Below are 277009 nucleotides of genomic sequence, written 5' to 3'. Positions count from 1 at the left end.
AACAGGCTGTCTCTTTTAAAATTCAAATTGTGCATTATGATAAGAATTTCTTGGGCTTGTTGGGGGAGGGGGGTAATAAAGTCAAGAAGCACCAAATTTTCTCTCTGTTTAGTACCCGGGTAATACCTTGCATTACAGTGCAGCTGAAAAACCTTTCACTTGGCAAGGACTAAAGGTTCAGTGATTTTTATTTTATTTCAGAAATTTGCATTTGGGATTCTGGGTCCAGAATGTAACCTTCAGCAACTAGTTTCATTTCCTAGGTCCCTAGAGGTTGAGAAGCTCTGGATTATAGTGCATCTGATAGAAGTTGTCACACACACACACACACACACACATACACACACACACACACACACACACACACACACACACAGTGAGTTTGCTCCTTTGTCACTCCACTTAGGTAATAGAGAATAAAAGAACTTTTTGACCTTTCTCAGGCTACCTCCCCTGACCTTTCATCAAAGCTGATTTCCTTGATTAGGAGAAATATAGACTGTAGGTCTCAGGATAGTTGTACCTCTTATGTCTGATATTGACAGGCCTCAACTTTCATTCACAATGCTGCCATAAAAGTGGGTTTTTCATCACTAAGAGGCCAAAGAAAGATAAGTAGAAACACATTTTCTCACCTGCCTTGAATGGTGGCCTGTATGTGACATGCTGGTTAAAGGTTTAGCTGCGATAAGAAAGGATATCAGGTCACATAGAGAATTTTGCAGATTTGGGTGGGAGTTGGGTGTTTGTCTCCCTATCCTTAATCATTCCCAGCATGAATGATCTGAGAGTAACCTGGGAAATAAATATTGGTGTCTATATATTTATGAGAAAGACAAAATACAAATGAGATGAAATGAAATCGAATTTTCCCCAAGAGCTATAAACCTGTATGATAGTGAAGACTTAACACTGTACAGTGACACTTCAGGGTCTCTTTAGCTTCTGAAGTGCATTGCTGGGAGAAAAAAAAAAAAAGAAAAACTTTATTTCTCCTCTCCCCACTGAATCTGAGAGTTATTTCACTCATGCCCAGATACTCTCAACTATCACACTTCTGTTACCATGGAAACCCAGCTCCTTTCTTTGTTTCTGTGAAAGATGTTAGAAAAGGTAGAATGAAATACATGGTGTTCTGGGATGTTCTAATGACAGCAAGAAGCAAGTATGCAAATAATTTAATATATACAAGTTAGTAGAGGGTGTTTGTAATATGACCAGTGCTTCTTGGTTATAAGATTTCGATTCCTATTAAAGCTTACATATTTCTGATTAACCATAAAGGGAAAGGACAAGTCAAGTACATTTAGCACTTATGAAATGCTGCTGGCAATTATAAAAAGAACAAAAGACATGTTCTTGGCCTCAGAAGTTCCTAATGCAGTTCAGAAACAGACGTATATATGAAGAGTGGAAAGGAAGCGACAAATAAATGTCTTTCCCTTTTGAAAATGTGGTATTGTCTCAGTATTTTTGCAAAGAAAAAGAATTAGAATGCAGAAAGTGAGTTTGTAAAAAGTCAGTGAAATAAACCTTTTGGTTAACAAAGTAAATGTTTTAATAGGCAATTTGAAGTAAATATATATATATAATATATATATATTTCTATAGGAAAAGGCTTAAAGATTAAAATATCAAGAGAAAAAAGGAAAGTACTGAAGAATCTTAACAGCTTGAAGGTTCTGAAGAAAATAGGGTTTAGTGTGGTTCATGTGACATAGTGGAAGAGTGGGCAAAATGTTGCTTGCATACCCAGCAGTTTCCTGTTCTTTTTGTCCCTCTACCCCCAAATGGGATGAATCAGGATTGATCATTAATAGCAGTGCTTTCTTCTCGGCCCACAGTAAGCCCCAAGTAGGCATTTGACTCAGTTCTTGCTTTTGGAGCCAGAGGAGGCTGCTGGGCCTGGGGGATATCTGGGATTCTGACAAGAGTGAGTAGATATCCCCATTTTTGACATCATTTCCCTTATTTCCTTCTTTTTACTTTGAAGTATGAGAATGTGGTCACCATCTTTGGGCTGTAATGCTTTATGGCTGAGAATAAAAACCAACAAGCTTTGGATGACTCAGCAGAAGGGTGTGAAGAACATAGGTCCTGAGTGACAACATTGAGCTGTCAAACCAATACTAGAAATGCCCAGTTTTAAACTATGGCTAAGTGAATAGCTAGTCTATTTTAGACTTTTGGTTTAAATCTGTTAGTTTAAGTCAAGCATGTTAAACTCGAGGCTGGTGGGCTGTGAGTTTGACATGCTTGGTAAGTCCATTAGGTTTTCTGCATCTTGCAGTTAAATACCTCCCAACTGTTACAGAAAGTGTGAGAAATTCCAAACAAAATGGTGTTTTAAAAAAATCAACAATTATGAGCACTTTCATTCTACTAATATCCTGAATGGTATTTCAAAGACATTGTAATATTTATTCCATACTTACTATGTGTATCATTCTAGGTTCTGAGTATACAACCAAATGCAATTAGCCTAAAGTGCTTGCATTCTAAGAGGAGACAGACATTTACAAACAGAGGAGACAGACATTAAGCAACTGATTACACATTTGCATTTCAAGGATGTATAATAAACTGTAATATAAATATTAGAAATTATGTAACTAGCTGAATAAAAATTACAAAAACAAACACCATGTACATGATAATATTATGTACTGTTTATACACAAATTACTATAGGTCAGTTGATACAGAGAGTAAACAGGAGTTTAGTTAAGTAAGGCTGTTTTTTTGTTTTTTTTAAAATATATTTTATTGATTTTTTACAGAGAGGAAAGGAGAGGGACAGAGAGCTAGAAACATCGATGAGAGAGAAACATCGACCTGCTGCCTCCTGCACACCCCCTACCGGGGATGTGCTCGCAACCAATGTACATGCCCTTCACCGGAATCGAACCTGCGACCTTTCAGTCCACAGACCAACGCTCTATCCACTGAGCCAAACCGGTTTTGGCGAGGCTGTTTTTAAAAATATATTTTTATTGATTTCAGAGAGGAAGGGAGAGAGAGAGAGAGAAACATCGATGAGAGAAAATCATTGATCGGCAGCCTCCTGCATGCTCCAACCATGACCTCCTCATAGGTTGACCCTCAATTACTGAGCCACACCAGCTGGACTGGAGCTCTGTTTTGAAAAAGTGGCCAAAGAATAGACTAGATGGGGCAGAAGGGAGCAATCAGAGGAAGGGAACCAAAAGAAGAAAGCAGAACTTAACAGTGAAATAAGGGAAATACAGAACCACTTAATTCTTTCATTCTCTGTAGCAATGCTATTCTAGGGACAGCTATTGGGGAAAAAAATCTTAAAGCAAGATTATGAAAGGTATAATAATATAGGAAAAAGTAGAAAGTGTACAAGGGTATATTTTAAATTAAGGCATTATTCAAAATAATGAATAATTTATAATGTGGGTATCATGAAACAATTATAATTATGGACTTGGGGCAAGGAGGAGGAATTCAAATTTTCACAAATAGAAATAGAAAGATAGTAGCAAAAATGAAGACAGTAAAACAGGTTTTGCTTATTACTTTTGTAGGGTAGCTGTTATTGACATACATCATGTAAAAATGAATGGAATTTGATTGAAAAAATTCCAATAGATCAGTAATATATAAAGATAGTCTTTTGGGTAAATAATGTAACTTAAAATGTTTTCCCTAGAATACTTTTTTAAACCTTCCTATAGAAAAATCTTTTTGATAGAGCTCGCACCTGCTCACCATGTGAAGACCCTGCTGGAGTTAGCGGAGGGAGCTCCAGCTCTGAGCCCTTGGACATCTCCCGCCTCTGAGGAGTGTGTCCTGTGAAGGCCCCAGGCCCACGGAGGCGCAGTCCGCTAGGCCACCGGTCTCTCCTGGAGGCACCTTGATCTTCTTGGGGCTGCGGGACTCAGTCCCTTTAAGGTGCCTTCCTTCAGCTCCTGGTGTTGGGCTTATCTCCTGCCCTGCAGGAGAGCTGGGCCACCCAGTTTGTGGCTTAGAAAGGAGAGAGGAGAGTTGACCCAGGCAGAGTAGGTGAGGGCCACCAGGACAAAGACTGCAACATCTGGGGTGGGTGCTGTGAAGCCAAGAGGCCATTGTCTATAAAGGCCAAGACAGGAACCCAGAAATGTGCCAGGTCTTGCTCATACACAAAAGCCCTGTGCGGTTGTTGTGACAAGAAAAGCTGTGGCAACCGGAATGAGACTCCCTGAAATCCAGTGGTAATTGACAGCCTCAGTACAAAACAAGAGGAGGACTTTAGACAAGATAAACCATTGACACTCCCTCATACCAAGGACAGAAAAAGCTATCAAGAAACAGAAAACAGCCCTAGTCAGTTTAGTTCAGTGGATAGAGCGTCAGCCTGGGGTCCCAGGTTAGGACACATGCCTGGGTTCCAGCTCAGCTCCATACCCAGTAGGAAGCATGCAGGAGGCAGTTTCTCTCATGGATGTTTCTATCTATCCTCCATTTCTCTCTCTCTCTCTCTCTCTCTCTCTCTCTCTCTCTCTCTCTCTCTCTCTCTCTCTCTCATCAATAGAAATAGAAAACATTGAGAAGCCACAGAGTCCTACCAGCCCACCATATAGGAACTTCAGATTCCCCCCCACTCCCCAAGAAAAAGTCCCTAACTGCTGCAGACACACTGGGGCCAGCCCCCCCCCCCCCCACCCCCCCTCCACACACTCTTGTCACCTGGTCACCATGGAAACTTGCCTAGGGAGTAGCCAACATTCCACTTCCGAATTCCAGGCCTTGAGAGAGAGAACAGGCGCCCACCTGCTTTCACGGGCTGGAGAGGGGAGGACAAAGGGATGCCTTAGCACCTCCCTGTGCCCACCTTGCCTGGGAGCCAACCCAGGACCATGGCGGGGAGCTGGCGGTACTGGGACCCGGGCTGCAGAAGCCCGGAGGAGGGCACACTGACCGTGGTAGGGACAACTGTGAAGGCGCAGGGACCCCGCCCCGCTGGGCGTCCCAGGTACAGAAGATTCCTGGGGCATGGCCTCCGCCTGAGGAAGAAGGACGTGCAGATCCCTCCCAGCGCCCAGGGAGTGGGGACCAGGGCTGCTGGCGACCAGGGTGCCAGGGCCGCACCGCAGCCCAGGGCCAGAGCGCCGCCCAGAACCAAGGGGCCGCGGAGGGCTGGAGCCAAGTCCACGAGGGTGGTGCAACTCAAGGGCCCTGTTGGCAGTGGGGCGCCGCTCAAGTCCACCCTGGGCTGGACCGGGTGGTCGGTGGCTGAGCCTGGACTCCAGAAACCGCGAACATTTTCTGCCCTGAGCCGCACACTTCACGAGTGGCAGGCCTCTGCCACCACCTCCTTGGCGTCTGTCACTCTCAGCGACCCGTGGGATGAAGACTTGGGCTCCAGGAGTAAATTTGCCGATGACTTCAATATTCCCCCGACCTCGTATCTTGGCTTAATAATTGACTTTTTGAAGCCAGAGAAGCCAACAAGGGCAGCGATGCGGCTGATGGAAAAGGCAATGGAAGTGATAAAGCTTGACAAGGAAATAAAAGAAGCGCGAATCCAGCAAAAGGTGGTATTGGAGGAAACCAGGATGCTCCTCGATGAAAAGTGCCAGGTTCAGGCTGACACTAAATTCATGCTGGACCACCTGACCAACAAAACGGAGGAGTACAGAAGGGAAATTAACAAGCTGTGGGACGACTATGCGCAAGAGAGTGGGGAAATCCAACGAAGGAGACAGGAATTAGCCTCCAAATATGCAACACAAACTTCAGAGCTTCAGAAACAGCTCTTGGAGAAGGAAAAGAAGGAATTTGACTTGAAGCAGCAGTTAAGGGCAATGAGGGACATTTCGCTAGTCAAGGAGAAACAGGACAGAGAACTGGAGACATTACAGGAGGAGCTGAAGAAAGCGCGAGCTGAAACAACGGCAAAGGCCTATGCCCAGTACCTGCAGGAAAAAGCGTCACTGGAGAAGCAACTGAGGGAGCCAGACACAAGCCAATTGGGAAGGAGAGAAAGAAGGAAGCTGAGAAAGGAGGCCCAGGCCTTGGAGGTGGCAGCAGAGAAGGTTGCTTTTGAGTGTTGCCGGGACCTTCTCATAGAGAACCAGTGGGCACACGGGAAGTTAATGGAGCAGTCCCAACAGTACCAGGAGGTGCAGGCCACCCTGAGCTGCTTACAAAAGCTGAAGCAGCAGCTGCAGCAGGAGCAGTGGTATACAGAGTGTTTAATCCGAGGGAGGCAACGACTGCAACAGGGTGCTCCAAAGACCAAAAAAAAATCCCTTCCCTAGGTTCCAAGTCAAGGATTAATCCACAGTAATCCTAAACTACCACTGACTCAACAAGGACTGGAGCAAGTATTCTTAGATGCTGCATAAGCCCGGTGAGGAAGGCTTTTGGATCTCATTGCTACTGTAAAAATGTCCATCATGATGTGTTAGTATGAAGGACTAGATGCTTTTTTCCCCGGCTGTACTGCTAGGTATTTGTGTGACCAGCTTCTCTTAATTCGGTTTTTCTTTAATTAGCTTTTGATAATAAACAGGATGTTCCTCAAACCTCCAGATAACCTAACACCATTTGCCAAACACTCAGACGTGAAACTAGGTCGAGAAAACCACCTTGAGGAAGCGAAAGGAAAACAGTTGTGTGACTTATTTCAACTAGCTGACTCAGATTTCTTTATAGATAAAACACCTTGAAGGATAGCATAGATTGACTTTATAAAGTGCTTTCTTCTCTGTAAACAAACAACAGTTTATCCTTATTCCTTTTGACCAACTCAGAACACAAAGGCAAAGTGTTTTTAAGCTTTTTTAAAAGTTTGTGCCAGTGACCAGGTAGCTCCTTTTATAGTTTACTCATGAGTGAGAAGGTACTCTAATAACAGCAAGATCAATAAATGCTAGGCAGATGACCTTTTTGTCTGATTCAGCCCTTACAATTTTAACTTTCAGTAAATTGAGAAAGGAAGATGGGACGTATATTACGTCAACTCTTTTGAAAGTGTTTTCTGTGAAGAAATATCTCTACAATTACTGAGGAGGCTGGATGCCTCTGCTTGTTTTAAGAATATGTATCAAAAAGTTTTAAAATATCTGGATGACCTTTTAAAGAGTCTTATGTGGTCTAGTTCCCTAGCAACACCCTAAATTCTAAGATGACAAGATTACTTAATGTTAAATATAGTAAGTACTTTAGTTTTAGGTCCCCTATTACATTCTTTTTACTATGTGTGCATTTAAGAGTACATGAAATGCCTTTTGTAGTTAATATGTGCCATATATCTATGTCTAGTAGATAGAACTGGAAGTACTATAGACTTTTAGAGTAGTTATTCTTTTTGCCTTTATGACATATTGATAGTTAGACCAGTGATTCATTTGAATGCTGAATCCTAGTACAGGAGTATAACCCACACTTTAACATTGCTCCTCACTAGGAAAATATAATCAACTTTGTTTTCCAGAAATTGCAGTAATTAAAATAATTTTCATGAATCTTGTTTTATTGATATATAAATGAATTCCTTTCAATTGCATTTTTAAAAAGGGCTCTCCCTCAATGTGCTTTTAACTTCTAGCTTTAACATTTTTCTGTTAAGTAGTAGTTTCTTTATTAAAGATGATTTTTATTATTAAAAATAAAAGCCTATTTGGATTAACAGAAAATCTTTTTAGTAAAACAGCTGTAAGGAATAAAAATTATATATTAATGATAAAAATCAGAAATAAAATAGATGTGCCAAATGTAATAGTATAGCAACAATAATAAACATTTGTAATAAAAATCAGAAGTTTGTCAGACATTATGTGGTTCCTGGTCAAATACTGTTGTAGTAACTTTTCTAATGCTATTTTCTGTATAAATATAAGAATGCTAAAAAAAATAAATAAATAAGCCACAGAAGGCATATGAACATATCTTAATTATTATTCATAATATTGTAGCTAATATTTATAGTGCTTTACCTCAAAGCCCTTTTCCATATATACAAGATGCTTTTGTATTTTAATAAAAAAAATTTAAAAATAAGTATGCAAATATGTGATAGTAAGATGATGAACTAGCATTTTTATTGTTCCTTCTTCCAAGATCACTGGAGTGTTATAGAGGGTAAGATACCCTCAAATGGAGAAAACCTTAGTAATGAAGTTTGTTGTTTTTTTTAAACTGGTAAAGGGACTAGGAGAATAGGGTAGTTAGTGCAGATTTAGGCTTGGGGCAATAAGCGGCCAGCCATGCTATGGGAGAATAATACAGGAAAAGAACTTTTGAAAATCTGCTTGTGCTTCTCACCACTGCCACACGTGTGGTGACTAAGCTCTGGTCCACGTGGGCTCAAGAGGAAATCAGGGCTGAACAGAAGCCCTGTGCTTTCGGGGAGTCAAGAAACTCCTTAGGTTCTAACCAACGCAGGGCAGTTCCTCCCAACACCTCTTACTCTAACTTACAACCTAAGGATTGCTCCTTTTGATGTTCCTGTTTACCTGGGACTTTCTGGTTTTAGTCCAGCATCCCAGAAAATTCTTCAGTCCTAGTAGGTCACCCTAGGCCTATCCTCATACTCATTTCCAGAGAAAAATGTGCACATGTCAAATAAGATACTTTGAGAAGTACAATGATTTCAAAAGACAAAAAATAAATAAATAATAGATTATGGATTCCATCAAAAGCATAAACATTAGAATGGGCTAAAATATTTAAATTGGCCTAATATATTTTAAAAGATAGGAAATAATGTTAGCCATATTAAAACAAACAAAAAGGAACCAAGTGGAAATATTACAAATGAAATATATAATAATTGATATAAAGAACAAGAGAGATAGATAAGACAGCAGAAGGGACACACACAGGTAAGAAACACATGAGCACCAGATTGAGGTAGTCTCCCAGAAGGAAGAGGGAAGTTCAGAGAAATAGAAAAGTGAAACACCAAGTGATATGAGGAACAGAAGCATACAGATAATTGGAATCCCCAAAAGAAAGAGAAGGAAAAATATAATAGCAGCATAACTTAGAGAAATGATAATGTTAAATTTCCCATAAAATGAATGAATAGCTGAATGAACAAATAAAAGACCTCAGAAAGAAGGGTCCATGGAGCATCAAAGAAGAATTATATGGAAAACCCATATCTACACAAACTGTAGGAAAACTTGGGATATCCCAGACAAAGAGATAATTTTTTTTTTTTTTTTGGTTAACCCCTTAGGATACTTTTTGCCATTGATTTTTAGAGAGTATAAGAGAGGGGGGAGGAAGAGAACAGACAGAACCCTAGTGCACTGCTGGTGGGAATGCAGACTGGTGCAGCCACTTGAAAAGCAATATGAAGTTTCTGCAAAAAAATTAAACATGGAACAGCCATTTTACCCAGTGATTCCCACTTCTGGGAATATATCCTAAGAATCCTAAAACACCAACCAGAAAGAATATATACACCCCTATGTTCACAGCAGTGTTACTTACAATAGCTAAGATCTGGAAACAGCTCAAGTGCCCATCAGTAGATGAGTGGATAAAAAAAAACCTGTGGTACATTTACACAATGGAATACTATGCGGCTATAAAAAAAGAAGGATCTCTTACCATTTGTGACAGCCTGGATGGACCTGGAGGATGTTATGTTAAGCAAAATAAGCCAGACAGAAAAAGACAAATATCACATTATCTCACTCATATGTGAAATCTAATGAACAAAATAAACCGAGGAGCAAAATAGGTCCAGAGGCATGGATTCCTGGAAGAGACTGACAGATCTCAAAGGGACATGGGAAGACATTAACCAAAGAACATATACCCATGTGCATATGCATAGCCCATGGACACAGACATTAGTGTGGTAAAAGACTGGGTAGGGGGTGGGCTGGGTGGAGGGGGGCAAACAGAGGAAAATGGGGGACATCCATAATACAACAATAAATAAATAGCTTACGGTATGAAAAATTAACATCATATCAGATTTTATAATAACAGCATAAAGAGAAATAATAGAGTAAGCTTTTCAAAATATTGAAAGGAAAAGAACTTAGAGACTGAAGTTTTACATTCAGCTTAAATGTCATTCAGGAGTGATAATAAGATACAAATATTCTCAGGTATAGAAGCACCTCAGAAATGTCACACACAGACTCATTTTGAAGACAATGTGTGAGTATTTAAAGAAAAGTTGGAAAAATTTTAAGCGATGTTACATAAGATGTATGAAGAAAAGGTAAAATATTTTATTAAAATCAGTTATTGTCTTTAAAAATATTTAAGAACAAAGATATACAGAAAATATATCTCTTTTTTTTTTTCAAAATTAAAGGTCCAGATAATATCAGCCTGTTGGGAAAACAAAAAGAAGTTTCAGAATGTGCTAAGAATGTTCTTATTAAGGGGGAGATTTTATATATATGTATTACCAAAAAGAAAAAAGGAAGAATGGTATTAAAAATAATAGAATTTTAAAATATTGAAAAAACAAGATAGTCAAAATAGATCCTAAGGTATTAATAATTATTTAGAAAACTCATCAGTTAAAATAAAAATTTTATTTATATGCAAATTTACAAAAGGTACAACTAAAGGATAAGGACCTACAAAATTGGATGAAAAAGTTTGTTAGAAATATTATCAGGCAATTTATTAACCAAAAGAAATCTGGTATAGTGATATATCAGATTAACCCTTTGCACTCGCTTGCTTTTTTCTCCATTCCTTTATTCTACTCGGGATTTAATTTTTTAAATACCCCAGATTTTACAAAGCGCGGCAGTAGAATAAAAAACTGGAGTTTCTTTTCATACAAACTTATTTATTTGGATTTTTTTATATTTCAAATTATTGATACATTCCAAGAGTATAAAAAGAGCTGCTACCAATGCTAACCGTGTCGAGTCACACTCGACATCCGAGTGCAAAAGGTTAAACTCATTTTAACTCAAAAGTACTCTTAAGCATGGAAAGAATTACTATACAATGATAGTATGATTCAGTATACCAAGAATTTTAATCATGTATGTATGCACTAATAAAATAGCCTCAAGTTATATGAAACAAAAACTAAAAGAGCTATAGGGAAAAATGAATAAATCTACCCTCATAATACATATTCCTCTCTCAATTATTGATAATTTAAGCAGACAAAAGCTACAAGGATATTGAAGATTTGAATAGCCAATTAACAAAATTGGAATAATGGACATATGTAGAATTCTGCAGTGAATGATAAGAACACACATTTATTTTTCCCAGCACATACAGAATATTGGTAAATATTCATCACATACCAGATCATAAAGAAAATCTCAGTACATTTCAATGAATAGGAATCATTCAAATACTGAATTCATAATTTCATTAAATTTTAAAATAATACAAATGAAGAGCCCATATATTTGGAAATTTGAAAATTCATAAGGCTAAATCACGCATGGATTAAATAAGAAATTCACAAACACTTGGAATTAAGCAATAATGAAATTACTATATATCAAAACCTGTACATGTATATATATATATGCACACTAGAGGCCCAGCATGTGCAATCTCACGCAGTAGCCTGCCACTGCTCACAGCCCTGTCCAGGCGCCTGCCTCCCCGCCGCGCTTGCAGCACCGCCCACCCATTCGCCACTGCTCACTCTGCTCACTGCCCCACCTGCCTTGCTGTGATCAGAGCCTGTGGGCCATGGGGGAGGGATCGAGAGGGGTTGTTTGGTCATCCTGGTTGTCATGGACACTGGCTTTTTATATATATAGATATTTTAAATCCTTACCTGAGGATATTTTTTCATTGATTTTTAGAGAGAGTGGAAGAGAGAGGGAAAGACAGAGAGAAATATCAATGTGAGAGAAACACATCAATTGGTTGCCTCCTGCATGAGCCCCAACCAGGAAAGAGCCTGCAACCAAGGTACTTGCCCTTGCCTGGAATCAAACCCAGGACCCTTCAGTCCACAGGCCGACACTCTATCCACTAAGCCAAACTGGCTAGGACTAAAACCTGTTTTGTTTTTTTTTAATGGAAATTTATACCTTTAGTGCTTAATTGGAAGAGAAAAGTCAAAATTAATTACCTAATGCACTCTTTTAGAAATTAGTCAATAACAAGAAGAATAGAAAGAAAGAAATATAAAATTAAGAGAGAAAATTAATGAAAGGTAAAGATACAATAAAAAAAGTCAACAAAGACAAAAAAATGTACATTTTAAAAATAACAAATGAGACAGTGGTAATAGTAATAAAGAGAAGAACACCAAAGCAAAAACAATGTTGTGGGGAGACAAGGATATAACTATAGTTAAATTAGAGCTTAAAAAGTAATAAGAATATAATTAAAACTAGCCTATCTAATAATAGACAAATATGCAAATTGACCATACCTCCGACACACCCACAAGCCACGCCCACAAGCCACGCCCACCATCCAATCAGAGCGAGTACGCAAATTAACCCAAACCAAGATGGCTACAGCCACAGAGAGCAAGGTTTCCTAGGTAACAGAGGAAGCCAAGCTTTCCCCCTGCCCTTGCCAGGCCTAAGCCTCCACTCAAGCTACAAAATTTCAATTATAGAAGGTAAACAAATTCAAACAAATGGCGGCAGAATGGAGCTTGAGAGAGCAGGCCTGGGTTGCCGCCGGCAACAGGGGAAGCAAAGCTTTCCGCACACCCTGGCCGGGCCCACCCGCTTAAGGCAACAAAGTTTCAATTATAACCCCAACACAAATGGCTGCCGGCCTCGGAGGGAGCCCCAGGCTTGGCTCCACTCCAGGCTACAAAGTTTCAATTGTAGAAGGAAAATAAATTCCAGATACCAGGGTCTCTGCTTGGGTTGCCAGGGGGTGTGGCCTGCCTGCAAACCACCACAGGCCCCTCGCTCAGGCCACCCCACACCCCAAGGGAACCCCCACCTGATCCGGGATGCCCTTCAGGGCAAACCAGCTGGCCCCCACCCCTGTACCAGGCCTCTATCCTATCTAATAAAAGAGTAATATGCAGATTGATCATCACTGCAACACACAATATAGCTGCCCCATGTGGTCAAAGATCCTGCCCCCCTGTGGACACAAGATGGCCACCACAAAATGGCCAGCAGGAGAGGGTAGTTGGGAGGCACCCGGCCTGCAAGGGAGGGCAGTTGAGAGGGACCAAGCCTGCAAGGGAGGGCAGTTGGAGGTGATCAACCTTGCAGGAGAGGGCAGTTAGGGGTGACCAGGCCGGCAGAGGAGGGAAGTTGGGGACAAACAGGCTGGCAGCAGAGTGGTTAGGGGTGATCAGGCTGGCAGGCAGAAGCAGATATGGGCAATCAGGAAGGCAGGCAGGCAAGCAGTTGGGAGCCAGCAGTCCTGGATTGTGAGAGGGATGTCCGACTGCCCGTTTAGGTCCGATCCCAGGATCGGGCCTAAACGGGCAGTCGGACATCCCTCAAGGGGTCCCATATTGGAGAGGGTACAGGCTGGGCTGAGGGACAACCCTCCTCCATGCACGAATTTCATGCACCGGGCCTCTAGTACCAAATATTTTGAAAACTTATACAAAATGGACAAATATATAACATGCTAACTGACTAAAAAAATCATCAAAGCTTGAATATCCTATCTAATAAAGAGGGAATATGCAAATTGACCATAACTCCATAACAAATATGGCGGTGCCCACAGCCAGTAAGGAGGAATATGCAAATTGAGGGTCACTTTGTGACAAAGATGGCAGCGTGCAGATGCGGAGTCATTCCGGGCCAATGGGCAGCGCGCTCCGGGTTGGTGGGCAGCGCGTGCAGGCATGGAGTGGCCGGTGGGCAGCACTCTCTGGGCCAGTGGGCAGTGTGCCTGGAGAGCCTTTGGGTGGGGGAGGCGGGCCAGCGGAGAGTGGCCTATACTCCCCACATGGCGGTGGTGGCAGCTGTGAGCACACCAAGCAGAGCCTGCGGACCGATGATGCTGCAGGCCATCATCATCGAGGAGTGGCTGCGCAACTCCTGCCTCCTGGCCCAGAAGGTGTGCGATCACAGGGACAGCCACTGTGGCTGGCCAGATTGATGTCCTCCTGGCCGTGCCATGAGGGTTTGTGGATCTGCACAGCCGCAGGTCTCCGGCGTGCGCATCCTCTCCTACCCTCCTGGCATGTGGATGTCCCCCAGCACACTGTCACCCATGCGCGCCTGCAACAGTCCCAGACCATGGCTCATGGAAGTTCCTCCCACCCCTCCGCCACACTTCCATCAACCCCAGCATGCCTACATCCCCCACAGGATGTGTACACATCCCCTCCAGCATGCTCACGTCCTTTGGAGAGTATCTGGGTGTTCTGGGTGCTGAGGGTGGGTGCCTGTGAGATGACAGTGAGAGGGCAGAGTGGTGATGCCCTGTTCCCGTGGAGGCCAGTGCGGTGATGAGATTGCCTCTGTGGGGCTAATGTAGGTGCTGAGGCAGGAGCAGGTGCAGACAGACACACCTGGTGGGCGTGGGTGATCCTCACTGAGGTGCCTTCGGTCAGCATTCAAGATCAGGAACCCAGAGGAGGCGAGGAGTTCCGTCCTCTCAGTGAAATGGTGGGATAGTCGGGGCGACTGCAGAGGAGGAATGTGCACTTTGGGTGCTGGCACCCATGAGCGAAGGCTGCCCTGACTGAGCCTCGCTCGCTTGGGGCCTAGCACACTCCTGCCGGGCAGCGGGTGACAGAACATGCTTTTCCAAGTTAATGAGAGAAAACATTGATTCTCCTGCTGCCCACGAAGGTGGAAAGTGGAGTGAGGAGACATGTGGGGAGTGAGTGAGGTTCCCTGTCTGGGGGTTCCAAATCCACCGTTGGTTCCTTTCACCACTGACTAGAGATATACAGGGTGTCCTCCCAAAATGTATACACACTTTGAATACCTACTAATTCCAATGGGTTTAAGCATGAAAAGAAAGAAACAACAATGGAGCTGTCATCTGTTAAAAGTGCAGGCACAAACCGGCTTGGACATTCCCTGAGAGATCCCTGATTGGAGAGGGTGCAGACCAGACTGAGGGGCTCCCCTTCCCCCTCACCACCCCCCATGCATGAATTTCATGCACCGGGCCTCTAGTCTATATATATAAAAGGCTAATATGCTAAGTGTCCCTCCAACCATCCGACCAGTCGCTATGATGTGCACTGACCATCAGGGGGCAGACACTCAATGCAGGAGCTGCCGTGACATGCACTGGCCATTTACAAAGAAACGGCACCGCAGACCTGGTGCCGACAAAGCAACACTTGGCTTCCCCCAAATGGGACACAGGCCCTGCCACCACCCGGAGTGACACCCCACCAAATTGCAGCCAACGCTGCTGAGACCCCATGGTGCAAAATGTGAACCACAGCCCATCCCATCCTGGAAATGGTGGCTGTAGGTGCTGGGTAATGATGTCACATAGCAATGCCCGGCTTCCTCTCCCTAGCAATGACTAGCCTCCTTGCAGTTTCTTCAGCCCAGGAACACAACTTGCTTTATAGCCAGGTGCAAACATTTTACATTTTAACCAAATGTCTGTGAAGTGTTTTCCTGTGATTATCTCATTTGATCCTCAAAGAAGTTCTGGAGTAGGTAGATAGGAGATCTACAATAATAATCTGCTTCGTGTTGATATTTACTTCTGTGTTGCTGACAATTACCTGAAAGAGAAGTTGGGGTGCTTCACTGGGCTGGAAAAAGTTTAGCTAAATCTGAAAGCAGGTCTAATTAAGCAAGTTTATCTATATATATAAAGCTCTTGCTGGCACCAATTGCACACGTGTGTTTCCATCTGTCATTGTCGATCATGAATTTGGTTGACACTTCAATTATAGAGAAAGGGTGAATAGCAATATTAAAATATTTCTTCTAATTAATTTCCTTTCAATGTGCATGAATTTGTGCACTGGTCCTCTTGTTTCTATATAAGTATTAGAATTGAAATATTGCTTAAAAACCTTTTGACAGAAATTCTATTGAATGCATAATCTTATTTCTTCAATAAATAAGTTTTAAGAAAAATAAAAAAAGATGAAGGCAGAACCTACAGATTAGAAGAGACTTAATATACAGATCAACCAATTGCAATATAGGGCTTGAATCCTGATTTAATCAAACTATTAAAAAAATGACAATTCAGTGTTGACTAGCTACTTGATAACATTGTTATTGTGTTTATGGCTTTTAAAATTAACTTTTATCTTTTAGAGATATATACTGAAATGTTACAAACCCATTAATGTATGGACTGTCAATATTTAATAGAGGATACATATCATATTGGTAGGGGAAAACAGAAGTGTCCAATAAATGGAGCTAAAAAATGATTATGGAAAAATAAAGTTTAATTTTTACCTTAAACCATCTACAAAAGACAATTGAAGATAAATGTCAAAAATAAAACTTAAAAGCTGTTAGTTGAAAATATAGGTAAATATTTTTTTGGACTTTGTGGTAGAAGGAATTTCTTTAAAAAGACACAAAACTCTTGATTTATAAAATATTGATACATGTCATTATATCCACATTTAGATCCATTGTTCATGAAAAGATAAAGGAAGTAAACATACAGGTACAAGATATTCACAGCACACACACACAAAACAATAAAGGGCTCAGCCTGCGTGGCTCGGTGATTGAGCATTGACCTGGTCACGATTCAGTTTCTGATCAGGGCACATGCCAGGGTTGGGGGCTCAATCCCCAGTGTGGGGTGTGTAGGAGGCAGCCAATCAATGATTCTCTCTCATCATTGATATTTCCATCTCTCTTTTCCTCTGCCTTCATCTCAGAAATCAATAAAAATAAAAATAAAATGCCAAAAACAAAAATAAATAAATAAATAAATAAATAAATAAATGGGAACGTTGGCATGACTCTCATGAATTGAACAATCTTACTTTCTGTACAAAAGTTTTCAGAGGTACAGCTGAGTGTACTAAAATGGATTACTACCTACTCAGAACATGATATTTTCCTGTTCTGTATGCCCAATTTATTTCCAAATGTATTTGGAAAAATAGGGTTCCTTCATACTAGAGAGATATCTTAAAAATGCACATGACCATTTTATATCTATTTCTAGTTTTCTTTGGGAATGCTTGCTCAAGTCGGACTCTTAAGGACCCATATTTATAGCACATGAGTTCCCTGGTCATAACTCACTGGCACATCATGTCTATCTCATGGGCCAGTCAGATGTACTTCTAGGAATTTAGAATTGGAATCCAGAAAGCTGGGCACTTTAATTAGGCAGTGATAGAAAACTACACTGGGGAGACCTTTTCTGGGCTCTGGGTACAAATGAATCAGCAGAGAACATCTACAGAGAAAAGCCGAAGAATGAAGCGGACTTACAAAGAGAGGTCTAGCTTGAGTTCATGAGAGCTTTCTTGCTCATGAGGAGATCTAATAGTATTTTCTACCATTGTCTCTTCCATTGCAACCTTATACTAAATTTTTCTTGACTTTAAGTTAATATCTGCGGGTTTCTATTACATACAACCAGAAGATTCCTGACAAAGACATGGTTATTCCATTAGGCTGTATTCCCTTAAACCTCCGTTTACGTTGGAAATAAACAGTATTTTCCTATTAGTTTGTCAGCATTAATGAAATGTTATGGCCCAAGCATTGTTGAGGACCTAATTGCATACAACTTGTGAAAATGAGTTATGGAGCTGCTTCATGATGGTTAGTTAGAGGGCCCTGCTATATTCCCTGGAGGATACAGTGTGTCCTTTCCATAATGATGGTAATATTGTCTCCCATGCATGTTACTGTTTTGTGTTAACAACAAAATGCAATATTAAAGTTCCAGGCAATAGCCAGGTGATGCAACATGAGGCCTGGGATGCAGCTTATTTTACAGACCCAGGCATAGAGCCAGATGCCAGCCCTCCAGGAGTGGATAGTCCAGGAGCGTTTGAATATTTCCAGCAGCTATTGATAAAGAATGGGGTGTTTTGCTTCTATTTACAATTTGTTATGTAAGTAAGGTTCTTGTCTTTTGGAGAAACTAAAAGGTAATATGTAATTAGCTAGTTACCCTGCAAGATGGCACCTGGTTTACCCAGAAAAACAGTATAGTTTCTGCCAAGAACACGGGGAAATCCTTATTGTCCTACCTGCAGTGAAGGGCCATACAGGACTTCTGGATTGCAGCCTAGATCACATTTTTAAACTTGCCATCATCTCTAAAATAGCTTTATATTTAACTTTTAAGTCAATTTGGAAATGAAACTCAGACCACACGATTCATCATCTAAATTTGGACACTTTTGAGAGTAAAAAAGGGTGCTATTAGTAATAAAGACAGGACACAGGCATAAATTGAGGACTGTCACCCACAGGCAAACTAGGGGACTGTCACCCTACTCTTGGACTTTATATTTAGTTTCTGAGTGACTTATGTACTGAGAAGCCCAATGGTTCTTGGCATGTTTGTTTGTTTTTTTAATTTATAAAACATTCTCATTATATGCTCAGTTGAAACCAGAAATGAACTTATGCAGCTGGTGAATAAATGGTGATTGTGACTAGACAAATCACTTGGTGAAGAATGTCATTGTTGTACAATGCACATGGGTATAAGAGTGGGGCCAGTATAGGGGGACCATTAGCTTCAATCTCCTAATTTTAATACAGTCATGTTGGAACAATGCTAATAATAATATTAATCATCATCATCCTCAGCTAGCTAACACTTACATGATAGACATAGTGTTATTTGTTTTGTCTTTACAATTGTCATGGTTTTGGAACAAATCAAATTGTAGCTGCCATTTTGGAGACTTACTCACAATCCCACCACTAATCCCTAGCTATATAAATTAGCTGCTCAAGAGCAGCAATATTCTCACTTTAAGATTAAGTGGATTGTAGCATGGCCAATTGGCTCAGTGACTAGAGAGCCCGTGGACTGAAGGGTCCTGGGTTTGATTCCACTCAAGGGTACATACGTTGGTTGCAGGCTCTCACAGGCTCTATCCCAGGCCTTGGTCTGGATGCATGCAGGAGGCAACCAATTTATGTATCTCTCTCACATAGCTGTTTCTCTCTCTGAATCTTCCCCTTCCTTCCACTCTCTCTAAAAATGCCGGAAACCAATTCCAGCATGTCATAATTGCAAGAGTTTCATCGAAAGGTTGATGAAACTTGGGTACTCAACAAGGGCTGAGTCGCATAGTTATCACCTGTTGGGAATGGCTAAAAGGCACTTCCCCAAACCTGAAAAAGATGATTTTTTACTGCCAGACAGCTCAGGACATCTTAATCTACATATTATTGCCTCCCATTGGCCAAACACCTGAACAGCCAAAGACAATCCCCCAATCTAACAATGCTTCTGTATGAAACCCTACCCTTTGAAGTGTATATCTCCACCTTGCCTTAGGACAATTTGTGTTAATAAAAAGCAAGGGGTCCTGAGACAAGGAGAACTTGGTTTCTTCAGCCAAGCTCCTCTGCCTCCCCCAATATGCCTTTCAAAATTATGTTTTGTCTCTGGACTTTTATTTAATTTATGCACAGCCCTTCTCCAGATTCCAGAACTCTTAATGATGCCAGATCAAGACCACTGGCATTAAATGACACCCAACATCTGGCATAAAAATAATGGAAAAAATATCCTCGAGTGATGATTAACAAACAAATGCACAAAAAAAGATTAAATGGATTGTATTTCATGAACTTGAAGTACCTTTCAGCTTTTAACAGTCTATAATCAGTGATACACACACACACACACACACACACACACACACACACACACACATATACATATATACCTAAGAATTTTACTTATTTGGGAGATATTTTGATTCATGCCAATTCTTTTTTTTTATTTTTTATTTTATTGATTTTTACAGGGAGGAAGGGAGAGGGATAGAGAGCTAGAAACGTCGATGAGAGAGAAACATCGACCAGCTGCCTCCTGCACACCCCCTACTGGGGATGTGCCCACAACCAAGATACATGCCCTTGACCGGAATCGAACCTGGGACCTTCCAGTCCGCAGGCTGATGCTCTATCCACTGAGCCAAACCGGTTTTGGCGATTCATGCCAATTCTTAATATCAAATAGAGACTATGTATGTCCATGAAAAAATATAACTATGTTTTGTATACATACACTTAGTATGAAAGTAATCTTCATGATGTATTTATAAAGAGGCAGCATGGTCTACCATCAAGTATCTGGACTAGAATCCAGCCACTTACTTGTACTATGAATTTACAAAATTTACATAATTATCCTCAGCCTGTGTGGGAGCCCCTTTCCACGTCCCGCGTGGTTCAGGCTTCGGGTTCTGGAGAAGGCCGCACACAAATGAAAAGAGACTAGAAAAGTATTAATTTGGCGATATTGGGGGCCAGGTGGGAGCCCACCTCTAGTGGGAGGACTACACACTGCTCTGGCCTTGCTATCCCTTTTATTGAGACTATGGGATACACCCATAGCCCTTAGGCAGGAAATAACAGAAATTTACATAAGACAAACAGAGGTGGAGACTGCTTCAGCTAACAATGTTTCAACTAAGCAGTGAGCGAACTAGCTTTGACCTTTCAGAGCAACCAACTAATAATGTTTCAACTAAACAGTGAGTGGTTAGAGCAGTGATGGGCAACCTTTTGAGCTGGGTGGGTCAAACTTCGCCAAAAAACTGAGCATAACTCGGGTAGTGTGTCACTTTGAGGAAAAAACATTATTTCGCGATATTTATAGTTTAAATAACATAAATGTATAATTATTATATAGAATTGTATTTAATAAACCAAAAACTAAATATTTAATTTACCTGCTTAGTGACTTCTTTGTTCATCCGTCAGTCGGTTTCTTTTGTTGGTCTTGATATTATTTACCTTGTGTGGGGTGCCGTGAACTAAGATAAGTGATGGGGAGGGGGAATTCTTTAACTAATCTGCCTATTAGTGACTTTTTTGTTGCTGAATTTCATTGGCTAAATCTTCAGTTGAAGGTTGGTATTTTGTACACTTCAGGCCCAAGCAAGCACTACTAACTTCATCTGTCAATCTGTTTCTTTTGTTGGTTTTGATATTATTTAATGCTGAGAATAAGGCCTCACAAAAGTATATAGAGGGAAAAATTGTGAGTAAAGCCATTGCTATATTTTTCAGGGTGCTAAAAGTGTCTGGTAGTTGGTTCCAGGCACTCCAAATTTCCTGTTCGTAGTGGCACTCCTCTTGATTCTCCAAGAGGCACCTTTCCAGATTCTCGAGCTTTGACCTCAAGTCGACAAACACCTGAGCCCAGATACTGTCTTGAAATTCTGCAAGTTGCATCTCCAAATCATCAATTTGCATCCATTGGAAACCATTTAATTCCAAACTACTGTAGACTACTACATCAGGATACTTAATTATTTTCATGGTCTGTTCTAGACTTCTAAATTGACTAAATCTATCACTAAACTGGTCAAGTAACGAGTCTAAAACATGCTGGTACTTCATATGCAAGAGTTCCATTTCATTTTGTACAGCTGCACTGGCCTTCTCAAAATACTTTGTTACTCGAGGAAAATACGTATAAGTTTTAGTTTCTACATCTCGCTTGAAAATTTTAACTTTACTTTCAAAAGCTTTTATGTATCCAAACATAATGTCAATACTTTTGCCAAAACCTTGTAACTTTAAGTTCATTCATTAATATGAACAGAGAGATCTGTAAAAAACATCAGGGTGTTGACCCACTTATCATCATTAAGCTGAGGAAAGTTTCCCAGATCCTTATCGTCAAGAAATACCTTAATTTCTTCAAAGCACTCCACAAAGCGCTCAAGAACTTTGCTTCGGCTCAGCCATCTTACATTATTGTACATCAGCAGTCCACTGTAGGTGGAATCAACCTCCAGTAAAAGTGCCGAAATTTCTCGCTTGTGAAGGGGGCGAGCAGCTATTAAATTAACTATTTTTGTAACAACTGACATTAAGTCGTTTAAGTCGGTGAATCCTGCCTTGGCACATAAAGCCTCCTGATGGATAATACAATGAAAAGGCACAATCAGATGTCCAATAACTTCTGTAAACAATTTGACAAATCTGACTTTTTTCCCCACCATATTTGGTGCCCCATCTGTCGTCACTGACACAACTTTAGAGATATCAATGCTTAGGTCACAAAATGTTTGTATAACAACCTTACATATTTCACTTCCTGATTTACTTGTTGACACTGATACTAACTTTATCAACTCTTCTGTCATTGTGAGACCATCAGAATATCGACCCATAATGGCCAACTGAGCATGTGATGTGACATCAGTAGTTTCATCAAGAGAGATCAAAAAATATTTACACTTCCTTATGTCTCTCTTTAATTGATGTTGTACGTTTGTGTTCAGTCTCATTATTCGGTCTTTTATGATATTTCTACTGAGTGGTAACTCAGATATTCTCTTAATAATTGCATCTTTATTCTGCATATCGTGAAATAGAACTGGTACACATCTTAGGAGAGTTTCTTTAATAAATTCTCCCTCACTGAGTGCTTTTCCATGCTGAGCTATAGAGTGAGCAATGCTCAAACTTGCAGAAATTAAATTTGTAGAGCCTTTCATAAATTTAAGGATGGAATTAGATTGGCTCTTATAAAGGTGTAGCTGCCTGGAAATGTATTCCTTCCTTTCATCCTCACTTTTTTCCAAGAGCTGGGAATGATTAGTTTCAAAAATGTCTATTTATATTCCACATTCTGCTTACTACCGTTTCAGTACATAGAATGCAAAATGATCTGCCATTTCTTTCTATAAAGCCATACATCTCGGTCCATGTCTCTTGAAAGGGTCGGCCACTGCTACTACCACTTCCTTTACTTAACCTTAGTTTTTTATTTTTTGGGTTCTCCATAAGGGGGGCAGTGACAGAAGATAGAATTATAGATAGCTTGTTAGGCCTGCAGGCAATTAGGGGTTAACCTTTTGCACTCAGATGTCGAGTGTGACTCGACACAGTTAGCATCGGTAGCAGCTCAAGAAAAAAGCAAGCGAGTGCAAAGGGTTAACTAGCCTAACTAACCACAAAATGGTGCATATAACTGTCTTTCAGGAAAGGGCAGGGTTAATAAGCAGAAATAGGGGTTAATAAGGATACACAACAGTAATAGTGGTGAAATGGAGTCTGCACTATGGAGCAAGATGGTGTTCCTTATGTGAATTAAAATGGCTGCCACTATTTCTAATGGTGGGAAACGGCACCCATAGCATGCCACAAACCCTCGCCTCTCCCAGTCTCCCCCTCACTTATCTCAGTAATGATGGATTAGAAATCCATGACACCCCAGAACAGTAGATAATGGTTGCTGTGGTTAACTGTTATTTGGTTACTGGTAATGGCAGGGCCCCCAGAGATGCATCTCCCGCTGTGTTCCGCTGCTCCCTGCTCTGCCTGCAGAAGTGAGGGCAAAGATCCCGGCTTAACCGGAAGTCCCAGAACTAGACACTCTGTGCTGGACTTCTGTTGTTTTGGCCTACAGACCTCCGGCACAGAGTGTCTAATAGGGGAGGATGAAACATTTGCGACTAGAGTCTTGGAGTCTAGTCGCAAATGTTTCATCCTCAGGAGCAGCAAATGTTTCGTCCTTGGCATTCGGCCACCTCAGCAGCTGTGTATCATCAGAAATGGCTACGTGTGTCAGTGCTGACACGCGTGTCATAGGTTCGTCATCACTGGGTTAGAGCAATTAAGGTTGTTGACCAGCCTTCCCAGCTTCCGGTCCACATCTCTCTATTAGTGAAACAGTGATTGGTTTCTGGCAAGCCTGAATGACTTCAACTGTAAGATGGGAATAAGAACTATAAAATGGGAATAATAAGCTAGTTTTTAGTCATATTATGAGTATAAATGATATGTAGTATGTTGAAGTTTCTATTATATACCAGATTAATAGATGTATACAATCAGCAAGTGCAGTCCTTTTTCTATTAGAATGTTAGTGTCATTATTGAATATTTAGATAATAAATGTGGGCTGCCAATGGACTCCTCTATTCCCAATATCGACTTTTACTGTCAGAGGCAGTAATTACATAAGATAAAAGCACATCCATAATTATATGCATTATCTGAGTCAAACATACATGGGCTGAAATACCTTCTCAAACCTCCTCAATATCTGACCTTAGAAGGGTTACTTAGGCTCACAGAATCTCTGTTTTCTAATCTGTAAATAATGAATAAATAATGTATGTGAATTACATGGCAGAAGTCCTAGTTTATAGTCAGTAATATGCACTGTCATTATTATTGTTATAGTTAAGACTAGAGGCCCAGTGCACGAAATTCATGCATGGGGTGGGTGTTCCTCAGCCTGGCCTGCACCCTCTCCAATTTGGGGTTCCTTGGGGGATGTCCAACTGCCAGTTCCTCTCATAATCTGGGACTGCTGGCTACTAACTGCTCGCCTACCTGCCTGCCTGATTGCCCCTAATCGCTTCTGCCTGACAGCCTGATTTGCCCCCTAACCGCTCCCCTGCCAGCCTTATTGACGCCTAACTGCTCCCATGCTGGCCTGATCGCCCCCAATTGCCCTCCCCTGCCAGCCCAACCACCCCCAACTGCCCTCCCCTGCTGGCCCAATCACCCCCAACTGCCCTCCCCTGCTGGGCCAATTGCCCCCAACTGCCCTCTCTTGCAGGCCTGGCCCCCCCCATCTGCCCTCCCATGCAGGCCTGGTCCCCCCTAACTGCCCTCCCATGCTGGCCTGGTTGCCCCCACTGCCCTCCCCTGCCAGCCTGATGGTCCCCACCTGTCCTCCCCTGCCAGCCCGATCTCCCACAATTGCCCTACCCCTGCCAGCCATCTTGTGGTGGCCATCTTATGATGGCCATCTTGTGGTGGCCATCTTGTGGCGGCAACCTTGTGGCGGCCATCTTATGATGACATGAGGGTGTCATGCGAGGGTGCGAGGACCACCTAGGCTTTTATTTGTATAGATAATATTGAAGAATGGAAGTCAAGGCCTTCATTTAAAGTGGGGAACAGAGATGTTTCCATAAAAACTTTATTTTAAAAAATATTTTTATTGATTTCAGAGAGGAAGGAAGAGGGAGAGAGATATAGAAACATCAGTGAAGAGAGAGAATCATTGATCAGCTGCCTCCTGCATGCCCTACACTGGGGATTGAGCCCACAACCCAAGCATGTGTCCTGACTGGGAATTGAACCGTGACTTCCTGGTTCATAGGTCGATATTTAACCACTGAGCCATGTGGATCAGGCATAATAACTTTATATAGGTCATGTAGACTACAGAAGTGTCTATTCATAAAGAATGGTGATAGAGATAAGACATCCATGGATACTTCATCAGCACTGTGTTGTTCCCACTGAGAAGAATCTCATCCATGATCATTATTGAGCCATCTATCATGGACTGGCCACAATGTTAGGATTCCTAGGAATCCTAAAAGCTTCAGAGTTACAGTAGAGTTGCAGGTCTATTTTCCTGTATGGGACTTCTGACAGTGAAATCAAAAACTTGGATTGATGAACTTTGCAAACAGTGTAAGTCTGCTCTTAATCTTTTTATTGATGAAGCAGAACAGTTCTAATTTTGCCTGAGCTCTACTTGCTCCTCTTGTAAACATTATTTTGGGGGAACCTACTCCTACAATTTGTTGATAAGAAATCTAGCATGGAGTACCTATGATTACATTTAGAGAATCATAATTGTGATATTGATGAGGACAGACAACATGGATGATGATTCACCTGATGTGTATCAGAAACGGAATTGAAACCTTGATTTTACCTGCATCGTCTCAATTTATCCTAACCTTTAAAAATGTATGACTCAGACAAGGGTAAAAAATATCATTACTTAGTAAAGATTCTGAATTTTCTGGTGCCTAGAGACATTTTTCTTGGGCCTTTTTCAACTGAGTCCAAATTCTTCTTGAGGAGAAGGATATAGATTTAGTAGATTTTTGGCCAACTTCTAGTCCTCAATTCATGGATTTGGCAGTTGCCTTAAGGCCTTTGGCTTTATCCTAACTCTCCGCCTGCCTGAGGTGGGAACTATGGGAACCAGATGGATATTAAAACACCAACCTGCCTCCCTTCCCCAGGATTTGGACTTATATCAGGGTCCGATGGCCTTGTGGATTAATTCCTATTTTCTACTCTAGCTTTGAATTTCTTCTGTGTGTGTGTGTGTGTGTTTTCTTTTTTTTTTTTTTTTTTTGTATCCAGTGATTCCTCATTTCATCATCCAATTTTGGTTTTGATATAGTCATATTTATATGTTTTATCTAGCATTTTGGATAAAAATGTTTGGAATGGGAACGAGGGTCCATCAGCTTAGTCTTCAGATGTCAGTATAAGTGAGGAGTTGACTTCTTCTGATCCTCTAATCTCCAAGAATGCTCATGGGCTGAATTGGCATCAGGAGACGAGAGCCAGGCTCTAAGATTTCACAGCCCATCACAACATGGAAGTTTGTTTGGGAAAACAAAGCAGTCTCCTAACCTCAACTATTTAATATCTGAAATAAAAGCCACAAACTCTGAAGAGAGTGAGACTGAAAATTTTAAAACTTTTGGGGAGTGACTGGGATTATTTGTTTTACTAAAAATAGGCATACAAGGTCAGATAATATTTGTGGAATGTTCAAGGTAGTGATTATGGAGTGTTTGCTTTAGAGTAGGAATGTGGTGATGACCCCAAGAAGTTACACTGACATCAACGCAACCTTCTCAGCACATGGAATTCAGTTATGATAGAGATGTATGCGTACTCTTGTAGTGTCAGGGTTCCTACCAGTAAGTCACACTGTTCTAGATTTCTCAGGTTCCTAAGGCCTCTAAGCAAGGTTTTTATTTGGTTACATTAATTATAGTATTGTTACCTTAATTGTGTCTTCCAACAAAATGGAAAATGATGTAAAAACATTCTGTTTCTTTAAATACAAACTCACATTCCTGCAGGATTTTCCCATTTCTGTTTTCCCTGCCAGTTTGGTTGGCTGGTTCTCTGGGGCTCAGTGACAGCACTGGGCAGTCTGAGTAGGACTGTGCTTTGACAGCGACTGATGAGGCTTAGAGCAGCAGGGATATGCATAGACTAACAATACCCTTTTCTTTTTTCTTTTCTTTTCTCTCTTCTCTCTTCTCTTCTCTTCTCTTCTCTTCTCTTCTCTTCTCTTCTCTTCTCTTCTCTTCTCTTCTCTTCTCTTCTCTTCTCTTCTCTTCTCTTCTCTTCTCTTCCCTTCTCTTCCCTTCCCTTCCCTTCCCTTCCCTTCCCTTCCCTTCCCTTCCCTGCCCTTCTCTCCTCTCCTCTCCTCTCCTCTCCTCTCCTCTCCTCTCCTCTCCTCTCCTCTCCTCTCCTCTCCTCTTCTCTTCTCTTTTCTTCTCTTTTCTTCTCTCTCTTCTCTTTTCTCTTCTTTCAGGCATTTAAAAAGTCAGATTACATTGTGAATAAATACATATTGGAAGGTTATTAAAGCAAGTGAGCACTGCTCTGCAACCACACAAGTTCACAGGCTTCCTAGAAGAAAGCTGGCTGAGGATTAGTTGGAATGCTGGGGATGGCATCTTTAAGAGTCAGGCCTCTCTGTACTCTGCTGCCTCTAATAGAACTGAGAGAAGGTATTATGGTAAACCAAGGTGAGATGCGCACACACTTGCATTGTCCCCCTTCCCCATAGCCCTCAGCACTACCTTGTCAAAGGATAGTTAGAGAAACAACCCAATATGCTAAGAGGGTTAACAACATGCTATATCCATGCAATGAAATATTACTTAGCCATGAAAATTAATGAAATTCTGACACATGTTACACAATGAATGAACCTGAAAAACATTATGCTAACTGAAATAATCCAAACACGAAAGGACAAATATTGCAGATTCCACTTAAATTAACTATCTAGAATGGTCAAATTCATAGACATAGAAAATAGACTAATCTTTTTCAGGGTATAGGGAAAGAAGGGATTGGGGAGTTTCTGTTTAATGGGCACAGAGATTCTATTTAGAGTATGTAAAAATTTGGAGATGGTTTCACAATATTGTGAAACTAATTAAAGTCCCTGAACTGTACACATAAAAATGGTTAATGTGACAAATGCTAGCCTATCTAATAAAATAGTAATATGCAAATTGACTGTCACTCCAACACACGAGATGGCTGCCCCCATGTGGTCAAAGATGGCTTCCTCCATGTGGACACAAGATGGCCACCACAGATGGCCGCCACAAGATGGCTAGCAGGGGAGGGAAATTGGGGCCATCAGGCCTGCAGGGGAGGGCAGTTAGGGGCGACCAGGCCTGCAAAGGAGGGCAGTTAGGGGTGACCAGGCCTGCAAGGGAGGGCAGTTAGGGGTGACCAGGCCTGCAAGGGAGGGCAGTTGGAGGTGATCAGGCCTGCAGGAGAGGGCAGTTATGGGTGACCAGGCATGCAAGGAAGGGCAGTTGGGGGAAATCAGGCCTGCAGGGGAAGACAGTTTAGGAGGACCCAGGCCTACAAGGGAGGGCTGTTGGGGGGACCAGGCCTGCAGGAGAGGGCAGTTGGGGGCAACCAGGCCTGCAGGGGAGGGCAGTTGAGGGGGACCAGAGGAGGGCAGTTGGGAGCGACCAGGCCAGCAGGGGAGGGCAGTTAGGGGTGACCAGGATGGCAGGGGAGGGCAGTTGCGGGGACCAGGCCTGCAGGGGAGGGCAGTTAGGGACAATAAGGCTGGCAGGGGAGCAGTTAGGCATCAATCAGACTGGCAGGGGTGTGGTTAGTGGGTGATCAGGTTGGCAGGTAGAAGCAGTTAGGGGCAATCAGGCAGGCAGGCAGGCAGGCAAGCAGTTGGGAGTGAGCAGTCCTGGATTTAGGCTAAATGGGCAGTCAGACATCCCTCGAGGGGTCCCAGATTGGAGAGGGTGCAGGCTGGGCTGAGGGACACACATCCCCCCCCCCCCCCGATGCACGAATTTCATGCACTGGGCCTCTAGTCTATATATATAAAAGGCTAAGTGACTGACTGTCCATCCGACCAACCGACCAGCCCATACATATGATGTGTACTGGCAATTTAAAAATAAATTTTGACTCGCGCATGCGCTATACATATAGAGCTCTCACTGGTGCCAATTGCACATGTGTGTTTCGATCTGTCATTGTTGGTCATGAATTTTACTGTTTTTGTTGACATTCTGAAGCTGAATGTGAAATGATTTGTAATGGATCTATTATTGAGGCTACCTTTGGAAATAGTATATCTATAGATAATATTAAAAATATATTTAAATGTGTGATTCTTTGTCCTAAAAATGATCATGTTCATAAATTAAATGAAGAAATTTTGGATATGCTCGATGGAGATTTTCACACCTATTTGAGTGATGATTCCATCAATTCAACAGATGATGCCAAAAAGGAAAATTTTCCTATCAAATTTCTTTTATAGTATTACTCCTTCAGGAATGCGTGTCATAAATTAAAATTGAAAGTAGATGCAATCATCATGCTACTGAGAAATCTTAATAGCAAATGGGGTCTTTGTAATGGTACTAGATTTATTATCAAAAGATTGTGACCTAACATAATTGAAGCTGAAGTATTAACAGGATATGTGGAAGGAGAGGTTGTTCTGATTCCAAGAATTGATATGTCCCCGTCTAACACTGGCCTCCCATTTAAATTAATTCAAAGACAGTTTCCCGTGATGCCAGCATTTGCGATGACTATTAATAAATCACAAGGACAAACTCTAGACAGAGTAGGAATATTCCTATCTGAACCTGTTTTCAGACATGATCAGTTATATGTTGCTTTCTCTCGAATTCAGAGAGTGTGTGATGTTAAAGTTAAAGTTGTAAATACTTCATCACAAAGGAATTTAGTCAAGTACTCTGAAAGTGTTTTTACTGTTAATGTGGTATACAGGGAGATATTAGAATAAATTGAATCAATTTATCAGTCATTGTTTTATCAATCTTCTTTTTATATCATGTCTTTGTTGTTGTTATACCATGTCTTTGTTGTTATTATATCATGTTGTTGTTGTTTACTTATTAATCAATTTATATATTATTTTCATATACATTTTACTAATTTTCTTTCATCTCTAACACTTATATTATAAAGAAAGGGTGAATAGCGATATTAAAATATTTCTTTTAATTAATTTCCTTTCAATGTGCATGAATCAGTGCACTGGGCCACTAGTGTTAATATATTTTAATACAACACGCGCGCGCACACACACACACACACACACACACACACACACACAAAAGCAAGTTAAGGGTACTATTACTTCTGGAAGGATGGGGAAGGTATACTTTCTCTATTTCTCTAAGTATAGTTAAAAACTCTGGACAAGATTTATAAAACACAAGAAGACTCTGAAAGGTCAAGAAAAGGGCAGCCCACTGGGGGCCTTGAGACCCAATGAATGACATAGTTGTGAGTTCCCTGGGTTTTCTTCATATATCTCAGACTAGATGCTAGAGAAGTCGACAGACTGAAAACACCAAGAATTGCAGACAATAACAAAAATCAACCTAGGTAATTGTGTCCAAAATAAAAATGCTTCCTGGGGAGAATTTATACCTAGAACTACCAGTGTCCCAGCACTTTTAAACAAGAACCTGGGCCCAGGAAATCCTATAATTCAAACTGTCATCCCTGGTAAAGATTAGTTAACTTTCAATCCTGTGAGAAGAACAAAGCTTAACACAAAAGAGGACCCCAGGTGCATAAACAATAGGGTAGAGAATGAGGTAATGGCTGGAGTTTGAATCTCATTTGTGTCCCTATCTTTGTTGCACTGGATGAATAACTGAATTCTTCTCTATTTTCTCATCTGTAAAATGGGAATGATAATAATAATAAAGATTCTTTTAACTTTATTAGCTGCTTACAGCTCCCATCACAAACAACCTTTGTAAACTTTTGGTAAACAGGAACTCTCTTCATCTTTCGAACACTCCAGAAAAACATAGTCTATTGCCTTGTAGACACTGGGTGGACCTCACCGGCAAAAGCAGTGTTGAATGCTGAGCACTTAGCACCAACATTCAAGTACTTTCTGAGCTGCTGAGGACCTGGGAGGACTCATCTTTCCATCCTGGGGTCTGGAGATCCACACTGCCCAGTAGCTGATCCTGTTCTTGATGGTTTAGCAATCTAACCTCTCTCTAATCCCAGGCATGAATGTCCCAATGGCAGGGCCAATGGGCACAGTTCTTCATTAAAAGCTCTGAAAACAACCACATCATCTCTTATCTATATACTAGAGGCCTGGTACATGAATTCATGCACGGGTGGGGTCCCTCAGTCTGGCTGGTGATCGAGGCTGATAGAAGCCATCTTGCCCAGTCTTGATTGGGGCCAACCGGCCCTGGGGAAGGACCACAGGAGGTTGGCTGGCTGTGGGAAGTTGGCTGTGGGAGTGCACTGACCACCAGGGGTCAGCTCCTGTGTGGTCAGTGCTCATCATAGCGGCTGGTCGACCAGTAGTTCGGTCATAATGGTCGCTTAGGCTTTAATATATAGAGGGCAGAGGCCTGATGCATGAAATTCATGCAAGAGTAGGCCTTCTTTTACCCAGCTGCTGGCACCAGCTTCCCTCTGGCACTCAGGACCTGGGCTTCCCTCCAGCCACTGCACCTGGTACCTGGGCTTCCCTTGCAGAGGGAAGCCCCTCCCACCCATCACAGCCCACTGGTTGGTGGCCTGGGCCTCCCTCTTTGGGGCAACTGTGGAGCCCCCTGATTGATTGTCCTGTCGGCTGGTGGCCTGGGCCTCCCTCTGCGGGATGATTATGGGGTGATGGCCGGGCCCCTGACCAATTACATTGCACCCGCCTTGGCTGGCCTGGTGCCAGTGGGTGTAATAGCGTGGTCTCAGATGGTCATCCAGATGGTCATTCTGCTGATTGGCCTTTAGGTTGATTTGCATATTATGCTTTTATTATATAGGATTTCCCTGGGAGGATATCAGAATTATCGTGACTTTCTGAAATCGAATTAAACCATGAAACCAACCTATAAAATGGATTTTTTATCCCTGTCTTACAAGTTATGAAACTTAAGGGCTTGAATGATTATGTTAAGCTTGCCAATTTAAGCTTGGGAAGAATAAACAAAATTCAACACTAACTTCATATTTTATCTATTGGGTTCTACTCTCCTGGCACCAAAGAAGAAGAATTAAATACTCATATCCTTTATGTCCCCCGCCCCATAATGCCTAGTTACCCGAAGAACTTTAATTTCCTAAATCACAAGGTGATATGTAGATTTTAGAAAAGTGAAGAAAACTGTAGGTATAGAGTTCACTTTTTTGAGAGATCTAGATATTTAATTAAGAGAGCCTCTAGATAAGAACAGATCAAGAATCCTCGATGTGTACACCAGTTACAATTAGGTCGTGGTTAGTTAAAATGCGTTTATAGGACATCCTAAATTAAGAGTTAATGAAATTTGTCATTAATTTCACTGCTATAAAAGGGTAACCACATAACTCCATTCTTGGGTGTGTTCTCTTGGTTACTTACATGAATTATTTATCTTATGTCTGGAAATTTAATACATACCATAGAGCTGCAAATTACACAATCCATCTTGGGTTCTGTACTTCGCTGTCGCAATGGGTAATCAATCTCAGCTATTAGTTTTATTTATTAAACCCAGCTTAAGAAGTAGAGGTTTGACCCTATTTTACATTATGTTAAAAACAGAGATATAGTTAGTCCAAGATGTTGGATGCAGTGAAAGCAAAAAAGAAAACCAATTTAAGTGAAAGGTGAATTAATAAATGCTGTGCCAATCCTACATGTCAGGACTGTGGGAGGAGATTAATGTATTGCCTCTGCCAAGGCAGAAATCAGAGCATACTGGCCAGTAGGTAAAAACATTGAATGAAATAATGGCTTCAAATGTCATTCTGAATTAGTGAAACAAACTGAAAATTTCAAGAAGTGAACTCTCAGATGTGCATAACCCACCAACTTTTTCTTACCTGATAGTTTAAAAAAATAATGTTAGTTTCTATCCCAGGATCCCCAGACAAAATGTATCGGAATCTTATATTTGCTTAGCCAGTAAGTCCAATGACAGACTGCCCTGAAAAACTGATAATGAAATCCTGAGTTGGTTTTTGTATGACTGCCTTTTATTTGAAAGAAAAAGTGCAGAATAAAGTAAGGGAAGATTTAGACTCTGAGCTCAGGGAGGAGGAGGATGACCCTACAAAACAAACAAACAAACAAACAAACAAACAAAGAAAAACTGAATTCAAAATTTCAGAACACACTCAGGTATTCCCATCTTGTTTTCCCCTACTTCATATTTTGACGTATGTTTATCACCCAACTTCCTAAAACTGGTCAGCAATTTTAAGCTTTCCAATCTTCTAAGTAATTAACTTTTATTAAACAGGACATTATGTAGAATTCCAAGAATTTGGCCACTAAAAAGTACTGCAGATAGAGGTTGGTGTGTTGTAGTCACAATGATTGGCTTTTAAGGCAGTTTTTTCCTCAGTGTTCATAAACCTCTTTTCTCAGACAGCAAGGCCTTCGTGTGCTCTGTTTCGCTCTACCTAGAATATTCTTTTTGCTCATCCCTCCTGTTGTTAGGTCTGATCAAATAATTGAATCAATACCCCCTCCCCTGGGAACTGACCTTTAGACCAATTCACAACCGGCATTCCACTTGCTAAGACCACATTCCACTTGCTAAGACCATTATCTTTGCCCTCCAGACTTTCCAGGATCCCACCTGCCCAGAGAGTTCCCCCGCTGGAAAAGCCCACCTAGAGTCCTTTAAAACCTCTGACTCCCCATCCTGGGTGCTGGCGACATTTGGGGGCTCAGCCCATCAGATGACCTAATAAATTTATAACTCTTTATCACTTTTGGCCTCGTGCATTCCTCCTTCGGCAACCCTAACACCTGCACCCTTCCTATTTAGCTCATACTCAACCTTCAAATCTCAGTGTACAATCCTTTTTCTAGGGAAACTTTGATAATTTGCCAGACTAACTCGGGTTCTTTCATTATACACTCTCATATACTTTTCACAAGACCTTCTTTTCATAATAGTAAAATTTATATTTGTCATGAAATTATTTTATTGGTCTCTGTCTCCACTGAGGGAAAGTAAGCTCTATCAGGTCAGGGGCCATGATTTGTCATCATTTTGCCTCTAGTTCTTAACATCGTTCTTAGCTTGGAGCATAGCCAGAACTCCATGAATATTTGTCGAACAAGTGACTGAAAAGCAAGAGCAATTTTACTTTTGAATTGGTGAGAAAAGGAACATAAAACATAACTCCTGTGCCTTTAAAACCATTATGAGATCAGTACTCTTGTGAACAAAATGGAGGACAAGTTCTTCATCATATTTTAGCTCAGGGATGACTGTGTCAATGAATGAACAGCAACTTCACAATACGACTGGGTAATTTGGAAATAACAATGAAAGATATTTGGATGGTTGATACATTATTGTGCAACAAATACATAACTGGCTTTATCTAGTAATTATTCTTTTTAAAAATATATTTTTATTTATTTCAGAGAGGAAGGAAGAGGGAGAGAGAAATAGAAACATCAATGATGAGAGAGACATTGATCCGCTGCCTCCTGCACACCCCACACTGGGGATTGAGCCCACAACTCAGGCATGTGCCCTTACTGGAATTGAACCGTGACCTCCTGGTTCATGGATCGACGCTCAACCATTGACCCGTGCCAGCCGGGCTATAACAGTCTTTAAAATCAACTATAATTTTCTGTCATTTGGTTAGAAGAAAAGGGGAGAAAATAGAAATGGACCCACTGGCCACTTATAAACACACCACTCATGCTCTTTCTATCATTGTAGCATCTGCTGATATTCTAAGACATTTAATTGCTCTAATGCAACAGTAGAGATTAGCAATTTGACCATCTTGTGGAGATTAGAAAATGGGATTTCCTTTTGTTGCATGACCCCAACCATGCCCCCCCCCCTTTTCTGGCCTTTGTTTCCTCTTTCCTTTGTCAGGGAAGGTGGCACGTATGGATATCCACTTCAAAACTGCAAAGGAAATTCAAGATTTAGTTTCTTTTCAGCTTGTTGCTTGGCTTAATAAAAATGAGATCTGAGTGAGAAGCTCTTTCAGCGGTTCCCTTTCATCTCATCTTCAATTAATTCAATACATGTTTGTTGCACATCTTTGATACAGAAGGCATTATATGTGTTAGTTAGTATAAACAAGTTTCACAGTCTAATGGAAGAAGCAAAGTTGTAGCTAGCAATTTAAGGCAGTCAGAGATAAGCATTAACATGGAAGTACAAAGACAATGCTATGGGAACACAGGGAAGGAGGGATTAATTCCAATCTAGGGATTTTGAAAGACTTTGTGAAGGATATGGGCCTTGAAGATGGATCTTTAGTAATGGCAAAGACTGCAGTGAGTTTAAAGGTAAAGAAAAAGAAGAGGGTCTTTTAGGCAGAAGGAACAAGGGAAACCTAGACAAGAAGGGAGAAGAGCACAGTGAATGTTTTATAAAGATATAATAATACTGTGAAGCTGGGGTTCCCAGTGTTTGTCAATATAACAAGAAATAAGATTATAACTGTAGGTTGAATCTACAGATCTGCCTTGAATGCAATACCAGACAGTTGGAATTTATTTTGTAGATAGGATCTGTTCAGGAACAATTTTAGTAAGTTTTGTTGAATATTACTATTATTTTAGTAAGTTTTGTTGAATATTACTATATTACTAAATAGATGGAATTCTATTCTCATGAGGTAGTGAGAGCTATGCAGGAGAGCTAGCCCAGTTTCTAATGTCAGTTAAAAAAATTATTATTGATTGCAGAGACGAAGGGAGAGGGAGAGATAGAAACATCAGTGATGAGAGAATCATTGATCTGCTGCCTCCTGAATGCCCCACACGGGGAAGTGAGCAGGCAACCTGGGCATGTGCCCTAACTGGGAATCAAACTATGACCTCCTGGATATTTCGGGAGAGAAAGAGCATGCAGATTTGAAAAAAGAAGCATACAGATATTTTAAGCAATGAAAGACATTGTCATTAAAATAAAGACCAGGAACTAGATTAAACACAAGAGTGGATGCAGATGAAGAGAAAATTAGCGAATTATCAAATACTAGAGGCCCGTTGCAGGAAGATTCCTGCAATAGGGCTTCCTGCTACGGTCTTCGTGCCCCGCCTGCTTCCCTCCCTTCTCCGCCTGCTTCCCTCCCTTCTCCCCTGTCCCCGCTTGCTTGCTTCTCCACAGCTTCACTCCCTTCTGCAGCGCTTGGCTTCTTTCTATGCTGTCTTCAGTTTTCACTGTGTGCCCAGATATGCAAATTAACCGCCATCTTGGTTGGGTTAATTTGCATACTTGTTCTGATTGGCTGATGGGCGTTGCTTGTGGGCGTAGCAAAGGTACAGTCAATTTGCATGTTTCTCTTTCATTAGATAGGATACCTGATGAAACCACATAGGATGCAGAACAGAGAAATAAAGAGATGGGAAATATGAAAAAAGAAATAAAGAGATATGAAGGATAAAATGAGAAGCTTCAATATACAGCTAATAAAAGTTCCAGAAGGAAGACGTAAAGAGCATGGTGAAGAAGCAATATTAAAAAAGAATTATTTAAAAATGTTTTAGAGTTAAACAAAAAAGAATCCTAAATCAAGCAAGATAAATACAACAAATCTGCATCTAGAAACATTATATGAAAATTATAGACCATCAAAGATAAAGAGGAAAAAATATAAAGCACAAGAGGTAAGACAGATAATGTATAAAGGAACAAAATTTATAGTTGACTTCTCATGTATGATCTCTGTGATCACAGAAGGTAATTAAATATCTTCAAAATGCTTGGGGGCAACTACATTGTTTATCCACTTAAGTGTTAATAAAAGGCAAATATTTTTATACATTTCTAAGGAAAATTACTACCCACCAACTCTTTTTTGTTGTTGTTAATCCTCACCTGAGGATATTTTTCCATTGATTTTCAGAGAGAGTGTAAGGGAGGGGGAGAGACAGAGAGAAACATTGATGTGAGAGAGACATATAGATTGGCTGCCTCCACATGCCCTGGCTGGGGCCAGGGATTAAGCCTGCAATTGAATCCAGGACCCTTCAGTCCATGGGCGGACACTTTATCCACTGAGCCAAACTCTTCTAGCAGGAACTGCTAAGGGGTTCACTTCAACTAAAATACACACACACACACACACACACATACACATACACACACACACACACATACACACATACACACACACACATACACACACACATACACACACACACACACACATACACACACATACACACACATACACACACACAACTCAGCAGGAAGAAGTAGGAAGTTCACACTTACATAGAAAATTGATTTATGTATGAGTGAGTATGCAAACCAATGGGAAAAAGATATACGACTCAATAAATGATGCTGCGTCATTCCATTCTTCTCAAGAGAAAAACAAAATGAAATTGGGCCTCTACTACACTGCATGTAGAAAAATCAATTCTCAGTGGAATAATTTGAAAGGCAAAATTATTATAGAAGGAAATGTAAGAAGGTATCTTTATGACCTTAGGGTAAGGAGGAATTTATTAAACCATACAGAAAAGGCTTGATAAATTTGACTGTATTACAAATGAAAGAAACTTCCCACCCCCAAAACAAAGCGATAGCAGACTGGCAAAACTATAAAGTGACAATATCAAAAGTTGTAGAGGATTTGGCATAAAAAAATGGAAACAACTAACAGTAGTGAATGAATATTTATATTCACTAAATCAGGACATAAATTATTATTATTTAATATTTTTATTGATTTGTAGACAGAGAGGAAGGGAGAGAGAGAGAAGCATTGATGTGAGCAGGAAATATTGATCAGCTGCCTCCTACATGTCCCCTTACCAGGGATTGAGCCCACAACCTGGGCATGTGCCTTGACTGGGAATCAAACTGGCAACTCTTTGGTGCACAGGACAATACCCAACAAGCTGAGCCATACCAGCCAGGGCAGGACATAAATTATAGTATATTTATATAGTGGAATGCTGTATAGCAGTGAAAATGAGTTAACATAAACTGTGTGTATGTGCATACATACTTGTCACATCCTATATAATAAAATCCTAATATGCAAATTGACTGAACAGCCAAATGACCGGTCACTATGATGCGCACTGACCACTAGGGGTCAATGCTGAAGCTGCCTCCTGGTGGTCAGTGCACTCCCACAGGGGGAGTGCCACTCAGCCAGAAGCCAGGCTCTCAGCTGGCGAGTGCAGTGGCAGTGGCGGGAGCCTCTCCTGCTTCTGCAGCAGCGCAAGGAGCAGTGAGCTGAGAGGTAAGGAACAGTGAGCTGGTGAGTGGTAAGGAGTGAGAGGGATCCTGGACTGCGAGAGGGATGTCTGACTGCCAGCTTAGGCCTGATTCCCTTGGGGGGTCCCAGACTGCGAGAGGGTACAGGCTGAGCTGAGGGACCTGCCCCTACCCCCCCACCCCCAGTGCATGAATTTCATGCATCGGGTCTCTAGTATAATGATGAATGAGTAAAGCAAGTTGCAGAAAAACACATACTTTATGACATCATTTGCATAAAGTTAAAAACAATGTTACATTTCGTTTAAGGATACATACATGATAAAATTGTGGAGATGCGTGAGAATGGTATATAGTTTGAATTCAGGGGGTAGAGTTATGTGATCTAGGAGGGTTCATGGGGATTTAACCTGTGTTGTAAACATGTTATTCATTAGGCTGAGAGATAGGTACATGGTCATTGTTATATTCTATATACTTTTTTAATACCTTGAATATTCCATAATGCTTTTTTAAAATGAAAAGAGTAAGTCAGAGATAAGAATATGAAGATGGCAGGTGAGGACCACTCTTTCCACCCTTTTTTATTAGGTAGGGAAGAAGTAATCTGTTGACACCAAATGATATGGAGGAATTTAAGTTTGTGCAATTTTGTAGGTAAACTGACATGTGAAACTGAAGAATTGTGAGCTCAAAACTCAATATATTCAACTTTGTGAAGTCATTTTTATTATCTGAATGGTATCAGGTACAGTGTCTGAATTATGATGTGCAAAAATTGGAATTATGTTGAATTAAATTATTAGGAAGCAAAACGCTCTAAATGATTTTTCTTTATATTCTTTCTTATTTTCTAATATAGCTTTTTGAAAAGAACCAATTGTAAACATGTACAAAATGATCAAAATGGAAAATATTGAATTATTGAAAATATTTAGGAAGAACATTCCTCCAAAGAAGCTGAAATTTGATAATATGAAAATCTCTCAAACCTTGTGGTCTAGCCCGGCCGACATGGCTCAGTGGTTGAGCATCGACCTGTAAACCGGGAGGTATCAGTTCAATTCCTGGTCAGGGCACAATCCCGAGTTGCAGGCTAGATCCCCAGTGCGGGGCGTGCAGGAGGTAGCAGATCAATTATTCTCTCTCATCATTGATATTTCTATCTCTCTTTTCCTTCTGCTCTGAAATCAATAAAAATATATTTAAATCAATAAAAATATATTTAAAACAAAAACAAAACCTGTGGTCCAAATGTAGATTGTTTATGATTAAATTTTTTCGTTTATTGTTTTCAAATCCAGACACTAAACTAGGTAACTTTACATATTTACTTATGGTAGAGCTTTTAAAACTCAAGGAACTCACCAAAAACATCTATAGCTCTTTAGTGGTAGATATGGGTAGACATTTTTAAATGTGTGTTAAAAATTAGATGCTTTACAAACTAGAGACAGCCTCATAGATAAAGAGCAGGCAGACAGCTCTGGCGCAGGGGTTGGGGGAGTGGTGGCGGGATTGAGTAAAAAAAGAAAAAGAAAAGAGAGAACTCATGGACATGGACAACAGTGTGATGATTTCAGGTGTGGAGGGGGATGGATGGAGATGGAAGAAAGCATAGAGGGGAAAAGTGGTGATGGGAAAAAGAAAATTAAATCAAATTTTAAAAACTAGATGCTTTAATTGTCTCCCCCTTAAGCCTAAATCAGTCATTTTCTGAGTAGGGTGCAGTGTGTTCTGTTCTAAAGGAAAACCCCTGCTTGGAACAGAGGATTTGCCAGAGATCGTTATTTTAAAGGTAGAATTTTATTTCACAGAAAATGTGAATCTGAAAGTATTTGACTAGTAACTAGCTTTTAACATAGCAGCAACTTCATTGTCTTCATTTATGGTTAGAAGCTGAATGGGAAATTTGAGGGTGTTTTTCTGACTTAAATGAAATTGTTAGGAAAATGCCATGCTCTAGCTAAGAAACAAAGATATACCAAACATCACTTAAGACAGTACCGACAGAATAGTCTTGAGAAAAACAGTAAACCCAGAAGATAAGTAAACTCTTTAAGTATTCTCAGCTGGTGCTGTCCCAATCAGGGCCATCCCCAGCCCCTTACACTTTCATTCTCATCTCCAATGAAATTTCAAAAGAATTGGTAATCATAATAGCACTCACTAAATGTTCAATTTTACTGTCCCCACTTAGAGATGATAAAACTGAGGCACAGAGAGGGTTAAGGGTCTTGCAAAGGCCCACAATTAATAAGAAGTCAGAGTGAGCTTTAAACCCAGGCAATCTGATCTCAAAGCTACTAGCTTAATAGCCATGCCACATCACTTGCTATATTTGAAGACATTAAATCAGGGCATTGGTGTGAGTTACTGACATAGACCAATTTCATCAGTTTCTGTTATTACTCCTGGCTGCTGTTATCACAGGTAAATTAGGGCTTAGATCCTTAATCCCAGCCCTTCACCCATGCACATATTCTATTAGGTAAAGCCAAATAGTTTTCTAGAATAACACCAATTTAACTCCCAATAATATTGTTTGAGATACCACTTATTTTATGTTAAAAATTTTTGCTGTTGTGATAAGTGTGAAATTATAGCTCATGTTTTTAAATTATATTTCCCCAATTATTAATGTAGTGAATAATTTTTCACATGTTTTGGGGCCATTTATATTTCCTCTTCTATGAAATGTCTTTTGCCCATTTTTATATTGGGTTGTCTTTTTTTATTTTTTATAGATTTGTAGGAGTTCTTTACCTATTGCAGATATTATTAATATCTTACCTCTTATATGTGTATCCAATATCTTCTCTTGGTTTCCACCTTCTTATTGACCCTCTCGATATATTGAATTCTTAATTTTAAAGGAGTTAAATTTATTGATCTTTTCTCTTTAAGATTTTGAGCTTTTGTAGAACATTTAATGTATCTTGATCTATCCCTAAGATGGTAAAGATATTCTTATGTATTATCTTCTCAGAAATTTATAGTTTTGTTATTTTGCATTTAAGCATTTAATTTAATCAAAATGGATAATTTTCATGTGTGGGAGGTAGGAATCCTATTTATTTATTGATTGATTGATTGGATAGCCAAATGTCCAGTATCATTTATTGCCTGGTTTCCTTGCTTCTGGTGATTTTCCATGTCCCTCTGTCACTCTATCACACATCGCTTTCTTGTAAGTCGGACTGTTTCTGGCCTTTCCATTTTAGTCCACTGGTCTACCAGTGTTTAAGCCTACATCGGTTCCACACGGTCTTGCTATAGTTTTATTAGTTCCCACGTTGAATGGGAAATCCTTTCCCATAGTCTCCTTCCGCTGTGTTGTGGCATTTTTAGTCCTTTGCATTCCCAGATACATTTTGCAATCAGTTTATCAGCTACCATAAACAACTTTGTTATTGATTGCATTTCGTGTAAGCTATAGATTAATGTGGGAAGAAGTGACAACTTATATTTTAGTTGCTGGTCATTGGTATCTTGTTTATTTTATTATTATTTTTAATAGTTTCTTCTTTCTTTAACCCTTTGCACTTGCTTGCTTTTTTCTCGATTCCTTTATTCTAATGCTAACCGTGTCGAGTCACACTCGACATCTGAGTTCAAAAGGTTAAAAATATACTTTTATTGATTTCAGAGAAGGAGAGAGAGATAGAAATGTCAATGTGAGAGAGAATCATTGATTGGCTGCCTCCTGCACATCCCACACTGGGTATTGAGTCCGAAATCTTGCATGTGCCCTGACTGGGAATCAAACCGTGACCTCCTGGTTCATAGGACGGTGCTCAACCACTGAGCACACTGGCTGGGCAGTATCTTGTTTAAAAACTACCTTTTAAACTGCTATTGGGAAGTTATACAATTTTTATTTGTCATGTGACAGAGGCAACCCTGTTTTTCATTAAAGATGTTCCCCTTTCTTCCTGTACCTACATTTTCTTTTTGGTTTTCTTTCCAATTAGGTGTGGTCATGGGACTGACTTCTGACAAATGGAATGTGGGCCACTGTGATGTACCCCATAAAAACCTCCTCTACAGCCCCTCAAGCCCATTCTCTGTAAGTTTACTGGATGGTGATGCCAGGAAGTCTTTGGAAGCCACATATTGAATAGGGTGCTGTCTCAATAAGCTGTGTTCCCAAGTGGCTGGGTGGAATGGAGCCCCATCTCTCACCTGCTCCCGTTAAATTATCTTTACATGATGAGAAACAAGTTTTAATTTTGTTAACCCACTGAGATCTATCTATTACAACAAATAAGATTATCTTAATTAAAGCATATTAATTCTAATTTTAGCAACTAGATGAGCACATTTATTAATCTAAGTATTTACCTATTGATGTAGCGTTTTCTGCATAAAAATCACCTGTTGGTGCACCAGGCCGAAGCAACCCCCAGCTCCCTGAGATCGATTGCAGGGGGTCCGCTGGAGGCTTTTGGCCTGGGGCCGGAGCTGACACCCAGCTCCCTGTGATCGATTGCAGGGAGTCCGCTTGTGCACCAGGCCGAAAGCCTCCAGCGACATCCAGCGGACCCCGTTGCAGGAGGTCCGCTCAGGGCGCCTATGTATGTAAATTAACCGCCATCTTGTTTGGGTTAATTTGCATACTCGCCCTGATTGGCTGGTGGGCGTGGCTTTTGCGTAGCGAAGGCGCAGTCAATTTGCATATTACTCTTTTATTAGGTAGGATTACTTATTATGTTCCCTAAGCTGGCCTTTACATCCCCATAAGGAGTTTGTATTTTTGGAGTAGTTCGGTAACTTGTACTTTCTTGAGATTGTGTTGACATGTATTGTGCATAATTTCCGATTCCTATTTTTTTTATTCTGCACTGCATCTTTAGTTATGTCATTTTACATCCATTTCATTCTTTATTTATGCCTTTTTTCCTTGTTTGCTTGATCAATCTTGTGAAAGGTTTGTCTGTTTGCATTACTTTTCTTCAGTAACACATTTCACTTTCTTGATTCTCTACATTATACATTTTTTCTAATTTATGGAAAAGTTCTCTTACATTTATTTTTCTCTTCTTCATACTTTTATTGGGATTTACACTGCTTTTTTTTTTATAACTTCTTGATTTGGATGTTGATTTATTAATTGTGAGCCTTTCTTTGCTATATAAACATTTAAGGCTATACATTTTCCTTTATCATTTTATTTGCATCTTTGAAATGATATACACTGAGTGGTCAGATTATTATGATCTCTGAATGCATAATAAATAATCTGGCTACTCAGTGTGTGTGTGTGTGTGTGTGTGTGTGTGTGTGTGTGTATCAGAGGTCTGTGTGTGAATTTATGCATGGGTGGGGTTTGGCCAGCCTGGCCAGGGGGAGGGGACATGGGTGATTGGCCAGCCTGCCTGCTGGTCGAACTCCTGGTCTAGGGGACAATTTGCATATTAGCCTTTTATTATATAGGATCAACACTGAGTGGCCAGATTAGTATGCATTCAGAAATCATAATAATCTGGCCACTCAGTGTATATTTCATTATAGTTCAGTTCAATATTTTCTCGTTTCCATTATGCTTTCATTCAGAAGACTTAAAATTACTAAGCAGGTGGAGTTTCTAGTTACCTTATCATTAATTTCTAACAATTGCATTTTTTAACAGAAAAATGTGACTGGGCAGGCAGTGTTTGCAATTTGTTATGGAGGCCTGCATTAATGGCCTGGCACAGGGCGAATTTTTGTTAATGTTTCCTATGTGCAAGAAAATAATGCATATTTGAATTCTGTGTTCATTAGGTCAAGTTTGTTGTTGATTGTATTACATTTCCTGCAACGATAAGAATCTCTCATAGTTCTATCAATTTTTTCTCTTGTCTATTGCATTTATTATTATGTGCATACCAATATAGAGTTGACTTCCCTGGTACATGGCTATTTGATCATAGACAGTGGCCTTTTAAAATGTCTTAGTATTGAATGCTCTTGGATTTAACATTTTTATTTTATTTGATGCTAATATGGTTAGAGCAGCTTTCTTTTGGTTAGTTTTTCCTAGTTTCTCCTCTATGACTTTTCAACTTTCTGTGTATTTATGTTTTAGATATGCTTGTTGTAAGATATCCATTTATGATATTAAAATCCTGTCTGGAAATAATATATTAGAGAGTTCAGTCTGTCCATATTTATTGTCATTAGTGATGTTTGCACTTCTTTCTACTACCTTATTTTTATGATTTCTGTGTATTTTTTTATTTATTTTCAGTTTCTCTCTTTTTATTTCCCCTTCCTCACCTTCTTTTTCCTTTTTTTCCAAATGGAAGTTATATCCGCCATGTTTACTCTTAGTAGTGAACCTGGACCAGTGTCTTTCAGTCTGAGGCTTGTGAAATCAATCCTATGGCTATTGACCAGGATTTAAAAATTTTATATAGAAGGAAATGGTAAATAGAATAGTAAATGACTAATTAGGAAAAATATTTTTTAAATGTTAAACATACAGTATATGTATGGCTTAGCACAGGACTTATTATTACTGCCTCTTAGCTCACTGGTTTTCATTTCCATCATTCAAACAGCCAGATTGCAGCCTCCCCTCCAGAGAGCTATGTTGGAACCTGAAGCAAAAGGAAAAAATGTGTGCAATTTTCAAAATATCCTCTCATATACAAAAATATATACACTTTTCTAAATATCCTCTTATATTATAATCAAGTAAAAATGTTAATAAAAGTTTAACAATTAAAAACATAACTATGTATTGCCCAGTCTGTTGCCAGACCAATGTCTACCCTCATCAGCCCACCCTGCAAAGGATGTGTGTGCCAATGGGAAGTTCCTGCGGCTCATGACACAGAGTGGCAAGTCAAACACATGGCAACAGCTGGTCTTTGCTCAGTTTTGTTTTTTCTTAAATATTTTTTTTTTATTGATTTTAGAGAGGAAAGAAGAGAGAGAGAGAGAGAGAGAGAGAGAGAGAGAGAGAGAGAGAACATCAATGATGAGAGAGAATCATTGATTGGTTGCCTCCTGCATGCCCTACACCAGAGATCGAGCCTGCAACCCAGGTATGTGCTTTGATTGGAATTGAACCATCATCTCCTGGTTCAAAGGTCAATGCTCAACCACTGAGCCACGCTGGCCAGGCTTCGTTCACAGTTTTGATACTTTGCTCATCATGGACTTTTTCCTATTAGTTTTGATTTAAAAATATTGCATTAACAGTATTCTTTATCTTGATTACTGGATTTTTTGGTGCCTGAGGCAGGTGAGTGAACACTAATCTGACCCTGCTGACAGTGTAGGCCTCTGTGGCTCCAGGCTCAGCCCACCTCTGCCTGGGACAGGCCAGTCTTGCTTTTGGTCTCTTGTGCCATGAGAGGCTCCAATTTACTGGAGTCAAGCACAGGTCACCAGGCAAAGTGCCCCTATATATATTTAAAATATATTTTATTGATTTTTTACAGAAAGGAAGGGAGAGGGAAAGAGAGTTAGAAACATCGATGAGAGAGAAACATCAATCAGCTGCCTCTTGCACACCTCCTACTGGGGATGTGCCCGCAACCAAGGTACATGCCCTTGACTGGAATCGAACCTGGGACCTTTCAGTCTGCAGGCCGATGCTCTATCCACTGAGCCAAACCGGTTAGGGCCGTTTTTAATATTTTATCCAGCTGTCTTTGTTATTTTCCTCCAGAGACTCACTCATTGCATCTACTCTATTGTGCCCCCAGAAATGGCAGTCTGGAAGGTTCCTTACTGTAAGATCTAAAAAGATGAGTTATCTGCTGAGCTCAGCCAGTGTCTGGTGACTGGCCCCATGTTTGCCTAATTCCACTGTGAGGCAACCAGACTATCCCAGTTAACCTTGGAGAAATGATACACATAATGAAACTCCTTTCAAATGGCAAACATTTTAGAGTTCAATTTGTTTTTCAAAGATAGCCAATGTTTTTATGTTCCAGGCACAGTCCTAATAGTTTTGTGAATGTTAACTCACTTAATTCTCACCACCTTATGTGGTAGGTACTGTTATCAGCTCATTTTTACAGAAAAGGAAAATAGGACTAGAAGTTCCCTCACTTGCCTGTGGCCACATGGAAAGTGGAGAGCCAGGATTTGAACACAGCTAGCTTGGCTACCCATGCTGTGCTCTTAACCACTGTGCTATACTGTCTTTTAGTGTTGCAGAATGAAGTGTGTTAGTATTAGCCGAGACCAATGATCAGCAAAGGGCTGCCATATTGACACAGTTTCCCATATCCTGTGGGTAGAATATATGAAAGTTATAGTCTCTGTGTCCTCAGTTTGTCATTAGTTCATGCACTAAATATGTTAGTTGATCTCTGTAAAGATTTTTACCAGAGCAAAACCACCCAATATGTGGTTTTTATTCAAAACATATTGATGACTCTTGGAGGAGTTGGAATAATCTCAACATTGATTACTTGAATGCTTTCTTAATTACTCCTTGCTATTCTAATGGAGGCTTTTTACCAATAATGCATATAAACTGCATTAATTCCCAAATGTGACTCACTTCAACTTGCAGATACTACGAATGATATAGGAGAACCACTGCAGTTAGCTTCAAAAGGGCTTTGATGCATTGATAAGGCTACATTCTGGAGTTTTAAACTCTTTGTGCTCTGCAGCCAGACTTGGCCCCAGTATTGTATTTACCAGATGCAAACTTAATACACTTTGTTTTAACCTTATATGAAGACTAAAGTCCCAGTGCATGAAAATTCATGCACTTGAGGGGTAGGGGGGTCCCTCAGCCTGGCCTGTACCCTCTGGAAGGCAGACATCCCTCTTGCAGTCCAGGAGCCCTTGCTCCTTATGCCTGATTGCTGCTCCTACCACTCGGCTCACTGCTCCTTAGCGCTGCCTTGGAGGCGGGAGAGGCTCCCACCACTGCTGTTGTGCTCGCCAGCCATGAGCTCAGCTTCTGGCTGAGCAGCACTCCCCTTTTGGGAGCACACTGATCACCAGGGGGCATCTCCTACATTGAGCCCCCCGGTGGTCAGTGCACATCATAATGATCAGTAGTTCCGCTGTTTGGTCAATTTGCATATTAGGCTTTTATTATTTAGGATAAAATAAGTATGTGAAAATTTGCCATTTTTGGAATCCATAGTAAAAAAGTACTTTATTTTAAAATCTTAATTAAAAATATTATTATTTTTTCCAGAGACAGAGAAGCATCAATCAGACCTTCAAACCTCAGAGGGAAAGTAGGGGAGGGTGGGGGTAAGGGAGAGAGATCAACCAAAGGACTTGTATGCATGCATATGAGCCTAACCAATGGACACAGACACCAGTGGGTGAGGGCATGAGTGGGAGGTGGAGGGACAATGGGGGGATAAGGACACATATGTAATACCTTAATCAATAAATAAAATAAAAAAAATTATTATTAATAAGTGTTAAATATTTAATAATACTTATTATTAAATATTAAAATACTAGAGACCCGGTGCATGAAAATTCATGCACTGCAGGTGGGGCGTCCCCTCAGCCTGGCCTGCCCCCTCTCACAGTCTGGGAGCCCTCAGGGGCGGGAGGCAACCCAGCAATCAGGGGAAGGCAATGCCCTATCACACCTCTTCTGCTGCCACTGCCAGCAGTGCAAGCCTTGGCCAGCCCTGGTTACCTGAGCCTTGGGTGGCCCTGGGCAGCTTGGCAGCCTCTATCCAAGGCTTGCATGCACCACGGGCCAGCCCTGGGTGGCTGGGCAGCCAACATCTGAGGCTTGCCTGCGCCTTGGGCTGGTCCTGCATGGCTGGGGGGCTGGGAGGACAGGGGGACTCTGGAGGCAGGCACGTGGTGCAGCTGGGCTGGCCTGGGGGCGGGCCTGGCCACACCGCGTGCCTGCTGCCCCAGTGGGGCTGAGGGGACTGGGCACCGCCATCTTGTGGCTGTGGGCACCGCCATCTTTGAGGGCGTGGCAATCAATTAGCATATTCCCTCCTTATTGGCTGTGGGCACTGCCATCTTTGTGATGGCGTGAGGGTCAATTAGCATATTCCCTCTTTATTAGATAAGATTATTATTTTAAACTAGAGGCCAGGTGCACAAAATTTGTGCACGGGGTGTGTGTGTCCCTCAGCCCAGCCTGCTCCCTCTCCAATCTGGGACACCTCAAGGGATGTCTGACTGCCCATTTAGGCCCGATCCCAAATGGGCAGTCGGACATCCCTCTCACAATCCAGGACTGCTGGCTCCCAACTGCTGGCCTGCCTGCCTGCCTGATTGCCCCTAACTGCTTCTGCCTGCCAGTCTGATCACCCCATAACCACTCCCTGCCAGCCTGATCGATGCCTAACTGCTCCCCTCCCAGCCTGATTACCCCTAACTGCCCTCCCCTGCTGGCCAGATCGCCCCTAACTGCCCTCCACTGCTGGCCTGGTCACCTTTAACTGCTCTCCTCTACTGGCCTGGTCGCCCCTAACTGTCCTCCTCTGCAGGTCTGGTCTCCCCCACTGCCCTCCCCTGCAGGTCTGGTCACTCCCAACTGCCCTCCCTTGCAGGCCTGGTCACCTCTCAACTGCCCTCCCTTGCAGGCCTGGTCCCCCCCAACTGCCCTCCCCTGCAGGTCTGGTCACCCCCAACTGCCCTCCCCTGCTGGCCTAATCACCTACAACTGCCCTCCCCTGCAGGCCATCCTGTGGCGGCCATCTTGTGTCCACATGGGGGCGGCCATCTTGTGTGTTGGAGTGATGGTCAATTTGCATATCACCTCTTTATTATATAGGATGTTTTTTAGAATTGATTGCAGAGAGGAAGGGAGAGGGGAGAGAGATAGAAACATCAATGATGAGAGAGAATCATTGATTGGCTGCCTCCTGCACACCCCACACTGGAAATTGAGCCCACAACCCGGGCATGTGCCCTGACCAGGATCAAACTGTGACCTCCAGGTTCATAGGTCGATGCTCAGCCACTGAGCAACACAGGCCGGGCTGTTTTGCTTTTTATTTATTTATTTTTTTTAAAATGGTACAAATGGCCTTTATTGATTGCAATGGGAAATGGAAAAGGAGGGGATATGACAGCTCTGGATCCTGTGGCAGCTTCAGACTCTGTGACCATCCTCAGAAAAGCTGTTTTTATTTTTAAAACAGGAGACAGAGGTAGAAGCTAACACACTTTATACTTTAGGACCTATCACTTATGTGAGTCCTTCGAGGACCTGGGTGGAACCCTAGCAATGTGTTCACATGTCATGGTTTTATAAAATTTGCAATTGTTTGAGAACACTATTTCCACAGTAAACTTCCCTTCTATCACACTCTCTTTTGTGGGGTGGCTTCAGAGTGGCCATGGTTATTTTGGGGATCTGGCTCTGCAAAAGTCGAGTGGGAATACTTTCATCTTGGTTTTTGTGAAAGATAATTATATGGCCCATACCCATTTCTGTGTATGGTGATGTCATTGCTAGCCATCTGGGTATAGGTACCAGCTCAGATGGTATAACGACATGAAAGTGCAGAGCAAGAGGTTTGCTTTACAGGGTGAGAATGTCCTGCAACACCTAGCCCTGGAAGTAAGCAGGCAGTAGAAGAGAAAAAAAGATTTGAAGTATGTGTGGTAGAAGCTAGTTTGGGGAAAATTCTAAGGAAAGTATCTGGCCTTTATTGGTACTTATCTGTCAGGATAATTATAAATGCCCAATAATATTTCTTCTTTTTAGATTGGAATTATGAAAATAGAACTTATTAAAATTCTTATGTTTGTTGGGTACAAATATGTAAGAGTACAATAAGCAGTGTGTGTATGTATGTATGTTTATGAAGTTTCATATTAAATTATCAATAAAACATATTGACACTAAAAATTTTCTTTAGCCAACTATGCTAGAAGATTGAATTACCTTTCTGTTCCCTATATAGAAAATGATATTACCAAAATGTTATCATATGAGGATGTAATCAAAGGAGATATAGTAAAACATTTAAACAAAACATTTTATAGAAGTGTGTCAAATGGTTAATTCATAAAAATGGCATGATGTTTTCTGTATATTTATTTTCATATTTAATTCTATATTTATTTTTGGATTCTTTTTCTTTATGATCCCTCCCCCAAATTTCATAATCTTTAGACTCCACAAAACTTGAAGTGGATCCAACTGTAATTGGGATGGTGCCGTGATGTGATTTCTATTGTATGAAAGTACTGGCGACCATATGGAGAACGGATCTAGAAAAGACAATAGTAAAATCACTGAGACCACTGAGTCTGTGTCTAGTCAATCACAATTTCTTTGAGTGTAGTTATTGAAGAGGGCTATCAAAACGGTCAAGTGTTGGCACTAGTCTTACTTCATTGCTTTCTAGAGTCAACAGAGCTGGTAAAGGGGCTTGGCCATGGTTGGCATAGTGCCACTTCTGAGACTTCAGTGTGCATGTGAATCACCTGAGAATCTGGTTAGCATGCAGACAGATACTGCGTAAGTGGGTCTGTGGTGGGACCTAGGGTTCTGCATTTCTAACAAGTCCCCAGGTGTTCCTATGGCAGGACACACCTGGGGTAGTGAGGTAGTAAAGCACTGCGGATCAAGGGTCAGACTGCCTGGGTGTGAATGCCCATTTATTACAAACTTTGTGCCTTTGGTTAAGTTATCTAACATTTCCAGTCCTCAGTTTTCTCATCTACAAATGGGGATGCTAATAATCAAATCAATCATAGAGAGTAAAGATAAAATGAGATGATTCATGCCAAGAGCTTATCACAATATAAGGGCACAAAATGTTGGAAATCATTGTTCTTATTGCACTTAGAACCCTTGGTTTTCCTAGCCAAGCTCAGCTAAGACTTCTTGTGAATGATCATCGAAGTTTCTCATGCATCTAGAAAGAAAAGAAAAAAAAAAGCCTGTCCCTGTAGTATGATCTAAGTAAAACTAATCCATTCAATGAAAACTTATAAACGATGAAATATGTTTACAAATCCAAATTACCAAGTAAAATAAATATTGAGACCAGTCAAGAATGTGCTAGGTTGCTAATGAAATCACAGGATATTGCATCTGGAAGTTAGAGATCTTGCAGTCCAACTTCTTCATAACACAGACAAAAGCAAAACAAAACAAAACAAAACAAAACAAAACAAAACAAACAAATGAGGCCTGCGGGGGTCCTGACTCTGGTCACTTTACAGTATGTGGGTAGGATCTCCTCCAGCTACATAATGACCAGAGGCATGAAAAGGCACTAGAAATTGTTTCATTGATACTTTGAAACCTACCTGGCCCATTTTGCTTAGTGGTTCCAAGGGTCGTGGATTCGATTCCCAGTCAAGGGCATGTACCTGGGTTGCAGGTTTGATTCCTGGCTCCGGCCAGAGGCAACCAATCGATGTGTCTCTCTCACATGGATGTTTTCTCTCTCTCTCTCTCCCTCCCCCTCCTTGCTCCTTTCCACTCTCTCTAAAATATCAATGGGGAAAATATCCTTAGGTGGGGATTAAAAAAAAAAAAAGGTTAGAATACTTTGATACCTATAGAAACCAATCTTGACTGAGGCTGCTATTACTGGTCGTGGGTCAAATTGTGTCCCTCTGTGAATGTGCCCTTATTTGGAAAAAGGGTCTTTGCAAATATAATCAAGTAAAGACAAGGATGGGCCTTGATCCCATATATCTGGTGACCTTGCAAGAAGATAGTGTGAAGGCAGACACAGAGGGAGAAGGCCTTGTGATGATGGAGGCAGAAAGCAGAGTGAAACCGCTGTGGGCCGATGAGCACCAAGGACAGATGGCCACCTAGGAAACCAGGAAGAGGCAGGGCAGGGTTCTGCCCAGTTTCAGAGGGAGCATGGCCCTGCTCGCCCCTTGCTTTCATACTTCTAGCCTCCAGGCTTGTGAGAGAATACATTTTTGATGTTGTAAGCCACCGTATTTGTGGTGCTTTGTTATGGCAACTCTAGGAAGCATATACAGTACTCTTCATCCTTTCTCCGTTTTCCACAGGTTTGTTTTTCTTCTTCTGCCACATAGAAAGCTTTTTGAGGGTAGGGATTGGACTTGACTCATGTTCACATCCCTTGGACAGCTTAGCAGTGCTTAGCCAGGACTCAGAGCATTTGTTGAATTGAAGTAATTGCAGGCTTCCACAGAAGTAATATAGCTTATTATTTGTTATTATAAATTCCCTATAATTTACCTGTCAGCTATTGACATTAATTGTCATTGAGAAAATAGAAGAGGTGCCTCTTAGTTGCCAAGAAATGTTTGGACAGAATGTGGGAATAAATACTGATAGGGAAACTCAAGAGCTTATTTATTAAAAAAATAAAAAATAAATCTTGCCCTGGCTGGTTGGCTCAGTGGATAGAGCATCAGCCTGCAGACTGAAGGGTCCCAGGTTTGATTCTGATCAAGGGCACATGCCTGGGTTGCGGGCTTGATCCCCAATGAGGGACGTGAAGGAGGCAGCCAATCAATGATTCTCTCTCATCATTGATGTTTCTATCTCTCTTTCCCTCTCCCTTCCTCTCTGAAATCAATAAAGATATATTTTAAAAAAATAAATCTTTATAGTTGAAAGTATTACATATGTCTCTCTTTTTTAATATTATTTTAAGAACAGTAACTAATATTCATCGACAGCTCACTCAGTGTTGTACATGGTCAGTATATATTCTTTCACTTACTCCTTATAATGTCGTGATGAGGTAGACCTTATTTTTAGACCCAATTTACTGATGAACAAACATTGAAGTTTTGCCCTAGCCGCCTTGGCTCAGTGGCTAGAGCTTTGGCCCATGGGTTCGATTCCCATTAAAGGGTACATTCTGGCCCCCATTGGGGCTGGGGGGGGGGCGGGAGGTAACCAATCAATGTGTCTCTCTCACATGGATGTTTTTTCTCTCTCTCTCCCCCTCCCTTCCACTATCTCTAAAAATCAATGGAAACATATCCTTGGTTGAGGAGTAACAACAACAACAACAGCAGCAGCAGCAACAACAACAAAAAACATTGAAGTTTCGAAGCTGTGAAAAGCAGAGCTGAGAGTCAAACTTGGGCAGTATGACCGCTAGACTATTGTGAAAGGAAACGTTGATCTTTCCTTTCCACAGAACTGAAAACTCCTTAACTTTCTGTTTATGGATGAGAATGTGTTTAGGTTGCTCTCCCTATACATATGTATGTGAGTGCTGAATATATATTCATTCTTTAGTATATTTGTTACTTCTGTGTATATCAAATCGATTTATTGAGACATATTTAGAGCTTAGGAGCCAGGTTTTCCTAAGCTGCTGTGCTACTTTGAAATACTTTTCTTCCTCTGTGAAGCCACAGGTTTTACATGTGAGTGAGGAGGTTTCCATCTCTGGGCTGCAGAGCTTCCAAGAGGCGCCTCTCAAGCATGGAGAGTCCCCTGCAAGCAGAGCACTTGGCTACTGCTTTGCTTGTGTGCCTTTGTGGGATGACCTTTTGTTTGAAGGAAGGGTTCTCTAGTAAAAGAAAAGTTAGGGTCCCTGAATTTAGATCATTGTAGTTTACACATGAGGACAGATTAAAACAAAAACAAAAAACTTCTTCCTTTGTTTATATAAGGCAAAGTCCCAGGAAGATCTATAGCAAAGTTATTAGAAAAAAGAACAATGAACCTAACTTCTCAGACTCTCTGGACATAATTGGATTTTAGGGAGACATGATCCATGTGTGACCTTTATCCAGAAATTATTCTCCCTGCCATATGTGATATGTTACATGTTTTCAGGGACGCTTCATCGTGGCTTAATGACATATCCTTAATGGGAAAAATGCAATGGCTTTTGTTATTTTTTATTTCAATAGAACCCTATAGAAGCTCTATTGAAAGAAACAACAACACACAAGACCTCTGTAACACCGGAGAGATGGTGCAATGTAACATTCCTGCCAGTTGCCTCTGGTCCTAATAAAGAATTAGGCTCTGTCCTAAATCTAGAAAAGCACTTTGTAGTCCTTAGTTTCAAAATATTTCATCAATCATATATATTTTAGTCATAGGGAAGAAAACCTATTCATGTAACCTAGTAAAGGATTCTTATCCTGGCTTCATCTTAGTGCTTTACTAGATAGATGCTTTACTCTGAATTCTTAAATGAAATTTCGAACCTGAAGGATGCCACAAACAAAGGTCATATTGACATGACTGTAGAGTTAAGGTGAGCTAGGGCTTGAGAGTTATGCTGTTCTATGTGATCTTGAAAAGTTGCTTGATGTTATGAGTCTTGATTTCTCATTTACATCATGGGTATAGTAGCTCTTTCACAATGTTAACGATTATGTAAAATGTATGTGAGCAAAACAGACTTACTTTCCGGTTATACACTATTTCATGAAAATAGCTATATGGTGTTCATCTAATTTGGCGGGGTTGTTTGAAATAGTATGGTTAAAATATAGGCTCAGTAGCACAGAGGACATTTACATGGGGGCGGGGTAAAGGGACACCTCAAATGGGTAGGCTGTCATTTTTCAAAGTAGCGGAACCAGAGGGAGGAAGTGAGGCCACATGGACGTTGGTCATGCACTTGAAGTCTCCCGAGGTGTTCAGCATCCCAAGGGCAGACGCTGAAAGGCAGTGCTGATCTGGAATCAAGCTACTTCTCACAGCAGAATCCCTTATGTACCTTGAGTAAGAATCTCGGTAGCTGTTAGAATTTGCTTATCTGTTATAAGTAGTTCTCTTCAATGACAGAATAGACTATTAGAAACCTATTTAGACAATTCAGCATAGAGCTTGGCACGTAAGTAGATCCCTAGTGAACATTCTCAATCCCACTCCATCTTTATTCTTGCCATCCACCACCCCCACTGAGAGCATGGAGAGAAATCATTATTATGTTTCAATTGATACGAATCATACTTATTCATAGTGACTAGTTGTTTCTGTGGAGTTACACTAATCCAACAGTAATGACGGCCTAGTATTTCAGAGACAATAGGATATCTGGGGGGAAGAGGAAATCATTCTTGAGCAAGCCAGTATTTTTCTCTCACCAATATCAGAATATTAAACTGCATTTTGGTTTGCTGGCTGTTTCTAAAATCTTTTAAGTGTTGCAAAAGAACTTTGGTTAATAGCAAATAGAGCATATTTCTGGATTTGCAACATTAGTTTTAGTTTGGGCCTCCCAAAATTGAAATAGCACTTTTCTATTGGGAAATAATTATAGAATAGTTGATATTTTATATTTAACTATTTTCTATGCTGAAGAGATAAACTAGTTTTGTCCTCGCAGGTTACGGTTTTGCTTTTGATTGTGACGTAGCACCATAAAAAGTCAGTCTAGAGATAAAAATTGCACTTCATAAAACCAGGTATGAAAATTTTTAAGTACTATTTGTCTTAGGTTTTTCACCTAACTTAGTCTCTGAAGTCGGCAGCTTCAACTTAACTATTAACAGAGAATGTTTTCTTGTGAGGAGCAACTGTTAGGATAGCAACTTCTCTTCTGCATTACAGTAAAAAAGTGCTCATCTAAACATAGAGCCAGTTTTTCAAATAGCCACAAATGTGGGAAAGTACTTTTATCCTTGGAAATAAATCCTGAAGACATAGTTTAAAAATATAAGTTCCGCCGAAACCGGTTTGGCTCAGTGGATAGTGCGTCGGTCTGCGGACTGAAAGGTCCCAGGTTCGATTCCGGTCAAGGGCATGTACATTGGCTGTGGGCACATCCCTGGTAGGGGGTGTGCAGGAGGCAGCTGGTTGATGATTCTCTCTCATCGATGTTTCTAGCTCTCTATCCCTCTCCCTTCCTCTCTGTAAAAAATCAATAAAATATATTTAAAAATATATATATAAGCTCCTTTTATTTCTTTATTTATATACTAGAGGCCCGGTGCACGAAATTCATGCACGGAGGGGGGTTGTCCCTCAGCCCAGCCTGTACCCTCTCCAATCTCGGACCCCTCAAAGGATGTCCGACTGCCCGTTTAGGCCCGATCCCTGGGATCGGGCCTAAACGGGCAGTCGGACATCCCTCTCATAATCCAGGATTGCTGGCTCCCAACTGCTTGCCTGCCTGCCTTCCTGATTGCCCCTAACTGCTTCTGCCTGCCAGCCTGATCACCCCCTAATCACTCCCATGCCAGCCTGTTTGCCCCCAACTTCCCGCCTCTGCTGGCCTGGTCACCCCTAATTGCCCTCTCCTGCAGTGTTGATCACCTCCAACTGCTTTTCCTTGCAGGCCTGATCCCTCTCAACTGCCCTCCCTTGCAAGCCTGGTCCCTCTCAACTGCCCTCCCTTGCAGGCCGGGTGCCTCCCAACTGCCCTCTCCTGCTGGCCATCTTGTGGTGGCCATCTTGTGTCCACATGGGGGCAGGATCTTTGACCACATGGGGGCAGCTATATTGTGTGTTGCAGTGATGATCAATCTGCATAGTTCTCTTTTATTAGATAGGATAGAGGCCTGGTACAGGGGTGGGGGCCAGCTGGTTTGCCCTGAAGGGTGTCCCTGATCAGGGTGGGGTTCCCTTGGGGCGTGGGGCAGCCTGAGTGAGGGGCCTGTGGTGGTTTACAGGCCGGCCATGCCCCCTGGGATGCAAGCGGAGACCCTGGTATCTGGAATTTATTTTCCTTCTACAATTGAAACTTTGTAGCCTGGAGCAGAGCCAAGCCTGGGGCTCCCTCCGAGGCCCGAATCCATTAGTGTTGGGGTTATAATTGAAACTTTGTTGCCTTAAGCGGGTGGGCCCGGCCAGGGTGTGCGGAAAGCTTTGCTACTCCTGTTGCTGGCGGCAACCCTGTCCTGCTCTCTCAAGCTCCATTCTGCTGCCATTTGTTTGAATTTGTTTACCTTCTATAATTGAAACTTTGTAGCTTGAGTGGAGGCTTAGGCCTGCAACGGCTGGCAGAAAGCTTGGCTTCCTGTTACCTAGGGAACCTTGCTCTCTGTGACTGTAGCCATCTTGGTTTGGGTTAATTTGCATACTCGCTCTGATTGGATGGTGGGTGTGGCTTGTGGGCGTGGTTTCTGAGTGTGTCGGAGGTGTGGTCAATTTGCATATTTGTCTATTATTAGATTAGATGCCTGATCTGTTGAATGTTTGTGTTTTCTACTCTCCTTAGGGATATCAAAACCACTCAAGGCCTGAAACTTTAAACCTGCCATGGAGAAAATCTTCTTCTCCACCCCCCGAACCGCCCCTCCCCCCCCCCCCCCCACACACACAGGCAGGAGGCAATTCCTGCCAACCCTTGCATGACAAGGCATGTTCCCACCCCAAAACTAATACCACCTTCCTTGGGAAATACCAGGGCCCCAAGGGGCTGAGGAAGGAGAAGTCTGAGAAGGTGCATTCTCTTTGTTGAACACCTTCCCTCAGGTACGATGCTCAGCTCTTGTTCTCTCCTTGGTCCACCTGGCTAGGATGTCTACACAGAACAGGACTCCCCATTCTGGCTCCTTCTGCAGCCTCAGGTCTAAGCCGTGTTGTCTGATCAGGCTCTTGTGGGAAGCCTGTCTTCTGGATTATTGGGCACTTTCTTGTCTGTTAACGAAACTGATATATATTTTTCCTTTTTGTTGAATTTATTGGACTGACGCTGATTACATTATACAGATTTTAGCTGCAACTTCTACAACACATCGTCTGCACACTGTATTGTGTGTTCACCACCTCAAGTCAAGTCTCCGTCCATCACCATTTATCCCCCTATACCCTCCTCCACCTCTCTCCACTCCCTCCCTCCCGGCCCCCGCTCCCCCCGCCCGCAGGCAATCACATCGTTGTCTGTGTCCATGAGTTTTTTTCTCTTTTTTGCTCAATCCCTCCACACACCCCAACCCCCACCCCCAACCTGACAGCTGTCAGCTTGTTCTCTATCTGAGAGTCTGGAACTGATATTTTGTTCCCCAATTGGTTATTGAGTTCACACTTCTTCATATTCAGGCAGAATCCTGTAGAAGAGGGCTGAGTGGATTTATTTTTACTTCTAATTTCAAAGAATACTAAAAATACTTCTAAAATGATCCTTTTAAATTGTTTTTCTTGTTTATAAAAAGCCAAAAGCAAAAGCAAAAACGATCAGTCTTCCATTTGAAGACTAGAGCTTGCTCTCCTTTGAAGTTACCAATTGTTATCTTTGTGAATGTCTGAACCACTTTGGCTAATTATCAATCTGTTTCAACACAAAAAGGAGGAAGATTAGAAATCCTTTTAAATGCTTCTTTTATTTCATTGGTTGTACATTGGGTGAGTGAACTGAATATTACAACCAAAACATAGAATTGATACAAATTAGACTCCTGTTTACACTGTAAGGTAATGAATGAGGAAATTCTTTAAGTGTTACAGAAAGGTTTAGTAGAAATGTTACCAGTGGTATGGCTAAAAGAATATTTCGGTGAAGTGCTATTATATCCTGAAAACCAAGAGTGAAATGTAGTTCCCATACAAGTGGCGAGTTCATCTCTTAACTACAGTATTTGTTGAATTGCTATCTTCATGTCTTGGATATAGGTGATTTTGTTTTTGTAATTAAACAAAGCATTTAAGATTTATTCATCATAGTCAGACTTCTGAATATAAACAAACTTTTGGCAAATAATATTTATACAGAAAAATAGTTTTAGATCCTCTCAAATCCCAGAATTATTCTATAAAATTACATTATAAATAAATAAAAAGCAAAATCTGTTGTACATATATTTGTACATCTATGCATTTGCCTTGCCTCCTCCTTTCGTAAATGGCATATTTATGACTCTTTGCATATTATAATCACAATTCTGGAAAATGGATATCATAGTAAAAATACAGTCCTCTATATTTGCTTGGGGATACAGGTGATGTTGTTGATGCTCATTAAAGGGCTGAAAATAGTTGTGTGCTAATGATTTTTAACATCAAAATCATGAAATAAAAGAAAAAAAATAAAGACAATGTTACAACAATTAGTCTACAAAAATATTTCAGTGATCACATAATTTACCTTTAGTAATGTATACTATGTATTCAATGAGTTTAAGTGAATTAACAAAGACAAAAAGAAAAAAGAAGATAAGTTTGAATGTTTTAGGCAAGTTGTAGCATAACTACATTGTTATAGTTGAGAAAATTACAAATATCAATAATACATAAAGATGAAACTACCAAAGAAATACAAGTTAGATACAATACTTTCCCACAAATTAAAACAAATGTTAACAATACAAGCACTATGTAAGATTACACTTAGAATGATTTCTTCTGATAGGGTTATCAAATCTATGATATAAGATAAAGAGTCATTAGACTTTGACCAACATTAATTAAAATGGTGAATTTCTTTTTGACTAAAAAAAAAAAATGATATGGTTGGTGCATATAGTTTTCAGAACAGGCTGTGAGGCCAAAATTTAAAATATTTTACATTCAATCTCAAAAGTCAAAATACTTCAATCACTAATATGTTCACAAAAAAATGGATGTTTTAAACAATTACATTTATAACAGCTGTTTCATTTTTTAAACAATAATTTAAAAACTACATAGGTACTGTATATGCTATGTGCAACATATAAAATGTGAAATATGAAATATTTGGTACGATAGTGCTTAAAATAAACTTCAAAACAAACTTTCTGAACAAAATTTAATTGTATCGCTATTACCTTGAAGAACAACCAAGTATTAAAAAAGTAAACAACATTAAAATATGTTTCATCCATATATAGTATATATATGTATGTGTATATATAATATGTAGGTACTTGTATTAAAGTTTTTATACTTTTGAGACATAAAATATGCTTTAAGGTGAAAGAATTAAAAGAACTATTTTTTTCCATGCTGTAGTCAGTTACAACCCTTTAATCCAACTTTTTTGAAATGCAGAACAGTAATGGATTTTTTATAAAGTGAAACTACCTACTTTTTGTTTACATAGTAATTTAGATTAAAGTCACAGTCAAATTTTCAGTGACTAAACTCAAACTTACTTAAATTAGAATATTATACAGATCTCCTCACCTACAGCTTCCTTATTGGACTAGGTTTTTAGTTTAGAAGAGTTATTCTGTAACAGGCAAACGGATGGTGAGTTTGAAAGACTAATCCATTAGATTAGACTCTTGACATGGGCCTCTCATTCTTGTCAAGCTGGATGAAGTCTGGCAAAATCTAGGCACTTCTACAAAGTCTCTCTTATAAAACAACTTTAAAAATATACTTGTAAAATAATACCTTCAAGACTTTGTTTGGTGGGGTATGAAGCTCATACCGTGCAAAGTTTCTTTTGCAATCTAGTTAATGTTATTCTAGAATCACATGATTCAATACGGCATCTCCAGGCAAACAAAATACCACACTTTGATGTGTCCCCAGTACTTGTGCTTGAATTTCCATTCAAATTTTAGACCTGCAGGACAGGTATCAGTTTTTTACTTCACTTCTCATTTTTGCTGCAGCATTTGTGTCAAGAAGTGAAACATACCCTTTGATCCAGTGGGAAAATGAAATGACAGTAATTGGAGTTGGAATTGAACCTGCCCTTGGAATAGGTTTTAAACTACTGCTAATTGTTTATTGCTAACTTTGAAATATTCTGAGTCGAAATGAGTAAATTGGTTGGACTTTCTGCATCAGCTATAGTTATGGAGATAAGACAATATTCCTAGGACAGAAACTATGTTTAGAAATCCTTTCAAAGTAAACTTGATCCTTTATGTCTTTAAACATCACAGCTGGTCTCAGGTAGTTAACTATCTTAGGTTGGAATATACTAAGCATACCATATTTAATACTCATATATGATATAGCAGCACTAGCTCCTTAGAGTTGTGGTCTGTCCAGAAGAACTAAATCTTTATTTAGCATGCAGTTTGTGGCAATTCTATTGAGGAGGAAACAGGATAGTATGTACAGTAACAATGTTTAGTTATTCTCAATGCAGATTCTTGGCATTCCATTCCATTTCTGCTGATTACTTCAGAATTATCTGTTAAAGAAAAAGATACGTGCGATTTAGACATTCTTCCATGAGGGAAAAGAATGAGTGTAAGTTCTACTCTTTGGAAATAGACATTTAAAAATAGGATTTTTCTTCAACTTTTCATTATTTTTGTGCAATTATAATTTTGCCCAGGCCCCACCCTTCATGGTGAAAATTTTAAACTTAAGCACTCTGCTGTGTGGCCACTGTAAATGATGATTCAAAAGCACAGTATTTTCTGTAAAACTGTGACAACATATATGTGGACATACAGTGTGTTTAGATCCTAATCTCCTTTTTTCCATATCTTTTTATTGTATGTTCACATTATCCTTCAATTAATATTTGCAAAGGTGATCAAAGAATTAGTCTGTACATAAAAAGTTGTTTAGTAAATTTTAAATATATTTAAAAATGTATAATCAATTATGTATTTTTTATTAACTTACATTTATAATTCAAAGACGTGTTCCCATAAAAAATAACTTTGTTCCCAATATATAACAACAAGTTTCAAATTCAGGGAATGTTTAAATGTCCCATATTAAAGAGAAAAAGAGATAATATTCCAATAAAGCTGTTATAACATTCTTAATAATCTAAAAGCACAGATACAACTAAACTATCAAATGCAAACCATGGTCTGTGGAGTTTGATCCCTAAGTTCTTTTCCAACTCCACACCCTTGCGAAGGACAGGGAGTTCGCCCTGTGTGACCCAGTCCATAAATGCCAAGCTTAGAAGTGAAACTTATAACACATTCTAACAAAAATATTTATTCTTTGTGCAATGTCTTGACCAAACTTTGTGCAATGAATAAAGAAAATGTTTGTTTACTAAACAGTCAAGAGTCTTTGTTTAGGAAATAACCAGTACAACTTTGTTATGGTCAAGGTCAGCTAATATTCCTGCACACTGGGATCCACTTCTCAATACAAGCCTCATTTCTACAAGTATAATTTTGTGTACCATCATGTTAGAATTCATACATGTGGATATTTTCCCTTTTAGTGGGTGCTCCTACAGTTTATATCAAACAGTTGTAGTATAAACACTCAATTAGTTTCTCCCATGAAGTAAAAGCATCTTTTATTTTATTGGAATGTACAGATGTGCCCAGAATTGATAAAAATAGAACTGATTTATATTGAATATTTATACTAAATGGAAACTCAGAACTTCAGAAATGATTATTCTATTTTTTTAAAAAAAATTCTAGAATTTAAAATTAACTGGGAAAAATAGCATTCCTTGTTTCATATACTGATAGACAAATAAAAATAATGAGATATTATTTTATATGTAAATAACAGTATTTTTGAACAGTCATTACAAATAGCTAATATTCAAATTCTTCAGGTGGTTATATTATAACCTCCTCATTAGATTTAGATTTGATTATTAAATAGGAATTATTCTATTTCATCCCTTAGCTTCAATGATGCCTGTAAGGTTTTCAAATAAAAATGTGTCCCAGGATATCAAATCATGTCCTGTTTTTTTTTCTTCTTCTTTGCTTTTACTTTAGCAAGAGTCTCTCTAAAATAGTGGGGGGAGAATCTTGTGATGTCTTAAATGGATATGCAATAATATATATTTTAGAATATAGTCACATTAAGGCTTATTAACTGAAACTAAAATTCCATATAGAATGACATTTCTAACCATTTAAAACAAAAAGTATTCAACAGAGAGCCCAGCAATGAGCAAATGTGTATTACAGATATTAGTGAGAACAATGCTTTGGACCTGTACCTGACAAAGAGACATGTGCGCCACCAAGGTTAATTGAACTGTAAATCAGCCTTGAAGTTAACGGAAAGCATCAACTGGACTCACCCAGACTGCTTTTCCCCTCTGCCCCAGCCTACACACGATCCATTATATGGATAAAGACATAAATAAAAATGACTGCCGCTACTATTGAACTCTCGGCAGTTACTACCGCATTGCATCTTGGCCAGAAAACTCTGCCATACCCTGGTCTGTGTCTTTGGCTATCTGGTGGGCTCTATATGTGGCATTAAAAAAATGAGTGAGTGGGGGGGGGTTGGGGGGATAATGGGAGGGCGGGTAAAGACACATATGTAATACCTTGGTCAATAAAGAAATTAAAAAAAAAAGAGTAACCAAAAAAAAAAAAAAAAAAGAGTCATGCTCCTCGCAGCTGTGAGCTTCAAGAAGTTCAAGAGATTTGCTCTTAGAAGATAGGAAAGGTTTGAGTGTTTATTTTGGTGGTAGGATTTTTCTTGAAAATATAACTTGATTATTAATTTTTTTTTCCTGAGAAATGTAGCTTGCTCGCACAGTCTGAGTTAAGTGTACCCTGGGGTGAACTACATTCTGGAAATATAGACAGAACAGGAATCCAGGTGAGGAGCAGTTACCAACCAAGTGCCTCTGATATAACTATTGCCTGTTTGATTTCCACTTCTGATGTCGGAAGACCTGACAGGACAGGCACTGAGGCCCACTGGGAGGGCAGGACAGTTCCCAGCTGGGAGGATACCTCTGGAAGGAAGACAAGAGCCAAGTGTGTGTGTGCGGAGTGGAAGGGTGTGGAGAAGCCATTTTGAGGGAAAGAGAGATCTTCTGTGTAGTTTTTAATATGGCTTTTCTTTAGTCAGATTGTAGTTTTGATTCGCACCAAAGAGATATAATTTAAAATAGAATGAGCAGATCTATTTTGTGTGTTTCCTGTGGTTTCTCCTCAGACATTCCTGCATACTAGTTTTCTATGGACATATAAAACATGTTCTTTACATAAAAACTTCTTCAATTTCCATTGCAATGTTAATGGTCACGAGGATCAAAAGCTTCAGAAGGTGCCTGGGTATTTGAATGTAGATACAAGAGATAATTCCTAAAAGAACAGGTTTATAAATGGCCCAGGAACATGGGCTATGAGTCTGACATTGACAAACTCAAATTTTGTGCCTGTCCATTAAAAAAAAAAAAAAAAAGTGTCCTTGATAGTGTGGCTGTCACTGTTGTTCTTCCTGCCCTGTGCTTGTCAAAGCGGAGGCTGATTTTCAAAGCTCCTTCCTCCACCTCCAGGCACCGTGGCCCATGTTTTCCTGGAAGGGGCACTTGGAAGTTCTCCTGGGGTAGGTACAAGTCAGAGAAATAGGCACCAGGCTGGGTCCACTAAGAGCCCCCTCTCTGAAGCATCATTGATGTCTGTTTTAATTTTAATAGACTGCTTTTCCAGGAGGCGCTGAGAAATTTTTACCAGAGCCCTAGGAGCTGGGGAAGTGCTGGCAATCCCATTTCGCAGACATGGACAAGACAGCACCAACAGTTGTAACCGGCTGCCGTGACGTACCAAGGGCTTGTACAGGCCAGCACGAGCATAGAGATGTTAGCTCACTCTGCTTGCTGGCGTGGGAGTCCCCTGCAGGGCGTAGTGACAGTCTGCGATGGGACTAGGGGAAACAGCGATTCCCAAGAGCATGTCTGTACCTCTTACAGTGCCAATGGAGGTGGGTGTTTAGACCTTCCCCGAGAGCTTGGGAACCAAGGAAAGGGTAGACAATAGCGTGGGGTCTAGAGCAAAGGGAGGCTGGAGCACAACTGTCTGGGGGAACAAGAGGGAGAGAAATCGCTGAGGGACTTGTTGGGGCTGCTGGGCCGCTCCACAGGGCATCCTTGCCTGGGTGGCCGACCACATCCTCTCCCAGCCCTCCTCCCGATGGGTGCTGCAAACGTGTCTGCTCACAGCAGCAGAAGCTCCTACCTAAACATAGGGCCGCTGCTTATGTTAATTTCCATTCATCTCCCTGATGGACTAGTCCCTCAAATAAGTATTATTTTGTATAACAGAACCATGACAAAGAAGGAAGGTGAAGTATTGAATAGGACTAGCCAATCTACTGTGGTAAATCAAAATCTTGAACTGGGAGCATTATTTTCCATTCCTTTTCTACTAAAAGGAGGACACACAAAAATGGGAATAGCTGATGCCCACAAAATCGGCAATTCTATTTTTAAAACAAAGGCACGTTTGATTTAAATCATGAGTGCTTTCATAAATCTTTAGTGGACTATCTATTATAACAAGAGTATCTGTGATGCAAATATGAGTTGGCTGCAATAGTGTCTGCTTATCAATGAGCATCTCCTCCAGGTGGTTGGATTTAAGAATCTGATGATTCTGCTTAATTCACATCCATAAATTACTTCCATATGACCCAATGCACACTTAGTCTTATTTTTGTTTACTGAAAATAAAGCATGGATGGCCCCAAAGAACATCAAATGGGTTGTTCTCCCATCAAATGGGTTATGAGCAACCATTTAATACTCCCTGCAACCTCAGAAGTTCCTACCATTGACTCATAGTGCAATGGCAGTCAAGCTTGTTAAAAGAGGGCTGGGTTAGGTAATGCCTAAATACTAAGCCTTTGGGACCAGGCAGGAAAGGTCCATGAGTGAGTGGGTCAGGTAGGGAGTCCAATTCATCTTTATATCCCTAGTGTCTAGGATAGGGCTGGGTACATAGGAGGTACTTAGTAACTGTTGGTTGCGCAGAGGGCTGAATCAATAAGATTTACCGAGGACACAATGCCACAATGTTGGCATCAACAGAAAACTAGTGGACCATTCACAACTGAGATGTAGCCATGGAGGCAGGAAAAGAACCTTTTAGATAGTCTACACATAAACATTCCTTCCCATTCCTCCACTCCTGTTATATATAGATAAAAGGAAAAATATTCTAGGCTGGGGGCAGAGTCACTCACAGGGGGTGGAAACATGGCAGATAAACAAAAATGCCACCTGGAGAAACTTCTGGTTGATTTCTTAGAAATCTTTTCTCATGGTTACAAGACCCTGTTCCCTCAGGAAATAATTAAAGAAAGGATGTTTCACTATCTTAATATATATATATATATATATATATATATATATATATATATATATATATATATATATATATATATATATATATATATATTTCAGAGAGGAAGGGAGAGGGAGGGAGAGAGAGAAACATCAATGATGAGAGAGAATCATTGATCTGTTGCTTCCTGCACACCCCACACTGGCGATCGAGCCTGCAGTCGAGGCATGTGCTCTTGATGGGAATAGAATCCAGGACCCTTCAGTCCACAGGCTGACACTCTATCCACTGAGTCAAACCAGCTAGGGCTCATTGTCCTTTTAAACAAACCTTACTACTGGTTTAAAAATAGAAAACTGAAAGGAATTCCTAAAATTATGGCCCAGCAAAGGAGGCTTGCCTGTTCCCGACATCTTTTTATTTATTCAGTTTTCTTATTCTGTCACACATGTTCCTCTTCACTATGCTCCATTGGTATTCCTCCCTCCTGCAGTTTCTCCACTGTTTAACTTTCTCTCTGTCTTTTCCCCAGTACTCCACACATCTTCTCCATGGCAGCCATCACTGTCTAGAATGTCCTGATTTTGTCTGAGAGGCAAAACTTGTGAAGTATTTTGTTTGAAGCAAATTGTACAAAGGCAGAGAGACATTTGCACCATTTTTGGCTGCAAAATAAATCTGTGCTTAATCATAATATCAGTTACTAAAGCCAAATGCAAGTGTCTTTGGTCAGTTGATGGACATAGTTACCAGAGCAATTCTAATGATATGTATTAATAAATGAACAATTTCAAGAACTTTGGCCAATTTCAAGACTATTCATAAACTTTAATTGTGTAAAATGTTCAAAGATAATTAGTGGTATAAAAAAAAAGACACTTTGAAAAAATACTCATATTTATTACTTAGGGGGAATATTGTCCTGAGGCAGTATTTGACCTGTTTTCAAAAGGGATTTTTATTTATGTAGAAAAGGCAAAAACTGGAGCTGTGGGAGAAAATTCCAAAATATGACAATCAATGTCATTCTTGAGATCACTTTAAGGTTGGTTGGAATGTCCACAATGTTTAGCAGACCTTAAAGATTATGTAGTCAGGATTACTGTTTTGCCCTCTGTCATGAAGAGAAGGTTTACATTCAAAGCTCTAATTCCTCTGTTTTAAATGACATCATTTTTTGGATGACTCATTTCTGTCTAATATTTTCCATTCTGTAATATTTGGACAGAAAGAATTTTCAGATATACTTTCTAATATATGAAAATTATCATTTAAAATATTAATAATTGAGTTTTTGCACAAAAGGCAATAACCTGACGTTAATGAAGATTACTGATCAGGGTCCACATTGATATTATCTGGATAAAATACACATACTTTACAAATTCTTGATTTGAGTAAAATCTTGCTCCTTGCATGAGTCCATGTCATATGTGGAAACATCTAGACTCTTGTGAGTATTTTAGTGAGGCCTTGATATGATCCTCTTCTCCAACCCAAACCCAGCCCCTTACAATCCCAACTCCCCTGAGAGAATTCTGAGGACCATTTCTGTTGCTTTCATGGTGAGATGGTGAGATGGGAATCTAGTCCTCACATCATCTAAACATCTGTATATTAGCCAAGGGGGACTTTTCACCTATAGGATATAAATGAGGAAGAGGGTAAAGCATACAAGAGGAGACTCATTTCTTGTACTTTCCCCTGATGCTATAGAAGTGTTTAAAACAAAAACACATTCAGAAGTCTAATGTAATTGTTCAGGAAGAGAGGAACTACTGAGACCATGTTTGGACTGCATGGGCCAGAGGCTCAAACAAAACACAACCCCAGACTGGAAGGGCCGCACAACAGCCAGGGACAGAGAAGTAGGCAGACGAAGCCACAGCATCCAAGGACAAAGAGAAAGAGGGTGGGGTGAGTGCATCTGATGGTCACCCAGGAACAGGTCCCAGCTTTTTTCTTCTTATTCATCACCTGACGTTTTTGTCTTCACACTATACGTTACAAACACATTCCTACTCTATAAACCTTCCCCAATGAACATTCCAATCACAGAATTCACCATATTATCATGGTTCCTATACTGCCAGCAGATGGAGAAGGCGCAAGTCTTTCCTATCACACACTTTTCTGGGAGCTTGAGTTATGAATGTGCTTTTGGTATCTTTCTTGAATCCTTAAGGTATAGAAACATCTGTGAACATGGTTTTTGGGCAGTTCCATGCTGTTAGCACAGTATTATCCATGAGCAATGTCATGAGTTAAACTATTGTAGACCAGTCTAGATGCTTAATCATCAAGTCTGTCACTGTCTCTATAGGAAAATTATTTAAGGTCCAAACTAGGTGATAAAGGAAATTTTGAACAAGCAAACTTTTTAAAAATTAGGGATTGTCTGCATATAAAAGAAGGCTATATTCCTCTACTAAATCAAGAAACAATATATAATATTGGGGCCACACTACTTAATACAATATTCTAAGCATTATAGAAAATATTATAAAATCTTTTTATAAAATACCAGAGGCCCGATGCACAAAGATTCGTGCATGAATGGGTCTCCCTTCCCTGGCTGCTGGCACCACCTTCGCTCTGGCTGGAGCCGCCTTTCCGCCTTTGCTCCAGCCCAGAGCCGCCTTTTCGCCTTCCCACGCTGCCCAGAGGCCCAGAGCAGCTGGGGCGGTGTGGAACGCCTGCGTCGTCACCTGTATATGCAAATTAACCCACCATCTTTGTTGGGTTAATTTGCATACTCACTCCTGATTGGCTGGTGGGCATTGTGAGGTATGGTCAATTTGCATCTTTCTCTTGTATTAGTGTAGATTATATTTAGACTATTTAGAGTGAGATGATTTATAGCAAGATTCCTTGTGAGTGAAGCTAACTGGGATTAAAAAGGCTGCCCAGACCTGAGACTATTTCATTGAAGGGGGCCTCTGGACATGAAGGCAGAATCTAAGAAAACTTCTTTATACTTTTGAAAAACTGCTTGTGTAGCAACTGAAAAGAAATTTCCTAAGTATTCATTTATACCTGCTTTTTTCAATATTGGTTTTGCTCCCAGTAATACACTGAAGATTCAGGCCAAGAAAAATCACAAAAAGAAGGTCCTGTTGGATTCAACATAAAGTCCTCAGTTCGGTTCAATGCCCTGCCTTTGTATCCACTACCATTATGTTAGACTTAGGATCCTGGGCACATTTTGGCTGTATTATTCATTTTAACAGTGGAGCAGAATGTATAATTCAGCCTGCTAAGAACTGGCTTTTAAGACACTACAGGCAGAAAAGTAACCAAATGCTATGATGCAGTAAAAGGAATGGTAAAATTAATGTTATGTACAAGACATGAAGTATGTCTTTTAATCATATTGCATGTTTCTTGGACTGGTGGGATGACAGAGCCATCTAACAAAATTTCCAATGAAATTTGTTTTGTTTTTAGTTTTTTGCCTCTGTGTTTGCATATGAGAGAGAGAGAGAGAGGGACAGAGAGAGAGACAGAGAGAGAGATTAACAAAACCACTCAATTGTGTGTAAAATCATGATGCAAAGGAAAAATCAAAAAGAATCCTGGGGTGGAATTTCAGGAGGTTTCTCTGTGCCACCAACAAGCTTTGTGACCCTTCTGAGCCTTAGTTTTTGACTCTGCTTGTACCACATTGGCACCTCTGTCGCATGGTGGGGTAATTAAACCAGGTTACCATCTGTCCTCCCTAATAACTCCCCACGAAGTGCCAAAATATCCTGGTATAAGAGATAGCAAAATGGAAACCAAAGGAAGAAAATATATAAAGAATGAAAGCTTCTACATTCTTTTATTTCTTTACTAGAGGCCTGGTGCACGAAATTTGTGCATGGGGGGGGTGTCCCTTAGCCCAGCCTGCACCCTCTCCAATCTGGGACCCCTCGAGGATGTTCGACTGCCTGTTTACAGGGATTGGGCCATGGGGGTGTGGCCAGCCTGGGTGAGGGGTTGAGGGCTGTTTGCAGGCTGGCCAAGCCCCCCAGTGGGGACCCTCACCCCATGGAGGTGTGGCCAGCCTGGGTAAGGGGCTTTTTTTCTTTATTTTTTTTCAGCGCCTCCTTGAGCGGAGGCCAGGGCCGGCTGGAAGCAGGTATCTGGGATTTATTTACATTCTATAATTGAAACTTTGTAGCCTTGAGCAGAGGCCAGGGCCAGCCAGGATGGGTGGGAAGCTTGGCTTCCTCCATTGCCGGAGGCAACCCAAGCCTCCTGCTCGCTCCAGCTCCGTGGCAGCTGCCATCTTAGTTGGGTTAATTTGCATACTTGCTCCTGATTGGCTATGGGTGTAGCAGAGTGATGCTTAATTTGCATGTTTCTCTTTTATTAGTGTAGATTACTAATTGTCCACCATCAAAGCTCAGTGGGCTCTTAATAAACATCTACTCAGAAAAAATATGAAAATGTGTTGTCATTGAGTCAACAGTGGGCATCTGTATGGCATGACATCTTAAAAATATTTTTTAAATGTTATCTTTATTGTTGAAAGTATTATAGATGTCCCTCCTTTTTTCCCCCATTAACCCCTTCCACCCTGAACCACTCCTCCCAGCCACACTATTGTCTGTATGGCATGATATCTCAATATAGCCCCAGCTTCTAACAGACATCACTGAGGAAAAATTTTCATTTGCACTCAGTTACCTGCTTTTTTGAAAACAGAACTCTTAAAGGAAAACATGACAGCAATAAAGAATTTTTAACGTGAAAAGAGTAATTTTATATCATGGATTTAATAAAACAAAAACTCAAGTATAGTTAGACATCTTTCTTCCCAATCCTAACCTCTTCTTCTTTGGAGAAATGTCTATTCAGATCTGTTGCCCAATGTAGGCATATCATAAAATTTGCAATTTTAACCATTTTTAAGTGTATAGTTCATGAAAGTCGCATTAGTTGCACTCACATTGTTGTGCAACCATCACCACTCTCCATCTCCAGAACTTTTCATCATTCCAAACTGTAACCCTGTAATTATTGAACAATAACTTTCTATTCCCCTTTCTTACCATACTTAGTTCCTTCTCTACCCACCTCTCCCGCACTTCTTTACCTCCTTCTCATTTGTGGCTTCAAAATGGTTTACCTGGCTCTTCCTGTATGCTCATCTGAATCCCTGGGCTTGCTCTCTAATCTAGCTTTATGGTTTTACTTAAATTAAATTAACCTTCTAGTGGCTCCTTTCACAGTTGCCTCCACCAGGCTGCCCAAAACATTCATTCTTAACTAGTGATGTTTAGTTAACCTGAGATTGATAAGTAAGGCTTGGTGGAAATAGTGGTAAAAAATTGTACCTCTATTTTTAAATTATTGTTGTTTAAGAAATGAAAGTCCTGGATGAGGGACTTCTCTTGGTAGACTCTTTCTAGCCAGAAATTATTTTCCAGTTTGCCACCCAGGGAAGGGTGAGATAGCACCTTGTCCATCTGCTTCTCTAGCTCTTGTTTACTGGACTGAAATGAGAATTTCCTTGTTGGTCTCATCAACCAACAATATTTTCCAACCACTTCAGACACCACACTTGGATATTAAAAAGTTCTACTAGAACTTTCTTCTTAAATTGTTAAAACTTTAAAAATTAATAGTTAAAACTCAGTAGATACAAGTTTTTAAGGGAATCATACAAAGAGATTAATCCCAATCTACATTGGCCATCATAATCTCTAACCAAATTCAAATATGGTGGGCACATAAGAGAACAGGATTTGGAGGCAGGCAAATCTTACTTCTAAGACTTTCCAGACACTTCCTACTTCTTTAATCTTAAGTAAATTATTTCGTTAAGACTTGCTCTCCTCTGGAAAATGAATATGACACTTCACAGAGTCCTGTTGAGTATTAAATGAAATAGTGCATATAAAATCTCTGAAGTGTAATAGTGGCTTTTGATGAATGCTGGTTTCCTTTTAGTCAATTTAAGATTCATAAACCTAAATAAAATTTGGTTTCAACTCTATTTAAATAAGCATTCAAATAATAATATTGCCTGATTTTACATTTAAATATTACATGATTTATATGGGCACTTCCATAAACTTGATTTTTAATGAGACAAAGATTTTTAAAAATGTCAAGTACACTTACTTCCTGTTCTGTATATGTATATCCTGACCTGTCATTGACAACTTAATATAGGCTGAATTTCTCTATTTATTTATGAAAATATTAATAATTTCAAACTAAAATCTTTTATTATAAAGACATTAAAAGTCAGCAGTGTTTGCTGATCAGGGTCAAGGAGTCGAAAATTAACATCTCATAAGAGGCAGGATCCCCATTCTTTAAAGTTAGACCCAGTTCAAACCAGCTCCTAGGCCTAATAGATATGTTACCATGGGTAAATAATTCAACCTCTTTTATTCTTATTATTCCTCATATCTTTAATAGGAATTAAACAAGTGTTCCTAACTCATGAGTTGTTGTGAAGATTAGATAACATATTTAATGGGTGCCTGGTGGGAGTAAGCACGTAATGCTACTGTTATCATATGATAATATTTCACCTATTTTAATTTCCTAGGCTAAGCCACAGAACATGAATATTTTGACAAGGTATAGCAATTACTAATAAATCTTAGGTCACTGTGCTTAGAGCAAACCACTATTTATGAACACTCTGCACACCCAGGCTTGTCTAATAAACATCTATACTTCAATTTTCAAGCCTTTACTTCTTCTCATACAGGTACCCCTCCCTACACAGCAGAAGGAACAAGGGAACTTATGAGTTGATGTTTTTGTTTTTGTTTTTGTTTTAAAAAGCAACTCTAAAACACCTTTTTTCTAAGGCAAAGAAATACAAGAGGATTTTCTTCTCATTCTCCATACACTCCTTAGATTTCCCTATTTTAACTCCTTTTCTTGTTCAAGGCCACCCTTGATGTTGCAGTTGTCAGAGAAGAGCAAAGAAAAGAAGATGAACAATAAGAATTGATTTAAGCAATTCCTTTTCTCCTAAATCCTCATAACTAAAGTGGTTCTCTGGCCCTTTCAAATATTTCAGTGTAACAATGACAAATATTGAAAGAATGACTAATGGAAGTGCTATGACATTATTACTGGAAAAAGTATTTGGAGAACAAGAAAGAATTGAGTTTAACATCCCTGGGTATATTTTTGATTTCTCAAAAACCTTTCTAAATTCTAAGGAGGAAGCAAACCTATTGATTGTCCAAAAAAAAAAGTGGAGCTGCATATTCGTGATGGATGGTGGTTTGACGGTGGGAAGAGGACTAAGCATGTTGTTAGGAGATGAATTTTTAACTCTCATATAATTTTGAGTGAATCATTTAACCATTCTAGTTCCTTCTTCTCATTGTAAAATGGAAGGTGAGGAGCTTGGGGAAAGTTCTAAATCTGGTTTTGCTACTTTAATAGATGACCTTGGGCAAGTGTTTCAGCTTCTTGAAATTGTAATTTCCTCATCTATATATTGGGGATAAGAGTAGACCCTTACAGAGCCATTGTGGGCTTTAATAAGATAATTCATATAAAAGGCTTAGGACAATGTCTGGTATTTGGTAAGTGCTTAGTAAAGGAGAGCTGTTGAAGGGATTAGCTAAAGAACTTATATGCATACTCCATGGACACAGACAATAGTTTGGTGAAGGCCAAGGTAGTGGGAGGCGCTGGTGGGAGAAGATGGGCAAAGGGTGGAGAAAAGGGGGACACCTGCAATTGTGTCAACATTAAAAAATTTTTAATAAAGCCCAGCTGGCATGGTTTAGTGGTTGAGTATCGACCTATGAACCAGAAGATCATGGTTCGATTCCAGGTCAGGGCACATGCCTGAGGTGCGGGCTCGATCCCCAGTGTGGGGTGTGCAGGAGGCAGCTGATCGATGATTCTCTCTCATCATTGATGTTTCTGTCTCTCTCTCCCTCTCCCTTCCTCTCTGAAATCAATAAAAAATATATAATTTTTTTTTAGTAAATAAAAGAATAAAAAAGAGAGCTCTTGAGTTATTTTTGTGCTGTCTGTCTGTTTATGCATACACACAGAGTGAGGCAAAGTAGGTTTACAGTTGTTTGTATGAAAAATAATATAATAATTAATAAATAACAATACTAAAATAAACTGTGTTTTGAGTACTCACCACTATAAACCTACTTTTGCCCCACCCTGTATGGTACTTTGGGGCTCTGTAAATGATCATTTAAAGCAGTTTCTCAGGAAGGCACAGAAAGGGAAAGAGCAAGCACTACTCTAGGCAGGATACAGATAATTGGGTTCTGGTTCTCTTACTGTTTATGTAACTTGGGCAGGCCACCTTGCTGATGTGGGCTCCTGTTCCAATTTATAATGTAACCTGCATCATCATTCTCCTTTTATGTGCTATTGTAGAAATAACGCACGATTGTGGTAAGTTTGCTGTTATGACTTACTGCCTTTCATTACTTTGTTGTAGTTGATACAGATCTGGCGTCACTCCTGCAAGGCCCGATGTCACTGCGACTGTGGGGAAATGGGTGACATTTTACAATGACCAGTTTAGTGATGCCACTTCTGGAAATGCATTGTGGTGAGTAGTGAAGAGCATCTGAATTTGCTTACAGGAAGCTCATCGACATCAACTCTGAGATCTTTGAAAACTCCAGAGCAAGGGGAGTGATGATAAGAATAATGTAATTTGATGACCTAAAGTAAAACAGACCAAAAGCTCTAGTCTGTTACACCTCATGCTGAAGGGTGATGGGTTCTAAATGCTAGAACAGCTATAGTTTTTCATAAACCAATGTCAGAAAATACCAGTCAACACATGTGTCCGTTACAGTGCAAATGAGAGTGGAGATGTGTCAACAAGAACCATTCTTCTTATCTAAGTGACTGGGACAGCTGTCTGTAGAGGGTGGGAGGAGAAGTCGGTGAAGTCCACAGATGCGATAGACCTGGAGAAAAGCCACTGGGAGAGCAAAGGGTCAGAATGCCTCCTGAATTGTCCTGACTCTTGATTACTTATCACCCCCATGTTTTCTCTGTTCTCTCCCAATTTCAGCAACATTCATCAATGAAGAGCTTCCTCACCAGTTAACCTGCACTCACCCTCTCCCAGCTTGTATCTGCCCACTCACTTCCAGTAGACTAATGTTTCCAAGTCTCTCATTTAACATTTGTCCTGCTCTCATCCTGCCATTCAAGGCCCTCAGTAACCTAACTTCTCTTCACCTACTCCACTGAATTTTCTAGCACTGCCCAAACGCACTGTCCCCTTTACTCTCCCACTCACTGCAGCATGACCTGGAACACATCCTTTAGCCCAGATCTGACATAGTAATAGCTGTTCCATCTGCTTCTGTTGTGGGACAAAGTCCTAGACTGATTCTGAAACTCCTGTCTGAACCTCACAGGCTATGGGGGACAATGTGGTTTAAGGGTAAGAGAGCATTGACTTCAGGGTCATATAGACTTGAGGTCAAATGCTGGCTCTACTATGGATTAGAGCTGTGGCCATTCTGAGCCTTGATTTTGTCACATGCACCAGATGGAGAATAGGACCCCTCTGATCTGGTTAAATGTGAACGCATATCAAGCATAATGCTGGTACCTTTATAATGCCAGTTCCCTTTTGCCCTCACCCCACCCCTGCCTTCACCCCTTAACTTTCACACTACTCAGGAGCAACCTCACCTGTTCATTATCTGTCTAATTCCCTCACTTCCCTCAAGACCTATCTCCCCACTCTAGGGATAAAGCCCTACCATGGAGCTTGGTCCTTCCCATGCAGTAGTATTTGAGTATATGACTATGTGACTTTGTCTGATTGCTTCACAACTCTTCACCGAGGCCGTAAACTCCCAGGCACCTCCCTGCACTGGTAGCTTCTAGAATGACCAGCAGACTCAGACCTTGGAAACCACTGCTTAGAGGGAATGCAAGAAGAGGCTGGGACATAATGCCAATTTGTCTTTGACACACAATGGTGTCATATCTGGTTAAGTGGAGCGACAGCCAGGTTAGCTTGCTGTTCTTATGGGGAAGCACTAAAGATCTCTCCTCTCCATTCACTCAAAAGACTGGCAACTTCCCCAAACACACAGGCGCAAGTGCGAGAAGGCGGGCAGTAGTGGCAGAACTTGGGGAGGAAAATGCATATGAACCAAAATTTTACTCCGTTTGAGCAACTTTGAAATGAGACCCCTTTCATCTTTCACCTCTTGGCAGTGGGTCTGAATTCCTGCATTGCAGTGAGTCTTTCCTCTAGAGCTGGAAATAAACACACACATATACAATGAGCTATATATTACTTCTGCTCAAAAGAGAAAACCTCAAATTAGAAAACCTGAGCCTGATTTCATTACCATCAACAAAAGTCAAAATACTATAGGGAATACGATTTTTCAATCTCAAAAGATTCCCCCAAATTCCATCAAAATGCAAAAGAGGATGGGATTTGAAGCACACTAAGTAGGACAATCCACCCGGCAGTACAGCTCCACATAAGAACCCTTGACATTTTCTCTTCAGCTGCACGAAATTGGAACTGATATTATGTCTTTAGGTGCTGTATACCAAAGAATTCTACCCAAGTGTCTCACCAGGAGGTGTAAATTATTCATGGGAAATGAAAATGTACTAGATTACAACACTTATATAACTTAGCCTTTCCTTAGAGAATCTGCAAATACATTTATTAATTTAACCTCATGGCAGACCTGCAAAGCAGCTGCTTCTGAGGCAGGAAAATAAAAGGTCTATTGTCTTCTTATTTTCTGCTTTCTTGAAGAGAAAAAAGTAACCTGCCTCTATATCCCTCTCATAGAGCCCAGTCCACCTAAGACAGAGTACCCCTCCCACCTCTCCTCTGAAAAATTTTGAACACACTAGCAAGTCTGGATTCCAGTGCCCGAGCCACACTGCACCATGGAATTTAGACTCAAATTGCCAAGAAGCTTGAACTAATAACTGAATGCAAATACTGTAATTTTTATAGTTTTTTTTTTTACTTGAAGAGACACAGCAGGCTCCTCCCTCCCCCCCTCCCCTTCTTTCTCTCTCTCCCTCTACACACACACACACACACACTCACTTCTACCTCTCTCCACAAAATATTTGATGTGGCAATTCTGCCTCATTTAAAGCAACCAGGTCCATTACTGAAACAGAACCCCTTCTATAGTTGGAATATCAGCAAAATGCTACATTACAGGTGGCTAAAGAGCTGTAGCAGTGGAATGCTAGATAGCGGTCTCAGCCCGAGACCAATTCATAAGGTTTGGATCTGATACTTGCTGTCTCGGCCTTTCTGGAGTGTCCTGGGGCCCAGCTGCATTCTATAATGTTTCCAGGAACCAGCAAACAAGAAAGGAGTCTTCAGTTTGATCATCCACACACAGAGGCCGGCCGCATTACTGAGTATTTCAGGAGAGGTACCTGACAGGAGTCTAGTCCTCCCACATGGGGGCTTTGCAGAACCATGATTTTTCTTGGGAAGAAACAGGCTCCAACTTGGTCAAATGGTGAATATGGGGTGTTTAATGCCTCCTACATTTGTCTGAATATAGTTCCGACAGATGGCTGTGAATAATAGATGTTTTATACAACTCTTTGAGATGAGAGTTTGGGTGAAACATGACCTTACCTTCTAGATTTCTTGGTTAGTATAGGCTAACTTACATACCCAAGAATCTGTATACACAAATAGCTTTGAAGTTGTATTCACATTTATATGTGAGAAATAAGTAAAATCTCATTATTTGCTTTCCTCTTTCCTGTCTAGTTATCTGTAACAGGCGAGACAAAGCATAATATATGAATCTGGTTGCATGTAATTATTTCATATTTCTGATAAGATACTGTTGAAATGTATTGTAGTGAATTTGTATCAGGCATGTCTGGAAAATGGGATTTTCTGACTTGTCAAATTTTCTAGGAAATAAAGGGTTGTGGGTATATAACATATTATTAACAAATTGTCACTAAGCTCTTCCTAAGGCCAACTTTCTGTTAAATGAATTTAATCTTTGGGGGAGGGTTCAGAAGATGTGACCTTTAGGTTATGATTTTAAAGAGGAATCGTCACTTTTTGAAGATGTGATTGTTGGTTAACATATTGCCAGAAATATAATTTGATCGCACCAGCTTTAAATGCATAACCAAAAATCCTAATACGTAATGTGTAAGAATTTTTCTTCGTAGTGTGGACTCATGACCCAGAATGAATCAGATGAATAGTTGCTCCCACTGTCCACATAGCCCTAACCTGGGCAATATATATTTGCACCAAATCTGAAAAGACTCCTCTTTTTGCTCAAAGGTCTGGAGGTCTTTGAGCTTCTGTGGCTATGAAGTCTCATTTAGGCATGGAGATGGGAGGCACATGTTAGGGTAAGCACACTGGAGGCATTTGACCATTGAGTCCACCCAGCTGCTGTTCTTGAAGGCATTCAGTTCAGGTCCTACAGAGGCAATGTCCTGTGGTTAATCTTTCATGTCAGCCCACATTTCTTTTTGTCGTGTGACATTTGTTTGGACAGCTTTTGCCATAGTATGAAATAGTTTTTCTGTTTCTCTGTGGCTAAAAGTAACTCTCCCTATGTCACGGGCAAAGGCAAGACAAAGTAGGTCACCTTCCAGCTGCCCCAGTTCCAGTTTAGGCTCTTGTGAAAACCTCTCAATGGTCTCTGCAGACTCTCTCGCCTAGAATCCATCTTCTCATTCGTCCTAGAGTTCTATCCTGTTTGAAAATTCTTCAAGGGCCAAACCCTTTAACCTGGCACTTAATCCTGCACAATCTGAATCAAACCTACGTTGTAGGCACTCACTCCTGCAAACGGAAGCTCTGACCAATCTAATGATAGTTCTTCTCTGCTAAACGTTACACTTTCCCACCTTTGTGCTGGTCATTATTTCTATCCAGTGATGATGCTTTAAGGAACATGCAGGCAAGGTCCTTGATTAATTCAGAGGAATTACATCTAGTGCATTCAGGAAAAGTAAATCTAGTTGCTGGGGTTCAGGGAAAGACCCAGGATATAAATTGTATTTTAATTCTGGGCATTCCAGGATGTGATTCAGTAAATGGAATAATTCTGTATATAGAAGGAGAAACTAAGACTTAACACATATTTATTTGGAAATTCCCCTTTTGAAATAGATTGTAGCCTTGAAATAAAAATAATAAAGCAATGACAGCATAGGGTACTATAATAATTCAAGTTATAGGAATTCAAATCTACACTCTCATTTTATTAAATAAAATGTTTTAGAATATGAAAAACTAGGTAATCCAGTTACTAAGCTGTTTATCTCTACCTCTTTTAGTGTACACTCTGAGATTAAATTTGTTTCAATATAGGCATCTATAGAGTTGTACATTCTGACCATCTGCTAGTAGGCTTAAATTGGCCGATTTAAATGGTATTCTCATTTTCAATTCTGATTTCCCTTGTTACCAAGCTATTTGTGAGATGACTGGCAGAAGCTAGGAGTAAAGTCTAGGACAGTGATTCACAAAATATGCCCATGAACTTGGTTTCACTAAGACGAATGACTTTTTTTTTTTACTTTGTATTTTATTTTTTACTTATCTTATTTGTATAGAAATTATTCATAATTTCCAATCTACTCACTGGTTATAGTATTACACTAAGTATTACTAAATGGCTACATATTTATAATTAATATATACTACTATATGGTTTTTAAACATGACCTGGCTATTACATAACTAGCTTGAAGCTATGCTCAAATTCAGTTCATCTCCCAGTTTAGGATTCATCTTTAGTTGAGCTGCATTAGCAAGATTCCTCCCATTTTCTCATCTAGCAACTGCTGTTGGGTCTCATTCAAAAGATAGTTTTATTTGTGGAAGTGACTTCTGTGTATTTAAAATTATAGAGAGCCGAAACCGGTTTGGCTCAGTGGATAGAGCGTCGGCCTGCGGACTCCAGGGTCCCAGGTTCGATTCCGGTCAAGGGCATGTGCCTTGGTTGCGGGCACATCCCCAGTGGGGGGTGTGCAGGAGGCAGCTGATCGATGTTTCTCTCTCATCGATGTTTCTAACTCTCTATTCCTCTCTCTTCCTCTCTGTAAAAAATCAATAAAATATATTTAAAAAAAAATAAAAAAAAATAAAATTATAGAGAGAGGCAGTGGAGCATGGCGGTTAACGGCAAGACCTCAGGAGACAAACTGCCTGAGATTAAATTCCAAAACCATTTATTAGCTGTTTATCTTTGCCTAAGGTAGTTAAACTTTGTTTCAGTTTTACCATCTACAAAATGGGAATGATAATAACTATACTTATAAGACTATTGTAAGAATTGAGTATATCTATATGTAAGTATCCTCTCATTTAATATAAAACATATGATATGACATCATATATATTGAGAGAAATCATTTAGAATATCTTTCACATAATAAGTAGTTTGTAAAAAATAATAATAATACTGTTATTATTATTATTATTATTATTATTAGGTATAATTTGTATATGAAAGCCCAAAGATCTTAATTTACTAATAGGAAATAGCTGTTAGTACATTTGTTTACTGTATTTTTGTTTACATATCTACTCGCAGGTAAATAACCAAAAATTTATTTTATATTTCCTAGAAGTATTTGGATTTTGTCTTCATATAATTCCAAACTACAAGTCTAAGTTCAATTAAAACTTTCATCGCTGGCACTTTAAGCCCTGAGGTAAGAGTTTATAGATTTATCGCTTGTTCATCTTGACTCACCAGGGGTAACATGTAAAGAAACACTGAACTGGAGGACCTGCCATAGGATGTTTGGGTCTATCTTCTTTCTCCTGTGAATGACTTGTGTCTAATTACAAATACCTATGAGATTTGAACTATTTGAACTGACAGTCTAAATTGATCAAATGAATTGAAAAACTGTCAAAATCCTTCCACATTTTGTGTTAAAGACAGATCTCTCAATGAAGGAAAAGAAGGCAGAAGGCTTATCATCCACTGAACTCTGAGTCGGTACCACTTTCTGTTCTGGTTGTGTTTACCTTTATAAACTACTTTGGGCCTAGCATAACAGGGGAGGAACCATAGGTTTATTGAATCTTGGAGCTGGGAAGGGTTTCAAGGAGATATAGTTCTAACCTTCCTTTCACAGATGAGGAAACTGAGATTCATTTCATTTAAATCACATATAATTCACATAGATATGATTCATTTAGAGTTTAAAGGGTGAAATATCAAGGGGATAAACTTGTCACTTCACAGTCATCAACAATCTCTGAATTCTGAATTCTTGGGCACTAAACAGAATTTCCAAGTTCTTCGGTAGCTGCTTGGTTCTTTGAAACTTGTTGAAAATACAAACAGAATATCATATCTGAAAGTTTATGTTTACTACTATTTCTTTTCCTGTGGTTTCCATGTGCAAGCAGAACTTCATCAAGAGCTGCTATAGGATTTCCCATCATCACTGAAGTGCAATCCAGCAACTATTACATGCAATACTACAAAACATAGACTCTGGGATTCTTGAAGCTACTGTCAGGAACTCTTTTAATGATATTTCTTTTGACTTAATTGAAATTAAACTTGTTAGCTTCTTTACCAATTACGCTCTGCTGTGAAATGATATATTTTAGCTTCTGAATATTTCATACTTTTTACCCCATCTCCCTACACACATAAATAACACTACATATAGGAGTGATTGTATACATATAATTAATTAATTAATTGGCTGGAAAAAATATTTATGGTACACGATCAAGTATTTATCATAATAAGGTAATTTATCCTAAAACTCAAAATTATTTCTTTATCTTGACTTCCTTTCCATTCCTAAGAAAGATCTTTCTGTATTAGAGGTGCTTAACTTGCCATAAAGTATAGGTAAAATTCCATACTACTCTCTTATAGCCAATGCTACTCTATTATACTTCAAACGCATTTCCGTATGAAGGGACTTTGTCACAAAAATTCTGTAAGAACTCACAAAAACATGGTTCAAGAAGGCAGGGCTTACACAGAAAAGAATCTGGTATCTAGCTCTCCTATTAGGAATGAGCAAGTGAAAAGAGAGGCTCTGAACCTAATAATGAAAACTGCCTCTCCTAGCTCCCATCCTATCATTCAAAAAAATCTTCCCAGACAAGAAACTTGTTTATGTCTCTTTGTTATATCTGTTTTGAAGCTGATTTAAAATTCTTTAGAGGTCAGCTGGCATTTTTGAGGTGGTAAGTAAAGAGATGAAGAGCTGTCAATAGTTGATATTAGCCTCTGAGTGCCCACGTGGCCTCTACTCCCTCCTTCATTCTTTCCCACTTTGTCACAATGTGTAGAGCACAGTGAGAGCTGTCATGGGATTTTATTTTTATCCCTTCATTGAAGTGCATTCACACCTATCTTTTTAGTGATGAAACCTATAGCCCTGGAATCGCTTATTCACTTGAACACGGAAAGAAGTGTGAATCAGCCCTTCCCACCTGCAGAATGCATTTTGAAATCTGCCATTTATGCCCTGACACAAGTTTTTCTCATTAGCTTGAACCTCCCCTGCAGCCTACTCCTAGATCTCTTTTCATCTTTTGTCAGTATGTTGATTTTATCTAAAAAACAAAACAAAAAAACAAACAAACAAAAAACTCCCCCCGAAACAAAACAAAAACTAAACTAAAACCAAAACCAAAATGCTCTTCTCTGAAGGGCGGACATGCACAGTAAAGTGTTTTTCTAGGCCAGGTAAGAGTTTATGCTGACTCATCCTCATGTGCATCCCCAAACCAGGAGCACTTGTTTGCTGTGGTCAGGATTACAGTCAACCTGTGACTAGGGAGTGGGAAGTAGCCAACTGGCCCTCACTGGGAAATAGTACATCCATGTCTTATTGGCACATGCATTAAACCAACAGAGTTAAACGTCCCTAAACAGTTATATCCAGCCTTTGTGAACTCAGTGCCTCTACGTCCTCTTCTTCCAATAGTTTGGCTCTTATGCGAGTATCTGAACAGATTGTAAAGTGGGAACCAAGTGAGTTTGGAAGCACATATGGCCAAGGTGAAATGTTAACAAGAATCATTCAGACCTCAAATTTGAAACTGTGGAAAAAGGGGAGACTTTTCTAAGAGGAGAATTGTTTTCCTCCGTAACAGGCAGATAGGGTCTGAATGAACTGAATCAAAATTAGCCGGTTTTGAAGCACCTGTGGGAGAGCTTTTGTAATTTCTCTGTGGCGATTCACAAACCACTGGATACGTAATGCTGTACTAAAAGGAATTTAAGCCTGTCAGGTTAATTACACAATATTAGGTACGAAAACAAACAGTGCAACACAAAACATAGCTACATCATTATTTGCAGTAAATGTTAACTCTAAATAAGTGCAACCTGTCCATAAATGCTTGCTATAAACTAATTAAAAAAATAAAATTTGATGGATAAACATGAAAAAAAAATTCTCACCGAGAATTTTTTTTTTAAATATCAGCACTCATTTAGAGTTTGGGATTTGTGAAAGAAAGCTTTAAAAGGAGCAAACCTGATTGGCTGTGGCTGTTGCTGCGAAGGGGACACTTGTTGCAGGAGTTGTTGCTGCAGAGACAGTGGCTGACGTAGCGCTGTGCATCATGGGTACTTTCAGGAGGGGAACCATGGGAGCAATGAACAGGAGGGTGTAGCATTATGGTAATAGAAGTGGTATTTTGGCATGGTGAATATCAGAGCAGCAAGCCATCATGGGTTAAACCAGCAGATGGCATGCAATCACAATGCAAAGCAAGGAAGCATGGGAGAGAAATAAAAAAGGGAAAATAGCTTATTACAAGTACAATTAAAGGAAGTTTTAAAACATAATCAGTGATTCCCAGAAAGGCCAAAGCAGATTACTTTGGTTGATGTATTTACAAACATTTTACATCTAATAATAGATCATTCCCAATTCAGAGTCTATAGTGTTTGTAATAAAGGTTGCTTCTAAACATGTGAAATGTAATGTCCAGTTAAGTAAGAGTATATAATATTCATTGTTAATCATAATTCTAAAATATCAAAGATACAATATGTAGGCCTAATTTGGGATATGATATTCATCAGAATTTGTGATTAAGTTGAAAAAATTGTTTTTGGTCAATTTGGGGCTACTTGTTTGAACCGAAATTACTGGGGATTGTGGTTCATATGAGTCAATAGACTATAGAGCAAACATCATGGCCTTGATGTAAATTTTAACGCAGTTACTGCGAAATAGCCAGACAAGTTCTGCCAAGGCTTACTTTTCTTTACTCTAAATGGAACTGATTCATATGTCCTAAAGACAGACTTTTGTACCAAGGCATTGGGATGTATGGGGATAACTATATACTATTAAGATTAATATACTAAGGGAATGCTAATGTACAAATATTCATTGCAAATAAATCAACACTTAAAATTAAAAAGAATAATAAGCAAGGCAGGCCAGATATTTGTTTTCAAAATACATCCATTTATAATTTTTTAAAAATAAATACTTCTGGGAAACTCTGATAATTCTAACACACAGCAAAGAGGAGATAAAGGCACACCACCATGAAACTTTAAAACATTGATGAAATCAGCCTGCCTCTCTGATTAAGCTTTTTTTTTTTTCTTTTGCTAAACCATATAAGCTATAAAGAAAAACAAAATACAGATAATTTAAAAGCAGACTCATACTTGTGGTTTTATGTTTTGTAGTGGTTGTCCTAGCACAGTGGTTGTTCTAGTCACATTAACACAGTCATTTTTTAAAAATATACAAGTACATTTAACAAACCTATACATTAACTCTAAAGCCAAATAAGCCTTCAGATCTACCATTTCCTAAAGCATTTCTACCATCTCTGAAATAAATCTCAAGCAAGTGAAGTATTATACATAATATAAAAGACAAATAAAAAAAGGTTGAAACCTACCAATACTGGTAGCGGGTGTCATGCACAAAACTGACCCTGCATGGCATGCAATGGTAGGTGGGAAAAGTGAATAAAGGGAAAGAAACAGGTTAGCGGTTTAGAGTTAACATTCAAAGTGAGATTGAAGCACAACCAGAAATAAGTAGGGTTAGTTAACACAGTCTTTTAGAGTCATTCACATTTTCAGCACTGACACAACTATATCTGATTTATTTTAAGCCAATATTACTCAAAGCTCCTTAGACTACTGTTCACACTTTCTATTCATATACATTGACATAATTCTAATAAGAATGACATGTGATAATGCTGCAGTGTCCTTCCTCAAAGACCTCAAAGTACTTTACACATATTATCAAATTAATCCTTCAAGGTAGGAAGTAGATATTTTACAGATGAAAAATCTGAGGCATGGTAACTCCTCCAAGGTCATGTATAGTGTGAGTCAAGGGTAAGGCTAGAAATAGAATTCTATTCCTGAATCCAGTTCAGGTTTTGTATTCACAGAGTTATGCTGACCTTGTTGCATTAGAGTTTGCTTGTTTAGCTGCAAAGTATTTTGTGTCAATAACAATGTGATAATAAAAACAGTCAATAATTAAGACTCTGGATCCTCCAAATCAGAGGCTTGTAGGTCAGGTGAACTTTAGATTACTGCTTAAAAGCCCTACAATGTAGGAAGACTGAGGTTCCCATGGCAGAATCACCTGGATGTGGATGGTATCTATTTTCTGCTACCACATTCATTATGACAAAGAAGTGGTGCCTAGCAATAAATCTAAACACGGTAGAGGCAAAATAATGCAGAATTGGGGCTGAGTAGAACCAGGGTTACGAATCTTTGTCATAGCTTGCTATTAGGTGATCCCTGATGGGGACGTTTGGCAAAATTCCTAGGAAATGTCAAGTTGATGTCTAAGTGGGTAAGTGGGAGGTGGGGAGGATTTTAGCTCTTCCTTGGGAATAATTGCCTTGGCTGTGGATGGTCTTAATGTTCTTCAATCAGAAAAATCTGACCACAAATACTAGTGTATATTGTGGAGGACTGAAAAAAGAACTGTATTAAAATAACTGTGTCCTTCTGGTTCAGTTCCTTAAGATGAAAATCAAAGTAATATAAGGATTCAGGTAACTGAAGATTGGGTATTATATGGGTGCCAAAGAATTAGTTTTTAATGAATGTAGGTGTACCCACTTAGGGTTTAGAACTGCCTTCTGAGATACTAAATGCAGAATCTGAGATATTTAGGTCTTTATTCTCTCTGCTGAACTGTTTACACCTGAGGCAGACTTTTTGCCTGGTCTGCATTTTGATCAGGCTATATTAACTGGTCAGGAAAAGAGGCTATTTAATTGGGCTACTACTGAATTCTTTAGCAAACATGCCAATATATCCAATTATAAACACACACACAGCTCAGCTGGTGTGGCTTAGTGGTTGAGCGTCAACCACGCCATAGGAGGTCATGGTTCAATTCCCTATGAACCAGGAGGATTCCCGGTCAGGGCAGGGCACATGCCGGGTTGCGGTCTCAATCCCCAATGTGGGGCATGCAGGAGGCAGACAATCAGTGACTCTCATCATTGATGTTTTTAATCTCTCCCCCTCTCCATTCCTCTCTGAAATCAATAAAAATATATTTTAAAAATAAAAATAAAACACACACACCTCAAAATCCTATTGCTGACATTTCTGATTTTTTTCCAGCCCTATCTTTCTAATCTTCACAATCAAATTTCTCAAAAGTTACCTACACAAATTTTCACTTCCTTGTCTCCAATTATTTTTCCATCCTCTCCAATTTGGCTTTCATTTTGACCTCTCTATTCAAACTGCTAATGCCACCAAAGATTATCATATTTCAGCAATCAGTAGGAGTTCTTTCATCGTCACCTAACTTCCTGACCTCAGTAACATTTATCACTTGGCCACTTCGTCCATAGGAAACCACTTCTTTCTTACATTTTCTTCTCTCTCTCTCTCTCTCTCTCTCTCTCTCTCTCTCTCTCTATATATATATATATATATATATATATATACTTGACTCTATACTTTTCCCTGGTATATCATTCAATTCATAATATCATTCAGTCCAGGATCTAAATACTATCTATGAGCTCAAGCTACCAGATTTACGTATCCTTCCCAGTTCTTTCCATTAAGCTCCAGGTCTTTTCATCTAACTGCTCACCAGGCCTTTAAATTTGGATGTCTAACAAGTATCTTGAATTTCTCATGCCCAAATATTTATCTTTCCCACAGAATGTTTCTCCACCTCAGGAAATGCTGATGGACATCACCATCTATGTAGTAACTCTAGCTTAAAATGAAAGTTATGCCTGATGCCACTTTCCCTTGTGAAACTTCCTGGTCCAACTCACCAATAAGTCAAAGTAACCTTGCTTCTAAAATGTATCTTGTGTTTGTTTGTCTGTCTCTACTGCCATTTCTCAAGTTTTGATCACCATTACCTCTAGGCTCAGCTCTGCAGTAACAGCCTAACTGGTCTTCCTGCTTCCCTCCTTGGCTTTGGCTTAGTCCATTCTCCACTCTGCTGGCATAGTAAACCTTTCCAAATACAGCTCAGTTCACTTCTCTGCTGGAAACGACTCATTGCCTTCGCGTTGCTTTTAGGATAAAGGCCACCTATGGTCCTGTCCTGACTATCTCCTCAGCTTGTCCTATACCCCAGTCCTCCTAGAATCACGACCCAGACAGTTTAGCCTTTCATTTCTTTTAGGGAACAGATTGAAGTTTATTGATTTTCAATTGATGAAACAGCCTTTCATTTCTTTGAACTAAACACAGCACACCTTTGTCCTACTTTTGAGATTCCCGCAAGCTGTCTCTTCTGACTAGAATAATCTTTACCCCATTCTTTTCATCTTCCAGGTTTAACGGTACATGTTACTTCTTTAGAAAACTGTTCAACTGTTCTTTTACCTACCTCCATATGCCATTTAAATCAGCTTTCTATTTTAAATCTTACTGAACTCTTTACTTTTTCATTCATAGTACTCATAACAATTTTAATTATATATTTATATGGGTGTTACTTGAATATCCATCTGTCTTCTCATTTATTGAATATCCATCTTGTCCTCTGGGAGAACAGGGTTTATTTATGTCTGTCTAGGTCTCTCTACACAGTAGATAGACAATTGGTTGAATGAATGCTCTCAGCCATTCGTGAAAGTGTGATGGGAGCAATTTGTTCCTAAAATTTATTTAAAGCACCCAGTGTGTGAATGACTTCATTTTAAATCAACCATGGCTGGATTCAAAGTTATCCTTAAAAAATTCCATGTTATGCCTCTGCATTCCAGTAAGGAGGGGCTTTCTTGGAGGGCTCTCCTGTGTCTTGCATGTGAATGTCATTGGTTTGCAAACGGTCAGCAGCAGCTCCTGCCACCATTCTGGGCTAGGATTGGACACATCACATGACTCCAGTTCAGGATATGGCTGGAAGGCTCAGCCACATTAGTTTGATGAACCTCGGTCTCCACGTGGCCTAAAAGTGATATGAATATTGGAGACACATCTGGTCCTGATCTTGCTTCCAAGCCCCATCTCTGCCTTTTCATTCCACTCTGATCTCCTCACCCATCCACAGTCCCTTATGTACTTTACATTACAGCTACAATGGACCACTTGCTATTTCTCAATACACTCTGCCCAACCCATGCGATTCCCCCCTATCAGGGATGCTCTTCCCTCATTAGTTAAATCTTCCTTATAAAGTGCTAAGCAAAGTTCTCCTTTGGAAAGACTTTCTTTCTCCACATCCTTTGTCAACCAGTCACAGCACATGCCTTTTTCTCCTTCACTCTCAAATAGCTTTGCTCGTATCCTAACGAAGCCCATGCTTTGCCTTATTTTTCGTTTTTGTCTAGTTCTGAACTCATTTGTATTCCCATTACTGGTTCTGGAACCCAGAGCACATTATGTGTTCAGTAACTGTTTACCAACTTGAATAGGATATATAAAATTTGCTGTGGTTTTATATAGATACAGTTTTTGCTATACACTGACAAATCTTTCATGAAGATATGTGATAACCTTATGTAACATTTTTGTTTCTGATCACTAGGCAACATTTGTGCTAGCACTGTTCCATGTTCTACTTATTTCATATTTCCAATATAATGAAATAAATCAAGGTGGGAGTTGGTGGGTCATCTTTGTTCTCACTGGCTGAAGAATTTTGCAAAGGCACTAATTCTTATCAACAAAGTCTTAAATGTTTTCTGCTACAGTTGCACAAATATTTCAACTCTAGAATCTGTGAGTCAGAATTATCTGGATAATTCCATTAATTATATATCCCACTTTGCAGCATAGACACAGCCTCAGTTTTTCCATCTGCAAAATGCAAATAATTATGCCTGGCACTGGCAGAATTATCTTGAAGAATAATGTGATAATATCTATAAGAACACTTACAGTAACTCAGAATAAACCTGTCAGAGAAATGCCAAGAACTATTATGCTGCTATTTTTGTAAATGTGTGTGGTTTTTGCCACTTTCCTAATATAGCAAAGGAAAAGTATAACTACTAGGTTAAAATAATCTCTATCAAAAAAGGAAAAAAAGCAAAAAACGGAAAACTCCCACCCACTGAAAATGTGCTAGGGCATTAACCATGGTGATAATTATATTAGCAGGTTTGGGAGAAGAATCCCATATTTTCCTAACATTTTACATTAATTTCTCCAAAGATTCAAGGCAGAATTTCTGAAATCCAAATTCACATTGTGTCAATGGGAGAATTTTAGTAGCACATCAAAAACTTCACTATAAATGACCTGTCTATAAAGGGCAACCTCCGGGAGAACATAAAATGCTTTTTGTTTCATATTTATGAAAATTATTAAAGTATTTATTAAAAAATCAAAATGTGTCAGTTTAAAAATAATGGGCCCAACATCTACTAAGTCGCAAAAAATACATTTAAACACCATCACTTAATTTGCAGAGGTTTCAAACAATAATGATTAACAATGAACATTATCATTTTAAAATTAGGCTGAAAATGCGATTTGTGAGAAAGAAAGCCTAAACTAAAAACTAGAGGCAAAATAAACACTGAAATTTATGTTATGGATTTAAGTGTGTGGGGGAGATTATGCTAATTCCTTTGTGATAAAATTATTTTATCTTTCATCCTTTAATAGAAACATGTGAAAACTTCTTAGAAGTTGAAATACTATTTCAGAAAATGTGATCCACATGTTTGTTTACTATGATATTAATATAATTGAAACATTTATAATTCACAGAATTAAATGAACATGGCTTCCAAAAGTCCACTCAAGTGAGTGTTGCTGGACACACTTGAACAGTTCTTAAAGAATCCAGCAGAGGGCAGAAGTGCACAACCATAGCAGCCAGTTCAGCCTACTGGTCCTCAATGCAATTCATTTAATCAATAATAATCAAGTCATTGCATAAGGGATGATATTCATTCTTGCTTTTGAAGTCTTTAAATGGTGTCCAGGTGAACCATTTTAAAATGAGGATTCTTTCAGTGCTTTAGCAAATCGGTCATTATGGGATTGAAGTGTTAAATATGAATTAGAGGGATTCAGTCTTTTGCATGGCTTAGCTCCAGAATTTATATAGACATGCCCAGGAAATGCTAATGGCATTATCATCCAGTCTTCAGAAACAGACTTGTCTTTTTATGTTTTCCCCCTCAGTATATTCTTCCTTATTTTTTTCTCCTAAAATATCTAGTGATGGGGTCTATAAAATAAGACATTTGTATAAATCACACAGGACCTTGAGGTAAGTTTACCTTCTAGTAATTATTTTACAAACATGTCATAACCAATGGATTAGATGTACAAATACTGCTGTGCTATAACTGCACTGAAATAGCACTAATTAAGATTGTAATAGAATAAAAGTGAAGCCCTAATAAGTACTTACTGACTTAGAGACTGACTCTACAGGTCTATGAACATTTTTTTAAGAGTAGAGCAGAACTAAAATAAGAAAACTAAATACTAAGAACCATTTTACTTGTAATTTATATTTTTACTATAAAATATATTGTTATAACAGATTGTAATTTATTTCAAAGTATAAAATTTTATACAAAGAATACATAGAAATATTTATTCAACTCCATCCTATGTTAACTCTTGATATACTATGAGATTTAAGGGAATATATAATAAACCTGAAAAGTCCTAAGGTCCTACCACATGGATTAGGATCAACAAACTCTTTTTGATAAAATTGTTACTCATCTACATTTACCTTTAAGTTACTATCATGGGATGAAAATTTTGACTTTGAAACTAGAACACAATGGACAGTCTTCTCACTAAGGCCTAAGTCACTCTCTGGTTTGTGTTTTTGTTGTTTTGTTGTTTGTTTGTTTGTTTATTTGTTTGTTTGTTTTCTGACACTCTAGAAAATATTATGAGATTATTATTCCTGCTTCTGATTCTAACACAGACTACAGGTCAAAACCACAGTCAATTTATGGTGGCTCCTTGTGTTTGTGTATGATGTATGTAAGTCTGTGGTCAGGGAGGTGGGTAAGAAATGGAGGAGGGTTGACATGCATTGTACTTTTGTTCCTTCACTTATATTTGATGGTTTATACCAAGCTTTAAAGGAGGACTCTGTGACCTCCACATATGGAGACCCAGGGAGTGCCGTGTCATGTATATTGGACTGATCATAGGAAAACTAGGTTTTAGGTCTTTTTTTCATTAATTGTGCCATCTTGGGAAGTCACTTCCCATTTGGTGGGGGATGGGGGCACCTCAGTTTTCTCATCTGTAAAACAATCAACTGGATGAGGAGGTCACTAATAATCTTTTAACTTCAAGATACTACGATTAAAATGATTCATCTTTTAGTGGAATGATAGAGTTAATGCATCTTAGTACCTAATATTATCAGGCATTGGCTCTCTATATTGTAAACTTGGTGGAAGTTGAGAAGAATGGTGAAAGAGATAGAATGGATGTAAAAATATGAATAGAGGATTGCTTTAATTTGAATAGCCTCATTTTTTAGTGCTCTGAATAGGAATAGAAAAGAAAAGGTTAGTATTTACAGGAATTGCTTTTTTTAAAGTCATTCAGGGTTAATGACAAATTTCAATTGTCATACATAGAAGGTCTTATTTACATAAACAATTTTACACAACATGTGTAAATACAAGAAACCAAAGGCTTAGGCTATTTGCTTCTCATGGGTTTAATCTGTCACTTAACTGTATAAAGTATTTGGCTTTAGAATCCTAACAGTCCATAGCTATCATTCCAAGCAAGGTAAATATATATAGATAGCTAGGACAATGATGAGTTTCAGGCTGTATTTATTGTACCTTTAAAAGAAAATTAGATGCCACCAAACAGCTTAAAGGAATGAGAAGAAAGCACATGACCGGAAGGGCACACAGACACAGGACTTGGAACGGTCAGGGCACATACCTGTCGGAATAAACGCCGTGTGTTGCTGCAACTGTGCACTGGTTAGAGCCTGCTGGTAGTGCAAGACGCTGGGATTAAAAACCGTGCTGGCACCGTTGCTTTTTTCAAGTGCTTGTCTCTTTGGTAAAGGATGAAGAGCACCAGGTGGAAAGGCCTATAAGTGAAGAATCGGATATGATATGTATAACTCAAAGTAAATACAATTTCAGTGTCCACAGAGATCATCAATTGCAACATTTTTTTTTAAATGACAGCTAAGGAGATGCCTGTGCCATGCACCTTAATTTAAACAGCGGCAATGTCAAATGAGTGAGAATTTGTTATTGAGAGCGAAAGCATGATTTCTGTAATCCAAAACAGTAGCATCTCAACTAAGGAAAAGAAAAACTATCAAGCAACAACAACAAAAAATGGCTCCAGCTTTTTAAATGAGTTAAACTATTTTAAGGAAGGAAAGAAGCATTTGTGTTATCATTAATTCTATTTTTTTTCTTTAACTAAATGATCATTTCTTGAATTTAAATGTTAATAAAAATTATAATGAGCATTTTATGAGCCAAGTAATTTAAATTTGCTTTACTCCTTTGGAAAAGGTATTAACATTTGTTAGGATTGATTTATTTTACATATTATATATGAAAATGAGATGGCTAAACACCTTATTGAATTTTTCATTAATAATAATGATTTTTTGCAACCAATATTTTACAAGTAATACAAATCTCAGATGGTTCTCTGAAAGGCTACATGCAAAGCGAAAGGTGAAAGGTCAAAGTACCAGGTCTACAGATGCTTCGAGAGGTCGCTTCATTGCTTTGGCAGTCGACTGAGTCTTTTAATAACAGGCAGCGAGCACATGATGGCAGTGGGCCAATGGGATTCAAGCGAATTAACATACAGGTAAACAGCAAGCAGAGGTGCATCATGGGAACGGCATTGCATTGTGGATAGGTGAGAAGGAAAAAAATATTCTGAATGCAATATACAACGTACAAAACACTAGGCATGCACAACAACAAAAATGTTCTCTAAAGAAATGAATATTACACCTTAAATTAGTATTGAAGCAAAAATGCATCTACTATACCTTAGTTAAAAGCATATAAGAGAGTAAAATATAGATGTTTGAAATTCAGGAAAGTTAATCAAAACAGCAGCTTGCATACACACCATAAGCATTTTTTATATTGCTTCAGAAAAAAAAAAGCAAAACTTTCAAGGGCCATAAGGATTGAAGAACTTCTGATAAGTTAGTTTTCAAATATGAAATAATCAATGTACGAAATACATAGGACCCAAGTAAAAAATATAATATCTTAAATTGCATAAAAATAATTTTTAATGAAGATCTAGCCTAACAAAATGAAGTGGCAAACTGAGACAAAAAAAATTCAGGCAAAAAAATATTCAAACACAAGATTATTTCGGCAAAACTGTTTGGGTTTGGATCTTAATTTTTTGTCTGAATCATCTGGATAATTGTCTCAATTCTTCTCTTCACTCTGCTAGCATGGATTGGAATAAGGTTCCAAATTTAACAAGTTTTGTATTTGAATAGTAAGTTTCTCAAATTTCTCTCTTTCATTCCATTGTACTGTTTCTAATGACTAACTTATCATCCATTCTAAGTTTTCCACTATATTTGAAATTAGAATTCAATTTATCTCAAACAACTTACCAGATTATACTAATAAAATACCTTATAAAAAGGTATTTAATGTTTTCAGGTATTAAAATAATTTATATTTAATAGTTCTACTTGTACTTTTAACTACAATTAGCGACCAACCCATTTAATGATATGTAGAACTCTAGAACAAATACAATAGCTAAAAATAACTAACAGCTAAAAAATGGCAAAGTACTGCTTGAAATAATAGAAGTAAAATAGTATCTATAATCATACTTTTGGGCAGACAGTTTCATTTAAACAGCTGAAATAATAACAAATATTGATTGATTTAGACCACAATGAAAATTTTTTTCTATTCCTTAGTAATTGTAAAAAATCTAAAAATTTGATGATGAAATTCTGTGAAAATAAACAAATTTAAAAGAATAGATCCAATGCAAATAAAAAATGAAGTACCCATTTTTAATGGTTAGCACAATAGGTAAATCCCTAAGGTTTGTATAACAAATATAAACGTTATATTCTAAAGTTCTGAATTCAAACTATGGCATTTGAAATAAGTTGAAATAGTACTAAACTCTCAAAGTGGGAAACAATAAATGATATTTTCCTTGGAAAATAAAGGGTTGTTTATCATCATTTGATGATTCAGGATTAAAAGTATAGAAATAATAGGAAATCATTTCATAGAAGAGGTATGGCGTGGGGAAAGAGCTAGAAATAAAGTGGAAAGGACTATAGGCTAGAAGGGATTTAGAATGGCCAATGGAGAAAATGTTTTGGATGGCAGTCTCAATAGAGGCCATCAAATATTATGAAATCATTGTTCTAAAAGTAAAATTGTGAACGTTTTTAAAAACCAACAAGCTCCATAATAAGAAAGCTTCTTTATACTGAATATTCTTCCCTCAAATGTAAATTCTCCATTATGTAGCTTCCATGACACCACTTTTATTTAAACTCTTTCATTCCTGTATAGTTTTATATTGTTAAATAATACATTTTCTTTAGCTTAAATTAGTCTGTGCTAACTATATAAGGTTACATAGCCTGTTCTCCAAGTGCACTGAGAACATTAACTGGATGGCTAAACTCAACATGATTTTGACCTCAATTCTTCCCTTCACTTTTTCAGTCCTTGGGAGTTATAGAACACACCCACTGTTGGGTTGATCTTTATGCTAACTAGATATGTTAACTAGAAGAATATTGATGAACAACATTTTGATTTAAGAAAGAATCATTTAATAAAGTCTCCAAGTAGAAAAGGAAATATTAAATATTTCTCTGGGAGGTACACGTTTTCTTTTTTTCTGATCTTAGTTTTCTGAAACATAATTTTCATAGAAATTATAATAATCTAGAAATGTAAAGAAACCCAGAACTCTAAACTGAGCTGGATAATGAGCATCTTCTTTTCTACCACTCCATATTGTAGGTTATCTTTACTAGATGCAAACAGCTTGTCTTCTGGGAGAATCGAGCATACATAGTAATATCTCATCCAGCTCACACTTTGAGGCACATGAGCAGATTGCATTTAGAACTCTGTATGGATGAATAATCATGTTATCACACAGCATTATAGGACACAGATGTTCTGATGTAGAGGATATTATTTGACTGATATTATTTACTAATATTGAAAGATCTTTAGTATTAGAGCAGACTTTAGAGATCACCAAACCCAGTACATTTTGGGAGCTTCCTTAGTCACCTATGCAGAGAAAGGTTCTCTTCAATTGAGCTCCTACTATGTGCCAGACACTTGGCTTTCATTCTTGCTGGCCTTACCAATGATTTTTATCCTCTGCCCCCGCTGGGCCTTCTCCAGCTTGTGCACATGCAGCCAGGTTTTACTTTGACTGGATCGAGAAATCATCCAGCTACAGGTTGAGGCAAGCGAACTAAGGGCCCAGGTCAGGCGTTACAGGCCTAAAGCAAATCTGAGGAGTGAGGAAACCCTGACAACAATAATGAGAGCTGCCACTTTAACGTGGAACAAAAGGAAGTGAGCAAGCAGGGTGGAATTCAAAGTTCCTGTGCAGGTTTTACAAAATAGGTATCTCCCCGTGTAGCCCCATTTTTGTGTGCAAAGCAGGACTGCTTTCTTGAAGATCAGATACTCTTTGTGTTACCAAAGAGAAGCTCTGTCTGGCTTATTTTCCCATTTTGAAAATTCTAGAGTCGGAATGCTTTGACTTTATATCCAAGTGCACCTAGGCTGGTTTCTAGTGAGTCTCTCGCGTCACTAAAAAGATATGACAGATTCAGTCATTTCCATGTCATTATCAGAAAGAAGCTGGCTTTTGATCTAAAACTACATTCCTTTGGGTTGTCTTTGATGCTGCTGCAAGATTCCCTGAAATGATGGAATTCCAAATTTGGGCACAATGTAACAATCCAGGAAACTATGGTAACTAAACATACTGACAGTCACTCCAATAACGTCTATGTGTCTTGATGAGTATGGCATGAGAATGCGCAGAAAGGCACAATAATACAGTCTTGATTTGAAGATAGGCTGAAGAATGACCTTTTTGTGTAAGTGGCCATTTCTTCTTTTATCCCCATTAACCCAGGTCATCTACCATTTATATATAGTAGGTACACTGTTCCTTCAGAGATGTAAGGTATGCAAAGCATGGTCAGCATTGTATAGAGAAACTAGTCTTAGAGAATGGAGCTGATATACCAAGAGAAGCATGTATTCAACCAGACTTCTGATAAGCCAGAGATCTCACATGAACACAAACTTATTAGAACCTTCTACATCTTCGCCCAGTGGTTCTTAAACTTTGCTGCACATCAGAATTAGTTTTTAAGAAAGGCCACTGCCCAGGCCACATCCAGACCAGTTAAATAACTTTGGGGGAAGGGACTGATGTTTGAACTTTTCAAGACCCCTCAGGTAATTTCAAAATACAGCCAAGTTTGAGAATCAGTGGTCTAGGCAGGTGCTCCTCAAATGTTAATGTGCACACAAAACACCTAATATTTGAATTTTAAATTCTGGGGTGGGGCCCAGGGTCGGGCCTGCGAGTCTGGGGCTGTGACAGGCCCTCAAGTACTGATGATGAGGTGCCTGTTGGTCTCTAAGGGACAGGAAAGTGACTCAAGTCCTGGAGGCTGGGTTACAGGCATTTATTTATTTATTTATTTATTTATTTATTTATTTATTTATTTTATATTTTTTATTTAATTACTCATTTATTTTTTAAGCACCAGCCAGCACAGCTCCCTTTTCATCTCTCTCATGACTTGGTGTTCTGCGTAAAATTTCATTTAGGGAGAGAGCGTTTGCAGCAAATCCCTTGGCCCCTGTGACAACTAAAAGGAAAGAGGAAAACCATGGGAATAGGGAAGAGTCAGTCATTGACTGGTCACCTGTTGCTACTTCTCTGCTCCAGGGTCTGCTCTCCACAGGGCTGCGATCTATTGCTGTTTGCCACTCTCTTAAGTGGCAGTGCCCACCTTCCTGTTCAGCAGGAGGCCCTGGAGCCCCTCTCTGAGGAAGAACCCAAGCCTGTGACAGCAGAACTGGCCCTGGGGGCGGGCGCTGGCACCTGCCCTTGGTTACCTGCACCTGAGGGATTTACTTATTGTGCTGCAGAAGGGAGGGAGGGGGAAACCAAACAAAGAGGGAGAACAACAGAACTTAGGCAGCGGAGCAGCAGGAGTAGCAGCCTTCCCTATTTCCCAGCTGTTGTGGAGAGCGCCAGGGCCCAGGCACAGGGAGCCCGCGGGCTCTCGGGGAGAGGAAGGTGCACGGCGGGCGCACCCCACTTACCATGACTGTGGCCGCGGCTGCAGCTGCCTGGGCGGCCACCGCGGCTTGGTTGGCTTGGTGCTGCGCAGCTTTGATTTTGGCCTGCAAGTGTGCAGGAGGGTGAAAATATTTGCATTTCTCCCTCATGCAACGCCCCTTTATGTAATCCATACAAACGGTTACGGTGTTGTCATTGGTGTCGATCATTGTGCTGTCTGCGGGGTGTGCAAAGCGGCAGTCGGTCTCTCCCCGGGCACAGTTTCCTCGCTGGAACTCCCTGCATACCTGGGACACAGGGGGACGAGAGCAGACAATGCAGAACAGAGCCTGATGGCCGCCAGACACGCCACCTCCGCACGTGCAGCCGTGTGTGTGTGTGTGTGTGTGTGTGTGTGTGTGTGTGTGTTAATTAAATTCATTCTTTTTGTTTCTTTGAAGGGTGGCTTTTGTGCCATTTACAATGCAAGTTTGATTATCAAGAACACAAGTAACCAGAATCCCTAATAAAAGCGATTTTGAGTTTTGCTTTGCCCTCTTTTCTAGGTTGAGAGCAGTGGATATTGAGAAAATAAATCAAAATCTGCAGTTTGGCTAAAATAACAAAGAAAAATCAACAAGGCCTACACTGTCTCTGGAATATATACATATATATAATAATTTGGAAATATATACACACACACACACACACACACACACACACATCTTCTACTCTGACAACTCTGGATTGCTATAGGTTTTTGGCATGGAGGGATAATTTCACCATAGTTTAAGCCACCAGGTCATAGCTGTACAACTCCAAAAAGAATAGGGGGAAATGACAAACTCGCTCCTCCCCTCTGAGAATGGGAAATGGGGGGTAGGGAGAGGTAAATACTCCAGTTCCCCGCTAGGTCTCCCCTGCTCTCCAAAGACAGCATGATAATAAACCTGAAGAATTATGATATCTAAGCCACCCAAAACTTTAATTTAAGGTCACCATATTACTATTTTTGACAGCACAGAAAAAAGATAAATGTATTTTAAAAAGACAAAAAAGAGAGAAATGTGGAAAGAGGTAAAGGGAGAGAAAGAAAGGAAGGGAAGTAGAATAGAGTTTGAAGTGTTGTTTCTTTTTTATTCCTTAATCCTTAATTTCCCTGAAACCTCAAGTTACTAGAATTCTCCATGCTCTGAAAATTCTGGTGAATCAAGAGTTTACTGTATAAAGTGTTTTTGTTTGTTTGTTTTTTTAGAATTTAAAGAGAATTCTTAATTCTGCCCTGAATATTATAACATGAATAACATATATACCTAATTCTTAGATTTATAAATATCATGAGCAGGGAAGAATTACTAGTAACATTTTAAGTTATTTTTTTTTTTAGGCTCCCGTTCCAAAGTGGGTCTATTTAAGTGGCGGTTCACATCCTGATCATCAGTGATGTTATATGAAGGGTCACCTGATATGACAGTCAAGCCTTGTGACAGTCAAACGTACTTGGGAACTACAGCGTCACCCCCACCCGCTGTTGCCAAGCGAGTTTGAAGAGTAAACAGATCTAAGTCACAAAATGGTTCATTGTTTCTTCCTACTTTGAATATTAGCCAACATTCCATCCTTGGTTCATGCAATGTACACAATAAGAATTACTAAGATGTTCCCACAGGTTCTGAGTAAGCCTTCCTCTGTAAATGGAATGATTTCAGTCCGAGACTGCATCCGAGGCATGGGCCAGCCAGGAGCATTTACCAAGGGTCTCTGTGAGTAGCCGACTTCATTCCTGGTTTGAAATGAACTGAAAGCTGCTCTGCTGAAGTCATGGTGAATCATTTTTACATATATCTTTGTCCATCAGTGCTGTTGGGAACCACAGTTTGTTCCCAACTCAGCTGATTTAATCTGTTTTCTAAAACCACACAGTCACGTACTGAACACTAAAGCTTCATGGGTCCAGCAGGTGGAGCCCAAAACGCTTATCTAGTCCCACGAACGGTCTGTTCAGCATTCACAGGGACAGGCTAGATCAAAACAGTAGTGATTCGAGTTTGCAGTCTTTTCATGTGGAGATCCATATACGCTGGATTGAAACTGACAGTAGGCAGCAACATTTTATTGCCCTCGAGATTTATTGGGTGAATACTTAAACAAACGTACGTTTGAAAGAACATTCTCGAAGGATCCAACATAAAGCTCAGTGTACATCATAACCATACATATATATTCTAACAGCTTTAATTGGTAGTGGAATTAAAGGAGCTCTTTGAAAAATCTATTAAAATCTTTACACACCCATATAAAATGCTCTATTAAATATCACCGGATATAGTAGTTAAGATAAATGGATGAATCCTCTAACTCCGATTAAAGAGAAATTTTACCCAGTAAAGTACAGATGGGGTGGCTTGACTCAGGACTTAAGAATTATGTTTTATAAATATATGTACTTGTTTTCTTGGCTTTTATAGAACACTTAAATGTAAGTTGAAGAAACTGTCCCAATCAACAAAGTTGCCCAGTTTACAATTCCCCCTGTTTACCAACAACACACCGAGGGCTGATATTCTAGAACATTTTAGTACAGCCATACTAGTTCCTAAAATACTGAAATATGATCATACCAACTGGTCAATAGTAGTAATCCGACTTATTCCCATCCTTGTCCCTGAGTGTCCTCCACTGCTCTGGCTTCTGGGCTCCTGACTTGCCCCCTAGAGAGCAATCCAGAATCCAGCAAAGGTTAAAGCCTAGCCCAGCTGGAGACCTTCAGGAGCCATCACTATGGCTGCCATAGTGATTGATTCAATGTTCCGCTGGTTGCTAATATTTTGCAGCTGACTTTTTGTATGTTAAATGTACTCTTTTCCCACAGACTAATTTCCTTTATACTTGGCCTCAAATTCAAACCAAAGAATCATGAATGCATGGCTTTTAGATGAATGTGTGTGCAATATCGTACAAGCGTTTACCTACATAGAAGTACACTTCTACCACAAATGCATTTCAAACCACAAATAAAATGGAAGTACCTCCAGTTTGTCAGTCCTGAGAAGTTTCTGAGTTGTAGTTGAGCCCGGGACAGTGACAGGTGGACTTCCGGGAACAATAACGGGTGTGGTGGGTAGAATTTCTGTTGGGACTAGCCCAACTCCAGGGGTTACAGGTGCTAAGTAAGGAGCAAAGCTAATCGCCGTATTTGTCCCTATTGCGGGACCTACAGGAAAAGTGGGCTGTTAAAGAAAGATAACACAGGATAAAGATATCTTTAGAATAAAACTTTAAAAAATCACCAGCAAGTGTCATTTGAGCAAAATTTATTCATCTTGTACAAGACTCTGTGTTAGTTGCATAAATCTATTCTGAACTATGTAAGTTCATTAAACTTCCCTGTTTGGTTTTGCTTAATAAAAATTAAATCCATATAGACCCTCTCTACTCAAAAACATACAAAAACATTGGAGAACATCATAGGAACCTAATACAGGGAACAGGTTAAACTTTTATTTCTATGAAAGTGTCCTCAACAAAATATATTTACTCTAATTGCTCATCATTCCGAAGTGTTAAATTTCATAACACTAAAGTAGTAAAACCTATAGAATACTGATTCATAGTCTTTGATTCCTCCTACATGTCTCTCAAAGGGAGAGGAATAAAGAAAAAAAAACCTTGATTATAGCCTGACCAAGTTTATACATTCTCAAAAAGTGGACATTACTTGGGATTTTATTTTTTTCATACTTACCAGTATGTTTCCATATTCATTAGCATGAATATTTTCAAAATTCATCTGCAGTTTTAATATATACCTGCTATTTCCTCCTCTAGCTTAAGTATATCTTGAACTAACCTTTCTTTCTTAAAAGATTGAATGAAAAGCTTGAACTTTTCAAGTGGCTAATTTTTCAATTGACTGTTGAAAGTTGGTTTGGTCACATAATCAACGCAGCAGTGCTAAAGGCATAAAGTACCTTATTAAACTTCTCTATCACTGTACTCCTTGTCTAGGGATAAGAAGAAATAGGTTGATGGGATGGTTATTTTGTAAAGCTCCACCTAAAAATATACCTTTCAGAAAGGAAATAATATACATTTAGGAGAACAAGAAACTTCGCTTCACTTTTTAAAGAACCAATGTTAAAAATTTAAGATGCTAGATAAAGATTTTTCTTAGACTAAATTTCACATTGAATTGGACCTGAATGGTTTTTGTTGGTTTGTTTGTTTTTTTAGTTATTGGATGATTTTTAATCTATTTATTTTTAGGAGCAATTTTCAGATATTTGCAATGACATGTTAATGCAGTTTTCTAATGTGGAACTGTGCTGTTGGCCCTGTCATGCATGGTACGTCTCTATTTATACCTCGTGGGTAACATTCTTATTGTCTATTTATGGCTCTGAATGAGCTGTTGAACATATGGAAAAAATAACAATCTATGTTTATTAAACAAATTTTTTGTTGACAGCAATAACTGAAAAATATCTCTTACAAATGATCATGTTAGAAAACAGTAAATTACTGATAGTTTGTGCAGGGAGTTCTTGGAGAGGCTGAAAGTCTTTACTGAGTGGTTGGGGGCTGGAAGAGGTGACTCTAATGGTCTTAGAGGGCTGTTGCTACAGCACTCCCACGAGCGGTTCTTAGATCTTTATGGCTTAGATGTAAAATTCACTTTGGAAGAATGTTGCAACATGAGGTCTCAACATGGGAAATAGCTGGCAGTTGGGATTTTTTTCTTCCTTGACTTTCTACAAAATTTTATATGTGTATGTTTTCCATTTTCAACCCGTTTGAGCCATAATTATAGAAAGTTGTGGTTTTCAGTAACTATAGCTTTTATAATTTAGTACTATTGAAACAAAGCCAAGTGATTAAAATGGTACAAGGGCTATCTAATATTAGGATTTTAAAAAGTCAATCCTGAGAGGTCATAAATCATAACAGATCAGTGATACAAAGAACCAGCTATATCAGAAGTGCCTGGGGGGAGGGGTCATAAACAGAGATATCACAAATTCTGGCTGAACAGGTCTAGGCAGGGGCCTTGAAATTTGCATTTAAAATTTTTGCTACAGGATCTGTTGTGTGGCCAGTTTGGGGACCACGGTCATAGATGAGGAGGGAAAATAAGTATTAAAAAACCCCAAAACTTGTACTAAATGTGTAATTTAACCCAGAGACTATTTATCAAAGTAAACATTTGGAGAAAAGAGCCCCCCCACACACACACATACACACACCTCCATTTTTGACTTTCTACAGAAGCAAATCCCTAACTCTCCATGGATCATGTGAAGCCAGGGTCAGTGTGGTGACACAAATACAGGGCACACCTTGACAGTCAATAGGATATCAGAACCTCAAAACTCATCTCCCAAAACCTTTTTGGATGCCAACAAATCTATTGTAATTAGTTAAGTTTTGCTTTCCAAAATATGTTACTTTTTCATCCTATCTAATAATCCTACCTAATAATAGACAAATATGCAAATTGACCACACCTTTGCTACGCCCACAAGCCAAGCCACGCCCACCAACCAATCAGGACAAGTATGCAAATTACCCTAACCAAGATGGTGGTTAATTTGCATATCAAGACAGCGTAGAAAGAAGCGAAGAGCTGCAGAAGGGAGCAAAGCTGCGGAGAAGCAAGCAAGCCAGGGGGGAGGAGAAGGGAGGAGCGGAGGCGGGGCAGGGGAGAAGGAAGGAGAGCGGGCGGGCTGGCGGAGAAGGGAGAAAAGCAGGCGGGCTGGTGGAGAAGGTGGGGTGGCGGAGAAGGGAGGAGAGCAGGCGGGGCGGGGTAGAGTGCAGCAGGAAACCCTATTGCAGGATTCTTCCTGCAATGGGAATGCTAGTCTAATTTAATGATCTTAAATGGATCTTTTAGTTTGTTTATTGCTAATAGTTATAATATAGTTAATAAAAAGTATTATTCGAAAGTAAAAATATTTGAGCATTTTTTCATGTTTCTTGGCCATTTGTATGTCCTCTTTGGAGAAATGTCTATTCAGGTGTCCTGCCCATTTTTTAATTGGGTTGTTTGTCTTAGTATATATTTGCTTTACTATGTGGCTACTGTGCTGTTATATTGGTAGCTTGTTTTTGTTTTGTTTTTTGTACTTATTTTTATTGCTTACCCTAATACATATGCCCTCATCCCCCCTCTTTGCCCACCTACTCCTACCCCTCCCCACCTTTCCCTCTGGCCTTCAGCACACTGTTGTCTGTGTCTATGGGTTATGCATATATGTTCTTTGGCTAATCCCTTCTCACACACATTGTCTTCTTTAATCTTGTCAATATCCGTGAGAAGCAAGTGTGGCAGTGAGAATTGCACAGTCTTACAGGTGAAAGCAATTTAGTGTAGAGACTAAAAGGATTACCCAAGGTCATTGCTGCTGAAGCAGAGGCAGGACAAAATAACCAGGACTCTTGGCTCCAAGACTGGGGTTATTTCCATTCTTCTGCACTCACTAGATTTTGTTAGTAATGTCTTAAAACCAAAGAAGAAAAAACGCTAGCTGCTCTTATGTTTTTGGAGTGTAAAGGGAGAGTGTTGGCGGGAAACTGTGGCCCACAGTCATCCAGGGCCTCCTACAGATGAGAGATGTAGGGTTGCTCTGAACAGCTGTGTGGGATGCTGCTGCCTTGGGAAATGGGTTCTCAGATTCCAAATTCAAATTAAACTTCCAGAGGCAGAGTCCAGGCTGACAACACATCATGGTGTCTCAATTCGGTTCTTAGCTGGCAGCACCTCCAAATGATTCCGTTCCTGGAAGCGTACCAGTGAGAGCTTGGGCAAACTGGCTCATGGTTTCTGCTGAAGGGCTGTTGCCAGGCTGTCTGAGATGGGATCCATTTGGTCCTTGTCATCTCTCAGCACTAGCTGCAGCTGGAGAGGTCAGAGGACAATAACCACAGAAAGTCTTCTGGAAGAAAATAGCTTCTGAAATGCTGGTCTTGCTATTTTCTCCCTCCGTACTTCACCCCACATTTCCGGATTTCTCTCCCCAGAACTCTCCACTCTTCTTTCACAGTATATTATATCAGTAGTTCCAGGTTCAAAGATTTAACACACACACATCCACATGGTCTTTGATATTTTGTCGTGGCAAGGAAGGGCTGGTGCTGAGGAGTAATAACTAAGTGGCCTGGGATATTTATGGCTCTAAAATTTCATCAATTGACTTTAAAACAAGAGCGTGAGAGTTCATACATTTTAGAAAGCTTTGACTTCAAAGGGTACGTATTTGGCACTTAAACTGAAAGGCTTAAAACATGGTATCCCTTATACCTCCTCCCTTTACTCCCAGAAACATCACTGAAGGGCAGAATACTCAATGTAAGACCTTGTCCCCAAGCACTGTATTGCAGAGGTTCTTAAATCTCTGTTCTACTAAAGACTACCCACCTGTTTCTTCATCTTGAGAGAACATATGAAGGTTGTGTGTGTGATGGGGTGGGAACGAAAAAAAGAATTACTGTTATATTATATCAGAAATAGGGAGAGAAAGATTGCTATAAGGAACAAAATAACAGGGAATTTTTAAATATAGTGAATTTGAGATAGAAGAATTATGATAGGAAGGAATGAATTGTATTTTCATTCATTTAATAAATACTTTTTGGTATAGACACAGTGCCAAAACACTGTGTGTACATTTATTAAACTTGAACTCTAATGGGCAAGAACAAGCACAATTACAATTCATGTTTATGGATAAGTAGAAATGAGGAGACTTCATTGATAGTGATGGAGATTGGTTGTAAATCGAAGGTAAGAGATTTAGAGTCCTTATGAATGAGATGAAGTTAACAAGGGTAATAGAATACTTCTAGCAAGAGCAGAGACCATGAGGCAAGCAAGAGCTTTGTGTGTTCACAGGATGTGTTCATAGAACTGAAAGTTTGGTTAAGTCTCAGTGGATTCAGGGTGAAGTGGTGAGCTGGGTGAGGACCAGATCACAGATAAGGTTATATGTTTAGGCTTTGAAATGGGAAAACATTGAAATATTTTAAGCAAGGGAGTGATATGATTTCATTTATATGTTTAAAAAGTTCCTATGGTTGCTATATGCAGGATACATTGAAATAAAGCAAACTGAGAGATTAGAAAGGAAATGCCCATAATGTATTTTGATAAATAGGTTTATGGTAGCTCAGACAAGGGTGCTGGGACTTGAAGGCAGATATATTAGGACTTACTGATGAAATAGACATGAAAAAGTATGCAAGAGAGAGTCTGCTTGGTTTCGGTTTGAAACTGCTGGTTGCATTTACTGAGATGGAAATGTAGTGAAATAAATAATTTGATCTTTAACACGCTGAGATCCTGTGAGAAATTTAAAGGTGAGTCCAATAGGAAGTAGGATACAGGAGCCTGAGGCTCAGAGAAGTTTGGACTGGAAGCATACATTTGGGATTGTTCTTAGCCTGGAGATGATTTACAGCCACAGGAATGGGTGAGACCAGGAAGGAGAGGGAAGATGAGAGAGATGTCCAGTGCTGGGGACCTCAATTAGCAGCTTCAACACATAGAGGAACATGATAGAGAAAGAGGAGGAAGGAGTGATCAGAGAGGAAGGAGTCCTCCACAAAGAAGAGATTGATTATACAAGCCGAATATTGCTAAGAGGTCAAACAAATATAATGAAGGCAAAAGTGACTCTCAGTTTAGAAATATGAAGATCATTGGTAAAAGATTTAAGGGTGGATGGGAGATAGAGGGAGTAGAAAAATATAAAGAAGTTTAACTTCAAAGAAACCTAAAAATGGAGTGGTACTTGTGACTCTATTTTATCTTAAGCAATTTCTGCATGTTTCTTGTGGCTGATCTAACAAATTCCCACAAACTCGGTGGCTTAAAACAACACACATTTATCCTTTCATAGTTCTGGAATCATGAATCAGTTTCACTGGGTCAAAATCAAGATGTTGGCAAGACCACACTCACTCTGGAGCCTCTAGGAAGGATTCCTCGTCTCTTCCATCTTCTGGTGGCTGCTGTCATTCCTTGGTTTGTGACCACATCACTCCATTTTCGACCTCTGTGGGCACATTGGCTTTCTCCTCTCTGTCTGTGTCAACTCTCCCTTTATATCTCTCTTATAAGGATACTTATAATTGCATTTATTTATTTATTTATTTATTTATTTATTTATTTAGGTAAATATTGGCTATTTTATTATGAATGGTGCCATCCAGGAGAATGGGAAGCTAATGCTCAAAAGTCTGAACTTTCCAATGGCATGTCGATTACAAATTATATAGGACAAAATCACAAGCCATCATAGGTTAGGGGTTCAGAGTCATGCTGGGAGCTGATTGGTCAGAGGTGAAGTAAGGGTAATAAATAATTTCTGCAGGTATTGAGGGCAGCTCTGAGGTCTGTTCTTGTGACCTTTTGTCCTGGTTTCATGGGAAAGTAGCCAGGGGGTGGTTCTACCTTAGAGCTCAGGAACTTACATCTATGTTACCTTTAGCCTGCCAGGGGTCTAAACACTGTGACCATTAGTCAGATCCCAGCTACTGTCTCCTGCTGCCTCCGGGGTTGCTAATTATCCAGAGAAAAAGCTAGGTCTTTGGGTGAAATAGACAGGGAGAGAGGTGATTGCATTTAATCCTGGAGGATTTCCTCAGCTCAAGATACCTAGCTTAATCACATCTGCAAAGACCCTGTTTCCATTTAAGGTAACATTTACAGGTTCCAGGTACTTTTGAGAGCCACTATTTGGCCTACTACACTGTACTAGGTCACTGATCAATTCCTAAGACTCTGAAGTCATTTGTTTGTAGAATTGATGAGTAAGTTTATCACACTTTATCCTAATACTTCTTATAGTTTAACAATCTCTATTAAAATATGTAAATGTACTATACCTTTTTCATAATCATGGTTATTAACTTCTAATTAATATTTGAAATTATACATAACTTTCAAAAAAAGTTCAACTAATAGCAACAGGAATGAAGTTTTCTTATTGACATTGCCATTATTGAGTACCAGGGTCAATCCTTATTAATTATAAATAAATAAGAAGCGAATGATTAAAATGAAAGAGATATATATTTCAGTGTTACCGTGCTGACCTTCGTTGTTCTAAATTTATTCCCATAGACATTATTTAATGTCATGTAACTAAACTATTTTAGCATTTAGACAATTTAAAAAATAACTTATATCCATGCATCAATAAAGAGAACCATAAATAATACATGTGTGTGGTTTTAAATAGATCCACTTAAATGCCTATTTTTGGTGTTAAATGTGTTTAGAACGCTATTTGTGTTTTCCTTACATCAAGGCTAGCTTCTACTCATTCTTTAGGACAAGCTTATTTGGGACCTCCTCCAAGCAGCCTTTCCTGCCTTATCCAAATCACAGTTCCCTGTGCCTGAATCTTACTTTGCCCTTTCCACCAATCTGTCTATCCCCAAAAGACTATATCCTATTTATCTTGGAGCCACCTGTGCCTGGCACTTTTTTTTTTTTTTTAACTCTGGGTAGAGCTTGTTCCTGGCTACTTTGTGCCATCATTCTTGACCTTCAGATAAGCAGATTCTTGACCTTGAGATAAGCAGATTAGTTCCCCAGATTCTCTCCCCTCATTCCAATCCACACCCACCCTCCCCATCTCATCTGACAGACACACAATACAAAAATTCAACTCACTGGTAGCTATCCCTTTTAATTTAGCAGCTTTCAATAACAGAATTTTCATACAACAAAGGCTGATTTTTAAACAATAGTCTTTTGTGTATGTACATGTTTTTTGTTTTTTTTTAAAGCAAATTTTACTCACTTCACTGGCTTTGTTTTTTTCAAAAACAATTAGCTTGTTTTTGACAAATAATTCACAAATATAAATGAAATCTGCTAAAGCCAAATGCACTCCTTTTCTCCAGGACCTCATTTCTAAAACAATTTCCAGACCGCTAAGGAAGGACTTTGAAATGCTGTGAAATCAGGGAGAAAACATTACACAACACAATACATTTAACCTTGTGATCCTTGCCGCGGCTGCCACGCCGCCAGCAGGCCTCGGAGAGACAGGAGGTGTAGGTGACTAAGACATCATCCTTTTGGGCTGGTGTCAGGCTCCAGGTGGGGCAAGATGTCTGAGTCCCAGTCCCAGCTCCACAACTTCCTAGCCGCTTGACCCTGGCCAGATGACTTAACACCTCTGGTTTCTCACTCCTCATTCTTAAAATGATGCCATTGAACTAAATTATCGGTCAACTATCTTGCTAAAAAAAAGTTTAGGCATCAAAACCTCTTCTTCACAGAGATCATCAATTCATACTCCAGATGAAAATGTAGAACTATTAGCATTCTAAGATGGTTCAAATACAGAGTTTACTGGTGAGAAAGAGCTGGAGTGGCACCCAGATATTGAGTAGAAATTGTCTTTGCCTACTGTTTCCACGTAAATAATTTTAAAAACTCTATTTTCAGCATCCTTTCAGCGTCAAAGCTATTTGCTTTAATTGTAGCCAGAGACAAAGTAGATGGAGGCCGCCCAAGGTCAATGTGGCATCGCCCACACCAACACTTTAATCATCAAGCCCTTCATTAGATGCGATGTACTCACCACTGGATGAAGTGGGGTTCCTGGAAACATAAATTGCATCTGCTGGGCAAGCATTGCTGCTGCAGTTTTTTGCTGGATCAAATTGTTCCTCCCATTAATTTCTAGTTGAGTTTTTAAATGTGTTGGAGGGTGAAGATACTTGCAGTTCTCTCTTGAACAACGGCCCTGTAAAAGGAACGTTTTGGTTTAGGACTGTTATTGGTAGCTTTCAACTCTATTGTCAACCATTTCACAATCACTCCATATATATAAAGGTAAGGATCCCATGTGTGTATGTGTGTTTGCGCATGCATGCATGTGTTGGAACATAGAACACAGTTGGAACATATAAGGGGTGATTCAGGCATTAGGCGATTATCTACCTTGCTCAAACCTGTTGAGTAGAGAAGCTGCCTGAGATCGATTGTGGTTGTTTTTAATGGATTCTATGTCTGACAATAGACTCTGAAGAAATGTGACTGCTGAGTGTAAAGACACACCCTTCTCCTAGGCAGTATGGAGGGCCTATTTATTGTGACATAGCAAAAGGAGGCTTTGAACCTGCTAGACATCAGTTTGTGCATGCTGGAGTGATGACAAAATGGGAGTAATAATAAGAACCTCTTGAAATGTGTGTTTCAGATTGGCTGAAGGCACCCCTCATTCAAATTATTGAAGAGGCCATGGTAGTATGAGAGTGGACTCTTCTTAGTCACAGATGCATAGGCAAAATTTCCAGGCACAAATTCAGATAATCTCTTGCAACTGATTAGTTTGCTGCAAAAAGTTGCTACTCCCTTGACAGTTGTATCAAATGTAATGTCATGATATGACATAGCGAAGAACGTTTCACTATGGCTAAAGTGAACATTTGGACATGAAAGTTGGCACAGCGAAAAAAAAAAATGAATAAGGTGACACATGTGCATAAAACCAGTCTTGAAGAATCTTTGAAAATGGTAGTGTTTATACTGAAGTCCTCAAGCTACCAATTGAGAGAATCATGTTGATGTGAATTATGCAATTTCTGGGGAAAGAATAGCAAACTGTGTTAACCAGTATGAGTATTATCATTCCCTGCAGAATTAGTCTATTTGCAACCAAGAAAAGAGAATATGGGTTTGTTTATCAGATACAAAAATAATTTTAAAAAGCAAGCTTGGTGGATCTGGGGATATAAATTTGTTTATAGTCATTCTAATTCTAAACATCTGGAGTTCTCACTCTGCTTCCCACTGGTGTCAGCTGCACTTTTGGCAGCGCAGGCTCTCTCCCTGTGCTCATCAGCCAGTCTTGCCCTGAGGCCCCGCTGTTAGCAGCATTGGAGACTGTGTCACCCTCTATGGGGAGGACACAGAGGCGGGTACTGGGAACATCAGAAGGAACTGGTTGTTTCTGCTAATAAAATTCTATAACAATGGGCAGTGTCAGTGTGTGTCTCCTTACTCTCAAGTTTCTATTGGGATGTTTCACTCTGCCTTCCATGGTCAAGAGTTAGAAGGTCTATTGTAAAGATATAGATAAAGTGGAACCATAATTAAAAATAACTTAAATCAAAGAAGTCTAGGAATCTCTCTTTCTCTTTCCATCTACTTTGCTCTGCAAGTTTTGGGAGAAATTTTTATCCTAACATTACTTTTCTGTTTAGTGACATCCCAGAGTCCCCCTACCAACTTGCTTGAGACATCTATTTTATCTCCCTTTCTGCACTCCCTTGGTAATTGCTTTAGTCTCTCAGTTTGCTAAAACCAAATTGCCAAGAAAGTATTATGATGGTGCCTGCTCCTACAGCATAGGTGTGTGACCAGTCTTTGGATTGGCTGCCTTTATGTCAGGTGTTCATATACATACATATGATAGGAGGTGGCCATGGGATACAAGACATAGCTACTGCCCATCAGCAAGGGTGGAGGAGAATTAAGCAGAGTGACATTTCTTGTACAGAGGCTAAACCGCCCAGGCTTCTCTTTGACAACCTCAATCCAAACTCTTTAGTCACAATCACTTCACTAGGAAGCTGACACCAGGAAGGCTCAGGTTTACAAGGTCCACTTATAGGTACACAAAGGTACAGGAGCGCTTAATGGGAGGATATGGGAAAGCAGAGTTCCATACAATGGGATGCAATTTGGGAGACATCCACACCTCTATACTCTGGCTATTCAGTTTTGCTCATTCAGATAATTGTCAATTTGATCACTCGTCTTCTGTAATGCTTTGTAACTGAGCATGAAAATTTCGATTAGGCTACAAAAACTATGGTTTTCTTGTAAATGCTGTTGTCTCTTGATACAACTGGGACTCTTAAGGAACTGTATAAACTGTTTTCAGCCAATAGAATATAATTTACAATATCAAATTAGTAATTTATTGATGGAACCTTCTTTTTCATAAGAATTAATGTAATTTCCTAGTGTTCTTACTCACACACTTGGGGAAAGGTATATTATTGATCATCCACATGCCAGACAATTTATATGTGATTATCTCATTTTTCTGTGAAAACAGCTGTAATGATCCCTGTTTTACAAAATAGCAAGTGGGCTCAGAAAGATTAAGGAACTTTCCTAAGGTCAGATAATTGGTAAGTGGTAGAGCTGGATTCTAAACCCAGTTCTACTTGACTCACATCATTATGCCAAGCTGTTTATTAGCCACAGTTAAAATCCATGGAAGATAAAAAATCTAGCATTATCCTTCATAATACAATAGAAGGCATATAACAATTTAAAATATAATAAATTATATATGAGGATTTGCAAGTGGAAAAGATCATTTGCCCGGGTTCATCCATGCATTGGTAAGAGGATGGAGGAGTGGTTAAACTCACAGCTCTGGAGGCAGATGCCTGGTCACATAACTTTGGCTCTGCCTTTTTTAGTTGTGTTACTTTGAGCGAATTACTTGAATTTCTTGTGCATCCATTTGTTTTTCATCTGCACAATGAAAATAATTCTTGTGTTCTCCTCTAAGGTCTGTTGTGGGATTGCATGAGTTAATATATGCACAAGGTTTAGAAAAATACTTGGCACATAGTAGGCACAAAGTAAGTGTGGTTAATATTTCCAAAGAAAGAAAAATATTTGTATATGACATTTTGTTTACAGTAAGTGCAAGATAACAGATTTAGTTGTATTTTGATTGGCTTTTTGTTCTTTTAAAAAGTTTCACGTCAAAACATGATAAAAATTACTTAATTACTTAATTATACTTATCCAAGTATCTTATATTTAACATTACTTTCAATTCTACAGGGTATTTCTGTAAGTAACCATATTTTTTAAAGAGACAACCCTGTACCACAGGAATGCTAATTCATACTCTGGGAAACTCCAGGCAGCAGAATTTTACTAAGGGATCTTATAGGATTCTAAAATCCTAAAGGAAAAGCTACTGTCAAATATAACAAGCTATTTGACACAGTAAACAATTTGTAAGGAGGTTTTTGTTCAGGCGTAAGATTTGTCAGGATACACATCATCACACAAAAACTGTTGATTATCAAAGCAAGTTGTCATAGCCGAATGGGAAAGGGCCGTGTGCAGAAATGTGAAGCATCTTTGTATATCACTGTGAAACAAAACAGAAGTGTCAAAAATAGTGTCTCCCGATTTTAGTCCAAGACATAAAGATAAAATGTCTTGGAAACGTCTTCCTGTGGCTGCTAGGATTGTTTTCTTGGTTTTATTTTAACTCTTCCTCCCTTTTAGTTTTTGGTTAAATGCTGTTTCCAGAGAGATAAGAGTGGTGGGGAACAGCCGTAGAGAAGGGGCCTGGCCCAGCGTCTGTGGGATGGAGATGGGTGGGTGCCATTCCAGAAGCCTTGTGACATGTTGTGTGGGACTGGAAACAGGAGCCCGGGTGAAGGGCAGGGAGATGGGCTCACACCAGGTACTAATATGGAGACTGCAGCTCCTGAGTCACGTGGGCCCTCTCAGGGTCTTAGCTCACTCCAGGTGGGGCACACCAGGTATGGAAATAGCAACTGGTTGGATCACACTCACTATTGTTCTTGGTATACTCCCAGGGTCTTATTCATTTGTTCATTCAAGATATATTGATTGAAGTCCTACTGTGTGCCAGGTATTGCGCTAAGTGCTGGTTAACCGAAGATGAGCAAACACAAGATATGCTGCCGCCCTTCCCGAAGCCTACAGTCTAGGGGTGCAGATGGATACTAGCCAAATAATGACACAGATAAATGTATGATTACACATTGACATACGAGTTCTGGAGGAGAATGCTGAGAGAATGGTGGGAGAGGGGCAGAATTGAGACTAGTGGATTAGGGAAGGGCTCTGAAGAAGTGACATTTAAATTCAGACCTGAAGGATGAGAATGAATTTGGCAAAGTAGTGAGTGGTAGCAGAAGTGTGTGTGTGTGTGTGTGTGTGTGTGTGTGTGTGTGTGTGTGTGTGTGTGTGTTGAGGGGCAGAATACAAAATGAGAACAAGAGGAAGAGCATATACCATCTGGGGACTTTCACAAAGTAGCTCAAGGATGGAATACAGTGGGGTGTGGGTTGGTCGCGGGGGGGGCGGGGAGAGATTGATAAAAGATGAAGCAGGAAGTAGTCTACTGGAGCTAGATAACAACTTTGAAAGTGAAGTTAAAAGGTATGAATTTCATTGCCATGGAAAATTTTTAAACAGAAGACTATCAAGATCAGATTATGTTTTATGCCATATGTAAAATTTACCCTGATTATTATATTTTATCCCTCTAATTTTATTATAGTTTACATTGTTTGGAGAACACTTATTTTTTTAAAAAAAAACAAACCACCATATAATTCTGAGTTTACATAAGATTTGTGTGCAGTTTATTCTACCTCCCAAAATAATCTCTACTCCAGGAATATTTAGATTAGGGAGGATAGTTAGAAACAGGTAAGAGTTTGCAGCTGAATTACGTTTATTAAAATAAGCAAGCATGGAAAAGTCTAATACCAAGTACCAATGTTGATTCTCACCACGATGAAGAAAGATGCTGAATAACTGTAACAGGTACTTGGCAGAACACCAGATGGGAGCGATCAGAATTACACGGCCGCTACATGGCGTGGGATAGAATACACGCCGCTTTGGCTAAGAAAAGATTTCAAGAATCGGGTCGGTGTGAGAAAGAGAAAGCCTAATTGGAACATGAGATTTTCTAATTGCTTATTTTAAAACAAGTAATTTTTAGAATCTTTTCCTAGTATGCTCCTAATTGAAAAAGTCAATTAAAATATGGAAGGAAAAGAGAAAACATTAATTAGGAGATTGTTAAAGGGATTAACAATAGGAGTTTTTGCCCACAGGAATAGCTAGTAGACAACTATATCCCAATCGTTTTCCATGGGAAGAGCAATGGATTTTTATATGACCTATTATTCAAACAGTTAATAGGCCTCTGCCAGATGCATTGGTTTGGAATGATTTCAACTGTGTCTTGGTGTATGCCACATCACTGATCAGCAGACTCTGGAAAGGGCCCTGGGGGATATAAGAATTTCAGTTGAGGGCCAGGGTCACAGCCCGACCTACTGAGTTCCGCCTCTTTGAGTTGGGACTTGGCCACTCACTATTTTCAGCACGTGACTGGTGGTTTCAAGAGAGCAGGCCAGGCTGTGAAATGGAGAATGCTGACTCCCACAATTGAGGGCAGACAGTCTGCTCTGAAAGTGGCCTGCAGGGACATGGGGCATCCAGGAGCCTGCTGGGGACCCCAGATCTGGTCACGGGAAGGCCGTGGAAGAACCCCCTCAGACTTCCTAGCATTCCACACGTGTGAAATCAACTTAGTGAAACCCCGATATCAGGACAGATGCTTTTGCCCTGTAGTTACATAACCGAAGCCCATCTGTCATGTAACCTCTCCCAGAGGATTGGCTTCAACTTGTGGCAAAGGGAGCAATCTCTGGGACTGGACAGCTTGGGCTCCAACCTTGCTCTGTTCTGGGTACTTGTGGCCTCCAGCTGCCATATTTGTAAAATGAAGATAACAATAGTTCCTACCTCACAGATTTTTGGTAAGGATTAAGAGTTAACACTTATAAAGTATTTGAACAGTTCTGGGCACATAATAAGCCCCCTATAAGTATTATTATTATTATCATCATCACCATCCTCATTATTATTACTGCTAACACCTTCTCTGCATAGTAGATAAAAGTACATGATATTTAAAACAACCTTCTTAATACTAGTTCAGTTTCTCCATCATTGTGCTTCTCTCTGGCCTGTCTACCAAGCGCTTCACCCCTTTATTATTCTTGTTCTCACAATCAGTGCCAACGCTGGCATTTATTTTTCAGAAGAGCCTCAGATCTGTTTTTCTTTGATATTTTTCCTGCTGAAACTTGCCAGGGCTGATTAACATGGCATGACTAATCTAGAGTTTAAAGCAGCGATGGATTATAGTGGGACGATCCTGGAATTCTGGTTGTGGCTTCATTCCAAAATGGTCATATGAACATTTACAGCTAATTTATAATAGCCTGTGCCTCAATTTTCTCATCTGTCAAGTGGAGGTGATTATATTCCTACATCTCAACTCTTGATGGTTGTGAGAGCTCAAGAGACAGCAAAAGTTGCTCTGAAAAAAACACCAATCATAATTTGCTATACCTCTGTTTTTCCTTATATGTTCCTAATCTAGCAAAGAAGAAAGCCGCATACATTGACAATTAGAGTGAAACGTGACAGCAGGGATACATATTGGTAACAGTCTGGACATGTTGGACAATTGTGAGAAGACTGCATGAGGCATATAAGCACAAGTGGCAAGTTGAGTCAAAGTTGATTAAGCCTAGGAGGATTTATTAACTATCTACAGTGTACACAGTTTGAAAGTGAAAAAATCCAATCAAACAGACCACTGTTTTGGTGCTGGTGACACACAAGTTGATTAGCAGACTTTTCTTAAGTGACTATCAGACACTCACAGTCGCAGTTTCTCTACTTTCAAAATTTCTCAAGGCAGTTTTGAAAGTGGGGGGAAAAAATTATGGCCTTGATTTGAGTAAGTGAGCAGATTTATATTGACTCGTCATTTTTATGGGTCCAAGTCAGGTAGCAAAGGCTGAGTTTAAGATTTGGCCAGCACATTTCTGGAAGGATATGGACAAGTGAAAGTGTAGGAAAATGGAATGGTTATTTACATTAGGGCTTAATTCAAAACATTAACTATGGAACTGACACAGCTCTACTCTAAGGCAAGTGGAATATTAGACTTTTAGACGTCTTTTTGAATTTAAATAAACTGATTTAGCCAGATGAGCTTTTTGTATTATTAGTTCTAACCACAGCAAATAAAATTCAGCCCCATAAGAGCACCAGAATTAGAGGAAATTAGTCACTACAAGCAAATGTTAACCAGAACTTTCATAAAAATGAACAATTGCCCAATCATTAATATTTTGCATTAATTTATAATAACTCTTTCTGTTTATTAGTAATTCAGTTCAATTTTTATTACAAGTCATCTTTTACAGTCTATACATGCAGTACTCTTGTTAAAAGCATAAAATTACTTATTGAAGATATAAAAAGGGAATATTTATAATCTCTTTTCTGGGACATGTTCCTTTTCCTCTGTTGCTTCCATGGTACAGAGGAAATGTGTAGGAAGACACAAGGAAGATTGGAGAAGTCGCTGGATGTATAAACTAGGGAAAAGCACGAAGGCCGATGGGCGGTTACTAATGCCTCCAATGTTATCCACCACCAATCTGTGCACAACTATGAGTGTAGGGAGGCTAAGAAAAGGTGTGCATCAAGCTGTGCAGATGGATGGCCTAAATGGTAATGAAAACTGTAATTTAGTTGGCATTTCTTTCCCAGAAAACCATATGAATAGGCATAAGAGATCATTTCACTGCCACACCTGATGGTGGGGGTGATGCCCAATGCTAGTGCTTTTAATTTCCTCAGAAGGAGCTGCATCCCTCTAAGATAGTCTTCCCATCTCTAGATTTGCATTTAGGGCAGCCTATCATCACCAGAGAGGCTGGGAAAACCTTGGGGCCATCGCCAGTGCTGTGTGAAGAGCTCTGTGACTCATTCATTACATTACTATGCCAATATAACTTCCCTATTCCTTCAAGCACTGTTGGCCTATTCCATTAAGACCTAATTTTGTAACCATTTAAAACAGGTGAAACATAAAATTAATAAATGGGAGGAGAAGCAAAGAGGGACAAATTGTTTGTAGTTGGCCATTTCAAAGCATGTTTAGATGTTTTGCTGTTTTTTAATGGACTTTGTTGCTTGGACAGTTTTGGTTTCTCAGACTACTTGTGTGTTATGTTTGGAAAAAGCTGTTTGTCAGTTTAAGGGGCTAAGCCCTATCTATACTGGTAAGGATTATCTATCCTGTTTATATGTCAACTGAAAATGTGTCAGTTAAGAAAAACCAGTGAGACCAAAAATAGTCCCTCCAATCTCCAGAGATTTAAGGAAACTAATTTCTGGGCATCAGGTGCTTCATTTGAATATTTTATTTAACCAGAAGATAAATGTCTTCTGAGTTACAGAAGTGTGCATCTGATGATATAGCAACATAACACAAAACCTCTTCAGTGGGTATTTGACCTCATAGTGTCTAGCTTTCCTAACATCACATTCACAAATGTGAGCATCGCCATAGCCATGGGTGAAACAGAAGCTCTATGAAATATTAATATCACAGCAGTAGAAATGTTCCTGTGGGGAGAGCAGGCCTTTGTGGTCTATGTCTTATACTTCTCAAAGTCCACAGTACAGGGACCCTTTCATGGTGGGCACTCAACGAATGTTAGAAAATGTTTGTCCTCCTTTCTTTCCTTTGGCAAATCTTATTGAGCCCCATTTTATATGCCAAATCCTGTGAGATATAAATATCACCAGAGGATATTTTTTTCCATTCCTTTTCAGACAGTGTGAGCGTTAGCAGTTTGGAAAATTAAGACAAGCCAGGCTAATTTACAACCACTCTATGGGGGTTAAATTTTCCTTATAGACCTTCAGACACAGCACCTGGAACAATGCTGAGTAAATATTGGCTGCTCTTTTTATTATCATCCGTTGTTAGCAATCCCAGAAGCTGGTCTTTTTCTAAATAAGTGAAGTCTATCCAAAGACACAAAACTTTATTATACATCTTCTGTTATTGTCTAGTCTTTTTCAGTCTGATTTGAAAACCATGTGGTGAATCACCTACCCTCACAGAGGGCTTCCTGGAATTCAGACACATGTAGGCAATCAATCTTAGAGTCTGACATTGAGTGGTTATGCTCCCTGTGCTGTTTATCAAAATAATGGAAATACTTCTGTTGCAGTTATAAAATAGCCACTGTCCCAAGCCTGTCAAGTCTCAGGTGTTTTCCCTTCATCTCTGATCACTGCAACCCCTTCCCCCAAATCCAGCCACCTCCCCCTCCTGGACTCCAGGAATCAAAGAGTTAAATCTGGCACAGCAGGGGGCCTCCCTGTCCTGGCTCTGGTGCATTCCCATTGGTTGGTTGCTGCTCACCTGGAGGTATTTATATTAAAATATTTTGCATATCACACCTGATTATAAATATGCTTGTGACAAATCTAGAGTACTCTGGTTGTTGGTGACAAGTTGGAAAGGCTTCCAGGAGAAGGTGGGAGAGGGGTTGGTGATGTACAGCTTGGAGCATGGGGAAGGGGTGGGCAGGAGGGGGAGGAAGACTGGGGAAAAGACCAGGAAACAAGGACTACTGGGTGAAGAAGCAAATGGAAGAAGATGGAAAGCTAGAGTATCTTTTAAAGAGCACATTCATTTTTAGTAATATAAGAAAAGAACATTCCTTTCAGGCTGGTTTGAACTACCTGGTGGCTTGGGACTGACCTGCAAACTGAACTGCAGCAGGGGGAAGCTGCTCTTTGTGCCAGAAAGAACAGCCTGGGAAGGTGTAGGGTACCTTGCACCACAGCACCAGTGTTTATGCCACTGCCTAGGGGTGGGGTGGGGGTTGAGCAGCATTACCCAGAGGAGGTGTGGGGCTCAGCTTGTCTGTCTCCCGGGGCCAGAAGCTGCATGTCTTCATTTCTTACTCAACAGACATTTTTGGAGCATCTGCTGTACGCTAGAAACTGGGATGTATTGCACATAGGGTACTAAGATGTGGTCCCCCTCCATAAAACTAGCTAAGACATATAATAGTGTACCTAACATGTACTAGGCAGTTTCTACGTGCTTTTCGTAGATCATACTCTAATCTTCAATATAAGATCTTAACAGAGGTGCTGTAAATATTCTCATTTTATGGAATAAAGAGAGAGACATAGAGAAGGACAGTAACTTCCCAGAGTTGTCACAGGTATGAAGTGGCAGGGCTGGATGTCCAACTCAGGCCGAATGGCTGCAGAGTCTGTGCTGTGGTCCCCCTGCAGAGCCCTTACTAAGAAACTTGAAATCCAGTGGAACTTGCGTATCACACCTTGGAAAGCATTTTACACAGAGTATCCTAATATAGCTTCACAGCATTCTTATAATATGTCACCCCAATTTAAAGGTAAGGAAAATGAAGCTCAGAAGGATTTGAAGGTCCTTGCCAAGGTCATTGCTGTTAAAGTCAACCAGGGCTAAACTATGGTCTGCCGTTACTGGGAAAGGAACTCTCTCACTGCCCCTTGTGGCCAGTAGGAGAAGCTATAGGAAGCAGCGTGTTGGCTCTGCAAGTAAAAGATTTGTTTAGAGCAGGTGAATACCCTTGTGTGATAATGGATGTCAGGAAGGTGACACTGGATGGTCAGTGTTATGAGTTGGATTGTGTCTCCCTGGAAAGATGTGTTCATGTCTTAAGCCCCAGTTCCTTGGAATGTGACCTTATTTGGAGATAGGGTTTTCACAGAGGTAAGTAGTTTCCCAGGACCAGTCATGAACTGAGGCTGGGTCTTTGCCCCTGCTGATACCAGGGTGTGTGCTAATGCTGGTGTCCTTGTGAAAAGGAGAAATTCAGACACAGGGACAGACATGCACAGAAGGAAGGATGATGTCAAGAGACAGAGAGAAGGTGGCCATCTCGTAGCCAAGGAACGTCGGAGGCTGCCAGAAGGAACAGATCCTCCCCCAGACCTTCCGAGGGAACAGGACCCTGCTGACACCTCAATTTCAGACTTCTAGCCTCCGAAACCCTGAGAGAATTAATTTCTGTTGTTCTAAGTCACCTGGTCTGTGGTACTTGTATTATCAGCTTTAGGAAACTAATACAGTCACCTACAAGAAATGCTAAAGAATGTTTTTTTGTGTTTTTGTTTTTTTTTTTTCATGAGATTGGAGGCTACACCAGCAAAACACTATGCTATCTTCTAAGACAAAGATTTGGTTCTGTGAGAGTATGTTCTAATTTTTTTTTCATGAACTCAGCTAATAAGATCCCTCTGGCTGATCAAAAAGACACTGTAACAGCTCCCAAATCCTTAACAAGTACAATGATTTTCTAAAATGAAACTAGTCAGCTTAAATGCTATCTGATTTTTCATATGGAAGATTTAATAGGAGAGATTTATTTTAGTAAAAGACAAAATGTTTCACTAAAGAACTCATTAGTGATGCATAAAGGCCTACTGAGTCTCTGAAGATCCATTTTCAAAGAGAAATGTTGGGATCATTTTTATATCCTGATTACAGAGAAAGACTTGATAAAATTTGTACTTGATATTAAAATTGCATGGGGGTGGGGTTGGGGATCATTCAATCAAGCAAGAGGGAAGTCAAAGAAAATGTGTAAATTCTGCCAGCATTTTGAAGTTGCTTTTACAAAGGTCGATAAGTGTTTCTGTGGCTCACTCATGAGGCCACCTCCACAGGCATTTGACTCATCAAGGAAAATGGTAGAGAGGAAGATAACAGAGAAGAGGCCTGCTGTGCAAGTCTGCCATAATCCCACCCTTCCCAACCACCTCACCTGTTCCTTCTTTCCCCAGTTCCCAGGACAAATCCTGAACTGAGGCTGGGTCTTTGCCCCTGGCTGATATCAGCTCAGTACCTATGGTTTTGATGGCTAGATGGCTGCTCTGACCCAAGTTCCCAATTTCTGCCTTCCTCTTGACCTTGTTCACCCACTGGGTGTCTCAGTTCTTATGTTTGAGGCTACCACAGGGTTTGTTGCTTCACCTCCAACTTCAAGGTCTGAGAATGTGCCTCCCTCCAGGCTCCTTCCCAGACTAGAGCTCTGCGTGGCCTGTGCATCTGGAGAAAGCCTGCCCACAGGGCTCTGTGGCCCACTGGGGACAGCTGCTGCCCATCCACAGACCCAGCAAGGATCACCTGGATTTGCCTCACTGTCACCCACTCTCAGTAGACACCCTGCTAATTTCTCAGACTTCTTGTGGCTGAACATTTATCCAAAATGAACCTAGGAGGGAGGGAGAGCCTTGGAGACAGCACTCTTGGGCTCACAATCACCCTCTCTTTGGTTCAGTTTGCAGATTTAACCCTAGATTCTGGGGTCCCTTCCTGTCTGATCCAGCCAAACGCTGAAATATAACATTACTTCCTCTGCCTCTTAGGACCTCCCCATACACTGTAGAAGAAGTATTTTCCCTCAGCAAACCCCAGATGCTCCCCATTCATTGCCACTGATTGGATACTTAAGTCCCTGATAGTCCAGAAACTGCTGATCAAATTTATTTGTAAATTGAATCAATCCATTATTAGTCCAATTTTTTAAAGAGAATTACATGTATGGTAATACTTAGTAATGTTTATTGAGTACAAATAAATTCTATTATTATTATTATTTACTTATTATCTACACTAATAAAAAAGAAATATGTAAATTGACCGTACCTCCATGACACCCACCAGCCAATCAGGAGGGAACATGCAAATTAGCAGGACAAAGATGGCGACGGCCCCGCCCCTCAGCCACTCCAGGTGCAGAGTGGCCGGGCGGGGCAGGATGCCTGCTGTGAGGGAGAGGGCAGGGGGTGGAGGGAGCTACAGGAGTGGCGCTCCGGCTGGAGCGAAGACAGAAGGTGGCAGCCAGAGTGAAGGCCTGGGTCCCAGGTGCCGGAGGAAAACCGGTGCCGGCAGCCAGGTAAAGGAAGGCCTACTGCACAAATCTTCGTGCAACAGGCCTCTAGTCCTATATAATAAAAGGCTAATATGCAAATTGCCCCCTCGACTGGGAGTTCAAACAGGGGTGGGCCAGTCTATCAACCACCCGCAGCCCCTCCCCCTGGCTGGCCCCACCCCTGATTGACGGGGGCTGGCATGACCTCACCCGTGCACAAATTCATGCACTGGGCCTCTAGTTATATATACATTAAACATTGCGCTAAGTGTTTCACATGCATTGTCTCAGACAAATCTATGAGAAAGGGAGGTAATACCAATATCTTCATTGAATAGATGGGAGAACTGGTATGTGGGAGAACAATCTTGTCCCAGGTCATACAAGTAGCAAGAGACAGAATCAGGATGTCAACCCAGGCAAAGTGACCCCTGAGCCACTGATTTTAATCACTGTGCTTCTTTCACATGTCCATGTAATTATAAAAATGGCATTTATTAAATGCTTGTGATGTGCCAAGCTTGATGCTAAGTACTTTACAAGAATGATTGTTTTTGTTTATTATAAGCCTCTGGGGTAGGTCTTATTTTTATCCCCATTTTGTCAATATGGAACCAAGGCTCAGACAGGTTAAGTAACTTGCCCAAGGTCACACAGCTTATAAAGAGAAGGTTCAAGATTTGAACTTACTCAGCCTGGTTCAGCCAAAACTGCCACATGCTGAGAATATAAATTATTGATTGCTGCCATATGTCTGGTACTATCCTAAGCCCAAGTGGATACAAAGATGAAAAATAAATTGTTTCTATCTTTGAGAAACTCTAGATACCTAGATCTGCAACGCATATACACAGGGATATATGGGAAGGAACCATATTTTAAGTCATATTTAAGTCTAATATTAGCCAGAGGAATCCATGTAATGTTTCATAAATCATACATTCTTACAAATCCAATTAAAGTGATTGAGTACATTTTATAAATACAGTTAAATTTTATTTAATATATCAAACTAATAATGGATGGGAACAACTAAAGTAGGTCATTCCCAGCACATCTCCAGGTTTTAGAGCAGAAGGAGGTGTCAATCACAGCCTTAGAGACTACCCTGTCATGGGGAGATCACAAGCTTTTAACATCTGTAGGTGAGGCACCTGATTTCAGAGATAAATGGATTTTACATATTCAAATATAGTTTAAGAATTATGCCTGTATGTTTTAGGTATATATCTACGCTTTGCTTATTGAAAAGACTTCAAGCTTCTGCTGAGGGTAGTTTCCCAGGAGAGCATGGTGGAGGGTGGGGAACTCTCTTCCTCCTTTAGGTGACCCCAGCGTGAAACACCTGCCTGTCCTGGGCATGTCAGACTCTGACCTTTTGTGGGACTCAGTGAGAGGGCATGCAGTTTTGAGCTGTTTTTGCAGGACCAGTATTTTGTTAATTCTTATCGACTCACTTTCACCTGGTTGCATCTGTGATCAATAAGGACAGCAGGGCAGGGTGAAGCGTACAGTCTCTACCTCCGGAGCACAATGTATCTTACAGTTCTGCACAGGATTGACCTGTGATTGGTGCTTCATCTATCACAAAGCCTCATGTCTCCTGCATGAAGTTATCTGGTCCTGGATACATATCTACTCTATCTCTTGCATCATCCCTTGCTTTTCATTCCAATGCCCCTGTCAGGTCAGTGCAAGCCATCTATGTGCCAGATGCTGACAACAGACCCCTCATCAGTGCTCCTTCAAGCAGCAGTCTACCCTTCATTCACTCAACAAATACTTGTTGCATATCTACTATGTGCCAGGAAATGTTCTAGGAGCATGGACTATATCAGTAACAAAATTCACAATTACCCTGTCCTCATGGAACTTAGCTTCTAGCTGGGGCAGGCAGGCAATAAGTGAAAGAGTAGAAAGTGCCAAGTTCTACAAGGGAAAAAAATGGTGAGATAAGTAGAATGGGGAGTGCTGTAGGGGGTTGGCTTGCCCCTTTGAATTTGATAGGCAGGGTCCACCTTACTAAGAAGGTAATTTTGGAGCAGAGATTAGAAGTAGGTGGAGAGGTTGGCATGGCCTATATCGGGAGGAAGAACATTCCAGCTGGAGAGAGCAACCAGTACAAATACACAAAGGAGGAAGCATGCCTGGCATATCTAAGGCAAGTGAACCTGAGGGTGAACCAGGAGGCCAGTGAACCTGGGGTACCGTGAGCCAGGGCAGAGTTGAAAAGAAGGTCAGAGAAGTAACAGAGATTGATCATGTAGGGCCTCATAGGGACTTTTTACTTGGAAGGAAATGGGGATTTTGAGCAGAGGAGTGACATCATCTGGCTGACATTTTAGGAGGGCTGCCCTGGCTGCTATGTTGAGATTAGAGAGTGGGGGCCAGAGTTGGCATGGGGAGACTACCTGTGCTGTGATAGTGACCAGGGGAGGGGCTATGATGGCCTAGACCAGCCTGTGGAGGTGGTTAGAATGAGTAGGTTCTGGTGATATTTTGAAGGTAGACCTAACAGATTCTGACACACAGGATGTGGAGTGTAAAAGATATCAGTCAAGGAGGATGGTGAAGTTTTGGGCCTAAGCCACAGGAAAGGTGGAATTGGCATCAAATGAGATGCAGAAGGCATGGTTCAAGTATGTTTTGGAGAAATAGCAGGAGTTGTGTTTTGAACATATTGAGTTTGTTCTGCTTATATCATTAAGGTAGAGGTTTCAAGTATGCAACTGGATATGGATATCTCATGTTCAAAAAAGAGGCGGGGACTGGAGATGTACATGTGAAAGGTATTGACAGCCATGAAGAAACCTCTTTTGTTATGACCATAGGTGCATCACTCTCCTATCAGAACTCATTGAATATCCGTTCCTTCCTGAATTATGTCCAGATGTTTTTATCTATGAGCAAGGCCTCCCATGGAGTCAGACAGTGAGCTTCCTTCCTTTCTAGTATCACCACTCTGTTCTCTTTTCATGCAACTAGATTCAAGTCCAATTGAAGGTGGGAACCTGAAGTCTGATGCCTTCCAGTCTCCTATGTGACTTTGCTCAAGCTGTTCCACTCCTCTGTCTTCTTCCCCAATTCAAATTGTCCAAATTTCTCTTCCCTTCCAAGGCCTAGTTTAACAGACTTTCCGACACATGAATCATTCTCCAACCTCTCCCCATCCACCCCTGAAAAAGCATTTTTACCATCCCTGTAATTCTCTAGCGATCTGGACCTCTCAGGCAATGTGTAAAACCTAATGCCTGCTCTTATCATTAGGGCTGTCGGAACTAATTTCAGGGTTTTACTGTAAATTGCTCCTGAGTAGAAGCTTTCTCATTTGCTTCAGAATAGCCAATAATGTAGAGCATAGTGTCGCAGAGAGGGGTATACTATCAATGTGTGCTAACAAATGGATCTTTGGAAGACACATTTTGCAATGCAAGACTGTCAACCTTGCAGGATAAAATTTAGGGGATGAACAAATATAACTTGAAAGTGATTTTCCCTGCTTTAGAGGCAATTTATTCCCATTTAATGATCCCTAAATGGTATAAACACATACTGGAATCTAATGAAAGTATATGTAGTAGGCTTTTTCCCCCTATAAGGACAAAAAGAAATATGAGGGAATTGAAAGAAATTTTAAAATAGTCTCTATGTGTTCCCTAAAATGAAAATGCCAACAAGTATGTGAATTCTTATTTTTACCAATAATTCAAACAACTACCATTTAATACAAATGATTTACATATAAGAAAATAGTTTTTATTTTTATGAAGGCTTGCTATACACCAGATGTTTTACATACATGGACTCTGATTATTACAACACCCTGGAATTTGGTATCATTATCTTTCTTTTATATACTGAGTAAATTGAGAGAAGTAACTCATCTATGTTGAATAGCTTGTCAATGGTCACAGAGTTAGTAGGTAATAGAGTCAGGATTCTAACTTAGCTCTTTGGAAAACCAAGGGCAAAATTTCTTGCATCCTGTCATCTGGCCCCTCCCTCCACTTTGAAGCCCTCAGACCTAAGGCTGTTGATCTCAGTGTCCAAGCTGCTGATTATCTCAGTGGATGAAATATACGATGACAAGATGCTTTCAATAGTCATATCCTTGGACAGAATTCACTACCATTTTCATTCATTTATTCACTCAATGCATATTTTTAAAAATATTTTTTTATTGATTTTTAGAGAGAAGAAGGGAGAGGGAGAGAGAGATAGAAACATCCATTGGCTACCTACTGCATGTCTCCTACTGGGGATCAAGCCCGTAACCCAAGCATGTGCCCTGACAGGGAATTGAACCATGACCTCCTGGTTCATGGGCCAAAGCTCAACCACTGAGCCATGCCTGGCAGGCTCAATGCATATTTAATGAGCGCCTGCTCTGTGGTAGGCACTGCTGTTAGCATGGAAATAGACGAATGAACAAAACAGGCAAAATTCCCTTCCTTCTGGGAGCTTACATTTTAATGGGGGAAGACAGACTCTAAACAAGATCAATAAGTAAAATATACAATGAGTATGATTGTCAAAAGTGCTAGGGAGAAAAATCAATATAAGGGCAATAGGAAGTGTGTTAGTGGGGGACTTTGCAATTTTTGTTAGGGTGACATCAGAAGGTCTTGGTGAGAAGATGGCAGTTGAGACCTGGAGGAGGCAGGGAAACAAGCCTGGTAAGAGGAGATACAAAGTGCAATGGTCCTGAGGCAGGAGTGCCTGAAGAATTCTAGAATAGCAACCAGGGCCGTGTCGCTGGAGCAGAGTGAGCCAAGGAGAGAGTAGTAACTAAGAGGGGAGAGGGGAGGAGAGTGAGGTGACCAAAGGGTGGAGAATCTTCCGGGTCATCAGAAGGACTTGGGCTTTTACTCTGATTGAGATGCGAAATCAATGGAGGGTTAATGCACTGAATGATTGTACCCAGAGGCTTCCATGTTCTTCACATATTTTTGAAATGTATTAGCAACTTTAATAAATTATGAGAAAGTGCATTATGTCAGACTCTCAATCACTAAATATTGCTGATCTCATACACATCTCCATTTAGCACTGCCCTTGTGATCAGGGAGCAGGCCAGAGGCTGGGAGAGCGAGAAGGGCATAAATTCAAGAGGCCCAGGTTGGGAGTGGGGGTGGGGGGAGGGCGCTACCGTATCTGTAGCATGCCACCCCCCAGACCTTTCCTGCTCTCCTTTTGAAATAAGATGGGCGGCTATCCCCACAGCCTCCAGCTCAGCCTTAAAATCTGAACAGCTGGGAAAGGATTGGGCTGTCCCTGTTACCACCTCTTTGAGCTGCACTGTGGGGATAAAGCCATCCATCAAAGGCTGGTTAAGCCACAAGCTGCAGATGGTCCTCAGTGGATGGCAAGAAGAAAAAGTTTTTATGACAGAGAAGTCCTGGTCTAACGCCTGCCAACCCAATTTACACCTTACAATATCAAGTAAATCTCATTTCCCCCAATTTCCTCCTTCTGTTTAATAAGATTTTTTTTTTTTAATTTGATGAGTATTCCACTAAGTCACAGTGGTCGGCAAACTCATTAGTCAACAGAGCCAAATATCAACAGTACAACGATTAAAATTTCTTTTGCGAGCCAAATTTTTTAAACTTAAACTTCTTCTAACGCAACTTCTTCAAAATAGACTCGCCCAGGCCGTGGTATTTTGTGGAAGAGCCACACTCAAGGGGCCAAAGAGCCGCATGTGGTTCGCAAGCCGCAGTTTGCCGACCACGGCAAGAGAACACTGGCCAATGAGAATGTGAGTTTCTCCTGCTCTACCCTCTGTGAAGGGGTGGGACTTAATCATGTGTGGTGAGAGGACTTAATTATGTGTGGCAAAGGAGAAAAGCAGGGAAAAACACTGAAAATTTGCCTCAGACTAACCAATTTTACATCTCAGTTTCTGTTTTCAGGATTTAGAGTGAACACATTGGACCTACCTTTAGCCTGGCAAAGGTTAGAGTGCTAAGAGCCACTGGGCCTTTAGAACGTAGGCTGTACCACTAGAGCCTCTGTTTTTAAGTTCATGGGCTTAAGACACTGGGCATTAGTTATTTTTGGCATATATATATATATATATATATATATATATACACACATATATATGTATATATACATATATATGTGTGTGTGTATGTATATATATGTATATAAATATATACACATACATATGAAATGCCTTCTAAGAGTTTTCTGGAACTTATTTTATTCTGAAATGATCAATGTTTCCTTCTGCAGAGCATTGCTGCTCCAGTGGAGGGGAGTTTTTGCCAGGGGAACATGGATGTGTGTGCCACCAAACACTGCTTGTAGACTGAATACATAATGACTTGCAAATATATGTATTACAGTCTTCAAAGTTATAAAACTGCTGTAGTCAGGAATAAAATGCAGATTCAAGAACATAAGAGTTAATTGAATTCACAGTAACTTTTGCAAGGTGTGTTCTTAATCAGCAGGTAATAAAAACGTAATTGGTAGTATGGGGCTCAGGGAAGATTTTTCAATGTAAAAAAGGATTTTAATTTCTCAAAAACTTATAAGTAGGAAGTGATGAATGATACATGAATGTTTAAGTCATGGGCTACTAACATTTCGATCTTAAACTCAATGGCTGTTGTTAGAGCAGACTATGAGTCAGCAAGACCTTTGAGAAGAAGAAGCATTCCTAGGGTTCCCTGGTCTCTGAGCCCCACCATTATAGACTCATTTCTTGGAGATATTTCCTATTCTTTCTGGTCCAGGCCTTTTTACAATGAAAATAACCCTGAAATAATTAAAACTTCAGTGTGGAGTAATGTGTTAATCATTTTGCTCAGGTAAAAGAAAACAGTAGAAAGAAAATAATAAATGTGAAATGAGGAAAAAAAAACAACAACACGAGAAAAGAAAGGTAAAGTGGGAGAAGTGCTGCAAGCAGAAGAGAAACTTCAATTTATCATGAGGGGTGGTTGGATTGCATCAAATTCTTTTTCTGCACTCCTTGAAATGGTGTGTTTTTCCGCCTGCATTCTATCAATGTGGTGCACTACACTGATTGATTTTTGTGTGTCTGGAAGTGCTTGCTAAAGGCTGGACCAGCTTGTAACATGTGCACCTATATTTTTTCAAAGTTATTGCCTAGTCTGGCACATTTCTAGATTGTTCTCCCATGCCATGGAGATTTAAAAATTAAAAAAAAAAAGTTCAATGTACCAGCCAACACAACACTAGGGATTCATTCTTGGTCATAATTAGTTTCATTCGAATTCATACTAGGGGTAGGTAGAGCTCTTTCCCTTCAAAGAAATAACAAGATTGAGAATGGCACAGAGTAGATTTGTCTGTAATGAACAATGGGGCAGGTTATGCAAAAGGAGGAATATTGGTGCCTTAGAGTTGAATAGAAGAGACTTATCCAAAGTGTGGAGGTCTAGGGAGGTGCCATGGGCAGAGTACTTATGGGCCCTAACCAATCACTGGTCCCTTAACAGCATTTCAGCACATTTTTTAATTAGCCAGCTTCAGTGACCTAGAAGCAATCAAGGACAGGGGGGTATGTGGAGGGTGGGGGGACTTCTGCATGACCACCAACATCTACCCATTAAATTTTTTTTCTTAAAAAACAAGAACTATTTTGAGAAATTAACAGCTTTTCCCCCAAGTAATTCAATTTCGGTTTGCTATTTTAGTATTCCTGAAATAATTTTCTTTCCTTTTAGCTAAAAAATGTAATCCTATAAAACATAGCTAGAAAGTAAAACTTAAGTTGGCTTGTTCTTTTAAATTTAATTGTAAACAATTGAACAATTTGGGAATATGTGTGTGTGTGTGGGGGGGGGGTCACTCTTAAGAGGACCACCCTGTTATAGTTATTGCTATGTTTGAGGACTTCCTTTGATATCTTCCATATTTTATACAGTTCAAATCTTGGTGAGCAAATAATATAATGTCCTGATTATTTTCACTGAGCCTGTCTTCAACGTGTTCCTCTCAGTAGCGGGGGAGTCTTATTTCTGATGCCTGCATTATCCTTCCCTGAATGAATGCACCACAATTAAATTAACGATTTCTCCCATTATGGTTCTCTACAGTTTTGCACTTTCATAAAAAAAATTTGTGCTAAGCATTTTCACAACATAGCCCCCCTCTATTTTTACTTCCTTAGTTTAAGTGGAATTATTGGATTAAAGAGTATGGATTTTTGCATGGCTCTTAAGGTATCTTAAATCAGCATATTCTTAAATGTAATCTTATCTGAGCACTCAGCATATCTAGATGTTTTTCTCAAGAACTAATCATATTACACTGATTTTTATCAGACAATGAGCACATGTATTTCTTTTTGTCTTAACTGCCAGGAAACTTAGAGCTACAGTTCAAATCCAATAATGAGTTCAGCTCAGGTGACCTGTGATATGTTACTTGTTTCCTTTGGATCGATTTTCCACTTTGTTGTTCTTTTTAAAAACCATGATGTTGAATTTTATAAGTGCCCTCACATTTCTTGTAGAAACAGGTGGATTAATAAAAACAAAGATCACTCCAATGCACACACAAGCACATGTACAAATGTGTTATTTATTACATCTAACATAAAACTTCATCTAATTAGCATCATAAAATCAAAATTCTTAGATCTGGAATCTATACGATGATGGAGGGCAATCCTCTCCTTTTGCAAAAGGGCAATGGCCTAGAGAGAGAAATGGGACTTTGTGGTCACAGAACTATTTGGAGTTAGAGCCAAGACTAACTAGAACCCAGGCCTTTTCGTGCCCAATCAGAACCTTGAACAAAGCATGAGGAAGGGATTATTTGCTGTATCTGATGTCTTGACATTTCTGCCAGGGACTCAATCATGACGCATCTCTCTTTCATCTCTTTCCCATCCTTTGATTTCCTATTGCCACCATCTACTGCAAGACATGTGTTATTTCATTCCTAGAGTACAGATTCTGTCTGCTCTATTCTGTCTCACACACTATTGCTCTATTAGTTTGCTCAGGCTGCCTTAACAAAGTACCACAGACAGGGAGACTTAAACAACAGAAATGCATCATCTCACAGTTCTGGAAGCTAAAAATCTGAAATCAAGGTATTGGCGAAGCCACACTCCCTCTGAAGGCTTTAGGGCAGAATCTATTCCAGGCCTCTCTCCTTGGTTTGAACATGGCCATCTTCTCCCTGTATCTCTTTGCATTGCCTTTCTTCTATGTGCACCACTGCATCCAAATTTCCCCTTTTAATAAGAGTACCAGTCTCAGGGATTAGGGCCCACCCTAATGACCTTGGTTTAACTTGATCACCCCTGTGAGGACTCTATCTCCAAATAAAGCTACACTTTGGTTTCAACATATGAATTCTGGGGGATGTAATTCAACCTCTAATAGTTGCAAAGTTCTTTTTTCCAAGTTTTTATCTCCCTGCTCAAATCTTTCATTGTCTTGAGTTACCAAATTAAATCCAAATTCCTCACTTTGGTGTTCAAGCTCTCCCACAACCCTGATATAATGTATCGTTGTTCTCCCATCACCCTACATGCCCCATATTCCTCTACACTGCAGTCCAACTGCATTACTCTTGGATTCCAAACATCCCACACTTTCCTGCCTCCAAGCCCATGTTCATGCGGCTCTTTCTGCTTAGAATATCCTCTTCCTCCATCTCAATGGCCCATCTCAGATGTCCTCTCCTCCACTATGCCTTCCTAGTCCCGCTCAGACATGTCTCCTCCACAGGGCTTTGTTTTGGTACCTTGCTGGCAGTTACGGATTATGGTCATTGTACTACAATCACTTTGTGTTCCCTCCTGCTAGCCTGCATCCTTCTTAAGAGGCAGTGCTTACCCATCCTTGTACATCTCTCAGTTCCTTTTCTCTTCCAACTTCCCTCAAAGTGGTTGCTGGTACATTTTATGGACAGATAGAAACTAAAAGAGATATTCTGCTGTGGGGATCAAGAATATATCAAGGACATCCAAGAGAGCTCTTGTCATAACATCATGCCCACTAAGCATGATGTATGTTAATAGTGAAATAAGTAAAATAAAGGTTGGATGTTACATTTAAGATTATTGGTGTGTGGGCATGGCCAGTGTTGAATGGGAGATAATTATTTTTACTAGGAAATTTCCTTTGTTCTCAACATTTTCCCCTCCCAACAGAAAATTCCATGAAGTTCACTTCTAAAGAAAAGTAAATATCCAGATGGCCAGAGGAATGACCTTTCTCTAACAGAGGGGATGAATTTGTTATCCAGCCAAATGTTTGAAATTCTTCCACCAGCATGCATAATTGAGAAAGATGTGTTAATTACCCTTAAGTGACAGCTGGTAGGACTTCTTAGACAACTCTGAGAGGAGTATTGATCTCAAATCATTGTTAGTGACTTGTACTGTGGTGATAAAAAGGTAAGGCCCTGGAAACAATATTTGAATGGGCAGGTCACGTGCAGGTTCTGTATAAACTTGGGCCTGCAGGCATTGTGGCAGCTTGCCAATGCTTGTCAGGCAACAAAAGCACCAGTGTAGCTCTTTGCATGACATTTTAATGAGTGACACAGAGAAAATCCCAAAGATGTAATCCCTAGTCTTATAATAGTTCTATGGCTCAAAATGGGTTGTCAATAAAGAGAAAGACAAGTCCAGAAAGTGAAGTTGAGATTTTCTTTTTACCTGCTTCACCTGTGAATGAGCAGTATCCACATCATCGATTGTTATTTAGAGCATCTCATGAGTGCTCAGCTCTTGACTCAGAACTGTGGACATTTGGAAGAGGAAGCAGAAAATACGATCCTTGCCCTAAAAGAGTCACTGCCTTGGCATTAGTTGGAAAATATTTTAATTCTCTAAAGTCTTTCCAGATACAAGATTTTGGGATTCCTTGCTCAAGAAAGAGAACTATTTTATCTTTAAACAGCAGAAATCTTGTGAATATTCTTTTCTCTAAAAAGTGATTTGGAATCCCTGACTAATGTAATTTGCCATATTGCTTCTACATTAAAATGTTAAGGTTTTATAACACAAATCTGCACAAGAGAGCTTTTGGGTTTATTTTTCTCTTTCCTGTTGCTGACTAAATATTTTTTCTTTGACCTGGAATCATGTGAAATATGGGTTTACTTGACGTCTCTGAAATCTAATAAAATGGCATGTCAGCTTCCAAAGTAACCACTTGGTTGTTCACTTGTACATTTCTGGAAAAACTATCTGGTGTTGGTTTAGTCTAGGGAAAATATGTTCAAGTCTTTTTTCCTTAAAATGTGTAGAAGGTAAGACTTGGAGAAAGTGGTATTACCTGGTGAGAAAGTGAGAGTGCCCAATATTGTCAAATATTGCTGACATGTCTAGTAAAATTAAGAACTGGGAGAAAAAAAGAACTGCAGAAATTATCACTGAATATGGCATGTAAGTAGTTATTGGTGATTGCATCAAGGACAGTTTGGTGGATTGTTGGGAGCAAAAGTCAGATTGCAATGCAGTGAACAAGGGCTGGGAAGTGGTTTTAGAAAATTTTACCTATCCCTCCACCTTCCTCTATGTAGTAGATACCAGGTGTGCTGGCTAATAATGCAGATTTTTTTTTCAATAGATGGAGTTACACATATGTTGATATATATGCGATTTTATATGTATGCTATTTTGTTGTATTGACAGCAAGCTTCAAAACTTCATATGTCAAATTTGCTGAAGGTGTTAACATCATAGATATTTTTATGCTTAAAAATGTTGAATTTCATGCCAAAAAAAAGAGCATTTGCAGGAAGTTTTAATTCATTACTTGATTTTGAAGAAAAGTGCTGTTGAAAGTTATCGTATACTTCGGGAAGTTTATGGTGAACATGCTCTATCTCAAGATATTTGTGAATGCTGGTTTAAAAGCTTTAAAAGTGATTATTTCCATGTGAAAGACAAAGAACCAGGTCAACCGAAAAAGTTTGAAGACCAACAATTACAAGCATTATTGGATGAAGATGCATGTTAAACTCAAAAACAACTTGCAGAAAAATTAAATGTTGCTCAGCAAACAATTTCCGATCATTTACAAGCAATGGGAAAGATTTCAAAGGAAGGAAAATGGGTGCCACAACAACTGAGCGAAAGACAAATGGAAAACCGAAAAGTCATCAGTAAAATGTTGCTTCAATGGCACAAAAGAAAGTCTTTTTTGCATCGAATTGTGACTGGCGATGAAAAGTGGATTTATTTTGAGAATCCCAAATGCACAAAATCATGGGTTGCTCCAGGTCAACCATCAACATCGACTGCAAGGCCAAATCACTTCGGAAAGAAGACAATGCTCTGCGTTTGGTGGGATCAGGAAGGTGTGGTGTATTATGAGCTTCTAAAACCAGGTAAAACTGTTAATACTGATCGCTACAGACAATAAATAATCAATTTGAACCACGTTTTGATCATAAAACGACCAGAATGTGCCAGAAGACACGGCAAAGTAATTTTGCTTCATGATGACGCACCATCACACACTTCAAAACCAGTTAAAGACACATTAAAAGATCTTGCCTAGGAAGTATTAACCCACCCGCTGTATTCACCAGACCCTGCTCCTTCAGATTACCACTTGTTCTGATCAATGGCATATGCACTTTCTGAGCAGCACTTCAAAATGTACGAAGAAGTGGAAAATTGGGTCTCTGAATGGTTTGCCTCAAAACAAGAAAAGTTCTATTGGGACGGTATCCACAAATTACCTGAAAGATGGGGGAAATGTGTAGCTAGCGATGGACATTACTTTGTATAAAGCACTTTTGATGTTTCTCTTGAAATTACCGTGTTTTCTTTGATTACAAAATCCGCATTATTAACTGGTGCACCTGGTAAAGGGAATATGTGCACACTAACAGTAGAAGCTGCTTAGTCAGGTTACTAGCAATGTCAGCGTGCCTCCATGCTTGGGGCAGAGAAAGTCCCACTGGAATTCTGTTTTGTTTTCCTTTAACCAGTGTGTGTGTGTGCGCGTGTGCGTGTGTGTGTGTGTGTGTGTGTGCATGTGTGTGTGTGTGTGTGCGTGTGTGTGTGAATGCATTTGGCCCATCCTTTCCTATTTCCTATCCCTTCTTCCACCTCCTCTCTTGTTCAGTTCCTCTTAGAAATGTTACCAATTAGTTGGCTAACTCTCTGTCAAGTGTCTTAAACTTTTCATGAAACACTTACCATAAGAATCTGACAAAAATATAGAAAGCTTGCAAATATATGATTTGAGATTTTGAAGTAATATTTTAGGCTTTTAAGCTGTTAACCTAAAATGTTATCGACTCAGTATTAGCAGAGAATTAGGGACTGGTCGGTTTTCTGATTTGCTAATTTTGCCCGATACACATAGGAGTCCAAAATTTCACTCTTATTTCCAAGTAGTAGATTGCAATTAGTTAAGAAGGAATTCTATTACAGTAATTTCTTAATTATGCATAAGAATAGTAGATATAAAATTTGAGAATAATACTATTTCATCTAAAAACACACATTAACAATTAGTTTTAAACTCAATAGAAGAATTTAACCAGAACTCCTGATAAGAAGTCAAGGAAGGAAGCAAACTGGAATTTTAGCTTTTAAAAATGTCTCTGAAGGTGATAATGAGCAGTTACTTGCTTAAGGGTGGGTTGGCAATTAAAGAAGAAAGAATTTGGGCAGAAAGCCCAAGAGAATACAGAGAGTGATTTTCAACCTCCCCCTTTTTTAGAGCAGCAGACTTCCAATGAAACTGTATGGAGAAAACCAATATATAAATCAAATATAAGTCAGGAAAGTAAAAAAAGAGCTTGTCTTAGCAGAGCTAAAATCCCTCCTGCTTCTACTCTCCTTAGAGACTATCCTAGAGGTCACAACATAGAGCTTATTATTTTCATTCCATACAAATGTAATGCACTTATTTGTAAGCATTTAATAGTTTGCAAAGCACTGTCACTTTCATCATATCATTTGGTGTTCATGAAAATTCTGTGAGCTAAGCAGACTAGATATTGGCATTTTTATTGTTATTTTGCAAAGAACTTGCTTAAGTTCAGCTAGCTTATCAATATGATAGATCTGGGATCCCAAATCAGGTTTTCAGAGATCTTATATTTTGATTAACTGTAAAATCCTTCACTTTTTAGATCATTACACTCCTGGCCCAGGTCAAATATACCAGGTATTAGAAAATTTGGATAACATAGCAAAGGACAATAGCAAATATCATGAAATAAAAAAAGTAAGAATATGCTTGTTTTTAATAATTTTGACCTATCTTTAACTCACAGTTGGCAGAGGCAATGATCAAATAAACACCTCCCTACTTAACCCCACTAGGTCAATCTCGACAAAGTTTAGGTGGATAAAATATGTGACAAAGCTTTCCCCCTGAAATTATATACACAGTATTCTTCTAAATATGACTTTCCAACAGAGCTAATGAGAGAATGCTTTAAAAATGCAAATCCCTGCCCCCTCAATGGCAAATATAAACCTATATATCTGAGTTGGAGCCATTCTTCAGATGTGGGATTAGGTGTGTCAAACACATACAAACCACACAATGGACTCAACCTCCCCAGTGACTTCCGGAGAGTGGGTTGGAAGTTTTGGGAGAGAACTTTTCTGGCCACAACAGTATCATTTATTTAATTATAGCATTAAATTATATCCCAGTGACCTGAAAGAATTGGTGCAGATCCAATTATGCCTAATTTATACCCTGGGACGTGCTGGTTCTTGGCACAATGTAAAATTCTGGTACAGTCGCAATTTAACAAGCTTGACAGGACGTCAAAATTGCTATGTGGTTTCCAAACCTCATTAAATGGAAGTCTACCCTTCCCTATAATGTTCAGAGGGAGTATACACTATTATTTTTCTATTTGTTTATGTAAGGCAAATGTTCAGCAAATACTTCATTGGAAAATGGTAACCAGTTAGAGGGAGCTGCTATGAAAACAGGGAAGTTTGCCACCCAAAGCTGTGGTTCCTGAGGAAGTAAACACTTCATTGTCCTTCGTGGTTACAGAATTTAATGAAACGTAATAGTGTTAATAAATTTGACATGATTCAAAACATCATGGCAGCAGCCTGGACAGGTAGGGAAAACTGACAGCTGGCTAGCTGAGACACGCTTACATTTTGAACTTTCTCTCCTGTGCTCCATATTGCGTCTCTAATCCTGGCACCCTCATTTCCCCCTCTAGTGCTTTTCCATTCCTTCGCTGGTGTCCATGGTTTCTCCTGGCCTCATTGGTGGGCATCCCCTCCTCTTGCCTTGCCCAGGGCCCTCCTCTTCTGACTCTCCTTGTTTTTCCCTAAGGTCTGCAGACTCATAACTTCTGCCACCCGAATTGGCATTGCCAACTCCAGTCTCCAGACATTCAAAGAGATTCCTACCAGAATAGACTTCTGACACCTCACCCCCGCAAACGTATTGTGCCCATGTCCGCTCACATGTTTTTCTCCCTCACAACTTTCCTCTTTTTGGGATGAGATTGCAATTCCTTCCCATGCCTAGGCTCAAGCCTGAAGCCACGTTGGAAGCATTGCAATGAGGTGCAGAAGGCACCAGATTGGGAGTCACACAGGGCCCGGTTTGAACACCTGCTCTGCCTGCCACTTGGGAGCTGAAGATTGATTTCAAATCTCTGAATCTGTCTCTGCAAGCACACAATGGGCAAAAGAAGATCTTTTCACAAAGTTATTGTGGAGATTGATGACATAACCACTGACAGCTGCCTGGGGTGCAGGGCGTCTACTGAGTGTCCTCTACCCTCTCTTCTTCATTTTCCTTTTTACTCTCAGTCTGCCAGCCTGTCCTGTGAATGCCATCTCCCTTCCTTTCTGTTCTATTCCTGGAACCAACAGAGTCCAGACACTTATAAAGTAGACTCCACAGCAGCCTCTGGGACTTGCTCTGTCTTTACTCTAGTGACATATCTGCAACCTGTTGTATTTGGATTGAGATGATCAGGATCAGATTCTACTCCGCCACATCCCAGCCATTGAAAAAACAAAATTCCCTAAGCTTCAGTTGCCACATCCACACAATGGGCCCACCCTCGTAGGGTTGGCTGTGAGGATGAAGTGAAATGATGCCTTTAAATAGCTGGGCATAGCACTCTATAATAGTAGGAGACAGTCTATACCTTATTTGAAACTAGTCTACATGATATTACCAGATTACTCATTGCTCGAGGAAGTCCAAGGCTTTCCCCACCTGATCACATTGCTTCAGGAGAAAGTATGAACTGCTCCATGTGGCATTCAGGTGCTCCAGAATACAGGCTACTTCTGCCCTATCTTTTTAATTGATTGAGATTCTTTTTTCCCCCATTTGACTGATCAGAATGAGGCACTTCTAGAAGAAAGCTCTTTAAAGAGGATTTGGCAATTATCTATGGAGTGGGTCAGAAATGAAAGAAGAAGATTCAAATCTCTGATTCTGTCTCTGCAAGCACACAATGGGCAAAAGAATATATTTTTACAAAGTAATTGTGGAGGTTGGAAGAGAACTTTTGCTTCAGATCAAGATGAGAGGGGCTTCATGAAGAAGGAGCAAGTGAGGAGGGCTCCAGTACCAGAGAGGAACAGCTGAGCAATATCCAAGGCTGTGGATGTGCTAAAGAACTGCTAAAGAAATCTGGAAAGGTTTTAAAGGGCATAGTTTCTAAGAAAACACTGCAATATAGTCCCCTCATGAAGAACTGAGGAAGGGTCCAACCAGAAGAAATCTGAGCAGAGTAGGTAGAGCTTACTGCTCTCTAACCCACATAGGTCTGGGGCAGGAAGTCCCACCTGCCTTTATTTCTAGTTACTACAAATTACCTGGAGTCATGCACGACTCATCACCATAAACCCCTTTTCTAAACTGGCTAAATTGTTAAATTAGGTCAGTGGAGCTGGATTGACTCATAGAGTCCCCCCACCCCCCTAGGGGCAGAGGGAAAACTCAATGCCAAGTGAAGCATGATACAGCACTTCCTACAAGTAACTCAATCCTCTCGTACCGGAGCACTCAGACACCAGGGTGACCTCAACCCCAAAGCATATGTAATGACATCCTGCCACTCAGGCTGCTCTCCTCCCTGCACCTCAACAGAACAGACTCATCTTCATTCTATTCCATTGCCCCTGCTTTTCCTCCTGCCTGAAATCCTCTGAGACACAGGGAGGTAACTAGAAACCAGATACTTCTAGATCTATCCAGAAAATAAATAGGTCTGGACACAAATCCCACCTCTTCTGCTTACTAGCTCTGGGATCTGGAATCAGTAATATAAGCTCTTTGCCTCAGTTTCCTGACCTGTAAAATAATGCTATGTTGCAAGGATACATGGAATAATGAATGCAAAATGCCTGGCAAAGTACACAGTGTATAGCAGGCAATAGATAAGTGTTCACTCCCTCCTCCCAATGCATGTTAATGTTCTTATGTCTAGACAAATATCACACATACCCGGGGGCCCAATTTCAGTCCTATTTCATTGAGGGATCTTCATTGAAACCTCCTTTCCCATTGATCATTTACCATTCCGAAGCTCTTATTTCATTGGCTTTGCCACTAACTTGGGCACATCAACTGCCACTGCTACTCATTTATTCAGACTCTGATGTCTTTGGCCATTTAGTGTCTCATCACTCCAAGTTCCTACTGTATCTAGCATTGTTATAATACTCCATTTATTTGTGAATTACAGAGTGAATGAGAAAAACCCAGTGCAATGATAAAGGCTGGTGGCAACCTGTCTTTTTAGTAAAATTACAATCCAGTAGGTGTTGAGCACCAAAATTTTTGAAGCATTTCAATGGTGGCTGGCATGGAGGGATAGTGGGGTAAAGATATCAAAGGTGAAGAGTAACGTGAAAAGAAAGGTAGTATTACAAGAGTTATGAGAGGTCAGTTGGGAGGTCAAATGGGCTGCATGGATCTATCACCCACTCAGACTTAGACAAGAGATTAGGCCTCATTACCAGCCATCATAGTCTCTCCCACTCACATTAAAAAACTTGAAGAACACTGATAATGTAAATATTTCCTTTGATATGCTCACTTTAGAGCAAAACTACATGTTCCTCTCTGTTTTCTATTTGTTTTTATGTTTATACTAGTGACCCATCACGCAAAATCGAATGAGACCCGGGACCCCCTGCCCCCCGCAGAAGCCACTCGAAGCGGACGCCAGCCCCGCCTCTGCTGCCCCACCCCCCGCTGTGCACACGGCTATCTTGTGACAGTGTTACAGTGTGAGGGTCAATTTGCATATTACCTCTATATTATATAGGATGGAGAACACAGGTAACTTTCCACCCAAATTTATTCCCTTTTACTTCCACCATACTAATTTGTGGGTGGGTCTATGGGCATCTAGCCAAGGGCTGCATTTCCAATCCTCCTTGGAGATGTTTGGCCAAGTTTTCACCAATAGATTGTGAATAGAAGTGATGTGTGCTGTCTCCAGGTTGGGACCCTTACAATAGTGAGTGAGCGTCTTCTGTATTTTTTCCTTTTTCTTAAGGTCAGTTGATACTTGGATATAGCAATGACCTAGCCTTGGCCATACAGATACTAAGATTCTAAGACTTATATATATGGGTATATATAATATTATACACATTATAATACATAATAAAGATTATGATATATATTATATTCAAATATTATATACTAGAGGCTCCATGCATGAAATTCGTGTAAGAATAGGCCTTCCTTCCCCTGGCTGCCAGCACTGGCTTCCCTCTGGAAACTGGGACCAGGGCTTCCCTTGCAGCCCTGGCTTTGTCTGGAAGGTCGTCTGGTCTAATTAGCATATTATGCTTTTATTATTATAGATTATGACATGATATAATGACATGTGATATCATAATACAATATGTAATATATATATATAATAGGTGCATATATAATACAGGGTGTCCCCCAAAAAATGTATACACACTGTAACAGTTGATAGCTCAATTTTTAAAATGAAATGTATTTTAATAAACTTGTCTTTATGATTATTCAAAGTGTGTGTATATATTTTTGGGGACACCCTATATATCCCTTGGAATGTATTTTAAATACAAACATATAATAGTATATAATACATTGAAACTAACTTTTTTCCCTACTAAATAATATATATGTTTTAGAGATTTTCCCAAGTCAGATGTATATGCTTTTGATATAGATCATGGACAGATAGAGTAATTCTAACTTACTTTTGAAATGTCACATAGTATCAATGATCCATAGTCGACTTAACCAATTCTCTCCAACCAACTCCCAGATTACCTTATTGATTAGTTTTTGTGATTGTTTTTGCTTTTAACTATTATTAATACTACTGACACGAACACCCTTGTGCATGCTGTTTTGTTCACATTCAGTATTTCTCTAGTATAAATAGCTAACAATGGAATTGCTGAGTTGACTACTATGAACATTTAAGAATATAATTTATACTTCTAAATTGTCCTCCAAAAAGTCTCAGCCAATTTGTAGTTCCATAGTATATATGAGAATGCTTAAGTCCCTATCATACTGTCAATATTAACAATCTTTAATTTGTCTCAGTTAATGAAAAAATAGAGAAAAGAGACTATGACAGAAAAACTCAAAAACTCTAGAACCAGAAAGATGCAGGTTGCTGGAATCTAGTATGATAAGCTACCAAAACCATCAATAATCACACTTTGAAATTCTGAGTCAATTGGACTATTCCGAAGATCATAGTAATTGTCAGTCCCAATCCTGTAATTTCTAACACCCCATTGCTTTCCTCTTGCCTTCCTCCCAAATCAGCCAGGTTCACTACAAGTTATGTGCTTCACTACATTCTTATACTAAGAGATTCTCACATGGTAGGTTATCATAATGGCTTCAGAATTATGAGAATGAGCCGTAATGCATCAATGAGTTTGTCTTTACCTTTTAATAATGTAACTAGGTTCTGATGAGGCCACTCAAATGCATTTTCTGAATAGCTGAAGCTCCACTGCCGCTGTGGGGGACAGGCAATCCATTCTGCCTCCGTGTTCCTCCAGGGCTTTCACAGCAGAAGCAGGAAGAACTTTTCCATCCCTCTCTCTGCCCCACCCCTCAAATTCATTTTTAGGAAATCTGATAATCACTACTATAATAGGTATGTGCTAAATGCAGTTGACCCTTGAACAACATGAGTTTGAATTGTGCAGGTCCACTTATACATGGATTTCCCCCCAAAAAATGTACTGTAAATGTTTTTCTTTTCTTATTATTTCCTTAATAACATTTTCTTTCTTCTAGCTTACTTTATTGTAAAAATACAGTATATAACATACAAAATATGTGTTAAGCGACTGTTTATGTTACCAGTAAGGCTTCCAGTCAATAGTTGGTTGCTAGTAGTTAAGTTTTGGGGGAGTCAAAGTTATATATAAACTTTCAACTGTGTGGGGGATTGGCACCTATAACCCCCACAATGTTCAAGAGCCAACTGTATTTACCAATACATGCTACTGTGCTAAATTCTTTAAACAAGACTACATTGGTGAATTATAGACAGAAGAGGATCTCTGGAATATGAGCAGGCCTGACATAATTAGAGAATAATTGTGTAGAAGGAAAGGCCAGGTTGGTGTGATATGGAGGGAAGAAGAGCATGGGTCCCAATTTATGTGTGATTTTACATATGATACCATATCAGACTAAGTCTCAGTTTCCTCATCTTTAAGAAAAAGGCATGTTTATTGAGTGCCTACCATGTAACAGCCTCCATTCTGGGTGCTTGGGATATAGAAAAAGGCAAAATGATGTTCCTGTCCTCAAGGAACTTATATTCCAGGGGTTGAGGAGAAGAGAGACAGACATCAAGCAAATAGAAATATCAATTTTTTTTCATTTATTCAACAAATAGTTACTGAGCGCATATGTGGTGATGAAGACTGCTCCAGGCCTTCAAGGACTGTTTTAAGAATTACTGTTATATCCTGCAAAATGGCTGGTACAGTTGATGATGTGCAGTATGTGCTCAGTGAATGGCAGTCATGAGTGCTATTTTCTTTCATTTGTCTGTTCTCCTTCTTTCAAAAAAAAAACATCTTGTTTATCTACTCATTTTAAATTTTATTTCCTAATGTATGTATGCATTTATGGCTGCTTTTTTTTTTTCCACAGGCTAGTATTTTTTCTTTGCATTTTGTTTTTTGGAAGTTATATTTTCTTTGGAATGGCAAGCAGAGCCCAGTTACAACTTCATCTGCATGCAGACCACTTGGAATTGGGAGGCAAAACACTGTAGGAAGATGACCATTCAGACTCTTTTTCTCTCAACTTGCAGCAGGGCAGTTAAGTGCTGTCTTATTTTTTATTGTTGTGTATGGATTGATAGATGGACCTTACAGGGCCTACTCCTTAAGCAGATATTGATCCAAAAGAGAGACATGGATGATAGAGAGACTTAGGAAACTGGGCAAAAGGACAAAGATGGGACAACAAAAACAGGCGGCCTCATGGAGTTAGAGAAGAAAGATTCAGAGATTGCATATTCTGCCTTTTTATCCACCACCACCACCACCTCCATTCTCTCAGTCTGAGTTGGCGAATGCACAATGTGCTTCCAGAGCACATTCCCAAGTACCATGCTCTAGGGCACACAGATATCCCTTTCTGGTACTTAATGCACTGTAAGGCAGTAGCCTGATACGTATCTCTGACTCCCCTCCTTCACAAACTATCAGCAACTTGAAGGCAGGTATGAGGTCTTCACTGCTGTACCTTCTATGCCTAAGAGAGATCTTGGAGTATATTGGGTCTCAATAAATACATTTGATGAATGAATTAAGGCAGGGATAGAGAAAGAAGGTAAAAAAAGGTAAAGGGGTAGAGGCCTAGAGGTGAGGGACAGGTACAAAATGAATCTCCAGAAGGAGTACAAAGCAAGTTTGACCTTCAAATAGTAACTCTCATTCAATGGTGTTAGACAGAAAGGCCAAACAGAAACTCAGATAAAGCCAGGGTCACAGAGAAGACTGTGGAGTGGGATGCCCTTTCCCATCAGAGAAAATGAAATTGGACTCTTGCCCTCTGAAGACCACTTATTTGTCTCTTCATCTAGTTTATATTTAACCATTAAAATGGACCTACTATTTAAATGGCAATAAGTCAGGTTTACCATGTCTATCTATAAAGCATTTTCAGCTCCATGAAGTCAGACCTGATGTTTGGGGCCAAAGATCTAGCAATCTTCTGTGGGCCTAGCCTTCCTCATTTTCTAGTATAAATATATTAAAATATTCAAGTAGAATATTTGAACATATCATAGTCATCTCAACTAATAACAGTTTTTTTCTTTTCAATAACTTTTGTAACTAACTACAAATTTAAATGATAAAGAAAAATGGATGGCATCATCTTTATTATCTTATTAAACCATACTTCTATTAATGATGATTCACTGAAGTGCCAAAAATAGATATATTGAAAACTTCTATAGCATATTAATGTGTTAAGCATCATACCACAATTAGCTCCTGATATAATTTTGAGTTTCCTCTGGGGGGTGGGAGGGAAATAGTGCTTCTGGATTCTTTTTATAAGCTTTTAGATACTAAAAGATATAAATCTTGCTCCATTCTCTTGTGTATATCTGATTTAAAGGTTAATAAGTAATTAGGAAGAACACTCATCCAAAAATTACCAATTAATATACCATCATTTTCATTAAAAATGCTATTAATTATATGGTGGTACAAATGTCCTGGACTGGCTAATAAAAAGTTACCTAGAGTAATTCTAAATTTTTCAGGGAGAAAGAGGAATTAATAAAAATCAATCACTTTTAAAAATTATGATTTGGGTTTAAAAGATCAGACAAAGGAGGGTAAATGCGTGTCTCAGCTATTTAGTGTGGATAGAATCTGACAGTATTCCATGGTTTGTTTTATGTACTGAGTCATTATTATTAGAAAAACCTAACAAAATATCTTGGCAGATGTTTCATATGGAAGTTTGACAAATAACAGTTATTTTTTCTTTAATGTAAAGCAGCTCTTTATAAATGAGATCAAACTTTTAAACTATCCAGATATATTTTGTCAGTTTCCTAGGAGACTGCAAATAGAAAGTTATTATTAGAGTGTGTTATATCTTTGAACTTTGTTCTATACCTTAAATGCTGTTATTAGTCACTTCTTAAAAGTCCACAGAATTCCAAAGTTGAAGAGTTCGTGATTAAACTTGTACCTTCACTCTAAGAAATCTACTAGATTTAACTTTAACAGTTTTACAGATCCCCAAATTATTCTGTTCTCACCCTTTTATCATGTCATCTCCTGCATAGACCAAGCATCTATTTCTATTGTGTGCATTATGGCTAATTCTACTGTGCAGCTGGCCAGTGTTTGATAAAAATCAGAACTGTGCAAGTTGCAGCTCAACACCATCTTGATTTGTAACAAACTATAATGGAAATATTTATTATCATTAATGAAATGAACCAAGTGTAGTGTTTGGAATTGCACAATCAACTCAAACAACAAAGTAATGATTTTCCATTGCATCATAGATATTTACTGGTTGCTAGGCAACTAAATATTCCAACACTGAAACAAGGGAAAATTTCTCTTGCTAAGCTAAGACTGGCTATTTTAATAATTAGTTCTGCATGGGACTATCTCTTAGTATCTTTGGCATAGAAAGAACCTTTTAAAGGACACAATTCAAATTATTTGCATTATTTGAGCAGTTCCTGAGATGGGAATTTTTATCCTTCCAGACATGTTTATATATTTTTCCTCATATTGAACAAACACCTGTCTATAGACCTCATACATTGGCTTCATTCTTTACACAGAACAAGCTTACTTCCTCTGCAACATGCTAATTCTGAATATTTGGAGAGGGTTATCATGTCTCCTCTGAATCTTTGTTCTCCAGAATAAACATATTCAGTTCATTTACATTCCCATTATTTCATATCCTGGTTGCTACCCCCTCCCAATGGCACCATAACATTTTAAACTGACAATAACTTGGATTGGTGATTGTTTTATAGTTTACAGTTAAGGCTAATGACTTCTAGGTTCTTGTGTTGTTAGATATGCAATTAAAATTGGCACAGGAATAAGAAGTCAAATAGTGTGGGACAGGTGTGTACTCTTTTTTTAACCTGACTTAGAAAATGCTACCTGTGAAATAACATAGTTTTTGTATTTTATTGGAACATTGGAAGACAAATGGAAACTTTAAGTAATACCTTCAGGGATGCTTGATAGATGTTATGAAGCATAAGAACAAACACTTTCAGAGTGTATGATGAAATCGTTTAAGGTAATATTTTCTTTATTTAAAAAAATTTATTTGAGAGAAAGGAATGTAGAGAAAGAGAGAGAGAGAGAGAGAGAGAGAGAGAGAGAGAGAGAGAGAGAGAGAGAGATTGTTGCACTTATTTATGCATTCATTGGTTGATTTTTTTATGTACCCTGACCGGGGATCAAATCTGCAACCTTGACATATTGGGACCATGCTCTAACCAACTGAGCTACCCAGCTAGGCTAAAGTAATATTTTTCTAAATTTGGCCATGCATATGAATTACTAGAGAGCTTCTAAAAATACATATTCCTAAGATCCATACCCAGACTTACTGAACAGGTGTCTTCAGAAGCCCCCAAGGGAAAAGCATTGGGGAGCCACGGAGTTAGGCTATAAAACACAAAGATCAGTCATTCCTTTGAGCTTAATTCTACCTAGCCTATAAAGCTCCCTTATATTGCAGCCAATTATTCTCTCTGTTTTTTAATACAATCTCTTCCACTAATGATTAGTACCAAATAGTTTAGTATATAATCATTAATTTTGCATGGCTCTTTGTCTCTCACTTATTTTTAAAATCCCTCAGAGCAAGACCGAGTCTTACATTTCTACGTCTCTCCCAAGGAATATGGCACAATATTGAACAGAGCCATTAAATGATTAGTAAGGGGTTTTGGGAGAAGTTAGAGCCAAAGGGAAACAGACATGGGAGTCTAGCTGGGAAAGATTAAGAATGGGGAGATTAAAGAAGTCTTTTTCTTTTGAAAGAAATTTCTGCATTGAGCTTGTGGTCTGCTACCAGGTATAAGTGATAGAGTTCACAGTGGATGCATCATCTCTCCTCTCCCATCAAACCTGATCTTTATAAATATGGCCAGCAGGTTTATTATTTCCGGTGTTTCTAGCCCTTCTGGAACACCAGAGGTTAATAAATTCTATCTCTTTTGGTGTGATTCCATCATCTGATAACATCTTTAGTGAGGTTTCTGTAGGTCCTTGATCGAAGTTCCAAAATAAGAATGGTAGTTAGATAGAATTGTTTAATTTCAAAGACACAGACTATTTTAAAATTAATTTAAATCAAATTCAAAGAAATGATGTTTACATGAGATTTAAAAATATGTAGTATCTATATATATAAAAGCCTAAGTGTCCGTCTGACTATCCAACCATCTGACCAGTAGCTATGATGTGCACTGACCACCAGGGGACAGATGCTCAATGCAGGAGCTGCCATGACATGCACTGGCCATTAAAAAAAATGGCACCATGGACCTGGCACCAATAAACCAACACTTGGCTTCCCTCAAGTGGGACACAGGCCTCACCACCACCAAATCGCAGCCAACACTGCCAAGACCCCATGGTGCAAAATACAGCCCACAGCCCAGCCCAGCCAAGAAACGGTGACTGTGGGTACTGGGTAATGATGTCACATAGCAATGCCCGGCTTCCTCTCCTTGGAGACTAGCCTCCTTGCAGTTTCTTCAGCCCAGGAATATGACTTCCTTTATAGCCAAGTGGAAACATTTTACACTTTAACCAAATGTCTGTGGAGTGTTTTCACATGCCTCATCTCACTTGATCCTCACAGAATTCCTGGAGTAGGTAGATAGGAGACTCGGTAGAATCCTATTTTCTTTTCATTAGCCAGAAAATGAAGATTTAGAAAGTTTAGAAACTTGATCTGATTGAAAAGAAGTAAGACCTTGAAAATGACTTCAGTTTTTCTGGTTGCGCAGAATATAGTCAAACATTGCTACAGTTAAATATTTCACCCTTTGTTCTCCCTGTGTGATCTACAATAATCATCTGCTTTGTGCTGATAATTACTGCTGTGTTGCTGACAATTACCTGAAAGAGAAGTTGGAGTGCTTTCCGGGGCTGGAAAAGGTTTAGCTAAATCAGAAAGCAGGCCTAATTAAGCAAGTTTGTTCTATATCTATAAAAGGCTAAGTTGACTCGCTCATGTGTGATATATATAAAGCTCTTGCTGGCGCCAATCACACGCATGTGTTTCCTTCTGTCATTGGCCATCGTGAACTTGGTTGACATTTCTATTATAGGGAAAGGGTGAATAGCGATATTAAAATATTTCTTCTAATTAATTTCCTTTCAATGTGCACGAATCCATATAATATATAATACAGTATAATATATAATACAGTTGAAAATAAAAGAACAATAGCCCTAGTATAATATAATACAGTTGAAAATAAAAGAATAGCCCTGTCCAGCTAGCTTAGTTGGTTAGAGCATTGTCCCAATATGCCAAGATTATGGATTCAATCTTCAGTCAGGGCACATACAAGAATCAACTGATAAATGTATAAATAAATGGAACAACAAATCGATGTTTCTCTCTCTCTTTTCTTCTCTCCCCCTTCCTCTCTCTCTAAAACCAATTTAAAAAATAAAAGAATAAAAGAAGATATATTTATAAAGCATGAAGAAAAAAGCAGGGGCAGTACAATTATAATAAAAAATAATAACCTTGGACAAAAGTTTAATTGCATATTGATACAAGATATAACCATGAAAAAGCCATGAAAGTCATGAAACGCTAAGCACAATGAATAGCATCATCTTATGAAAAGCACAAATTGTTAGACATTCAAGGAATTACATGTATAGTATTAAAATTTCACGCATTACTAAAACTGTCTGGTAGGTCAAGGAGACAAAAATAAATAATTAAGGACATAAAATACGTGAATTATTCAATGTTTGAATAAATATCTATGCATTGATATAACTTTGTACTTAAGAACAGGAAATGCATCTTCTCAAGCATCATGTACCATTTACATCATGTACCAAGCACTGATCATATAATGGACCACAAAATATTTCAATGCACTTCTAAAGTAAAAATTACACAATTTTATTATCTTAATAATAAAAAAATACTGAAAATTAATATTGAAACTTTAAAGAAAAAAATCCCAAATTACTCGGTTATTTAGAAATAGTCACATAAATAATAACTGAGTTAAGAAAACAGCAAATGTGAGAACATTATTGAACAGAAAATATGAGGTACAGCCAAAGCTATTTTATGTAGTAGATTCACAGTCCTAAATGCTTTTAAAAGAATAGAATTACAGAAAGAGCACTAAATTATATATATAGAAATTTAGATTAAGAAAAGAAATTAAGGAAAGCTGGAAAGAAAGAAAATAATAAAGACAGAAATAAAGGAAACATAATAAGAAAAAAGAAATCTATCTTTTGTAGAACTGATAGCTAAGACCAAGAAAACATTCTTGAAATAAAACACAAATCTCTGGCAAATCTGGAAAATTTAACCAAAGAAAAAATTAGAAGAGAAATAAATTATAAAGTATAAATAATTAATACATTTATTAAAATTAGAAAGAAGATCGAGACTTAGGGTAAAATAAATTATTATTTTAAAATAAATTATTAAATGTATAAATAATTAATACATTTATTAAAATTAGAAAGAAGATTGAGACAGAGTAAAATAAATTACTTTGAGTGATTAAATTGAAAACTTTAGTGAAAGAGATCATTATCTCAGAAGAATGTAAATCAAAATGAATTTCATGAGAAGAAAACCTATAAACAAATAAAGAAGAAATAATACCATTTATTAAGAAGTTATTTTTACTTCAATTAGAGATTTTAGAAATTTAGCTCTCTGAAAGATGTGGATCCTGGCAACATTTTCTATACTGTAATTAAAGCAGTAGGTAAGAATAATCTAGGTTTTAAAATTTAGGATTGAAATTGGAAATAAAACATAATTCTGAGAAACAAATTACCCAATAGAACTTTCTGTTTAAAACATCTAAGAAAAGTTCATGAGATTTAAGCCAATCTCAAGACTTGACCAAGAAAAAAAATAGTAATAGAAGCTTCAATTACACAAGACACATTTAGAAGGATTTCTATGTTAGCAGTCTGATCTTAGCTGTATGTCTGCTCAGGTAATAAACCAAGTTCTCTCTGGAGCTTTGTTTTACACCCAGCTTCTGAGTGACCACCGAGAAAATAACCTTTGAGAGCATTAAGAATAAAATAACCAGCAGGGCACTAGGGCCTGGAGAAATACTCTTCAGAGGAATTACATTCCCCCATTCAAACAATCAGTTCTAGGTACCATAAAGGTAAGGAAGAACTGGGGCTGGGATGCATAGTAATTGTTGTTTTTTGTTTGTTTGTTTTGTTTTGTTTTTTATTACCCTGTCATGGTGCACCTTTCCTAATAATTCTACCCCCAAAATATAATTTAAGTCTACACACTCCTTTCTATTTCTGCCACCCCCATCCCAGCCAGGTGGCATTGGCAGTAATTTGAACCATGTAAATACTCTGAAACTGAGCTGCTGCGGGTCTCCTCCTGCAACTCCTTCTCCAGGCAGAGTGGCCTTCTCACGAGGCAAATTGGAGTCTGTCATCCTCTTGCTTAAATCTTAGTACTGAGCATAGAATTCAGATGCCTACACAGTTACACAGTCTCGTCTTCTTCATTGTCTCAGGCCCTTCTTCCCATGACTCATTGATCATGCTCTAGTCACCCTGGCTTCTTGTTTCCAGAAATTGGCCAAGTGCCTTTATCTCAAGGCGTTAGTGCTCTTTTCCTGGGGAAGCTCTTCTCTCTTCACATGGCTATCTTCTTTTCATCCTTTGGGTCTCTGCTCAGGTAGCAACTCCTTGGAGAAAGGTTCCCAGGCCACCCTTTCTGTTTAAATTCTTCCCCAATCGCAGTTTTCTACCCAAGTACCTTGTTTATGTGCCTCTTAGCACTCCTCACAGCTTGGAAATAAGTAATTTTTTAAGGGGCGGGGTGCTGTTTGTACCTATTTGTTTGCTGTCACTCTCATTAGGATGAAAATCCCATGGTCAAGAAAACTGCTTTTATAACATGTTATATTGCCAGTGCCTGGACCAATGCCTGTGGATGAATAACAGTCATGATAAATAGTGATTATTTGATTCATTTGTTTTCTTGTTGTTTCCTTCCCCTCTGAGTTCCACGGGAATAAGTTTCCTGTGTCTTGTTTAGGCACTTAGTAGTGACTCAATGACTATTTGTAGAATAAATAAATGAATAAAGATATGGAAGTTCTCTAGGAAATGAAATTTCTTCTTCCTCAGTGTTATATACTGCTCAGAACATCTGGATCTACTAGAATTCTTTATTAAGAAGCCTGCTATCCCAATATTTTCCAGATATAACAGTTTCTGTTAACAACTGAGTGCCCAATGGGAATGCAAGGGAAGCTATCTGAATTAAAACTTCTCAAATGAGGCTGCTGCTGATTAATTTTAGATCCTGAGCATCTGGGTCAGTGCTTAGTTTCATGACAGGTGTGGAAATGATATCTTTAATGTCATTATTAATGATTTTACTAAGGGCTGGGAGCACTTGAAATACTCTACAGAATGAGATTTGAGTTGTGGATCAGATGGGCATTTTTAAAAAGCTTATATGTACTGTATTCTGCTTTTCAACAGATAAGTTTTTAGATTAATATTGATTACTAATGTACCTTAGTATGCATATTATTTATTCAGTCAAAAATTATATAAGCAATACTTTTTTAAGAACATGAAATGCTCCAGTCAGATGAAATATAAACATGCCTAAAGTTGAATCTAGTTGTTTTGTTTGGGTTTAACTCGGTTAAAGCATCTGAGTCATTTTCCTTTCCTCTATCTCCTGGTGATATCTTCTCAGGGCTTAAGATTCGTTATGGATAAGACCTCGGTCATAAGAAAATAGTCTCACCAGTCATATTCCCAAAATGCTGGTTGGTTCAGCAAGATTGTGAGGTAAGGTTGACCACAAATAAATATGTCAACATCCATTCACTTCCTGAAATCCAAAGGTGGGTGTTCAGGGGGAGGATTTATCCTCTGACTATCAGTTTTATTCTTCTTGGTCACAACACTGCTGAGAAAGTAAGGCACACTACATTATAATCTTTGAGCCAGAGGAAATTGAACCAAACCAAGTGGAAAGAATATGCTATTTAGTATTAACAGGCCAGTCCATTGGAAAATTGTAAAATAGGTGAGGTTTGTTATTGGTAAAGCTACCCAGAACAACCCCGGTTTTCCCAGCCAGGGTGAGCCCCCTGCTGTGGTTTGGGGACTTGCTCCTGTAGACTGGAGCTAACATGCGAGGTCTCCTTCCCGATCCACCAAAAGGAAAATTAGCTCAGTCCAGCAATTTTCAACCTTTTTCACCTCATGGCACATATACACTAATGACTAAAATTCTGAGTCACACCAAATATACATATACTAGAGGCCCAGTGCACAAAATTCATTCCAGGGGGTGTGTGTCCCTCAGCCCAGCCTGCACCCTCTCCAATCTGGGACCCCTTGAGGGATGTCCGATTGCCCGTTTAGGCCCAATCCTATTGGGCCTAACGGGCAGTTGGACATCCCTTTCACAATTCAGGACTGCTGGCTCCCAACTGCTCGCCTGACTGCCTTCCTAATTGCCCCTAACCACTTCTGCCTGAAAGCCTGATCACCCCCTAACCACTCCCTTGCCAGCCTGATTGATGCCTAACTGCTCCACTGCCAGCCTGTTTACCCCTAACTGCCCTCCCCTGCAGGCCTGGTCACCCCTAACTGCCCTCCCCTGCAGGCCTGGTCACCCCTAACTGCCCTTCCCTGCAGGCCCGGTTGCCCCCAACTTCCCTCCTCTGCCAGCCTGGTCATGCCTAACTGCCCTCCCCTGCAGGCTTGATTGCCCCCAACTGCCCTCCCCTGCTTGCCATCTTGTGGAGGCCATATTGTGTCCACATGGGGGCAGCCATCTTGACCACATGGGGGCAGCCATCTTGTGTATTGGAGTGATGGTCAATTTGCATATTGCTCTTTTATTAGATAGAATATATATATATATATATATATATATATATATATATATATATAATCTGACAAAAAAATAGGTATAACTTTGATTCACTCACACCCAATGGCTATTGTTGTGTTGGCTGCTGTCATTTTTTAATTTGTCAACCTAAGGGAAAAGAGGTCAGTTCCTCTGACTAAATAGTCAGGTATTGCATGTTTTAAAAATTCTTGCATTACCCCAGTGTGTCTGCCGCAGGCAGGGATTGAAAATCACTGGCTTAGTCAAATGGATCAAGCTGTCATTGTTTGCTAAAAGGAAAAGGCTTGAAGAACTTCTAGGGTCCTTTCAGGTAACATGTGGACTCAACAGTGGCTTTCTAATGAGAAAGCTTTTCCCGTGTGTGTGACTCAAAGGAGTATGTCTGATGGTGGGGATTTGAGGCTAAATAGTTCGGTTAGGTAGGGCCCTCTCTTTGAATTTTATGGAGCAGCAATATTTCTAAGAGGAATGGGAAACTGACATAGAGTTGCCCACTTTTTCTTTTGCTGAGTAAGGACATGAAGGAAAATGAACAACAAAACTCATCTACTAAGACAATCATTTTAGAAAAGAAAGGAATATTATGATAATCAGAAAAAATAAGAAGGAAACAGTTTTGGAATAAATAAAAAAACATTTAAATTTTAAGAATTTACCTTCATGAAAAATAAGCATTTCATGCAGTCTCAGTTATGCAAGATGAATACCTTCTAGAGATTTGCTCTACAACGTAGTCCCTATAGTTAACAATATCATATTGTGCACTTAGAAGTTTGTTAAGAGGGTAGATCTCATGTGAAGTGTTCTTACCACAATAAAACACACACACACACACACACACACACACACACACACACACAAATACAAAGGTATTTCAGTGTCCTTATTTTACAACAGATTAGTGAAAACATTGTCCAGCACCAGCATCCATCTATGGTCAGGTTGTTGGGAACTGCCGAGTTGCCCGTGGTGGCCCAACAAGCCACTACATGAATTTTAATAGCTCTTAGTTGACACTTGTGGGCAAGTCTCCACGTGACCTGCCTATCAGGGCATCCAAAAATATGAAATGACCCAGAAACACCTTTGGGGTTGGAAACTAAAGAACTTATTTGTTTAAAGCCTTTAACTGATATATATTTTTTCTGCCTATAGATTAATGGGAAAAATTGAACAATAGGTAACCAGAATAGTGATTTGAATTTTGTTGGAGCAGTGATATTTAAAAGTGTAGGATTTAAAGATATATTTATACACTTACAAATATGATTGAGCACCCAACAGCTGCCAGATACCTAATTAGAGCAATGAGATCCCTACCTTTCAGCCTTAGCTTCTAGCGGTGGAGACAGACCAGGAAGACACGTGCAGATAGATAACATCCCTTATGGATACGTTCTGAGAGTGTTTTTTGTGGGTAGATGGGTGACATTTAAGTGAAGTCCTGACTAAAGTGAAAAGTTGAGTCTTCCAGTTATCTGAGGGAAGAACATGCCAGGTGGAGGGAACAGCCCTTGCAAAGGCCCCAAGGGGCAAAGAGTCCAATGTGATGGGAGACCATGGTGAGGGGGAGCATGGTCAACTTGTGGGGCTAGAAATTCAGCATATCACATGGGGCCTTAAATGAAATGAACATCTATTGGAAGATTTTGAGCAAGAGAATTACATGACATTTATGAGTCACTCTGTCTTCTGGGGTAGGGAGTAGCAAAAGTGAGAGCTACTGTAGGCTATTATAATAGTTCATATGAGACATGATGGTGGTTTGGGGCAGGGTAGTCATGAATATAGTGCTGAAAAGTGCTTGGATTTAGGATATCTTTTGAAGATAGAGAGAATGAGACTTGCTGATGGATTGGATATGGTGGTAATAGTAAGAGATTTAATTTGGGTTTCAAAAAGTTTTGTATGATCAACCAAGTGCATGGTACCATCTATAGAGAATAGGTACAATGGGAAAACTAGGCTAAAGGAGGAATCAAGAACTTACAAGTGGAAATATTAAATTTGAGATGTCACTGAAATATCCAGATAGAGGTGTCAGGTAAGCAATTGAATACAGAAGTTTAGAATTCAGGGGAGAAATCAGGGCTAGACATTGAAATTAAGAAATATTCAGCATGTAGAAAATGTTTACAGCCATTTGATTGGATGAGGTCATTCAATTAGGAAGTCCAGCTTTCTGGCAGATGGGCCAGAAAGTACAAAGGCTCTGAGGCAAGAACATGCTTGATGAGTTATAAGAAGAGGAAGGCATCCACTGAAGGTCTGAGGCAACGTAGAGAAGATGTTCAAGGACCAAGCCTGGAGTCACCAGCATTTAGAGATCAAGAGGAGGAAGGAGATTCAGGGAGGGGGAGATAGAAGCAGTTGCCAATGAGGTAACAGGAAAACTAGAGAGTGAATCACCAAAGCAATGCAAATGAAGTCTTTCAAGGATGATTAAGAGCAGAGTAAATCCACTCTGCTATTAATTATCTCTTCTGATGGAAGATGTATATGCTGTTCTATTCCCAGTGTTTATCGACTTCTATCGCATGATCAATATTAGTATATTTCAGAGGTTAAATGTGGCAGTCTACAGGCTGAATCCATCCTATAGATATGTTTTGTTTGAACTTCAGGTTTTAAAAATATTTTAATTTGTTGCCGAAATTTTGAAATTGGAAAACTTCAAAACCACAATGAGATATCATGTCACACCTGTTAGAATGACTATTTTTAAAAAGGTAAGAAATAACATGTGTTGGAAATGATATGGAGAAAATGGAACCCTGATACATGGTTGATGGGAATGTAAATTGGTATAGCCATGACGAAAAACAGTATGGAGGTTCCCTAAAAAGTTAAGAATTGCCCTGGCTGGTTTGGCTCAGTGGATGGAGTGTTGACCAGCGGACTGAAGGGTCCTGGGCTTGATTCTGGTCAAGGGCACATGCCCAAGTTGTGGGCTTGGTCCCCAGTTGGGGGCATGCAGAAGGCAGCCTTTTGGTGGTTCTCTCTCATTATTGATGTTTCTATCACACTCCCTCTCCCCTCCTCTCTGAAATCAATAAAAAATATATTTTTTTTAAAAAGTTAAGAATAGAACTATCATATGATTCAGCTATTCTGCTTCTGGGCATTTATCTAAAGAATTTGAAAAAAAACACACTAATTAGAAAAGTTATCTGCACTCCCATTTCATTGTAGCATTATTTACAATAGCCAAGATAAGGAAACAACCTAAATGTTCATCAATAGATGAATAGATAAAAAAAATATGGTGCATGTATACAGTGGAATACTACTCAGCTATAAAAACAGTGAAATACTGCCATTTGTAACAACATGGGTGGATCTTGAGGGTATTATGCTAAGTGAAATAAGTAAGACAGAAAAGAACAAAAACTATATGATATCACTCATATGTGGAAGGAATATAAAACAAAAAAAGAAAAACAAATAAGAAAAAACAAACTCATAGATACAGACAAAAAATGGTGGCTATCAGAGGGGAAGGGGAGTGAGGGGAGGGAGAAATGGGTAAAAGAGGTCAAATGTATGACGGCGGGTAAAGTTGGAGAATTGGTGGTGCACATGCTATAGTGCATACAGATATCAAATTATAATGTTGTACACCTTAAACTTATATAAGGTTAGTAAACAATGTTACCTCAAAACAATTAATTAATTAAACATTTAACATCAATTAAAAATTTAAAAAATTAAATAAACGGAGAAGTTTCACATCAAAATTTGTATCTGTGTTTTGTTTTGTTTTAAAAAACCCACGATTCTCCCAAGGCAGGCAGCAGCTGTTTGTTGCTGGGTGGCAGCTGCCATCTTAGAAGGGTTATGTGCCCTTCAGTTAATTTTCTGCGTCTCCAGTGGTTGGTCCTGTGTCTTGCCAACAGTAAGTGCTGAGTCACTCATTCATATTACTTGCTGATTCCTGCAGGTTTTGAGTTTGTACCTCTTGTTTGCGAAAGAGGGAATGAATGAATGAACGAATGAATGACCAAATGATTGAATGAATATTTACTGATGAGCCAGTTGGAGCCCATAAAGATGAAATTATATAATATTATATTAAGAAAGTCAGGGATAAAATATACATTTTTCATACCAGGGCTTTTACTTTAAATCTTTGCTTCCTAGTTTGTCATTATATTAAAAACATCCTAAAATAACCCCCTCCCCCCCCCCCCCCCGCCCCACACACAATTTGAATGAAAAAAAGGATACTGACAAAATGCTATTTCCATTTCAGAACAAATAGAATAGTAAACAAATTCTTTAATATGATAAATGTGTCTTTCTCCCTGTGCTTTGGTGCGAAACGGTTTCCTAAGAACTACTACACAGACTAACTAAAGCTAGCGTCATCACCCAAGGCAAAGTGAATAATAAACAAATGTAACTATTAAAGAATATAATTAAGGTTAAAATCAATATTTTACTCCATAGATTTTTTTGGGGGAAATAAGTTTTGCCATTTTTTTTCTGTGAATTATTTTTTCTTACATACTTTAACCATAAAATATTATAATCGTAGAAATGCCAGTTTATCGTCATTCCTTCTACTCAGTACCAAAGCCTGGAGTTTTTTGTTGTTGTTCTGTTTTTAACCCTCACCTAGGGATATGCTTTTATTGATTTTATATTGAGAGAGATAGAAACATTGATGTGAGAGAGAAACATTGATTGGTTGCCTCCCATTTGCGCCCCAACTGGGGATCAAACCTGCGACCTGGGTATGTGCCCTAACTGGGAATCAAAGCCACAACCTTTTGGTGCACAGAACGACACTCCAACCAAATGAGGCAGTAGGCTAGTGCAAGATTGGAGTTCTTTAAGCTTCCTCTCTTGCCAACTCCAATGTTGGCTAGTAGCTATTCAGAGCAGTGTGTAGAGATAGATTCTGAAAACCAATTTGGGCTCATTCAATTACTCTACAGTGTTTAGATATTATTGTTATGAGTTGAATTATATCTCCCATCACCTCCCCCCCCCAAAAAAATAAATAAAGATATATTGAAGTCTTAACCCCCTGGCCCTCAGAATGTGACTTGATTAGGAAAGATGTGGTGCTAATCTTGGCTGTAGGCAAATTTGAGAAATAACCAAAAAGTATCTTTCATGACCCTCTGTTCTTATTATGCCCCCTTTAATGTGTCAGATTTCTCATGAAACCCCTGAGACCTCGAGACTGTAATAGTCTGTAAGTATGGCCACTTTTCTGGGTAAAGATTCCATAGTTTTGATTAGTTCTTAAAGGTATTATACTTCCCTACAACCAGAGAGAGAAGAAAAAAACAACAAAAACAAACTAAGAGTCCTTGGCATGGTGATCAGGATCAAATTAAGGTTTTGTGTCTGGGGAACAAGGCATAGGGTTGAAGTGGGGTGATGGCTTGGGGTGGGGACAGGATGAAGAGTTTGGGTTTAGATGTGCTGAGCTGCAGGGGACAATAGACCATTCATACAGAGTTGTCAAGGAAAGGGCACACTGCAGAATTGGGGCTGATCGGCACAGATGTGGGAATTGAATACGTGCGTGCAGACACACTTTTAGAACTGATCACTGAACCCGATCTAGGAAAAATCCAACACTGAGTCTTGGAGAGACTCCATGTTAGGGAGCAAGGGAGGAAGAGGTGGCATTAAAGGTAAAATAGGAAGGAAGTTGGAGTGGCAAAAGAGCCAGGAGCATATCTTGGTGGTGGGGGAGTAGGGGAGAGCAGGAGAGAATTCTAAGGAGAGGCTGACCGGGCTTACAAAACAAAACGGAGATGTGCGAGAAAATGGTGAACGGTGATGCAGAAAAGATTTGGGTCTGAGGTTCACTGATGATCATCAATAAGTCCATTTTGAAAAGTTGTGGGGATGCATTCTTCAGATGGTTATTATTGCATTTCCGCTATGTGCCAGAAGCCATGCTAGGTGCTGGGGCACAAAGATGAAGGGGACACAATCCTGTCTTTGGGAAGCTTACAGGCTTGCATTGGGACACTTCCTTAGAGGAGAAAACTGTTGCATGGAAGTCTGCATATTGTTGAGGGAAGGCATGAAGGGGATGTGATTGATTGACGGGGGAGGGTGCAAGTCAGATGATAGGAAAGTGGACCTCTTATGCAGGAAGTAAGTAATAATTGGTGGGTCCAAGAATCCTTAAACTATGAACCTGTCCTACATTTTATTACATCATAACATGAAATCATATATGATTTCAGAATCACATGGGAAAACACACACACACACACACACACACACACACAGACACACACACACACACACATACACATAATGGCACACACACATCTTGGACCAAAACCACTTAAGTTACTGAGGCCTAATAAGTGATGGTATAATATTTGTATATAGACACAAACAGAAATAAATTCATATGCCTTACTTTCTCTTGCAGTTTCTCTCTATTTTAAATATTTAATTTTCTGAACAGGTTTATTCCTGGGGGCTTCTAATTTACAATGTTTTTAAACATATTTTAATATGCTAAACTTGTTAAAGTGAATATAATTAAGTTATGAGGAGTTTTAGAATTATTTACACCAGTGATTTATTCTGTAAGAGGGGTTAGGAGGAGGGAAATGATGGTGCCAGATTTGAAGTCACAGTCTTCAGATCAGGTCCTTTTCCATCATTTATGAGTTACATGTGAGTTACTTACATTTTTGAACCTCTATAATAATTGGTTATATAACAGTTACCTTACAGAAATTTTGGAATAAATAGATAACACATGAAAAGTTCCTGGCAGATTGTAGGTACTGTATTACTACAGTGATTTCTACTGATAACAAAAATAATTGTCTGAGATTATATTTTTGAATCAGGCCAAAATTAGGCATATAATTTAGAAAATACTCAAGTAATTTTTGCAAATAATTAACCTCTATGTAAGAGCTCAGGAACACAAAATTAAGGTCAAGGACATATTCTGATATCTTTTTTGATATGTTATTAAGAACTGTCCAAAATGGCCACATACCTACCACTTTTAATTTTAAAATTTTCATCCATAAATAGGAAGACTAAAGTTTTATTTGCCATCAGCCAACTTACAGCCAGCATGCCTTGGGTAAAGGAGTAGGATCTACTCTTTAATATTTTTGAAATTTAGAAAGAATTGGAGAATTAAAAAAAATTAGTTTCTGTATCACATGTAGCTTCAGAAAAATTAAATAATTTACTTGTCAATTTTCCAATGTTGCATTTTACTTCCTGAGTCACCTGTGTCTCCAATCCCTGTACAGAGCTCCCTGATTTTAAAATCTATTGGGATACTGATGCACAGGTTTTGCACTGCACAACTCCAAGGGGTGCCAATCTCATAGACTATGATGAGAAATGCATCGCTACTATGCAGTGCACCCCTGTACAACCATAGGCAGCAGCTCTATTTGAGAGGCTTGAATACTTTCCTGATGAACATGCCCTACCACACAACAAACACTGACTGAGCATCTTGCTATGTACAAGATGCTGTCCAAGGCTCTGGGAATACCACAGTGATAAAAAAAAAAAAAAAAAAAAGATATGATCCCCCTCTACATGGAGTTTTCATTCTGGCAGAGTGGAGAAGGGAGACCAATACAGAACAAAACCCAAATGTGTGAGTAGGAGAACAGGAAAGCAAGGTGATGAGGAAATGGGATCCCAGCAATGAGAGAATGGTTGTTTGAAATAAGGCTAGCAGAAAGCCTTCACTGTTGGCATTTTTGATCAGAAGGGAATGAGAGGACAGCTTTCATATAACTGAGGCAAGAATATACTAGACAGAGCAAAGAGCAAGTGCACACACCCGAAGTCAGAGGCCTACTCGGTACATCCGGGGACAGTGAAGAAGTGGCAGGACTGAAGTGGCTGGATGAGGGTACAGTGGTAGGCCTGAAGTCCGTGACTGAGGGAGGGAAGCAGATCTCCTAGGCCCTAGATAGCTTTTGTAAGGACTGTAAGATCTTTACTCAGGGCGAGATGGGATTCCACTGAAGGCCTTGAATAGGGGAGTGACATCATCTGACTTAGGCATTAAAAGAGTCACACTGTCTTTGTACTAGTCTTTATCGTGAAAGATAATGTAAGGTCTAAACAATTTTCTCAGACTCTAGGAGTGTTTTGTTTTTGCAAAAATTAGCAACATACTTTTAAAAATGGTTCCTTTTTTTTATAAGTTGAATTCAAATTAAGATGTTGGAGCAAATATATTAAATACTGATGAAAGTGATAAATGCCAAAATCTTAATCTCAGTGTGTTAAGGCTGCTTCACTTATTCCTCTCTGAAGGTTTCAATTTGCAAAGAAATTCACGTGAGTTTCTGTCATTTATAGAAGGAAGAACCTGAAAAGAAAAATCTCTGACTGTGAGGGAAACTGTTTTATGGACATAAACGTGTAGAGATGGTGGTCAAGGCCTTTGCTACAGAGATGTTTGTTGCTCGGAAGCAATTTGTATTTTGTTAAGTTAACCTTACTGTGGAATACAATGTTCCGGGATGTTCTGGCCTTCCAGAAAAGATATAAGCAATTCCATTGTTCACAATAATACTGTAATAACAAAAATCACAAATTCTTGCACGCCCAGTAGTTTCACATAAAATGCAACAAGGTAAGCATTGTGAATAAAATACAAATGTCACTGCAACAGCTCTGCTATATTTTCTGAGACATCTTATATAATAAAAGCCTAATATGCAAATCAACCAAATGGCAAAACGACCAGTCACTATGACATGCACTGACCACCAGGGGGCAGACGCTCAATGCAGGAGCTGCCCCCAGCCTGCTGGCCCCGACCAGCTGCAGTGGTAGTGGGGGGCTGGGCCAGCGATTGGGTGGTGCCAGGCCAGCCAAGGTGGGTGCCAGTGGGGGCCCCCAATCGCCCCGCCAGTCATCCCACAGATTGGCCCTGATAGTTGGCCAGGCCTAGGAACCCTACCCATGCACGAATTTTGTGCACCAGGCCTCTAGTCTTTTATAAAAGCATTTATATATGTAAAACTCTCTTTTCTAAGAGTTCAGCAAATCTCTTTTCCAAACATCCACACATTTGTTTAGTATGCATTTATGGAAGTGTACTCCTGTATACAAATAATTCATCATAAAGACAAAACAAAACAAAAAGGAATATCATAGCCTCACAACTGACTTGTCTCTATATTGATAGGCCAACACCAATTCCTTGTACCTATTTTTATGAATAAAAATACCCCCCAGTGTTTGCAGAAAGAATCTTGTATCAATAAAAACAAAAATTATGCCTGCCTCAAACATGATTGCTTTTAATGTCATGACTAATTTGTATCACTGAGGTATTAGCACTCACACAGTAGCTTTTTTATTTTGGACACATGAAGTGTTGGATGCTTTAAGAATTGGACACTTTAAGAGTCTTGCCTGTATAGCCAGTCATAAAATCAGTGCCTATACTGTGATACTTTAGTATGAAGGGAAAGAAATGAACATTGCCAGTCCCCACCAAGTCCGGCCCTGTGTTGGGCATCTGGCATGTCTTAGGCCAGTTAGCCTTTGAAGTAATCTCATGAAGAAGGAATTATTATATCAATTTTAAATAGGAGGAAACTGAAGTCAAGGAGGTAAAGTAATGTGTCCCAGCCAGGGTTTCTTGAAGCCCTGGCCTGTCTGACTTCAATGCCCCTGCCCTTTTCTCTATTGCAGGCTGCTTCTACCGGCCAACACTGTCTTTTTAACATTTAAATGAAATCAAATGAAATAGCTTAATCATTATCAGCATCATCACTCTTTTTTTAGCTACTTTTTTTTTGAGTGAGTGTTTTATTTACCAGTCTCTGTCGTAAGGACTTGCAATCCTTACAACCACCTTGCAAAGTGAACACGCCTGCACCGTGCTGGACACTATGCACACTTCAGTCAGTTTCACAGGTGATTATCCTCTTTTACTGATGAGACAACAAAGATAAGAAGTGATACATGACACACCCAAGGCTGGGAAGTAGTTGAGCAGGCATTTAGATCCTGGTCCTACTCCTGTGCCTGTGGGCTCTTTTCACATTCTTTATAGTTTGACAACTTAAAAAATATATAACACACACTCAAATTAAATAAGCTGAAAATTTATAATTCTAAAAGGGAACTGATGACTTGAGGCAATATGTAGTTATGCGTCAACACTGGAAAATGGTTCTATTAGACACTTCTGAAAATGATTTTTTTAAATGATCCAATGTATTATTTGTTTTATTTATTTATTTTTAAATCTTTATTGTTGAAAGTATTACAGATGTCCCCTTTTTTTCCCCATTGATCCCTTCTAGCCCAGCCCCTCCCCCCACCCCAGGCCTTCGCACTATTGTCTGTGTCCATTAGTTATGCGTATATGCATACAAGTTCTTTGGTTGATCTCTCCCCTCCTACCAACCCACCTCTGTCTTCTCTCTGAGATTTAACAGTCTGTTCCATGCTTCTGTGTCTCTGGATCTATTTTGTTCAACAGTTTATTTTGTTCATCAGATTCCACATATAAGTGAGATCATGTGATACTTGTCTTTCTCTGACTGACTTATTTCACTTAAGGTAATACTCTCCAGATCCCTCCATGCTGTCTCAAAGGGTAAAGTTCCTTTTCATTTGAACAGTGCTCAACATTCTCATGGCTTGGTTTATGTTTTTACAGTAAACATAACTGTTCTTGATTATTTCCTCCATGGGTTGGAATCCTTAAACAATTAGGGCCCTGGAGAATCCATAGTGAGGTAATGAATTGTAAAGATCTATTGTCTTGTTGATAGTCAAGAAACATGTACCTTAATAGGTCAGAAATTTTTCACTAATTAGTTTTAAAAAATCAAAAGTTTTAAGAAACTAGCTAAAATGTTGGTTTAATAGTTAATATTGGAGAATGCTTGGATTAACAAAATGAAGGAATTAGGGATAACCTGGAAAATGAATTTCTTTTTTAAAAAATGTATTTTTACTGACTTCAGAGAGGAAGGGAAAGGGAGAGAGAGAGAGAGAGAGAGAGAGAGAGAGAGAGAGAGAGAGAGAGAAACATAAATGATGAGAGAGAATCATTGATTGGCTGCCTCCTGCATGCCCCCCACTGGGGGCTGAGCCCACAACCTGGGCATGTGCCCTGACCGGGAATCGAAGTGTGACCTCCTGGCTGACCTCTGAACCATGCTGGCTGGGTTGGAAAATGAATTTCTCGTTGCTGACCTGTTTTGGTATGTGGAAGTTCTTGTTATCTAGTTTTTAATCTACACTGCCTTTTATAGTGACTGCTTCTACTGGTGATGATCACAGAAGCAAATGCATATTTAGTTTTCTTTTTTTTTACTATAAAAGCAAAATAAAAACTAATGTAAGAATTGCTTATACTGTTATAGTTTATATGAATTATAATTTGTCCATCTATTCATTTATGTGTAGACAAAATGATTCATAATTTTAAAGTCCAATCTAATATTTTTAATGATTAAAAATGAATAAAATAGGGGTAGTTAGTGAGGTAAATAGTATATCTATTTTTAAAATTTTTAACCCTTAAAAGACTTCTTTTGAGCTATCAATGTAGTCTTCTGTTTTTAGTATATAGATAAATTTTCCCTTTAATGCATACTTAGATATAAGATTTAAAATCTTATGTTTTAATTTTGACTTACAAGTTTTATAAAACACTTTTTTTACATTAAGATGAAAATTTCCCCAAATAACTTATCCAGTCTCTTCAAACCCAAGAATAGGCTAAGATCACTATTTTGTAAACTCATACACAGTAATTTCCCAAGTCATTTATCAAGAGCATGAATCAACATTTTTTAACTGCTTGGTAAGCTTATTTAAATAAATTTGTGCAGAGATATAGACATTAAGCTCTTTTTTAGCTATAGATCTTACTTCTTCCCATTGTAAATAAGATCTGATAATGTTAGGTCTGTCATAGACAATCTAGGTTTCATAGAATCTACAATTTTAGGGCAAAATAAACCTCTAAGAATTATGGGCTAAGTCTCCCTATTTCCTTCTATTAGATTTATTATTATTATTCTCCCATTTCTTTAAGTCCAAACTCTACCCAACTCAGTATACAACTCAGGTGCACAGCCTCCAAAAACATTTCTTGAAAAAATCAGCTGGAAGCCAGCTCTCTCCTCTGTAGACCCCCACAGAAGTTGTGTCTCTATTCTCCCCTTAAGGCATGTGCCCCTGTCTGTCTTGAGTTACAGTTGTTTGCTGATGTGCTTGCTGCATTTTTCCTACCAGTGAACTCATCAAGGAAGCCATCTTGAATCACATTAGTTTCCTCTGTGATGTGTTATGTGTTAACTTTCACTTAGTAGGTTCTCAAGTAGTATTGAGGGTGTACTCAACAATTTGTTAGGCATGTCAAATAGTCAAAGAGAATGAAAATCATATTCAGAAGTATTTTAGGAAGTCCTTGGTCAAGAAAGAAAGCCACAGGAGTAGAAAATTCTTCAAGAGGTGAGTCAGATAACTGGCACACATTAGTGACACATTCAATTTCTTCACCTGTATCTAACCTCCAGAAGATCAAACATTAATAAAATATTTATCTTTAGTTATCACAAGCCAGACTTTGATTTAAAACTCTTGGGTACATCAATGCTATGCCACACCAAAAATACAGCATCATGTATTTTTAAGTTAAACATGGATCTGTAAAAAATTTATATATGCCTGATATGAAAAAAATGAATGAAAATCTCCCAAATAGTCACCACAAATAACAAAACAGGATCTAAAAACAATTGTTCAACTTCTGTAAAAGTACAATGAAAAACATTTCATTTGAAAGTCCAATGTGGCATTGCTATGACATTCAATGCACTATCTTACCTTTAGGGAATCAAAGCAGGCGATTACTCTTCCATTTTCAACCTGGCAACTTTTGGGAGGGTGAGCAAATTTGCACTCCTCGTCGGAGCGTGAGCAGGTTCCTCGCTGGAACTGTCTGCAGACTTCTAATGTCAGCCATTTAGTGTCTCTGACTGGGGCAACATTCAAAGCCATGGCAATCAAGTAATTTGGATTCTGTTCGTTTCTGTTAAGTGATTAAATCAACCCAAAGTTCCAATGATGCAAAACTATTGTTGTGAAAAACCCCACATGTAAGTCTGAAGGTTAAGTGATAAATTGCTTAATGAAGTCCAATCCAAGGAATAGAGTGAGAAGAGAACGTATTGGCAAGCAGTCACTCATCAATCAATGTGCCCCACCTGAAGACTGCAGGCCGAAATAAAAGCATGCTCAGTGTCATCTCTGGCTGTCAGTGTCCGAATCTCCTGATGGTTTTGCAGACACACTGTTTTTAATAAGGAACTTCAATATCACAGCACTCCTTGGGAGAATATATTTAGTTCTGATGCTCGCAGCTATCGATGGTGCTGGAGAAGAAGCCACTTAGATGTTCAGATCTTAGCAGGATTTCTGTTCCCTCCCACCTTTATAAACTCTGAAAACAAGTAGTTGGTAAAGTCAGACAACTGAGGTATCTTCATCCACTTGTAAGGTCGACGTAACGTGTATTGGACAGGAAAACAAGACTTGAAAACACAGGAGCTCCCTGGCTGCAGTTTCCAGCCGAAGTGACTTCCCACAGGCACTTTTAAATCATGAACCTGAAAAACACCAATAAAATATCAACTTTCACCCAAACTCAAGGGAATCAACACGTGAACAAACTCTTTAGCTCTTATCTAGAATTTGCAAAAATGCAACTGAGCGCTTTGAGCTTATGCTCAACTGCAACAGTATTGCAGAAACGATCCAGGCAGCAGTCCAAAAGTTAGGAATGACTCGAAGAGATGAGTGTGGCAGACACAATAATTAGGCATTCTGAAACAATTCAATCTAATGGGCTTAATCGCTAAAACAGTGCAATAGAATTGTGGCTTCCAATTAATTTCACATTTGGGCCATTGATTTTATTATTGAAAATGCTACAAACAACTATCTGGGATGTGTCTCTCCTATATAATAAGGATATTGTCATTTTGGATGAAGTGTGGGCCCCTCCTTTATATCCTTTCTAGTTTATGGAGATTTGAACTTAGAGCTGAATAGGTAGAAGTTTCCTGATATTTATTCTCATATCTCTTATACTTTTCTGTCTACTGTTATTACTTCCTTAAGGTTAGTATCCCCCTCTGTGCTAAGAGCACTTGAGAATAAAGAGTGTTTGTAGTTTTCAATTCTGTATCCTAGTGCCTTAGTTCATGGCTATTAGGTCCTCAAGAAATATTTATTTTGATACCTGGCCAGCATGGCTCAGTGGTGAGCGTTGACCTACAAACCAGGAGGTCATGGTTTGATTCCTGGTCAGGGCACATGTCCAGGTTGCGGGCTCAATCCCCAGTGTGGGATGTGCAGGAGGCAGCTGATCAATGATTCTCTCTCATCATTGATGTTTCTATTTCTCCCTCTCCCTTCCTCTCTGAAATCAATAAAAATATTTAAAAAAATAATTATTGATGATTTAAGTGCTGATTGACTCATTGACTGAAGGCATGCAAGTTAGTTTCAGGTTAGTTCAGTTTAGACTTCAGTGGACTCGAAATCTAAAATGGCTCTGTGAGTGTGGAATCTCAGAGGGAGAGTGGGTGGGTGGGAGGTAATCAACCAAAGACCTTGTATGCATGTATGCATAACCCATAGACACAGACAATAGGGTTCTAAAGGCCTGGGTGGGGGTGGGGGCAGGCTGAAGAGGGTCAATGGGGGAAACAAGGGGATATATGTAATACTTTCAACAGTAAAGAATTATTTAAAAATAAAAATAAAAAGGCTCTGTTCTGTGGAATGCTGGAATTAAACATTTTCAACACAAATATAACTAGTAAATTCAGATTTCTAAAATCAGCCTATTTCATTTCTTTTATTATTTTCAAGGATTGTGAAATTATTAAAACATTAACACTTTAATATTATTGGGGTCAAGCATGAATAAAGGGCTAAATATCAGAAGTTGATCATTTTCATAAATTGTATATGTCACAAGCAACCTTAAATACTTGCCTAGCCTTGATGTTCTTCCAAAAATTGTATAACTAAAAACTTAATGGAGACTAGAAGCATATTATTTGAAATCAGCATGTTCCAAATAAGTTCAGAGAACACTAATTCTTAAGTGATTTGTAAGTGCTCCCTAAAAAAGCAGGCCCCACAATCAGTTAAGTTTAGTTAACTCCAGGTAAACCAACCTGAACAGGCTTCCATGCAATAGGGCTTTTTCCCCCTGGCCTTGAATGAATTTCTAATAGGGAAGAGAAGCAATGGTGTCTCTCAAACTTCTCTGATCATGGAACATTTATTTAGCAGGACATCTCTTGGGATGAGTGGAAAGGGCTACTTCATCCCAAGATTTCTTTTACTTATTAGTAGAAGTGTTTGAATGAGTTTTAATTGGATGTGCACTTAAGGAAATTGGCAACCTTGAAAGCTATGACACATACCTCACTTTAATTGTAAAATATTTGAGGGGACAGGCAGGCTCCTGCTTGTCTGATTGGCAGCATTGTGTTCCCAGCAGCTAACATCAAATAGCTTAACTTAGGGCATTTAAGAAGATGAGTTTAATAACCAAATTTACTCTGGGTCAGGTTTCACAGACCAGCCTGGACCTGCACCCTCATTACCTCAACCCCCACCTCTTACCCCCGTGGAGAACAAAGGATGAGGGGAGCAAGGGAAAAGGAACCCTTTCTACGTGTGTATTCAGTGGAGCTGAGGCACTAATAATAAGGAGATGTAAAATGATGGCTTGGACACCTCTAATTTATATTTGCAAAATATTTATGGAGCCCATGAATCCTATGGACCAAGGTCCAGTGGAGTTACAGGACAACAAAGACACAGGAGACACTCATTCTCAAAGGCAGCAGCATAGTCTCTGCCATGGGTTCCCTTGTAGGAAAAGAAACAGGCAAACATGCTTATGCAGAGATGGCAAACAAATAATCACTCAAAGTAGTTCGTTAATTTTTTTAGTATGTTTTTTTTTTTTAACTGGTTTTATAGAGAGAGGGAGTGAGAGAGATAGAAACATTGATGAGAAAGAAACATCTATCGGCTGTCTCCTACAAGCCCCCACTGGGGATAGAGCCTGCAGCCCAGGCATGTGCCCCGACCGGGAATTGAACAGGGGACGGCGTTCAATCTGCTTGAGTATTCAGCCACACCGGCCTGGCATACTCAAGTATTAAACAATGCCCTCAACCCAGTCCCATGAATGGGGTATACTTTTGCTTAGATAACAAGACATTTTTTTTTTTTTCTGAGACAAATAGTTGACCATTTCTACTTACTGGGAAGATCCAACCAGAATTTAGATGGCCATACTCTATCAAGATGAACTTGCTTTTAAAAGCAGAGGAGCCAAGCTTTCTGATGGCCGGAGTCCTGTGTATGTCAAAAATGTTCCAGAAGGAAAGGAAAGGGTGTCATATTGCACCTAAATACCGTATATTGCTATCTTAACCTCCCGTAAATCCACTCTTTCTCCCAGATTGATCTCTGTTTCTAGCCTAAAGGCGATAGAGCTACTTTTATCAGAGATAACACCTCTCTCGGGCCGTCACAACCTCCATCTTCTGGAGTGGGTATAGGAAGGCAGCTGTGGGAATGAGGAAGAGAGAGCAGGTCTGAATTAGGTTAGAGGAGGCCACTAAAGGAGATGCGCACTGATGGGTAAGGATGGAGACCAACTTTTAACATAGCCACCAAAGGACACGATTAAACTATATTAACACATAAACCAAAATACATGTTGGATCTACCAGACTGCAAGTTCCTGGGAGGAAGGCTGACGTGTCAGGGTTATACTCTCTAAAATAGAAGCCACTGGGCACGTGTGGCCATTGAGCACATTAAATGTGACCAAGTGCCACAGAGGAACTAAATTTAAACATTTTATGTATTCTTAATTATTGTAAATTTAACTTAAAACTGATCCTCAATGTAGTTATTGGAAAAGTTTTAAGTGTTCTTGGACTGACTTGAGTACATGCATCTACTTTTCAGTTGCACATTTTATGAAGTCTAAATACAGATCAACTATTTCCAATCAAAATTCAGTATCCAAGTTGAGATGTGTATAAAATCAATGTGTATTTTAAAATACACAGTAATTTCAACAACTCAGTGTGAAACAAAAAGGACGTGAAAACATCTAATTAATATTATTTAATAGTTATTACATGGTGAACTGGTAATATTTTAACAAATTGCAATAAATATTATTATTAAAATTAAACTCACTTGCTTCTTTTTTAGTGCCTGAAAATTCAGAATTATCTATGTAGCTCACATTATATTTCTCTTGATGGCACTGTCTTAGGGGCTTTTGCATTTCTTCTATCAGCCAACATGGAATTCTCTGGATTGGTGGAAAGTACCCCATCCTAACAGCCAGCATTTCTAGCCCTCCTTTTGCCAAGGATCCTTCATATGACCTTGGGTAAGTCAATTTCTCTGAGATCCAGTTTCTTCATCTGTAAAATGTTTATAATAGTTCCTGTCTACATTACAAGGTTGCTGCCATGAAGGACAGATTATAGAGGAAACATAAAAGACTTTGTAAACAGTAAAGTGCTACCCAAATGCAAGGTGATGAAAGGAGGAGTTGCTCTATAAATATTTATTGAATAAATCCACTTCCAGGCTTCCTCCCTCGGCAGGAGTTCTGTGTCAATGACCAGGTGGATCAGCTCCAGCCATAGACTCTAAAAGCAGGACAGTGCCTCAGAGATCAAAGAGCTGACTGCGAGGTCCACTCGGGAGCATCCCTCATTTCTCAGACCATCTTATTTTGCAGCCAAAAGGAACCCACAGAGAAGTTTCTCCAAGTACAAAACCCACAGTGTTACTACAAAGGCCTGAAGCCTGCTTTCTTTCTCCAGCTTCTACTAACCCAGAAATGAATGAAATATGTTTACGGCCCAAGAAATCACTCTGGGTGTGATGGATAGCCTGAATACACAGGTAGCATTGACCGAGAGCCTTCTTAGTTTGAATACATTCCTCAGTGCCCGGCATGAGTGGAGAAGAACAGGCAGCATTTTCTAGTTCCTCTGCCCAGAGAAATGTATAAATACAGATACATTTCTAATTCTCACAAAGTTCTCAAATATGCCAGCACTGGCCCTGATTACATGCAAGGCACCGTCTATCTTTCCTAGAAGTTTCTGGAATGCGCTGGGAAGCAGGGTCTCCTGCTCACATGATTTTCTACTTTTTTTCTTTCGTTTTCTCACTTCGTTTTGACATGTGCTTCAGTGTTACTGCCAACATCCCAGTCAATCCCACTCCCACTGGCTCCTTCCAGTGTGGAAGCTAGGCAGAATTTTGAAGTGGTTGTTCCCAGTTGTTTCTCTGGCCTTGTTTCTGTGTTGGCATTCCCTTTCCTCGTCCTCTCCGGGCACTCAGCAACCTCCTGCTGTCTCCCCCTCCTGCCTTTCTAAGCCCCTCAGAGGAGGAGAAGGTCTTTCCCTTGAAGGATCAGCTGAGTCACCAGGCTGCCCAGACCTTACCAACCTGCACCCTGAAGTGATGCTTCTGCCTGACTCCCTTCATGTTCTTTTGATGATCACCCTATGGGCCATCTTTCCACACTGTCTGATAATTATTTTTTTAATATATTTTTATTGATTTCAGAGAGGAAGGGAGAGGGAGAGAGAGAGACAGAAACATCATTGATGACAGAGAATCATTGATCAACTGCCTCCTGCATGCCCCACTGGGGATCAACCCCACAACCCAGGCATGTGCCCTGGACAGGGAATCAAACCATGACCTCCTGGTTCATAGATCAATACTCAACCACTGAGCCATGCCGGCTGGGCTGTCTGGTAATTATTTTTAAGTAGATATCATTATTCTCTAATTCATAAGAACTGTAAATACTGATTTTCAAATCTCCAGAGTTCAGTTTAGTGACTGGTATGTAGAATATGCTCAACAAATGTTTGTCATATGAACTCCTGATCCTCCTCCAATGAACATTTGCATTTTCATACGGACCAGAGTCTAATTTAAAGGAATAAGGCTTCAAATAGGGGATTTCAGTATTATCCTGTAGGAAAATTCCAGCTGGTGCGACTGGCTTTTACCCTGTTGCTGCCAAGTAGGTTGGGGGTAAGGAGCTTTCCCAGGGATAAATTATTTGAACTTCAAAACCCAGAATCCTCAGCCCAGCGATTCTCAAACAGCAGCAGCAGCCACCCCTGGAGCCTGTTAGAAGTGCAGGTTCTCAGGTTCCTGCTCAGAGGTCCTGAGTCAGAACCCGGAGGTGGGGCCCCGCAATCTGTTTTAACAAGCTCTGCAGGGTGTGCCTCTGAAGCAAGCGCAAGTCTGAGAACCACTGGAGTAAGCATTTCTTCCCGCCCTCCTGTGGGCCAGGCATCCTGCTGGCTGCTCGGGGAACAAAGATGTCTGTCCCGAGTTAATCACAGGGTCTTGGGTTCACTGATTCTCACAGAAACAATTACAGGAAGGCAGGCTGGGGGCTTCCCCCCCATGGCTATGTTTCTAATCAATAAAAACAAACAAAACACAGCTAGACTAAACAGAAAACACCTGAGAGATGTGTCCCAGATAAGACCTCATTCTATGAGAATGAAAAACCAGGCCGACTCACGGCCTGCAGACTTTGTTCAGGCGGTTGGTGGGGGTGCATGGGGCTTTGTTTATAGGACTTTGTTAGGGGGCCTGTGTTAGGGGGCCTGGTGGTCCCTGCTGACCAGCTGCTGCGTTTCCAGGACCTTTTGCTAGAAGTCTTTACAGAAGGGCTGCTTTGTAGCACCCACACTCCCAGAAAGCACCAGCTAGAACAAATACCAAGGTTCGCTGTGGGGCTCATCTTCAAAGCAAAGGCAAGGCTGAAGTTCAAGGATAAAGAAACAAGGCTCTTGTTGTGTTTCCTGAAATGCCAAAGGCCTCGCCATTCAACTTCACAAAATAATCAATCCCAAGCTATTTTTAGGGTCTTTACTTACACGACACTTCATTTTTCAAAAATATATTAAAAAACTGGCCTAGGTGTTAGATTTTCAGACATCTGTGACATTTGACTGTAGAAAGGAATTTTGCTGCTCGCGTTCTTTCGCAGCCGCTCCGTGATGCAGCCTGGAGAGCTTGGAAAGCAGGGCCTTTCATTCTGCAACCGAGGAGGCCACCTCCCTTCAATCTACACCTCGCAGACAAGCCCGGGCTGTGGGCCCCAGGTGTCCTTGCCTTGCCAACGCTTTGTAGCTAGTTTGTACATTTCTGAGGGGGGAAACATCAATCATGTCCGATCTTGAGACTGAGATTGTTCAACATTTAAGACTGCCTCAAGGAAAATAGTTCTGCAGCACACGGCTCCTCCGGTTCACTCCCGGGCATCTATGGTATTTTAGCTGTCTGCCAGACAGCGGCCTCCTAGGAGCTGATTAAAGGGTCCTTGCAAAACAAACTGACTTCTGAGTCAGACAGTCAAGGACTCATTATCCATTAAGTAACTTATGAGATGCCTTTAATTTTATTTTGCATAAATCGAATTAAAATGAAGAAGCTATGTCTCCTTGGGTTTCCTACTTCTAATTTTGAGAATTGTTGTGTTTCCTATGTTTGATTTAAAAATTCTTAAAATATGCTTCTCTAAAAAGGATTTTTTCCCCTTTCCTGTGAGTGGTTTCATGTTTGAGCATCCCACCTCTATTTCTGGAGCTTATATGAAAATAGCTCTCAACGTGCTCTTTCCCTTGATCAATGAACGACTGGGCCGCATCCTGCGCCTATCAGATGCAGACGCCTGGGCTGGAGAGGGACCCGGAGGAGCCGCGGCTAGAGTACGCACTGGGCTGAGAGCCACTTGACCTCCAAGAGTGGGTGTAATCCTGCCCTGTAATCACAGCCACTGAGCAGAGGTTCCTCACGGGGTCTTATCCCCGGGAAGCCCAATGGACCAATAAAAGTGCAGAAATGAGAAAGGTCCCCCTTGCGAAAGAAATAAAGAACCTAACTGACTTTTCGAAGAATGAGAGTGAAGGGAGCAGCAAAACTGATTGTCTTTAAAAAGATTTTTCTGCCTAAACACCTTTAGGGGGGGGTTCTTTTTTAATTTATTGAATGTAAATGTGATGTAAATGTAAAATGTAATGTAATGTGAATGTAAATGTAAAATGGGTTTCTTTTTTAATTTATTGAATGTAAATGTAATGGTGCTTTTAAACTTCTGCAGGGTTGAGGGGTAAGAACCAGTTTTTCTGCCCTGATTCTAGTCATTCCTCTCCCCTGAATAGCTGTGTAATGTCACGTAAGCTCTCTCAGCTTGTTTCCCTGTTTGAAATTGAGGGGATTAAAAAATACCTAAGCCATAAATATACGCACTGCAACCAAAATACATTTGGTCATATGAGCACTCTCTGTATGGTATCTAAGTCTTATCAGCCTTATATAAGGCATCCTTACATCTATGTGCATGAACACACACACATACACACAGCAGGTGGAAATAACATCTACTCACTGAAAGTATACATTCCTATAAAGTGAATCAAGTGTACGTGAAAGAAAGTAGAAGTGCTTCCTAGACTATTAGACAAACCTTTGATATTTGCTCTTGTAAGACTATTTGCAAATCTACATTCATCCAAAGCCAGGAAAGAACCAGTAGAGTATGATATCTCTACTCTGCGTGGCACCTGACCATACTTTCAAATGCATTTCCATAGGCGAAATTAACCCAGATACCCAAGGTCACCTGGTGAGTCAGAGAAGCCAATGTTTATGACAACAGTAATAAACAGAGGAATTCCCAACTAAACTTTTCCCCTTGTATCTTGTAACTTAAAGCACAAGTGAAAAATTCATAAAATCAGGGCTCATGTGAACACATGACATTTTCCAGTCCACTTTCATGGCGGTTTCCAGGAATGGGCAGAGAAAGAAATCCCATCTTCGGTTAGAAGAGGAGAAATTTCTAAATGTACTCCTGAAACTACAACCAGATATAATCTATTCAACACATATTTGTATTCAAATTATGTTTCCCCCTGCATCTGTGTTTTCTATGCAAACATTTATAATGCAGTTAGGAGCCGCTCTTATTAGCATCAAAGCAATCGTATTAGTTGCCATTTAAGACTGACAGCACTTACCGGTTTCCTGGATGCCCAGGGCCCAGGGGCTGCAGCCGGAGAGAACGGGTATCGAGCTGCAGGCTGCAGTCTAGCCCTGAATTCCCAGAGAAGTCTTTGTCAGAACCTCCACTTCCTTCTCTGACTGCAGGCTCTGGTGAACAGGCATGCTTTGCCACTGACCTTTTCCCTTTTCTTTCTCTTCCATTACCACCAGTGGAATAGCTACTTCATCTGCCTGTACACCAACAATGCTAATACCCTCTTTTTGGACAAGATTTTTGTAATGTAACTTCTATGACCATGAAATGAAAATACCAAATAATGTAAACATGTACACATTTTTAAAAAATTCAATATATTGCCATAACTGAACTATAACTATGATATCAAAGGAAGTAACTTTTTATAAAATAAACTAGTGGCCTGGTGCATGAAATTTGTTCACATTAATAGGGAATTAATTAGAGGAAATATTTTAATATTGTTATTTGCCCTTTCTCTATAATAGAAGTGTCAGAGATGAAAGAAAATTAGTAAAATGTATATGAAAATCTTCCTCCTGTCAGAGTCTGGGGCGCACCAAGGGACCCAGAGTCAAGTCCCCACCCACCTGTGCACGCCTCAAAATCGTGTGAGACCCAGACCCGGCCAGCCCCACCCACATTGGGCTAGATCCAGACCCAGCTGGCTCTACCACTGCCAAGCCCCACCGGGGGGGGGGGGGTGAGGGGGGGGGTGAGGGTGCAGCCTCAGGTCCTCTGTCAAGCACCGCTGGGTGGGGGTGTGCAGCTTCAGGGTCCCCAGTGCATGGCCTGAGGTCCCCCCACCCAGCGCTAGGGCAGGGGGCATGGCCTGAGGCCCCCCAGCCTGGCACCGGGGCAGGGAGCGCAGCCTCAAGTCCCCTGGCCCGGGATGGAGGGCATGGCCTGAGGTATCCCAGCCCAGCGCCGAGGCGGGGTATGCAGCCTGAGGTCCCTGGCCCCGGCCCGGCGCCACGCAGCCTCAGGTCCCTGCTGATCACTCATTATGGGAACCCCGCCTCCACTGTGGGTGCAGCCATCTTGTATTATGGGAAACCCACCTCCACTCTGGGCACAGCCATCTTGTGATGGCATGAAGGTTAATTTGCATATTACCTCTTTATTATATGGGATAATGTGCATTTTAGAATTTTAATATTCAGTATTAAAGTATATCACGAGACAGAATGAAGTGGTTAGACACTCACACCTACATATATGTAGCTTATTTGGAATAGGACAGACACAAATGCATAGGTATGATAAGTGATGTGGCTTTTCAAAATGCCAAACAATTTATGTTAAGGTTCCTAACAAGATAAAGAATAATGTTGCCTCAATTTATACAGTTTTGGCATTCTTGAAAAAAATGAGTTATATTAAGATTGTCCAAAAATGCAAAATAAATTTTAAAACCACTTGGTGCATATATATAAAACAGAGTTAAGATCTTGACCCAGATCACTATGAACAGGATTTTTATCTATGTGCATGTCTATCAGAACATGCAAAAGTCATGAGATACAACCTGGTTCCTAACTCTGAGGAAGTCATATCCATTGCAAGATATCAGAATCGTAACTCCTGCCTGTCACATTCCAGAGACGCCCCCTAGTCATTGGGACAATGAGGGGAAATGCTCCTTTGAATTTCCAAAGTTCTCTTTAGGGGGTGATATTGTCCCCATTGATAATAATGCTGTAGGGTCTTAGGCTACCTAAGTATGACTTAAGTAGATGGGTATAAAATATGAGGATCACTAGTACGGTAGATGTTGGGGAGCACCAGAGAGACATAGATAAGACCCCACCTGGAGAAAGCTCTCTTTGGTGGCCCCAGCAGGGGTTCACTAGAATCAGAAGAACTCACAGGTGGTGAAATCGGTCAGCAAGTATAGCAATGGTCCAGGCAATAAAGAATAATCTGGGCTGAAAATTATATTGCAGTGGTGGGAAGGAGAAGGCAATTCAGATCATGGCTGGGATAAATTCATTAAAAATGAATAATCTTTGCGGACTGGGAATGTGGAGAGCAGGGAAAAGATTAGTCAAAGAAGACTTCAAAATTTGGACCCTGTGCAGGCAGAAAGATACTGATGCTCTGCCCGGGAGAAAGGATGCCAGCAAGTAGAAGCCCATTAGAAATGGGGACATAGAGGTTGTGGCCATGGATACACAGCTAAAACCACAGAACGGCTAAAGTGAGTGTGAGAGAAAGAGAGACATATTAAGATTTTATATCTATATCTACATTGATGTATGTATCTAGGAGAACAAAGAGAAAGCCTTGAACAGGGCCAAGGACAGTTCATTCAGTTACTTAGAGCTGACAGAAAAGAGAGGAGCAATCGAAACCACAGGAAGATAATGAGAGACAAAAGATCCTCTGAGTATTGCAATGTTAAGGGTGCCAGGAGAGAAGTTTAGAGTTCCAAGATGGAGGGACTAGCCAAAAAAGCCCATTGCCACAGACCAGTGACATGTAGATGATTGACAATTGGTAGTGGCTAGAGGTCATAACCAGGTCACACTGTTGGCCTTCCCAGGGGGGGGAGGAGGGTGTGGAGAGCATCGGGAGCTCTAGGGGGTATTTGGTGCTGCTCGAACACCAAGCAGCAACAAGGACAGTTCTGAACTCCTCGTGTTTTGTGGTCAGATGGGCACTGATGACCTGTGCATTCCTGGAGAGTGACCCTCTGGACCTTGAGGCCTGCTCACAGAGTTGGAAGGATGCGCTGTGTGAAGCACCCAGGAGAGTAGGGGAGTGCTTGCTTCTCCCACCACTTCCTGCCTTCCCTTTCTTTTCTGAATGGAAGGAGAGAAACACAGCAGAAGCTTGGGGAAATGGCAGGATGGCAGGGGGAGCGGGGTGGGCTCAGAGAGCTGGAATTGACCAGTCGAGGCATCCAAAGGAATGGGCAGGACAAGACTCCTGACTTCCTTTCTCCTTGTTCACTCGGCCTTTGCAAGAAATAAAATGCCATTTTCAGATATGGGGCCGAGAGAAGGTGGGAAGTGAGGGAGGCAGCCCGATTTCCAGCTGAGAGCAGGACATGGGATGGGACAGCTTTTGACTAGTGGCCCCTACTGTCTCAGTCAGGTAGAGGTTCCACCTGCTGAGATAGGCACAGGGAGTCTGGGGACGTACAGAGAGCTCCTGAAGTTGAGGATGGCCCCTCTTGTCAGTCGAATAAGAGCCTGAGAGAGAAAGCCAGGGAATGTCAAGTGGCCCAGGAGGCACAACCTCAATGAAATTTCATGATCTCGTTCTGAAATGAGCAACTACAGTTTCCTTGCTTTCTCCTTGTACCCTTCTCGAGCTGAGAACAGGGGCAGAGGAAAAAATGCTGCCAATTTCAAAGGTCAAGGCCTTAGGGATGAGACAATTTAAAACAAGAGAGGCCTGAGTTATAACAAGAGTACAGGCAACGGAGATTGGAGGTGAGGAGGTGAGGGAAAGCGCTCTTCTCTCCTTGTGGAAATGGTATCTGTTATCATATAATTGCTTCTAAGTGTATCATAAAGTACCTTAATGTGTGCATGTGGCAGGTGTAGCATGATCTCAGAAGTGGGCATGGCTAGTATCCCCGACCAAGAGGGACTGGGTCAGTCGTGGACTCAGCGTGTAATAATCACATGTGCTTTTCAAATGAGTGAAGAGCCAGCGGCTTCCCTTGGATTAGAATGAGCAGCTGCATCGAAGGTGCCATAGGAAGTGCACACATCTCAGTGAGAGGGAAAGGCTGGCGCTGGAGGAAGCGCGTATGTAGAGCTGTCTGATAGATTCCTGGGATGACAGACAAACCCGGGGTTAGCATCTCTAATGGCAAGAGAAGCCCCAGTGCTTGCTTAGAACAAACATTTAGTGAGAACCCTGGGCATAATGTTTTTGAGGTGAAAGGTAATAAAGATGAGAGCGATCAGAGTTTCTGCCAGGTGGCCAGTGTTAATTAGAGGAGGAGGCAGCCAGCATCTCTGCGGATGGTGAATGTGGAGCAGAGAGGGAAGGGCAAGAACACAAATCCACCCGGCTGCTGGCTCACCATTCTTCCCTCCAGTCTTATGGCTTTAAACCCAACAGACAGTGACGATTCCCAAGTTGGAATCCTTTTTCCTTCTCTGTCACCTCTTCTCCCTCCATCTCTCTCTTTGATGGCCTACATCTGATCCATTCGGAAATTCCATTGGCTCTACCTTTCTAATAGATCCAGAGCCAATGGAATTTAAACTGCTGCCACCTGAATTTAAACCACCATTATCTCACCTGGGTTCATTCAATAACCCCCTAAACCCATCTCTCCTGCTTCGGCCCTTGCCCCCTGCAGTCCTGTCTCACCACATTATACTGAGAGATCCTTTGGAGATGTAGTCGATCATATCACTTCCTGCCCAGGTACTTCCAATGGCTCCCAACTCCTGAGCGTGAAAACGAAGAGCCTTAGCATCGCTCATACTGGCCTCCATCATTAGCCCCATACCTTCCCCACCTCCTTTCTCCTGTTCACTCCCCTTCAGGCATCCTTGCCTTGGGCTGGTTCTTGAGCAGCCACAAAGGTGCTTGCCTCAGGGCTTTGACCTTACTGTTCTCTCTGCTAAGAATGTGCCTCTCCCAGATAGTCACAGGCTCAGAGGACAGTCCAGGGGGAGGCCTTTCCTGATGCAATATTGCATCAGTCCTACCTCCTCACTCTGGCTCCCCCACCCCCCACCCCGCTTTATTTCCCTACAAATTCCTTGTTATTTGACACTCACATATTTATTCATCTTATCATTTTCACCTCCAAAGGTAATATAATATCTGCGATGGCAGGGTCTGTATTCCTGACACCCAATGCAACACCAAAACTTTAGTTTAGGACATAGTAAGCATGCAATAAATATTTGCTGAGTGATGAATGGATGAATGAACAAATAAATGAATGAATATACTACACAGCTCATAGTTTCTGCCTGAATTTATGATTTGCTTTGTTCCATCTTCAAGATGTGATTTGAACTATTTCTCAACCATTGTTATTTTGCTATTATTTCAGTACTCGGGGACTTGACTTCTTAGATTTAGAATAGAGGGGATGCAACAATTTCTAAGGCCATTTTAGCCCTTCAATGTCTGTGATTGTACAGTGATTGGCAAGGCTGACTTAAGAAGAAAATGTATTTTTAGGAACTCTTCTGGAAATCTTATCAGCTCGGCTGGGTTTGGCCTAGATTTGTGAGCAGGCCTTTTGAGTTGTGGGATCAAACAGGAGCATCTGTTTGGGGGTGAAGGGGGTCTTTGTGTTCCTGTTCCAGAGTCTAGAACTGAAGGGACATCCAGGTGGGGTGGAGAGGTGATGGGGTTCTGCACTCAGCATCCAGGAAGAGCAGGCGTTGGATACCTAAGTCCCAGGCTGTGACAAGGACCCAGATCTAGGGTCTTGGTACTCGGAGCATTAATTCATCTTCTTGACATTTTCTCTGCTACTAGAACAGCACACAGCATGCTGCTGTGCACCGAGAGCTCACCAACACCCCCTAAGCCCGTCTTCGTGATGAGGTGGTGGGAGTGACTGTGGTTTCAGTCTCAAACTTTCTAAATGCATGCCAGCAATCCTGGCTCCCGAAGGATGTCAGCAGCACAGCTCGCTGAGAGTGGATGTGAGCATTGTCCTTCATAAGCCTGGGATCCAAGAGGGCCCATCCCTGGCCCTGGTATTCTCTAGCAATGGAAGGCCCAGTTTTTGAGCCACACAGACTTTCAACACAGCTTACCTCGTGGGATTAACATTTCTGAGAGAGAGAGAGAGAGAGAGAGAGAGAGAGAGAGAGAGAGAGAGAGAAAGAGAGAGAGAACAGGTCTTCTGCCTGTCCCTGGAGGCAGTGGCTATAGCTAGGTACCTTCTTAAGGTTTGTAATCCAGCTGATGACTACATCCCAGAGAGGTTCTGCTGGGGAGAACCTCACCCCACTCGCTATGCAGAACACATTATGCTGGCATGGAACCAGATATGAGGCATGTGGATTGGATATTCCAAGGGTTCAGAAGACCCCAGAAGGATACAGAATGCTGCTTGTTTGTTTGAACACAGTAGGAAAGACACCAACAGGGTCAGACATGTAGGCGGTTGTATTTCATTAATACTTAACATAAAAAGTTCCCTGTAGGGCACCATTAGATTTCAGCAGAAAAGTAGAACCCAGGACTTCAGTATCGGGGAGAGATCAATCGATTAAATCAGGATATTTATTTTGTTGTCATTTCAATCACCCTAGAAATTTTTAAAAAATCAATTTCCTGCCACACTTTTATAATCGCCATTGACAAAGAACGACTCAAACCCCAAGTAGAAAGCAGGCTACTGAAATGAGTGTGAGTCAACAATTCCTCTTATCTTTCAGGAAATTGAGTTAACTGCTAGAATCGAAATCAACAAGTATTTATTGCACTTAAAACCCGAAGCTCTAAGTAATAAAAAAGGATGAACCTGGCAAGAAAGTGTATATTCTATCAAAACGTAAGACACTGATACCCAGGATATTAGTAGCATGAGTGCTAATTGCTGAACGCAGGTAGCATCCTTGCTCGACTTATTAAGTCAAGCTCCCCCTCCCATTCCTTCCTCATGCCCAGCACAGCTTCTTTTGTTGCCTCTCTGCCCAGACAGGGCTCTCCTCAGAGGCTAATCACCACTCGGCTCTGCTTCCCTGCTGCCACCAGTTGTCATTATTTCTAGGCAACATTACCCTGAGCTGTGTCACCATGGCAACAGTGGGTCACCACTTGGAGGAGTGCAACAGGGAAACTGGGGGAAAGGGAAAGGAACAGTCACGGTCTGAACCACTCCTGGTCACAAGCAACTTCTGAGGTGGCTTCTTCCCATTTTATGGAAGGGGAAACTGAGGCACAGACCAAAATGTGAAACCTGACAACCACACCCCACACCTGGGGCTGTGCTCCCTTTGAAAGGAACATTTCAACAAGTGTCCAGGGTGAGGCAAACAAACAAGCAAGCAGATACACAACGGAGAGGGTGGGGGATTTGGAATGATGTAGATGGACCAAGAAATCTTTAGACATCTACTTTAATGTACTAAATGCTGCTCTCTTAACTACTTTTTGCATATTTTTCAACTCTACAACTCTTCCTTAAATGTAAGTAGTTTTGCTTTCCCAGCTCCATTGACCTGTGAACTTCACTCAGTTCCTTAATTCTCCCCTCCCAACTGCATTTCTGTCAAAAACATATCCATTTTCCTTTAAGTGTTTTGTAAGAGGCATACTGCTGACTCGGAAAATTAATAACCTGGCATAACCTGCGATACCACCCTCACAACAGGCTCTCAAGTTACTTGTTCATTATTTTCCAAAATGATTTTATCACCTGCGTTCCCATGTGCATACTTCAATTGCTCTTGTAATGCTGCTATTCCTCAAACTGGTCTGACCTCCTTCTCTCAGAGAACCAATAGCTTTGAATCAAATCAAATCTGACAAGATCAAATGAGAGAGGAAAAAAGGTAGAGTCTGAACAATACCTTCTCTGGTATGCAGATCATCCCAGGGCTACCTACTTAGACACTTTGCATGTTCCAGTAACACCCCCCCACCCCCATTTTTGTCATTAACACTTTGTTTGAAAAAGCAACTTGACCATGTGGTAACTCTTTTACATCTACAACATTATTTTGCTAATGTAGTTGCTTTTTAACTAGGGATGGAATGCAAAATAATTTTTGTTATTACAATGACACTCTATGTACAGTTGTCAATGAAGTTTTGCTTATTGAGATGGGTCTTCTTGGTAATCATCAAGGACTTTCTTAGGATTGAACAAAGGTGTGCATTTTAATGAGAAATGGATGGCTTACTTAAACCCACATTGGGCAGTTAAGAGCCACAGCTCATACAATCATGTGCCCTTGATCAAGCCATATAAGTAGAAACTTCCATTGTCCCACCTACACTAGGTTGTTGCCAGGGCTACTGACACCTGTCAATGAAAGAATTGGGAAGACTTAAGGAAGAACACTAGTATAGGGCATTTCATTTCCGGGGTCCTTACTGCACCATGGGAGAGGATTGCAATATCAATGGTGGAAATTTTGGTGAAGGCCACTCTGATAACCTCTGCAACATTTGGCAGACACGATCCTGGCTGCATCACTTTTTCCAGCAAGAATGACTCAGCAGCAGCAAATATTTATTAAGCCTGGCTGTGAGTTCTTCACTGTTCTAGTTGCTATAACCAATTCCCCGTCAACTCTGCTGACAGACATTCTGAGGCTTCCTCTCGCTTCTCAAATAGCAGTTACAATATTTCCAAAGAAAACTGATAATAAAGATCCATGACCCCAAGCCAATACTTTTAAGTCGTATCCATCTTAAGCAATGCATTAGGCTTCCCCAGTGGTTTCCTTCAGAAAGAGAGGCGCTTTGGTTTGAAGTCAGAAAGAAATAGGTTGCTTGCACATGTAAGTCCAGGGGCCCATTACGGATGCTGCCTAGGTAATTGGCTCAGCTCTTCTCATCCTCCATCAAAAACATATTTAGCTCATTAGGTCACAGGCAGTTTCTTAAAAGAAAGGGCATTTCGTTTTTAAAGTGTGAAAGCAAAGTAAGGCCTTCTGAAATACACTTGACTGCTCTTTGGGAACAGCCTAATTGTCAGCAAACGGGTCGGGCTGAGTTATAGAAGAGCTGAGTGTTAGTTTCTGCAGTCACATGCTAGTCAGGAGCTTTGGGGTAAGGCACAATCCCTCTCTAGGCCTCAGTTTATCCAACCAGAAAAAGAATATGCTGCTGCCCTGGCTGGTGTGGATCAGTGGTTAGAGTGTCAGTCTGTGCGCCAAAGGGTCACGGATTCAATTCCCGGTCAAGGGCATGTACCTGGGTTGCAGGTTTGATCCCTGGCCCTGGTCAATCAGGACACATGTGGGAGGCAACCCATCGGTGTGTCTCTTTCACATCGATGTCTGTCTGTCTCCCTCCCCGCTCCTCACCCCCACCCTCCTTCCCTTCCACTCTCTCAAAAAGTCAATGGAAAAATAATATCCTCAGGTGAGGATTAACAAAACAAAACAAAAAACCACGCTGGACCAAGCAGTGGTTGTTGAACACAGGTGTGAGTAGCTACATGGCCAAAGGTAAACATAGTGTAGCCTAAGAAAGAATCAATTTTACTTAAAAAGTGGTTGAGGTAAAAGAGAAAGTCAAATCACTGCTGGTGTAAGTAATTTTACATTTTTTTATATTAAAGCAAATCTACATAATGGAGTAGAAGGCAGGAGTTAGAAGACTTTAAATAAATAAAGATCCTTCTGTCAGTTCTTCTAAGCCTCAGGAGACCAACTCCTCTTTCCTCTGCTATTATGATGCCTCAGTGGAAAGAAAAACGTGAGAAATCCTGAGCAACAGAGTCTCCAGGGCCACTTCTGCCTCGGACATGGTAGGAACCATGTTTCTTGCCAAGCAGCAAGAGGGATCTCTAGGGAGACACCTGTGACCCATTGGGGTTCGGTTTGTTACCCTGCAGCAGAAACACCAAGTTCATTAAAACTAAAGATTTCATCTGAACCACTAATCTTCCTCAGAGAAGAAAATGGTGTTTCTGCAGACCTCGGAGATGCCTAAAATAATCATGGAGGCGTACTCTGGATTTAGTGTCACCATCGGGACTGGGAAATCTAATATACTGATTTATTTACTACAATATCAGGGGCAGCCAAGAGCACCTGGACTGTTCATGCCACTGAGAAGTAGCATCCATTGGGATTTAGCTGTGTTTGCTCACATTTGACAAGAGTCAAACTTGCTTTATGAAATCTATCAAATTACTTATTTTCTAAAGGAATCTATACTATGACTGAGGAGAAGGCAGTAATTAAAAAGCAGGTTTGGAATGGTAGATCATCTTATATCCCTACAACTATAAGACGCAAATGTAAAAGTAGGGGAAACTGGATTTAAGATTCAAAGAAGTCAAAATGCAAGTTCAAGTCAAATGTTTAGACTAAAAAAATATTTTTAAAAGAGGCAAATGCTTTTCAGAGGGCATTTTAAAGTTAAGTTAGAGAAAGAGTGGTAGAATAAGTTAATAACATTCTTTTTTGTTTTAATTTAAACCTTTACAACAAAAATTTTCGTGATGCTCTGGCCAGTGTGACTCAGTTGAGTGAGCATGGTCTCTGTAACACCAAAAGTTTGCCGGTTTATTCCCAGTCAGGGCACATGCCCAGTAGGGCTTGATCCCCAGTAGGGGACATGCAGGAGCAGCCGATCAATGTTTTTCTGACATTGATGTCTCTCTCTCTCTCTCTCTCTCTCTCTCTCTCTCAAATCAATAAAAATATTTTTTTAAATGTTCATGAGGTATTCCTAAACTATTGTTAAATGCTTTCCTTTTCATCATAATGTAACAAAATCCTCCATCATATTTCAAGTGTACATTTTCTACAATGTACGCTTCCAAAGGACACTATATGATAATTCCTATAATAAGTATTATAATAACTATGGTGTTACTATAAAAAGAAAACATTGTGTATCACTATTTTATTAAGGGAGGATTAGCTAATGACATTTTTAATGAGTGAAAACTAGTAAACTGGAAACAAGTTTAATTTCTCTGCATTTATCAAAACAGCTCCAAACTTTCTTTAACTGAGAAAACTTGATAAGGATACAAGAAACTGGAAAGGTGGAGAGGGAGGGCCTCTGGTAATAAATGAACAAAATGTACAATTAGTATTTGTTTTTATTCATGTGTCACAGATGTTTCTATTTCAGAGGATCAAGTTTTGACTCATAAGCATATAATTAGAATGTAATAAGAACTTAATAAATATATAACTTTTCATTTGATATCACTTAATCAAGCTGTGAACATCTTTGGGTACAATTATGTGAACAGAACTATGTATCTCTAATAAGTCTGAGCTGAGATTCTATAGGGTTGGGAGTAGACTTTTTCATTTCTTTGCTTTAAGCACATGGTTCAATATTTGTTATGTAGATAAATGGATGGATGGATGGATGAGACAGCAAAAAATATAGATGTTTCTTTTTATTTTAAATTTATATGTCAAAGTTATACTTTTTATGAAGCAGGAAACTTATGGACAATCAGTCTAAATTTTGTTTTTAATATCATAAAACTAATATTTATGAGATACTTAAGTGTCTTAAATTTCAGTTAGCAAGATGAAAAATCTACTGCTGGTTGCTATGATTAGTTTGAACACATTCATGGCAGGATATAAAATATAGAATAATCATTTATTTTTGAGAATTTTGAAAAGATCAGTTGTTTACAATTTTCAAAAAGTCATGAAATGGTGCAGCCAACACATTAATATGTAAGAGAAATATATGGCATAACTATTGGAAAAGAGGAGAAAATGCTATCATTATCATCAGATGATATGATTATATTCCCAGAAAATTCAACAGAATTAAATTTATTTCTCACAAGATAAAAGTGAGTTCTGTTAAGCTGTCAGAAATAAGGTAACTAAATGAAGTTAAATGGAACCAATAGTTTTCTTGTTCTCTAGCAATAATCAGAGAGAATGTGTAATAGAAAAATATATCATTCATAATAGCTACATAAAACATAAAACAATTGGGAATAATGCTGACTGAAAATGTATTCAGACAGACATAAAAATTAACAACCTTTATCTGGAGGTATACACTAATATTGGAACAAAAATGAGGGATATTTCTAGATTAGCATTCTTATCATTTAAAAACATTATGTCTTACTATATTATTTTTATTAAATTAATTTATAGATCAAGCACAATTTAATAAAAGCTCAAAGGAGGATTTTTTGTTGTTGTAGGAGGTTGTTATTAGTATGGGAAAGAACTTAAAGAAATAGATGAGGACAGAACATAAATTTCTGAAAAAGAATTACAATATATGGAATTGGCCTTAGTAGATGGATACATATACTATTAATTTAAAACAATTAATACAGTTTGTTTCTGCTAAAGAAATAGAGAGATAAATCAATGGAATTGACTACAAGTATTTTGAGAGAGGTCCCAGAATACCTAAGAACTTAAGATCCAAGATAGTAAGTACTACATTGGAGAAAGGATGCCTTGTTTAGAATAATTAGAAAGATAGAGAATAAATTAATTTCTAAACTCAATTTTCACTATTCCCTCAAATAAATTCCATACTGATTTGATTAAAAAGATAAACCACAAAGGACAAAAAATATATTGATGAATCTTTCATTGATAACAGGCATGCAAGTCTTACTAAGAATAAAAAAACAATGCAAACAAAGAACAAAATGGAAAATTATTATTATAGTAGAGGCTCAGTGCATGAATTCATGCATGGGTGGGGTCCAGCAGGCCTGCCCCATGGGGATGCTGGGGGCCGATCGGGGGCGGGGCCGGCCAGGGGGAGGGGCGATTGGGGCCTGGATCAGGCTGGTTGGCTGCCGCAGTGCATGTCATAGCCACTAGTAGTTCTGGTCATTCTGCTATTCCGGTCACTGGGCTTATATATATAGATAGATTTAATCCTCACCTGAGGATATGTTTTTATTGATGTTAGAGAGAGAGGAAGGGAAGGGAGAGAGAGAAACATCAATGTGAGATAGAAACATTAATCAGTTGCTCCTGCACATATCCTGACTAGGGATTAAACCAGCAACCTAGGCATGTGCCCTGACCGGGAATCGAACCCACAACCTTTTCATTGTATGGGATGATGCTCTAATGGTTGAGCTACAGGGCCAGGGCAAAATGTCAATTGTGTTTAATGGCTTCAATATGTGTTAACTACAAACTTCTGAATTCTTTCTATGATGCCAACTTGAGCACAAGCAGCTAACTTCCCCCACTAATTCCCCAGTGATATAACTAAGGACTGATAAAAAAATATGGGAAAAGAAAGCTTTAAGCAGTGTTAGAAACAAGGGAAATGTGTCAGTCACATGTGTTTAAAGTCTCTGTGCTACTACTGGTTATACTGAAAAACCCCAAATTTTGCCCAGTAGCTACATTAAACTGTAAACCAACAGTTCAATGATTTGTCTCCCTTGTGTCCTGGAAATAGCAACAGTAAGGAGGTTTAGGTGAGTTGTATACTTGGCTTCCAGGCTGAGCAAAGGGAAAGTTTGGTAGAGAGAAGTAACCTCTAGGACAAGAAATGAGTAGAGATGACATATCCCTGCTGGGTACCCATAGCCAGAACTCACTTTACACCACACCGAAGCTGCTGCATCACTGAACTCAATCAAATTTACACCCAAGAGTCTTCTACTTACTATTTGAGGAGAGGATTCTACACATAAACAGCAAGTGAGGAGCTATAAAAAGATTTCTCTGCCCTGTCTTGGATAAAAAGAACCAAGTCTGGGCAGACTTCTGCATTCATGATGAATGAATGAATGAATGAATGAATGAAAACCTAACAACAAATGAAAAGCTAGATATGCGACAAGGATCCCATATGAGAGCAATGGAAAGATCCTGCAAACGAAAGAGGGTCAAGATGGAGAGCTCAAGGTTCATCACTTAAAAAGTGAAGAAATATTAAGACCACATCTTGCTCTGTGTTTTCAGTGAAGTGCAGAAAAGCTCATCCTTTCTCCATGGGCTCATGAAATCAGAAAGTAAAGATGATAAGAAAACACAATAGACTAAATTGCAAAGGGTCTGAGAGAAAGAGCCGGAAATAAAGGTGGCAGTGGTTGAGGTAAGAAAGGAATGTGAAGAAATCAACATTTCAATAGAATTAGAATCTAAACCTTATGCAGTAAAGCACTGTCAATGTACCAAATGGAATCAATGAGGTGGAGAATATACTTGAGACATATTTACACAATAGAGAGAAAAAGGGAAAAGAGATTAAAAGGAGTAGAGGACTGTTGAGAGATACGAAGGTCATAAAACAAAGATCCAACCTAAGAATTATTAATGCCCCTGGAGAGAATAAATAAATAAAAGCACAGGTGAAATAGAAACAATAGTTAAAAGATGGAGGTAAGGAAATCTCGGGAGGTTCAAAAAGGAGCTGAGAAAAAAGATCCAAAGACACTTCAGTGGCTGAGGCAACCAAAGAAAAGCTCTGAGAACCACCATCCTAGAAATTGTTAAGACAAAAGGAAGATTTCTGAAATTGTTTAGATCCTCTGCCCAAAAAAGAGTTAACTACAAGTGCATTGATTGGCTTCTGACTTAACTTTTGCACTATAAAACACTAAATGACAATAAAACAATGTCTATAGGATTTTGAGGGAAAAACTTATTACTCTAAATAATATACTCAGCCATAATATATTTCCAACATGAAAATGAAAAATATTCTCAAATATGCACGGGATCTGAAAATATAACAGTTTCCAGGAACCCTACTTTGAGAAATACATAGTAAAGGAAAAAAAAAAAACAGACTTGAGATTAAATATTTATGTATCTCAAGGATGTTAATCATAGTATAATTTATGAGGATAAACAATTAGAACCAGTGTAACAAAAAATGCTAAATTAAATTATGGTGTTTTCGTAATATTGGGCATTAAGCAGCTCTTTAAAACCATGTTGGCCTGGCTAGTGTTGCTCAGTGGTTAGAGTGTTGACCTGCTCACCAAAGGGTTGTGGGTTCGATTCCCAGTCAAGGGCATGTACCTGGGTTGTAGGTTTGATCCCCAGGCCCAGTCAGGGCACAACCAATGTGTCTCTCTCACATTGATGTTTCTCTTTTTCTCTCTCCCCTGCCCTCCCTCCCTTTCACTCTTCCACTCTCTCTAAAAATTCAATGGGAAAAAAATATCCTTGGGTGAGGAATACAAAAAAAAACAAAACAAAACAAAACTAAAAAAATCCAACCAAAAAACCAAAAACACACACCATGTTTTCTAACAATGTAGTATGGCAGGTCCAAATGCTTACCACGTGGTATTAAATATTTTATATTTTTTATTCAGGAAGCAAATATTTTATCATCAGAAAATAAAATAAAACAAAAATATTCTGAGACAAAAATTCAAAAAATGCCCCCTGGGCTTTCATGCTTGTAAACCATGTTATTTCCTCATTTAAAATTGAACAATAGGTCAAATGTTATAAAGATCTAGGGAAAATTGTTTATAAAATGTGGGTACACTTTCCAGATTGAACGTCCTGAAGTGCAGGAAAGTAGCAGAATTGGAAAATCACATTATTTTGCTAAGTCTGGACACATTTTTGTCATTGTAAACGTTGCCTAGCTTATTGCATACCATAGCCTATTGTCCAAGTTGCTCAACAGAAATTATAACAATAAAGTATTGCTGAAAAATAAGTCACAAGGTACAATGCAGTTTGTTATTTAAACAACTTGATGTTAATTTGAATAATTCAAACTCACAGTGAGTAGGCTGTGGTAGGGGGGGCTGGATAACTTTTTAAAAAAGAGATTAAAGAAAATAATGAACAGAGTGACAATGGCTTGCAAATTGTAGCTTCCCACTAATAGTAAAATTTGCATAATGCTTTTCATAGAACAGCATAAAAATGTTAAATTATAACTTTTTATTATTACTTCTAATAATAAAACATGAGTTATATAAAATTAACCACTAAGGCACCGAATGAGACAGTTTTAATAGTACATGTTAGGATATGGCTCCACCTTGTCTCCACCTCCTTTGATTTTGTAGGATTTTAGAATAAAAGGGGGATCTTTAGGGGAAAGGGTGTCAAGATTTTCTCATTCTTAATAGCAATAATGAGCATAGAATTGCTTTTTGCATTTTAAATGGCTAAAAGATATTATGCTATGCGGTGGTCCCTTTGGGAACTCACAGCAGATATTTTTAGAAGGGTCGGCTAAGGTTCGGGATGAAGCACAGATCCGTGGTATCAGAAACCCATAATCACTATTTCATGCTTAATCAATTAAGCTAGTCAACCACATGCAAGAGCCTCAACCATGACTGTGAAATATTATGAAAAGTAAATTGTTATGCAAAGAGTAAATAATTACATGTTAAATCCAGGAGTCATAAAAATGGGAAGGAATATTTGCCAGGAAGCACCGTTTCTAGTGCAACATAAAAACGCTAACCTAGAAAGAGATGGATGATAATTATTTTAAGTTTAGAAAGTGTGATGAAGGATTTGCCATACATGCTTTGATTCAGACTACATTAAGGTGACCAGATTTTAACATTGGTAAAGCGGGACACCATTGACCGGGAAGGGGGGGGGGGTGAGATATGTTCTTTTCTTTTTTTTAAATATATTTTATTGATTTTTTACAGAGAGGAAGAGAGAGGGATAGAGATTTAGAAACATCGATGAGAGAGAAACATCGATGAGAGAGAAACATTGATCAGCTGCCTCTTGCACACCCCCTACTGGGGATGTGCCCGCAACCAAGGCACATGCCCTTGACCGGAATCGAACCTGGGACCCTTGAGTCCGCAGGCTGACGCTCTATCCACTGAGCCAAACCCGTTTCAGCCCGGGGGGGGGGGGGGGGGGGGGGCTGTTGTTGATTAAAAATTTGGTCTATATTGTAATCGCTTTTGTTGTTTTTTTTTTAATAAAAGGAAATTCACTTCTTAGATCATCATTGAATTTGCATCCTCTTTTCTTACTCATTATGTTAAAAATCTAAAAAAAATAATTTAAAATTATATTATAAATTATTATATACATATTGCTTAAAAACACAGTAAGTAGGTACATAATTACATGAACATATTTTATTGTTAGTTTATAAATTAAATTATTTTGATTGTTGTAAAGTAACTATATTTAAAAAATTATTTTAATCCTATATTTCTTTCTAAATAATAACAATACTAACTTGTATTATTTTTCCTCTGAATTTGCCGTAACGTAAGTCGTAAGTGTCACTTTCAAGGCCGGCGCTAGACTTTTTGCCGCCACTATAAAATATAAATAATATGAGTACTGTCTGCTAAATTCAAGAAAATTTATGTATTTATGAAATAAATAAATAAATAACTTACCTAAATTATCTGAATAGCTGATTTGTAATGACATCACTTGTTTAACTAGCTTACTAGCACGCAGTACGATGTATATCGTCTGAGAGACAGTTACAAAATGTTTTTGTCGATGCCAATCCCAAAAAATGCCATTGTTCATTAAGTCCAAACAATGGTGGTCGAATTCTAACAACTGATCAACAATGCGAACTTTGATAAGCAGTTCTCGATAATCAGTTCTCAACAATTATTTGTTATTATTAACGTTTAACATTATAAAATTAACAAAAATAATATAAAACTCATATCCTGGCTAAATAGCCACATGGCCGCCGAAAACCGTATATTCCCTTCCCGTTCTCCCGCCGTTCCCTAGCTTGTCGTGCATTCTTTCCAAAAATCGGGACGTTTTTAAAACGCCGTGGGACGCGGGACAAATTGTTAAAAATCGGTACTCTACCGCCAAAAGCGGGACGTCTGGTCACCTTAGACTACATGCTTCCTAGATTTGGATCCACCTATGTCTTAGGGTAAAAATCACAGGTAGATCATTTGGTCTGAAGATTCACATATGAACTGCTTATAATGTGAACAATTTAAGATAAAAAACAATGTAACTGAAACAAAATGGGATTAAAATACAGAGTAGGTGCCACTGCTAATTAACCAACCATTCTGCTTGCTGTCTGTCTGTCTGTTTGTTTCAGGGATCTGACTAATGAATGAACTAAGAAAACATCCAGGCGCCCTGGCCAGTGCGGCTCAGTCGGCTGAGTGTTGTCCTGTGCTCCAAAGGGTCACCAGTTCGGTTCCCGGTCAGGGCACATACCCATGGCAGGTTCAAGGCTCATATGGGAGGCAACTGGTCAATGTTTCTCTCTCACATGGATGATTCTCACTCTCTCTCTCTCCAACTCCTTTCCTCTCTCTCTCAAATCAATACAAACAAAATAAAAAGAAAACATCTATGGTTCCAAACAGTTTTCAATATGCAACATGACTACCTCAATAGCCATGAACCTTTACATTTGAGTTCACATAGCAATGTCCCAGATTGCATCAACTTCATCCACTTAAACAAGGGAAACAGGGATGAGAGAAATGGCATCTTCCTCGAGTGATCATGGTAATGTTCTAGAACCGAAAGCTAGTCGTTTCCTGTCCCAGACCTGAGAATATGTCTCCACTCCTGCCCCTCCTTCAAAGGGAATCAAAAAACAATTCAGAATTTAAAAAATGAGAGTAGCATACCATTTACAAAACATATCACCTTGTCCTATGTGGGCTTTTATATTGTTAACCTAGAGCCAGGATTCAGGTGCCTGTTCCTCCAAATATTCTTACATATAAAGAAACAAATAAAGCATGCTGCAGTTTTTAATGAATCACCTTTTTTCTTTTTAATATGTTTTTATTTATTTTTAGCGAGAGAGGAAGGGAGAGGGATAAAGAGACAGAAACATTGTCTAGAGAGAGACATCATCGATTGGCTGCCTCCTCCTGCACACTCCCTTCTGGGGATCAAGCCCACAACTCAGGCATGTGCCCTGATCAGGAATCCAACCAGTGACCTCTTGGTTCATGGGTCGATGCAAAACCACTGAACAACACCAGCTGGGCTGATGAATCATCTTTTTAAAGAAACATGGCAGATAATCTTAGAGCTCTCCTTCTGCCTTAATTAAAAATTTTAATACAATTATTGTCATTAATATCATCAGCCACATTTGCAAAGAATTTTATACAGTGAATAAAGTGCTTCCAGCGTGCACTGTCTCATTCAGTTTCAGAGGTAGACAACAGGTACTCAAAGGGTTGGTTTGGAGCCATCAGCCTGCACAATAAGAAATAATTCTCATGACTAATTTCATTATTTAGGCTACTCAACATTTTCTTCCCCAGATTACCAGTATCATGCTCATTTTGACCCCATAAGTGATTCAGATTCATGATTGCCCCCATGCTATTTACAAAACAGCAATAAGTATATTAAAAAAATCTACTGGCTTTGCGATAAAGCTGGACCCAGCTCATAAAGATGATATCTGTGTCCTTCAGCGGGAAGGAAACACCCCGTCTGGGGGAGCCTGTCCTATTCTATGGTTCGGTACAATAGCTCTCTTTTTCTTTACAGGGTCAAAAATTCAGCAAAAGAAATTAATAAAAAGCCTTCTCAGAGGGAAAAATAGCCCCTCTCTACTGCCAGCCCCACTGCCCCCTCCCACCAAAAGACAGAGAGGGAGAATTTTAGGAACAGGACTTATTCACAGTGCTTAACTAAAAGCAGACTTCTCTGGATTAGAACTGCAATTTACGTACTGTATAAAATGTCAGGACAGTATTCTGGTTTCTTACACACACTGCTGATTTTATTGTATACTTTACAGTCTTTATCCTCCTATAAAAAATTCCTTGTTCTAGGTTTAGAACATTTTCTAACATAAAGAGTAGGCATTCACATTGCTTTTTTAAATAAAAAGGCAAAGTGGTTTGCAATAAACATTTGAAGTTCAATAACCATTCATATATATATATGAGAGAGAGAGAGAGGAGGGGAGGGGATGAGAGGGAGAAATAACAGTAGCCAACATTTACTGAGGGATCTCGAAATGTTAAAGTTCTAGAATTTTTTTTAGTCAATATACAAAACATCCATGCAAAAGTCCTATTCAAAAGCTAGGATTAGTGGCATATGTTTAAATTCTGAACTCCAAACAGAAATTTCGGCCTGCTTAAGAGGCTCCATATTGAACTAACAGTCTGACCTTTCAAAACCTCACTTTTCTTATCCATAAAATGGGACAATATTTATATCTTTCAGGGCACTTGGGAGCATTAAATTTGAAAAAAAAATTTTTTTAAACATTTTGAAAGTTATTGTCAAGGTGCCTAGAATATAGTGGATACTTTAAAAGAGTTCCTTGTCCTATTCATTATCTGTTATTTAACTTATAAATGAAAGAAAATTGTGTTGCTATATAGACCTTGCTCTGAATTTCAGATTTATTTTTTAGTGGGAATAAATAAGTACTTGTTCATTTTCTTTCAAAAACCGCAATAATAATGACTACAGATCAAATTAAAACAAAAGGTCAAGATATTATTTCAAATGAGAGCTCCTTCCAATGTAACAGGCCCCCATTCTGACCCCTAATATTACATTCAAGATAAAGAAGAGTTATGTTTGTTCCTCAAATTTAGTACAAGTGAAAGTGCATTTTTCATAGCCACAATTAGTAAATTGAACTTAATTTTCTTTTTAAATATTTTTTTATTGATTTCAGAGAAGAAGAGAGAAGGAGAGAGAGATAGGAACATCAACAATGAGAGAGAATCATTGACCAGCTGCCTCCTGCACGCCCCACACTGGCGAATGGAGCCCACAACTTGGGCATGTGCCCTGACTAGGAATCAAACCCTGACCTCCTGGTTCTTAGGTCGATGCTCAACCACTGAGCCTGCCAACTGGGCTGAACTTAATTTTCTTACTCAGGGGTTTAAGTGAATTAAGATAGTCCAGTGATTACCACCTTTTCAGAAAGAACCTTCAACTGCTGGATTTTGGAGACAGCTAGAAACTGTATTACCAGCATCGCAGAAGTTGCTCTCATGTTCAGTCTTTTCCAGAGGGTACTTTTGTGAGAATTCCAACTTTGTGACACTTCAGAAAGTCCTATGCCAAGAACAGCAAGTCGATGTCACTCAAGTCCCCCTTTCTCACCTTGCCCGTCCAGGGCAGGCATGACTAATTGACCCCAGTCCTGTTTCCCCCTGAATCTAGACGTGGCACTCAAAATTTTCTCAAAACAGGCAGGCAGCCACCACCAACTGATCAGCGTTCCCTTATGAACTGAAACCACCCCCAGTCTAGGCTAAAGGTTACCTTTGAACTACTTATGAAAAAAAGGGGGCAGAAGGGGCATGCTTGCTGAATAAATTAAGTCTTCACATCGTTCTAAAGGGAATATTTACCCTACTTATGAGACCAAACTTCTCAGGCATTTCATTACCATTCATTTAGGCATAAATACCTGTAATACTACTCATAAATCATTCTTATCTCTTCATTAATAAGAACTTCTGAAGAGCCATTATGAGATAAAATACTCTTGGCCAGTTCAAATTGCTGTATGTCGTTATAATTAATGAAAGTGTACATCTTTATGAATAGCCTATAATTCAGGGTCTTCAGTTATTAGATTGAAATGAAGTTTTATTATATTTCAATTTCATTTTCTATAGTAGTGGACACGTGTTAGTCTACCCCAGCACAGACCTGGGGTATCTTTCGCCCAGATAGGCCTCTGTTTTTATGGGCAGTATAAAGATGTACCCAGAACTGATTCCTTCAAAACAAGTACTGTGAAACAAATGTCTGATTCTTCGGCCAGTGTGCATCAGCGGAAAGACAAACAGGCCATTATATTTGTGGCAAAGAATGAGACCGCAAAGTCAATGCGGAACAAGGCACATTATCAGCTGGTCTACATTGTAAAACAAAGGCACCAAAGCACTGTGGATACAGGAAAAGCCAAAGTTCCGTGGTTCCCGGTGAACTCCAGTGGTCTGTGGGGTCATCCTGAACATAAGTTGACTTGTCTCTGTTAGTTTCCATATCTTTCTTAGCAGACGACATGTGTCCCGTGGCTGTCCTGGCCATGATCTATTCAGCAGTATTATTGGGCACTGGCCTCCTTTCCTCTCTGTATCCCTCAAAGGGTTGCTTTCAAAACGACAGACTGTGTTTATTCAGGATAGCCAATAAACAACAACAACAAAAAAAAACCTCACGACGTTTGAAATGCAAGCAAACTTAAGTTCCTTGCAAATATCTTCATGAGAGGGCTTTTCCTTGGGGCAAGTGGTAATATTTGAAATAAACTAAACATGACTAAAGGATTGCTGGAGTTTTACAAGCATTTCTATGACCTAATACTGCAAATTAGCCTTTAAACTGTGAGGAATTTTGAAACCACCATTCCCCGGTGTTATGTGAGATGAATTGTTTGGGGATTTCGTCATTTTTAGCCAGCGGGGAGGGCCAGATACTGTCCACACTGCAGCCTGAGAAGAAAGGTGCCATTTTTTCCTCTTATTGTTTTGTTTGTTGGTTGGTTGGTTGGTTGTTATTTTTTTTGTTTTTTATGCTATGGGAAACAGAGGTGGGGGGAGAACCAGCAGGAATCTGCGGAGAAGGTTTACCCTGCCCTTTCTCCTGCCGCTTCCGATGCCTGGTAACAAAACAACATCTACATCGGTGGATAAAAATCTCCCTAAAATATCCAGTCTTAGCCATGCTGAATAACATCGTCATTTTATTTCTGTGCATCCACAATTTTGCTGGCAACTGATTACTTTTTATTTATTTTAATTTTAGTTAATTTTTAGATATTTCTTTTTAAAATATTTATTTTCCATCACCATTTATCCCTACTATACCATCTTCCACCTCCAGCTACCTCCTTCCCCGCAATCACCACTCTGTTGTCTGTGTCCGTGAGTTCTTTCTTTTTTCCTTTTTTGCTCAATCTCTCTACCACCCTACAGCAAACCTCACCTCACCAGAACTGTCTGCCTGCTCTCTCTCTCTGAGTCTGTCTCTATTTTGCTGTCAGTTCAGTTTGTTCATCAAATTCCACATATAAGTGAAATTATATGATACTTGTCTTTCTGTGACTGGCTTATTTCACTTAGCATAATATTCTCTGGGTCCATCCGTGCTGTCGCAAAGGGTAAAATTTTCTGCCTTTTTATAGCTGAATAGTACTCCATTATGTAAATGTACCATAGCTGTTTTATCCCCTCATCTACTGATGGACTATTGGGCGGCTTCCAAATCTTGGCTATTGTAAATAATGTTGCATTGAACATAGGGGTGCATACATTCTTTCAAATTAGTGTTTTGGGTTTCTTCCTATAAATTCCCAGAAGTGGTATTGCAGTTCCATTTTTAGGCAAATTAACTCTTAATTCATATGTTTTTTCCCTTGAAGGGTGGGCAAGAAAGAAGCAAAAAAAAAAAAAAAAAAAATCTATCTCACTGCCTATTAGTTTTAGCTTATATGTGAGAGGATAAACCCCAAAAGGAGCATACTAATTAGGAGATTGTGACACCCCTTTGTTTGCTCACTGTCATTTGGTGCATCCTCCAAGGCCCAATTCAAATGTCTCTTCTTGGAAAATCATTGCCAACCCTGTCCCCCACCCCCATTGCCCCAAGGGAGCCACTGTTACCCTCCCTGACCACTATGCCCGCTTGTACTTTTTAGTCTTTTGTCCTTGAAGTTGACCTTGTGGCTATTGTATCTGGCTAGAACATGAACCAACTGAGCCAGCTGAGCTCAGGGTAATGCGTCGTTCTAGCTCAGCACCCATAATAGCATCTGGGTACTCACCTAGGGTCTGCTGACTTGACTGGATAATAAATAAATAAACGATCCAGGAGCAGTCCTTGAGAATATTTAAAACCTGAATTTTTCATCCTCCCGAGTAAATAGACAATCCATCTACCTGAAGTGCAGAGGAGTTTGATGTGCTCAAGGGGTGCTATCTTTTGAGCAACTTTCTCTCCTCCACCCACTGTCCACGCCTGCCACGGGCCACTGCTGGGCGAGGATGGAGGAGGGGAGGCTGGGGCGGTAACACTCTGAACTTGTGCCAAACCTCTGGGGTCCAGGCAGAGGCTGAGAGCAAGACAGGGACTCCTGCCCAGGAGCCTGTCCGCTCAGCCAGGAAGGGGCGGGGCCTGTGCTGTGAGCATGCAGCTCACTTGGTCTTCTTTCACTTCTCCCACCAGCACCACTTTCAGAGGATGACCTCAGTGGAAAAGGACTCCATAATACATGCCATTGAACTGTACTCAAACTGTCAATCAAGCAACACAAAGGAGAAACAAATAACAAGTTCTGCCCCTTCCATGCTTCTTTAACAATCACAGGTGCCCCCACCGCCACTCCAGGGGCTCCCGGAAATTCCTGTTTGTTAGGTTGACTGGAATGAACGATTCTCTCCTAGACTCTAGAATCTTTGGGGACTAGGACGTCATGCATGTTTCTTTGTTTCCCATGGGGCCCAGGACGTCATGCATGTTTCTTTGTTTCCCATGGGGCACCAGCCCCTGTACCCTGCAAAATCAAAAGCTGGTATTCAGGATTACATTTTGGATAAAAGGCGGCGGGGAGTGAGGCTGCAGATGATGCTACTATTGTCTGGCTGAGGGGCCTGGGTGTAAAATACCTCTGGGCTGATCACAGGGCCTAATCCCAGAAAGCCACCCCAGGGAGCTGGGAAGGGCCCTGTAGAGAAGGTGGCCCTGCCGGGCAAAGGCTGTCTCTTAGGTGCCTGATGGACCCTGAAGAATGAATGAGCTTTTCCCATAAAAAAGACCAAATTATTTGAACCAAGTGCCTGTTCTCTACTTTTCCCCTAGATTCAAACATGCTAAAGCATAAGGAAGAACATAAGGAATTGCCTTTTGGGTTCCCAAGGACACATTTTGCAATCAAAATTCCTGGAAGTCGGGGAATGTGGGCGGGTTTTGCTAAAATCCTACCTGTTTCCCTGTAGACAAGCCAGGGTTGAAAAAGACACCTCCAGGTTATGGGAACACAGCCTTGACTTGCAGCTTCAGGAGGCATCGGAAGTGTCCTGACTCAGGCAATTTCCTTTCCGTGGAACCCCATGTGTGCACACAATAAGGGCTCATTTCCTCCTATTGGTTTTTGTTTGAATGGTTTCCTTTGATATGGGCTGTCTTCCGCTCTCATTTGCAGTTATCTAAATCCAGGCAGCCTTCTCAACTCAGAATTCCCTCTACTGGAGTCAGGCCCAACTCTGATGGCCTCACCCTCCCTCCTGCCTTAGAATACACATTAAGTATCTGGGGTTCCCAATCCAAAGAGGGCCAGTGTCAGGGTTCTCCACTGGCGTTTGCAGTGTGCACCGGTATTTCTGTGTGTGTGTGTCTGTGAGAGAGATGTGCATGCATTGTGTATCTTAACACCTCAGTGCAATTGCAGGCTACCAAACATCTTTGTTTTGCTTGCTTTAAATAGCATCAATGTCCTAGGGCAGTGGTCGGCAAACTCCTTAGTCTTTTGAGAGCCAAATTTTTTAAACTTAAACTTCTTCTAATGCCACTTCTTCAAAATAGACTCGCCCAGGCCGTGGTATTTTTGTGGAAGAGCCACACTCAAGGGGCCAAAGAGCCGCATGTGGCTCGCGAGCTGCAGTTTGCCGATCACGGTACTAGGCACACGATTGGATACACTCTGAATGGGGAGAATGAGGCTTTTGAAAACGGTTCACTATGGATTCAAAGATTTACAAATATACTTTGCTTTGGAAATATTTGGAAATCTTGCCTCAGTTGAAAGTTGACACTAAGATTTCTCTATCCCAGAGTATCATACATTGTTCTTTGCACTCTTTCTATTTTTAATTTTTCTTTCAGTTTTCTGTTTTTATTTCTCCTTGTGTGCTGATCAAACGGGCTCCACACCACACTTCTTTCCTCTTGCTGTGTGTGACCCAAATCTCGTGGCCTGGGGCACCGGCAAGCACCTAGCTTGTGAAAACATCTCTGCTGTTGATGGGTGAGGGAAAAAAAAAAAAAAGACAAAGGACATGCGATCCCCAGTCTTCTGACACAGGCAACTGGGTCACTACATCCAGGAAGGAAGAAACACGTGGTTGCAGGAAACACCTTGGAGCAATCCTTGCTTATTTATTCTCTCAGCAACAAAGGGCCAACCATTCTTCAGGGTCTAGAGGGCCAGGACGAACTGGCAGATGTCAGGAGTGTTTTTGGCCCCAGAGGAAATTCATTCATTCATTCATGCATTCACTCACTCATTCATTCATTTGTAAAGTTTAAGTTCAGGAGCTTGGTCCCAATGTGAGCCAGTTACCATGTGCGTAAATGACTTAAATTAAAAATGGCCTGAGTGGTAACAGAATCAATTTTATCTGTGCAAAAACAGCTCAAGCCACCATGGAGCTGGGTCAAGCGCTCCGTTTTCACACGTGCACCGTCTGAAACTTTCCAAATGCAGCCCAGTCCTCCTGTTTCCAAAAGCACCTGCATCCCTGCAGCTTGGGTCACATGCTCCAGTGTCTTATAATTCCTACCATGAAATCATTTTGTAGAATAGAAAATCTTTTAGCATTTTATTGCAAAAACAGTGATGTTTTTTTGGGAATGATAACAAAACTTTAAAAAAAAATGCAGAAATAGTCATATTGAAGTTTGTACTCTTTTCAGAATTGCTTAGAGGGTTCATAGCATTTATTTGGGATTATTCCCCAATAACTTCATGTTCACTGAGAGAGATATATCCAAATATAATGTATAGAGTGTTTATTCTGTGCAGGATAGAACTTTTTTACATAGGTGGTCTCACTTAATACTACTCAGCATCCAGAGAAGTGGGCATTAATACCCTCATTTAGAGATGAGAAAACTGAGATTCCCATGCATTTTAAAGTTTGCCTGAGCCCAGCCGGCATGGCTCAGTAGTTGAGTGTCAACCCATGAACCAAGAGGTCACGGTTTGATTCCCAGTCAGGGAACATGCTCGGGGGCTTGATCCCAGGTAGGGGGCATGCAGGAGGCAGCCAATCAATGATGCTTCTCTCTCATTGATATTTCTGTCACTCTATCCCTCTCCCTTCCTCCCTCTCTAAAAATCAATAAAAACATATTTTTTTATAATTTGCCTGAAGTTGTGCACCTACTCTGTGGCAGAGCCAGAAATTGAATGCAGGAATTGAATAGTCTCTTAATCCTTGTGCCAGGAGATCTGTTAATCATGCTCACATCACTCTGTGTTTTTGTAATAAATGTAGATTCCTGGGACCAGCCCAGACATCCCAAGTTAGAATCTCGGGGTCTGAGGCCTAGGAATCTGTCATTCGTCTTCTTAACAAACTTCCCAAGAGTTTGTGCAGCCAACAAAACCAGTGTTTGGAGTAACTAGTAAGGGCTTTTGAAATGGGCTTGGGAAGAAAACACAACTTCTTTCTTCTCCTGGGGTTGGGTTGAGTAGGGGAGCAAATGTAACACAGAAATATGACCTTGTCCCAATGGCCATAAGAGCTCATTCTGGCCTTGACTGTGGGCAGGCTTGTTTTTTTACTTAGTTTTCAAGTGGCCCTCAAAGGCAAATAAATAGGTCAACCCATTTTGTGAGATGTGCAGTACATTTTGTGCAGCCGAACACAACCAGAAGTATCTCTCCTACAGCAATTAAGCAACTAAAACTTATTTTAAAGGTTAGGACATTCCGGATAACTCCCCAGCTTATACATTTTGCCCTTAGTTTCTCTCTGCGCATTGCTTTTATCAGCCAAACTTCTTCTCTAAAGTTTATGTGCAAAAAAGAGCCCTGACTGAAGGGCTTGGGGCTTAGCTAGCCTCTCTTCAGAACAAAGTACAATTTCATAGATATGTGTACAGTCTCTGGGGGTGGAGGATGCAATCTGTCTTCATCTGTAATAGAAACTTCTGGGTATAAATATGAGTCACAGCTAATAATCATCTGTAGAAATGCCTGTTTGGATAAGACATTTCAATCATCGGATTGCATGCCGCAAACAATTATTGAGCACCTGTTATTTACCAGACATTGGCTCAAGTTTAAAATGCATGGGGATGACTACAATAGGAGATGAACATTATTCCACAGGTGACATCTATATTGGCAGATTTTGTTACTTAGGAGAAGGGGCTAGGCCCATGAGTTATCCTTTTGCTGAACCCAGTGAGATTAAGGAAAAAGCTAAGGGAAATGATAAAGTAACAAAAGAACAACTATTAACATTGGTAAAGCACATTAAAAACAGCAGTCCTTGTATGTTAGTAAAGCATGAAATGATGCAATACTCACCTTTCATTAATAATTGGGAGTTTTTGCAGTATACTGGTCTCCTCCCTCTACAGTTATTTTGAATAAAACAGGATTCATTTCAAGACAAAGGCCTGTGGGAGTCTCCCTGAAGAAGCATTTAAACCTCAACTTACACCTTCCTTCAAACTTATCTGTTATAGCAGAATCAGAGCTATTTCTACAAATTCTCAAAAAGCATTTCTCCCTGGTCCTCTCAGCCCATCCATCCCCTGCAGCCTCCTCAGGCTTAAAGCTGCACCAGGTGCCATCTGGCAGCCCAGCCCACCTTCCCTCACACCTACACGGTCTTATCGCAACCCTGCTTCCTCTCCGCTCCTCTCCACCTCTCCTTTGATTGCTCTAAATAGGCCACACTCCCTAAATGTTTTCACTTTCCAATCTCCTGGTACCTTGACATTCAGCTTCCCAGTCACCGCTCCCTAAAGTGTTCCCCAAAGGCCAGGGCTGCTGTCTTAGCTTCCATATGTCATGGAGATAGGCTCAGTCCTCACCTTTACTGGGCTTTCTTTAGAATCTGGATTTATTTCCCATTATCATCCGATTTTAGGAAACCCTACTGCACGTCCATATTGTAACACTCATCAGCGTTATTTCTAGGATATAGTGAATAGCATGATTCCTTCTTGCAGATCCAAAGGCATTGAGATCTGTCCCCGAGAATGCTTCTCCTCTCTGAAATGCTCTTCATTTTGGGGGTGTGCCTAGGAAATCCCCTCCAATATAAGCATTATCCCAGGCTGTGCCATCCCCCGTTTTCTAGATCACTTCCTTCCCTAGCTATCTCAACTCTTTTATGATTTCAGTAGCACTCCGCTATGGATGAATCCCAAATACACATCTAGCTCTACACTCGACAGAAGGCTAGACCTATAGTGTCATGAAGACAGTCCAGCTTGACTTCAAACTTCTCATGACCACGATCCATCTCACTGTCTTCCCTTTCCTCCTGTGTGTTTCTGTTACCTAAGTTCATGGTCTCCAGGCATCTTGGACTCCCTCCTTTGCCCTTGGCTCCAACAGTCCTGTCCACATCCTTAGGAAGTAGCTCCTGCATCAGCACGAGGTCTTCTGCCAGGTTCTCATTGCCGCTATTCCAACTCAGCGCGCCCACGACTGCCTTGGCGCCTGCAATTCTCAGCTTTAAACTGTGCTCACAGAATTATCTCCCTAAAGCAGTGTCTCACCCCATCAGTCACCTGCTCGCCAACATGTGGTGGTTCTCTGTGGCACTGGAACAAAGTTGGAAACCCGTAGTTTGGCATTCAGGGTCCTCCACCTTTGAGTCCACGCCAAGCATTTTAGCTGTGCCCCCACGAGTACTTCCTCGACTCTGCCCCATGCTCCAGAGGAAACTGCAGGGGCACTTCTCAAGTGCATGCATTGCAGTCTCACCCTTCCTTCCCAGGCCATCTCAGAGGCTGTCTCCTCCAGGGAACCTTCCCTGCTTCATCCGAACTGCAGTAATCTACTGCCAGGGAACCTTATAACTCTCTTGTGGCATGGACCACCTTCACCATGGTGATTTATTTATACATCTATCTGTTTTACTAAAGCAAACATTCCATGAAAGGAAATGAAGAAAATGTAAGACAATTCACACAGTATTCCTTTTTTTCTGCAAAAATTTTTGTCACCAAGAAAACTTCACTAAGTAGAACGCACAGGGAAAGATTAAATTAACAATGATCAGGCCCTTCCCGTTGACACGGGGGGCTCTCACCATGTGCGGGACGCTTCCAGGACATTGTTTCGCCAAATCTTCACAAAAATCCCGGGACCTACCATCTTGATTTGTGGCAACCAGAAGATCAAACTTCCGGGTGATTTAGTAACTTTCATTCATCTTAAGTAGGGGAGCTCAGGATTCAAATCCGTGTTGATGACCTGCAAGCTTTGGATTCTTGTCATCCTAAACTGCCCTTATTTATCTTTTCAGACCTGCCCTCCCTTGGCCTACACAGATTGCCACAAAGCTAGGGTTACCCAGCAAGAAAGGGCAAAGAGCATTGTCATCTGCGGTCCCCAGATTGTTCCTTCCTTCTGCTAGTCTTGATTGCCAAATTGGATTTAACAAACACAAAAACAAACCATACCCTTTAAGCAAAACTTGCATGTGTTTGCAAAACATAAAAATGTGGAGAGTATAGGAGATGTGCCCCACATAATGACAAAGTAGCATTGCTACCATTATAATCATTATTATCATCCTTATTTAACAATGCCGATTTCCTTTCTTCTCAAGTTTGAATTTGAAACATTAACTTCCCATTGGCCCAGGAGTCGGATGTCACAGTGTTTCATTGTTCTCCTTATTAGTGGGACTGCAGCCCCACCCAGGAGCCCAGAGGTTAGGAGAGGAACAGATAAGGGTGGGGAAGGCATGAATGAGAACTGGAGGAGGATCTGGGAGAACCTTTCAGCTAGCTTTCCCGTTATCTTAAAATAGACAGTGCTAGATAGTCAGTTATATTTTAAAAACTTTATTAAAGACAGAAAAGCATGAACAACATAAACTGATGAACAAAAACAGATCCAGAGACAGAGAAGCATTGATCAGACCGTCAAACCTCAGAGGGAAGGTAGGGGAGGGTGGTGATAAGGGGAGAGATCAACCAAAGGACTTGTATGCATGCATATAAGCCTAACCAATGGACACAGACAACAGGGGTTGAGGGCATGAGTGGGGGGATGGGGGGTAATGGTGGAATAAGGACACATATGTAACACCTTAATCAATAAAGAAATTAAATTAAAAAAAAAAAGACAGAAAAGCAAATGTATCCTAAGTGTCCAGCTCACTGGATTTTTACAAAGTGAACTCATCTGTGTAACCCACACCCAGACTGAGAAATAACCTATTACCAGGACTCTGGAAGCCGCCTTGAGTTCTGTTTCAGTCTTTCCCTCCCTTCCCCAAAGAGTGACCCCTCTCCCTAACTAGCTACTACAGCTAACTAGCTGGCTACATTTTAAACTAACCCTTTGGCTGTTCTGCCCAGGAAAGCACGTGTTCTTCGAGAAGCCTTTTCTGGCAGCAATTGCCTTTTCAAAGAAGAAGGAAAAAAGTGTGTGTGAGGGAGTAATTTTGTGTGTAGGAGAAAAGTGTTTCTAATTTCCAATCCTGAAAATGTGCAGGGAAGAAGGAAGAGGCGAAGGAGGGGAATAAGTCAGTAAATGCAGCCTCGTTCTGCTTCTCCCATTAGGCGCTGGCAGGAGGCCAGCACATGCCATTTTGAGAAGGGGAGTGAACAGAACCGCCTTCTCTACCTGCCTCAGCTTCGACCAGAGCAGGTCGGCTCCGATTCCCCGAGCCTTCAAACATATGGGTAGGTTGGTGGTTATTCTTTAATAGCACAGCATTCATAGAAGCCTGATATTGTATTGAACATATGGTTTTGATTTTTTTTTTTTTCCTGTTTTTAAGCAGTGAGCAAGATGGAGAGTGTCACAAACCTAACTCCAGGATTTGCTGGGTTCTGCCAAACTGTAACTGGAAACTAACTCCCATGCCGAGGCCCCTCCCGCCTTAGCAGCTTCGGGGGGCCCAGGGGGAACTGCTGAGGGACAGGGACTAACACACAACTGCACTGAAGCTCTAAGAGAGGGACTCCGTGCTGCTGACCTGACAAAGCACACAGGCCTTGTTGCTTTTCTGCGACTTTCTACACTAATTATCAAGCTGGAAGGAAGAGATCAGAACATCAAATGAAAATTCCCAGATGCGGAACAATGAACTCCAGACACAACTTGTATCTGGAGAAGGGGACTCACATTAACTCGCGTGCCCACAATGTTTTAGACGGCAACGTTCTCGAACTTCACATCTTGGGCTATTGGCCATCAGTGCTTCCAAAAGTTATCATTCCTCTCAGTTCCTTTTTTCTGATCAATTACTTTGTGTGGTCTGGGTTATATAACATAAGTTTTACCCCGAGCAAGAAAAAAAAAAATGCATGCTTCCTAGTGGTCGGCTAGAAAATGTGTAATTTTAATTAGGAAAGCAAATTTTCAGCATGTCAAGGAATGCTGGCTGGGGTTTATGGGACATTAGTAAAACTAGTAGTAAAGGGAGGAGCGGGGAGGCAGAGTTTGTGATACAGTCGAGGATCGGGGATCTTTGGGTTAAATATCCACCTGGGAGTTTTCCTAAGAAAAACTGGAGGGCTTGTCTCAGCTCAGGTTTGCAAGCCTTAGAATAGGCTTTCTGCGGCTTTCTGGAGATGAAAATCTGGCCAGCTGGTCGGGAAATGGTTTACCAGCCCTCCCTCGCCCTTCCTTTGTTTGCTCAGGGTGTCCCTGAGTAGGCCTGGGAGGAGCCCAGGGAGAAATCCTTCCTGGTTTGTTCCTCTCTGAGGAAGGAGGGCAGGTTAGTGCAGCCGGCTGTTGACCGGAGCTGGGATTAATTAGTTCCTCCGGTGACCTTGGCATCTCCTGACAGCGGAGTGTGCTCTAAGCTGTTGAGGACTGTGCTGGGAGCCACAGAGAAACTCAGGAGGACTCGGAGCCACCACTGAAATATCACCATTTGTGCCAAAAACCAAAACCAAAACAAAAGAAAACCAAAAACATGTAATTTACGTCTCAAAATTGTTTTAGTGTGGTATTCTAATTGTGTGAAGATTATCAACTTATCTATCATTTATCTATCTACCTACCTACCTATATCTGTATACATGCTAATCTATATCTATAGTTATCTATCTGTGTAGATCTATGTCTAAATTTCTATCTCTATCTGTATATATAAATATTAATCTATATCTATAACCATCTACATCTACATCTAAATCCATGTGTCTATCTACATCTGTATTAATCTATATCTATAACTATCTGTGTGTGTGTGTGTGTGTGTGTGTGTGTGTATGGGTGCACATGCATATGTTGTATGTACATATCTATCAATCAGCCTATAGGTAGCTTTGCAAGTCATTGCCCAGCATCTTGCCAAAGATTTCCAGAGGTGCCTCAAGCCTATTGTTGGGAGTGAAGACAATTTTAAAGCGTCCTATACAGTTGTCTGTCTGTCTCCCCTCCTTACCACCATCAATCAGCTTTCCCCTGCCTCCCCACCCCACACACACACACACACTGTGCTCAGAGCTGAGGGAAAATGAAGAGCCCACCCCTTTCTCTCATACAGCTAGTTCAAGGCACAAGTATAATAGTGATGTGGGTCAACAATGTGACAACACTGCCAGAAACACTCAGTGTCTTAGGCTGCTTAATGGAAGCACTGTATCCTGAATAAGGAAGGCGCCAGCTGCTCCTATCAGAAGAGGCTTGGTTGGGGTCATTAGAGAGGTGAGGAGCTCACCTGCTGGAGGGGCGTTGGACTTGCTAAGAGTCACCTCACAGGCCTGAACAAGGGCTGAGGAGTGCAGGTCATGGGGACTCACATTTCATTTCAACACAAGAAAAAAATTTATAACAAAATGTTATGTTTATAAGTGTTCCGGTTAGTGATTGGCCAGTCAATAGAGGTGGTCAAGTGGCAATTAGAAACCGCTTGTCGCCCAGCCTGAATGTTGACCTATGAACCAAGAGGTCACAGTTCGATTCCTGGTCAGGGTACACGCCTGGGTTGCAGGCTCGATCCCAGTGTGGGGTGTGCAGGAGGCAGCCAATCAATGATTCTCTCTCATCATTGATGTTTCTATCTCTCTCTCCCCCTCCCTTCCTATCTGACATCAATAAAACTATGTTTTTAAAAAAGAAAAGAAATTGCTTGTCAAGGCTACGGTAGAGGGTAAACATGAATTGTGCTAGACAAGTGCTCCACTCCTTCCAACTTGGGATTTCCCTGATTTTCATCTTATGTTTGTGGGTGTTTTTTTATTTTTTATTTTTATTGTTGACACTATTACAGATGTCCCCATTTCCCTCTTTGCCCACATCCACCCAGCCCTGCCCTCCTTCCCTCTGGCCATCACCACAGTGTTGTATTTGTGGATTTTGTTGGTTGGGGGATCTCAGAAGGGAGAGGCTATCAGAATCCCCTGTGGTGTGAAAAGTTCCTCTGCTGGCTCTGCTGTGTGCCCCACAGCTCACCGGGATCTGACACTGAGTGCCCAGAGGAACAAAGACGCCCTGGGTGCAGCAGGTCACGGGAAGGAAAGAGTTAAAGAGACCTGCCTCTCTGCAGGTCCCAGCAGCCCCAGAGGCAGGCAGTCCCTTTGATCCTGCCTCTTAATTGCAGCCTGGCTGCAACAGGGAACTTTAAAGAAAAGAAACAGGGAAACTCTAGAGATAGGGCTTGTTTTGTTTCCTGAGGGGATGGTCTTTGTGGTGGCTGCCAGGAAGCTGATACTTTAGGGTTCAAATGATGGGCTTCCTAAGGGGGCAAATAAATAATCCTTTCTATCAGTTAAGAGGCAGGTGTGAAGAGAACCCAGAAATGCCTGGCATCTATGTGTGCCATTTAGTAGGGATGCCAGGTACAGCCTTGGCCTAGAGAACAGAACCTGGGGGTGGAGACCCTGCATTAGTGCAGGACCCAGCAGAGTGAGGAAAAGAGAGGCTGCAGGGAGAGGGTCTCCATAGACATAGACAAGGATGGGGGAATGACCACAATGCCCTTGTGAGAATGGGTGACCCAGGGGAGAGAACACAGCCCTGTACCTGAGGAGGAAAGTTGGTGGAGAAGACAAGGGATTCCTAAGAATTCTCATAGAGGGTAGCAGAGCCACAGCAACACAACCCATCTCACTCTTGTGCAGGACTCGCCCTTGAAAATGAGCTTTTGCATAAGCTATCTATCTAAGGTATCCATAAGATACCAAGGTCTTTAAGCTTCTTCCATCTCTCACACAGGAAGGGGATTCAAGAGTAAGGAGAAGGTCAACCAGTCATAATGGCGATGATGCTCTAGCCATCCCTGGCCATTTACCAAGTCCTGTTGTGAGTAGGACTCCTAGTTAAAACTGGACTCATGCCTGTACTGTATGCCAGTAATTACTTGTTTGTGTTCTATTTAACTATTTAGTGAATTCTGCTAACAGTGCGCACAAAGGCGAGAGAAGGCTTTCTAAAGCAAACCCCTTTGGTGCTGCAACCCCCAAGTAAAGATCTGGAAAAGGTCTGGAAACCACCGACTGGGGTTTCACCCCTGGCTCTGTCGCTTGTTCATGTGTGACCTTGGCCAGTAACTCAGCCTCCTTGGACTTGATTTTCTTTGTAAAAAGGTTTAACTCAGTTGTTGTACATAAAGCTCTCAGCAGAGGGCTTGGCATCTAGTAGGCATTCAATAAACCCAATAAACACTTGCTCCCTTTCATTCCTAAAAGGTTATTTGTAAGATCGAGATGCATAAAAATATTGGCCATTTGTGTGTGGACTAAACGGGCATCTGGGCAGTGAAGACTTCCTTTAAATCAGTTTGGCTAGACTCCTGGCTCTGGGGAAGTGGGGGCCTCATGGAGAACAGAGAGGAAAATGAAGCACTCCAGGGGAGGCAAGACAGGTGGACACAAAACAAGAGGTAAGACTTCTCATTTTCTTTACATTGCAAGACTTTAAAACCAGAATCTTTATACTAATGCAACTTAATTACATACAACACCCGCTCTTACTCTTCATATTCTTCGGAGAGAATGAGGGGAGAATTGTAGTATCTATATCTTTAGGGAAACATGAGTTTGTTTGAGTTCGCTGAACTCATCCATGGAGGGAGTGGACTGAAGTAGGCGGGGTGGACTGAAGTAGGTGTGTCAGACTTGCAGGCTCCAGTTCTGACCACTGTCTAGAGAGAAAAAAAATCTAAAGCTGATGTTGAACATATGTATTTCATGGAGGGCGGGGGGGGGGCAGATCTCTGGGACAGACATATAAAGAAACACACTAGCTTTCTCTGGAGGCAGTAAGCAACTCTCCTGAGCAATTGGTTGAGAGTCTGTGTCCACAGAGAAGACCGCCATCACAGGCATGGAGAGACACCCACAGACTGGCTGTCTGCAGCCACAGCCTGCTTGAAATTGCTAAGTCCCTCCCTTCACGCCCTGGACTACAGAAGCTTTGTTGCAAGGCTCCTGGGATCAGTGACGTCAAGCTCAGCTCCACGCCCAGCCTGAGCAGCCTGAATAGGCCTCCCGTGTTGAGGAGGTAGGTCCTGGCCCCCAGCCCTACGGAGCACTCCTCTGAAACCACCTCAAACCCAGTGGGCTGCCGCCATCTACATTTATACTAGCAGAGCCAACACTGTGCTCTAGCCTCTGGATGAGCAGCACCTCCATCATCGGGGAGCTTGTTCGAAACGCAGAATCTTGGCTCCACTCCAGATCTACTGACTCAGACTCGACATTTTTAATTAGATCCCCAAGTGATTTGCTGTGCACCGGAGTCTGAGAAGTGCTGCTCTGGTTTAGTCGCAGTATCTGGTATGAGGTCTTCAACCATGTGCACACTGAGGACTTTCTCATTTTCTTCAGAGCAGTCCGGGTTCAACTGAGACGTATGAGGTTCAGGAATGAATGAAGCCTTAGGTCTTTGAGAACAGGATGACTAGTGTCCAGTTATGTCTCCAGTCACTCTGGAATCATGCCCTCACCAATTACACCCCCAGAATTTATATTTTGAAGTACAGTTGCAGAAGTCTTGATAACCATTGTTTTTAAATGCTTTCTTTTGGTTATTAGTGAAGATTTACTATGTAAAATGTCAACTGCTAGTATATATAAGAAAGATACAGTTACCAAGTTCTCCTTATCCAGCTAACATTCTGTGTCTCTAACCAATATATGGTACTTAACAGTCTTGGTTGCTAACTTTTTGATTGACAGTTTGGCTCTTGTGTGGGTATTTGTTCCTCTGATCCTTTGCTAGCTCATATTCTCTTCTAGGCCCCAGCAGTCTTCCCCAAGGCTCATCCTTGGTTATCAGCCTGTCTCCTTTTATGCTATCTTCTAATGGGAGTTAGTGAGTTCCTTGTCTCCAACAATGACTTCAACACAGATATGTCTCAGTTTACATTTGCAGCCTGGCATCTAAGCTGTTCTCCATTCCCACATTGCTAAGTGTCTATGGGCTATCCCACTTGGATGACTATATTATTAGGTAAAAACACCATTATCAGAACTCATCTTCACCCTCCCTTCCCTGATCCCATTTCCTCTGATTGGTCCCCTTTTCTATCTACTTCCCATTTTGGGGGGTCAATATTTCTCCTGCTAGAAACTCCAATCTTGTTTAGAGTCTTCTAAGCTCTTACTAGCTTCTATTATTTTTCCTTCAGGACAGATTTGCCATTTCTCCTCATCCTCATACAACCATTTGAATCCAACTCCTTCCCACATCATGCCTGGAATATTTCAAAAGGCTTCTGGCTGGTAGCATCTCTTGTTACAAATCTTCTAACCTCTAGAGTCTAACCTTATCTTAGAAGTCTTATCTTACTCCTTATAAGGCATTCGATGTGATGTAGCCAGTAATGAATTTAAACTCGTGGCTCTCCAAGTCTTCCACATTCTGACTTCCCTGACTCTGTTCAACCTTATTTCCTACCACTGACCAACATTTAATCCCTATTCTCTGAAGTCAAGCTCCACATTGGCCCCTACATCCTATCATGCTGTTCTTCCTTCTCAAGGTGACCTTCGTTTCTCTGATTTTGACTACTGTACTCCAAAATCTTTTTGACCAACCACCCCCCCCCCCCCCACCATGAGAAAATTACTTTTTAGCAAGAACAATCTTATCAGGCTAGTTACTTATTTGCAAATGTTATTATTGCATAACAATACTAATACTTTACATACGTCATCAAACATACAAGAAAGTTGACATTTTAAAAGGATGAGCTAAATAATATATAAGATATACGTTCAACTATTTCTTTTCCTTGCCCTAGGCTTGGGGTGTAGATATCCCATTTTGGAAACCCTGATCTCTAGACAAAATAGACCCATTCAGAGGTAGAGGAAGTAGCTCTCCCTCCATGGAGTCTTATCTGCTTCTCCATTCTGCCCAAACAGAGTTCTATTTTCCTGAATTCCCAGAGCATTTAAAATTGCAAGTAGTAAACCACTGATATAGTATAATACTTTTTAGTTGATTAATTGAAGCATACATCTAGGATGCCAGAAATTTAAAGATTAAAAAAAATCCAATATCTTAATTAAAAAGCACTACTGTCTTCCCAAAATTGCTTGGTTTGGGCTCCACTCCACTCTGCAACATCCATTACAAGAAAACTCCAAGTCAGACTGCAGGGTCATTTTACTTAAAGGCAGTTTTGAGGACTAACTTTCCCACTTTTTAGCTAGTGAGATTTTTCACACATACATTTAACCTCACTGAAATTCCACTTTTATTTAATTTATAAAATGGGGACCAAAAGGGAATCTTGTGACCATTAAAAGAGACAAGTGTAAAACTAAACTGATATATGATAAAAAAACATTATTGTTATTAGTACACCAGGTATTTATGTATTATAATGTAAACTATATAAAGTACATCTGAAATTTCTAAAGTCATTGACCTCCTACTTCCACCTTCAGCTTTTATCTCCTCCTGCAAGTGAATTATTTTTATTTTCTCAATTTTATTTGCTCAGCTGATAACAGAGTGTCACCTAACTGTAGAACTCAGAGGCATGACTGGACCCGAGTTTAAATCCTGGTTCTACCAAGTATTAGCTGTGGGATCATGGGTGTGTTACAGAATCTTTCCGAATTCTCTTCTCCTATTGGCCTACATTAACTTTGTGGGGATAACAATAACTTCATGGGGTTCATCTAAGGTTCAAATTACATGAGCTATGTGTGTAAAGCATCTAGTTTATAATGCATGCCACTAAAATATTAATTTCCCCCTGTACCCTCACCCCTTTAGCAGGCTTAAGAGAACTCAATGAGATTCTCTCATGAGCAAATGGAATATTTTGAATTTTGGTACCATTGTTGACTTTGATTTTTTTCCCCAACCTGCAGGCCATTTTACAACCATTAATGAATTTTACATTCTAGAAACACCTCCCTGCCATCCACAGCCAAACTCACCTTGCTACTGTGTGGCTGGAATGGGGGGTGAAGCCAGTATAGGTTTTGTCCCCTGATGCCTCCTTGGGGGTCAGAGCTGAGGAAGTGAAGCCGATCAACCTCTCTCCTTGCTCTGCCTGGGCATCTAGGCTGCCTACAGTACTAGTTAGAAGTGGACTTGTCCAAGAAAGCATTTGGGGACAGGGAATAGTGACACGCCCACATGTACCAGGGACATTTCTAAGTTTATCCTGTTCTTCAAGTTTAAAGGTAATTCACCACTGGGGAAAAAAATGAATAAAAGTTTTAAAATCCAATTTATAACTCCTCTCCTCCAGGAGCTTTGCCTAGCGCACCCTGGCGAGAGGGCTCTAATGTGAGGCCCCTGGTTTCTTAATCCTCTGTTTGAACTGTTAATTGAGATAATGTCTGTGAAAGCCCTTTGTAAAGAGTAAGGAGCTACACATATGTTAATTATCCTTCTGGAGACGCTGGTGTGCTGACCTATTCTTATCTTGTTTGTAAGTATCTTGTTCCCCAGCGATTGTGGATTGCAAACTATTTAGGACCCAGGTGCTTCCCTTGTTTCCTGCCTCCTCCCTCTGTCTTCTGAGGTGGCTTGCCACCCCCAAAGCTCTTCTACAGCAACCAGCTTGCTGTAAATGCTCACAAACCGTAGAAGCTGCCCATCTGTCCGCCAAGACCCAGAGCTGAAAAGAATTCTTCAAGCTTGTTAGTTACATCAGGTCTCTTCTCCTAGCTCTCCCCCAAACTGGGTCCCTTACCTTGCAGCCTGCCTATACCTAAAGAATACATACTAATTTTGATGTTAGGGTTAAAAAAAGGGGGGGGGGGAGTTAAGAGGAAAATAGATATATATTTTTTTACTTTTAATTATGTTTTTCTTTATTGATTAAGGTATTACATATGTGTCCTTATTCCCCCGTTACCCCCCAACTCCTCCATGCATGTCCTCACCCCCCCCCCTGGTGTCTGTGTCCATTGGTTAGGCTTATATGCATTTAAGGGGGGAAAAGGGGTGGTGGAAAGTTTAATCCTCCAGGGTCAGGAGTCAGATTTCCTTACTGAGATTGGAGGGGTGAGATAATTGCATTAGGGTCTTCCCAGGCACCCCGAGGCTCAGAAGTGTGGGAGAGGGTCTAGGATTTCCTTTTGTTGAGTGGTGGTTACGGCTTTTTAGATGATGTGCCCATGCTCCCCAGTCACTTTGGAGCTAAATCTCAGCCTGCTGAGACCGGGTGATTGCTCTCAGCAGCCTTATATATTGGATTTTTAGGGAGACATCATTCTCATATGTCTACTGCTCGTCTTACATCTTTCTATGTTATCTAAACAGCATTTATGCTGAGAAATATAATGGAGGTGAAGAAAGTACATATAGATATTTAAAACTCAAAATTCCTTCTCTTATTTTCCTCCAAACACCAAAATTATCTCAAGGGTACAATTAGTGCCTGATAGTTATCAATGTTAAATTAACATTAGTCAGTAAAGTTATTATTAAAGTCTTTGAAACTTACAATTTGTCATCATTTCTTTCTGTCCTTTATTTTGCACACACACAAAATCAGGTATTGGGTGATTGACTTGTTCTAACCAAGCAGCAAAAGCCAGACAACCCAAGAGGTGTTTAATAAACACTTGTTGACTGATTGATAGAATATACCGACCGAGGATATCCCGGACAATGCACTCTTTGTCAGAGCATGAAGGTAAATCAGTGGATCCATTTTTATTACCAAGAGTTCTTGCCATGTTGAGGAGAGCAGGACAGCTGGAAACTCGTCCATCAACCCTGTGACTCAGGCTCACAAAAGAAACCCTAGGGCCTTACCTTTCACAGGTATTTTCACTCTCAGCAGCAGAGATGGGGCTAACTGGGCTAAACAATGCTGAGCACTGGAGGCAGAGGCCAGCCATGACACCACCCAGGACTCCTTACTATGAATATCACCACAGTCGCAACTAACAGTTTGCACATATTAAAAAAACAAACACACTGAGCCGAGTAAGAGGCAGCAAAACAGTGTTGTAAGTCATCTGCAAAACCCACCTGAGTCTTCCTGCCTCATTCTTCAGAGAGAAACCGAAGCATGAAATACCAAGTTTTGGGCTCCACACAGCAGGGAACAACTATGCCCATCAGGTTCAGTCAACCATTCCAGAAAGAATGCCTGGGCACATGACACCTCTCCTCCTCATTTCAACCACTTCTTTGCTTTCCTTGCTGGGCCTTCCGGTTGGACCTCCCACAGATTTTGTGAAATGAGCTGAGTGACCTTTCCTCTGCTCTGCTCTGCCCCTGGGGTTCCGTGCCCACCAGGCCTGACTTTGGACCCATAGCTTTCCCTAGATTTTGCTACTGACCGTGTCAGCTCTCGGGTACAGTTGTACGTGGGAATATGAAAGGTCCCCAAACTATGTTTTCAACAATCAACATGCCAGCAGTTACACCAACCTTTCCATTAATCAGAATCCTTTACCCCTTGCAGTGTTACCAACCCACTTCTCTGTTCATAATATATTTGGTTCTTTTGAAAAATGTAAACAAATCAATATGCCTTCCTTCCAGAAGAGAAAACGCATGCAAGATTGAGCCTCGTCAGTCTACCATAAAGAATTCTCTTAAGCTCCATATCCAAATCCTCTTCTCCCAATTCTTGCTTGGGATCTTGAGTACCTGATCTTGAATTTCTGTGGTGCTCCCTGAGCACAGGACTGGCTGGTAGCCATGTGATATTGATTTGTTTTCACCATAGCAACAGCGAATTACAACTAGCAGAGAGAAGGCAGCCTGTTAACCAGTAAAGCTGCATAACCAGTATATTTTGCAAGCATATTTTTCTCCTTTCCTCTTATTTGCTCTCTTCTTCATTCTACTTTCACAAATTTGATGCAAAAGTCAAAGCAAAAAAATAGCACTAAATGCTTTGAGGCACTACAAAGCCTAAGTCTGAAATAGTCCGGCGCACACAGCTCCTGGACTATTACATTAGCTCGACGGAGAAAATGCAAACAGCAAAGCTCGGATTTCCTTGCAAATTTCATCTGTTGGTCTAGGAATCAATATCCCTAGAAAATGTACATGAGCACAAAGCACAGGGAAGGGTTTTGTATATACGTCTATATATTGTAATACCCTAAGACCTTTACCAATAGTTTTTATCCCTTTGTACTTTAAATAGCTCATTGTGCCAAGAGACAAACAACTTTTTTGTTGTTGGTACAAAGTCAAGGCCTCTCAAAATGCTAGAATTATGAGGCGAAGTGTAGCAAGTGTTACTCAATTGTATTAAGAGAGCAGAGACATTGAGGTGGGCGCTTGCCCAAGGCTACCTAAGCAGTTCAGTTCCAACCAGGATGCAAACTAGAACCCGGAACTCCGAGAACTGCAATCGGTTCTAATGGAAATCCTTTCTTCAAGGGCCCCTTATTAGAAACAAACCACCCCCTGAGGTCTGCCCCCAGTGGTGCCACCTGTGACCCTGGATTAACACCTGCAGTATTGGACTGCCCTTCCTTTGGCCCTTTCTGCACCACGACCTGGTGCTCTTTAAATAAAAACAGCAATTCCCACCCTCACAACCAGCCGTGAGCTTGGTGGCATAACCTGGGTCCTGCATAGTGGCTTGGGGGGGTGGGGGGTGGTGGGGAGTGGGAACCGGGCCAGCGGGACTGTGGCAGTGCTGGGCTGCACCAAAGGGCAGTTGGGCCACGTTCCGCTACCCGCTGCCTTTTGCCAGGGCAGCCAGAACCTCGCAGAGAACCTGCTCTCCCCCAGCCGGTCCAAGGCAGGTAGGAGAAGATGTCCTATTTATGCAGGAGATCAGTTCAGGGTTCAGAAAGGATGGGCTAAAATATGAAGACATAACTCAAGACCTGCCAAGGGAGAGTTAGAATGTTCCTGGCCAGGACATAAAGAAACACTCCTCTCCACCAGCCTGAATAGAAGAACACACAGCAGAAATAGTTGGGAGATGACGTCAGAAGTTCTGGGCTAGTGTCCTGCACTTCTCCTTGAAAGTAAAAACAGTGGGTCTAGAAGAATCTACGTGGCATTGCCCTTAGTGAAATGAGCGGCTGCCACGGGTTCTCGTAAAAACAGTCAGGAAAACTGGAGTAACTTCATCTAATTTAAAGATTATAAGAATGTCCTCCCCCCCCCTTTTTTTTTTTTTTTTTTTTTTTTTTTTTTTTTTGGTTACTTTATTATCTCCCCACATGCACCTATTACTCAATTAGCAAATAGCTTTCCACGGAACCTTTGTCTTTTAAAAGGACAGCAACGCTTTTGGAAGAGCTCTCGCGGTGGTGGTGGTGGTGGTGGTGGTGGGCAGGCCAGTCGGATTTTTTTCTTCGCTTCAGTGCTTGCTAACTATTCTAAAAATGTTACACATTTATTGTAAACACATGCTTCCGAGGCCTAACAAAAAGGCACAGTTTCCTCCTGCCTCACAGAAATGGAAAACGGAAAAGGGCAGAAAGAATCCTTTAACAAATATCCCCTCCCCTTGTCGTCTTGGGCCGAGCGTGTTATAAATAAATCTTCTCCATTATTTCTCGGTGCTGTTTCTCGGCAAGAAAGTTGATATGGTTCGGCAGAGTGAAAACACAGCTTTAAAAGCTAGCTGCCCTCATTAAATTATTCTGCTGGCTGTGTGTTCTCATTAAAAATGCATAAAGATCAGATAATTGCAGTAAGCATTATTAACCCAGCTTTACTTTTGAATATAATGTTCCACTTCTAAGCTGGACACAAAGGCTCCAACATGCCAGGAAAAGAAGTATAAACATTGAACTACAGTATCCAAAACTTGTCAGAAAGCTACCTCTTGCTAGCTTGTTAAAAATGTGCTTTTGAAACCCGAGGAAAGCCGTGGCATTAGAGAGCTAGGTGGGTCCCTAATTTCTAACAAATAAATATATTCGGGGGCTAAACATTCAACCAATGATTATTTATATGAAGTGCCCCCTCCGCCCCCCGCTTAATTACAAGTCTGTTTTCACATCATAGGATCCGTGTAAACTTTATTTATTCAGGAGCTAACTATGGCAGTATGAAATTTCCTATAACAACAACAAAAGAGAATGCTCCGAAGAATTCATGTGTGTGTGTGTGTGTGTGTGTGTGTGTGTGTGTGTGTGTAACAATAAATGGATCTAGTCTTTGAACAAAAACACGTTTTATGCCACACTGCCAACCAGGCGGCATAAATTCAAGCTTTGCCATTTCTTTTTCTCAAAATCAAAATGTTACGTAAAACTCCAGGGTCCCCTGCAAGTATTACATTCGAATCAGTGGAATCCAGTTTCCCTGGCTTCCCGAAGCCACACACACAGAATGCAGCATACTGCAGCAAACTCTTTAAACATTCAAAAAAAAAAGAAGAAGAAGAAGAAGAAGAAGAGGTTGTGTGTGTGTGTGTGTGTGGGGGGGGGGGGTTCTCCTACCTTGTTTAGCTCTGCCTCTCCTTCCCTTTTACAGTAATCCCAGGAACATCTGGCAGAATCCAGTGGCCCAGGCTTCTCCCCGGCATCCTGAGGACGAAATTTCCATGTAAATAGTTCTCCTTCCCTGTTTATTGTACTCTGAGCGCCGTCTGCCTTCGCTGGAAAATTTTGCCTTCAGATGATGAAGCAAAGACAGTCTAAACTCTGTTGCTGTAAGCTGCAGCCCTCCCTTCCGACAAATCCCTCCCAGTTGCAGGCAGCCAATCCCCAGCCAGTTCGTCAGCCCTACTCGTCTGAAACTGGCCCTAATAGGATGACTGACACAGCAACACAGCACTTGCAGTGTGTGAAAACAGTGCATCCATACTGATGAAAGAGGAATTTCCCTCTCAGAAGAAAGCAATCATAGCACCCAGACAAAGTGGCACGTAATTGGCAGAGCAGAGAGAGGGGTAGCTCGAGAAAACACCCTTGAAGACAGCCAGTCCAAAGCTTGTGGCTGCCCTGGGGATACTTTGAAAAGACAAAACTCTGCAGATCCCAAAGAAATCCAGGTGGCTCATGAAACTGAAGTCATTATCCCATTTGACAAAGCATACGTTTTTAAAAGGAAAAACAATTCAATGTCTGCCGTGGAAAATGAATACCTTACAAAACATTTACATATGATTTCCATTAGTGAGGGAGAATGTGTTAGCCCAAGTGCATATTCAAAGTCAAAACAGGCGTATACCCTCACACACAGTTTTCCTGTATAACATCTGTTATTGCAGTGGTTAATTACTGTAGCCCAGAGATCTTTCATCTAAGTTTTCAGACCAATGGAGACTTTAAATGGGGAGTTCTGAACAATGAAATTGATATCTATACACTACCCTTTTGTGTTCCTGGCAGGCACCCCTGAGATGACTGCGTGTGCCTTAACCGAACCCTAAGGTATTGTATTGAGAGAGAAGAGACATTGAGGTGGGCGCTTGCTCAAGGCTATATAAGCAGTTCAGTTCGATACCTTAGGTAACATTTGATAAATACTTTGCATTGGCTCATATCATCATTAATGAAGCCATGACTACACAGAGGTGTTTACTGCTGAACACACATGGCAAATGAGGCACCATCAGGTGCCACTCCACAAAGGACATTCTAGAAGTACTGAAGTTCCCTGAGATGAAGCAGGAAAAGAGAAATGGAAAGATTAGTAAGGGTTATTTATTTTGCCCCCCAGTCAACAGTACTCCTCACGCTTTGAAGAAGAAAACATATGGCAGTTGGAAAGCATAAAAAGCATACATTTTCCTTCCACTAAACACAACATTTTGAATTTTAAAAAATTGTGTCATGATTACATGATTAGACCAAGGCAGGAACAAAGCCCCATTCATCTGAAAGTTTGAACCTAATGCACTATTGTTTATGAGCAACTGTTTGGTGCATCTGTAATGAAGTTATACTTGGGGTGAAATGTAACGGTTTCTTTTGATTTTGCCAATTCTGTTTTACAAACACAAGGTTTCAGATGATTTTAGGCTATTTTCCACTCAATGCTTTATTCCACTCGAGCCTTATAATCTTTTTTATCCCAATGTAAATCTATCATATATCATAACTTTCAGGCTTTTGTCTACTATAATTTTCCTGGAAATTTAAATGATCTCTGTGGATCAAACATCATACTACATGTAAGTGAATGATCACAGGTTTATGAATCTCTTCTTCCTGACCTCCCTGATTCTGACTTTGAAGCTAACATTCTCTTCATTTTACTCCTGAAATTTTAGTCATTTTTGATTCATTCTCCTACTTTCGTCCAATGAAAGGAAGTTTCGTTGTGTTTTCTTTAGCTAGTCCAGAACTCTGACGTATTACCTGGATGATACCAACACTAATAAGCTGGCTTCTGGGACTCAAGCCTCCCCATGTTCAAGTTACCTTGTTGCCAGACAGGTTTTCCTGTCATGTAAGGTCATGTTCCTTCCATATTCAAATTCTTCTCTCTATAAAATCTGAATTATAGACTTTCAAGATCCTTCATAATCCTGCCCCTCCCTTTCTACTCAACTTCTTCCACACTGTTTTCCTAAGTGAGCTTTCTAATGGAGTCATACAAGTTTCTCCAGGACCTGGCTGTGACATTCCATCCCCAGACCTGACTCCCAAGAGCTTCACTTAACAAAGTCTTACCCAACCTTTAGATCTCAGCATGCCTCCTTTTTCTTCTGTTGTGGCTTTCCTGTTCATATTGTCTTTCCTCATGTTCTTCTCCTTTGAAAGCATTCTGAACTGTTCATTTTACCAGACAATTTTACTCTTAATGATGAGTTGATCTTCCCATCTCAAAAGGCTCGGTTTGTGTAGCATATTAAGATAATGTATGTAAAACATCTACACAGTGGCTGGCTATGATAAATGCTCACTAAATGATGGCTATTGTTCATTTCATTTAGCAAAATGCCATGCACAAACTTGTTGATTTCATGATTCTTATCTCAAGAATTGGTATCATACCCATCCAATTGCACAAGCCAAAAACTTGGCAGTCATTCTTGACCCTCCTCCTGAAACCATCATAGAAAAATCCATTATCAAAGCCATATTTAGCACCTAAATATTGAAAAAGGTTTTACTTTGTTCCATTTCTACCAATGCACCTTTACCTAAGCTATCAGGGTCTTTCACCATGAATACTGAAACAACCTCTTTGTTATATATATATATATATATATATATATATATATCTATATATATATATATCCTTGACCCCTTCAATCCCTTTTCTATATGTCAGCCAGGATAAATATTGTAAAACAGAATTCTGATTATTCCAAACTCCTTTGCTTAAAAGCTTTGTTATGTACTGAACTGTGTCCCTTAATATTCACATGTCAAAGTCCCTAAGTTTCAATGTGATTAAATTTAAAGATGGGACCTTGGGGCGGTAATTAGGTCATGAGGATGGGTCCCTCATGAAAGAGTTAGTGCCCTTATAGGAAAATACATCAGGCAGAGAGATCATTTCTCTCTTTTTTAGTCAGGCAGGTACACATCAAGAAGGCAGTCATCTACAAACCAAGAAGAGAGGCTTTTCCTTTGCATAGTTCATCATCTTCTTGATACTTGAAATCAGCAGGCCAGAACCCAAACATGCTGGCCTGCTGATTTCAGACTGCCAGCCTCTAGAACTATATGCAAATAGATTGCTGCTATTTAAGCCAATGGCATTTTATTATGGCGGCTTGAGCTGACTAAACTAAGCTTTAAATATCATTGAGTTGCTGTTTTAGGAAAGCGATAGAAGTTTTCAACATGGCCTACAAGGTCCTTGCCATCCAGCCGCTGCTTAATCAGAGGCCATTTCTTCAGGGAACTCTTTCCTGACCCCCAAGAGGAGTTGAAGAGGAAATCTGATGTTTTCTCTCACAGCCCTTTGCACTCTAGATCAGTGCTTCTCAAATTTAATGTACATGCAAATCCCCCAGAGATCTTGTTATAATGCACATTCTATCTCAGTAGTTCTCGGGTGATACTGAGATTCTGCTTTGCTAACAAGCTCCCCGGTGATGCTGATGCTGCTGGTCCACGGACTACTCTTTGAGTAGCAAGATTTTGTAAATGTTGATCACTTTATAGCACTTTTTATAGGGCATGATGATACATTTCTTTGGTTAATTACTTAAGATCTACCTTCTCAACCAGATTGTCAGCATCAGAAGTCACCATTGTCTCTCCAGCATTTAATCTGGTATGGGCCCGGCACATGGGAGGAGATTCTCAACAATAAATGTGTGTTGAATTCATGAATTGATCAATACAACATACTGTAGATCCAGGCTGGACTTTTTCCCCTCTTCTTCCTCATCTTCTTCTTCCTCCTTCCCTTCTCTCTTTCTTCCATCTACTTCTACTTCTTTTTCTCCTTCTTTCTGTATCTTGACATTGAAAGCCTCGAAACTCTGGAAAGAAAATTAATGTTTACTGAGATCATAATATACTAAATAGGAAAGAGAATGGTTGAGAAACCAAACATAGAACAAGTGTCAAGAAGATGATGAACTATGTAAAGAAGGTGGCCAGAAGAATTAAAAGACAACAAGTTTGGTTTTGTCCAATAGAAGTTGTCAATTATCTTCTACAGGTTGATGAACTCAAGATCTATAACTTCACCCCTTTCTCTTGATCTCTAGGCCCAATTCTTCATAAAATGTACCAGAGATAAATAATTTTCACCATGCCCCAAACTAAAATAATTTTTATTGTATAGAATTACATTTACCTTATGTTTCTCATTTCCATGAATGGAAACTACCATCTTTATTGTCTATTGCTCTCTCACCACCAACATTCAAATACTCCCAAGTTTTATAAATTCCTACATCTAAAATCCATCTAAATTTCTCCAAGTTCACCATTGTATCCCCAATTCAAGTTCCTACCACCTTTTGTCTCTTCTTCACTTCTCTGCCTCCATCCAATCTTGCCCCTAACTTTTCACTCTATCCACTACACTGCAGCCAAACTGATATTTTAACAATACAAATCTTATAATGCCATTATCTGCATAAAATGACTCCCCATTATTGTCAGAATAAATCCCTAGATTAATTCTCAAGTATATTTTCTCACCACTCCTATTGAATTCACTTCCATCCTACTTCACACCCAGCATTAAAATTAATTTTAATCATTAGAATGTGTTATGTCCTTTATACTTTAAAGTCTTGAATCCTTCTGCATAAAACATATTTTATTACTTTCATTCCCATCTAACCTCTTTCCATCAGGCAGTACTCAATGCACACACCACCTCTTGCAGGAAGACTTCCCTGACCACCATGACTTCCATGGCACCTTAAAATTTTATTCATCATAGCAATTGTCACAGTCTGTATTGTAAATATGTTATATTTGTTTATGTATCTCACTAATCTCTGTGAGAGAAGTGACCATGTATTTCTTGCTCATCAGTTTATCCCCAGCACCTAAAACATGCAGTGATATAATAGCAGATGCTTATGAAATAGCTGTTGAATGGTTAAATAGATAAACTTGAAAATATAACTAGTAATGAAGTAGCAATAACAAATTCATGGCTCATTAAAAAAATTGATAGTTAAGCCATAGAGACAATGGATCTTCACACACACACACACACACACACACACACACACACTACAGAAGGAAAAGGACAAATAATATAAAAGTCAAAAGGCACAATGCAGTTATGAGATCATCTCCTTTATTGGATATACCAAAGTTGGCAAGTTTATAGGCAAGAGGAAAATTAATCTCTGCTGATGTTTAAAATGGAGGTGATTTACATAGAAACAAAGTTTTCCTTCAAGTGGAAAATGATAGGTGCCACAGAATAGATGGAAGGTTGCCCATCCAGAAGAGATGTCTAGAAAGTAAGAGAAGGTTGTTTACAGCAAGAGAGAAACAAGGCAGGAAGGCAAATTACAGGTGGCCTTGGCCTCCAACAATTTAGTCTTAGGGTGCATTTCTCTCTCAATGTAATATGTCTAGCCTACACTTACCCACTTAGTCCTTTAGTATATACTGTTTTTTATTTTCCCCTAGTTGTTTTATGTATAAACCCTATTGTAAGTCCCTTGAAGGCAGATGCCACACATTAAAGTCTTGTTGTAGCCTCCACAGCACCTAGCATGGAGCAGAGCTGAATTAAATTTGGTTGATGGGTTTTCATTTAGGATTCTGGAGAAAATTTGCATCCTGTAAAAGAGACTGGTAATTTATTTTTGATGTGTGGTTATTGAAAATGCAGTAGGGAATAGAAATTGGTTTTATAATTGTCAGGAAAAACAGTTACAGTGTTTTCAATAGAATTAATCACAAGAAAGGTCAACTGGTTTTTACATTTTCTCTGTAGGTCCAGGGGCAGATGACTCTGGGAAAAATTAGGACCAACATTTCTGGGTTAAGGAAAATGGAATGAAATAAATTGCATAAAGCATGTACATGAAATAATGTTTCAGAAATACTTCACATAGAACATGGCACATAAATATACTGTATGTTAGCTGCTACTATGAATACTAGTGTTATTTCCATCATCATTCTTAGGTTCTAGAATTCTGGAATTCACAAATTCTAGTGAAATTTCACTGAAGCATGATTACTGCTTTGTCAAAACAGTGATAATGGACTAAAGTAGAGATTTCCACACTCTCTTGGTTTGTGGCCCTCTTGATGTTAGTATTTGTTTTTTTCACAATGCTTTTAGGCCAAAAGAAATAACTGTTCTATTTATTAAATAATTAGATTCTAACAACTTAGTGTTTATAGTTTAACAACTTAATAGCTGTTTAAAAAGTTAATATGAAATGTTTGAAAGAAAAACAATATTTTTATTTCATTCGAAATAACCCTAATTAATTATTAATGGATTGTGAATGCCTATCAGGGCCTGCATACAATTCTCAAAGCTTCAAATCAAAGTGTAACCACTACTCTCATTTCCTGCTCCACATTGATTTTTGTGTAGTACTAGCTTTTCATGTTAGCAACTGCTGAAAGTCCAACTTTGCAGAGATATATGATATTATTGAAAGGAATGTAGTGTGATTCTAATTCTGAAACTGAATTACTTTGAATTTGTAGTTTGCAAGTGTCTGACAAATGTTGAACATTGCTGTGTCTCCCCTGGAAATATAAAATGTTTAGTGGAATCCCTGTGAATTCACTGTAGTTTCCTGGGGTGACTCATGGCACAGTTTGGAAACCATAACCCTAAGACAAGGGTCCCAACATGTTGGTCAATCTCAACTGTCACATTGTTCTTTCTGGAGTAATAGTTGTTTTTCAGGCCTCCTGCCCTGAAGCCTAAGGGCATTTGAAATTGCAGAGAGATCAGGTCAGAGGTTCCTGGACATGTCCAGCCCTGAAACTGAGATCAGTTGAAGAGAAGATTCTGAGATAATGAGTGAAGTTTATGGACCTTAAGAATTTCAGATGTTTGTGGGCCAAAGAGAGAAGAACATGATGAGACAAAGAGGATTCTTTTGCTGCACACTGTTTATGGGAGGGGAACTTGCCAGGGACCATTTGCCTTTCAAAATGGTGTATTTTGAAAATAAGTGCAAAGAGGAAAGAAGGAGTCTTTTTCTGATTATTCTTCTCATTAAGACCACACATATCTTTGCAGCTCATCCCCACTGTTCTCAGTAGCCGAGTTGGGAGATGATCATGCTCTCTTCATATTTACTCTTGTGTTCACTATAATTTGACCTTTCAACTATAATAAAGAATGAGTATCCTTAGACCCTGTCTCCATTTCCTTATATTAAAGTAGTGTTTCTGACAGAGAAATGACTCCTCCAAACCTGAAATGTTGAGGTAGTTGGCATGCTCTGCCTCCTGTTGGATTATTTGAAGGACTTTTCCATCTGTTATCACCTGCCCATTTTCTGAATGAGGGGTCAAGCTGGCAGCAGTCCAGTAGTAATTGGATGGAAGGAGATTCATTCACCTTGTTCTACTTTTCCTTTCTTTTCCATAATACCCACCACCTGAGGTATAATCCACCTGATGATTAATTTTTGTTGTCTGTTTCTTCCTCTAGAATGTAAACACCCCAATGATCAGGAAGCTATTTTGTTTTGTTCATATTTCAAGTGCCTATCGCAGTACCTGACACATGGGACTGTTGACAAATATTTGTTAAATAAGTGAGTGAAATGTGGGAAGACTGGAATATGGTACTGGATAAGTAGGAAATTGTATTTGAGGCATAAGGGCAAGTATCAAAGTTAGGAGTGGCGCTTTCTCAGGGTCTTCCAAGGGTCATCAGAACCATGTGTGTGCAAACCAGAAGAGAGTAAAAAACACCCATTGAGAGTGCAACTTTGGTGCCAGCTGACAGTATGTCAATGAGCAGCCCAGATCCCTAGTCAGGGTCTTCAATGGAATGGGAATAACCACTTTTTCAAAAAGTTCTGAAGTGGGTAGGTTTGAAAAAAAAAAAGATGATCTTGGTGAGATCAGGGTGAGCCTCGGTAATAGTGGGAGTATGTGAGCTCACGGACTAGGAAAGACACTGTCATCTCGAGGGAAAGCATGAACTAGATGTGGGAAATGAAGTATGGCATGTGTGTATGGTAAATGCAGCTCTGATTACAAACTTGCATTTAAACAGTAAACGCAACTGGTTTTGATTTACTATAATGGAAGGTTCCTTGGTATGCTCTTTTCAATACTCTCATTCCCATCTCCATCTCTTTTTGTTTCTCCCAGGATTGCCATTATACCTAGATCTGCTTTATTACTGATCTGACTAGGAGTTATCAAATACTTGCTATATATTGGTCCCAGCTCAGACATGGAAAGGATGAAGATGAGTGAGACACAGACCTGACCCAGAGGAGCTTGAAGAATTACACAGTGATCACAAAGGCGAGATCTGTGGACATTAGTCTCAAAGTGTTCCTGAGGAAAAGGAACCATAGAAAAGTAAGTTCAGGAAAGATTGGAATAACCAATCAAACATGTGCTTTCACCAAAGGACTTTTCAGAACTTTAATTCTGAGATTGCACTCTGTGAATCTCCAGAGTTTATCATGTTTAAGGATTAATGTTAACCCTTGACTTTTTTATTTAAAAAAACACCTAACTAGTATGGTGTTCTGGGGGATGAATTTTGGGAAACACTGGCCCAGATAAATCTTTTTTGTTCTTCTTTCCTGTTCTTTGGATCTTGTCCATATCTGCTTACCTCATATAACTTGCATCTGATGCCATATCTTCCTACTTTATCAAGGTCCTCAAGATTGCCAAACTTTTGAGTTATCTACCATTGACTGCTTCAGTGCTACTTCATATTCACTTATTGGGACCACAGTTACCTGAAGTCCTTGTGGCTCCAGTGTACCTTGGCTGGACCAGGCCTTCAATGCCTTCCTTCTCAGTCAAACCTGGAAGACCATTTTCCCAGGTTTTTCTGGCCAGCAGAGGGTCCCTGGTGGCTGTACAGTGACCTGTGGACATAACTACTCTTCCATATCTTAACCCTTTCTAAATTCTATATTCAAACAAAAACACCAATTTTTAGGAAAAAGATGTGTCACTCATCTCTTTCCTGTACCACATGTCACTCTTGACAACTGCTTTTTGGAAGTTCCCATAGTCCTGCGGGTGAAGACGGGAAGCCTATTAAACATTTCCATAGCAAATACTATGTGTCGAGTGTTACAACACTGTGAAAAACATGCTCTAATTATCCCAACCTAACAGATGAGAAAAGTTCCCTGAGTGCTTAAATAACCTTTCTGGGACTCACACTAGCCCATTTGCCCTGGCAGGCTGGAGCCCATTTGCCCTGGCAGGCTGGCTTCTGAGTCCATTTTCCTTTCCACTATACCACGTTGGCTCTAAATATAAGATACAAATTATATAATAAATTAGAAGGTGTTACCTGTTCAGGAAAAAAAGAAAAAGGGAAAGTGGGACACAGTAATGGAGATCAGACGATCTGAGATGGAGTTGGGAGGAGGTGCAGTCATGTAGGCAAGACAGGGCTCCTTGGGAAAGAAAGCTTAGAGCAGAGAAGCGCGTCATGGGATCACTGGAGAAGCATGTTACAAGCAGAGATGCAAACCCCAGGAGAACTCTGGCAGATGCTCATGTGGGAGGGACTTCTGTGTCCAACAGCACTGGCCTCCAATTTCTTGCTGAGTTCCACCCCGTGTTTGTTTAATAGTGTTTCTTGACTATGCCCTATTCTCTCTTTATTAATTGCATCATCCATGATTCAGTCAACAGCCATAAAGTGACTACTTCCGTCTTCAAACCCAGGGCTCCCCTTGCTGCCTTCCCTTTATCAATAATCATAAGGAGACAGAATTTTATTTTCATTTCTAGATGTTTCCCTATCTCCCTTTTCACTAAATTCAAAATATTCCTCTTTTCAGGTTGACTCATGAAACTATCTCATTCTGACCTCCAATTAGATCTCAGTATATATTCTTCATACATTAAATTTTCAAACTTACATAAAATGTTCTGAATTTTCCTCCTATAACATGTGTTAGGTTTTATAATAAAATTTTAATCTTTATTTTAAAAATAATTTGTGCAAAGAGAAAGCATCTGGCTTTGTTATATCTGCTGCAGAAAAGGGATCATCTCATAGATATATTTCTTACCAGAAATGGGCAATTATTTAGCCTTCCATCTGGATTGGAGAGAAAAGCAGATTCACCTTAGCAACAGCATTCTGATGCTGATGTCATCACCTTAACATCATTTTGGTCTCATGTCACTGTGTTCTTTCTCTAAAATCTCAAACCTTTAAAATCTCAAAGCTTTATAAATTTCTGCATTTAAAAGGCTAAAAAAGGAAAGAAAGAACTATATTTAAATATTCATTGAGTCATCATAATCTTGAACTTTGTTAGCAGGTCTCTTTTTCACAGCAAAACAAAATGAGAAGTGTTTCCCCATGCACTCCAATTTTTGCTAGAGCTTTGCCTGTACTCTTACATCTCCCAGGTTGGTGTCCACAAGCTCCCTCTCTGTGCCCTGAACCCATCGGGTCACCAGCCTCCCCAACAAGCCTGATCACTTACACATGTGATCATTTTAGTCTGCAAAGCAGTCCAGACCTGGGGCGATTATGGAGAGATTATGATCATGGACCCTGGGGCTCGAAGAAATCTTCATCTAGATTCTAGTCCCTTATTTAAAGGTGAAGAAACAGAAGCACGATGCTTGCCTTTTATTAAAGACAAGAAAGAGTTTAACCCTCTGGGAGTTTGTGGTTCCTCAAAATTTCAGTGAGGATTTTCACACAGGGTCAGATCATGAGTCAGCTGTTCCATCTCCTCCCAACTCCTGTCCCCTTCCCTCCACTCCTCCCCATGGTCTCTTCCATATACAAAAACTCTATCCACCAAGTTGCCAAACCATAGCAGCCAGAAATTCCTCCTACACCAGAAAGTAGACCAAGACTCCTCCACTTAGAAGTTTAAATACTGGCTTTGGTCTCAAATAACATTTAAAAATTCACAGTGGCATAGAATCATTTAAGTTGTACTTATTTATAGTAATAAACATTTGTATATATTTACAGGAAAGATTCACTATCAATGAATAGATATGTAATGTGACACCAGCAAAATTGGACTCTGAGATTTCAAAACTGCAAGCTATGCCACAAAGACAAAGACTTCCTTCATAAGCTTTCCGCACACATGAGCTGTCGTGTTCTAAAAGTAATTTCAAAAGTTCTCAAGTTGCCAGAACCCTGACTAAGAAGCACAGATGATATTTTTAATAATCTTCAAGTTATTTTTAACATGATTAAGCGTTTGTAACTCTGTCTTACATATACCTTGAGTTATATAACATCACTGAGCTAATAATTTGGACCACACTTTAAAATTTTTTCTAGTCTCAAGATTTCACATTTGACTATAATGAGGAAATTGCCTTTTGGTTAGAAATCAATATCTTCATTTTAAAGGATTTTTTAATATTGGAAATAGCAAAACAAAAGATTCCCAAACTTCTAGGAAAATATAAATATTATCAAATGGACAATTAGAACACATTTTTCATACCGAATTAACTAATCAGTATTTATTGCCCCAATTAGACTGATACCCAAATATGAATTCTATCATTGTTCTCAGAGGAGACAAAAGGGTTGCCTAACTTATCTTTATGTCTTCAATATTGGAAAGATTATTATTGAACATTTATTGCACTCTCTTTTGAAAAGCACTTTACAATAATTTATCACTTCATACTCATCTTCAACCTGAAATATCTTTCTTCTCTTATTACAAGTAGAAGCACAGAAGGTTGATGACTTCATCCTGGGTCTCTAAAGAACCTAATGGCTGAGGTGAGTGATGGGCCCAGATTCTGTGGAAGATTTAGGTTCCTCAGCGCACACAAATATTCCAACACAGTCTAATCGTGAAACCTGAGCAAAGATTCCTACTCAATTGACATGTTTTAGCAGGGAGTTGGCAAGTGAAATTTGGGTGGGTTTTCCTATTCAAACAGAAGAAAATAACAAGGGAAGAGATTGTCTTGGCAACATGGAAGTATAGAAAACTTCCTGAAATGGTCTAAAGGAAATATAGAGGTTTAATTTAAAAATTCATAATCACCCACATTGGTATTTTTGAATTCATATCTTGGGTGTTTTTAGCTGTTTGGGTGGCCTGTTTAATTTTTTTTTTTGCCTCTGCATTAAAGAGCTCTGCTTAATGGACAAACCATCTACAGCCTGACAGACCAAAATAATACTTTGTCAGAACACATTTTCAGTGAGTTTACTTAGTCCTTAAGGTTAATGTCAGGGAGGTTGTGGTGGCAAATCTGCAGGACTTTATTCTGGTTGTAGCCCACAATCTACAGTCACTGTATATATATATATATATATGTAATTTCAGAAAGGAAGGGAGAGGGAGATAGAAACATCAATGATGAGAGAGAAGCATTAATTGGCTGGCCCTACATGCCCCCTACTGAGGATCAAGCCTGCAACCTAGGCATGTGCCCTTGACCGTAATTGAACCCAAGTCCCTTTAGTCCACAGGCCAATGCTCTATTCACTGAGCAAACTGGCTAGGGCTACAGTCACCATTCTTGAAATATGTGCATCCCTGGAGTTGTGCGGTACCCACCTCCTCAACCACACAGGTCTCCCCAGTTAACATCTTCAGATTAGGATTGGGTGGGTATAACCAATTGGGGCTAGTCACAGGTCTACCACTTTTAGATCATCTTTGTTTCTCCTCTGTCTCTTTTCTAGTCTTCTGTAAATCTTGACATCATTTCCTTAAATCTTTCTCCAGTCCCTGACCCACAACCTACAACTGAGACTTCTCTACAGTGCCTCTAATAGCCTGAGGACTAGAACCTGGGGTTTCTATATCCCAGTAGATTGATAAGATAAAGCCATGAGTCAGCTGTTACTTTAGAGTTCTAGGAACAATCTAGTTCTGTTGCACAATCTGGGCCAGGATGCAGCTTCCTCAAAAGGCTTCAGTTCCAACTCTACAAAGGAATCAGAGGTATGTAGCTAGTCTCGTTGTCCCACTCCCTATGTCACAGAAACAATTCTGAGCATTGAGTCCTACTGGTGCCCAAAACTTTCCCCATTTTTTTCCTACTGAATTACTGGTCCTTCAAGGTGACCTGGGGAAATAAAGAAGGGTTCCCTCCTTTTAGACGTGTTTGGGAAACACTTCACTTGGAGACTCACAGAGTGTATTATAAAAGTTCTGCAAAAAATAAATTTGTTTAATTTTATCCCCAAACTTATTTTTCTTTTCTTCTCCGAACTAATTTATTTATTTTTGCTAACTCCTATTAATATCAAGCATACACTTTAGGAAATGCAAATCCACAGAAAAACAAGTTCTATAAACAAGCTCCTCTACATGATTTAGGACTCTTCCTCGATCTCACCCTCATTGGTTAGCTAGTTTGTAGCATCCATAATATCAAGCACAACCTTGAGCATTTACAGGTTTTCCTGAGCATTCCACAGGTTTTCACTATGTAATGAATTGAGGTTCTCAATGGCCTGCTTGCAGGAAAGAAAAGGAGTACAGGGGCTAGGGAACAGAGGGAACAGAGCCACAGATGGATGACAAAGGGAACTCAGGAGGATAAGCCTGTTACCTGGCCTTGCTTTATGAAATCAACCTTACATTTTGAGAAACTAAGATTTAGATAAGTTAAATAACTTGCTCTAGTTCACACTACTAGTTTGGTGCACAGATTTAACCTGAACCCATATTGTTAACTCCAAAGCCATGCTCTCATTTCATTACTTTTGACATAATATGCACTATTATTGACGTTGCTGTTATCAAAAGGCATCATGGTGTAGTGGTTGAGTGCAGGCTCCAGCAAGTTCTCAAGTTCAAGTCCCATCTCTCCCACTGATCAGCAGGTGTGCAGCTTTGCCTGCAGTCCCCTGTGCCTAGGACTCCTCATCTCTCCAATGGGGACTAGTAATCCTCACAGAACTGTTTAAAGGATTAAAGGAATTGGTGTTCAGGAAATATTTTGAATGCTCCCTGTCAACATTCAAATAAATACTCAATAGATGTTGCCAGTTGTTTTTATTTTTACTACTCATAGCTTAATTCTCACATTTTACAACTTTCATAGACAAGGCCAAGTTATTAACTGTCAGAAACGAATGAAATTAAACATCCTATCTAATAAGAGGGAATATGCAAATTGACCATCACACAATCACAAAGATGGCAGCGCCCATAGCCACAAGATGGTGGTGCCCAGTCCCCTCAGCTCTGCTGGAGTCCTCCAGTCCTTTCAGCCCAGCCAGGGGGAGGGAGGGGGAGGCAGGCGCAGATCCAGCCACTCCGCACACCTGCTGCCAGAATCCCCCAGTCCTGTCACAGAAAATGAGTCCCCTCAAAAGTTGGTTAAGCTTCTTAGGACAAAAAACATTCAAAATCTTTGAAAAGGTTATTCCACTATTTATAAAAGTTTGGACTAGACAATTCAAGGTTATTTCCACTACAACCTTCTATGATTTTGTGATATTAACATTCTGAATTCACATAGTACCAGCTGTATTGTATATAAGCAGATATTATTTAAAGGAATGGCCATTATTATTAAAACAACTCATAAAACCACACTGTTTGTATGTCAAGAACATTCTGTGTGATTTTCCTAATGGCTGGAGTTAATGCCCCTAAACCGGCAGTCAGACATCCCCTGAGGGTTCCCAGATTGGAGAGGGTGCAGGCCAGGCTGAGGGACACCTCCCTCCACCCCTGTGCACGAATTTCGTGCACCGGGCCTCTAGTATAATATAACCTCCTTCCCTTCCTCTCCTATAAAGCTCAAGGAGGACTAAGAGATCTTAATATGTGAACAATCACATACCTACCAAGTGGACTGTGTGATATCCTCAGCCCCCGTGTAGAGAACGAGGACTGAAAGAACTGAGCATGGAAGTGCTCCAAGGCTCAGAATTGTATGAATCACAATTCAGAGATAGGGCTGAGTTTTGCTGGGTCAAATGCTTTCTTGCTGATTCATTACTGTGAAGATAGCTGATAGAGAAAGGGGATGTTTACTGAGAGCTAAAGCCCTGCTCTAAATCATTGGCTTTTATATTGATTGATCTAATAGCCTTGATCTATAATTTCAAAAATAACTCAGTGTTTTGTGTGGGTTTTTATGTATTTATTTATTTTTTTCACAAACAGCAGAAAGGCTGTGGATATTTTCCTGATGAGGTAGACTGAGCACTTTACACAGGTTAGAAACAAAGGAAAATAAATGGAAACGACTTTCTAATATTTTTTTCTCCCTTTGTGTTGTCTTTTGTCCTAAGACATTTGATTAAACTTAGAATTAAAATTTAACATTGCAGTGCATTTAATACATCAATATATTTTGATGACATATTACTGCAGCAGAGAGATAAATTTTGTATTCTATTCGGGTCAGCTATGTAAATCAACCACATTAATGAGCTTTATTAAATCATCTTAGTAAAAGCTCCACTGTCTTAACTATTTACTTAAATCCACATCCAACAAAAAACAGCTGTCACTTCCTGACAAATCTTATTCTGAGTGAGAATTTTCTTCTTACAAGAGGAAAATTGATATGTTATAATCCAACAGAAATGTCATATTTAGAATCTTTTAAAGGGATACTCTATTATAAAATATGAGACTTATAGATCCTAACTTACTGTTAAGAAAGAATACACTGGTGAAAGAAAGAGTTCAAGGGGACCACTGCTTCTGTTGTTTACTTTATATGCAGAACATTACTCTGTGACTACCACTGAGCTGTTTTATGTACAACTGTATTGACTTGGGGACTCAACATCTAGAAGTTTTGAGGAAACAGGCTGAAGGCTGTTGAGCTACAACCCTCTTCCTACTCCTTCAGAAGAAAAGATTTCCTAAAACAGTTGATAAATCATTGAACTGCTACATAATTTTTTAAAATTGTTCAACCTTCTTAAGTATCTATATATTTTTGCTTCCTTAAGCAGTAAATGTAAGCAGTGTATGTAAATAAATGCTTCCACAATAAATGAGCTTCATGTGTTCAAGGAAACAAAGCTAAGATTTCCTCTTATTGATAATATTTTAACACCTTGAGTTGTTTCTAAGTACTTTTCAAAAGTACATAGAACTTAACAAAATTGTCTACTTTTGAATATATTTTTTAAATATTAAAAACAAATGTTTTATTACTTCAGATATTACTTTTTCTAATACATTTAATAACTAGCCAAGGCACTAAATTCAAGCACAGATCTTAGAACACTCTACAGACAAGCTCTGGGACCCTATAACCAACTGCAGCCCTCACCCCGTCCCTGTGTCATTCTTGTGAAAGTAGGGCTTACTGCATTGAGAAGATGATCTCATGTTGTGGGCTGTAGAGGAAGGCCACATGGCAATTATCCCAGAAAAGGGACATTCGTCACTGCTCTGAATGTCTGGGGCAAGTCAGATACTGAGACAGATAGCTGGACTCAGAAGACAGATCCTACAGGTAGGCAGGAGAGGAAACTGGTCTTTGCCAGTAAAAAATGAATGAGCAACACTTTGCAATGACAAGTTCTACCTTCCTTTCAGTGCTTATTTTCCTTGTTGATTCACTATCATTTATTCAAATAAACAGATATTTATTTCATACCAACTAATCCAGGCAGTATTCTAGGCACTGGAAATCTATTAAAGAAGAAAATAAATAAAACTACATGTCTTTTTTTATTAAAAAATATATGTCTTCATAATTTTAAAATTTACATGGTGTGTTAAACGGTGATAGATGCTATGTAGAATAGTAAAACAGAGAAATAGGATAAGGAATGAAGGTTCAGCCAGTGGTTTATAGTATTAATTGGCTATCAGGGGAGACCACACCAAGAAGGTTGTATCTGGTCAAGCACTAAGGAAGCAAACCATGAGACACCTGAGAGATCCATTTTTGAGGTGGAGGAAAAACAAGCACATAGACCTTAAAATAATGATATGCTTACCTGGGACACATTCAAGTGGATATAGAAGTGGTAGGAGAAGATGTTAGATTAGTTACAGATTAGTTGGGGGTAGTCAGTGGTACTCCAAACAGTATGTAAATTTATATAATATTCTAAAGACTTTGGCCTCTCTTCATAGGGTTACTGATATGCTTTGCATTTATTTGTCAAAGTATATATGAATTAACAATACCAAGTTTTTGTTTCCATATCTACACACTTAACAGTGTTTAAAATGGGCACTAGCAAAATACTGATGACCTCCAAAAAGTCTTCTGCAAAACAATGGGTCTTAACCATTTTATTGAAAGTGGTCTATGAATTACATGCTAGTTCCTTAATTCTGGTTAAGGGCATCCATCAGCTTGTTCAACTTTAGCACCTGTCTCATCCCCAGTAGCTTTTTTATTACTGGTCCATGAGTTTTCCCAATTCAAACTTGGGTTTTCTCAGCACATTTTACTTTTCTAATAATGATGTCAAGGAGCAGATAAATAGATTGGCAAATCTTTTCTATGTCTTTTCCAATGCTGCCTGGAATCAATTGATTGCCCACTTCTTTCAAGTCATTTGTCTTCACCTCTCAGGTCATGATTTCCTTCTTCTTTTGGATTTGGTGGATCTGTTGATGCTGAGCATAAGAGGTCTTCCGAATCCAATTATTGTGTTTTTAGTAAAACCAACACAGAATAGACTATCAGTAAGCAAATAGCCATTGGTAGTCTTGACATCAACATAAGCTTCAGCCATGGTCTGCCATTTGTGGACTGTAGAGCACATTTTGTCACGGGTAAGATCCACGTCATGGAAATTAGGCAGTTTTTGCCCTGAATATCCTCAGTAATTAGCATGAATTTTCTAAATGCAACTTCATCATCCTGCAGATCAGCTAGGCTCACTTCAAAAACATGACCCTTGAGACCATCCAATGTGATTTGGTTGCTTGAGTTCTCATGACTAGTGTTTCCCCAACACTTCTTATATTGACCAGAGCTGGTGCTTTCACATTATACCAATTTCTCTTAGAAAACGGATCAACCACTTTCTTCTTGGCTCCCTTTTTGCCGCCTCTCATAGGTGCCCATTCTTGCCCACGGCCATGGCTGCCATGGCGCTGCTCAGAGAGCCAAAACGTGTCATCTGAAAACTTTAGTGAGCACTCTTTCTATCTAAAAAACCCAAGATAATGGTATTCATGCCTTTTATTTAACATTTATTTTTTACCATTACAATAGTTGTGAAGGCAAACAGAAAGCCATGAAGATAAGGCATCATTTCAAACAATGACAGAAAAAATTAATGACAATAACAGTAATAATACATTAGATAGCATTTGAGTAATTAAAAATGTGCTAGGAATGGCTATTTTAAGGGTTTCACATGTATTGTCTCATTTAATTTTACAACTCTCTGAGGAAGCTACTTTACACCCATTCCATAGATGGAGAGCTAGTAAGTGGCAAATCTGCAATGGAAATCTCCCTCATTTTTTACTCCAGAGCCTATACTCATTATCTCAATGCTCCAGTGGCAGTGTTTTGTTGTTGTTGTTGTTGTTATGAAAAATTCAAGCATTAACAGAAGTAGAGGGAATGGTATAATCACCTATGTATGCATCACCTAGTTTCAATAATTACCAAATAAGACTAGTCTTATTTTATCTATTTCCCCAAAACTATTTTATTTTGAAACAATCCAAGACATTACATCATTTTATCTATAAAAATCTCAATATGTATTTCTAAAAGAGAACTTAAAAAATGGAACCATAACACTCCTTTCACATCTAAAAATATTAACAATAATTCATCAAAAACATCAAATATCCAGTCTCAAGCTGTGATTTAACTACAAGGCCATAATGTTATAGGTGTAATATGATTTGGTATAGATGAAGAAATAAATCCACTGACCCACTAATCATATCATTTGTATTCCAGCATCAACATTAAATGGGGGTTGATCAAATGAGACTGTTTTACATGCAAGTTGTGTAGGCTATATATTTCTCCTAGTGGCATAGTAGAAGGTAATATGATTTAGAATATCGAGGTTCAATTTTTGGCTTCTATGCTTAAGTTTATTACTTATACTCCTAGGGCCTCTGTTTCCTATATATAAAATGAGGGGCTTGAACTATCAGTGAGTTATAATTCAGAATTCTCAAATTCTAGAACGTTCTGACAGTTATAATTTCAATATATATATGGATAAAACCCCAAAGAATTTTATTTTATAAATATGATTTCTTTAGTGAATAAATCCCTCTAAACTTGAAAAGTGGAATCATTCATGTTAAAAAATAATAATAGGTAAATTACTTCAAATAGCCTCTTTTTCTCAGTATATGTATCTATCTGTCCTTACCCATCCACCAATACATTTATCTATCAGTCTAAGTGCCTACCAATATATCAAGCAAGACATAATGTAAAAGTAGTTTTTGTATAATACGTGAAAATAAACTTATTTTTCACAGAATACAAAACATAGTCAAGCATGTCAACTATAACATTGTAAGTATAATTGCTTTGTTATGCAATATAGGGAAAAAAGAAATAATTGCAAACTCAGTTGAGAACCAGACAGGAGGGCTTATGTGTTTCTAAACATAATGTGGTCATTAGTTTGATTTTCCTACTTAGGGGCTGATGACTGACACCGGCCTCATTTTACCAAGAAGAAAGTAATAGATAGACTGAAGAACAAGAACAGCATCGATCAGACTGTCAGACCTCAGAGGGAAGGTAGGGGAGGGTGGGGACAATGGAGATAGATCAACCAAAGGACTTGTGTGCTTGCATATGAGCCTAACCAGTGATCACGGACAACAGGGGGATGGGGGCATGCGTGTTGGGGGGGTTTTGGGATGGGAATGGGGGGTGGGGTTGATGACAAATATGTGATACCTTAATTAATAAAGTAATTTAAAAAATAAAAAAAAGAAAGTAATAGATCAGTAAAAGTTCATTGCTCAAGGGCTTCAAGAAAGAAGTGGCTTTTGAAGAATTTGTGTTTTTTTCTCTTTCTAGGCTACCAGTTTGATGAGCAAGAGAGAGGAAACAATCTCAGAGAGAGAGGGGAGTCTGAGGTCAAACAGGGGAGAAGATGAATGGTAATGACCTTTCATAAACAAAAGTAGAATTTAAAAGACAATAGTGAGAGCATAGTACTACCCCAGCACCTAGGGCAGAGGTCAGGCAGCCTAGACTTTCTAAGGAACCATTTAGCCCAACTCCCTGAAGTATACTATACAACTTGTCCCCAGGAATAGAGAGCAAAGTGCTTCCTTAGCACACAGCAACTCAATAAGTCTTGTTAGTTTAAAATGCCTCACAATTGCTTCATTCATATTAGTGCTGTTGTAGGTGCTAGAGTATTAAATAAGCTATTCAAATACTAATGATATTTGAGGAATTAAGTAAATTGCAAATTTTAAAGCAATATGGCCCAATTGCAGTCAAAATCATGAAAACTGTAATCCAAAAAAAGTTTTTGTTGTCCAATGTCTATAACTTATAAAATGCAAATGTTATGAGTAGAAATTCTTACAACTGTGGTGTGTCAACGTAGCTAAACGAGAATTATGTTTCCCCAGATTCCTTTCCTTATACGGTTCTGGATTAGTGCTGGTCACAAGAAACATTTGATGTGCGATGTGCAAGTCAAACAATAGCCGTATTTCCTTCCAGAGTTGAAGGTCAGTGCAAGGCTGCAGTCATTGTGGCATATTGTGCACGTCCTGGCTGATCTGCTGGTGGCCTCGTTGGTGCGGTGCAACAACTCAACTCATCCAGTCTCCAGCTCCCCTAAGATCTGTCCCTTCAGCTGTCCCAGGGCACAAAGCAGGACCATGTGCACCTTTGTGATGAAGACACCAGCTTTTCCACACCGCCCTGCCCTCGACTCATGGTAATGGGGTTGGAGGTGGTGAAAGACAGATGCAAGCTCCAATTTGTCTCACAGGTTCCAGTTGTCCTCTTGGGGCTCCAGTTTATCAGTGTGGGCTCCCACTTGTCCTTGCTCTCAAACACATCCAGCTTCCCTTTCCATTTGCCAGTCTGGCTGATCCAAAAGTTCCACACTTCAGGCTCAACATTAGGGGCAGAGCCAACACCCTGCAGAGACAGGGCCACCAGCTCCTATATCCGCATACAGGTCTAACCCCTATAATGGATCCCCTATGTTTTAATGTACATAGCAATTCTGCTTCTCAATCAAACCTTGACTGATACAACAACCTTATGAGGTAGGAAAACTATTCAAAAACTAAAATTCATTTAGTGCTTGAAGGAAAAATATACCCTCCAAAATTTATGTAAAGGCCCCCAAATTGGCAAACGATTTGAATATTGACTATAAAATTGTATATGACCTTTCTTGATGTAACAAGATATTTATTAATCAATATTCTGTTCCTATGACTAAAAGAACAAAAATCAAATAATTCCAAATAATTAAATAATCATAATAATTATTATTTAATAATTAAAGAATTAATTGAATAAAAATATTAGTTCTAAAAATGAAATTGCAATTTTAGATTAAATTAAATAGTTTAATCAAACATTAAGTAATTCTAATTTAAAATTAAATAATTCATTTAATAGCGATCAACTGATTTGACCATTAAATAAAAATTATTTAATTTTTAATTAAATAATTATTTGACTATTAGAGAGCTTACAGGAAGATAAATCTATCACTTTATAAAATCAAACACCATAGATTTTTTTAGCATTGTGTATTTTTACTTTATCAACTACAAATAAATTCTCAAAATTAATAAAGCAAAATCAAGAAGAAAGGTCCAAAAACCACATATTAAGAGTTCAGCAAACAATTTCATGCTCTTGTATTACTTCAGAGATCTCCTTTTGTATAACCATTTCCAAAATGCAATTCTAAACCCCAGATCCATATTCAACTGTCTGTTAGATGTATTCTACTGACTATTCCATTGGATCTCAACCCTAAATTCAACTTTCAACATTTCCTCACCCCAGGGCAAATATGTGCTCTCTCATGACTTTAATTTCTCTTAAGAGTAGAAATTGATATTCATCATGGTTTGTGGCCTCTAAGCATTAAAATTCCATTTATTTCCTGGCCTTCCTTGAAGCTCTGGCAAAGGTGTCTGCCACAGGCTTCTCGCACCAGTAGTAGCTAGGCATGACTTCTACATCAGTGAGATGAATGGGATAGAAGAGGTACTATTTCGAGTTCACTTTCTGGCAAAGGTGGCAGATGGATGCTTTTGGCTTTCCAAGACAGCAAGCTTAGAAGTTCTGGTTTCCTTGCCGAGTTCAGAGGTGAGAATTGTGGTGTCTGCTCCCCAAGGCAACAGTAAGGTCTTTGCAATATGCTTTGTGCACTGTTCCTGTTAAATAGTCCCCAAGCCTGATTCTAGGAACATTCTGAAGATTTCATGAGCTAGGTAGGAAGGATTAAATGCTTAATTTAATTTAGGGCAGATTGCTTATGTAGTTGCAATTAAGAACCCTGATTGATGCAGAAACATAAGAGCAAAACATCAGAATTCTCTTCAATTCTAAGCATTTTCAAGATCTGAGTCCTTTTGCATCTACCTGCAAAATAGCGTTCATTGTTTCCCATTCTCACTATGGAATAAGGCTCTGAAAGCAGCTAACAGGGTACTTTCCATATAACAGAACAACTTAAGCTTTTTATATGTATTAACTCATTTCATCTTCATATAACCTCTGCTGATGTAAGCACCATTACTGCCTTCAGGCAACTGATGAGGTGACTGAGGTCTTAGAGGGATTAAATAACTGGCTAGAATGTTGCAGAGCTCAAAGCCAGTTCTGTCTCATTCTAAATCCCATGCTACAGTATTAACTTGAACATGGATACCTCAAGCCTTCCTTCACACTGAATAGGTTCAGTTTATTCCAACCATGTCATTCCAGCCATGACCTGGTGCAATGCCTTCAATGACTCCCTGGCACCTCTGGTTAAAGTTCACACTTGTGGCTGCCATCCAAGGTCCTCAATGGTCTGGCCACAACCATCTCCTCTTCCTCTTTATCTCCTGCTGTTTGTGTGTCCTCCCCATGTTCAGAAAGATGAGACCATTCAGCTTTTCATAGGCTACATTCTGTGCTTCCCTGATTCTTATGTCTGTTTTCTCTGGTCTCTGCATCTCCTCTAATTCTTGTTTGTCTAATGAGAGTGGCCATGTATTAAAGCATGCTTCTTACACCAGGCCCAGCCAACATCACATATATTAACTCCTTCAGTCTCATTAACTCTAGGAAACAGGAGTTACTCACATTTACAGTTAAGAAAATGGAGGATAGCCCAGCTGGCATGGCTCAGTGGTTGTGTGTCAACCTGTGAACCAGGAGGTCATGGTTTGATTCCTGGTCAGGGCACATGCCCAGGTTTCGGGCTTGATCCCCTGTGTGGGGCATGCAGGAGGCAGCTGATCAATGATTCTTTCTTATCACTGATGTTTCTATCTCTCTCTCCCTCTCCCTGCCTCTCAATAAAAAATATATATATTAAAATAAAAGCATAGTTAAAAAAATAAAAGAAAACAGCGGGAGCTCAGTTGGTTAGAGCATCATCCCAATGCACCAAGGTTGTGGGTTCGATCTCTGGTCAGGACACATACAAGATTTAACCAATGAGTGCATCAATAAGTGGAACAACAGATCTCTCTCTCTCTCTCTCTCTCTCTCTCTCTCTCTCTCTCTCTCTTCCCTCTAAAATCAATAAATAAAATAAATAAAAAAGAAAATGGAGGGTCAGAAAGGTGAAGTGCCAAAGGTCACCTAACTTGTAAGTGGCAAGGTCCAGATTTGAATCCAGGTATGTCTGCCAGGAAGCTTGCTTGAGCTTTCAACCACTGTGCTGTCAGCCTTTCATTCTATCAAAAAGGATCAGAGGTTCCTGGGGCATGAACTGTCCTGGGTCCTCTAGCCTGAAGTAATTATTCATCTCCACATGCACACCCCTTGTTTCATAAGTCTGTATAGCAATTGTACATTTGACCTTCAACAATGGTCTTCTAGGTACATGTTTGCTCATTCATTCAACAAATATTTATAAAGAACCGATTTGGTTCCTCATGCTAAGGATACAATAGGGAGCATAATAGGTAAACTGGTCCCCATGAAGCTTACATTTTAGTGCAGAGACATCAAATTAAAGAGTGCACATATAATATGTGAGGTGGTGATAGTTGCCATACAGAAAAATAAGACTGATACTAATCATCAAGAGGAGAGTTGCTCTCTTAATAGTATGGAAGGGAAGGGTTTTCTTATAAGGTGATACTTAAGTAAGATGTGAAAGAAGAAGGGAGCCAGCTATCAGAGCTCTGGAGGACAAGTATTGTAGGAAGAGATAACAGCTCATGCAAAGGCCTGAAGGGAAAGAGGCTCAGCATGTTCTAGGAACAGCAAGGAGACTACTATGACTGGCACATGTAAGCAACGTGAAGGTTGACAGTGGATAAGCCTGGAGAGGTTGTAAGAGCAAATCATGTTGGCCCTTCTGCAAGCAATCTGTAAGATCTGAGTTATATGGGAAGCCACTGGTAGGTTTTGAGCAGAGGAGTGACACATATTTAGGATAGATAATGGGGGTCCCCATGGTGGGAACAGTGAGGTCAATTAGGAAGTTATTAGTTATTGAAGTAGACAAGAGACAATGGTGGCTTGGATCATGTGGCAGGGTCTGCATTTATTTTGAAGATAGAACCAATGGATCTTTCTGAAAGATTGTTTTGAAATGTGATAGAAAAAGAGAAGCCCAGGATGGCTCCAAGGACTGGCCTGAGTATCTGGAAGGATGAAGTTGTCATTTACTGAGAAAGGAAATACTCTGGGAGAAGCAGATCAGTGGAGGGAAGTCAAGGGTTTGGCTAGACATATGCTCAGTCTGAGATGCCTATCAGACTCAAGAGAGTGCAGTGAATATGACTCTGAGGTTCAGTGTAGAAGACAGGGCAGGAGATATAGCTTTGGAAGTCTTATTTATGCTAAAATTTTCCTGATAGCAAGATCTGTGCTTCTTAACATTTGTATCCAGCATAGAAGTAGGGCTCTATACATAATCACAGTGGGAAGAAAAACAATAATTAAGTATAAAAATCAGGCAAGTGTTTAAGGAGTTAACAACCTTAACTAGTTTAATTGGATCCCAATATAATCCATATACCCATTAATAGTATTCTTTAGAGAAACATTACATTACGAAAATAAAACTTAGGGAAATTATAAGTATTTCAAGAGTTAAATATGAGAAAGAAAGCATAGAGAATGAGCACAACTGGATGAGGAAAAAAAGCTAATAAAAAAATGCCTGAACAAATGAAATACTATCACTAGGACAAATTAAAAGAAAACCGATTGTAGCAGAAAATGTTGGAGATTATCAATATTATTCCAGGAAAATGAATAAACATAAAGCTGAATTTGACACACTAATGGAATAAATTTAGAAACTCAATAACTAGGAATACAGAAAATCATAATCTTAACCAGGGATGGGTAATGGATAATTTCACTTACAAAAATATGAATCTATTGCATAGATTGTTAATTATTCTTCAGTTTCTCCTGATTTGGTAAACGTGTAGGATATAAGGCAGAATAATTGTGCATGCAAAAAACAGTAAGTTTTTTAATAAAAGTAGAAGCACAATATCAAACTAATTTATCTACATATGAAATAAAGTGCATCTGTTTCTCAAGCTAGAGAAAAACCTCTCGCTAAGTTTACAGATATGAGAGTTACTATGGGAGGTATCTGACCTCTCCAGTCAAGTAGCAGGCTGGATAATCAATGTCTTTAGAGGTTCTGTGACTCTGCTTTTTAATTTGCAGTATCACTGAAAGCAATTTCCTGGCATTCCACAGTCTAGCTCTAGGGGCAAAGTAATTGGTGACCCTTGGTCTATGTAAACAATCTGAATAACAAAGATCACAAAAGGGGCATTAGAGGAACATTCAATTTAAATTGCATGTTTCTAGGTTGCTGGTTTTCAATGACCAATCTTCAGAAACCTATGGCAGCAAAGACTATCTTGAAAATGGGGATGGTTCAGACGAAAGTATGTGTGTGTGTGTGTGTGTGTGTGTGTGTGTGTGTGTGTGTGTGTGTGTGATGATAATTAGCTTTGTGGAATTTAACTGGTTATTATTCTCTTTTTGTCATTTCCCCATCTTAACCTTTTTGTATCCTGGCGTTGATTCTCTATGGACTGGATCACCTGGACACCCAGGAGAAGAAATTTTTCTTTCTAGGTTGGTTTTAAGTGGCATGTGTAGAAGGGACTGCAACCCTACAGAGCTCCTGCTACTGTCATGGGCCCTCCCCCATGGCCCTAGCAACACTTTTCCTCTTCTCTCCCCTTCAGACCTAAAGATGTTAATGGCTTCCCACTGTTGCTAATCTCTGGGTACCTGGACATGGCCTTTCACCTTTGTGGATAGACCTTTGTTTGTTTTTTTCCAACCATTTGCATTGGATCCTGCTTCCCTGAATGACACAAGGTTGCTAAATAATTCTTAAGTGGCAACAAAAAATTGAAGGGTAGGGACTGTATATTTTCATGGTACTTCAAATGCAGTGCAATTTTAATATTTCTGTGCCCAAACTGGTGCATTATAGGCTCTATGAAAAGCTGTTTGCTTCCTATATCAATTGGAGCCACCTCCCCTCAACAGTGTTATTTCTCAGTCTTTGAGGTTTTCTATCATGCCCAGAGGATGCTGGAGGCCAGAGCATCAACCTCGAAGGCACAGAAAGGTGGTTTATATTTGTTATTGTTTTATAGAATTGACATAGGACACAGCCAGGGAAAGATTGAGGTCAATATTATTTGAAAACTAATGTTCTCTAGGCGGAAACAAATACAGCCACTTGTACACATTTGTTTTGCTGGGACCATGGATGTCTTCAGAGATTACCCTCCACTTACCTTTGACTGATGCTGTCCAGTGTAGTAAATGTATAAAATAACATCTGCTGTACCGTCAGAGAGAAAAGCATGCTGCCAAATATGGGGCTTTCACAACGGAAATGGATCATCACCAAGTTACATGTCAATTGGCGATATTAAAAATGCCCAAGAGTACTAAGAATCAGCCATTAGTGAAAATGCACCTAAAACCTTTTACAGTCACTTACATCTAATTATCTGATACCAGGTATAATTATGCTATTATATATACTTTAGTACTATGGCTTGCATCAAGCTAATTTACTCTACATGCCATTGAATTTCTAGTCTAAAATTATCAACATATTGACTTCAGCAAGACTAATAAACAAGTAGTTGAATATAGTTATTTCAAGAACCATCCAGAGAGGAATATTGATTTATTTATTTGTTTGTTTGTTTGATAAATTTTTCTTAGCTCCCATTATGGGCTATGTGAGGTGTTAAATTCTGGTGATAAAGCAACAAATAACATGCCCTTGAGGCACACACCTTTTAAAGGAGAGCAGGACTAGGGAGAGACAAATCATTCCCAATAGGGGCCATGCATAGTAGAGTGAGTATGAGCGGTTATGAGGGGGTAAGCTGAATCTTTGAGGTGGGCTGGGAGCTCATCGAAATCATAGAGGAGATAATGCCTGAATTCTCTAGGAGGACAAGGAAATAGGCAAAATAGTCCAGGTAGAAGTACTATCCTGAGGGAGGCTATTTCATTTAGAAGATGCCTATGGATTGCCATGGCTGCAGGACTGAGGTAATAGAGAGAGTTGTTAGGAGAAGGGCCTGGATGGGTGGGCACGACTTTTGTGTGCTGTGTAATCTCTGGAGACCATTGACATTTGTAATCAATTTAATTCATCTGGTCATTTAACACGTATTTAAGGAGCCTACATATGAGTGGGGTACTATCCTAGGCGTTGGGGATATAAGAGAAAAGGTCCCCATCCTTATGGAACTTAGATTCTAAAGGAGGGGTAGATATTGAAAGAAAAACAATTTTATTGAGTAAAATAAGTACAAATTATTAATGGTATAAAGGAAACAAAATGCTGACATTGAGAATCATCGGTCAGCGGAATGGATTTTGGGTGGGATGTTCAGAGAAGATCTCTCTAAGGAGTTGCCATGGAAGAAAAGTTTTGGAAGCTGAGAAAGACTCAGACATACTCAGATCAGGGTGAGGAATGTTCCAGGCAGAAGAATGTTTCAGGTAAGTTATGCTGTGAGGTTGTCAGGGAGCTAGACCTATTCCAGAAATTAAAAGCTCAGTGCGGCTGGAACATAGCAAGAGAGAGGAGAGCGAACCAAGATGACGTTGGTGAGGTCGTCAGGAGTCAAATTATGGGAGACCATGACTCCCAAGGCAAATGTTTTGAAGTCCATTGAAGATGTTCTAGAGCAGTGGTTCTCAACCTTTCTAATGCCGCGACCCTTTAACACAGTTCCTCATGTTGTGGTGACCCTCAACCATAAAATTATTTTCATTGCTACTTCATAACTGTAATTTTGCTACTGTTAATGAATCATAATGTAAATATCTGTGTTTTCCAATGGTCTTAGGCTCTACAGCAGCGGTTCTCAACCTGTGGGTCACGACCCACAGGTTGAGAACTGCTAGCAGGGTTGCCTAAAACCATCGGAAAACACAGATATTTACATTACGATTCATTAACAGTAGCAAAGTTACAGTTATGAAGTAGCAATGCTTTCCCCTATATTTGAGAGCAATGTTGTAAGAATGGTGATTAAGTGGGTTTACTAAGCTTTGTGGGGCGTATGGGAAGTGAGGACAGGCAAGGATACTTTCAGATACTGGAAGATTTTACATTCTGAGGTTCAGAGGCTGCCAGATCACACTGGGGAAATGACTGCAAGTGGCACACACTGGTGAGAAATGAGGAATGCCTGGTGAAAACAATGGAAGGGCTGTACGGATGAGGAATAGCTTCACAACAGTGAGAAGGTATGATTTGTTCATGAAATGGAGAAACAGTCAACCCTGGTAGAATAGCCAGCAAGGAGGGAGGGATGCCCAAGAGGAGTGAGTGGACGAGTGCCAGTGGTGGCAAAGAGCCCTAGATGCAACCTTCTGAGAGGTGCCTATAGATCTGGCGATTGCCTCATCAGAGACCCTGGCAAGAGCAGCAGAAGAGGGATGAGCAGAGTGAGTGGTTGGTGAGGAAATGACAGGATATAGATGAATCTTTCAAGCAGCTTCATTTTTAAAGCATGTTTGGGTTGAGTATTAAATTATGCAGCAATGAGCCAGTGGTTGGGGAGCACTTGGAAAGAAGGAGGGTTGATTGATAGAGAAAGGCCTGAGAAGACAACTTAATATAACAACATCCATCATAGATAGTATCTGCCTAGTAATTTCCAGTCATTTTACCTTGATTATCACATTTAATCCATGCAAGAACATAAGAGGTAGAAACTATAATTATCTATATTTTACTGATACGGATTTTGCCCAAGTTTCTCAAGCCAAGAAGCAGTAACACAAAGGATGTAAACTCAGTTCAGCTGCAGAACCTGTCTCTTGTCCCCTGTGCTACCCTTCCTTCTCACTCTGGCAGCTTTTATCCCAGCAGAGTCCAGCAAGTTCATGTGTCCCCCCTATGAAACATAGCTTTCAGTGTCCTGCTTGCCACATCTTGCCCTCAGCCATCCTGGCAGAACCAAATTGCAGCTGATTGAGTGCATCTTTCCCAAGGGAAGTGTTGCTGCTCTTACCTTCTCACCCGATGGGCTTCCTTTCCTTCTAAACTCTTCCAGACAATCTACATCTGGTCCAGTTCTCTACACCAGGTTCCTACCTGCAACCTTCTCTCAAAATTGATTCTGTCCTCTATGTAACCACCCAGCTGTCAGGGCTCTTTATAGTTGGGTGGGAAATGGGCATCAGCTTGGGACAGAGTTATCACATCAAAACATCCACCGAGACCCATTTGATTGAATTGTCTTGGGACCAAAGCCCAGAATAGTTCTAGTTTTCATTCTTCATCTGCTGGCTTCATTGGCCTGTTTCAGCCATCATGTGAAGCTGCTGATTGATGCCCTGCAGCTGTACTCGCTTTGACTTCACCTCCTTTTTATCTTAACTTACTCCCTTATTGGTGTCAGAGCTGACCAACTTGTTGGGGGTGAAATTTAATACTATCCCTTAATACAGTTGTTTTTTTTTTTTTTTTTCTGAAGTGTGGCCCACTGGTTCCTGGACTCACTATAAATTGATGGAATCAGAATTTCTGCAGGTGGAGTAATTCTAATCCCTGAGTAATTTCTGCCTCTGGTATATAGAGGCTCTTCTTGGCCTCTGCTCAGGATCCTGGTTTCCTGATTGCCAAACCGTGGACAGTAAATAGGGCAGCTCACCTGGGTACACATGAGCCTGTTCAGATTTGACAACTCTAGGGCACCCTTGTTTAGATTGAGGGACTCAGTTCCCTCTGCTTTCCAACTGGCTAACTCTTGGAGCATTAATTATTTTATTAAACTCTGATATTATTAGCTCAACCTTCAATTCCAAATTATTTAGTCTCACTTCTGATTCTGATTGCTTGTACTTCACACCTGCCTGCTGGACCATGTCTGATCTTCTCTAGTGATAGTTCAGGTCCAGTCCAAGGTCATATCCACCCTAAGAGCAAAAAATAACACTGGAAAGATAGGGGTGAGGTAAGATTAAAGCTAAATTAAGTAACGGTTACATTTTTGTGAAAGCATGAACAATGAAGATTTTTGTCTTTTTTTTTCCTGGGTAAATATCCCTTAATGTCATGTCTGCCTCAATTTCTGAAGATGTCAGTCTCTTATACTGTTTACTTCCATTTGAGGATCTGAATGTTAAGCTTGAAAAGGCCAACCAAGCTGCCATAGTAACAAAGCTGACCACCCTGAGGCCAGGTTATTTCTGTGTTTTAAATCTTTTAAAGACTGCCTGTCTTATATGTCTATGGCAGGGAATAAAATGAGGAAATGCATCATAGTCACTCCCTGACCTATAAACACCTAAATTATGAATGTCCTATATATAGGGATGTTCGGTACTGAGCCCCAAAGCATGGTGGAACATTTTCTTCCTTTCCTTTAAGAAGCCACGGCAGATTCAGGGCGGAAGATCCTTCACATCCTGTGCCAATTACCCAGCACAACTACAGAGAGAGGCCCTTTCTGGGGAGTCTTCTCATTGGTGGGGGAATGAGTGTTCTCCAACTATTTTGAAAATGGGAATGTGTACTCGAAGTATCCTGAGTTACCATTTGCGAGTACATTTTCCCCTAAGAATGGTGAATAGATAACCATGCTAATCCACATAACTCCTTTTCATTTACAACACAGCAGAATTATTACTCCTACATCTTACCCACTCTGTGATTAAATAGGCACGGGTGGGCTGGCCTGACATGGGTAACATGTTTTCCTGTGTGACTTGAGTTATAAATTTTAGACAACTAACGTATGAGTGAACTTATAACACAGCCCATGTAAATTGAAAAATGCTCACATGACGGGTTCAGGTGATAACTTTTTCAGAGCTAGTCATTCCATTGTTTGTTTCTACACAATAGCATGACTTCAGTACAGGCACTGATTTTCTTTTTATTTTTTTAATTTCAACTTATTTATTTTTCTTTAGAGAGACGAAGAGGAAAAAGAGATGGGGGAAGAGATAAACATCGATATTAGAGAGAAACATTGATCAGCTGCCTCCTGCACAAGCCTGGACAGTGGATCAAACCCGGAACCTGGATATGTGCCCTGACTGGGAATCGACCTGCCACCTTTTGGTGTATGGGACAATGCTCCAATTAAAGGAGCCACACCAGCCAGGGCCAGACACTGATTTTAAAGTAAATAATTTTTTTTGACTTATTTTTAATGAAAGTGCCCATCTCTCATTAAAGTTTTAAGTGTTATTAACCATAATCAAAGAAGCAGGAGCTATTTTAGCTGACAGGTAAGTCACAATAAAAAAATTAAACCAGCCTGGGACTTATGAATGTGTAATCTGTTCTCCTTTGCGTGGGGGTGCTCGGAGCTGATGTGTTCCAGTGATGCCTTCATTCAGCCTTAGGCTTCCAACTCTGTCAGACTGGCCTCCGAAGAACAGCAGTCAGAGCAGATGAATGTTGTGAGCTATAAAGTGCTAACTCCTCTAAAGGGCTGCCTGACACATTCACCATGGTGGCAGGCAGCCCTTAGAGGAGTTAGCACTTTATAGCTCACAACATTCTTTCATATGCACCATCTCTTGGGACATGCAAAAGGCAGATGTTTCCTTTATAGTGATGAGAATATCAGTTCTAGAGAAAGCAAATGACTTGCCCAAGTCCTATAGGTATATGTGGACAAACTTAAAGATATTTTACCTCTAAGCCCATTGCTATTCTATTATATTAGAGTTTTGTTTGGGAATAAATATCTGATCCAAAATAAACACGACCTTTCAAGGCTTAGCTTGAATAATATGGGGAAATTGATTTTACCTCTCTATTCTCTCTTTTTTTTTTCATTAAAAAACACATACACATTCTGTCTTCCTTCCTCTGTTGTTATAGAGAGCAAGCAAAATGATGTATGTGAAACCCTGAACAAACTGGGGATTGCCATCCAAAGGAAAAGAAGTCTTATTATGATGCTTTTCATAAAGTGCTTTTATACCATGCTGGTGATTGTTTGTTTTATAACATTAGTTTACACAGGACAAGGGAACTGGGAAATTTATCAGAACACTGTCGGCAGCAGCGAGGCCACGGATAGGTTTCAGGAAGGGCTGAGCTTTAGCTCCTGTCACCTACTGTGGACAGTTGGGTCTGCTTTCTGTCATGCTATCAGAGCACCTGGGAACCACACAAGGGATCTGCTACAGCAGGTGCCAGAGCCCCATGCAGTCTTACATACTGCTGACATGCTTGGTTTGCACTCCTTTGCCCAAACACAGACTAAGTGATAAAATACATATCAGGTTGGACTAGCTGGTATTTTTCTCCCTCGTCTTTGTAATCAGACATGATTGAAGGAGCACTAGGTAGCAGGTGGCTCACACAGCGTCACCAGCTGCACATGCTGTGCATGTGGTTTCAAAAGTAAACATCAATAACCATTTGCTGAAAATTGGTTAAAAGTCCTTATCTTTCCCTTTAAGTTGTGATCGCATTAATTTCATTTGCGTGTACAGTGGGTTGGGTAGATATGGGTGCTGGGTGATCCAGAAGACTAGAATCAGTATGTATGCAGTCTTGCATGCATGCATGTATATGTATATGCACATGCACACATGTAGACAGACACTATATATATATTTATGCTTATGTATATACACACATATATCTATGCACATAAGTACATACATATACACATATATGCATGATACCCATTTATATATGTGTGTGTTGTATGTCCTTTCTCACAGAAACATGGAACTATTTTGGTTCTCCTAGCAAAATATTCAGTTTCATATTAACAATGCCAAATTTCAGTTTCCACCTTGAACTAACTTTCTTCTTTCCATCCTTCCTTCTTCTTTGCAATAGGCATTTGCAGAGCTCTACCATGCACTAAGTACCTATACCACAAGATAGAAAGCAAGTCCCCTACTCTAACACAAGTCTAACAGTAAGAGATTCAGGCAACTAAATTGACCCCTAGAAGTCAGTGGATGGTGTTCTTTTTATTGATTTTTTAGAGGGAGAAAAGGGGGGGGAGAGAGAGAGAGAGAGAGAGAGAGAGAGAGAGAGAGAGAGAGAGAGAGAGAGAGAGAAACATTGATTTGTTATTCCACTACTTCTGAGTGGGTATTGACACCACAACCTTGGCTTATCAGGGTGACACTCTAGCCAATTGAGCTATCCAGCTAAGGCAGTCGATGGGTTTTGATGGGATAAGTACAAGAAGCATGGAGCACATAGCTCACCTTGGGGTGATGGATATGGCTTCCTAGGTCAAGGGGTGCAACGGGCTGTTTAAAGGAAAGGATGGTATTAGCAGATGGAGGAGCTGAATATGTGTGGACACTGGTGTAGAAGCCCCAGAAGCCATGGCTCTTTCAGGATTCTAGGCAATGTTAGCTTAATGTAAAGAGGTCTGGGTTGGGGCAAGTGGGGTGAAATTTGGACAGTGAAAAATAAGCTAGAAGAGATTGACAGGAAACAAGTAATGGAGATCATTGGATATCACGATAAGGAGATTAGAATGCATGCTCAAGGAAACCCTGGCCCAGGGCCCACAGGGTATAAAAAGGATTCAAAGATATGTATCATCTTTGGCTCTCTTTTCTTTTTCTTTTGGCTTGGTTTTCATGTGTATCGGTGTTCTGGGAAATTATACGTGCATCAGCTGCATACAGATGCTTGGTTCCCTCAGCCAATTGATTCAGAAAGCTCTAAGAACCAGCGGGTCAGGTGGAGGAAAAGGCATTGTATATTTCAATATGTGTGTGACAGATGTGGATCAGTGAGCTAAACAGAAGTGCAGGAGGAGCGACAAGTGTGTGTCCCCCAGTAAGATTCACCACTCTGAGATGATGGGTATGATTATGGCCCAGGAGTGGTGGTAATTCCTGATATTTGTGCACGGCTGTAGTCATCTTGGAGCGCCCTTACAGACACAGGGTGTTATTTGGGGAAGCCTCCCGAGAGATGTCTTGAACACGGGTCTCCAGCCCCACTATGCAGAGGAAAGCACCGGGGTCTGGAGATGTGATGGAATTACCCTCTTTCTCTGATAATGGCTGCAGTGGAGCCATTTGTCGGTGCAAGTACTTCCTAAGAATCTCCTTCACCTTTTGTAGCTTCATTTTAAGGACAATTACTCTGTGGGTGAATTTAGGGAAAATATTCCCTCTGCAACCTAAAGCAGCCTTGCTCTAAACATGAATCTGTCAGTGATGGTGATAAGAAACAAAATTTTTTCCCAGCAGATTTTTCTAGTAAATCAAGAGCTACATCAATTCTCCATGGGTTAGGGACTAATATTTCAGTCTGCAATACATTTAAGGGAATATATTGTATCAATTTCATTTTTTTTAGCTTTTAGCTGCATACTGCATAGTTTGAGGGTTCCCAGTGGCAGAAGGAAAGATAGGTTTGGCTTCCTAATTACATTAGGGAGTGTTATGTGTGGCACTGGGCTCTGGTTCCTTGTGTTTGCTGCCACAGCACAAATGGAGATTACTTCTCCTATTTTTGAACCTTTTAGCTTCTCTGTTTCACTTTTTTCCCCTCTGGCACAGACAAAAGTCTTTGAGTTACTTGCTACTTAGACAAATCCTGGAAGAATATGAATCAAACATAAACAGTGATTAAATCTCAGTGATTGATTTAAGACAATATTTATTTTATATCTCTTAGTTTATACTTATCTTGATTTCTTTGTAATGAGAATATAGATCTTTTATAAACAGAAAAGCCAATAAGGCTGGATCCCATTTGGAAAAAATAAAAATTATATACTCTCTAATCTACACTCCAAAAAGCACATGGTTTGTTCATCTCCATATCGCTTGCACTTTCTAAGTTCTAAGCAGTCATCTGTTAGTAAAAATTAGATAGGATATTTATTAATCTCATCCTCAGTAGGGAAAAATGCACAAGAAATGGAATCCTTTAAAGACAAACTTCTTACTATTTTAATAGAGGCTGTAATAAGGCAATGGAACTCAATGAGTCTCTGAAAACGAAGTCATTGAGTGATCACTTGGGGAGTCCCTGGGACCCAATTTCAATATATCTATATCATCTATATCCAGGAACACTTTTTGAGCACTTGAGGTGACAAGTGTGGAATGCCATCCCTTTCTTTTCTGTGTATGATCAAAATGTCAATGCCTGTATCATGATTTACAGTGATAATTTTTAAAAAATATATATTTTTATTGATTTCAGAGAGGAAGGGAGAGGGAGAGAGAGATAGAAACATCAATGATGAGAGAGAATCATTGATTGGCTGCTGCCTGAACACCCCCTACTGGGGATTGAGCCCGCAATCCTGGCATGTGCCCTTGACCAGAATTGAACCTGGTACTCTTCAGTCCTCAGGCCAATGCTCTACCCACTGAGCAAAACCAGCTAGGGCTATAGTGATAATTTTAAATGCTATCATCAGAGTAACCTGAAAACAGGAATAATCCTTTCTATAATACTAAATAATAAAATGATGATTTGCTGTGACCTCCTGAAGAATTTGAAAGTACTCACAGTTGGAGAGGAAAGAGCCGTTATTAGACTGGCAAAAGCCTGGTTCAAGTTTCTAGTTAATAAGGGGAACAGCACTGTGTGTCAAGGAACTCATGCATTGAGTACAGTTAGATAGTCATTCTGGCCTGTTTTATTAATTGACAAACCAAGTTAAATATTATATTTATTTATATATCATTATCTGTAATTTTTATTAATAGATAATGATAGCTAAGTGTTACTAAAATAATATTAAAGTCTACTATAATCATAGTTCCTGATGAATGGGTAAATTATAAATATCCCAGAAACTGGGCATGGGAATGGTATACACTCTATAGGAAGATGGAGGGAATCTAAAATACCTCTGAGGTTTGAAAGGGAGATGACTGGGTGTTGCCAGTAATCAGGATTGAGAATATAGGAGAAGGGAGAGGATTTGGAGAAATTGTGAGTTCAGTTTAGATACCTTGGGTTTATCTGTCTATGGGCCCATCCAGGTAGACATGCCCAATAAGTTATTGCATATATAGGTCTAGAATTCAAGAAAGTTCTGGGATGATGCTAAATTGCCCATGTCTTATGGATGTGAAAATCTTGTCTAATCTTCTCTTTTGGACAAGTGCTGAGCTCAGAGTACTGTTCCTGACCAAGGATTCCAAGCACTGAGGCCAGACATTAATGAGACAAAAGCTAAGTTGTCAGGAGAGACCATCCAGGTAAAAGTGACATGCTATATGTCATATCTGTCTGACTCAGTGAAGAGATAAAGGAATAAGTCATTAATGCCCAATGCAGAATGGAGGTAAAAGGATGGAAATGGAGGAGTTATAGAATTTGGGAGTAAAATGACCACTGATTATGGATATTGAAGGAACAGTTTCAGGGCTGAGGCAGGAATGCAGGCAAGACAACAAGGAATTATGTTGGAGACTAAAGGGACATCAGGTGGAGATCACTGGTTAGGGAGGAAAAGATGAGAGCAAAACAGCACGGAGTCTGAGAGCAGAAAGAAAGTGGGGTTTCTTATGTGTTTTTTGGGTATGTTTGTTTTAAGAGAAGAGAGATGATTCTCAATTCTTACCAAAGCATCAGGCAGAGCTGTGTAACAAGAACTAGGCTATATTGAATATTCACTTTATATTTTCCCAGGATGATACTCTTTATATCTTGCAGAAAGGAGAAGCAGTAGCTGGCAGTGGTATGAATGTGAGAATAGTCTTTTCTCTCCTTAACTGTGGGAAAGAAACTACTAATTGAGGAGCCTGAGTTTCCTCATTTTTAACATGTGTGCTTGGATCAGATGGTCTCTAATGATCATTTAAGCAGCAATATTTTATATCCATCTCTAAATCTCTAGCTCCATGTAAAAAGTCTTAGTTTCATCCTCTCATCAGCATGAGTAGCCCAAATACAGAGGTGAAGAAAACAGACTGGGGATTTGGTTTCATGTCCAATTGTCTGATTCCTATGCAGACCAAATAATTAGCTCACTCGCCTAGAAACTCTTTTATGCAAGCAATTCAACAATTGAAAAAAAATGGGTAATGCCAGAGGAGGTAGGACAATATATTCTGCCTCGTACTGTCATCAGAAGGTAAGTAAACACCATTCACTTAGGCAAGGATCAGCAATTACCATCAAGATTCCAATCTATTTCTTTTTCATGTCCTTAAAAAAATAGAAATCAGCAGTAAGAGGAAAATTAAAGGGGAAACATGAAGGCATGCACTGAAGGATGCATATTTTATCTTCCAGTCAAAGCAGACCAAGGTGCTTTCTGAGGTGTTCCTGAATTGAGGGCATGGAATTGTCAAACAGCAGGTGTCTGCTACTATGTATTCAGGAGAAACACAAATGGGTATGTGGGCATAGAGGGCATCCCATTGGGTGTTTGGCAGAGTATGATGGCAGATGGGGGAAGGGTCTGAAAAAGGTAGAGGGAGAGATCAGTGGGGGGAGAAAAAGCATTTGCCAAAATGCATCTTCCAAATAGAAAAATCCTAGTTTCATACAGTAAAGAAAGGGAAATAATTTTATGGGTGCACTGGAAACAGAAGGGATCTTAAGTTTTGTATAATCAAGAACAAAGGTATCTAGAGTACAAGAAACATAGCTGCTGGATTTTGAGTAATTACTCAGAGAATTTGCTGTAATTTCTGTTAGATATTATAATGAAAGGAAGGAATGGTTGGGAGAAACAGACAAACAGAAATCATTGGCCCTGAAAAATCAAATCTGAAGAGAAAACCAAATTGGAGATGTATCCTATATCCACATCTACATTAAACTTTTCAATTCCTGTTGAAAAGAGATTAGAATTGATAAGAAAGCCTTACTTGGCAACATTTGTTTTTTATATACCTGCATTCATGCTTGACTGAACTACATAGTAACTGCATAGTAAACTGTATATACTTTCATTCTATAGTGGTGAAAAAGTTAGACATATATACTGACATTATGAAAATCTTGAGCTTAATTGTTCACTGAATATGAAAATAAACATATCTATATTTGGTGGAACTTGCAATGGACTTTTGTCCTTTTTTATTTGTTTTGTTTTTGGCTGCCAGCATGTATTTCCTTTCCCATGATCAACCAATTTCCTTGTCAAGATGAGTTACACAATGGAGGGGAATAATTTCCCAGAAGAATATATATGCCTAATCTTTTTACCACATCTTTCTACCCATTTTGACAGTTCAAAAAATGCCCCAAACTGACAAACATAAGTTAACTCTCCTGACACATCAAAAGTGCACTAAATTCCTTTCTCAAATGGAAAATAATCCAAAGTCTTGCCAGTTACCTCCATCCATTTCCTGGCCTAGATTACCTGAGAGATGCTCACTTCTCCTCTTTTTCAATTGTGTGCCATTGTTTTCACCAATAGTCTTCCAGTATGAGCTAAATGGCATATATATCACTAACAAGTACTGTATAAGGTAATGGGAATAAGGAGAGGAAAGAGAAGAGAACTTAGGCACAATATTCCATATATGCATAGCATAGCAAAGGAGGAAAAATTAGTAATAGTTGCAATTATTATTTCAGTAACTTGTCCTTGGGTGGTAATTGACTATTCTTGACTTCCTTTTCCACGCTGTAGTTCAATTTACCTCTGACTGGAGTCCCTTGTCATGCATAAATTTCTGAGCCCTACTGGGTGGATCTTTCTGTTTAAGTTGATGAGTCATTCAATGGATTATAAGGGGTATTACAGGCAGAATCTATAGGATTCCCTGGTTCCATTTATATATCTTTCCACCTTTGTGTGGCAACACCCTATTGTTTCTTTAAAAAAATTTATATATATTTCAGACAGGAAGGAAGAGGGAGAGAGAGCTAGAAACATCAATAATGAGAATCATTGATTGGCTGACTCCTTCATGTCCCCCACTGGGGATCGAACCTGCAACACAGGCATATGCCCTGACTGAGAATCTAACCAGGACCTCCTGGTTCATAGGTTGACCTTCAACCACTGAGCCACGCTGGTCAGGCCTATTGTTTCTTGATAGTCCAGGTGAAATACACCAGCCTAAATGTTAACCCTTCTTTTGTTTATCTAGTGACATGATGAAATAACCAGGTTACGAAGAAGTTGCTACTCTTTTGGAGCCGTGCTGTGTCTCCTGATGAAAGTATAACTCCCTTGGGTACTAAAACACTCAACTAGAACATCTCAGAGGAGAGGAAACAAATCTTTTGTGAGTATCTTATTGGATAGAACCATGGGATATATCACCTTCATGGTGGCTGTGTACTCTGTGTATTGAAGTCATTTCAAAGAAAATAAAAATGCTAGTACCTAAAGTGAGAAGACAAGCAAAATCAGTCCCCTTATGGAATAGTATCTTAACAGAACTTGATATGCCACATATTACAGCTCACCAAAATCATGGATAGAATGCCTCCATAAAAAAAGATGAACAAATTCTCAAGATGCCAGGCTTCAGGAATAATTTATCTTTCCTATAAATGTTCAAAAAGGACAATTTCTTTAGGGGAAAAAATAACTATAACTTTTGGGGTAAAACAACTTGAGTTTGAATAGTACTATAAACTATTATTTCTCTTGATTCCTCCACTATCTTGCTGAGTTTGTTTCTCTCAAATTAGAAGAAAACAACATTTTCTTTAAAATATCTCATTAAAAAGATATCTCATTCATTTTTTTTTAAATCACCAGTTCAATAGACATTTACAGTGTTGTATTCTCTATGCTGTGGTAGACAGCATAATGGTCCCCCAGAGATGTCCATATCCTAATCCAGGAAACTGGGAATGTTACCTTACAAGACAAAAGGAATTTTGCCGATGTGAATAAGTAAATAGTCTTGCAATGAGTTGATTATCCTGGATTATCTGGATGAGTTATAAGTGGGAGGCTGGAGGTTGGGTCATAGAAGGGGAAATGATAATAAAAGTAGCGGTCAGAGGGGAAGAGAGGGATTGGGGGAGAGAGAAACAGAGACAGGGTCAGGGACAGAGACAGACAGATAGTCACACACACACACACACACACACACACACACACACACACACACACACGAAGGTGCTACATTGCCTTAAAATAAAATTTTGAAGGAGGTGCCACAAACCAAGGAATGCAGAATGTGGGTAGCCTCTGAAAGTTGGAAAGGTGAAAGAACAGATTCTCCTTAGGAACCAACATCTTGATCTTAGCCAACACCTTGATTTTATCCAAGTGAAACCCATTTGGGATGTCTGACCTCCATTTTGGACTTCTGACCTCTAGAACTATAATGTAATGGATCTTTGCTGTTTTAAGCTACTAGCAGATTGTGACAGTAGTGATAGAAAACTGGTACACCTATGACTACACCATTTTTATCTACCAACTTAGACAATTCTTTTATGGTCCAGAACTGTATATCCAGCTAATTTCTTTAAAATCTTCTCCTAGCTATCTCAAAATTTATAATTTTCTTCTTCAAAATTGATCCTCCTCCAGTCTTCTCTGTCTTTGATTGCTACCATTAACTACTCAAATGTTCAAGCCAGAAACCTGGAAGTCATCTTTGATGTCTTCCCCTCATCACCCCTAACCAAGTCATAATGGAGTATAGTTAATTTTACTTCCTAAATCTCTTTCTGTTTCAATTATATCTCTTTATCTCCATCATCATCACCCTAATCCAATTACCATTGTCTTTCATCTGCACCATTCTTTACTGATTTTCTCTCATCCACTTCATCCAAACTCATCTTTTATGGAAATCTGAACTTCATCCAAACTCATATTTTATGAAAATCTGATCACATCTATTCCATGCTCCAAACAATTCCATGGTTTTCTACTGGCATTAAAGACAAAAATCCTCAGGCTGCATCATATAGCCCCAGCACACCACTCCAGCCTTATCTTTAGTCACTATTTTCCTTGATCTCTCTTCTCTAGCCACTCTGAAAAATAGCCACTTATTTTTCTGTCCCTCTGATATGCCCTGTTCCTTCCTTCATTAGAGATGATACACATGTTTTTTTGCCCAGTTGAGCAGGAACTGGATTCTGTGGCCCAGACAGCAGTGTCAGGAGATGGGGTGGGCAGAAGAGTGAGCAAAAGGCCCAGAGACTCAGGGCATAGTTTAAGGGAACCTGAGAGCACGTGAGGAAGCAAGAAAGTCTGGAATTTAAGTCCAAGGAAGCAGGAAGGAGAAGAAGACACTCTGCTGAAAGTTCAGCCCCAGAACCCAGTTAAGAGAGGAACCTTAAGAGAGAAATAATCTGGCAATTCAGATACATAGGCTGAGAGAGCTTTTCTGAGCACATGTGCATGTCAAATAGAAAAAAAGCAGAAGCTTTGGAGCAGTGAGGGGATGAGGCATGACCAGAGGGGTACAGAGAGCATGATAAATTGTGGTAGGTCAGCACGAAGAGTGATCTGCTAACATTGTCAAATACAGAAAGAATTTGGGGGATTGAAAAACAAAAGAGGTCAGAAGAATGACAGGTGGATATGTAAGTGGAGACATTGAGGATAACCACCTCTGAAGAAGCTGGCCAGTGAAGAGAAAGGAAAGGGGCAGCAGGTTGAAGAAGTCAAAATGTCTAGGGAAGTTTATGGGGTTATTTGTTTTAAGATGGGAGGCAAATGTTTATGAATTACTCATTGATCTTCTTATTGTGGATGTGATTAGGTCTTTAATTATTTATGTATATTTTTAACAAAGCAATACATGTACAGTTTTAAAAAATCAAATTACTCAAAAATGAATAAAAGTAAATGTAATCCCCCTGTCTCAAGCTTCCATCTCCAAGATTTGCTTCCTGGAAACACATCCAATGTTTTCAGCAGTTTATTTTTATATTTGCCATTGTATTTCTAAGTGGTGTTCATTTGGACTATCTATTGGCTTCTTACTATGGAAGCTGAGATGGAAGCTCTCTTAAGGAAATCATATGTACCCACACACATACTTCTTTTCCTCTAGTTTCCCTAAATAGTTACATAACAGTTTTATTTAAATATTCAGTGTTGAATATATAATTACTAGTGGCCCAGTGCATGAAATTTGTGCACATTAAAAGGGAATTAATTAGAGGAAATATTTTAATATTGCTATTTGCCCTTTCTCTATAATAGAAGTGTCAGAGATGAAAGAAAATTAGTAAAATGTATATGCAAATCTCCCTCCTGTCAGAGTCTGGGGTGCACCGTGGGACCCAGAGTCAAGTCCCCGCCCACCCGTGCGTGCCTTGAAATCACACGAGACCAAGACTTGGCCAGCTCCAACCCCGTTAAACCCCGTAGGGTGGGGGGGTGCAGCCTCAGGTCCCCCGGCTCAGCCTCAGGTCCCCCGGCCCCAGCGCCAGGGCGCAAGGGCGTGATGAGCATTTGCATATTAGCTCTTTATTATATAGGATTATGTTGAGCCACAAAGTACACTACTGATGCTTTTTCTTTTTTGTACATTTTTTTTTTCATTAAATTTCTCTGTACTGACCATTAATTCTTTCTCAACCTCTCCATCAGAATTGTATATTCCTCTCAGTACAAATACATACAATTCAGGGGTGGGGAACATATGGCCTGAGGGCTATATAAGGCCCAGGAAATCATTTGGTTTGGGCCTGCCAAGGCATTAGGGGTGAATTAATTAAATGTTTGACCAAATACAACAGGCTAATTTTTAAGTTGGTAATTTGGTATGGCCCGAGAATGATGTTATAAATATCCAAATGGCCCTTGGCAGAGAAAAAGGTTCTCTATCCCTGACATAAATAAATCAGCCTCATTTTCATGGTTGTTATTGTCACTGAAGACTGGCCAGTGAAGAGTCACTGCCATTCTCTATCCTTCTGCTCCAGTCCCCCCGGCTTCTCTCCTCATGCCAAAGGGCTATCATGCTGGCCTTTTCTTTGACAGAATCCTGTGGATTTGTTCCCACAGCTTCATCCTCTATCAGAGCCCCGTGTCCTAGATTCCATGTCTTTTTCTTTCTTGGTTTACACTGTCACTTTTGTAGTGCAACTTCTCCAGTGGCTTTCTAAAAACACATACAGAGGAAGTAAATTTTTGAGATTTTGAATGTCTGGAAGTTGAACTAATCTATCCTCACAATTAATTGGTAGTTTATTCCTACCTCTCAGTATTGTAACTGGGAATTCCAATGCCATTCTAATTCTTGATCTTTATATGTGACACATATTACCATTATGGAGGTTTTTGAGATTATATTTTTTCCCTTAGCATTCTAAAGTTTAATGATAATGTGTTTTGCTTATATTTTCAATGATTATGTCCTTTAGCCATTTTGAAAACCACACTTATTTTAATCTTGGAAAAATATTCCCATTTCTCTGATAATTTTCTTTTCCCCTTTTCCTTTATCTACTATTTCTCAAACATTGGATCTAATGAATTGTTTTCCCTATTTCCTTATTACTTCTATTTGACTTTTCTTTTTCACCTTTTTGTTCTACTTTATCATGAACTTTATCTTCCAAAACTTCTATTGATTTGTACTATAGCAATTTCTAAAGTTCAAAAGCTTATAGTAATTCTTCAGGTATTCCATTCTGATGGTACCCTTCATTCTTTCATGGATGCAATGCTTCTCTTATTTCTCTGATAAGGATAGCCATGTGCTTTCATTCTTTGCCTTTACTTCATGTCCATTTCTCACAGATTTCTTTTTTCAATTGTTTGTTTTGTTTCTGCCTCTCAAGTTAGTGATTTTTTTTTCAATTATATGTGGAGCCTTAACTATTGTTTCATATTCATTATTTATTGACTATTGGTTCATATTCATTATTTATTGACTGTGGATCCATATTCATTATTTATTGGCTCATATTCATATTTAGTCACTAAAAGTGCTATTTGGAGGATGTCCACTCCTGTAGTGGCAAAGCAGCTTGTTGCAGACTAATCCTCCACAAAATAAAACACTGAAAGAATATGACAATATACATAAAACATCTGCTAGGAGGTATCACAAGGCTTTTAAGACATCCAGGACTTGAGGGATCATGTTCCCCGAGAGAAGAGAAATAATTTACGGTGAGCCTTCACAAGCTGCACTTTTTTTTAAGGGTGAAGGAGAGAGAGAAAAACATCAATGTGAGAGCAGAACATTGATCACTGCCTCCTATACAACCCCTACTGGGGACGGAACCTACAACCTGGACATGTGCCCTAACCTGGAATCAAACTGGCAACCTTTTGGTGCACTGGATGATGCCCAACCAACTGAGACATACAGTTCAGGGCACAAGCTGTATTTCTTAATGCTTTTGATCCCCTTGCCAACACATTCCTGATGGCCTAGGTGACTGTTGTATCTTCTGAGCCTTATACAGAATAATCCTCAAGAGGGACTTCAGGCCTCAAGTAGTATATCTACTTCAGGAGACCTACATTTCTTAGCCTTTCAGGCCTTCCTCTACCATCTGTCAGGGAATTCCAGGCATTTCCACTTTACTCAGTCTGGGCCAAGAACGTTCAGGCTTGTCTAACAGTGGGTTTGCTCCAGATTCTGGGATCCTGGCCACAGTATTCAATCCTATGTTCCAAGAAAGTGCCCCCAAATTAATGTATTTTTGCTTATCCAGCTTTATGTTTTGTTCCCCTTGATCAATTACCCTCAAAATCTAATGCCAGAGTACTCTGCTGGCTTCTCCCAGTACACAATAACTAATTCTTTTAGCCTCTTTGTGAGACCCAGTGTGTACCCAACCAGGCTAGTTAAATAGATGGAAAGAGAAAGGTGTTTTTTGCCTTACAGGGAAAAGCCTCCATAGTATCTTCCAGCATGTCAGCTTCTTCTAGGGATGGGAGGGTTTTGAACATTCTCAGTGTTTAGGGGTGTCTTCAGCCATAATCTTTGGGCCATCCACCCAGATATCCCTATCTCACATTTCAGGGTTCCAGATGTTCTAAACAAGGGCCCTAATCTCAGCATAACTAACCTACCTTGGCTTTCATCCAAGCATTTCTGGGGGTCTTCAACTCTCCCAGGTCCTGAATCTGCTCTTTAGCTGTGTTTACTTCAATTGTAGCAAAATAAGGACCTCTTTATAAGCTACCAGAGAGTTTGTCTCACACTTAGCCTTAACCGTGTGTTTCTTGCCCTCTGTTTATCATCATCCCTCTGCAGAGTGTCAATACCAATTAGTAATTGCCAGCCAACTCTCCTGTGGTTGTGGGCATTGTTCCCCTCTTAGCTGTTAAACACCTGATTATCCGGAATCATTGCTCCAGCAAATGTCAGGGGCTAACTGTGCTCCACATTCTAGTTAGAGCTGGATCCTCCTTGCCAACCAGGTGGTGAATGAGCTAGTCTCCAAACTCCAACTTAGCTCCTTTCTCAAACCACTCTTAGTACCACTTTGTCAGTTCAGATCCTCTGAGAGAAAGACCTCAAGACAGGATTAGATGTGTAAGAGATTGATTGGGGGAGATGCCTATGAAGAAGAAAGGAGGAGAGGGCAGGGATGAGTAAGAAGAGTCTTCAGCCTGGCACCTGTGAGAGGAGACAAGGATGGACAGAGTGGTTAGGGACAGCCCAAGATTGTGGTGAGGTTTGAGAATGTCTTGGCCGGGTTGTCAGAAGTCTCTGAGCAAAGTTGCCCATTAGAAATGTCTCCTATTGGGCTTGTGGCCCTTAAATGTTGTCATTGGCTGCATGTAGCCCAGGGATGTGTAGCCTCAGTGTAGCTATGTTCCCCACAGGACATTCTCTGGAAGGAAATTGGAGGTGCATTTCTATAGCTGCCATAGATTATTTTCTCAACAGAAATTCTAGTCTCCTCTTTAGGGATTCAAGTCTGGTTGAGAGTAATCTGTGTGTGGAATAGGAGAAGGGACAGAGGATATCATTGTAGTTTGTGGACTTTCACCGAATCCTCTTTTTTTCAGGAGAATAACTCACTACCTCTTTCCACTGGTTTTAGCATTTCTGAGCCTGAAAATTATTTGTTTCAATTTGTCCAACCTAATGTTGAACTAAGGGAGGGTGGTTAATATTCTGCAAAGTGAGGGCGAGATTTAGGAGTCTGTTCCTATATAACCAGTCCTGTTTTCAACCATACTTTATAAGCCTGCCTTCGATTGTACCTAATGCCTCCTATCTCTCAATTTGTGCTGAGGTTTGCAGCACAAATCAATATGCTTCTTGTTAGCATTTCCCTATGTAGACACATAGCTTTCAGCTATTTTTCTTTTGCTAAGTCAATGGCCATTTATCCATCCTATTTACATTTTCCAAACTTGGTTGGCATTTCAGCTCCACTGTAGACTTCTGCCCTGTTTTTCTTTGTCCTGGGGGGTATGTACCATTTATGTTACATTAGTCTTTATTTATTATTATTTTTATTTATTATTTATTGATTTAGGTATTACATATGTGTCCTTATCCCCCCATTACCCCTCCCAAACACACACACTCCACCCATACCCTCACCCCCCTGGTGTCTGTGTCCATTGGTTAGGCTTATATGTATGCATACAAGTCCTTTGGTTGATCTCTCCCCCTAACCCTCACCCTCCCCTACCTTCCCTCTGAGGTTTGATGGTCTGATTGATGCTTCTCTGTCTCTGGATCTGTTTTTATTCATCAGTTTATGTTGTTCATTATATTCCAACAAATGAGTGAGATCATGTGATATTTATCTTTCTCTGACTGGTTTATTTTGCTTAGTATAATGCTCTCCAGTTCCATCCATGCAGTTGCAAATGCTAACAATTCCTTCTTTTTTACAGCAGCATAGTATTCCATTGTGTAGATATACCAGTTTTCTAATCCACTCATCTGCTGATGGGCACTTAGGCTGTTTCCAAATCTTAGCTATTGTAAATTGTGCTGCTATGAACATAGGGGCACATACATCCTTTCTGATTGGTGTTTCTAATTTCTTAGGATATATTCCTAGAAGTGGGCTCACTGGGTCAAATGGTAGTTCCATTTTTAGTTTTTAGAGGAAACTCCATACTATTCTCCATAGTGGCTGCACCAGTCTGCATTCCCACCAGCAGTGCACGAGGGTTCCTTTTTCTCTGCATCCTCGCCAGCACTTGTCATTTGTTGATTTGTTGATGATAGCTATTCTGACAAGTGTGAGATGGTACCGCATTGTCGTTTTGATTTGATCTCTCAGATGATTAGTGACTTTGAGCATGTTTTCATATGTCTCTTGGCCTTCCTTATGTCCTCTTTCAAAAAGTATCAATTTAGGCTGTTGCCCATTTTTTGATTGGGTTGTTTTTGTTTGGTTAGTCTTATGGGTTTAGAGGAGGAAGTGGAGGTAAAGAATATATACAACCAGGCTTTCCCAACTAAAAGCTCCAAGGCTGGAGCACATTTAAATTGTGATGGGAAGCCTCAATTAGTTGAGAATACAGAAGGTAAGGGAAATAATGGAATGAGGACCCTTTGGAAGAAAGAGAGAATGGGATCTAGAAATGAAGTAATAAACCTTAGTTAAGAGAAGGGCCAATTCTTCCATGTGACCAGAAGAAAGGCAAAAAGAATTGGGTACACAGAGCGATAAACATGCGGCTGTGGAGTTGGGGTTTGAAGTCAATCCTTCCTGAATGCCCTCCTATTTGTTTGCTTTTGTAATCACATATTCTCTGTCCATCAACCAAAATCATTCCAGAAGTAGTTCATATTAATGATGAAAATTTCACTCTATCTGAGAGAAATCTCTTTTTTTGTATGTGTTTTATATAGAATAGAGAAAAGGAAAATTAAAAAAAATAATTTATTACAGGCATTGCATACAAAGTCCTACGTAGCATTTGGTTTTTGTTTTTAAAGTGTTTAAAACTAGCAAGGTAGCCCTAACTGGTTTGGCTCAGTGGATAGAGTGTCAGCCTGTGGACTGAAGGGTCCCAGGTTCGATTCTGGTCAAGGGCACATGCCTGGGTTGTAGACTTGATCCCCAGTAGGGGACGTGCAGGAGGCAGCCAATCAATGATTCTCTCTCATCATTGATATTTCTATCTCTCTTTCCATCTCCCTTCCTCTCTGAAATCAATAAAGATATTTTTTAAAAAACTAGCGAGGTAGATGTATAAAAAGACTATTTTAACATAACACGATACATTTTTATGGCAGAGGAATCTAGAGAGTGCTGTGGAAATATAGAGGAAGACCCCTAATCAACTGGGGATCAGGCAAGATTCCTGGAGGAATGGGGTCTCAGCTAGGTGTTGGATGATTCCAAGTTATCCAGGCAAAGGTCGGAAGGGCAGACATTTCAGAACTAGGTGACTGAATAACCAGTGTGTTGTGGTGAGAAATATCCGGCTGCGTGTGATGAACTGTACAGCAGGTGACACAAGTGGGAGGCTGCAAAGTGCAAGGTCTAGGTGGTAGAGTCCTTTGGTGCTTCTTCAAGGAATTAAAGAAGATCGGTGTGGTCTGATTTGGATATTAGAAACATCAATTAGGCCACAAGCCCTAAAGAGAGGGCAAGGCAGACTGGCAGACTGGCAGGTGGCAGCGAGGGCTTGAACCAGGTGGGTGAGAGTGGGAATTGAGGGGAAGAAAGGGCAGCCACTGTACCCAAAGACTAAACTGTACTCATTACTTACTCCTGCAATCATTTGTGTGTTACAGCCTCGTTCCTGCAGAGCAGATCCACACTCTCCACTCAATGGTCATTCCGCACATTAGAGAAGACAGTCACCCAAAGAGTCTAGCACCGTGCTTGCCACAGCTGCAGTTTCATCCTTTTCCTCACTCTATGTCTTCAAGTAACTTCCAGTTTTCCCTACTGTCTTGCCTTTGGTAGTTATTTTAGGACAATGTAAAGGATAGGTAAACATGCTCAGTGGATCTTATTTAGATTGGTATGTACCACAGCTCATCCACCCATTCTTACATTATTTTTATAGACAAATGTACATACATACATACACACACAAAAAACAACAACAACAACAAAACACAACAAACACACAACATACATCCCTTTCCTCCCTCACTTTGCTACCACATTCTCCATCTCCCATTGTTCTTATCCTTCATTTTCTGGGCCAAGAATGCCAAAGGGTTTTGAGGATACCTAGAAATTCAGAATGCATCAAAGATTGCCCTCCTAGAGCTTTGGAAGAGCTGGGAAAGTTGGAAGGCCTCTCGTTACACACTGACCTTTTCAATCATTTGGAGGCAACATCCAGGGCTCTTAACCGATGGCAATGAGGTAACTAAAAGGTACGAGTTGTGTTGTTTTATTTTACCAATGGAATGGTATTATGATTTCTCATAGTATTACTCTAGAATCTATTGACAGCTAACTCCCACTTAACCATGCTGCCTGATACCTAAAGGCATGGGCTCTTGAGCCAAGTCTAATGGAAAATTTGCTATCTCTTCTAGGATTAGATGCACATCCAAGAATCCGTCTTCCTGCAGTGAGACACGACTTGTCACAGATAGCTTGGATTTATAGGTGCTCTTCGGCAGCAGAAACCATTTCACCTCTTGAGGTAACCTTTACAGAATCATAAAATCAATCAGTTTTATTTGACATCCAAATCAGAGCTCTGCCCTAAATAGATTGCTGGTACTTTTCATAGAGAACAAAACAGAGGGTAGGAATGTCCCCGGTGGAAGACACTGGGACCAGCAGGACCATTTGGAGTTCACACAGTTGACTATGTGTCTGAAAGTGCCCTGAATGCTCTGAGCCTGAGGTCCCTGTCTGTGACACTGGGTGCCACAAAAATAAGCTTTCCGCCCTCATCCTGGAATGGACCAATGAAAACGAAGTGGCAGGCTAACAATGAATTGCAGACAGTTTGATTCTCCTTTCTATTCTGTTTGGTTTGCTGTCCACAGGATTCTGTGTAGACTTGTCTGTAGGGGAAAAGAGGGCATTTCTAAATGTATTCTCTGTAGACAGATGGGATATATTTGGCTTCATAAGTTGCAGACTCTAAATGATTCACATGGTGATGACTTCAAGAAAGGATTGTGAAGTATGTAAATTGTGTTTTGTGTCTGTGTTTGTGTGTATAGTATGCGTAGTGCAGTGTATTGTTTGCATACATGAATACATTTAGATAATTTCAAAGAAAATTTTATAGTTCTAGTGGTTTTTCAAAATTATCTTTAAAGGTATTGGTTACGCTGAGAAGGCAGCATAACATAGCAGTTATCAGCAAGGTAACTGCCAATAGATTATCTGATTTCACATTCTAACGCTATACCTTAAAAGCTGTGTGACTTTTTAGAAAATCCTTAATGACTCTACACTTCAGTTTCCTCAATTACCTAATAATAGCATCTACAGTATTTGTGAGTATTAAATGAGATAATACATAAGCATGAATGGTGCCTGGCTCATGATGAGTGCTAAGTGTTATGTATGAACTAGTATTATAATTAAGTGGGCATGGTTGAACTCTGGAGAAAATCATTCCAGCACCTCTGCTGTGCAAACTTAAGCAAGTTACTTACTCATTCTGGGAATAATTATGCCCTATAATTATTACTAGGAGTTTTAACGAGATAGCACATGCAAACCATAATGGCTGGTTCATAGTTGATACTCAATAAATGGGAGTGATAATTAGTATATCACACACACATGCTTTCAATATTATCACAAACCTGTATGTAACTCTTAACTGTCTTCTAGCACTTAGAATTCAGGATGAACTCAGGCAGATAAGGAAATTGACATCCTAATCACAGATTGGTATCCCAAATGAAAGGGGTCAGGATAACCCTCTGATGTGTAGTGTCAGAATGACCAGAACAGCTACTGTTAAAATTATGAGAAATTCAGCCTTGGAGTTCTAATGATTTAGGCAATTGTTAGACTGTGGTAGCAATGCAAGTAAAGAACGACCAGGTACGTCCTGACCAGTGTGACTCGGTGGGTAGAGCTTCAGCCCATGCACAGAATGGCAGCAGGTTCGATTCCTGATCAAGGACACGCACCTGGGTTGCAGCTTTGATGCCTGGCCCCGGTCAGGGTGAGTGTAGGAGGCAACCAATAGATGTGTCACTCTCACCTCTCTCTCTCTCTCTCTCTCTCTCTCTCTCTCTCTCTCTCTCTCTCTCTCTTTCTCCCTCTTTCCCTCCCTCCTTCTCTCCTCCCATAATCTCTCTCTAAAATTCAATGGGGAAAATAAAAGAGTTACCAGATACTTCTTTATTAGCAATTGAATTTCTCTCCAAAATGTGCTAAATTGAAGCCGTCTCATTGGAATTAAAGTAGTAAAATTATATATACCATGTGAGTCCCCTGTTGAATATCTACAATGTGGCAGCATTGCTGAGCAATAACCTCCCAGAACAACACTCAGTCCCCATCCTAGTAAAATAGGGGAGCTCTTTGTAAGCAAGTATTAGACAAAGTTTTCCAAAGGTGTTTGGTACCAGTCACCTATGGGAGGGCAAGCTGCAGGAGTAGTGTGAAGGAAGACTGTTGGTCTTGTTAGATTTTCTTTTTTATTGATCTTTTCACATATAAACAAACCATAAACCTCAGGAAAGATGGAGAACTTTAAATGCAAAAAGACAATTACATGGTCATTTTGCATTCATGATGCCATTTAGGGACAGAAAAAAGCTTTCAAAATACAGTAAAACATTTGGTATTAGCCAGGTTGAGTTTTCTCAGAAAATTATGAGAGCAGAGAAATCTTATTTTTGCAAAATTTCCAACCTAATTTGTCTCTAGTCAAGGACATTTGAGGAAGTGCCCAAAAACTGATAGGCAGAAATGAAACCATCATATTGTGTATGTGTGTGTGTGTGTGTGTGTGTGTGTGTGTGTGTGTGTATTAAGACTATTTTGAGAGCAGTATTAGGTACACAGCAAAACTGAAGGAAAGGGCCCAGCCAGTGTGGTTGAGTGTTGGCCCATGAACCAGGAGGTCACAGTTTGATCCCCAGTTAGGGCACATGTCTGGGTTGCAGGCGGCTCAATCCCCAGTAGGGAGTGTGCAAGAGGCAGCCTATCAAATGTTTCTCTTTCATCAATGTTTTTCTCTCTCATCAATATTTCTATTTCTCTACCCCTCTCCCTTCCTGTCTCTAAAATCAATTAAAAAAACAAATTAAAAAATTGAAGGGCAGGTATAGAAATTTCCTATATACTCACTACCCACACATCCATACAGCCTCCCCCATTATCAACATTCTCCACTAGAGTGGTACATTTGTTACAATTGGTAAGCTTACATAACACATCATTATCCCCCTAAATACATAGTTATACAATCTACTAGAGGCCCCATGCATGAAAATTCATGCAAGAGTAGGCCTTCCTTCCCCCAGCTGCCGGCTCTGGCTTCCCTCTGGCACCCAGGACCAGGGCTGCTTCCCTCCTCCAGCTGCCTGCAGGCACCTGGGTCCAAGGTTGGCCTCCCCCAGGCCGCCCACAGGCACCTGGGACCCGGTTGGCTTCCCTCCAGCCCCTGCTTCATCAGGAAGGACGTCCAGAATGACATCCGGAAGACGTCTGGTCTAATTAGCACATTACCCTTTTATTATTATAGATGGGTTTGCAGAAATGTGTAATGACATGTATCCACCATAATGGTATCATAGTTTCACTACTCTAAAAAATCCTTTGTGTTTTATTTACTTATCCCTCCCTCATCTCCATCAGCCTCTGCAACTACTGATCTTTTTACTGTCTCCATAGTTTTGCCTTTTCCAGAATGTCACCTTCACATATCTGGAGTCAGATTGGCTTCTTTCACTTAATAAAATTAATTTAAGGTTCCTCTCCATATTTTTTTCATGGGTTGGTAGCTTTTTTTTTTTTTTTTTTTAGTAATGAATGATGTTTTGATATTTTCTTGTCTGGATGTACCACAGTTTATTTATCTACTCACTTCTTGAAGGATATTTGGTTGCTTCCATGCTCTGGCAATCACGAATAAAGCTGCTGTAAACATCCCTGTGTAGATTTTTGTATAGATGTAAGTTTTCAATGCCTTTGGGTAAATATCAAGAAGAGTAGTTGCTGGATTATACGGTAAGAACATGCTTGGTTTTGTAAGGCACTACCAAACTGGCATTCAAAGTGGCTCTACCACTTTGCATTCCCACAAGTAATGTGTGAGAGTTCCTGTTGCTCCATATTCTCATCAGCATTTGGTTATGTCAGTGTGCTGAATTTTGGCCATTCTAATAGGTGTCTAGTTGTATCTCATTATTGTTTTGATTGACTTTAAATTTAATTGATTTTTTTGTGTGCTTAATTCCCATCTCTATATCTTCTTTGGTGAGATGTCCATTAAAATCGTTAGCCCATTTTTTAATTAGGTTGTTTGCTTTCTTATTTTTGAGTTTTAAGCATTTCTTTGTATATTTTGGGTGATAGTCCTGTATCAGATATGCCTTTTGCAAATATTTCTCCCAGTATGTGGCTTGTCTTCTCATTCCCTCAACACTGTCTTTCTCAGAGCAGTTTTTAGTATTGTTGAAGCCCAGTTATCAATCATTTCTTTAATGGATATGTACACTGACTTTGGGGTTGTATCTAAAAAGACATCACCATACTCAGGTCATCTAGGCTTTCTCCTAGGTTATCTTCTAGGAGTTTTATAGTTTGCATTTTACATTTAGGGCTGTGATCCATTTTGAGTTAATTTTTAAGAAGGGTATAAAGTCTGTGTCTCTATTCAGTTTTTTGCATGTGGATGTCCAGTTGATCTAGCATCATTTGCTCCATTATATTGCCTTTCCTTCTTTGTCAAAGATCAGTTGACTGCATTTATAGGGAGATATTTCTGGGGTCTCTATCCTCTTCCATTAATCTATTTGTATATATATTTGCCAATATACTGTCTTGATCACTGTAGCTTTATAGTAAGTTTGAAATCATGTAGTGTTAGTCCTCCAACTTTGTCCTTCAATATTGCCTTGGCTGCTTTGGTTTCTTTGTCTTTCCATATAAACTTCAGAATCAGTTTGTCAATATTCACAAGATAACTTGCTGAGATTTTTGATGGGATTGCCTTGAATCTATAGATCAAGTTCAAAAGAACCAACATCTTGACAATATTGAGTCTTCCTACCTATAAACATGGATTATCTCATTATTTACTTCTTTTATTTCATTTATTGAGTTTTATAGTTTTCTTCATATAGATAACATACATATTTTGTTAGGTTTATACCGAAGTACTTCATTTTGGGAATTGCTAATTTAAATCATGTTGCATTTTTGAGTTCAAATTTCGCTTGTTCGTTTCTGGTATATAGGAAAGTGACCAGCTTTTGTATATTGACTTTGTATCCTGCAACCTTGCTATAATTGCTTGTTAGTTCAAGAGTTTGTTTTTTATCAATTCTTTCAGATTTTTTACATAGATAATAATGTCATCGTGAACAGACACAGTTTCATTTCTCCATTCCAAATTGGTATACTTTTTATTTCCTTTTCTTGTGTTATTGTACTAGGTAGAACTACCTGTACAATGTCAAACAGGAGAGGTAAGAGGGCACATGGCTGCCTTGTAACTTATCTTAGTGGGAAAGCTTCAAATTTCTCATCTTAAGTACCATGTTAGCTGTAGGTTTCTCTGTAGATATTCTTTCTCAAGTTGAGGAAGGTTTCTCTTCACTCCTAGTTTACTGGGAGATTTTATTTTTCTATCATAGAAACCATCATTTTTTAAAGCATTTCTTGTTTACTACTGTAGCTCACTGTTACATTACTTTGTTTTTGATAAACTGTTTGGGGATATTAATGAAAGGAAATAAAACCACCTGAGAAAATTACATTATTAACTCATTTCACCTGAGTTATTACATTTGATAAAGTAGTGTCCAATAAGAACTACAGAAATATGGTTGTTAAGTAGGAGTTATCTGAAGTTATTAGGTATTCAACAGTCTGACCTAGATACATTTATGGTAAAAAGTCATTGGTCACTGAAATGGCCATTTATAGGATGTTGCACAGAGGGCATATTGGATGCAGCCCCCACAAGCCTCAGAGGAATCTAGAAATGAGAGATCATGTGGCTCAGGGGAGAGTAAATAAACTTTGCCCTGAAAGGACACAGCTGCCCTAGCCAGTTTGGCTTAGTGGAGAGAGCGTCGGACTGTGGACTAAAAGGTCCTGGGTTCAATTCTGGTCAAGGGCACATGCCCGGGGTTGCAGGCTCGATCCCTAGTAGGGGACATGCAGGAAGCAGCTGATCAATGATTCTCTCTCATGATGTTTCTATCTCTCTCCCTCCCTCTCCCTTCCTCTCTGAAATCAATAAAAATATATTTTTAAAAAATGAAAGGGCGCAGCTTCACATCTGGGCTCCAGCATTTTCCGTCTTTGGTGTTTGGGGACAAATCCTTTAATCTGTCTGAGATTCAATAACCTTCTTTGTGTCAAAGTGAGAATAGAAAAAAGCTCCTTAAGAGGCTGCTTGGGAGATCAAATGAGACAATGCATCAAAAACCACTTTATAAATTGCTTAAGTACCATAGGAATGTTAGTTTATTGTTTCTGTAAAGCATGACTTACTACTCCTTGAGAGAACACTCTATAATATTCTGTTCCAAATAAACACTGATAAAAAAATTTGTTGTATGTTTGCATATCTGAGGTCCTTCATTAGGCTTATTCAATTCATCAAATACTTATAATGTGCCTACTACTGGTATGTGCCAGGCACTGTTTAAGCACCAAGTAGGCATCAGAAAGTAAAACATAAACATTTCCATGCCCTCATGGAACTTACCTTCTAGCAGGGGCAAGGATGATAAAGTTAAAAATTATATCAAATATTAGAAGATGGTAAGTTCAATGGGGAAAAATAAAGTAGGAAAGCGAGGTATAGGAACGAGGAGTGCAATATCTATAGGATATTTCTAGCTTAGCTTTGCCCTGGCTAGTGCGTTCAGTGGTTAGAGCATCAGTCTGCACACCTAAGAGTTTCTGGTTTGATTCCCAGTCAAGGGCATGCACCTAGGTTGTGGGTTCGATCACTGGCCCCAGTTGGGGCACATGTGGGAGGCAACCCATCACTGTCACACTGATGTGATGTTTTTTTCTCTCTCTCTCTCCCTTCCTCCCTTCCACTCTCTCTAAAAATCAATGGAAAAAATATTATTAGGGGAGAATTAACAAAACAAAACAAATATTATTTCTAGCTTCTTTGTTTACATAAAATCTGTTCTTTTTTTCATCGATTTTCATTTGTTGACAATTCTGGGCAACCACAAAGGAAATAAAATTAATTTGGGAATTGTGTTTGATGAGTTTTGAAGTTGACTTTTTAAACTTCTGGAACACTTTTTATTTTATTTATTAAAGCACACACCAACAAAAGTTTTGGAGCTTCTCTCCTTTTCCCCCTGCCACAATGTATGTGAATGTGGCAAGAAATTAGTCAATTTAAAATTTGACAAATATATAGGTTAGGTGACAAATAATACTTTCTGAGACATCATAGAGTGCACTGATTCTTCAATACTCATTTTCTATTTTCAAAAGATCTCTATTCATTGGGACAGAAAAAAACTCTGGAAGGATAGGAAAAACATTACTTCTAAG

General features: G+C 39.8%; 1 protein-coding gene and 1 pseudogene across 3 annotated transcripts; both read right to left on the bottom strand.

Annotated features, from left to right (window-relative positions):
* Nucleotides 1-58384: 58384 nt before the first annotated feature.
* Nucleotides 58385-219897, bottom strand: MBNL2 (muscleblind like splicing regulator 2). Of its 3 annotated transcripts, XM_028148944.2 has the most exons (10): nucleotides 219835-219897; nucleotides 166237-167018; nucleotides 109291-109455; nucleotides 100726-100926; nucleotides 97741-98004; nucleotides 93096-93149; nucleotides 92318-92471; nucleotides 84862-84897; nucleotides 83469-83563; nucleotides 61064-61150 (listed from the first exon to the last, which is right to left on the bottom strand). In XM_028148944.2, the coding sequence occupies exons 2-10, from the start codon at nucleotides 166408-166410 to the stop codon at nucleotides 61136-61138; spliced, it is 1158 nt and encodes a 385-aa protein (XP_028004745.1). In that variant the 5' UTR covers nucleotides 166411-167018; nucleotides 219835-219897; the 3' UTR covers nucleotides 61064-61135. The 3 variants fall into 3 exon arrangements, with proteins under 3 accessions (XP_008142212.1, XP_028004745.1, XP_028004748.1); XM_028148947.2 differs by lacking the exons at nucleotides 84862-84897; nucleotides 93096-93149; XM_008143990.3 differs by lacking the exons at nucleotides 83469-83563; nucleotides 84862-84897; nucleotides 93096-93149 and having other exon boundaries at nucleotides 58385-61150.
* Nucleotides 219898-237201: 17304 nt separating this feature from the next.
* LOC103288327 (40S ribosomal protein S3a-like) lies at nucleotides 237202-237955 on the bottom strand (annotated as a pseudogene).
* Nucleotides 237956-277009: the final 39054 nt, after the last annotated feature.

The sequence above is a fragment of the Eptesicus fuscus genome, chromosome 8, assembly GCF_027574615.1.
Source record: "Eptesicus fuscus isolate TK198812 chromosome 8, DD_ASM_mEF_20220401, whole genome shotgun sequence".
Taxonomy (NCBI): domain Eukaryota; kingdom Metazoa; phylum Chordata; class Mammalia; order Chiroptera; family Vespertilionidae; genus Eptesicus; species Eptesicus fuscus.
The sequence above is the reverse complement of the archived record's forward strand: the minus strand, read 5'-3'. Positions and strand labels throughout refer to the sequence as shown.

Coding starts and splice junctions, on each gene's coding strand:
- MBNL2 (XM_028148944.2), bottom strand. CDS start 166,410: ATGGCTTTGAATGTTGCCCCAGTCAGAGACACTAAATGGCTGACATTA. Junction 98,005..100,725: donor TCAGGACTGACAAACTGGAG/GTACTTCCATTT, acceptor CCTGTGTCCCAG/GTATGCAGGGAGTTCCAGCG. Junction 93,150..97,740: donor CAGCCGCGGCCACAGTCATG/GTAAGTGGGGTG, acceptor TGTTATTAAAAG/ACTCAGTCGACTGCCAAAGC.